The sequence below is a fragment of the Apus apus genome, chromosome 12 (genome assembly GCF_020740795.1).
Source record: "Apus apus isolate bApuApu2 chromosome 12, bApuApu2.pri.cur, whole genome shotgun sequence".
Classification (NCBI taxonomy): domain Eukaryota; kingdom Metazoa; phylum Chordata; class Aves; order Apodiformes; family Apodidae; genus Apus; species Apus apus.
Window position 1 is genome coordinate 19,961,194 of NC_067293.1, and position 283,122 is coordinate 20,244,315.

At 50.6% G+C, this 283,122-nt stretch overlaps 5 protein-coding genes across 12 annotated transcripts; 2 read left to right on the forward strand and 3 right to left on the reverse strand.

The window, feature by feature from the left end:
* Positions 1-2,595: 2,595 nt before the first annotated feature.
* On the forward strand, positions 2,596-19,397 carry LOC127389623 (relaxin receptor 1-like). 2 transcript variants are annotated; one of them, XM_051630294.1, is made up of 17 exons: positions 2,596-2,736; positions 5,370-5,510; positions 6,524-6,613; positions 6,705-6,810; positions 7,246-7,317; positions 8,088-8,159; positions 11,104-11,175; positions 13,396-13,470; positions 13,623-13,694; positions 15,705-15,776; positions 15,909-15,980; positions 16,257-16,328; positions 16,406-16,477; positions 17,363-17,592; positions 17,959-18,369; positions 18,703-18,918; positions 19,131-19,397. In XM_051630294.1, exons 1-17 carry the CDS (start codon positions 2,688-2,690, stop codon positions 19,316-19,318), a joined length of 2,082 nt encoding a protein of 693 aa, XP_051486254.1. In that variant the 5' UTR covers positions 2,596-2,687; the 3' UTR covers positions 19,319-19,397. The 2 variants fall into 2 exon arrangements, with proteins under 2 accessions (XP_051486254.1, XP_051486252.1); XM_051630292.1 differs by lacking the exon at positions 13,623-13,694 and having other exon boundaries at positions 2,657-2,736.
* Positions 19,398-19,442: 45 nt separating this feature from the next.
* STARD8 (StAR related lipid transfer domain containing 8) lies at positions 19,443-79,151 on the reverse strand. Of its 4 annotated transcripts, XM_051630283.1 has the most exons (15): positions 78,787-79,151; positions 75,875-75,908; positions 33,774-33,845; positions 31,608-31,689; positions 29,130-29,193; positions 27,194-28,554; positions 25,948-26,121; positions 25,314-25,473; positions 23,836-24,034; positions 23,494-23,704; positions 23,145-23,259; positions 22,599-22,814; positions 21,884-22,101; positions 21,537-21,716; positions 19,443-20,993 (listed from the first exon to the last, which is right to left on the reverse strand). In XM_051630283.1, the coding sequence occupies exons 1-15, from the start codon at positions 78,829-78,831 to the stop codon at positions 20,876-20,878; spliced, it is 3,249 nt and encodes a 1,082-aa protein (XP_051486243.1). In that variant the 5' UTR covers positions 78,832-79,151; the 3' UTR covers positions 19,443-20,875. The 4 variants fall into 4 exon arrangements, with proteins under 4 accessions (XP_051486243.1, XP_051486246.1, XP_051486245.1 ...); XM_051630286.1 differs by lacking the exon at positions 75,875-75,908 and having other exon boundaries at positions 78,787-78,827; XM_051630285.1 differs by lacking the exons at positions 75,875-75,908; positions 78,787-79,151 and adding an exon at positions 59,086-59,161.
* Positions 79,152-88,776: 9,625 nt separating this feature from the next.
* Positions 88,777-94,954, reverse strand: YIPF6 (Yip1 domain family member 6). The gene is made up of 7 exons (XM_051630295.1): positions 94,901-94,954; positions 94,428-94,556; positions 93,836-93,914; positions 93,055-93,097; positions 91,947-92,072; positions 91,684-91,841; positions 88,777-90,749 (listed from the first exon to the last, which is right to left on the reverse strand). Exons 1-7 carry the CDS (start codon positions 94,934-94,936, stop codon positions 90,631-90,633), a joined length of 690 nt encoding a protein of 229 aa, XP_051486255.1. The 5' UTR covers positions 94,937-94,954; the 3' UTR covers positions 88,777-90,630.
* Positions 94,955-95,275: 321 nt separating this feature from the next.
* OPHN1 (oligophrenin 1) lies at positions 95,276-157,121 on the forward strand. 3 transcript variants are annotated; one of them, XM_051630287.1, is made up of 24 exons: positions 95,277-95,470; positions 112,070-112,165; positions 116,272-116,333; positions 117,740-117,811; positions 124,844-124,945; positions 125,895-126,005; positions 126,645-126,749; positions 127,690-127,819; positions 129,220-129,320; positions 131,332-131,423; positions 131,558-131,636; positions 133,858-133,891; positions 135,561-135,623; positions 136,774-136,848; positions 138,944-139,028; positions 139,748-139,806; positions 141,238-141,343; positions 143,020-143,179; positions 146,503-146,650; positions 148,771-149,031; positions 152,539-152,704; positions 153,629-153,679; positions 154,464-154,514; positions 154,897-157,121. In XM_051630287.1, exons 1-23 carry the CDS (start codon positions 95,317-95,319, stop codon positions 154,504-154,506), a joined length of 2,355 nt encoding a protein of 784 aa, XP_051486247.1. In that variant the 5' UTR covers positions 95,277-95,316; the 3' UTR covers positions 154,507-154,514; positions 154,897-157,121. The 3 variants fall into 3 exon arrangements, with proteins under 3 accessions (XP_051486249.1, XP_051486247.1, XP_051486248.1); XM_051630288.1 differs by having other exon boundaries at positions 95,278-95,470; positions 148,774-149,031; XM_051630289.1 differs by lacking the exon at positions 124,844-124,945 and having other exon boundaries at positions 95,276-95,470.
* Positions 157,122-161,600: 4,479 nt separating this feature from the next.
* On the reverse strand, positions 161,601-209,922 carry AR (androgen receptor). Of its 2 annotated transcripts, none has more exons than XM_051630290.1 (8): positions 208,538-209,922; positions 188,115-188,266; positions 180,496-180,612; positions 176,148-176,435; positions 169,901-170,045; positions 168,941-169,071; positions 168,287-168,444; positions 161,601-167,335 (listed from the first exon to the last, which is right to left on the reverse strand). In XM_051630290.1, exons 1-8 carry the CDS (start codon positions 209,509-209,511, stop codon positions 167,180-167,182), a joined length of 2,121 nt encoding a protein of 706 aa, XP_051486250.1. In that variant the 5' UTR covers positions 209,512-209,922; the 3' UTR covers positions 161,601-167,179. The 2 variants fall into 2 exon arrangements, with proteins under 2 accessions (XP_051486250.1, XP_051486251.1); XM_051630291.1 differs by lacking the exon at positions 208,538-209,922 and adding an exon at positions 200,332-200,429.
* Positions 209,923-283,122: the final 73,200 nt, after the last annotated feature.

Consider the following 283,122-nt stretch of genomic DNA (forward strand, 5'->3'; position numbering starts at 1 on the left):
CTGGCTGGGAGCAGAGCTGGGTGTGCGAGGTGTCACACATCAGCTGCCATCAACCCACCCCATGCCCACAGGAGGACGTGCAGCTGCTGGCCTCAGACACAGGCAGTCTCACCTCAAATGGAGGAGAAAAAAGCACCAGAGAAGTCAGGCTCGAGTGAGAACTGAGGCATCATTCCAGTGGGAAACAAAGTAAAAGGGAAAAGCTGGCTTGGTTTGCTCAGAAGTGACATTTTCCAGGGAGAGGGGGAGGGGAAGGGGCTGCCCGATGGATGACTGCAGAGCTCTGCAGAGAGGTTAGACTTCAAAATCCTGGGTTATGAATCCACACCCCACAACTGCACGAGTCCTCTCCAAGCCCCTCGGGGCTCCATATCATGATGTATTGCTGGGCTTCACAGCCCAGAGATTGACTGCATGTGGGGAGTGTCCAAGACCCCAACGCCATCGGGGTGGGTGGTGGGAGGCCTGTCCCCAAGAGTTGGATGGAGAGCGCTGCCAAAAAGAGTCAGATGAAATGTTTTGGCCCATCGATGACCTCCATGCTAAGAAATGCAAGCTTGGTGTAAAGATGCTGACAGCCTGCAGGAGCACGGGGAGAGAAAGCTGAAAGGCTCTGAGAGTGCAAAGCGCTGGTCAAGGGCTGGAGCAAAGAGTGGGCCCTGGAGATGTACTGGAGAGCTACAAGAACTGCAGCTTGGATGAAGAGCAGTGAAATGTGGGGTCTATCTAAGAGATGACGGGTGCCCCCAGGTTTCCTGAGGGGAGCAGGCTCTGCTGTTGGGTTGGAAGCAACACAGGATACGAAGAGGGATGCCTTTTTGCACCAGGTGCAAAGCCAGAAGGCACTTCACAGAATCACAGAATGTCAGGGGTTGGAAGGGGCCTCCAAAGGTCATCAAGTCCAATCCCCCAGGTAGAGCAGGACCACCACAGAGTCTAGGGCAGGTCACTCAGAAAGGCATCCAGACAAGTCTAGAAAGTTTCCAGAGGAGACTCCACAGCCTCTCTGGGCAGCCTGTCCCAGGGCTCTGTCACCCTCACAGGAAAGAAGTTCTTCCTCATGTTGAGGTGGAACTTCCTGGGCTCCAGTTTGAATCCATTGCCCCTTGTCTTGCCACAGGGCACAAGTGAAAAGAGATTGGCCCCTCCTTCTTGACACCCACCCTTCAGATATTTATATACATTACAAAGATCCCTTCTTAGTCTTCTCTTCTCTAGATTAAACAGCCCCAGGTCTCTCAGCCTTTCCTTGTAGAACAGGTGTTCCAGTCCCTTCATCATCCTTCTGGGACCCTTTTTCCTTCAACGTGCAGGAAAGGGGTGTCAGTACCAATGACAAGCAGGAATAGGGACAGAAACAGCTGTTGGCTCGTTTTAGAAGCATCAACAAGAATTTGGATTAATTATTTGATAATGTGCAAATAAAAGGGGGATACATGTGTCATTTAATCCCACACACTGATGTCTCCAGGCTGAGGGGAGGTGGGACAGCAGGTCCTGTGACCTGAGTCAAGATTTTGTTTTCCAGCAGCAGGAGAGGGGCTAATTTTTTACAGATTTTTCTGGACCAGTATTGAGGCTTTGGAAGTGCTGGGGAAAGGAGACCCCAAGGAGAGATGCAGACAGGCTGGGAGACGGGATGGAGAGCAAAGGCAGGGTTGGGGTTTGTTCCAGGGCCTCCTCTCCTCCCTCCCACTTTGCAGCTGTGAAATGCCAGTTCTTCTCCTTCCTCCTCAGGAATCTGGTGAACTTGGCCCAGGAGCTGGGGCAGGGCTGCCCCCCCATGCCCCACAGCCTGCAAAGGGGGTGGCTGTGCCACCATTGGTCCCTGGACGCTTTGGAGCCACCAATGGCACAGAACAGCTGCCTGGTGACAGTGGAGGGACCTGTGCCCAGGGGGGCTGCTCAGAACCCCCTTATCTTCCTCTCTGCTCACCCCCCTGAAGTACTGAGGAGGGGGCTGGAGGGGCCCCAGGCAGCCTGGGGATGGGGGTAGGGGGACCACAACATCAGCAGGGAGAATGAGGCAGAGGTAGGCACCAGCCCCCCTGGTCTGAGTACTGGATGAAGGCTCAGGGGTGGGGTCTGCCCTGTCCCCTCACCAGGACTGGTGACTGGGGCAAGGATGGGACAGGGACCCCCAAGAATGCCACAACTCGGTCACATCCATCAGGCCACAGGACACGGGTGGATGCAGGTGCTGGCAGCAGAGGGCCCTCTTGAAGGGGAAGTGTCCTTCACCCTCCTCCTCCTCCTCCTTCTCCTCCTCCTCCTTCTTCTCCTCCTTCTCCTCCTCCTGCTCCTGCTCCTCCCCGGGCTGGCCCTGGAGCCCCTGGGGTGTGCACACCAGGGTGTCCTTGGGCAGGAGGGACAGCACAGCCCCCCACTGCCCCCGGGCTGGGGGGCACAGGTGAAGGCCTGGATCCATTCTCATCTCCTCCCCTTGTCCTGCACACCCCCTGGCTGGATGTTGTGCCCGCTGAGGTGCTGCAGATCTCCTGACCGCGGCCGATGGAGACACAGAGTGTGCGGCTTCTCGGGGACCGGTGACTACCTGTAGCATCCCCAGCCTGTGTGCTCCTGGGAGACGTTAGAGAGGACCCAGCAGCTTCTCCCCCTTCCCTTTCCCTCCTGCCTGCAGCCCAGGAGGGCTCGGAGCCCCGTGGGGCCGGGGCTGCCCCGCCAACATGCGGCTGCTCCTCCTCCTTCTGCCACCGCTTTTCTGTGCTGCTACAAGTAAGTGGCTGATTTTGTGTGTCAGGGCATCCCAGGTGGGGAGGAGACCTCCATGGCATATGGAGTGGTTTGTGTTGGGATTTTGATACAGATCCTGGCACCTGGCATGGGGATGCTTGAAAGAGCTGTGCGAGGAGCTTGTGTGCCTGGTGACGCTGCTCTCAGCACCGCTTGCTCTTCACTCTTCTGGGCATCAGCATTGCCTGTCAGCCCAGAATTGGCTGCAAACTGGGATTCTGCCTCCAGTTAAGAGCGGAGTGAGCAAGCAAGGAAGCAGAGAGGGGGGAAAAGCCAGCTGCCACACCGATGGTATGGTCTGAAAGGGAGAGAGCTGTGGACAGAAACGGGATTGAGAATGGACAATACTTGCAGGAAGGTCAGAAGGGGGATGGTGGGAAGACAGGAGCTCAATTCTGTTTTGCTCTGGTTTGCTGTGGTTTACCTTCGTGGCTGGCAATGCAAACTGTCCCCTCCTGGCTGTGGGAGAGAGGGGGGCTGAAGCTTTCTCTCCAACCAAACCACTAATTCTTTGTGTCTGCTTTAGAACTGCTTGTTTCAGGTGCAGCTCAGCCCTCCTTGGTACAGGAACTGTGAAGGGATAGTGTGGGAAGGGGCCTGCAGTGCTGGGTGGGACACAGGGGGGACACACCATGGTGAGGAAGACCTGGGCTCTGGGACTTCCCTGGCAGAACTTAGATGGATTCTTTGCAGGCAGAGGCAGTGCAGACCCAAGGGGTGTGTCATTCAGCCTCTCAGTTTCTAGAGGATTTGGTCAGGGCTGTTTTCTTGGCGGTGTGTGGGCCTTGTGAAAAGTCACGGCAGATGCTGAGCTTAATCCCAGCTCCATTTGGCTGCCTCCTCTGGCTGTGCTTCCTTCTGTGCCCCGCAGAGCCAGGCAGGAGGGTCCCTGTGGTGACACTGCCCGTGCCCACCCCATCCTGCCACTGCCAGAGAAGGTCCCTTTATCTTATAGGCAGCATCAACCCAAATCAGTGCTTTCCCTTGCCTCAAGCACACACTTTTCCTCTTTTCTTTTTTAAATTTTTATTTATATTTTTTATATTCCACCTTCTCCTTCCCTGTCTCTGGCTGTTCTCTGGTCTCTGCCCTGCACAGTCACTGGTCTCTGCTGCCCTAGGGGGGGTTAATGCAGAATGCAGTCCAATGGGAGGGACTGGAAAGCAGCACTTTGGAGGGAAATCTGGGGCTTGAGCATCATTCCTGAACAAAAATAGGAGCTATCTGTGTTTGTATGTATAAGAAAATATATGTATAAACTCTGCTCTCATAGTATTTACATAGTTCTGTGTGCAGATACTTTCTCTGCAATTGGGACCTGGAGACTCTAGGAAGGTTCCTGTTGCCTTCCTGAGACACTCCCTGGACAACTAGAAATGGGACTGAGACAGGAAAAAATCTCTCTGGAGGAACTTGATCTCAGGGCTGGGGTCAGACCTGTTTCCATTTGCAGGACTTGCAGAGGGACAGGAACATGCAGGGCTGAGAGCAGAAGCCAGGGCTCCTGCACCATCCCAGCCCTTCCAGATTCCTGTTTTCTTACTCTATCATCGCCCAGTGATGGAGGTTGGCTGGTCCCCTGCAAGTGCTCATGGAGGTCCTGAGCAAGCTCCAGCTCTGCTGCTGCAGCAGGAGCCCTCCTGGCACTGCACCCATAGCTGTGGCCAGGACCCTGCAGATCCCACTCTGAGCACCCACAGGACCTCTCATGTTGAGGAGCAGCTTCCCACAGGTTCTCCACACTGGTGCACAGCACAGATATCAGCTGTTCTGACACAAACATAACTTTATTTAGTTTTTTGCACGTGATTTTTTTTATTTGGTGTGATCTGCCAGCATGAGGTGTTTTTAATAACTATTTAATAAATATGCCTCAGGGAGGTGGTGGAGTCACCACCCCCGGATGTGTTGCAGGGTTGTTTGGATGTGGTGTTGGTGGATGTGGTTTAGGGGAGAAGTTTGTAGAGTAGGGATGATGGTTGGACTTGGTGATCCCAAGGGGCTTCTCCAACCTGAATAGTTCTATGATTTGTGATTCTGTGATATAACCCTTTCATGGAAACATTAACTCTCAACAGTTAGACATTAACTATTACACTTGGCTCCAATGTTTGTTGTTTCCCCTGCCTAGGAGAAACTGGTGCTAAGGGAAATCCAAAGGAGCAGCCACACAGGATGAGTTTGTCCATCTTGCCACACACAAATTTTGTGCATGCCCTCTATGAGAGGGCAGCATTGGCTGCTCCATCCCAGGCACTGCCCCCTCTTTGCTTGCTCTCCCTGTGGTATTTGCCTACACCCTGTCCCAAAGCTGGTGGCATCCAGAGAGCACCAGCCCTCACCACTCCCCTCCCAGCTTTGAGGGGACCAAAATCTGTTCTTTACAAGTAAGCCCCTGCTGTACCTAGAGACTGACCCACCATCAGGCAGGAGATCTCAAGGCCATGTCTATCCTCTTGGAGAGGTTTTGGTTTCACAAAGCAGAACCAAGTCCCTGGAGCTGGGCACAGAGCAGGATGTAGCCCCAGGAACTCGGTGCCCCGAAGGGATGGGGCAGCATCTGCAAGGGGCCTGGGGGCTTCCCAGGTGCTGAGCATCTCCTCTTCCTTGGACAGAGCCTCCCCTGATCCTCTCCCAGCGGGATGAGTGTCCCTTGGGGCAGTTTCCCTGTGGCAACCTCTCCTCCTGCCTGCCCCAGGCCCTGCACTGCAACGGGGAGGATGACTGCGGCAACGGGGCTGACGAGGAGAACTGTGGTAAGCAGCAACCCCTGGGAGGGGGGGATGTCCTCAGTGGGATACCCCCCAGGCCTGGGAACACCAGGATCTGGGACCATGAGTGCAATTAGAGCAGAGATTGCTCTTCCCCTGGGAAGTGTGAAGAATCCTGGATCTGTTTGGTTATCCAGCCACTTCCTCAGCTCTTGGCGTGCTGCCCTGTCACACTGAGCTATTCCCTCAGGGGTTGTCCCAGCCTGGAGTGCTGGAAAACTCTCATTGCTACAAGGCTGGGCCATGGTGGGCAGGCAGGGGAGTAGAGAGGCTCTGCACTTCCCATCAGGACACTCAGGGTCAGCAAACTCAAAGACACAAACTGAGTTCCTGGTTTTGCACAGTACATAGGGCCTCAGCAGGGCTCTTTGCTCAGGGATGCTGAGCCCGAGAGTGGGAACCAGTTGGAGGCTGGACAGATTCCCCCTCTGGGAGCTGGGTAGCTGAGTGGATCTGGCTCAGTGTATCCTTAAAGTGGGCTAGGTGGGATGCTAGGAATGAAAGTGGTTTTTAGAAGGGCAAATAGTGACAGGACAAGGGTTAATGGCTGTAAACTGGAAGAGAGTGGATTTAGATTAGATATTAGGAAGAAATTCTTCCCTGTGAGGGTGGTGAGAGCCTGGCCCAGGCTGCCCAGGGAAGCTGTGGCTGCCCCATCCCTGGCAGTGTTGAAGGGCAGGTTGGATGGGGCTTGGAGCAGCCTGGGCTGGTGGGAGGTGTCCCTGGCATGCAGGGGGGTTGGAACAAGGTGATCTTCCAACCCAAACTGGTCTGTCACTCTGTGATTCTATGAAAAGCAGGAAATGTGTGTCGTGGCAGTGCCTGGAGGGACACCATGGGGCTGGAGGAACGTTCGTTCTGTCCCAGTGCATCTGTGGGGCTTGGGCCAGACTTCCAGCTCCGTGTGACCCAGCCATCCCCACCGAGGCTGCCAGGGCCTTGCTCAGCACCCCTGTCCGTGCACAGGCTCTAATCCTGTCCCCCCTCTCTGCCTGCAGTGGATGACAGCGGCTGGCTGCAGATCCTGGGGGACATGCTGGCAGTGAGGAGCAGCCAGCTGCCCCTGGAAGATGAGGGTGATGTCTGTGGTAAGTTGCCCTCCCCAGGGATGGCCATCCTGCCCCAGCAGTGGGTCCTGCCTGTCCCCCCTCACCCCCTCTCCCCTCTGCCTGCCCACAGGGCTGGAGCTGTTCCCGGCGCGGTGCCGCTGCCGGGGCAGGGCTGTGGATTGCACACAGCAGGACCTGCCCTCTGTCCCCTCGGTCTCCTCCAACGTCACCAGGATGTGAGTAGTGGTGGGTGCAGGCACCGTCTCCCCCGGGAGAGGCACAAGCAGGGTTCAAGCTGCCACCTGGCAGGAAAACAAGCTTAGAGGGAATGAAACAAAATCCCTGGCTTTTCCTTGTTGCCCCTGGATGTAAAGAAGCAAAAGAGCCTCCCCCAGGCACACAGAGCCAGGGGTTGTCAGTAAGGCTGAGGGCTGGGCTGCCTTTGCACCCAGGAGACAAGGGCTGGGAAGGGAGGAGAGTGGGGGACAACTCCTCTGCAGCAGATAATGCCTGCAGAGCAGAAGGGCAATTAGCAAGGTAGTGCTGATGAACAGCAGCTGCCCTTCATCTTAGGGTATTGCAAAAGGAGGGTCTGGTCTTTGCTGTTCTCCTTTGCTAAAGGTCTCTGCTGTGGCCTAGTTTGATTTTTTTTCCTTGTGTTTTCTTTGTAGGGACCTAAAAAAAAATAAAATCCGTTCTCTGCTGGACAACCAATTTGCCAGGTACAGGAGCCTGAGGAAGCTGTGAGTATCACCTTGCTGTCTGCTGCCTGCTGGCTGGCTTGTAGGGCAGGGAACAGCAGCAGTGGTGGGGCCATGAGCAGAGGAACAAGTGTGTCAGGACAGCTTCACTTGGGACAACACACCCTGATGGGACAGTGTGTTTGTCCAGGCAGCAGGTTTTTCAGTTCCTGCAGCCTGTGGTGCCCACTGAACTCAGCGGGTGCCTGTCACAGGGGCTGTGAGCCCCTGGAAGGGGGGCTCCTGCAGAGGCTGGTGTCCTGCAGACATGGGCGCATCCCAAGCACCCTGACAACCCCTTGGGAAATGTATTTCTTCAGTCTCTTTTCTGTTCTGTTTTGTTTTGGTTTGTTTTTTTAAATAGCTTTTTGCAAAACAACAAGATCCGGTTGATCTCACCAAAAGCCTTTGCTGGACTTTCTCAGCTTAAAATGTTGTGAGTAAAGGGGCCTGTGTTATGGGGAGGGAAGCCCTGAAGGACACAGTCCTTTGGCTCTTCTTAGCCTGGAGGCTCAAGGCAGGTTCTGAGCCCTTCTTGCTCCTGCAAGAGGTGGTACCAAGCATGCTTTAAGCTGGAGTTGTGTGTATTTTGGGTGAACACAGGGCAGAGGCATTTTCCCTCCTACAAACCCCTCTTCCCATCTCCGTGTAACCCAGCCTGAGCTGGGATCTGCCTTTGAGCTGCTCAGGGAGACGGGGCAGTGGGCAGAGAGGGAACAGCAATTTCAGCAGTGGTGCCTGAGGATCCATCTTCTCCTCTGTACTGGTTCCAGGTTCCTCAGCCACAACAGGATCACGCAGCTGAAGCCCTGGGTGTTTGAGGACCTGCATCGCCTCGAGTGGCTGTGAGTTCCTCTGCTGGGCCCAACAGCATCAGGAGATGGGACTGATCCTGACTCCTCCTTGCTTTTACCATAATTTAACTTCTTTGGGGGCGGAAAAAAAATGGGCATGATGGCTTAAGGGTGTCTGTGGTAACATGCTGGTGGTGATGGGTGCAATGTCATAGAATTATACAATCATAGAATGGTTTGGGTTGGAAGGAACCTATAAAATCATCTAGTTCCAACCCCCTGCATGAGCAGGGACACCCTCCACTAGACCAGGTTGCTCCAAGCCCCATCCAACCTGCCCTTCAACACTGCCAGGGATGGGGCAGCCACAACCTCTTTGGGCAACCTGGGCCATTGTCTCACCACCCTCACACTGAATAGTTTCTTCCTGATGTCTAACCTAAATCTCATGTCTTCCAGCTTGAAACCATTACCCCTCATCCTATCACTACACACCCTGGTAAAAAGTCCCTCCCCAGCTTTCCTGGAGCCCCTTCAGGCCCTGGAAGGTGCTCTAAGGTCTCCCTGGAGCCTTCTCTTCTCCAGGCTGAACACCACAACTCTCTCAGCCTGTCTCCAGAGCAGAGCTGCTCCAGCCCTTGGATCATCTTCGTGGCCTCCTCTGGATTTGCTCCAAGAGTTCTATGTCCTTCCTGTGTTGAGGGCTCCAGAACTGGACACAGTTCTCCAGGTGTGGTCTCCTGAGTGTGGAGTAGAGGGGCAGGATCACCTCCCCGGCCCTGCTGGCCACACTTCTTTGATACAGCCCAGGACATGGTTGGTTTCTGGGCTCCAGTGCACATTCCTGGCTCATGGTGAACTTTTCCTCAACCAACAACCCCAGGTTCTTCTCTTGAAGGCTGATCTCAATTCTTTCTCCACCCAACCTGTATTTGTGCCTGGGGTTGCCCCAGTCCGGGTGCAGGACCCTGCACTTTGCCTTGTTGAACTTCATGAGGATGGCATGGGCCCACCTATCCAGCCTGTCAAGGTCCCTCTGGATGGATCCCTTCCCTCTTGGGTGCCAACCACACCACACAGCTTGGTGTCATCAGCAAACTTGCTGAGGGGTCATTGATCCCACTGACCAGGTTGCTGACAAAGATGTTAAACAGCATCAGTCCCAGCACTGAACCCTGAGGAACACCACCCATCACTGGTTTCCATCTGGGCATTGAGCCACTGATCACTACTCTCTGAGTGCAACCATCCAGCCAATTCCTTATCCATCAAGTGGTCCAGCCATCAAATCCATATTCTTCCAATTTTGAGACCAGGATGTCAAGCAGGACAGTGTTGAATACCTTGCACAAGTCGAGGTAGATGATGTCAGTTGCTCTTCCCTTGTCCACTGACCCCATCATAAATCTCTTCACCCCTGTGACCAATGACAGGGCTGGGGGAAATGGCAGAAGCTGCATCAGGGCAGGTTTAGGTTGGATATCAGGAAAAGGTTTTCCACCCAGAGGGTGGTTGAGCACTGGAACCAGCTCCCAGGGCAGTGGTCCCAGCACCAAGCCTGCCTGAGTTCCAGAAGCATTGGGATGATGCTCTCAGGCACATGGTGTGATTCTTGGGGTGCCCTGCACAGGGACAGGAGTTGGTCTCGATGATCCTGATGGGTCCCTTCCAACTCAGCAGATTCTATGATTCTATGATAAAAAGCCACCAAGTCTGTCAGGCCTGGTTTGGTCTTGGTGAAGCCCTGTTTGTTGCCATCAACCACCTCCATGTTTTCCATGTGCCTTAGCAGAGCCTTCAGGAAGATTTGCTCCGTGATCTTACCAGGCACAGAGGTGAGACCGATTGGCCTGCAGTTCCCTGGGTCTTCTTTACTTCCATTTTTTGAAAATGGGGGTTATGTTCCCCCTTCTGCAGTCAGTGGGAACTTCACCAGACTGCCATGACTTTTCAAATACGATGGGAAGTGACATTGCAACTTCATTTGACACTCCCTTGGGAGCCATGGGTGTCCAGCTGGGTCTCTACCACCCTCTTTCCCCACAGCCCTGGGGACCAGGGCACACTTGCCCTCTGCTACAGCTCTTTTTATCAAACTCCTGTTTGAGTTTCCCTCCCATTACTGGGGTCAGGTTTAGCACAGACTGGCCACACTCCTGCCCACAATGGCCAGCTGGTCCCTCCCTTGCTGGGCCAGCATTGTTGGGCACAGCAATGGGCTTCGAGTAGAGGCAGCCTCAGCTCCCAGGCTGGAGCACTGGAGCTTTGTGTATAAAAGGCTTAACATGTGCTGTTAAACACAGAGATTTGCAGCTCCATCACCCTGAAAAATGTACGTCTGAATTAAATGTACAGTTAATATCCTTCCCCTCTGTTTATTCTCAAAGGCTCGCTTTGATTCTGTGTGTGGTTTTACAAACAGAGATTCTAAAGGTTTCACTACAAGAAAAGAAACCATAAAAGCCACTTTACAGGATGGTTGGTTCCTGTTCTGCAGCTTGGGCAGGTCTGCCAGCCCCTAGGCTCCCCTCCCCTGACTGCCCCGGGACCAGCTCCACTGTTCCTTAAATCAAAGAAAGAGAGCAGAGGATGGGCAGCTCACAGAGGGTGGTCTGTGGTGCAAACAGGCCAGAGGACTTTTGAGAAGCCAAACACGGCCCTGAATTCCCTGAACGGTTTCTAATTTATCTCTAGTTCACCGCAGAAGAGAGAAAAATTCCAACAGCCCCTGACTGTGAAGGAATCCAGACTCTGCAGCTGGATTTAACACTGCAGCCAGGGCTGCCTGGGAGAATCCAAAGGGGAGGGAATGGGCTTCCAAGGGGGCAGCCCCCTGCCTGGGGATGGGTATCCATGGAAGCTCACAGGGGAGAATAGACAGAGCCAGCTCCCCCCAGAGCAGCAAGTGGTGGGGGCTTCCCCCTGCCAGGAGCATCCTGCTGCCTTCTCACCCTCTCTGTGTCCCCTCTTCTCACTTCTCCCCTTCTCCTTCCAGGATGCTGGACAACAACAAGATTGCCCAGATCGTCCCCACAGCATTTGCAGGGCTGAACTCCCTGTATTTCCTGTAAGTAGAGCTGGGGGCTCTCCTGAGGGTTTTGGGGAACCCCACTCTGAGGGTGTCTGACCCCTTCTCCAGGCACTTTCTAGCCTTTCCTGGGGCAAACCAGGAATGCTTGTGGCTTGCTCACCCTCCCTGGTGTGCAAGGGATGGCGGTGCAAGGGAGATGTCTGTCCTGCTCCCACTTCCAGGAGCTGGCAGGGGGAACCAGCAGGCTTTGCTGCTGCTGCTCTGTGCCATCTCCTGCTCTCAGGACGTTCTGCTCACAACCAGCATTAATTGCTCTTGCCTGGGACAGGACAGGCAGGTCCTGGGCAGCTGTCCTGCAGTTGGAGTGCTGATGCTTTTCCTTGCACCAGTGACTGCAACCAGGATCCAGTGCTTTCCCAAGCTGCTGCTGGGTGTCTTCACACCAGCTCATCTCAAGCCAAGGTGTTTTTTAAGGTTCAGCCAGTCCAAGGTGGACATACAGGATAACAAATTGACTTTAAGAGCCATGAAAACCATTTTGCGAGACGACTTTAACACCCTCTCTGTAGTTCAGAACACAGATTGGAAACCTTGGCAGCAGCCTGGGGTCACCATCAGGGAAGAAGTTTTGGCTGTTACAGTGGAAAAAAACGTGTGTGAGTGCACAGATGCACACAAGTGCTCACACGCATCTGTCTGTATGTTAAGCTGTGTTCCCTGGAAGGTTTCTTCCTTGTACTATCCCTGCTGGAGATGGAACTGCTTCACTTTGGGTGTAAAAGCCAAAAAGTTGGGTTTGGGGGTGTGTGTGAAACTTGGGTAATGGTCATACCTGGGGCTGGAGGGATTGATAACAGCCAGGCCTGGCAGCCACCATGGGGATGATGGGCTGTGACCCCTGGATTTAGCTTTTATGCCAAACCTGGGTAGCAATCAGTGTCCAGAGACCTATCCCCACTCTGTCCCAGCCATGTGGGAACAGCTAGAGGGACAGGACCCCCTCATGTTCCCACGTTGCAGGCAGCTCTGCTTGGTGATCTGCACTGTTTATCCTTCTGCATTTTTGTTAGGAAATCAAGTAAACTAAAACCATGGTCAGAAAACGAGCAGTGAGGAGCCCTGTTCATGCAGGCATGTGCAAAAGTGCTGGGAAAAACACCAGCAGAAGCTGGGGCTGTAAATCTGCCTTTACTGCCTGTCACTCCAGGGTCACTGGCTGCTGCTCTCATGCACCATTCTCTTGGGGCTGTGCCCGTCACAGCTCACTGGAGAGCATCTCCCACAGCCCCTAAACATGCCCAGTGTTGTTACCTTTATTTCTTTCCCAATGAATGAGGCTCCACACTGCCCTCCAAGGCCTCGTACACCTGGCCTTTGCCTGGGGTGGTGGTGGCTGAACTGGCTCTGTGGTTAGCACGGCTGTGGCTGCTCTGCTGGGAGCTGGTGCAGATGCTGCTCTGGGCTGGGGGCTCCATCCAACCCCAGCTCACCCTGGGCAACCCCACACTGCACGTGTCCTCCTGGGTGAGAGCCAGCAGAAAGCACTCACGGAATCACAGAATATTAGGGGTTGGAAAGGACCTCCAAAGATCATTGAGTCCAACCACCGTGCCAGAGCAGGACAAAAAAACAACAACAACAACAACAACAAAAAAACCACAAAACAAAAACAAAGCAAAAAAACCAACATAACAAAACCAAACAAACAAAAAAAGCCCAAACCAAACAACAACAATAAAAAACAACAACAACCAGAAAAACACACACAAAAAAAACCCCCACAATAACAAAAAACCCAACTAAAACCCAAAAAACCCCAACAAAACCCAACAAAAACCAGGGCAGGTCACTCAGAAAGGCATCCAGACAGGTCTGGAAAGTCTCCAGAGAAGGAGGCTCCACAACCTCTCTGGGCAGCCTGTCCCAGGGCTCTGTCACCCTCACAGGAATGTTCTTCCTCATTTTAAGGTCCATTGCCTGTCATCCTATCACAGGGCCCAGGTGACAAGAGCTTGTCCCTGCTGTCTTGATGCCCTCATGTATTTATAGACATTAATTAGATGTTCTCCTCTCTAGACTGAAAAGCTCCAGGTCTCTCAGCTTTTCCTCGTAAGGCAGGTGTCATTCCATCATCCTTGTAGCCTCATGAAACACCACATGGTCCAGGAGCTGCAGGACCACATCCACGCTCGGGGTTGTGTCCTGGGCAGGGAAATGGTGCCATCACTTCACTTGTCCTGATTGCCTCCTGCCCAGGTACCTGCTGAACAACTCGGTGAGCCGGCTGCCCAACGCCTCACTCTGTGCCCAGATGCCGAAGCTCAGCTGGCTGTAAGTGCCCTGTGGGAGTGGGAAGGGCTCAGGACTTCTGGGTGGGAGGGGGACACACATGCAGGAGGTGAGGAATCATGTTGGGGACCCCCAGGCATGGCAGGGATGGGGGCAAGGGTGGGAAGGTGGCAGCCACACTGGCCTTTCTGCAGGGAGCTGGAGGGGAACAGGATCCGAGCGGTGCCCAGGGCTGTTTTCCAGGAGTGCCAGGAATTCACTGTGCTGTGAGTACCAGAGGGGCCAGCTGTGCCTGCCCCTGCAGACCCCGTCCCACTGCGGGCATGGGGGGAGGGGGTGGCACCCAGTGCTGGGCTGGGTGAGGGGCTGATGTCTCAGTGCTCATGGTTTCAGCTCACCCTTGTGCACGGCACCAACAGTGCTTCAGAGCCATGAGTTGTGCAGGGGCCTGAGCAGGGGCCCCAGAGCCCTTTGCAGGGACTTTGTGCTGGAGGATGGTGGGGGCTGGTGGGTGGGCAGCTGGTGGGTTCATCCCAGCATCCTGTCACCAGCCCAAGGGGCTGCCCAAATTGAGCAAGGACCTTCTCCAGGTGGGAGATAGTGGCGGGACATGGCATGGAAAAAGCTTCCTGTGGGTGTGCAAATAGCAGAGCTCACAGCCAGCCCAAGCTCTTCTGCTGGCATCCAAATCCTCTAAAAATATCCCTGAGGAAGGCCATAAAACCTGTGAGCTGGCTCTCCACATGCCAGACAATGTCTGCTTCCATCCCTCCTGCCAGGAGCCTGCTTCTGCCCCGGTCCCTCCTAGCCCTGGCTCTGAGCTCCCACCCAGGACCTGGCAGAGGCAGTGGCCTCCCAGCGATGATGCCCAGACCTCTCCCAGGCTCCAGTTTTCCTGCATGTGATGGTCATGTATTTTCCAACGAGATACATATGGCCTCTGGAGCCCCAGGAAATAAGGACAGGAGGATTGTGCACTGTGCAGATGTTTTCCATGAGCACAAGGCTACCGGTAGCCCCAGGATGGTTCCACATGAATATCAGGAAGAACTTCTTTCCTGTGAGAGTGACAGAGCCCTGAGACAGGCTGCCCAGAGAGGCTGTGGAGTCTCCTTCTCTGGAGACATTCAAACCCCCCTGGACACGTTCCTGTGTGATGTGCTCTGGGTGATCCTGCTCTGGCAGGGGGGTTGGACTGGATGATCTTTCCAGGTCCCTTCCAACCCCTAAGATCTGTGATTCTGTGATTCTGTGATGGTGACAGGAGAGCAGCAGTGGGATAGGGAGTCAAGCCACCCTGCCAAGGGCTCAGGAATCAGGGGTAGCTGGAGCACAGGGAGTGCCTTGCAGGACCCTGTGCCAATGCTGCCAGATCAGGGTAAGCAAGTAAATCCAGGGCCGAGCAGTAGCTGATATGGGGCTGGGACAGGATGGACAGGAGCTGCACAAAGACTCTGTTCCCTCATCCTGCCTTTCTTGGAGAAGCCCAAATAGGTGTTAAAATCCCAAATGTACACAGGCACATTTTTCCCTCCACCAAGAGCTGTTCACAGCCACCCCTGCCAGTCCTGCTGTCCATCCTTCCCTCCCTCCTTTGGCAGCCCAGCCACTGGCTCTGCTCAGCTCTGTGTTTCCCCAGCTGTTGTGGCAGTGCCATGGAAACCTCCACACAGGCAAGACGAAGGTGTAAACATGCTGTGCTGGTGACACCAGCAGAGGAGATGACTTCATGAGCAGGGGCAGCACAGGAGATGAGGGCTCATGTTGGGACTCCGTGGGATGACCTGGACTCGCCCATCTCCCCAGTCCTGTCCAGCCACACCATGGACCATGTCAGAGCAGGCTGCCCTCCCTGGTGTCTAAGCACAGCAGAGCCCTGCTGCCTGATGAGAGCCTCCACTGAGGAGCCCCATCCCAGATCATGAGTTCTCCCAGCCCCTAATGTCCCACAGGGGTGCTCCAAAATCATTGATGATTCTTGGTGCACCATTCTGGATTTCTACTTCTGAGCACTTTGACCAGCTCTGCTCATCTTCCACACATCTGATAGGCTTTTGTGAGATGGAGCCTTGCACTGAAAGCTGGGCTCTGGCTCCAAGCTCCTCTACACCAGCATTAGGCTGCTGGAGGTGATGGTTGTGGCTCAGTGCATTTGGGAGGGAGGGCTGGGTGCATCCACAGCTGCTCACAGCCCATCCAAAAGTGGGACCATGCTCCCAGAGGGGGTGCAGAGCTGTGCCATACCCACATGCTCTCTCCCTTTCCACTTCCTCCAGGATTCTGCGCAGGAACAAGCTCCAGTGGATCCAGGAGGGGACGTTTTCCAGGCTGAACAGGCTGATGGAGCTGTATGTTTACCCCTTTTGCAGGCAGTGGCTGTGCTGAGGGCAGGGGTCTCTCTGGGATTCCCACTCTGCACCCCCAGGGTGCAAGGCTTGGTGCCCTCAACTGCTTCCCAAACACTTCTCTCCTCCGCACAGCGACCTGTCATCCAACAGCCTGGACCAGCTTCCCTCCTCGCTCTTTACTGGCCTGGCAGAGCTCCAGCAGCTGTGAGTACCAGGGGTGCCCCATCCCCCTGCAAGTGCCAGGGAGCCCTGCAGCACCCCTGGCTGCAGGGGCTGTTCTCTCCCAAGGCCCTGGTGGCCCCAGCATGATGGGCTCCCTGCCCTGCTGCCTGTGTGTCCTCTGCCCCAGGGTTGCCAACTCCTCCCAGTGGAATGGGCTGCGTTGGGAAAAGCCATGGAAAAATACCCCTTTGCCCTTGTTTTTGGCTGCTTTCATAGCTTACAGGTGAGGAAACCACCAAAGGCTTGTCTCTTTTTCAGGAATATTTCCTACAATCCCTTGAAAGAGATCTCCCCTGGCCAGTTTGAGAGCCTGCCTCGGCTGCGGTCCCTGTGAGTCCCACAACATCCCCATGCCCAGCCTGGGACCACTCCCAGCTCCCCTCCTCTGCACTGGTTTCCTTTTGCAGGAGCTTGGAAGGGCTGGAGATTCCCAACATCCACAACCTGACCTTCCAGAAGCTGACCAGCCTCTCACACATGTGAGCTGGGGGGAGCAGGGGGTGTAGGTGACGGAGACAAGGTGGACTCTGTCAGCCAAGGCCTGCACCAGTGCCAGGCTCTGTGCTGAGAGCTGGGGGGAAGCAATGGCATTGGAGACCCCTTGCTTGGCCCCAGGAAGCCCAGAGATGTACGGGTACCCAGGCAGGACAGTGATGGCACCCGGGTGGGAGCAGGGCCATGCAGCCAGCTGGGAGTGCTTCAGAAGGAGAAAATAACCATTAGTTCTCTCCAGATGCACACTTTGAAGTACCTGTAATGACAGACAACTGTATGTCCTCCTTTCCGTAATTGGTCTGTTTGCACTAGAAATATGGTACATTTTCTACCTGACTTGCTAATAAGCAATCATTTTCTCTCCTTTTATCTATAATTAAGCAGAAATGAGCCTCGTGTGGCAGTTTTGTAGTCATTTTCTAATGTAGATCTTTGCTAAGCTTATGCGGGTTGGCTTTAATAAGGCTTGAAAAGATTAATCTGAAATAATATGGAGGGGAAAAAAAATGTGGATCCCTGTTAATGGAACTTGAAGGATTTGAATAAGGGATTGATTTTTCAGAGTTAGTTTGGGAGAATCATGGGTTGGAGGAAAACACGGCTCTGTTTATCAGCTGATGGTGCTGGATAGTGGCAGATTTAAGTGTGGCTGTGGTACATGATCCAAAAAGCCCCGGGGTGCTGCCAGCATTTAGTGAAGGCTCTGGGACGCTGCTTATTTAGTGTCCCCAACCACTGCAGCCCTGTGCCAGCAGGAAGCTCCTTGGCGGCTGGGGGAACCTGAGAGGGGCTGTGCACACCGGGCTGTGCTTGCTCCCGGCCCTGCTCACAGCCAGGAAGGCTCCTTCACCCCTTGGCTTCCCCAACAGCTACTTCAAGAAGTTCCAGTACTGCCGCTACGCCCCCCACGTGCGCAGCTGCAAACCCAACACCGACGGCATCTCCTCCTTTGAGAACCTCCTGGCCAGCATCATCCTGCGCGTCTCCGTCTGGGTCATCGCCTGCCTCACCTGCCTCGGCAACCTCTTCGTCATCTGCATGCGCTCCCTGCTGGCAGCTGAGAACAGCCAGCACGCCATGGCCATCAAGTCCCTGTGCTGTGAGCGGGGAGGCAGCAGGGCAGGGGCTGGCAGGGGGCACAGAGGGACCGGGGAGGGGATGAGCTGCCCAATAGCATCTCCCCAGGGAGATGTTTCATGCCCATCTTCGGGTTTCTGGGCAGCCCTCTGGGCCTGAAGCCCCTCGGCCCTGCCTGAGGGTCTGTGCTCACAGGCACCAGCAGGCAGCTCTTACATGTATATTTATGTATATCTATATATCTATCTATATATCTATCTATATATAGATAGATAAAAAATATGTATAGAGCCCAAGGCTACCCAGTCCTATGGTGGCTTTATGGGCATGCCAAGGGCAATGTTTCCCCACTGCTGCTGCTCTCTCAGGGTGCCTTGCCTCCCCTCAGGTGCAGATGGCCTGATGGGCATCTACCTCTTCATCATCGGAGCCTTCGACCTCAAGTACTCGGGCGAATACAACAAGCATGCCCAGGGCTGGATGGGCAGCCTGCAGTGCCAGCTGGTGGGCAGCCTGGCCATGCTGTCCTCTGAGGTGTCTGTCCTGCTCCTGACCTACATGACCCTGGAGAAATACTTCTCCATTGTGTTCCCGTTCAGCCACCACAGAGCTGGCAAGAAGCAGACCATCTCAGTGCTGGTGGCCATCTGGCTTCTGGGCTTCTCCCTCAGCATTGTCCCCCTGTGGTGTAAGGAGACCTTTGGGAACTACTACGGGAGGAACGGGGTGTGCTTCCCGCTGCAGTCTGACCTGGGCGAGCGGCCCAGTGCCCGCGGATACTCTGCCACCATCTACCTGGGTAAGGTCACCTCAGGACTTGGGGACAATGCGGGGCAGGATGGGCTTTCCTGCTGGGCTTTCCCTCCAGGGTGCCAGGAGGGCTGTACAGAGCACTGCCGTTCCGCTGGGACCCGATAAGGACTGCCAGCTCTGCCCTCCGGCCTGGGCTGGGGAGGGTCCCTGCTCCAGCCTCAGGACGGAGCTGGCCAGGGGGGCTGGGCTGAGGCTGGATTCAGGTCTAACCGGTACCGAGAGGTCTCTGCCCCCTCTAGTGACAGAAGCAGGAGTCGTCCGGCCCAGCTCGGCTCTCTGCACTTTGGCTACGCTCAGAGACAGATTTCTTCCTCTCCAGGCTTGAATCTGGCAGCCTTCATCACCATCCTCTTCGCCTACTCTGGCATGTTCTACTCCATCCACATCACCGCCTCCAAAACAGCAGAGAGAGGCGTCTGCTCCCGGGAAGTCGCCATCGCAAAGCGCTTCTTCTTCATCGTCTTCACTGACGCGCTCTGCTGGATACCCATCTTCCTCCTCAAGCTGCTCTCCCTGCTGCAGGTGGAAATACCAGGTGAACCCCCAAGTCCCAGAGCCCAGCACGGATCCCTGGGTCAGAGACCCCCTCGTGTAGGTGCTGCTGAGGTTGGAGCTCTCTTCCCCAACAGCTGGGCTGTGAGCAGAGATGGTTTTACCTTTGCTGCGTGGGCTGGAGAGGGTGGGTGGGTCACCCCTGAGTGAGGGCAGCCCTCTCAGCTGCCTCACGTCATCTCTGTGTTGGCACAGGCACCATCACCTCCTGGGTGGTCATCTTCATCCTGCCCATCAACAGTGCCCTGAATCCCATCCTCTACACCATCACCACCACCTCCTTCCAGGAGAAGGTGAAGGTTTGCCTGCAGAACAAGCAGCTGGAGCTGCACGAGTCCCGCCCGAGCTTCACTCTGGTGACACTGCAGGCCAGCAGCACCTGACCCCCCCACCACATAAGGACATCCACAGCTGCCAGGCACTACCACCAGCTCCATGAGAAAGCTCACAGCTCAGCTCCAGGATCTTGGAGAACTGCTAAGCATGAAGGTTACCTCATCAGCCAGCCACGATCGTTAGTACTTTATTAATTACATGGATGGGAAGAGCAGCCCCAATCCAAGTCGATCAATCTGTTGCAGTTGCACATGATACAAAAGTCCCTTCAATATAAAACACACATCTTTCAAGTGAGCATCACCTGGCACTGAGCTCTATGAGTTATATATTAATATTCCAACTGTACAAGTATTTATAGATAGAAAAAAAAGAAATATTTTTTTAAAAATTAGGAGAAAAATCACTCCCCCTAATATTAGTTGTATTTTTTTATATATATAAATATATATATAAAAATGCAGAACACAGGCTGGGTTGCTCTTTTTTTCCACCAAAAGAGAGACAGAGAGGATGTGTTACAGTGAAACTGACCCTGGGAACGGCTCCCAAGTGTGGGTCATGTTGCCTTCCAGTTGGAACAATGTCTGGTTACTTGGGTCCCTGCCTGAACAGAGAACCCAGGTCGGCTCCCGGGTGCTGACAGCTCCAGCAGGTGGTTTCTCCGGGGAGGAAAGGGAGGGATGGAAGGGGAACAGACGGTTTTTGGAGGGAATAGTTCTGCACACAGGAGGTCAAGGGCTTGGCCACCAAAAAGGTGACCCCAGGACACCGCCCCCTCCCCGCCATCCCACCAGGTGCACATTGCCCCATCCCAGCTTGTAGCTCTGGGGCTTCAGACATGTCCTGCACACTTCAAACAATGGGTGGTTGGTTTCAAGGGATGGGCTTGGCTCGGAATATCATCCATCCAGCCCCCCACTGACATCTGGTGCAGAAGAGAGGCTTTGAGCTGACGGACAGCAAGGCCCGTGACCAGAGGGCTTTGTCTTCTATGAAATCCAGCACCAAAGGTGCAACAGACTCCTTCTGCCACCCGAGGCACACCCTGCTGTTGGGATGCAGCCCCTTCCTCCCACAACAGCAGCCTCTTCCACCACCACACAGGCTCTGGGGTGCCTCCCTGGCTGTCCCCACCAGGTGACATGCTCCGCTCCCCCCGCCTCACTGCCCACCCCTCACTTCCCGACACCGCGCTGTGACCTACGGACCTGCCCGTCCTCCCCCTCTTAATGATCCTTCTCTCCACAAACCTCAGTCCCTACTCACAGCTTGCACAGGGGACCCAGCTCAACTTGCCCTCCCGAGGGGCATCCCCCCCTCTTTCCCTCTGCTTTCTGACCTCCCTCAGCCCACGGGCTCCTCAGCTTCACCTCTGTGGACAACCTGCTGCCCAGCATGAGGGAGGCATGGCTGAAGCAGCAGCAGAGATGGTGGGAATGGGAATGCCCACCCCAGGGCAGAAGGACACTCATCAGTATGTGCCTGTCCACACACCAGCCTCTGCTCCCCCTCCACATCTGGCACTGGGCTCCCCTCCAAGAGCCCCAGCCCACGTCCACCAGCAGTCCACATCAGACAGGACAGAGCATCTCCCTGGTGCCTCAGATCTTTGTCTCAGGGCCGTTGGAACTCAGGGCTGGGAAAGAGTCTCGGATCCTTGCCAGCTCCATGGCGCAGAGGTGGCCAAAGACCTTGTTGTACCACTCGGGAGACCGGCCCCTGGAGAAGGGAACAGAAGGGTGAGCAGGCAAAGTGGACCCAGGCCCATGCCAAGGAGCAACACATCAGTTGCTGAGGGACAGGCACCCAGCACAGGCAGCTCCACGTGATGGAGTTGCTGAATGAGCACCACGTGGCAGAAAAGGGAACGTGCCTCCCCAACTCCAGATGTGTGGCAAAAAGGGGAATATCTGTGACCCAACCAGCCTGTCCCTGCACCAACCCACCCCTACACCACCCCCCAGCCCAGCTCCCACAGAGCAGAGATCCTTCAGCCTTACAGGAGATCCCATCTTCTTGGCAGAAGCCTTAAGGGACTTGCTTGCTGCACTGGGAGCCACTGGAGGAACTGCCAGCACTGCAACACCGGGCTGGTGGCTCCTTCCCAGTCACCATCTGGCAGCTGAAGCCCACTCCCAGACCATCACTCCTATCCCTCCAGGCAGGCAGAGGGACAAGCAGCTCCTGCGCCCACCTGCTGCCCCACTGCCCTCCTTGGTGGCTGATGCAGCTGCTGATGTGGTGACATCAAGGGCACCTCACCTGAGGTCAGCTCTGCAGATATGGGTCACTTTGGAACGCCCCATGGCGCTGGGCTCGATGAGGTACTGGGACATCAGGACGATGGCTTTGACACCTCCTCCCTCCACCAGCAGCTTGTCGTGCTCCACCGAGATGGAGATGAGCAGGCAGGCTCCCCGTGGCAGGTCTGTGCACCAGCGCCTGTGGGACACAGCTCAGCTCCATCCCTGCAAGCCCACCATGGGCAGCCCCTGCCCACCCCCCAGGGTCTGCATGAGAAGCAGGGAGCTGGGGTAGCCCATACAACCCAGACGGGACCCACCAAACTGAGACCAGACCCTCCCACCCGGGTCCTTCCCAGCCCTCACCGGAGCACCACGCAGTCCCGGCGTGGGTGGGGTGCCATGCTGTCGGTCACGTAGTGATAGACCTCCATGTTCTTCTCCAGGGCCTCCACCACTTTGCTCTGCAGCAGGTCCTCGTCCCAGAGGTGACGCTCCCGGAGCACCCGGTGCAGCACCGTGGCCGGGGGGGCTTCCACCTCTGTGGAGACCTTCCACAAGCGCAGAGGGTGCCCATCTCCAACCTGAGGGGACAAGGGAAGGGTCAGGCAGGTGGTCCTGTGGGACCCCCCAGTGCTAGCCCCCCAAGTGGCTTTACCAGTGGCTCCTACTGCCATGGAGCAGCACATCTGCTTCCTAGTGAGGAGATTGGGGTGGGATGGGGTGGAATGGAATGGGACAGGGTGGAATGGGGTGGGCTGGGGTGGGATGGGATGGAAGTGGAGCTGCTCTGGCTGCTGGACAGTGGCTGGATGCAGACAACCAGCTCCTCTGCTAACACCACCAGGGTGGGCTCTCTGTGGGACTGCCGGGTTCAGAGCAGCCTCCATCCCAGAGCTGCCTACCTTGCAGCCCCTGCTCTGGCCAGGGAAGGGGTTGCTGATCCCTCCTCACTGAAGGGAACAAGCACCAAGGTTGTCAGTGGGTTGGCAGGTGCCCACAGGACCCATGGCACTCAGTGGTCACCCTGTACACATTTCCCCACATGATTACAAGCCCTCCTCCACACAGAAGCATTTACCTTTTTGCAGGAGAGCTCTGTGTTCAGGGGCCCTGGGGTGCTCAGCCACCCCTTGAACTTCTCAGACGACTCTTTGAGCAGGTTCTGGACACTCTGCTCAAAGTAGGAGTGTAAGTCCTTGCTTTCCCCCTGGCACATGAAGTCAGCCAGGGGGTGGGGGTAAGCATCTGCTGCCATATAGGAGCTGCTCAGCTGGAGCAAGATGTCATGGGAGACCTACAAGGCAAGAGGATATCGATCTTCAGAAAGCCAGTGGGATTCTACACGGTCTTTGTGAGTGGTCCTGGGCAGGTAGAAAACCCCAGCTCCTCACCCCACCACAGATAGAGGAAGGATGGACAGAGTCTCCCTGGACATACATCCTGCATCACCATGAGGTGCAGCTGGGCTTCACTCCCAGGGATGACTGACCCCACCGGTGGACGTGTGCCCTTATCTGGTCCCACACTGACTCCACAGGACCAGTACTCCACTGGTGAGGTCACATCTCTCACTGTCAGTGCCCAGGGAGGCCAACGCCAGCCTGGACACACCACAGCCACCCACCTGGAAGAGCTTCTTACAGTCAGTGATCATGTGGGAAAGCCCCTGCGTCGCAGCCATGTTCTCATTGAGGTCCTTCTGGTCAGGCTTCCCCATGGTGCCTCTCTTGTGTATCACCCTGGAGGGAAGCAGGCACTGATGGGACTGGGTAGGTGGGGAGCTCACCTGCCTCTACCCCCCCATTGTCCAGGGGACCCACCCCCTTCACAAAGCAGAGTGATGGGGAGCTGTGCTGAGAGCATGTGGTGTTCCCACCATGCCTGACCCTAGTCTGCTGGCTCCTCCCAGGATGGGCAGGGAGGGGATGACGGGAGGCAGAGGCTGCAGGAAGGCTGGGGATGCCCACCCTTACCTTGGAGAGGTGCTTTCCTTCTTGGACACATTGAGGTGGAAGATGGAGGGGGCCAGGCACACGGCCAGGTTCCCGGCGGTCATCTGGTTCTCCTCAGCAGAAGCAATGTCACTCAGGAAGTAGAGCAGGGTCTGCAGAACCTCCCGGTTCTCGTCGGGCATCAGGATGACGGCCGCCTGCACCGCCTGCAGCCGCTGCTCCTTGGGCACGACTGCAAGGACAGGGCAAGGCCCGTGGTCAGCAGGCTCAGCCCCGAGGGCCACCACCTGTCTCCATCCAAACCAACAGAGAGATGCCTCCTCCCTGGGAGACCCCAGGCTCCATGCCCCGCCCAGCACTTACACTGGTAGATCTGCAGGAAGGTGTCCGTCAGCTTGCTGGTGAAGATGGGCTCGGGCAGGTCACGGAAATACTGCTTCAGCAGGTCAGCCACGTCGTAGGCAGACTGCCCCTCGTAGCTGACGTGGTCAGGGCTGGTCTCGTTCATGTGCCGCAGAGCCTGGATCCGGGACTTCACCCCTGACTTGCGGAAAATACCAACCTGCCAGGGGAGAGAATCACAGAGTCGTTTAGGTTGGGAAAGGCCTGTCACATCATCAAGTCCAAACCTGACTCTACCAAGTCCACTGCTAAACCATGTCCCTCAGCACCACGTCTCCATGACTCCACCACTTCCCTGAGCAACCTGTCCCAGTGCTTGACAACCCTTTCTGTGAAGAAATTGTTCCTAATGTCCAGCCTGAACCTCCCCTGGTACAACTTGAGGCCATTTCCTCTCATCCTATCACCTCTTACTGGTGAGAAGAGACCGGCACTTGCCTCTCTACAACCTCCTGTCAGGCAGTTGTAGAGAGCAATAAGGTCTCCCCTCAGCCTCCTTTTCTCCAGATTAAACAGCCCCACCTCCCTCAGCTGCTCTTCATAAGACTTATCCTCAAGACCCTTCACCAGCTTGGTTGCCTTTCTCTGTACCTGCTCCAGCACCTCGATGTCCTTATACTGGGTGCCCAAACTGAGCACAGTACTCAAGGTGCAGCCTCACCAGTGCCAAGCACAGGGGGACAATCACCACTCTAGACCTGCTGGTCACACTATTCCTGAGGTAGGCCATGATGCTGTTGGCCTTCTTGGCCACTTGGGCACACTGCTGGCTCATATCAGCCAGCTGTCAATCAACACCCCCAGGTCTCTTTCTGCTGGGCAGCTCTCCAGCCACACTTCCCCAAGCCTGTAGTGTTGCCTGGGGTTGTTGTGGCCCAAGTGCAGGATCCAGCACTTGGCCATGTTGAAGCCCATACAATTGGCCTCAGCCCATCAATCACCCCTGTCCAGGTCCCTCTGAAGAGCCTTCCTACCCTCGAGCAGATCAACACTCCCACCTAATTTAGTGTTGTCTGCAAACTTACAGAGGGTGCTCTCAATCTCCTCATCGAGGCCAGTGATAAAGATATTAAACAGGAGTGGCCCCAGCACTGAGCCCTGGGGAACACCACCAGGACCAGCTGCCAACCAGATTGAACTCCATTCACCACCACTCTCTGCAGAGCAGTTTTGCTGCTTGAGTCCAGGGCGGGCACTGAGCCAGGAGGTGCCCAGGCAGACTTCCATGGGACAGACAAGGAAGCCCCTTCCCCAAAGGAGAAGCCTGCGTGAGGGGTGGCTGAGGAGACAGCAGCAAGTGTGGAGTTTCCACAGGCAATCTCACCTCCCCCCCCCCCCCAACACTTCACCACAGCCAAGTGCTGCAAGAGGTGAATAAACAGCACCGCTGCATGAGAGGTTTCCCTCCAAAGTCCCCCCAGCCAGGGCTGCAGCATCACCTGGTCCAGACACTGGCTGCGGATGTAGCGCAGGGCTTGCTGGATGCTCTGCGGCAGCGGCTGCCCCGTCCGCTGCACGTTGATGATGGGTGGCACCCCAAAGACTGTCTTGTCCCTGTAGTCGGGGACTTTACTGCGCTTCATGAACTTGGGCACAGTCCTGCAGGGTGGGACAGACAGACATCGGTGCAAGGAACAGCTCCCTCACAGAAGGGACGCGCACACACACACGTGCACGTGCCCTGTTTGGAATATCAGCAAAGGCCACTCGCACGCAGCAACTGCAACTCCTTTTATTAAGCCAAAATGCTTTGATACTTGGCTACAAAAGGAAATTACTGGCCCTCTTTCTTATGCAGCTGCAGCATTTTTAATGCCTCACAAATACCTGCATCCCTCTCGGATGCAGATAACGCTGAGAGCCGAGGCATCAGCTTCCAGCTCACACTTGCCAGGATGGCCACGGCAGTGCAGGCCAAAGACAGCTCGTGTTTCATCTCTTCCCCCTCCCTCTCCATCACCTCCACACACCAAAGGTGCCCCAGGCTGTGGGATGCAGGCTGGGAGGTAGTGTCTGGCACAGCACAGAGCCTGCATCCACCATGGCAGCGCCTTCCCTCTCCCTCCAGCTCACCACGTCCAGGCTTGCTTGTGGGGCACGGAGTACTTCTCCATGATGGCCGTGAGGCGGAGCAGGGAGCACTTCTGGAGCAGGTTGAGCTGGGCTGAAGACTGGCGGTTGATCTCCAGGGAGGCAGAGTTCAGGCTGGGCCGGTGCGAGTTCTGGAAACTGTGCCAGCGCAGCTTTCTGCGGGGAAAGGATGGGGGTGGAAGAGCTGGAGAGCCCAGGGAAGGGCCCTTCCCCTTCCAGTGCTCTTGGGGGAAGGTGAGGACATAGCAGAGCCGGGCTGAGCTCAGAGATCCCAACGCCAGCCCTGGTGCCACAAGTGCTGCTTCCTCACCCCATGTGCTCACAAACCCACAGTGGGAGGGTGCCAGGAAGAGGAGGAGAGATGCATTCCCTTGCCTCCAAGGACTGGTTCCTACCTCTGGATCCCCTGAAACAACCAGCAACCCCTCCACTTGCACCCCAGGCTCACTGGCCCACCCCAGCACCCGAGGGCTGTGCTGGGCTGCAGCAGGGCAGAGCTCAGGTGCTCAGGGTGACACATGCCAGCAGGACTACCACGCAGAGCAATGCCATGGCAAAGCAGACATCTCCAACACCTGTTTTCTCCAGAAGAAAAGACACCCCAAGGAGGCACTGAGCTCTTGGGAACCTGCTAAAGCCCTTCCCAAGTCTGTGTTGCTCCAGGAAGGCTCCTGCCAGCTGCTCTGGTGCATCTCCAAGCACAGAAAGGCAAAAGGGACATTCCCAGCTAATGAAAAAAGACATCCCTCTCTATCCCTCCATGCCTGCAGGCACATCACCCTCCAGCACTTGCCCAGGAGGGGCTAGAAAAGTCTCATAATTCAGCCACGGCTAGAGTTTTCTGAGGCAAACTCAAGGCAGCACTAGCAGATGGGAAGCAAGTGCCTCCTTCATTTAGCTCAGTAAATGAAAAGCCACGTAATTACGGGCACGTGCAGGCAGAGGAGGGGGGGGGTGCCCAGCGCAGGCAGCAGCAGCAGCAGCGGCAGCAGGAGCAGCGGCAGCAGCGGCAGCGGCAGCAGCAGCAGCAGCAGCAGCAGCGCCTCGCAGCCAGCAGAGCGCACCCGCGCCCCGCCTGCAGCCCCGCGGGAACAGCCGCGCATCCCTGCTGCAGAACCCACGGTGGGATGGGGAAGGGGCTTGTAGTGATCCCCTGGTGATCGCTCCGAGGCCAAGTCTTCCCAGGGATGGTGGAAGGGAGCAGGACATAGCCCCAGCCCCGGCTCACCTGCAGGGCCTGGTGAGCGACGCTCCCACCCCGGAGTCCCGGCGCTCCCGCATCTCCATCTCCTCGGCCTCGTTCAGGGAGTTGCCCGTGCTGTCAAAGTCACTGGCAGAGGTGCCGACGTCCGACATGGACCGCTCTTCGAAGTGCAGGTTGGAGGGTTCTCCTCCCGAGTCCGATTCCCCATCATCGTCCTCGTCCTCCTCCTCCTCCTCATCCTCCTCGCCCCGCTCCTCCCCAGCCAGGTCGGGGGAGATGGCTTTATACCAGAGCTCCACCTTCTGCTGCAGGCCCCACATGTGCTGCAGGATGTCGTCGAGGTTCTCGTAGGTCACCTCCCCGTCCGCCTTGCAGAAATCCTCGCTGCTGCCAGTCTCTGGCACGTTGTCGTACACGCTGACCCGGCTGCCCAGGGAGCTGCAGGAGCCGCGGCGCCGGCGGCAGGTGAAGCCCCGTGGGGAGGACGAGCCCCCCGCGCTGCTGCTGCTGCCTCCTCCTCCCTCCAGCCCCGCCCCTGCATTCCCCGATTTCCAGTGGGCCAGGGAGCTGCCGCCCAAGGGACACAAGCTCTCGATGGAGAGGGATTTGGGGAAGGTGCCCGGCTTGTGGTCCCGGGGGATGTAGACGCGGCAGCCCCCCCGGCACGGCTGCTGGTGGTGCTGGCAGGCTCCGGCCGCCGCAGCCGCCCCCGGGTCCTCCAGGTAGACGGCACCACGCTTTGAGTCGGAGCTCCCCTTGCTCCCACCCGAGCCCTGCAAGCGGTGAGTCCTGTACGATACCGAGAAGAAGTGTTTTTTGCCACGGAAAGAGGCAGATATCCCTCTTTTAGGGGAGCTGGCCTTGGTGGCTGCCACGTTCATCTTCAGGGACCCCCATCCTGGTGCGGCTGCGACGCTGCCCTGCGGGGCCACCTTCTCTTCCAGGTCGGCTTTCTCCTTGTCCTTCCTTCGGAGGGACTCGATCCTCTTCAGGAAGCTGCGAGACCGTCGCTTCTTCAGCTTCTCCTTGGAGCCCTGGCCACGGCCTGGGGGCTGCTCTGGCAAGGAGTGCTGGCTCAGGCTGTGGCTGGAGGTGGCGATGGCACAAGGAGGGGACAGGGGACTGGGTGGCACAGTCCCAGTGCCCAGCGTGCCACCGGTGCTGCCGCTGCTGCCGCTGCTGTGCAGGGACACAGCCTCCGGGTTGGTGCTGAGGTCCGTGAGGATGCTCTCACGGCTGGACACCGGCCTCATGCTGGAGTTCAGGACCTCAGAGCCCTGGGAGAGGATGTCGACGGACCCCACCCGGGACCACCTCTTGCTGTCCCTCTGGAAAGTCCACCGGTCACTGATGGCACACAGGTCTTCCTCCTCAGAGTCTTCATTCTGAAGGTGGTTGAGAACAGGGGACAATCAACCAGTATCATGGAGGGTCAGCGTGTTCCCCTGCCCCACTCTCCTGGGATGAACAGCCCAGCAAAGGGCACAGTCCATAGCAAAGTCCCTTAGACCCACTCTGCTCCCCTTTGGCTCCAGGAGCCATCGGGCACCATTTTGCCGTGCCCAAGGGCCATACTGTGCTGGGCAAGGGAAGGTGCTGCTGCCAGGCTACCTCCAGATGGCTACTGGGCAGTCAGGACATCCCTCCAGAGCCTCCTTGCAAACCCCAGCCACACGTGGGTCAAAATAAGGACAGTCAGAATGAGCAGGGACAGCCCCAGTAATGGGGTTCCACTGACAGGGCCTCAGGGAAGTGCAGGGGCAGAGGGCAAACACAGGCACCCCCCAGGCACCTCTGGGCCGTGTCCGTCCTGGGAGACAGTGGGACAGATAAACCAGGAGCACTGGGTGCTGCCCTGTGCCAGTGGCAGCCTGGGAGGATGCCTCTGTTATGACCAAACACAGGGTTGCTGCACACCTGCCCCCCAGCCCCCTCCTGCCCTTCAGCACCAAGGACATACCTGTTTACGCTGAAAGTGAACTTCCAGCTTCATGGAGGCACACGTGTTCAGGGTCATCAGCCTCCTGCAAGAAACCATGAGAGGCTTTACCCTGGTTCTGGCCCCCACGGCCACCACAGCACTTGTTTTTTCCAATTTATTTTTTCCCCTGTTTCTGCTTTAGAGCCCCTGTTGTTTGCCATCACCTGTCACCCAGCAGCTGTGGCTGCAGGGATCAGAGGAGCACGCGGAGCTCGGCACAGCTCCAAGCCTGCTCCCACGGGAGCGTGGCGCCCCGAGCTGCACCTGCAGAGCTCTGAGGGCACCCCACACCCCTGCTGGCAACCCCAAACCTCCACCAGCACCCCACATCCCTGCCACCCACCCAGGCACCCCGTCACACGGACCTTTGGCTTGGCAGCCAAGGGGTGACATAGCTCGAGTGGCACAAGCCCTTGGTTGGGGCCAGCAGGGATTTTGCAGGCGCAGCCCTGGGAGCAGCACTTGGCCCCTGGGCACAGGCACCAGGACATCCCAGCAGGGCATAAATACCCCTGCCCACTCCAGCACGCCGTGCTTGCTCACCCATCCAAGGACACCTGTGTCCCAGGGACCCCTGTCAGGGGCAAGGATGGACCCCAGTCCTTCATGTCTGCCCAACCTACACTGGCTGCTCCTTTTTTCTCTACACAAGGGAATGAATATCTGCTTAATTCACTTTAATTACCACCTTCATTAATGCTACTACAAGCACTTTTGTTCCAGCTTGCAAATGCCACATCTGCACAGCCAGAAAACAAGCCTCAGAGACATTTCACCAAAAATTCAACTAATGCCCCTCCTGCAATGCCAATGAAACCCCTCGAAGCCCCCTGCCCACAGGCAAGGTCCTGCAGCACATCCTGTGACAGGGTTAAATGCATGAGATGTGGCAGAGGGAGCAAGATGGAAGCACTCATGTATTAAGGGGCAAGAGGACACATTCAGGAGGTTCATTCTCTTGGAAGAGCTGCACTTCCCAGGGCTCTTTCAGACCTTTCTGCTAGGCAGATGCTGCAGGAGATCACCTTAGGGACCCCAGAGACAGCCTGGGGACATGTGTGGCCCACCCAGCCACATTGGTCCCACAAACAGGGTGACCTGCTCCACAGTTAGAGTAAAACAATCTCAGAAGCTCCTGTGGCCAGCTGGGTGATGACAAAAGGATGTAAAAGCTCAGACAGGGAGAGATGGTCAGAGACTTCTCATCACTTCCTACCCAGTTGGGACCACCAGGAGGGAAAACCAGGAGCTCCGGGCACCTGGGAAGCAGTTCATGGGATCCCCTATCCCCTTCCACCCAGCACAGTGGCTTCTCCGTTGGGAAAACAAGTACCAGACCTTTTTCCCAGCCCTCTTTGCCCTGCTGGCAGCAGCACGTGGGAGGGACAGCCAGAGGCAGAGCTCTGTTCTCGGCGTGGAGTCAGCACAGGGGTGACAACATGGCCCGAAAGCCAAGGCAGGGCTGAGTGGGACACAGAGCCCACCTGGACAGACAGACGCTGGGGCAGGAGGGGGTCCCTGCTCTGGGGTGTTAGCTCCTGCTCACGCTGGCACAGTCCCCCTTTCACAGGCACTGCCTTCCCACAGCAACACCCCCAGCAGCTCCCAGAGCTATTTTCAGCCTGCTTGCTGCAAGGAGGAGCATGTCCTGGTGGAAAATGTCCAGGCAGGGCCGCGTTGCCAGGCACTGGGGTGACAAACGTCACACGAAGCCAGAGAGCACTTGTGAGAGCTGAAACCCTCGGGGAGAGCAGCCAAAATCCTCGGGGTCAGGAGGGACACACCAGCACAGGCAACAAAACCACAGTGCAAACCCACTGCTCCTGCAGCTCCTAACGACCCACACAAATGATTAGCAGTGTGTGATGCCCACAGAGCCCCACACACCGCCCCAGTGCTCAGCAAATCCCTGGTTGTGGGCTCCCTCCCCTTCACAGGTGGCACACACCTGATGGCCGAGTCCAACCTCATCCACAGGCACCTCCTCATCCACAGACACCCCCTCATCCACAGCTGCTTTGACCTGAATCTGCCTCATGCCAACAACCCAGCCAGACCCCAGCACTCTGGTGCAGAGACAGTTTCCAAACTCCATTTCATTCTCAGAGAACTTATGAAGGACCCTTGGAAAATAAAACCTAAAATGCACAGGGGACAGGGGGACACAGCTCCATGCCCTGGGACCACAGACAGCAAGGGGCCACCAGGGCAGCAGGCAGTGGAAGAGGAGAGTGTGGGCAGAAGAACTGTGTCTCTCTCCACACCTCTGCTCAGTTTGACAGCTCCACTCTGACCAATTTATTTTTAATTAAGCTCTACAGGCTGGAGTTACCCAAGCTTGAAATTAAAAGCCTGAAAGTCAGGCAAAGAGAAGAATTATTCCTGGAAAATGTTTTCATTCTCCAGGAGCATCCTCGTGCTGCCAGCAAGCCAGGAATGGGTCCAAGGGACTGTTACCTGCACAGGGATTTGAGGGAGTCCTGGTCCAGGAAGCTGTGGTCCTTCTTCACAGCACCGATGTCGAGAGGGAACAATGAGTCTGGGGAGGAAAGCAAGAGGAAGATCAGAAGCTGTTTCTGAACCAGCCACTCCACTGGGCACAAGGGATGGCAGGGAGCGTGGGAGGAGGGAGATGCTCCAAGGAGCATGAGGAGAGATGTCAAGGATTAAGAGCTGGGAGAGCAATGGAGGGAAAAGGCATGGGAGTCTCCTGGGCCACAAGTACCAGTCAGTAGAAGCTGGGAAGTCTGGGGTGTCACATTGCCACTGGGAGCTGCCACCCGTGACAGCCACGGCTGCAGGAGGGGAACCTATGGAGAAGGACAGTCCCACTGAGCCAGCTGGGAGGAAGGAGACTTTACTCCTTGCTCTGGAGAGTTAAAGCCATGGGAAAGGCTCCTGCTGGGCTGGGGTGCCAGGCTGGCCACTGCACTTGGAGGGATGAGCTGGTTCCGGAACCCACACCAGCCCTGCAGCACTTTCCTCCACCCACAGCTCTGATCCCAGCTGAGCACAGCTGGAGTCCAAGAAACCCTCAGCACCTTCCCTCTGCACCTCATGGGGGTTTTTGAAGAGTGGCCACCTCCCTAACATTGCCAAGAGCCATCCTGGTGCCCCATAAGGAAATATATTATACATGCATGGCTCGCTCATCAATGATGCTCTCCTCCCACCTATCCCACTGGGCAAGAAAGCCTCTTAGCTCCCCTGGGAGAGCCAGGAGCTGCTAAGGGGTCTCCCAGGGGAATAAAGCCATACTGGTATGGTTGTACAGTAGATCTAGCATCTCCTCAATCCCCCCCCATGCTTCAAGGGCCATGTCTCCACAGGCTCACTGGCCTTGGGGCAGGGGCTGCAGGACCACCCAGAGGTGGTACCTGCCCAGCATCTTCAGGCAGAGCTCATTCTAGGTCAGGTAGGTGAGGGTGGTGCCTGAGGGCCTCCATCCTGTTCCCTGCTCATCTCCATGCACTCAGAGACAGCTCTGCTGGGACCAGCTATGTAGGACTTGCACCATTAACCACAAGCATCTAAGCCCAGCTGTTAATGAAGCTGTCGAGTGCAGTCACCAAGGGGGTGCTGAGCCCTGCCATCTGGGGAGAAAAACAGAATGAAACACTTGGAGGATGTGGAAAATTTTGCTCAGAGAGGCTGGAAAAAGGACCGGTTTATTCATAGACTCCAGCACCCGCTCCTCCTGTGAGCAGCCCTGGGGGCCAGCACCTGGGGCTGGGTGTCACCTGCAGGAACCCGGAGGGTCCCCGCACGTGGCTGTGTGAGGAGCAGACCCTAAAATAGAAACCAGAGGCAACGAGGCAGCCTGTAAAGCCATCACCAGGGGGCAAGAGTGTGGCTCCCGCACGTGTGGTGGGGGTGGGGGGGTGGAAGGCCCTGGCCAAACAATAGCCCCCCCTGAAGCCCGCCGGAGACCCGGCTTCCCGCTATTGTCCCAGCCCTCCGGGGCTGCAGCCACCACTCCTCGGCCCCTCTGCCCTCCCAGCAGGGACCAGCAGCCCAGCTTAAGGGTCTTAAGCAAACCCAGATAAGCCAGAGGCAAGACCCATAAGCAGGGTCACCCTGCAAATCCCCCATGGGTTGCAGGGCATGAGGTGAGAGAGGGTCTGTCAGGGGGTCTGTCCATCCCTTGTACCCTGGGAGCCTTAGGGCATGGTGACCTGCTCTGCTCTGGACACTGGGACCTGCTGTGTCCCGGGCATGGCTTGCTGGGTGAAGGTGCAGACCCTGCTGCCAAAGGGCATTTTGGGGGCAGGACACGCCAGCGGGGAGGCAGGAGGACACGCTCACACTCCAAGTTCCCTACGCTGGCTGCCCCTGCGTTCCCACCCTCTGCAAACACTCCCTGAAGTCCTGAAGAGCTGACACGGCTCTTCCCAGCCCAAGCAGCCGCCCCTGGCCTCCTGGCAGCCCTGCCTGAAGGGGAAAAGTTCAGGAATGCAGGCTCTCCAGGCCACTGCCAAGCCTGAAGACTTATTTAACACATGATCGTATAATTAGTAAATGATCCTCCCTATCTTCTCCTCTCCTTGCAGTCCCCTCGGGGTATTTGGTCAAGACACAGGGTATGGGAGCAGGGAGCAGGACAGAGGAGGAGGCTGCTCTCACCTTCGTAGAGCTGCGCATACTGGGGGAATCCCGCCGCCCGCAGCCACTCACAGGCTTTCTTGGCTTCGGTTTCTGAAAGAGAGCAAAGAACCAGCCTGAGCATCCCCCCCAGCAGCAGCAGTGCTCCCCCATCAGCCCAGCTCCCCAGCTCCTGCAGTGGGAGCAGCTTCCAAACCCGTGTTTCACTTGCACAGGCAGAGGAAGCAAACCTGCCCTGGGGCGTGGGCAGCAGTGGGCACAGGGGGGTCCCTGCCCACGGCAGCAGGAGCTGCTCGGCTTTGCCCTCTGCAGCACAGGCAGAGAGGAGGAGGTAACAGGAACGACGAGGCCACAAGACACAACTTTAACCTCCCAGTGAAACGTTACCTTTCTGAATGCACCAAAGCAAATACAGTGCTCTGCCAGACCAGAGAGGAAGATCCTTATTTTTAATAATTAGTTCAGAGCTTATCAAAGCTTAGGGCAAACAGCCTCCAGAAAAACCTGCCAAAGAAACCTTTCCTTCTCCCTCCTTCTCCCCACCACCCCTGACCACCTCACCTCTTCCTTCAAGCTGGCATTCATCCCGGCAGTCACCAAAACCCCAATGGTTTCCTCCACCCCCCTGCCTGGCCAGTTCCCACCCCTCACACACGGCTCAGCTATCGCCTGGATGAGCCCATCCAACCACCAGCACTATTTTCTGGGAAATTTCTCAGATTTACAGGACTTGAGGCAAAACAGCCCAAAGCTCACGCAGCCAAAGCAAGCTGCTGCCTGGTGTTGGCAGCCCGTGGGCTGCTGAGATTTATACTTCTGAGGGTGACAAACATTTGACCTCAAGTGTAGAAAATGTGACAGCAATTTCAGGGTCTCGCCCATCCCTCCTAGAGGCACCACCCAGCACAGACCAGCCTGAGGCTGGATCCACCCAAAGTGGATTGCAGCAAAACACCCCGATTTCATCACCAACCACCAGCAGCCCCAGCCCACAGCTCTGGCTGGGTTTGCAATTACAAAGATACAGCAGAGATTTAAAAAAAAAAAAAAAAAAAAAAGCCCCAAACAAGCAGTTCAGTTCAGGACAGGATCAAGCCATAACCCTGGACCCAAATACTTCAGTTTTGGGAAGAAAGTTTGGAATGAGCATCTGCATCTGGATCCAAACTGTGCAGCTTCCATGAACTGTGCCTTGAGCCTGAAATCCATGGCTGACCCCTCCTTGCCCTTGGCAGGTTCCAAAACTAGTAAACCCACTGGAGATCTTAATCCCAGAGCCTGCCAGGGTCAGCCCAGTCCTGGTGGAGCCCCACATCCCTCCGGAGCCACCCAGAGCCCCTGCAGGGAAGGCACCCTGTGGCTGCCACCACCCAGCCTGGGGGGCACCATGACTCACGGTCCGTGTGCATGGGCTTTGGTGATGATGGCTCCCGAGAGCAGACCCCTGCCACTTCACCATGGTGGGCAGGGTCCAAGGATGGGCATTTCCCACCTCCCCCCCATGACCAACAGACCTGCCACCACCCCCTCCTACTCTGCCCTGCTCCTCCATGGTTCACAGTGGAGCTGCTGGCCATGGGGCCAGCACAGCTGGAGGCTGCAGCTCAGGTGCCTCTAGCCAAGAACAGAAACACCAACCTCCCACCCTGCTTCTGCCCCATGAAATCCTGACCACCCACTGCCCCCAGGAGGGATGGGCCTGGCATTCCCCAGAGAAGGGCAGGCAGAGAAGAGCCATGAGCCGAGCTTACCCCTGATGGTGGAGGGGCTGAACTGATAGAAGAGCATGGCCAGGACACCGAGGGGCACGGCGCAGTCATCCAGAGGACACACGGGAGCTGTGTGACACCCAGTGTGGCCACACAGAGCAGGCGGGACGGGACAGGGAGCAGCAGGGACAGGCTGGGATGGGACAGGGAGCAGGCAGGATGGAGCCAGGGCTGCAGCAGGATGCTTCTGCTCAGGGCTGAGCCCAGCCACCCACTGCCTGGGTGGAAATGAGGAGTCAGAGCACGACATTTCCTTCCCCTCCGCCGCCTCCTCCCAGGGCTGCCGGAGGGGCGGGGGGGCCATTCCTCTTCTTGCCCTGTTCTGGAGCCAGGTCCCAGACTTTGCCCACTGCAATGAGTCCTGCATTCCCCCCCACCCAGAGCCCAGGCACGAGGATCACGGCCACCAAGGGCCCCTGCCATCCCAGGCAGGTGCCCTCCCCACAGCCAAGCACTGGCACAGCAAATGTTTCCAAGTGTCCCTGTCCCAGGAGCCAGCTTCCTGCACCCGCCTGCCCTTCCCACAGACGTGCTTTCCCAGGGAAGTGCAGGAAAGGACAGGCAGGCAAACACTCCTGCCTGTGTCCCCAGCCCTCCCTGCCAGCTCCCCCAGACCTTCACTGCCAGGGCAAGGTGACAGGGACACAAACCCCACTCTGGACAGCTGGCAGCACAGGGGCCTGTCCCCGAGCTCCTGGGAGACACTGTCTGGAGATCCTCTGCTGCCTCAAGCCAGGCAGAGCAGCCAAGTGCAGCAGCAATGTTTCCAATGTGGCTGCATCTATAGGTGTGTGAATTCTCTGGTGTCTAATAAAGACTCACCACAGACTACAGCCATCCCTCAGTAGGTCCAGGAAGAGGGTCTTGTTCCCTCCTCTGGTCAGCAAATGGTTTTCACGAGCTTGTAGCAACTTAATATCTTTGCAATCTGTAGTTGAAATGTGGCGGAAATGATCGCATTCAAGTGGTACTGCAGGAGGAGCAGGCACACAGACAGGCACATAAACACTTTCAGAGCCCACACTTCCCTAAGCAACAAAAGGATAAATCCCACGGAGCCACTCACCTTCCCATCACACACCAAACTCAACCTCAGAGGAGCCCAAAACCACCCCATTTCATGAAAGCAGCTGGACAGGGAAATGAGCTGCTTCATCACAGCTTCTGCTTCAGAGGCAGCTCCTCCCCATGTGCCACGAGCCCTTGGTAAACACCCTGACATCCCCAGGGGGGGAACCAGCATCAACACAGTCGCTGGAAAAAGCTCCTGATGGTGCACAGCCCTTACGAGCCACCAGAGAATCCCCTCCAGGCAAAGCTTCTGCCCTTCTCTGGCAGCTGCTGAGGCTGGATGGCATTTCCCAAGGAAAAGGCACCCACAGCTGCTCTCCCCACCTCCTGCACCCAACAAGGGGCAAGTGCTGTGGCCCAAGTGCCACCGAGGTGCGACGGAAGCTCTAACAGGAGCGAGACGGAACACGGGAGGGCAACGCCACTGCAGGCAGGAAAACCAGGTCCCAGCACCTGGCTCTGCACTTTTGCTTTAAAAAATCAAAAGTAAAAAAGGAGAAGGCACCCCCCCAGGATCCCAGCTTCTCACAGCAACTTTCCAAATTCCCCATAAAAACTCCCCCACAGCCAATTAGTGTGAGAAAATAAAACCACATCGTGAAGTTGCCCCCAGTTGCCTAGTGGAAAGCTGTGAAAGCAGCCGTGGGCAGCAGCTCAGGGCCTCTGCTGCCACACTCCAGGGGAAAGCTCTTCTTTCTTTTTTTTTTGCTGTGCTTTCTTCCCATTCCTGCCTTACAGTAAAACTGCTGCCTACAGCAGTGAATACACAGAAGGGGAGCCCAGCTTCCCTTCCCAGTCCATAAACAGAAATATTTGCCTCCCTTTTACAGAACTGACTGAAAACCCTGACACATCTCCCAAATCAGGGGGATGCACCTTCACTGCTTGAAAAAGGAAGGAGCTGAAACAAAGGTATCCCATGGGAAACATGTATCCTACAGCTGCTGAAGGTCCCGGGACCAGGGCATTGCCAGGGAAAGAGGAATTAACTCTGGCTCCTACACCCAGCGCTGTGCTGACTGAAATCAGCGTCACCTCTCTGAACTGAGCAGCACTCAAACACACCCCCACGGCCAAATCTGGGCCCCTCCATGGTGAATGACAGCACCTCTCCCCTCCCAGCATGCTCAGATGAGGTTCCCAGAGCTCAGCTGGGGCTGGAGCCATAGCCAGGGCTCACTGCCCACACCACCCGAGGTTCTCGGAGCAGGAGAGCCTTGCCAAGGTCCAACCAGCCACAAGCATCCCTGTCCCCATGCCGTGTGGCACTCAGCACTGATAAACACCCAGTTATCTGCTTGCAGCCTGGCCAGCTCCCAGCATCATCCAAGCCAACTGCAGGGATTTCAAAGCCACCAGCAGGGACACGGCACAAAGACAGGAATGAGAAACGCAGCCGGATGCTCTCCTGGATGCAGCAGGTTTCCATAATTAACCTTCATGCAGTAAATAGGTCTCACAGGTTTTGGGAACTGCTCCTTGCTACATTGCTGATGAGGAATTGCTCAAATGTCTCCACCACCAAAATGTCCTGTCTGTTCCCAAGGGCACGGCTCTCCTGGGGATGGCACCAGGCAGGGGGGTGGCACTGCAGTGGCACTGCCAGCCCTGGCATTACCAGAGCCTCCCACTGCCCAGTCATGTCCCAGACAGCCCCGAGTGGTGCAGATGAACACTGGGGAAACCTGAGGATAAAAACGCTCCTGGAGGCAGCACAGAAATTGCTGGCTGGTGTTGGCACCTGAGCACTGGCCAGTACAATCTGGGCAAGAAGCTGCCCACTTCCCTGCCCAAGCCACTGGGTTTCTGGATCACCCCATGCATCACCCTCAAACATCACCCCAAGTTCTTCCAGCTGCCCTCCAGCCACCAGCCAGGGCCCCCCTTTCCCTCCCCAGCACCCAGCTTCAGCAGATGCTCATGGTCACCCTGCCCAGCCCCCCCAGCACTGCTCCACCCCCTTTATCTCTGCCCCCTCACATCTGGGCTTAGCGCCAGGGCTGCCTGTAACCACTGCTATCGCTGGACGTGACAGCTTTGGTTTCCTCTCCTGCAAACGAGCCTAACAGTAGCCTCGTGGCTGTTTTGTTCCATTCTAAGAAAGCTCAAGCACAGCTGCCAGCACCCGAAGCAGGGACAACCTCGTGCTTTCTGCTGCAGGGCTGTGACTGTGAGGTCATGGCCCTGAAGAAGCGCAGGGCAATGCCAGTGCTGGGCTGGGCACCCTCCCCAGCCAAAAACCAGCTTCTCCCCTGCAGGAGGGCACCTGAGGCAGGAGTTGCACCCAATCTGCCCAGGGAACACCACCACGCCCACAGACGGCACTTTGAACAACTTAAATTCATGTTTGCAGCCTTTGCTGGCTTTAGTAAAGGCTGCAAGACAGCACCAAAGCAGCCACAGCAGCCCCAAAGGAATGAGGCTTCATCACACCTTTCAAAATGCAAACGTGATTGGTACCCTCTGTACTTTAGGAAGCAAAGAAAACTCCTCCTTCACCTTTCAGTATTCACTCCTCTGGGACAACAAAGCCAAATGTTCACCGCCAGAGAAGCCAACTTTCATCCTCAGCAGCAGCAAAGGGTCTCCTTCTCTCCTGGGCTGTTATTTTAGACCCAATGGCTGAGCAACCAACACCCATGCTCAAGGGGCACAGGGTGCACCAGCTGGAGGTGGCCACAGGACATGGTGAAGGTGGCTGCAGGATGCACTGGAGGTGGCTGCTGCACATGCTGGGGGTGGCAGAGATGGACCGAGCTGGGGGAAGGAGGATGTGGCCAGTTCCTGGAGCTGGGGGCTGCTCCCCTCCATGGCATTAGGTCACACAGCACGGCAGGCTGGACACAGCAGATGTGGGTGAACCAGGCGAGGATTCCTTATGAGGGTGTCCCATAGAATGTTATAGAGCCTGCTCCCATAGGCATCCCCACTCCTCAAAGTCCCAAAGGACCTCTGGCCACCTCAGGCCACCTTCTCCTGGCCCCCAGCTTCAGACTGTCCCCAGGAGCACAAGCCCTGCAGCAGCTCAGGGGTTAAACGCCCCGTGCTGGAGCCTGCAGCTGCAGAGCAGATGGCTGGTGGGAAAGAGGGGATGGAAAGGGCACTGAGAAGAACAGAAACAAAGAGCCAGGAAGGTGCAGACCCTGACCCGTCCTCCTTGCCTCCCCACCTGCATTTCTGCAGCTGCTCTGACCACAGGGGAACCGCAGCCAGGGCAGGAACCCGTGGGGCAGCAAACCCCCCACGCAGGAGGAGGGAGCCCTGCAGGAACAACTCTGTCTAGGTCTGAGGAAGGCAAGGGCAAAGCAAGCTCAGGGCAGCAAGAGCCTCCAGCTCCAGCCCATCCCACACACCACCCTGAGAAGGTCCTTCAGCATGAGCATGGCCAATGGCTTGCCTCTGCCCACACCCAGACTTGGGGTGAAGTTACCATCTTCTCTTTGGAACCAGTTTGGTTCTTCCCTTCCTGGGCTCTAGGCTGGTATTCACTCTGCTGAGCTGCCTGCACCTCTATACACACACATCTGCATGCAAGGGAGAAACTTTCCAGTGAAAACAAGAGTTGGAAAGAGGGTGCTGGCATGGCTGAAGTAGCCAGTAGGAGCCAGCAATGCTGGTGAGTGACCACACTGGAGCAACAGGTCCCTGCCCTTCACTGAGAAGCCACAGCACAATCCCAAACAGCTCAAAGAAAACCATGGCACCCAACTGTGGGGTGAAAAGGCAGAGCTTTACAGGTCCACCTGCCTTCCCCCTTCCCAGCCTGCCCTGTCCAAACACAACTGCTGTGTTCATGGAGCCTGGTGCTGCTTCCACAGCCTGCCCAAAGGCCAAACACTGGATCAGATCTTGTGGTTTCCTCTCAAAAGGTACCTAAGCATGTAATAATTCTCTGCAGCAGCCTCTGCACTACACAAAGAAGTGAGTAGAGTTGTGTCTCCTCCTGTTTAAGGCTTCTAATAATGCAGCCATTACTGTATTGAATAGATGCTGGCATATGTGTGTGTGTTCCTACTGCCCCGGGGCTTCTGGGGGCTGATCTCCCACTTCTGTGACTGGGAACCCGGAGGAGAAGCAAGATGAAAACAGCTGCTCAGATGTTGAACAGAACCGACCCATCTTGCCCATCCTGGATCCCACTCTTTCCAAAATGGCCCTGCTGTGTTCCTGTTGGTCATCCCTCGGGTCTCCCAGGATGGATGCCAGCAGTGCCCCAGCTCCTGATGGTGCTGGCAGCACCAGGGCTTGGCATCCCAGGGCCAGCACAGGTCAGCCAAGCCTTCAGCTCCTCACTGAGGAGAGCTGGCACCTGCATTTCCTCACACAGAGAACAACCAGAGCTGCTTGGCAGAGCACTGCCCCCATCCCCACACAAACCACATGCCTGTGGCCCATCCCTGCCTCCAGCAAGCTCTGAGGTTGGAGCCCAGGTTGCTGCACCCTGCTGCTGCTTGCCACAGCACTTACACCATGCTCAGGGAGAGACCCAGCACAAACCACCACCACTGGCCAAGGAAGAAAGAAAATGACAGTAGTTTTGCTACACAGCTGGGATCAGTGGCAGCCCTTGCTTTGCAGAGAGCACTTGACTCTGTAGCACAGCATCTGCATCTGATGCACATCCCCGTCTTCTCTCAATGCAACCTGCTGCAGTGTCCCTTCTGCACTACACACCCAGGAGCTATCCTCAGCTCCTGCTTTGAAACCCAGGCATTAAAAAATAATTACTTGCTTAATCCACGAGGGAATTTCTTCCTGCTTTTATGCATTTATTTAGCATAAACACCAGCACATGTTTCCAGAGGAACCCCACGGAGCCACACTCCCTCGTGGCCTTTCTGCAGCTTTTTCCATGTTGTGCAGAATTACAAACCCACCCAGTTCCCAGCTGAGGAATGCACAGGCTCCTCTGCCTGTCCTGGGCGTCCTGCAGCCCCAAACCAGAACCATCACACTGGCCTGGCAGCTGCCCGAGCCACCAGCAGCCACTGCCACAGCCCCGGGACAGACACGTGTCCTCGCAGGAAGAAGCAGGCACAAAATTCTCAGCAGTGACACAAAGGCTTGCTCTAGGGCTCTGCTCTTCCCTTTTTAAAGGCTGCAGTACAAAAATGAGCCAGAATCGAGGATTTTTCCAGCTCTGTGCAACAATTCTTCTCCTTTTCCAATTGCAAACCCTGGAGTGTGACTCCAAAGCCATCCCCGTCCTGTCTGCAGGGTCTCCTCACCCAGCAGCCTAGGCTTTGCTCAGACTCTGTCCATCATCTGATCCACAGGGAGCTGTGACAGCAAAGGCACCTGGCACTGCTGCACATGCTGTTCAAACTTGTGAAAAATCCCCTTCCATGTCAGAGACACCTCCACAAAACTCAGGTTTTTAAAACCATGAAGTCCTGTGTGTGCAGATGCCACAGTCCCAGCCCACAGCCTGCACACAGTGACAGTCACTGATAAAACAGACCTTCATGTGTATAATCATATTGAGAACCTGGCTAGATTGTTGAACAACTCTGAAGCCACACAAACAGTATCCCACAGTAATTTTAATTCAGCTAAAATGTTGTTGAGTACTTCTGTTGTATCTTTGGGCTTCTGACAGCCATGTCCAGCCTCCAGCCGATCTCATCACAACACATTTTTCTGCCTGTTGGCAGACAAGTTGGCCATTTATCCCACAGTTCCTTAGCAAAAAGCAAAAGCAAGGCACTGCTGGAACTCAGCAAGAGCCCCAAGGGTACCATCCACAGGCTGGACCTCCTGCTCTGCATGGCAGGGACATGGAATCACAGAATCATTTTGGTTGGAAAAGACCTTTAAGATCATCAAGTCCAACTGTTAACCCAGCACTGCCAAGGGCACTGCTAACCCCTGTCCCTCAGCACCACATCTGCACAGCTCTGAAATCCCTCCAGGGATGGTGACTCCACCACTGTCCTGAGCAGCCTGTGCCAGGGCCTGACAATCCTTTCTGGGGAGAAATTGTTCCTAATATCCAACGTAACATCTCACTGCAGCCCCTCCAGAGAATAAGACATCAGAAAAGCCACTGGCGTGGTTGACCTGGTGAGAAATAAGCCCAAACATGAAAAAGACTCCAGATCTCTTATGCCTGCTGCATCTTAAGTGGGGAGAAGAGAAAGAAAAGCCACACACAAAGCAAGTGAAACCAGACAGTTCTGTGCCCCATCCATTGCCCCTCTCCTTCCCCCCACACTGCACCCTGGGCCCTGGGTCTCATCTCATCAGGGCTCCCCACCACCCACCTACAGTCCCACTCCCATCAGGGAAGAGACCACAGAGCATTGCAAGGAAAAAAAAAAAAAAAAAAAAAAGAGAAAGAAAAAAAGTTAAAGGAAAATCTGGTCTGTTTTTCAAGGAAAGGAAAAAAAAAAGCTTAACAACAAAAGAAATGACACTTTCTAACCCTTCCGTCACCCTGCTGCATAAAAGCCAAAGCAAACCGACTCGCTACAAAGGAAATGCTGTTTTCCAGAAATCTCTGACAAGAAAAAAGATCATTTTCCAGACTTTCCCATCTCCCCCTGAGAGCACGTTGCTGCCTGAAACCTCCTCCAGGGTGAAAACACAAAGCTGGGCACGAGCAGACTCACCACAGAAGAAGCTGTTCATCCTGGCTGTGCTCATTGGAAACCATGGATTAAATGCAGAAAAAAAATCTCAGCGTGACCACCGGCCGCCTTGGTCGCCCACCTTGGCCAGCCTGGGACCATCCACGGGAGGTGAGAGCACTCCCAGCCAAAGACCTTCCCACGGGCAGTCAGCTCTTGATTTTTCCATGCAGATGTACTGTACAGAGCTAATTAACCCTGCCCTCATTAACCCTGCCCACCCAGGCAGCCGTCTCACTCCTGGCAGCCAGAGCACACACGCTCGCAGCCCAACTGTTTGCAGCTCTCTCTAAGCCCTGCCCGAGTGCTGGGACCAGCTCACTGCCCCCAGAGCAGGGACACCAAGGTGGCTGCAGCCAGGTGGCCACGGGATGCCCATCCCAACCAGATGAGCTGCAGCTTTCAATTGCAACCAGGAAGATCAAGCACTGAGATCATGCTCAACAGCAAAATCCCTGCAGAGCTGTGTTTTGCTGGCACCAGGCTCAGGGAGCAGGACCTAGTGGGAAGGAGGAGAGTGATGGAGACCACCAAGACCCCTCTTCCCATCCCACCAGACCTTGACCAAACCACTGACCATGGACCTCAGCTGAGGTCAGCTGTTTGGAACGAGCTGCAAAGGATACAACCTTCCCCATGCTCAGGAGATGGGACGGCTTGGAAAACTGGAAGCAAAGATGAATCCATCATACATTTCCCAGTCCCTCAGATACCAATGAGGATTAAAAGCTCTGGAAGAAGATGGTTCAAGACCAAGAGCATCTACTCTCCAATATATCTAAACTTAATTGCCTCATTTTCTTCAGCTTCATGGTCTGTGCTCAATGCACTGGAGCTTGGCCTTGCTCTAGGACTGCTCCTTCCCTCCAGGCAACCAGGACTTGCCTCCTCTCTCCAGGCAGACCAAAGCTGAGGGAAACAGCAGGACAAAGTGAGAAGCTCTGGTTGACATGGGATCAGCCTCTGTAATGAAAAGCACGTTCTCCACGTGAACCTCCCCGAGTCGGTGCTTTTGGAACAAACAGTTCACACAATGAGATGGAGATGCTCTGGGCTGAGTAGGACCTGGCAGGGGACATCTGGGTCCAAAGGGCAGCAAGGCACAGTTGAGAGGAGCAGGCTGGTAAATCTATCCATGAGCAAACCTCAGCAAGGAGTGAGGTGAAAACACCTGCAGACGTGAGAGCAAGGGCAGGCGGCTGCCAGCAGCATCTCCTCACAGGTGAGGAGTTGTCCCAGGGGCCATCCAAGCTACCAGCGACCATCTGTAACATCTCCACCAATGCAGGAGAAGTCAAAAGCCTCTTCCAAATGTCATCTCAGGTCCCAGGCATGCAGGGAAGTGCCAGGCTCCAGCGACAGCCACGTTCCAACCAAGGGGCCGCAGCTGCCTGGTGCAGCTCGCAACACACACCCCACTCACGCTGCTCAGGGAGCACACGAGGCTGATTGACGTAGCATGGGAATGAAATCCCTGAACTGAAAAGGGCTGATCCTCTTGGGACTGAAAGCAAGTGCCCTCCTTGCAAAGAGAGAATTGCTGGAAGCCAGCACTGGATTTAGCTCACCCAGCCCTCAGCTTCCTTCCTCACACCCCAGTAGGTAAGACACAAGAGGCCAGCACCAGAGGTAGGACACCAACCCAAGGACCACTGTGGTGACTTCTGCCTTCTCCAAAGTTCTTCTCCAAACCCAGCACCCTCCAGATAGGTTGCAGTGGTGATGAAAGCACAGCCAAGGAGCCCATAATCATCACAAAAACATGGAGGTCAAAGTGAAACCTTGGGAGAAGGGTGCAACCAGATAGCACAGACCTGAGGTTTATGGAGGTCACCCAAGCCAAGCAGGAGTCTGTGACCCTTCCACTTACTTTTTTTTTTCCTCTCTCCCCGTGGGATGGAGACAGTGTTGGGGCTGCAGACCAAGCTCAAGGCCTCCTTTCCTTTACAGACCTAACAGCAGCGGCTGGAGAGAGCGGGCTGAGGGGCTTTTGGAGAAGTAGTTTTTAAGGCTGTCACAGTTTTGCTAAGAGACAAAGGAACATTTAAAAAAAACATAGAAGTCTCCTTGCCAGGAATGTGGGGAATGTCAGGGAATATTACAAAACAGGATGCAAAAGCTGCCCTCAAGCATTATTATAGACTCTTATGCTGGCCTGACAGTCAAGATGCTGAATCCCAGTGGAAGACAAACCATGCATCCACCCAGGGAACAGCAGGCTCAGCTCACCTGGCTCAGTCCCACCTGCCTGTCTGCCACCAGGGCAGCCAGCCCAGCCACGCTTGTGGGCAGCCCTGCGTCCCTTCCCACATACACACTGACCTATAGCCCAGACACAGTCTAAAGAGTGGCCTTTCTGTGTCATGTGGCATGTTCTGAGGAGCTGAAGCAAGCAAAGCCTTAAGGGAACATGGCCAAAGAGCCATTACAGCAGAGGGAGGACCTGGGAAGCTACAGACGGTGGACGGTTCCATAGCTAAAGGATCATCCTGAATCCCAGACCTTTACTGTAAGCAATAGGAAGCACTTCTGAGAGATGGTTAAAACTACTCTCTCCTTCAGTTTTATGAATCAACCAGGTACTTCCCGGCCTTCCGAGGGATTTACAGGCACATGAGCTCACACCCCCAGCTATTCCGGCCCAAGGGAAGTGATGACGCCAAATGCATCCGAGTGGCTCCGGTGGCTGTGGACAGCCAGGCTGGAGGCAGAGGAAGCCATTCCCAGGGTTAGGCCAAGGAGAAGTTCATGGGGTAGAAGACAGCAGGAAGCCCTAATTCAACACGCCAACCATTTGCAGTAGCAGCATTAGAGAACAGAGGCCAGTTACCGGCAAAGCAGCGCCTTTTGGCAGGAACGGGCATGTTTTTTCCAGCTTTCACGTGAAAGCCCCTCTGACAGTGAAGATTTGTTGCAGCAAGATGTCCTCGGGGTTTTCTTGCCCAGCAGAGTATTGCCCCAGCAGCACAAAGGTCCGGCTTGTGCTCACAGCCAGACACAGCAAGGAGGAGCCTGACGCTCAGGGGAGACAAATTCCCCTCCCAGTAAGGGGGTCACTCAGGGGGACTGGGCTGATGGAGGCTCCAGCCCATGTCCAGTGCCTTCCAGGGGTTATGCTAGGAAAACTCTGCCCTAAAGGCAGTCACACTGGAACATCCACCTGCAATTACAGACGGAGGAGACACTCCAAGAAGACCCCTGCTTCAGTGGCCACACATAGTGGTGAAGCCCCACTCGGCCCATCCTTTTGGGGCAGGAGTACCAAAGCTGTTCCAGTGCTCGCTCAGGTCTTCTGGGCTTGTGGAAACCACGCAGGACGAGCCCTCTGCAGGGCTTGAAGCCCACATGCCCACGTGTGGCAGGGTTGAGGGACCTCAGCAGCATTGTCCCCACACCCCAGAGGGGCTGCCTGCTCTTGGAGCCCCCAGGTCCCCTCAGTCCCACACTGCTTTGCACAGCAGCATTTAGGCATGTAAAGGTCCCCAGCAGTCATCTTTGTGTCTTTCAGAACAACATTTTAAAGTGTCTGTATCTTCCCAAGCAAACATTACTTCTCAGTGTCCCTAGAGTGCGGCAATTCTCCTGTTGGCTTTTCTGAGGAAAACTTTGCCTCAGAAAACTTCTACCTTTGAGCTGAAGGCCAACGTCATTTGTGGTAAATCAATCAGCTCACATCCTCCTAGAACTCATCCGTGTCTATGTTTATGAGTCACTAATTTTTGACTCGCACGTGGATGTTTTCTGAAGGGACTCCAAGCAATTAATTAACACATGGCATCCACAAGTGGTTAGAAAATCAAGTGCTGACCTGCTTTGAAATGGCATGAATGACAGCCCCCATGCCCTGGCACAACTTCTGCTCGAGAAGTGGTTTGTACCCCCAGAGTGCAGGTAACACCCCCAGGGGTAGCAGCTGGAAAGCAGCCAGTACTGCCAACACAGCCCAGGACCTCTGTGTTCACAGAGTCATGGAGTGGTCAGGGCTGGAAGGGACCTCTGAAGATCATCTATTCCAACCCCCCTGCTAGAGGAGGGTCACCTACAGCAGATCCCACAGGAACACATTCAGAAGGGTCTGGAATGTCTCCAGAGAAGGAGACTCCACAACCTCTCTGGGCAGCCTGTCCCAGGCTCTGTTACTCTCAGAGTAAAGACGTTTTTCCCTTATGTTTAACTTGACCCTCCTGTGCTCCATCTTGTGCCCATTGCCCCTTGATCTGTCACAGGACACTGTGGAAAAGAGTCTGGTCCCACTCTCCTGATACCCCCTGTAGATATTAATAGATATTTATGAGACCCCCCCTCAGTCTCCTCTCCTCCAGGCTGAACAGCCCCAGCTCTCTCAGCCTTTCCTCATGGGGCAGATCGGTTAATTTGCAATAACGAGGCTTCAGGTCCCATGAGGCAGGACCCTGGGAAGGGCTGGCCCTGCCAAGATATTCTTAATTCACCATGTTTTCCTCCTCTCTATGGAGACTGAAGATAAGATGTCAGAGAACCTTATCAAACACCAATCGCTGAGACTTCTGACCCCCTCATCTACCTTCTCTGAGGGCTGGAGCCCGAGAAGCAGAGAAGGTGAGGACCGACCCAGCACCTCAAAGGGAGAGACACCAGCCCAAAGCAGAGCCCTGCGGGAAGGGGCAGAGGTGGGGGCTGGTGCTGCAGAGCCAGGGGCTGGGGCAGGGTTTGCACAGCCCAGAAGGGGCAGGAAGGAAAAGCGTCAAGCGGCGCCGCTGCTGCCAAGTGCTCCGCGCTGCTTCCGGCAGCCGCGCTGCACAACCTCATCGACGGGCAAACACCTGCGGCCCCACGTCCCCTGACGAGTGCTCACAAAAACACCCTCCATTCATGCAAAAGTAAAAGGTAAATAACGAATTAATTGTCCAAAATCACCGCTCCTCAGGCAAAGCCACGGAGGAGGAGAGCGGGCGCAGGGAGCAGGGCTGGCGGGGCCCCCGGGACGACGTGACCCCAGCGTGGGTTCCTGCAGCAGAGGAAGAGCTCCAGGCACACCCAGCACCTCTCGGAACAGGCTCTGCCCGCAGAGAAAGGCAATCCACCCAAAATTCCCCTCCAGCCAAGTCCCAGCCTGTCGACCCGCCCCACTGCCCAGAATCCAGAGCCACGTGCTGCCTTCCAAGGTCACAGCTCGGAGCGTCTGTGTCCTGGGGCATGAAAGCTTCGGCTCCCCAGCCAGCTCTGACTGTCTTCTTTCCTGACCACTTCTTTGACCCCATGCTACATGTCCTGCACCACCACAAGGACCTCTCCCAGCATCTGGGGACCAATCAGGGAGGACAGGACAAGGGATAACGTGGGCACCTTGCTCACCTCTTCTAACTTGCATACCAGAGCAGCTGCAGGGCAAGGATGTGGTCATGCCTGGTGGAACACATGCAAGGGGACTCCCAGTTACGACACAGCTTCATCTCTGTGTCCTCATGCTGGTGAGGAACCCTGAGAAGAGCAGCAGTGGAGCAGAGGACCATGCAGACCAGGATTCACCCATGAGCATGGCTGAGAGCCCTCAGCCAGGGAGGAGCACCAGACCAGGACCTGCAGCTCTTCTTACCCAAAAGCTCTCCCAGGGCTCTGTGCCATGGTGCCCCCAAGGCCTCAGCAGCTCACAGAGAAACCTGATGATCCTGGGGTGAGACCTTGGCTGCCAGACACGCAGGGCACCATGCCACCCCACACCAGGGAGTCTACAATGGGAAGGAAGAGAAGGCACGAGTGTCCTGCTTGGGGGACCATGTCTTGCATCTCCTCTGAAAAGCAGAACTAAGAGCATACCTTAGAGAATTAACAAACCCAACAGTGCAGGTTTGTTTTCATGATGGGGGTCTTGAAGGACAGCAATTGTGACCACACCAGCAGAGAGGAGGGGCTGTCCCCTCCCTGCCCCAGCAGCCACATCTGTGCTGCAAAGTGGGACTTACAGCTTTTCACCATCAAAACACTGATGCCACCCACCACCCCCAGTTCAGCAGCACAACGGGAAGTAGGCCCAGCCACATGTTCCACCAACAAACCCATCAGGCATATCTGCAGCAGCTACACAAGAAGCTGCTTGCTATTTTCTTCAGGCCCATTTCCTCTTTAACCATCCAATGGGAAAAAGCAAGGCACAATTTTCTGCTGTCTGGATCAAACATTTAAAGCCAGGGCTAACTGGCAGCTGGCATTTTTCCAGTTACCAAAGGGACAGATTTGGTGTCTCTGCAGCTTGCACGGCTACAAAGCTGGCTGCGAGTCCTCTGCAGGGTTTCAGCCAGAGAAACTTAAGAGATGCAAAACCCAAGGGGAAAAGAGGCCAGGGCACAAATACAGCCAAAGGCAATTCCTTTGGACTCGGAAGCAGGGAAGGGTTTGGCATTCCTTGTGCTGCCTCAGATGAAGCAGTTCTGCTGGATGATGGGTCCCCATGCAGCACATGTTCTGAGGGCTTTTCTTACTCCACCTCCTCTGTGGCAGGGAACTCTGTGGGCTTGATGCCTTTCCAGCAAACACAGCCTCAGCTCTCTGCCTCCCAGTGAGAGCAAAACACCTTTAAACACAATCAACTCCACTCTTCCCAATGCTTTCCTTGTCATGTTTGGCAGGAATACCCTGCACCAGTGCAAGGAACACCCGCAGGTGCCAGCAGGAGCCCTGGCCGGGCTTCCCACCAGCCTGCAGCAACCCCAGGTTGTCACCAGCAGCCCCCACCAGCAGGCACCAAGGGTGCACCTCCAAACCCCCCCTCTCTGCAGTGCCTACAAAAGATTGGAAAATTATGCAGCTTCTTTTTTTTGCTGGGAATGATGCTCATCACACCAGCACCACCAGAAGGTATTTACCCTCTCTGCCCTGCGTCCTTCCTCTCTTACAATCCAGGCGTCACCCATCAGGCCAGTGGCCATCTCTGTACATGGCCCAGCACAAGGTGACTCCCGTTTGCAACAGGAATTTGAAACTGCTGCATTTTGGAACTGCTCTCTGTGCCATGTCCCATCCCTATGTCACCAGTGGGCAGCTGGACACTGGCCCTGCCATTGGAATCCCGCTCAAATATTTGGGATCCCACAGGTAAATAACATCAAGGTGGATATTCAGAGCGTACATCTGGGGCGTGTTCCAGCAGAAGTGGCCCAGAAGTTCCAGCACCAACTGGTCCCTCCAGAGTCTTGTTGGAAGAGTGGACATGTACTGTGAAATGGGTACATCCCTGGCTGCAGCAGTGGCCAACTACAGACGTGCTGTCCTGTTAACCCCACCAAAGAGGCAGCCCTCAGATGGTTTTGGAGGCTGTCTACAGAATAACAGCATTCCTGCTTCAGCCTTTTGACACCACCCTATGGCCAGCAGCATCTTGGGGCTGGGACCCCCACTCCTGGGGTTGCCAGATCTGAGCGATGCAACCAGTGGCCCCAGCAGAGACGGGGCCAGGAGCCAAGGAGGAACAATAGAAACCATTTACAGAGCAGGAAGCTGCATCTGCTGGATGAAACGCTATCTTCAAACAAGATGTGTTTGGATAACTCCAGTTTCATAACTCGCCTCTTCCGATGTTAGGAAATCACAGTAATAAAAAGAAAACAAAATAGGGAGAAGAAACTTGGCATGGGGAACAATGGCAGAATTGCCTGAAAAGGGGCACTGCCTTGGAGGGGAACACAGCCACCACCTCCTGCCCAGGGCAGCGGGTACTTTGCATGAGAATTCAGGTCTGACCCAATATCAAGGGGAAAAGAGTGAAATCTGCACTAAAGCCATCAAGAACACAGTAAATTTTGACAATCTTACATACTACCCTGTCTGCTTGATTGTTTTTATCGGAAATCAAAGCCATCTTGGGGGAGGGAACAGAATTAGACAGAGGTCAGATTTTGGGGTCCAGCAGCACTTGTCTTGCAGGTAATGGAAGGGTGGGCAGAGATGGCAAGTCACCTTTTCTTGGCACTGACCACTCCTTGGGCAAAGACAGACAGCTGCTTTCTGGTGTTAGCAGTGCTGAATGATGCTGAAGATAAACCTGCCTGCTCCTTAAATTCCTAATGTTGACCTTATGGACGTTAGGGAGGAATGTAACAGTGCCCCCGTAGATCACTACTGAGAAGCAATGAGAGGGGAGACACATGATCTCCTCAGCTCCAAACCCATGGCAGCTGCTCTCTGATCCTCTTTGCTCTCACCCATCCATGCAAATGAGTGTCTTGGGTCCCCAACAGCCACACTCACCACCCCAGCCGTGGTCAGGACAGGGGGGACGCTGCTCCAACAGCCACTGGCCCCGCAGCCACCGCTCCCACAGCTGCCACCTCAGACAATTTGGGACAAGGAGCCAAAAGCTGAGGTCACTCGGCTCATGCTGCCGGACCCTCCCCAGCACCCACCTCCTCTCCCCACCCTCCCCAGTCCAAATATAAACTTGCTTACAGGAAATGCCTTAAAGAAAAGGCACCTCCCTGAGTCCTGAAGAATGCCCAGAAAATAAACTGTCTCTGGACATGAAGGAAATGGCTTTTAAAAAAATAAATAAATAAATAAAATCACAGTGCAAAGCAGCTTTAACCCTTTCAGTCCCTGCTGCAAATCCAGCCACCCACGTGCCTCAGGCTCTGGAAAGTTTCCAGGTGCCTGTGGTCCGGATGGGTGATGTGACAGGAGCCTCCTGCCAGGTGTCTGTCCCTGTGTCTCTGCAGCATCACCAGGTCTTGAGCAAAAATGGCCTGAAACCCTCAATCAAAATACAAACTGCCTTTCTGGCACGGAAAGCACTGGACCCTCAAAACAGGTTTCTAGGCTGGGACTCCCACTCCTAACCTTGCACAGCCACAGGCTCTATTCCCACAGCACAGGAGCTCACCCAGCTCTTCCCATTGCTGGCAGTCCTGCAAGGCCCCACGCAGCCAGGCAGGCTGGGGGCTGCACCTGCATCACCCCCTCCCGACCCTGGCCCCTTCCCCAGGAGTCCCCATGGGGTGCATCATCCCTCCCCACCCACGAGGCTCCCTGAGGAGGCTGTTGAGCCATTCTGCAGTTGGAAATGCAGTTCCCAAGCATCCCACCTTGGAAGCTGCCCTTAGAAAGAAGCAATGAGAATGGCAAAGATGCACGTCCTGGTCCAGCCTGCAATCCCCCAGGAATACCAGCCCTGGGAATGCCAACCCCAGCTTCCACCCTGAGCAGATAGCATCTGCTCTGGCCAGGCAAAGCCAGATACAAATAGAAATAGGAAATACAAATGCTGGATTCAATACCAACATCTCTACACAAAATCGAAGAAAGAAGAAAGGGAAACAGGAGGAATCCAAGAAATCCAGGGGACAGAGAGGCAGCTGTCTCAAAAGAGCAGGCACAGGCATCCCAGGGATGCTGGAGAGGAAAGGTAGCTGGGCAGGACCAAGAAATACAACTTGGTGGCATGATCTGCTGGTGTCTCTGAGCATTCCCAGGTCACAATCTACAGAGAAGACAATTCTGTTATCCCTCTTCCACAGTGGGGAAAGCCGAGGCAAAGCCTCTTCTGAAGCTGAGTCCAGAACAAAGCCGAGAGCTCAGCACAGCTCCCTGCATCCACAAAATCCTTTCCTTGTCACCAGACCACAACGCCTCCCTGAATGTGCCCCTTAAAAAATGTATACTCAGGGCTTTACATCCCAGATGCACAAAGTAGTTTGATACAATTCAGCTGCTGCTGCAAAATGCCTAAAATGCTTGTTACTATTTTTGTTTTTTTTTTCTTGTCTTGAACAGCAGCAGCCCTGGAAAAGTCATGGTGCAGAGGTGTGTGCAGGCCCTGGGCGTGGGAAAGGAAAGCAGCAGGATCAGCTTCCACTTGGCTGGAGAGCAAGTGTCCATCCGGAGCACAAGTTGAGGGTTCAGCAGGAGATCACGCCTGTCTCCTGAGAAGATAAATTATTTCTACTCATTCTGTGCTTTTTTGCCTCATCTGTTGAGGTACCTGGTGGGAACAGCCCTGATCCCTGCAGGAGGAGAGCCTGGATGGGCTCGTAGTTATCCTGGAGAGCAGCAGCAAGTGCTTTGGAGAGCTCTGCAAAAAGAGGACACTTCTGCAGCAGTGCAAAGGCTTAGGGTTCTCCCTCTGGCTCTGCTGGGAAAAGCTGTGCAAGGAAATCCAGTGACTGAGTCAGCATTTTGGCATCTCAGGCCTCTGGAGATGCCCACGTGGAAGGCTGTAAGGAAGAGCAACCCCTGCAGCAGACCCAGCAGATGTCCCGTTGGGCTGGCGATGGCTGTTGTGTGGGTGGACACCCCCAGCAGTGGTGGGGGGGCACCGAGGGACGTGCTGGGAGCACAGTCCTGGCCAGGAGAACTGAGGAGCCCTGGGTGCTCCCACCACTGCACTGTGCCTGCTACACGAGGCACTGGGAGAGTAAAAGCACTTCTACAGTTCCGCCCCACGCAGAACTCCCAGCAGATGCACCAGCACCCTCCTCTGCCACTGCCAGACAGCAGGGTCCTGCCCAACAGGGACTAATGAGGCTGTGCAAAGGTTCCCTGTTCCAAATGAGCAACAAAAGATCAAAATCAGAACCAACAAAGATAAAAATATTTGGAGATGGATGCAAGGATGCTGAATGAAAAAGAAAAAGGAGGGGACAAATGGCTGCTGAGGTTTTTTGTGGCAGGTGGCAGGTACTGACCCATCTGCTCCTGGTCACAGTCTCAGGCACACTAAGTCCTTCAGGCCTTGTTATCTTCTTTTTTTCCCAGAAGCCCATTATTTGTAGCTGGGGGAGAACTACTACTCCCTAAGTTCTTGCTACTTCTGATGCACCACCACAGCCCCCAGGGCTCTGTCCCAGGAGAATCCCACAGGCACAGACCATGGCCAACCCCAGCCCTTGAGGCTGCTGCATGTTGATGGCTCATGCTGGTGGCTCTCAGCAGGGACAGACTCCCCAGCAAGTTTGCTGGGAAGGGGAACAGAAGCCATGGGGCAATTCCCTGCCTGGGAAAAAGAAACTGGAAGGTCAGCCCTGACCACCCAGACGTCCTGCTCCCTGCCCAACGACACTGATGAAATGAGGTCAAGTGCACTCTGAGTCAGGGCTGTCACCATCCTGCAGCCTCGTGACACCTCTGCCCACCACTGCCCGTGGCCATTTCCAGTTTCACAGGGAGCAGCAGAGGGAATTGACCCCCAACCACCCTTCACCAGCCCCCCCTAACCAAACCTCTTCCCCTGCAGCAAAGCTTCCTCCTCCTCAGTCCTAGGGAGGGGTTTAATTCCTTTTTTCTTTAAATGTTCTTTCTTGTCCTCTCTGCCTGCACACTCAGCCTCAGCCCAGGCTAAGCTGCAGCTGCCAGCCCACCCTGCAGCCCCTGGTGGGAAGGCAAGAGATGGAAGGGGGGCAAGTCCTTCTGTTCTCATTTGCAGAGAAACAAGGGGAGAGTGGGACTTCTCTGTGCCACCCAAGACAAAAGGACATTCAGAAACCAAACTGGTGCCCTTGACAGCACCAAAAATATTCTTGTCAAACTCATGGGGGGGACAAGGGGAGGAAAAAAACAGACAGGGAGAATAAAAACCCCACCATGTGGGGTTTCAAACCCCACCTTTGAAAATACCATGTACTTGAGCATCACTGCAGGTCAGAAGTTCCATCTCCTGCTGCCCCGCAGCACAGCCCTGCACGGGCAGCACAGGCAGCCCAGAGCCCTTAATTAGTGGTGTTAATCACTTGTGCTCCAGAAAGCTCTGAAGACGAGCATCAGAGCCTGATCCCAAAGGGCACAGGCCCAGCACTGCATGTTGCAGTCAGATGCTTTTCTCCCCAGAGAGAGAGCAGGAAATCCCCAACACACCCAGGCTCCGGCATGGGGACTCTTGGGCCGTCCCGGAGGAGCTGCCAAGCTCCTGCTCCCAGTTAAGCAATGGGAGGCCCAAGCCCTGGCTGCAGGGTCCATGGAAATCCAGATGTTCACCCCTGGACATGCATCCCATGCACACAAATGTGACAACAAACCACAGCCTGGCCCCATCACAGCAGCAATCAGACCAGAACATCTCAGTGGAACCTGTGAGACAGACACAGGAAGCCACAGTAGGTGCCAGAATTACAGACTGGTTGAGGTAGGGAGGGACCTCTGGAAGTCCTCTGGTCCAACCTCCCTGCTCAAGCAGGGCTACCTAGAGTCAGTTGTCAGGACCCTGTCCAGATGTTTTTTTGGTATTTCCAAGGAAGCCAACTCCACAACCTCCCTGGGTAACCTGTTCCCGTGCTTAGTCATCCTTATGGTAAAACATGCATCTCCTGATGTTCAGATGAAAACTCCCATGTTGCCATTTGTGCCCATTGATTCTGGTCCTTTTATCCACTTGCCCTTCTATTTTCCCATGCTTGCTCCCACCCAAACATCCTTGATCCCTCCCTTTCCCCACCTTTGACTCCTTTCCTAAACATCCCATGCTCAGTGCAACTCCAAACTGTTTTCTCTTGCATCCCACAGTGTCCCACTCCCTGCAGACAGCAGCCCCCTCAGTCTCTAAGAAAGCTCTCCTGGTGATTTGGTGGGTTTCACACCTGCACAATGTTGTGACAGTGGAGCTGGGCCAAGGGACAGCACAGGGAACCCAAGTTGGACATGTGCCTCCGTGCAGTGGGATACGAAACAGCCAGACCCCACAGGGAAGGTCCCCCAGGCCTCTGCACTTGTTTGTGCCCGTTCCCAGGGCCGGCTGTTAACGTTTGCTCTGCCTGTCACTGGCACTGGGTGACAGGTGCCCTCTTCTGATAAGGGATCCTTCCACCAGCTCGACAAACCCACAGGGAGCCTGGTGATTATTAACCCCACAGCAGAGGGGACAACAGGAGACAGCCAGACACTGCTGGGGTGGCAAAGCTGAGCAGCTGGGGTGGGGGATGGACAGCCCAGCATCCCATGGGAGCGGTGTCCCATGGGCTCAGGGTGGGCATCCAGAGGGAGCATTGGGCAGGGGAAGGATGAGCACAGAGCAGGGCAGAGCAAGGCGAGCACAGCTCCACATACAGTCCCTTCCGTGGAACCCTGCAAATAATGCACCAAACTAATGAAAAGACAAACCAGGACAATGAAAACCAGTCAGCGCATCACTTCCTACACCTAAAAACTAATTCCTTGCTGGAAATGTAGGGGAAAAAAATCCTGTCTCTTTAAATTTCCATGCCCGGCCCCGGCAGCATGGAAAAGTTAATATAATTATCCGGAGGTGACTTTCAGAAAGGCTCACACAAGGAGGGTTATTGTGGCTCAATCATTAACAGGGCAGCAGACCCCCGGCCTTGCTGGAATGTGGCCGCGCTCGGGCACCACTGCTGCTGGTCCTCTCCAGAGCACGTGGGAGCTCGGCATAAAGGCTCGTGGACGCTCCTTTGCCCTGGCCACCAGCCCCAGTCAGGCTCCAGCCACTTTCCAGCACGGCTGAATCCAACCCAACGCCTCCTGCGTGCTTCCCGTGGGGCTGGAAGAGCAGGCGGGGGAAGGAAAGCTGGGCAGGGAGGAGACCTGGCTCCCTCACAGACATCCCTGATGCCACACGTGCCGCAGCTCCCACCTCAGCTCACGCTGGGCAGCGCCCATGGTTTGGGGGCAGGACAGTGACGGGCACAGGGTGGGATGGGAGGCCTAGCAAGAGCAATGGCATCCCAACGTTTGCAGCCCACAGCCTGTCCTTGGAAGCCTGTCACACAAACCCCACCCAGCTTGCATCCTGGGGGCTCTGGCAACACGTTTTACCAAGCCTGGCAAGCAGAGGGATGGAGCCACGACACCATTACCAGGCTGGCAGGGATGGCAGGAGATACCCGTGCTGTCCGAGGCACCTCTGGGACGGGATGATGAGCCCTGGAGTGGGGCAGGGGTCCCACAGGACCCTCCGCAGCTCCCCAGGCAGCCGGGGCCGCAGCGACTGCGCCGGAGGCATTTCCTGCCTCAGCAGCCTCGGACGTGGAGGATCAAACTCCCACGTCCATCTGAATGCAGAAAAGCCTTTCCCAAAGCATGCCGAGTGCAGAGGCGAGCCTGCAAGCCCCCGAACGGGCACCCTGTCTCAGGCTCTTGAAGGAATGCCCACTCTGAGGAAGTAGACTCAGTTCTCCTCCCTGCTGGGGGATTATTTACCCTGTTCCCCACAGAGCGAAGCCAGGGCCGTGCCTGGCTCCCAGCAGCTCCACCACAGCACAGAAGGGCCAAGGAACCTGCCCTCTGCACCATCCACAGCACCTGCAGGGCTCGGGGCCAGCCAGCTCCTCAGCTTGTTCCTCCCCTGCAAAGTCACACAGCAACCCCTGCTATGCCCTCAGGGAAAGGGCAACCTTTCTTTCCCCTCTTCTATTTCAATTGACTTTGAGAACCTTCAAATCTTTTTGAAATTAGTACAAAAACCAAGGGGAAGTACTGCAGTGCCCTGAGGCACAACCATACTTTGTTCTCTTACGAAAGTGAACTGCTGGCAGCCTGTCCCATGCATATATACTCAGGTCTGGACATTTGAGGCAGAGCAGAGAAGGAATGCTTAACAGAAGCACGATTTGATTTATTCAGTCAGTCTTTTATTAGAACAGTATTTCTCAAAGGAAGTCCAAGTACGTTAAGTGAATGTGAGCACCTCCTCAGAAGCCAGGTTTGACACCTGCTCCCCACAGGGACTTGATGCTTTGTCACACAAGGAAATTATTGACGAGCTTTTGGCATAAGAGGGGGAGCTAAATTTTTCCCTACAGGAAGGGAGAGTAGTGGCTGAGGGGGTCTGAGCTGGGCTGGGCTCGCAGTGAGAGGAGCAGACCTCGAGTGCAGGGAGCAGCCAGGGGCACCAGTGCCACCTCTCACAACTGGGCTTCAGTTAGAATGTAAACAGAAAAAAAGCACATTCGTTGATAAGAATTCAAGTATGCACATGGAAAAGAATGCAGACTTTTGCCAAAATTATCACAATATGTGCTCCAACATCCTGGGACTGTATAAGGGTCTTTACACGAGGCAGCTCCTCTGCCCTCTGCACCAAGGAGCTGTTCCAAAACACAAACCACAAAACCAAACACACAAAGAGCTGGTGTTTAAGTCCACCACGATCAAACAGCCCCTGAACAAACAGCCTCTCACCTTGGCAGCACGTTCTGACAGATTATTGCTTGCTCCCAGCCTGACAAACTACGTACACACAGCAAACCCATCCGTTTCTACCAAAGACAGGTCTCCAAAAGGAACAGTCAACTGGAACACGTGCCCACGGTGCCAAAAGCCAGGACAGAGTCCAGCCTCCCCCCAGCTATAGCACAAGGGCCTGATCCGCAGCCTCCTGACGTCAACACGGTTTTTCCATGAACTCACTGGCTCTCTGGATCAATGGGCAAATCTGTGCTTTTCCAGCCACGAATTTAATCATCAGTAATCCCAGCTAGAGGGAGGGATGACGAGGAGCCCTCAGAAAATCCGGGCAGCCCAAAAACTTGTGGCCAGAAGGAGCTGGGCAGCCCAGCCCAACTCGGATGGCAGCAGAGGCCTCTCACCCCACGCGCTGCTGTGACTCAGCCGGGGAATGACCGGGATCCAGGAACAGCTCCAGCATGCCAGGAAATTAATGTGCGGCAGCTCCCAGCTTCTCCTCCTCCTCAGCTACAGCCACCTCGCCCCACACCACGTCTGTCCACACACACACAGACACCCCAACAGCCGATAACCCCCGGGCAGCACCTGCTGCTGCGAGGAGCAGCTCCAGGAAGCAGCTCCGGGGGCAGCGTGGCCGGAGAAGCATCACTGGGAGCCGCGGGCTGCCGGGCGCTATCTTCCAAAAAACGGCCCCTCTTCTCTCCCCAGGCCCCTCACACCCCTCAACCACGGGCGCTCGGGGGGAACCGCAGGTTCCTGATTTACCTTCAGGCTGTGCTGCCCCTCGTCCTAGGGGGAAATGCCGAGTCCCGGCGAGCAGAGGAAGAGGATGCAGGGAGGGTGGGTGGGTGCAGAACCCCCCGCCGCGGGGGGCTGGGGCTGGTGCCAGCCGCGGCTCCGGCTGTTGTCGGTGTGAGAGCGGCAGGTGCGGGGCCGCGGCCGGGGCCCCCGCCAGCTCCGCCCGCTGCTCCCCGGGACCGCCCCGGGACCGCCCGCCCCGGGACCGCCCGCCCCCGGCCCCGGCCCCGCGGCACGACCCGCCGGCCCCGGGGCTGCACCCGGCCAGGGTGGCCCCGGCTCAGCAGCGCCCAGCGCTGCTCCTGGGCAGAAGAACCGAAATGCTGGTCCCCAGCTCCGGGCTGCCGAGGCTGAAGGTCCCGAGGCTGCACCGTGCACGACAAACCGTGGAGAAAACACACGTGTGACAGCCAGCGCGATCCCAGACCCTGCGTCCCGCGGTGCCCCCAGCCCCCCGGTTACCCCCTCTGCTCAGCCCTGTCGCCCTCTATCTGCTTCCAGACTGGCAGCAGCAACTGCAAGGGCTGTTCCTGGCCCTGGCTGTGCTGCCAGCGCACCAGAGCAGGGGCTGGGAGACCCGGGCCAGGGACACCCAACAGCTGCAGCCTCCCCTCCGGGCTGAGCCGCGGGGAGGGTCTCTCAGGCTGTTCACCCCCAAAGACGAGCCCCGAGACAGCGTCTGGACAGATGCCCAGCCATCCCTCACTCAAAACCAAGCAGGTGGGAAACCCGGGGGTGCAAAACACGGCAAGGTGCCAAGAGGAGCAGAGAGGCTGCTCCTGCAGGACTTGTTCCCAGAAAATCCCCTTCACACTGCAGAGCGTTTTCCTGCTCAATAGTTACTTCTCCGACAGCACAGGATGAGGCAGATCCTCCTCACAGCACATACAGGACTCACAACCTGGCTTCTGGATCCCAGAGCTGTGTCACATCAGGTGGGACAAGCCACACAGGGTGAAGAAGACAATGAGGGGTAGGGTCTGGCACAGAGGAACTTAGAGGAAAAAAACTGTTTAAGGTGGACCTGAGAGAGGAACTTGTTTGTAGGAAATGGGAAGCATAGGGGCTGGAGGTTAGGTTAATGGTTGGACTTGAGGATTTCAAAGGTCTTTCCCAACCAGAATGATTCCATGATTCCTGTGAGGTCTGGAAGCACCAGCCTGAGCATGGAAAGAGGAGAGAACAGGCAGAGTGTGAGAGAGAGGTGATGGGACAGTGGGCGAGAGGCTTGATGGCAAACACAGAGCACAGGCACAACGCAAGGAGAGACAGGCAGTGATGTGTTTTGGCAGGACTAGAAAAGCAGGGGAGACCAGATACATTGTAGGGATGCCACAAACCCGCTTTTCTCTTTAAATTACTGGTGGGAGTTGGAGGGTTGCCCAAGCACCATAACATGGGAGGATCAGGGGAAAAAAAACCCAGTACTTTTTTCCATTGTTTTTACAGTCTGAGAGGCTTTTGATGCACATCTCCTTCCTTCCTCCCCAGCCCCAAGCTCCTGACCCTCCTCCCACCAATCCCCAGCTGCCTCAGCTTCTGCTGCAGCCCCTACACCACAGCCCCAGCCTCCGGAGGGAAGGGGTTGTGGGCAACGAGCCTCTCAATGAGGCTGTTGTTGACTTGAAAGTCTTCATACATCTTTGTGTGAGGGAGCCTCTCGCCAGCCAGGGCACACGGGATGGGCAGGGGGGCCAAGGGCTCCTGCAGCTGGAGAACAAGCAGATGCTGCCCACCCCCATGGTCAGCCACAGCAAACAGATCCACACTGGTGGAAATCAGTGGAAGGTCCCTACAACCAGGATGCAGGCTGTGAGTACCCCCACTACAGAGCTGCAGGGGCCAGAAGGGGAATCAGGGTACCAGGAGCCCAGCCCAGCATTCACCCCCAGAAGTATCAACATCCACAGAGCCCTGCTGCCCAGGAGCTGCGGAGGGTGGCAGGAAGGGACAGAGGGGGAGAAAACCTCTGCAAACAGACAACGGGTGCAAAGCACCCCCGGGGATAGCCTGGATGTACATTTCACTCTGGCCACATAGGTGGGAAGAGGATAGAGGCAAAAAGACTTGGCAACATTCCCAACACAGGGAACACAGCCGGGTAAGGGCAAAGCTCACAGTGCTTCATCCTGCCCGAGGCTCGGCTCTTGTCTGGCCCTTTGATGGGTCAGGACACCAGCGCCCAGCAGCCCCGCAGGCACGGTGACAGCCAGCACAAAAACCACTGGGCTGGGAGGATTTCAAGTATTTTCCACTCGTTTCCTCACACAAAGCGGGAACAGAGAGGGTGTGGGGGCAGGCAGAGAGGCAGGAAATCTCCAGGAGACGCTGAGCTATAAACAGGCTGCCAAGAGGGCAGGACCAGAAGCGGCCGGTCCCACACGGACCCGCGGGCGGGGAAAGCCGAGGCTGCGCTGCTGGGAGGAGCTGAAATGGCCTCTTGAGGCTTCCCACAGGCTTCCCCCGTGCCGCCCCATGAATGAGCCGCATTCACGCCCGGAGATATTAATAGTTGCCAGTGTATTGCCGAGGAATGGCGGAGCGCCCGCGGGCTCGTCCCCGCCCGCCCCAACGCCTGCACAAGACACCCAGTGTGCACACGCGTGGGCTTGCACGGGGTGCCTAGCAGAGGGGGTTCGTGCTCCCCGAGGAGCTGCTAAGCAGGGGGACGAGGGTTGGAACAGCCTGGAGCACTCTGCCCTTCCCGAGGAACGGGGGCTGGCAGCTGGAGCAAGTCCTGGGGGGGGGGGCGTTGAAGGTGCCCTGCCTGGATAACCACCACCAGCAAGTGGAGAGGAGCAGTTTAGGGTGGTCTAAAGGGTATTGCTGGGAAGGGACAGGGAAAAAATCCAACACGGGCCCTTTTTGGGCTGGCTGAATATTAGGAAAAAGTGTCAGGAAGGGCAGACAGGCTGGGGAGCTGCCTCTTCCCACTCCCAGCAAGGAGGGTGGGGGCCACCCCATACTTGGGACACCCAGACCTAAACCCAGGAAAGCTCCAGGAACAGGCTCAGAGGAATAACCCCAGGGCTGCATCCTGACTCTACCCATGAAGGCAGCAGGCACCCACAGCTCAGCCCAAGGCACAGCCCCATGGTCAAGTTGTTCGTGCTGCCTGTGCTGCAGCCTGGCTCCAGCTGCCCATGCTGCCCCCTTGCCAGCCAGCACCCAAAACCCTTCCCTGCTCTGGATGAGGTCCAGTGGGACAATTGGCCGGGCTGCTCTGTAGGTCCCAGTGAAGGCTGGTTTTGTGGCACAGCTCATGCTAGGAGACACACGGGTCAACTCTGTGCTGGGGAGCAGCTCTGAGCATGAAACAGACCCATTATTTGGGCTGGATCCACAGATCTCTGCATCAAACACTGCCCAGCACCCGAATACAGAGCCCATCCAGCTGCAAAGGGCACACGGACATAGTTGGCTTATTCTGCCCAGCTGGGGGGCACCAGGGAGTGCCTCCACTCTCAGAGGGGCTTCCCCAGGCCCCAGCAGGAAGCCCAGGCTCAGTGGACAGGAGCTTGCAAAGGCAAAGACAAGCAGAGACCCTCCCCACTGCGACAGCACCCGGGAATCAGGTTCCAGCAGATCTACAAACCTGCGGGGAACTGACCCGGGGGGACATGGCGGGGGGCACTGGGGCAGGGGAGCACAGGGGGTCCTCACTGGTTACCAGCAACACACACTGAAGCATCCAAAGCCTCTGCATCCCCCGGCACCAGCTGCGGACCCCCAATGCCGCTTCTCTCAGACCCCCCATGTCACCCCTTCCAGACCCCCATGTCACCCCTCCCAGACCCCCCATGTCACCCCTCCCAGAACCCCCCGAACCCCTCGGCAGCGGCGCGGAAACGGCCGCCCCCTGCTGGCCCCGGCACGCAGCACCCCACACCTAGGAAAGCCAAAACCAGCCACGGATTTAAAGAAGGAAAATAATAGTAATAGTAATAGTAATAATAATAATAATAATAATAATAATAATAATAATAATAATAATAATAATAATAATAATAATAATAATAATAATAATAATAATAATAATAATAATGCCATGGGAAAAGCCTCTCAGCTCCAGCTGGCCACCCACGGCGGCAGGAAAACCCACGCACCCACAGCAAACACATCCTGAGCTGCCCCGAGGTGGCCATTGTCTGCTTCTCTTTATCCAACAACCAAAATCAACAGAGGGGAAGAAAAAAAAAAGTTTACTTTTTCTTTCAGGTGTATAAACACAAACTGATCACAGAAAGGACCAAGCCAGCAGTGGGTGTCCTGGGGTTCACTGTTCACAAACACATGCTCAGGGGATTCTTGCTCTGCTCATGGAAGTATTATTCATGTTCCATAACTTTCCACCCCTGCAGATGGACAACAGAAGCCCAAAACATTTTTCACATGAACTGGCTTTATCCGGTCCAACCCCACATCAGAGCTGGGCTCAGACAGCACCTCCTGCCCTCTCCCACCTTGGGGCTCTCCATTTATTCCTCCATCCAAGCACCAGTTGTTCACTGCTCTCAATCCCCAGCAACAAAAGCAGCCCCCCCCCAGCCCCCTGCCACCGCAGCCCTGCAGGTCCCAGTGAAACCCAGAGAGAGCCCAGGCCCAGCAGAGCATCCCCAACACACCTGCAACTGCCTCTGGGTCCTGCTGGGATCTCAGGGTGGCAGTGCCAGGGGGTTTGTGCCTGTGCAGAGCACATGGATCCATGCGGAGGTAGCAGGGCATTATTCATAAAGAAGGATGGCCACAAAGCCAATTGGGCATCAGCCATGCTGCCTGCTCCTCCCCTCCTGCCCATCTCAGGACCTCCCCAGCACCATAAGCAGAAAGCACCTTTGCCCCATCCACACTGACCCCAGCTCAGCCCCTGCATCCCTCCTGAGAGAAGGTCACTCAACCCAGGAGGCCAAGGAGGCCCATCCCAGAGCCAGCCCTGGCTCCTGGGGCTGCAGGGATGCTCCAGGGCCAGCCTTGGCACAGGGTCAGCACCAGCGTGAAGTGAGCAAGTGGCTCTGGCCAAGGGGAGGAGGATGGCTTCAATACCCTTGTTTACAAGAGGAAAATAAGGGGAAAGAAGTTAACTGGTACACATGAAATGGCAGATGGAGCTGGTGTCGCCAGCTGCATGAGTACAGCAGGCAAGATTTCACCAGCACTGAATTCCCCAGCTTCCAAAGGAGGAGGGCAAGAGGGAGGAAAAGAGAAACTCAGAGTCATAAGCACAACGGCATCATTCATGGGAGCTGGTTTTGTGCAACAAGGGTCCTATGTCTGGCCAGAGCACTAGGCAATTAAAGCAGCAGCCACACATCTCAGAGAAGCAGCAGGAATTTATCTGAGGAATCCAGATTATGTGGCTAGTGCTGAACCAGAGCAAAAAGCCTCCAGCTCCTGGAAGCTAAACACATTTGTGAGCAATGAGAAGCAGCAACCAGCTCAATGACCCCAACTGTGTTTGCTTCACCCACCCATGCCAGAGCCTCCTCCTGTGACACTGAGGGGAGGGGGTTACTGCTGCTGACCCTCCCTCCACACAAACAGTACTTCCAAGGGGATGGTGAAGGGCCAGCTCCCTGCACTCCACAAGTGGACTTCACCACTGCAGGCAGAGAGATGAGCAGCCGGGCAGAGGGGACAGCTTTGTGTTTGCCCCCAGGGGGCCACAAACCATGCTGCAGGTCTGCTGCAGGGGGATGCTACAAACCAGCAGATGTTCCAGAGATAATGGTGGTGGTTTTCAGGTCTCAGAAGTGGTTTTTCGTTCTGATCCAGCCTCAGGAGCCATGTACAGGTTTACCAAGATATGTGACAGGAGACAAGATGCTGAATAATCTCATGGAAATCTTACTGGCATGTCTGGCTCCTGGCACCAACTACAGATCCTCTGGGAGACCCTTGGAGGACTTGCTGCTGTGCTCTCAGCTCTGGTGTAGATCATCCCAAAACAACATCCTGCCCCCTATGTCCCTTGCCCTACTGGGCCAACAGCCCCTGGCTACAACCCACCCCAGCCTGCCAGCACCCAGGTGGGCAATGTAACCAGCACGGGGTCCAGCAGTGGGAGTTTCCTGGAAAATTCCATTTTCCCCTTGCTTACAACAAACTAGAGCTGATCTCCCCATGCCTGAGGAACAACCTGTGTCCACCTGGTGCATTTTGAGCCATTCCCAAAGGTGTCATTTAACGACAGAAGGAATAAGTGTCCAAAAGAAATCTCAGGGCAGGTATGAGATTTCATTCTTCACAGAGCATGGCAGCTGACTGAAACGGAGCCACAGTGGCTCCTCTCTCACACAACCCAAAGGAAACATCTTCAGGGTTGTTCTCCCCACACTGTTATCACAGTCACGTTCAAAAGCCTCATCAAACCAGTTTCAGCACTGGAGTTCTAAATGACAAAAAATTCCTTAAGCATTCAACAGTCTTAATAAAGACTTAATAAAAGGACTGATACAAGTACCATTAAGACATAAGCAAATATAAAATAATCCTTTTATTTATGAAAAGTGTGGGATTCTCTCCTCCTGTGGCCTCTGGGGTATGTGATCTGTTTTGCCAGTCACTGCAGGACAGACACCACTGGGCTTTGGAACCCCCAGCTCCTCACCCACCAGGAGATGGGCTCGGAGTGAAGCCCCTCACCTTCCACTGCTCCCAGCACCTTCATTCCCCCTGTGTTTTCAGCAGCAAAGAGAGGGAGTGGGGGCTGCAGCAGTGCTGAGACCTCCCTGCTCTGTCACACCCTGATCACACAGAAACACAGACCCAGGTGAGGAGCTGACAAACAGCAGGGGCAGCCCTTGCAATATTAAAGTGACAAGGCTCATGGCTCTGCCTTGTACAAGCATCCTTACAAGCCATCATAAACCGATTAAACCTCACCAGCACTGCACTTCTCATCAGCTCACACAACCTGTCCCTCCTGCCACACCAGGGACCCCTGGATCAGCCTGCTCAGACCCAGCAGGCAGCAGAGACACCGGGCCAGAGCAGCACCAAGTTCACACTATCTTAGATCGAAAGAGAAGCAAAACCCCCGGCGCTGCTTAGGGGGGCTTTCTGGCCATTTGCACACCCCCGCACTGCCTCCCACCGTGCCCAGCCCTGCCCACCGCTGTGTCCTCACCCCGCAGCCCCGGGCCCGGGCTGATTCCCCGACCCCCTGTCCCGGCAGCCAGCCAGGCTGGTCCGCCTCAGCCCTTCCCACACACGGGCTGCGATGCAGCGAGAGGAAGACGGGGAGCAAGACCGGGAGGAAGACGGGGAGGAAGACTAGACGGGGAGGAAGACCAGCCGGTGGGGCGGCGGCGGCTCTGGGGCCGTTTTTCCTGGGAAAGCCCCGGCTCCCCCCAGCACCGGGGCTCCCCCTGCAGCCCCTCCCAAGCCCCCCGGCCCAGCTGGGGCTGAGCCGAGGGGGGTTCAGCAGCGCAGCCCCGGCCCCACCGCACTCACCTGCCCTCCCGCGCCGAACCGCCCCGCAGGGAGCAGCTTTGCGGTGCAGCCGCAGCCCCAGGAGCCGCCCGGGACCCCGGCCGTGCCCGGCCCCGGCCCCCCGGCTGCCCATGGCTGCGGGAAGGGCCGCGGCGGCGGCTCCTCCCCCGCGGGGCCGGGATGCCCCAGGCTGAGCCGCGCTCCGCAGCTGCGGGGAAACGCCCGCGGCCTTTCCGCCGGTTTCCTCCTCCCCGAGGGACACCCACCAGCAGCCGCTCTAATGGCAGAGGAAGCCGCTCGCCCCAGGGAAAGGGTCCCGCTCTCTCCGTGCCCCCCGGGCTCTTTCCCTCCGCCGCGTCCCGCAGCATCCCGGGCGCTGCCACCGCCAGCTCCGCTCCTGCCGGGATCCGGCACCATCCCTCCCAGGCTGCCTGGCACCAGGGCCAGGGGGCAAGGTCAGTGCCGGTTCGGCTGCTCCACGTTTCACCTGCATCCACCTCCACCTGAGGCCCCGCAGCAGCGGAGCGCTGGGGATGCTCTGGCCCGCCGCTCCCCCGGGCTGGGTGCAAAGCACTGCCGACCCTTCAGGCAGGATTCAGAGCCTCTTCATTAAGAAGAGAAGGAATTAACACGATCAGACTGGTCTGCAAACACCTCGGACCTTTTTTTTTTTTTTTTTTTCCACCCCATCTGACCTCTCAGGCTTGGCAATGAAAACCACACAAGTGTTAAAAGTGCCCACAAAAGCCAGGTTTGCTTGCACAGCCCAGTGCCACCTCCACGCTCAGCAAAGCCCTCTCCAGAAGTACAAACAGGTTATTTCAAGCACAGGAAACATCCCTTTTCTTTTTCCTTTTTCATGCAGCTCACATGCCAAAGCTCTTACCGAGGAAAAAGCTCTGTACAGCCAGACCTTCCTGCCAGCTTTCAATGTATTTTCTCATTATAATTTCAGGGAAGTGTCACGAGCTGATGCCAGGGGGGCTTGTGTGGGGAAGAAGAACCATTTCCCACTGGAAATAACCACACTCAAAACTTTCCTCTTGATCCTTTTGGCCTCATGCAAACTACCCCAAGGATGCAGATGCAAATGTACTTTCTTGCCTGCAATTTCTTTCCAGTTGGTCTCAGTCACTCCTTGCAGCCATGGCAGAAACTTGGCGACGTACTGGGCACAAAGCAGCCAAAGGGGGATTTTCCCAGCTCTTTCCCTGCATTTCCCAAGTGCCCTGCAGCCCAGGCAACACAAGGAAAAAACCTCCCTCCAACCAAGACTCTTCCTTTCTGGCCTTCCAAAAAAATCACCCAATTTGTGATAGGATCCTGCTGTTCTGCGGGGGGAATCTGCTTTTTGTTAGCTACAGGAAACAGAAAACCTTCCAGACCCTGAAATTAAAGCCCCAGAAGGATGGATGAGATGAGCTGGGGGATGGGGATCAGCTACTCCAGCAGTCACTGAGTTTCAGAGCTATAGGAAGTTTTACAGGCAGAAGGGGAACAAGGACAAGAAATGGCCTCATTTTGTGGGCTGGCTGGGCCTCTTGCCTCTGACAAATAGTTTCCCCACAATCATTTATTGGAAAAAAACAAAGTGTGGCCAAGTCGGGTTTGATTTTCTTTTTACAGTATTTTTTCTCTTTTCACATTTTTGGCTTGTTTCTCAGGAGCCCATCAAGGCAGCCTGTTCCTCCCTGGGGAAGAGAGGGGGTGGGGAGGGGGGGCTGCTCCAGCCATCTGCACTGTTGCCCAAAGAGCAAAAAGGTGACACGAGAACAAACCAACAGCATTTAAAATTGTTGTAGGCCAACCCAAACCACTCTATGATTCTACCTTCACAGGAGTTCTCTGCACGCCCGTATCACTGCCATGATGGTTCCTGTTAATTAACCAAGGATGTAATTATGTGCATGGCTCCAGGGATTTACAAGGGAGCTCTCCATGCAGCTCTCCATGAGGCTGCAGGGAAGCAGGAGCTTCTAGAAAGCATCTGGGTGTTTTGGAGGTGCCAAGGGGGCAGTGCCCAGCACAGCATGGAGAAAGGTGTCCTGTTTGGAGCAATGTGGAAGGCTCTGAGCAGCACATTCCCCAAGCACCGACTCATGGGGGACAGGCAGGAAACGACAGAGCTTGCAAGCCTGGCTCTGCCTGCCAGCCTGCCTCCTCAGGGAAATTAAACCAATATGGAGAAACACGTATCAAAGAGCTCAGAGGTTCAAAAATAACCTCAAGGGTTCACTGAGGAGGCTGAAAAGAAAACGCTGGAGATTGTGTCCTGAGCCTGAGGAGATGCTGTCCCCAGCTCCTGAGAAAGAAGACAGTAAGAGTCCTCAAGTTGCCTTGGAAGGGTGATTTTTAGTTTATAAATGCTGGCTTTGGAAGCATCTTTTTACTTTTTCTTAAACTTTTGGCTACTTAGTGCTAATTACAAAGCGTTTTCCACTAGTTAGGCAAGGGACCAATTCCCAGTGCTAGGAGTGTGCCCAGGACTAAGGCCACAGAGGCTGGAGCAGAAGGAATGAGAATACTTGAGAAACAACCTTCTTCATTTCTGAAGAGTAACCAGAAGAGTAGCAGAGCCACCCAAGGTCAGGTGCTGCTGCTCCCAGGCCAGCCCAGGCAGGGCTCTGTGCTGGGGACTGTGTGGTTCCAGGAGGGACCTGATGTTACTTTGGGAGGGGGGTTTCAGTGTGATTCACTAGCCCAGAGTGAGCCCTGGCTGGGAAGAGGAAGGAGCAACGCTGCCTCCCTTTCATCACATGTCACACAAAACCCACTAATAATCACATTCAGTTCAGCTTTTCAACTTCTGACCTCTCTGCTTGGGATCCACCCAGCACCCGTGATCACACTTTCCACCATGTATCAGGCAGCAATTTCTCAGGGAGTCTCAAAAGAGCCCAGAAATGTGTCCCAGCAGTGCACTGGTTTCCTCCCTGGCATGGATGCTGCAGCCAGAGCACAGCCCTGGTGCCAAGGGCAGCAGTACTGGTCCTTGCATGTCCCAGCACAGCCACCTTGTCACCCCCCTGGTCTGTCTCCCTTTCAGCCTATTCAAGTAATGACAGAAAAACATCCCATTCCCCCTCTTCTCCCCACAAAAAGAGGGCACCAAATGAATGGTCCACGCCAGGTGAGGAATGAAGGGCTGGGGCTCAACTACAAACCAACAGAACCAGGGCAGGAGATTTTTGTGTGAAGAGAGAACAACTCAGCTGTGACAACATATCAACAACAGCTAAATATAGCAGGTTATTTCTGGAGATCCAGATGCTGGGTAAATACAACCTTATTATTTAATGCAGGGGCAAAAGTTCAGCCGAGTCCCTCATGCTTCTTTTCCCTGTTATTTCCCCATGTCCAGGCACAGAACCCCACTCCTGGAACCCTGTACTCCCATCACTGCCTGGCTGCACTGAAGGAAGCCAGGAGCTCAGTCCCTGTCCCTCAGCAGTCAGAGGAGGCCACTGCTTAATGACATTTGCAGAGCACACTCCCAACCCTGCTTCTGGAGAGATCTGATCCTGCCCTCGGCAGGAATTTTTTTGGAGAATGCAGCTCTTGCATTCACGGCTGGTGCAGGAGCCTTTCCTCTCTGCTTTGTGCAGAACAATACATGGGAAGTGAATGTCAGAGAGGAAGTGGAGGGTTCAGAAATCCATGGGAACCTGGCCCTGGCTGGGACTGCTCCAGTGGGATGGAGCAGCACAGCCAGCACTGTGTCCCCCACAGCCAGGGCTGCCCACAGGAGGGGACCCACGGGGCGCGGGGAGGTGGGGTGGGACAGGGCCACAGGGCCACCCGCTGGCACTGCAGGATGAGGCTGCTCTCCCTCCCAGCAACACACTGCACAGCTTGGGCTGGTTTGTCTCAAAAATCAGATTTCTGGGGGGGTTTCCTGCGGTGCAAATTGTCTGAGATACCATGACCCTGCCCGTGGAGGGGGGCTTCTGGCAAGGGTCCCTCAGGGCAAGCTGCCAGCACCAGCAATGCTCCATGGGGCTGGCAGCCACTGCCAGGAGGACACTGGTCCCCAGGTACTCCTGCTGAAATGGTCACCTCCAAGCAAGCAGATGAAATCCAAGCTTCTTTTCCACTGTTACTGCTGAGGGAGCCAAGCATGCCATACCCAGCTCTTCTGTTGGCAGTGGGCAGCAGCAGCAGCTCTGCACAGCCAGTGTCTAAGGTCACTTGGATTGTTCAGCTCGGAGAAGAGGAGGCTGAGGGGTGACCTCACTGCAGTCTGTGGTTCCTCAGGAGGGAAGAGATGGGACAGGTCCTGATCTCGTCACTCCTGTGACCAGAGACAGGACTGGGGGAAATGGCAGAAGCTGCATCAGGGCAGGTTTAGGTTGGATATCAGGAAAAGGTTTATTCACCCAGAGGGTGGTTGAGCACTGGAACAAGCTCCCAGGGCAGTGGTCCCAGCACCAAGCCTGCCTGGGTTCCAGAAGCATTTGGATGATGCTCTCAGGCACATGGTGTGATTCTTGGGGTGCCCTGCACAGGGACAGGAGTTGGACTCGATGATCCTGATGGGTCCCTTCCAACACATAGAATCACAGAACCATTCAGTTTGGAGAAGCCCCTTGGGATCACCCAGTCCAACCATCATCCCTGCTCTACAAAGGTCTCCCCTAAGCCACATCCACCAACACCACATCCAAATGACCCTTAAACACACCCAGGGATGGCGACTCCACCACCTCCCTGGGCAGCCTGTTCCAGTGTCTGACCACTCTGGCTGTGAAAAAATTTTTCCTAATGTCCAGTCTGAACCTGCCCTGGTGCAGCTGGAAGCCATTTCCTCTTGTTCTGTCACTAATTACCTGTGAAAAGAGACCAGCACCAACCTCTCTACAATCATCTTTCAGGTAGTTGCAGAGACTGATGAGGTCTCCCCTCAGCCTCCTCTTCCTCAGACTAAACATTCCCAGCTCCTTCAAGTGTTCTTCATCAGATTGATTCTCCAGGCCCTTCCCCAGCTCCGTTGCCTCCTCTGTCCTTGCTCCAGCACCTCGAGATCTCTCTGGAATTGAGGTGCTCAAAACTGGACACAACACTCCAGGTGTGGCCTCACCAGTGCTGAGCACAGGGGGACAATCACCTCTCTGCTTCTGCTGGCCACACTATTTCTAATACAGGCCAGGATGCCATTGGCCTTCTTGGCCACCTGGGCACACTGTGGCTCATGTTCAGCTGCTTGTCAGTTAGAACCTCCAGGTCCTTTTCTGCCAGACACTTTCCAGCCACACTTCCCCAAGCCTGGAGCGTTGCCTGGGGTTGCTGTGGCCCAAGTGCAGGACTCAGGACTTGACCTTGTTGAAGCCCAGACCATGGACATCAGCCCAACGATCCAATCTATCCAAGTCTCTCTGCAGAGCCTCCCTATCCTCATGCAGATCAACACTCCTGCCCAGCTTGGTGTCATCTGCAGACTCACTGATGATAACTCTGTCCTTATCAAGATCATCAATAAAGATGTTAAGCAGAAAGGGTCCCAACACTGAGCCCTGAGGACACCACTTGTGACTGGCCCCAGCTGGATTGGACTCCATTGACTCTTTGGGCCTGACTGTCCAGCCAGTGCTTGGTCCAACAGATCGTTTGCTCATCCAGGCCACAAGCAGCCAGGCTTTTTTAATGACAGTTCTATGGGGAACAGTGTCAAATGCTTTTTGGAGGTCCAGATAGACAATATCCACAGCCTTTCCCTCATCCAATCGTCTGATCATCAGGTTACAAAAGGGGATCAGGTTCATCAGGCAGGACCTGCCTTTCATAAACCCCTGCTGACAGGGCCTGATCCCCTGGTTGTCCTCTGTATGTCTTCTAATGACACTCAAGATGATCTGCTCCATGACCTTCCCTGGTACCGAGGTCAGACTGACAGGTCTATAGTTTCCCGGGTTCTCCTTTCTGCCTTTCTTATAGATGGGTGTTACATTTGCCACCTTCCAATCCACTGGGACCTCCCCAGTTAGCCAGGACTTCAGGGAAGTAACGGAAAGTGGCCTGGTGATCACACCTGCCAACTCTTTCAGCACCCTTGGATGTAACCCATCCAGTCCCATAACTCCATATTCTGTGATGCTATGATTCTGTGTCCAGAGAAGGGGCCACAGCAGCACAGCCCCAGCTCCCAGCCGCTTGCTTCAGGGTCCAGGAGCTGGGAATGGGTCCAGCTCTGCCTCAGGAAGCCACTCAGGGAGTTCACTGGGTGTGCTGGAAGAGGAGCTGTGCTGTGCAGGGAATCAAGAAGTGGTGGAAAAGCCAGGAGAGGCACATTCCCAAAGGTGACTGGGATGAACACAGAGCTAACTCAGTGCTGCCATGTGTCACAGAATCACAGAATCCCCAAGGCTGGGAAAGACCTTTCAGATAATCAAGTCCAGCCTGCGACCAACACCACCACATCAGCCAAACCATGGCACTACGTGCCTTTCCTTGAACACCTCCAGGAACAGTGATTCCTTCCCTGGGCAGTCCATCCCAATGGCTGATCACCCTTTCCATGAGGAAGTGCTTCCTGATATCCAACCTAAACCTTCCCTGGAGCAACTTCAGGCCAGGCCCTCTTGTCCTGTCACTGGTTGCCTGGAAAAAGAGCCCAGAAGCCCCTGAGCACAACCTCCCTTCAGGTGGCTGTAGAGTGAGAAGGTCCCCCCTGAGCCTCCTCCGGGCTAAACACCCCCAGCTCCCTCAGCCTCTCCCTGTAAGACTTTCTCTCCAGTCCCTTCACCAGCCTTGTTGTCTCCCCTGGCCCTGCTCCAGCACCTCAAGATCCTTCTTGCAGTGAGGGGCCCAGAACTGGACACAGAGCTCAAGGTGAGGCCTCCCCAGTGCTGACCACAGGGGGGGAATCACATCCCTGCTCCTGCCAGGGAGGAGTGTCCCAGGAACTGCAGTCCTCGTGATGCCCACCCCAAAGAGACCACAACACCACCAGGGAAGGGAACGGCTCCTGATGCCACTGCCCGAATGCTTCCTTGAGGGACCCCGCTTTTCAGAGCCCTGAGGACGCATCAGCCTCTCCTCAGCACTTGAGAACGCCCAGGGGAAGGTGTGCACGGCCCACAGGCTGGCTCCAAGTCCAGCAGAATCCACAGGGAAGGAAGAGCTCCAGCCACGCTGCCCCGGGCCCCCGCAGGGCGCGGCAGATGGCAGCGGAGCCGGGGTCTCGCTGCGGCTCCGGTGTCGTGTCCCGGGTCACATCCTCTGGTGTAAAACCACACAGCCACTGCCAGGGGTGAGGGTCCTGCTCCTCCTGCCCTCAGAGCCCCCTGCAAGTGTGATGCCAGGGTGGCCAAGCATCCCTCCAGCAGCATGGAGCTCAGCAGGCTGGGACACGGACATGTGGCCAGAAGGTGGCAGCTGGGATCGTGTGAATGGTGCTGACCCTTGACCGAGACAGATTTGGATGTTAAGGCAGGTTTAATCATGGGGAATCCCTTGCACAGGGCTCTTCAACTCTTTTAAACAAGCTCTTGCTATTCACGTTGTTAATCTCTCCCATGAAAGGGCAAGAGAGACCACCCAGGATTACCTCGGGAGCTTCATTAACAAAGCACCTTTTGTAGCCCAGAGCTTTCCTGTGCTCCTGGGCTCTTGTACTGGTTCAGAGCTCACCTAACCCTTTGGCAGATGAAATACAAGAGGCCAGGTCATTGCCCTCCAGTCCTGGGAACAGCTGGGAGATCCCCAGGCACATCCCAAAGGCGATGGCTGCAGCAGGGGCAGCATCGCTCCTCCCGCCTCCGTCTGCAGCACCACCCTGAGCTCTGTGCTGGAAGCAGGGGAAGTGGCACAGGGTCCCTCGCTCCAGACTAGTGACCCCAACCTGCCTGTAGGACCAGGCCGGGTTTCCTGCTAAAGACATGGCTGAGCAAAGAGCCCCCATCAGACCAACGGGTGGGATTATTAAGTGCAGAACCTCTACCCATCTTGCCCACCAGCAGGGCCGTGCTTGCCCACAGGGCTGCTTGTCTGGGGGTGAACACGAGGACAAGGTGAGACCCAAAGCATTTCCTCACATCCCGCAGAGTAGCAGCCAGGACCAGTAACACCATTTCAGACCAGTTTGGCAGTGGGGCCCTGCAGTGTTCTCAAAACCAGCAGCAGCTGTGCCCCGTCTGTGAGCCCACAAGCTCTGTCCCCATCCCTGGTCCCTCTCTCCTCCTGCAGACCACCACAGGCCTCCCTGGCACCCATGAGCCGCACACACAGGGTGGCCCTGATCCCCAGCCCTTCCCCCTGCATTTGCAGAGGGATGGCTGGGGCAGAAGCAGCCCATGGACATGCAGACACAACAACCACGGATCAGCCAGGAGCTGCACCACGATTCCCTCCTGCCTGGCTGTCACTGGGGAGACACCTCAGCCACCCCAACTGGAAGGGGTTCCCAGCCAGGGCAGACCCTCCTGCCCATGGAATGGCCATTTCAGGGCTCTGGAGCTCCTCATGAGCTTATCTGCAGAGCATGGGGTTGTTCACCACAAAAAAAATGAATTGAGGATCTTCCCCCCCTCTACTCTGCCCTACTGAGACCACATCTGGAGTGTTGTGTCCAGTTCTGGGCTCCCCAGTTCAAGAGGGACAGGGATCTACAAGAAAGTCCAACAGAGGACTACAAGGATCATTAAGGGACTGAAACATCTGTCTTATGAGGACAGGCTGAGAGACCTGGGGCTGTTTAGTCTAGAGGAGAGAAGACTAAGAGGGGATCTTATTAATGTTTACAAAGATCTGGAGGGTGAGTGTCAAGAAGAGTGGGCCAGTCTCTTTTCAGTCATGCCCTGTGAGAGGACAAGGGGCAATGGACACAAACTGGAACACAGGAAGTTCCATCTCAACATGAGGAAAAACTTTACTGTAAGGGTGCCAGAGCCCTGGGACACGCTGCCCAGAGAGGTTGTGGAGTCTCCTTCTCTGGAGACTTTCCAGACCCATCTGGATGTGTTTCTGTGTGATCTGCTCTAACAGGAAGGTTGGACTCGACGATCTCCAGAGGTCCCTTCCAACCCCCATCGTTCTATGAATCTATGAAAGGGAAGCAGAGAGGAGCAGAGTGGCCGTGGGGCTGGGCTGGGCTGGTGGAGCTGCTCCCAGTGCTGGCACAGCCATGGCAGCAGGGGCAAGGCAGTGAGGGGCCTCCCTGCACTGCTCCACAGCCTCAGGCATCTGCCTTTGCTGCCCCTTTGACAAGTAACAGTTTGGGGGGAAAACCACACTGCTGGCAGGAGAAACCAGATCCCAGCAAGGGGACAGTCCTCCTCTGCCACTCCGCAACGAGGACATTCCTGCCCCAAAAAACATTTTCACAGCTTACCTGCATCTTTCTTATCTTCTGGCAATGTGAAACACTGTGAAAAGAAAGAAAAAAAAGAACAAAAATAATTTTTTTCACATTCATGGACTCCTACCACTTGCACTTGGGCTCGGTCCCTATTCCAGCCTCTTCCAAGAAAGGAGCTGGGACCTCCAGCTCTGAGGACAAGCAATGTCCTGGCTTTAAACCATGAGTGCAAAACACAGCCCAGCTCCTGCGCTGGAGCTGGCTCTGGACAGCACTGGGAACACCTCGGTGGGGCAGACCCTTACTTGAGCAGAGGAAGCATGGGCTGGGATCCCCCAGAAATGCCCCTGGTACCTGTGTGGCAGTGGAGATGTTCACATTTTAATTGCATTGGTGGGTCTGGGGGCAGGTCACACAGTGGTGTCTGCAGGCCCCGTGGGAAGCCAACAATAAAGAAAGGGAGAACAGAAAAAAAGAGCTGAAAGCAGGTTGGGCACTCGCTCTCTGAGCTTCTCCACGGGCACAGCACCCAGGGGGGAAGGGGCCACCAGCACAGGGACTGCCCTTCACTGGGGACAAAACCAAGGGAAATGGGATTTACAGACAGAAGGGCCTTGCCAGGGCCTGGGAGATGAAGGCCATGTGCATGAAGGCAGATGAACAGGAGAGTCCCAAGGCCATCCCAGAGCCTGGGACCCTCCCCAGGCCCCTCTCAGGTGCTGGGCAGCCCCTCCAAGGCAGCCCCAGCCCGGCTGAGCGGGGCAGAGGTGCTGGCAGGGCAGCAGGAATTGTGCAGGAATGCAGCACGTTGCCCGGCCGGCCTTTCCCACGGCCCCCCGGGACCCCTCTTCCTGCTGGGACTGCAGGACAGGGGATGACCCAGCAGCAGAAGGGTTTAACCTCCTCCCTGCTGCTGGGCTTCCTTCATCTCCCCAGTGCCGGGCTTCAACCCAGGCAGGGACGAGCCAGGTCTCCTCGGCTGGTGGGGGTGGCTGCTGTGGAACTGAAGTGGAAATGTGGGAACAGGAGTCTGCCAGTGAGAGGGGAGAGAAGCAAAGTGTCCACCTGAGTACCTTGTGTTCCTGCAAGGAGAGCAACAGGAAGCTTAAACCAGCAAAGGAGACTACGCAAAGAACATCAGCTCCTCCTGAACTCAGGAACAACGCACCTGCCACACCGAGCAGAGAGCCCCTAGTGCCATCCTGGGACTTTGTGATGCCAAACTCAACACAAGCCTCATGGGTTGAGCTAATGAGGAAGCACAAAACGCAGAAACATCATTTTGGCCCCTTTGCCACTGGGCCACCTCTCCCTCACACCCACTGAAGCAGATTTCCTTTTCCCTGTGGCCCACAGCCTGGGGGTGGTGAGCCAAGGGGCCCTCACCCCTGTTCTCATGCCTGCTGATCAAAAAGGCCACCTGATCCATGGGAAATGGTCACATATTTTCTGGAGCCTCCATTGCTCAGAGTTTCCCTTACCACAGGCCCCAGCACAGGTTCCTGGCCAGGACACCTCAGTACCCAGGGGTGACAATGGGAGGAAGAGCCCCAGATCCAAGGGACAAATTTACTCCCAGACCCATGAGGGACTTTGGCCCCCGCTCAGTCCCCACTGCACTGCTGGTGTCCTGCAAAGGCATTTTCTAAGCACGAAGCAGAAACAAACACTGGCTTCATTAGTAAAACCAGTGGGTTCAGCTGTATCAGTATCCTCAGATGAGGGGGCTGGGAATGTGTTGGGGTGGGGAGCAGCCAGGGCCGTGGCAGAGGGGCAGCTGCAGCCGGGGCTGGGGACAGGGAGGGCAGGAGTTTTCGCACAGCTCCCTGCCACCCAGGGACCCTCCCTCAGGCACGAGGTTCCCAGAGCTCTGCTGGTTCTTTGGGCTTTGCTGCTGTCCCCGGGCACTGGGGAGCCTGGTCCAGGCCAGGCTGGAGCCTCCAGGAGCTGGAGCAACCCAGGGGGATGTGGGACCATGAGCACAGTGACAACACACAGCTCCCAGGGACGAGGAGGGTTAATGAGGACTTGCTAAGCCCTCTGGAGACAGCAGGGACAAGACAGCTACTAATATAATTAATGAATTTCACAAATGTCATTTTTAGACTCAACTATTTAAAGCTTTGCACTGGAAGCCCGGGGGAGCAGTGTGCATTCCACATGCATTTCAGATCCACCCGCTTGACACACACACACAGCCTGCTGTACAGCACTGGTTGGAGAGGGGTTTCAGTGCTTTTTCCAGTCAGAAGCTCCTGGAATCCATACTAACAATACCTCCAAAATGCAGCCAGCACACCTGCCACCAGGCTGCACAGGCTGCAGCACACCAAATCCAGCACAACAGACGGGGCAGCCAGAGAGAGCTGCACGTTATTAAGGTGGCAGATGAGGAATTAAACCCAAATACCAGATGCCATGACAGCCACTGCTGCAGGAAATTAAAAACTCGAGGCCTCTGCTCTCACTGCTCCTTTGTCCTCCTGTTCACAGTCACCCCATCTCTCTGGGTTGGCAAAGTCAGAGTGGTGCCAGGAGCAACCAGAGCCTCCAGGTGAGCCCCAGTTTTCCGGGGTGTCCCCAGCCCAGCCACAGCACTGGAGCTGCACATAGCAGGACCTGGCTTGGTGTGTGTGGCCCCCACCGGGGGCTGGCAGCACACACGGGGCATTATAACCAGCAGGGCTGCATCCCCTGAGGCTGCCGGCCCTGGGAAGCAGGTCCCACAGCTGATGGGCAAGCACGGGGCCCATCTAAAATTAACCTTCACGTGGGGCACGGGCACAACATCCCTCCAGAGCAGACTTCAGGCACCATGAGCAAACCTCAGCCCTACCGGAGACACCCCCCAACACACCCCCCAAACCCCCAACCCTTCCAGCAGCTTCTCCCGACATGCAGAGAGTGCAAGAAGCCAGGCACCGTTTAATCAGACGGCTCCTTACCTTGGCTCTTTTGAAGCAAGCCCAGAAGAAGTCCAGCAATGGCATGATGGGTTGGGGGGGGAAGGCAGGGGACAGGCGCGGAGCCCCCCTAGACCATGGCACAGCCCCCTGCCCTGGGGAGGACCCCCCCGGGCACCCCCACGGCCGCTGCCCGGCGCGCAGCGCAGGCAGGAGCGCGCAGGGAGGGAGGGAGGAGGCAGCGCTGCCGGCGGGGGCGGGACAGCGATTCAAACCCTGCACCGTTACTCCGTTGGTTGCGACCGGGCTTCGGACGGCGACTGAAATTCCCTGAAGATTGCGAGTTCTCAACAGCTCCAGGCTTTCCTTCCTGCCTGGAATGCACCGAGCAGGGCTCCCCTTCCCAGGCACTGAGAAAGGAAACAGCTCCAGGGCAGCAAGAAAGGGAGTTGCGCTGTCAAAGGCACATGTAGGACACTGGAAACCCAAGCCCCAGCTGGTTTAGGTTTCCAGTACAGCCCCTGCTCACCAGCAGCAGGCAAGGCTCTCGAGAGGGCTCCCAAAGCTGTCCCTGCTGCGGGACAAGCTGTACTTGTGAGGCCACATTGTTGTCCCCAGATGCCACTGCAGAACCCGCGGCTTCCACACATACTCTGAAGCATCAAGGTTCCCCGCAGGCTCCTTGCACAGCCAGGCTCTCCACAGGCTCCACAGGCACCAGTGGGCTCAGCCAGGTGTGACCCCAGCGGGGAGACAGACAGAGAGAAAAGGCAACCCCCAGCCCCCAAGCCTGGCCTGGCCATTCTTCCCAGCTTTATTCACAGCTCCTTATCTTCCTTCCGCAGACTTTGGTGCAAGCTCAGCCTTTGTTCACAAGAAGGACCATAATAAAAGGCAGTGCCACACACTTCTGTGCAAGCCACCCAGCCCCTAGGCTGGAAGTCCTCTTGCAGGCACATAAGAAACCCCCCAACTGGTGATTTATGAGATTATTTCAGACTAAGCAACAACAAGTTGATCAGCAGCAATGCCCGGGCTCAGCCACACTCCTGCAGGACACGGCCCTGGAGGCACCGACGTGGCCCCAGAGGCTCCAACGTGGCCCCGTGGCAGCACGTGGGTGGTGTCAGCCCCAGCACTGGCTCCAGCTGCCTCCTTCCATCTCCTGCCTCATTCCTCACAGTGTCCTGGCACCACTCCCAGGCTTGGCTCCTCTGCGTGCCCCCTGCAGGACTGGGCAGCATCACGGGGCTGGGGGCACCCAGGCACAGCCCAAGCTTTGTGCCTTGGCCTCTTTTCTCCTCCTTTAAACACCCAAGAAGCCAGCCCCACCGCTGTGGGACACTCGCCCAGGTCACCTTTCCTACAAGCACCCCAGGGTGCTGATGTGGGAGCCAAGGGACAGCCATGCAGCTTTGACCATGACAAAACCAGCCCACCAGAGCAGCACTGCCAGAGCCACGGCCCAGCCAGCACCTCATGTCACTGCTGGCTCTGGAAGCCTTTTAAGTCCTTCTCCCATTTCCTCCAAAAGCAAGAAAACCCAAGTTACTGCAAATAGACAAAAGCTGTCTCCTTCCCAGGGCCTGGGAGACAAACCACAGAGGCTTCTGCATACTTGTGTAGCTTCTTCTATCCAGTCATCCCAAAAGCATCCAAACAATTTAACATCTAGGAACCTTCCTCAGCAAAGCAGGACACCATCCTCATAAGAATAGTTCCTGGGGTCTGGAGCACCTCCCTGCAAGGTGGCTGGAGCCTGCACACAGCAAGCAGCTGCTGCTGAGTGATGCCAGGACATGGCTCCACTCCCAGCATTCCTGATGTACCTGCTCCACAGACATCTACAGGGAAAAGAGAAGTAATTCCTATTAATTCTCTCTGTATATGAATCACTGTCACCTTCAGACTTAGGTGAGAGCCATCTGAAACTCCAGTTGATTTAAAAAAGCTGATTCTAAGGAAAACTCTGCTCACTTCAGAGTTTCCCACAGGGCAGCTGCCAGCCCTGCCCATCTGCTGCCTGCAGTGCCCAGAGCCAGGAGGGGCACCAGGGTGCTCACCAACCAGACCCAGAAGCATCACCAACATCTTGCTTTCTCCATAAGTCATGGGACAGGGCCATAGTTTGGAGGACAGGTACAGCCCCTTCTCACAGGGATCATCTCCCAGAGGATCCCGTGTTGCCTCCTGCAGCCAGGAGCTCTTCTATCCCATGGATGAGCCATCAGTGCCCTGGCTGTTGCTCAGCAGCACCCAGCACCGAGTTAACAACAGCCACAGCTGCCCCACAACACGCTCCTGGCAGGAGAAGCCACTGCAGCTGTTGGTGCCAAATGGGAAAATGAGGGGGTGTGGAGTGGGGTGAGAGGGGGGTGAAGTCCACCTCACCAGCCCCACAGTCCCCAGCTCAGAGGGATCTTCCACTGGCTGCTGCAGGCAGGGAGCAGGACAGGCAGAGCAGGTGCCCACTTAGCATGGCAGGAGCACAGACCCTTCCCTACACCCACCTTTGCTGAGCTCTGGGCAGGTGCTGAGGGGCTGAGCTGGCAGAGCTGGGCAGGGTGGCCCAAGGGGAAGGGCTGGAGCAGGCATGAGCCCCACGGCAGGCACACCAAGATACACGCATGTCAAAGAGCAGCAGAAGACATTCCCCACCTTCCTGCCATTCCTGCCCACCTTCCAACACTGCCTGTCCCTTGAAAAGCTCATTATAAACAATCCCAATTCCTTTTTTTACCAGATGAGACTCTAAACACTTTGGGTTTGATACTGAAAACAAACCATTCAAACACAAACGATGACATCTTTGACCAGGTACCTAATTTTGTCACTCATAACAGGAATCATCATCCATGATTCCCCAAAGAAGGGTCTTGTTTGTAAATGTTGGTGAATGTACTTGTAAATACCTATTTATTTAGTATACACTGGTGAAGGTATTTACAAATACTGATTTATTTAGCACACACATAGGAGCCAAATAAACTTTGTAGCTGACTCGCCCTCACAAAACTCACCAGTTTCACTAAAGGAGAGATGACATCACTGAAACAAACAGTCATTGATGGTTTTGTGGGATTTCTGCTGCCCGGGATAGGGGGTGTTCCTGCCCTGGGGATTCACTGGCACTTCTATGGATCCCTAAGCCTGCAGCTGCCAGACAGCCAGCCAGCATGAAGACTTCCACAACAGGAGGTTTGCACCAGTAAATGCCATTTATGCATAAACATCAGCCTTGCTAACAAGTGCCCTGGCTCTCCTGAGAATCGGGGTGCCCCCCCTGCTCCCAAGGCCAGCTCCTGCATGCCCAGGGCTTGCTGGGACCCCCCCCCCCTGCACCTTCCAGGGCTGTGGGTGAGGACAGTGACACCACCTGAAGCAGAAACAACCTGCAGGCAGCAGCAGCACTCGGCTGGTGGCAGCCCTGGTGGGGACATGGAGGACACAGCCGTGATGGGCAACCCGAGCCCTGGCAGAGGGAAACACACTATTTAAATGCATGTAAAAGAGCATAACTGTAACAGTGACAGTTCTGAGATACTATAGGCAAGTTACACACAGACCCAAGTGATACAGAAGAAGAATGGCTTTTTTTTGAGACATGTGCACATGCCCAGCATTAACTCTATTGATGTTCAAGCACCCAGAGGTGTCTGTGAAGAGTCTACAAATATTCCCCCCTGAGACAGAACCACAGGAAAAACCTGCTGCTGTGCCACAGTTTCCATGTAGGCATCTTGAAGAGAAAAAGAAATACGAAACAGGCTGCAGTTTTTATGTCTAAAAAAGCAGAATGCTCACCAGGCAGTTTTCCCTTCCCTTGGGAATGTTACTGAGCTGCCAGAGCCCAGCTGGGACATTAATCCTCTGCCCCCCGAGGCAGGCGCCAGACCAGCACCAGGAATTGTGAGCATCTCATATTATTAGCAAGAGCAGGGAGGCTCCTATGGCAAATGTATAGGAACAGCAAAGGGCTCTGCTATTCAGAGCTGGATGGGTACAGCCCCAGGCACCCCTGAGCAGGGCTGAACCCTGGGGAGGGCTGGCATTGCACAAGGGGCACCCCACGTACCCCCTGTGTGCAAGGGACAGGCTCCTGCTGGTGCCTCTGACAGCAAACACGCTCAGCAGCTAAAAAAAATGATCCCAGGCAACAGAGATGCATCTGTCTGCAGGCTTACACAATTAAATGCCATTTAATAAACTAGGTTTGACCTACTTGAGTATTTTTGCACATAGTTTTAGTGACAGCTGCTGTCTCGGGAAGATCCCAGCCCTAATTCTGGCAGAGGTTTGGGATTAATTAGCAAGACAGAGGAATCTCTGTCAGGCCAGACCCAAATGTGGAGGAAACCAGCCAGTTCTCATTCCCCAGGCCAGAGCTGCTTCTCCCAGCAGCCTTTCCTGCAGCCTCTGGGGGACACATTTTGCCCTCAGTCCCTCAATGCTCACTCTGCTCTGCTGGGCCACCACCCCAAGGTGAGCAGAAGGTTGATCCCTAGGAGGGTAGAAACCCCACAGGGCACAGGACTGACTGTTAGAGGGTACCAAGTCAATTTCGTGCACCGGGTTTGAACTGCACTTCAGCAGCCTGAAGCAGGAGTTGAGGGTATAAAGAAGACAAAGACAGCCAACATCTGCCAGAGCATCCCACCCTCTGGACCAGCTGGGAGCATCAAGGGTGCAGGTAATGGGGTGCAGGTTAGGGACACCCATAGTTACCATGCTCCAAAACACCTCAGCTCTGGCTGAGAATATGCCTGAAAGAGACATACACTTACCAGCCAGCCAGGCCATGTTTTGGTTTTCCCAGGAGACAGAGAGAAGACATTATCCTCATCTTCCTTCCAGTCTGAGACGTCACAGTGTCTCCCCGGGCCTGCCCAGAGTGGCCAGAGCAGCCACATGGGATCTGTTCCACCATGCTTGGGCACATGCCCCTGCTTTGTCTGAGGAAGTTCATTCAGCACTTCACCACTGCTGAAAAATTGACTCTGGAGAGTAGCATCCCCTCTGTGCCCCACATGATCCTCCATGAGGCTGATCAACCCTGGAGGGTGCCCCCAGGTTCTCCTGGGGAAAGTCCATCCAGGGAGGGCAAGGAGGAGTTGTCTATCAAGGCATAGTCAGGCTCTTCCAGGGGACTGTGCCCGCTGCTCATCCTACAGAAGAAGCCATAGGCACCTTCCTCATCAGCTGAAGAACACCGAGTCAGAGGCTTGTCCCACTGGGCTGGAGATGCAGGTGGCTTCACTGGGCACTCAGTACTCCTCACCTCCACAGTCCGTGGACAGGAATCGCCACCCAATGAAGGGAAAACTGGCAATGCAAAAACATAAATCCTCAGCAAGAACCACCCAGAAGACATTTCTTTTGCTTTACCTAATTTTCCTTTCCACTCCATTTGATTAGAAAGGGAGGTAATGGTCCTTAATCCAGTCATGTCCGTACTTGGCTCACTGGAGCATCCAGACCCTGCACTGCTTGTTCCTGAGGCTGCAGCAGGTTGCACAGCTCAGAGGGCCAAACTTCCAGTTAGGTCCAGAGGTGCTTTAATTACCTGGTACACACTGGTACACAACGGCAGCAATGAGCACCAGCTGTCTGGTCTGTAGCACTTCCCTGAAGGTCATCCACTAACACACCTCCTGCAGAAGACCTGCCCTACACAGTCTCCCTGGGACCTCTGCTCGACCTGTCCCTGCCCTTGTTGTGTGTTCAGCTTTTGTCCCTTCACACCAAGAGCTCTTTTGCCCTTCCCAAGGGAGCCTGTGTCACCCTATGCTCTTCCCACTGCCAGCAGTGCAGTGCTGAGGGAAGAGATGGGATTTGCAGGGGTCTCGCAGGGACATGCATCACCCAGCTGCTGGCTGTAGTTTGTTCCAAGCAGGTGCAGACCAAGAGAAACTTCCAGGAGGAGCTGGGGCCATGCCTGCCACCCACCCAGGAGTTCAGAAGAAACTCAGAATCATAGAATGAAAACAATGGAATAATCACAGATCGATCATAGAATGGAAACAATGGCCACGGCTCTGAGACACCACAGCTGGGACAGCTCGTGTCTCCCACTGAGGATGGAACACCAGGGTGGCAGGAGCCTGCCCACCCACAGCCCTCGCTGTCCCCAGAGCTCTTATTGACATTCAGCTCCCTGGCTTCGGGCTGAGGCACAAACAGCAGCTTAGGGGACACAGGCAGCCTGGAGAGCTGGCTGTGCTGAGGTGCCAGGCACAGGGAGGCTGGGACACGCGGAACAAACCCGGCCCTGTTTGCTGCCCCATAGAGCCAACAGCCTTGAACTCTGGAACACAGGCAGGGGCTGACAAGGCTCAAGGGAAAGAACCAAGGTGGAAATAACAAAGCTCTCCTTCCCACATTGGCAAGTGCCTTTTTTTTGCAGCTTTTTATTCTCACTAGGGCTGAGAACAGAACCTAGAGATGGAAACTCAGGTTTCCTCACGCCTGTCCCAGGGACTCCCCACCCTCTAGGCACCCCCGAGCTCCCACGCACACCCCAACAAGAAACCTTCCCCCTCGTGCTCCCAGGGGCTGTGAGCACCCCAACGAGCCAACCTCTGCCCACACACCCCCAGCACCCAGCTGGGCCTCCTGGCCAACAACACATGACATGAAGATTCACCTGCCTCCAGCTCCCTCCAGCTCCCGCAGGTGTTTCACCAGGTGCCTGTCTGGAAAGCCAAAGGTCAGGAAACACAGTTCTGCTGTGCCAGCAGTCAGGTTTCTCTGGAAATCCCTCCCTGCTTATACTGGGAAAGCCCTTCCCTTGGCTGCTGCCTGCACTACTCGTGTGCCCTAACCACCACCCAGCAGCCTCTTTCACTGGCACACAAGACAAGCTACTTGGGTTACTCCAGCACAGCTCCATAAGCAAAACCATCTCAGCATTCCCAATGCACTGATACAGGATCAGTGCTAAAATGTTACACATCTAACCAGCCCTGACTCTGACTGTACAAAATTATCTTAAAATCCACTCTGTTTCCCACCCACCAATGCCTTGCCCAAGGGGAAAAGAAACCACATTGAGCAATTGCTCCACGACATGCAGAAGTGCAAGAGGATGGTCAGCTTGAGAGCATAAGCACCTTCACTGACTAATAGAAATAATCCAGAAGGTGTTAATAATTTCCTGTGCACAATTCCAAGTGAAGTCACTTTGCTGCCCATCTTGATGGGAGAAACAAAAGCCATGCTTAAAAATTTCCCCACTGGTGCAGCAAATATAACGCCTTATCAAACGAAAGTAATCTTCCAGCTCTGAATTTCATAAACATTTCAGAAAAGGCAAATCAGGTGGAGACCCTGCAGCACGGGCAGGTCAGGCACAAGGGTTGGGGCTCCCTCGGCCACGGGGGCTGCCTGGGGCTGGAAGCTCAGGGCTCTCCCCCCCCTGCCTGCGGGCAGCTGTGCTCGCTGAGCCGAGGGCAGCAAAAACCAGGCTGAGGCGTCCCAGGTCCCCTCCGGTGGAACAGAAAAAGCCAGGGGGAGGAAAGAACCGGAGAGAAAAGAACCAGGAAGACAGGAAAAGCCAAGCTCTGAGGGACTGCAAGGTCGTGCCGCCCTCTTGTGACCACCAGGACCCTGTGGCAGGGCTGGGCATGTCCCTGCTGCCACCACCGCTGCCACCCCACGGCTGCAGGGAATTGCCTCTGATTCCAGGACCCATCAGCGATGGGTTTAAGTTCTCATTCATTCCTCAGGCCACTCTCCCCCCGCGACCCCCCTCCCCACAGCCACGGGCAGCGAGAGCAGGGGCTGCCGGCACCAGCGGGGGTTTCAGGGTGACCCAGCGCTGCTGGTCACTGCCCCGGGCAGGTCCTGTGGCCCCGCAGGAGCACAGACAAGGTTCAAGCACCAGCAAAGGGATGTCCCGGCTCAGCCCCACCGGGTCCTGGTGCTCTGGGGTTCAGAGCACCGGGTGTCCAGGCAGGGAGGAGAGGTGGGCAGGGAGCTGGGGGGCTGCCACCCTTCTGCCTCACTGCTACCCCCTCCAGCATCTTTGTCCCTCCAGATCCAGAGCGTTGCTGGCACTTGGGCATCTCTCTCCTGGACCTGAAGGAAGAATTTCAGGGCCCCTTCCCAGAACAATCCCCTCCAGCGTTGCCAGCACAGGACAAGGGCTCAAAGGACACAGACCGAGTCCTTGTTCTGCTCCTGAAACAAAAAAATGCTGGCACAGCTGCCTGGAACACGGGAACATAAGATGTTTACACACTGCCACAACAGCAGCAATGCTCTTCCAGCAGAGGGAAGGACTGACACCTCACTTCTACCAGCATCTACAAACTCACTGATGCAGACACACAAACAATAGGCACGGAGCATTCAGCTGGTTTTCTGCCCCACCTTCTTTTAACCCAATCCAAACCTCCAAGCTGTAAAAAATACCTTTCTTTGCCCCAGTACTGTCAGGATCCCTTTGGATCAGTTCCATGCATCAGGAGAGGTTGGGCCAGCCAAAGGAGCTGGCTCCCATTCTGGTGGGACAGGCCACTCTGTCCCACCAACCCCGGCACACACAAAAGATTGCCCATTGCCCTTTCAGTGTGTTTTAATTTATAAACTTTAAAATTAAAGCTAATTATTTTCATTGGCATTAAAGAGATCAAAATTAAATTCAGATTCAAACCTACACAACAACTTCAGCTGATAAACAGTATTTAAAAATCTTAGTAGGAAAGAGAGCCTGGCTTATGCGTCAGAAAATCATCTGCTTTATCTACAGAAAATTTAAAACACTTCCTCGAAGGCAGGACATCTGCTCTCCACCTGGCTGCCCTTCCCTCAGCTGGCTTTAAACAAGAGGGGAGAGACTTTTTCTCCTTGGACAGCACAACTGAGTTACTATATACATTTTGGTAACAAATTAAAAATACACATGGCTGTAAGGATTCCCACCTATACCTGCTGGAGGAACGTGGTGTGGAACTGCTGCTGGAGCACCCCTTACTGACCAGGCACTCCCATGGAATCCCACCACTGTAAGGACCAACACCAACAGGAATTCTGGGCAGCCTGTGACTATCAAATAAGCTCGAGGGGTTTTACTTGCCTAAACCCAAAATTCTCCAGTCATGCTTTAACGTGTCCCTACCCAGAACTGCTCATAACACGGGTTGCAAAGTTATTTCTGCCAGGAACCAGGTGGGCTTTCACACGTGCTGGCATCAAGCAGGTCACAGACAATGGAAAGCTGAGTTCTCTCAGCAAGGTCCATCAGGCAATGAGCTACAGCAACTACAACTGCTGGCCAAGAACCTCAACATCCTCTACTCTCTGCTAGAGGAAGTAACAATTAAAAAACCCCACCATACATAAGCCATGTAACTGTGTTCAACTGGAGGCACAAACACTTGGAAAACCTGGGCTCCTACCTGCCTTCTGCCAGCTAAAACCTTAGGGCAAGTTACTTCTTTAGAGATATAAATCCACTGAAAGATTTTACAGCTTCCATGTGGAAGTAGGATTGCCATAAGTAAAAAAAAAAAAATCCAACCCAAAAAAATCACACCTTCACCATGCAACTAGTGTATTTCTGCCTACTCTTTTGGATTAAAAAGACTCCTAAAAGTGATCAGTTGAAAAGTAAATCTGGTAAATAGAAAAATAACTTTCTTCTCTCCCTTATAAGCCAAGTGCAACGTTACAGAACAAAACACCGTGAGAATTACATCGAAGTCAAAAACAAGCACAGAAAAAGCTGGAATCTTAATTACTTAATAAAATAATTTTCCTTTTTTTCAAAAAGATACTGGGTCAATTAAATGTTACTCTAACATCTTTCAGAGACAACACCTTAAGTCACAAGCCACAACAGAGACAGGATTCCGAGGATTTGTCTAAAAGTTTGGTTCAGTTCTTGTGCTGCAGTAGGAAAGATCTGGCCCAAAGAATCCCACTGTAGCCATCAACAGCTTCACCATCTACTTCCCTTGAATATTTATGTTCAGCTTCTTAAAGCTCATGTTCAAATGAATGCAGAACTGTGCACTTGAAAGAAAAACCACATTCCATATTAGTAATAATTTAATGGAAGTTTAAAAATTCCTCATTTCCATTGTGCACCCATGTATGCAAAACACTCCATCTCCTGCAGCACCTCAGAGCAGCCCAGGAGGGAGGTGGGAGGAGGGTGGCAGAACAGCCACCAGCTTCACACGCAGAAATGAGGCCCTGCAGGGAGCAAGCAACTTCTCCTTCCCTCTTTTCCACATTCCCAGAAATGCAAAAAGGTACTTTTAATCTGCACATGTAGAAATTTCCATCCCAGCTGTCAAATACTTGTAGTGTTTATAACAGGAACTGCACTTTTATCTATAAATTAGGCATATTTACACCTCAGCAGGACCATGTACATCCATTTCACATCTGTTGGCGTGACTTCAAAAGGAAACAGGATGCTCATTTTCAGGGAAAGTGACATTTGAACAGCAGCTTTTTCACCCCCATATGTTCCAAAGCTCTCCCCTTGGGTTGCTTAGTGAAAATCACAGACAACAGAAAGAATGTCTGTACAGTTTTCAAAAAGCAATTGTCCAGGTCCCTCTGTGGAAATATAAATGGCACCTGTCTCCAGGTGAGGTACACGAGTGCACCCACAGGGGACTGCAGAGGAAAGCCTTCTCCCTTTTTCTAAAAATATTAAGCAGAAAAAAACAACCCAAAAGCAAAAAAAAAACAACACAACAAAAACAAAACCACAGAAAAGTTTCTCCCATCTGAGTACAAGGAAATACAGGAATTCATATACATTTCAGTTGAAAGGCTGCCCAGGTAAACAACTCAATGACAAGTCACACACAACAGCTCAGACAGAAATTCAGCTCCTACTTCGGAGCAGCCAACACCTTCAGCATGGTTTAGTTTCCTTCATCCAGCCTGGTTTAAAACTTTTGGGCCTAAGTCCTGGTTTGGTACCTTAGCATCCAAACATCTTAGGTATCAAAACCTCCATTTACTTCAAACTTTGGGGTGTTTTTTTTACATAAACATACACTCTTCCTGGCACTCTCCAGACAATTTTCCATTCCCCATGTGCAGTGACAGCCCAGTCAAACCAGCCATGACTGCTCCTCCAGGACTTTTAACCCTCTAATTGATGGTTTCAGACAAAGATTTGAAACTCTCCAGTGTGAACACACCCTCCCTGACAGGACACATGGCTCAGTCAGTGTAGCTGTGGAGCTGGAGGCATCTGGCTGAAACACTTCCTTGACAGATGAAGGGATGAACCATGAACACACAACACGTGAGCACGAGCACAGGCAGTTCCCTTCTGCCCAGCTCCAAAATGGACCCAACTTCTTGTTTGCTGAAATCTGGTTTCAGAGTGAAAGCTCATGGTCCTCTGGTGCACGTCAGACACTTTTCACCACTCTCTAAGTGAACGAAGAACAGGAGTCAAACACATTTCTTCCCTACCCAAGACATAACAGCAATGAAGTTCTACCATTTCATAAGGCATATTTGTTGTCAGTGAGAATCCAAGCACAAGCAAGAATTCTGCCAAGTCCTGTGATCCTGTAACTTCACCTTCATCTACCCAACATCTTGAAATTCCAGGATCTCTTGCTCTATTCCTCGGGTGGAATCATCTGTCACAGCAGGCATTTTTTATTTAACACAACCAAAGTCCAGGGCTAAATAAAAAAAACCCCAACCCTCAGCAGCTGGATCTCTGCATCATTCAAAAAGAGGGACACACAAATGACCAATTTTTGCAGTTCTCTGGCTTTATCCCATAACCTGCCTTTTTACAATACCTCTCTCTATATATATAAATTAGAAAGAGATAAAGCCAATGATTAACTGCAGGGTTCATGAAAAAACTCCAGTCCGTGTTACAGTCTCTTCAGATGGAGATCACTGAGGTGTGAAGGTGAGAATCATCCAGCTGATGACAAAGTAGAAGAGGAAGATGGGGTACACGACCAGAGCCTTGCGGTTTGGGGGCTGACTGTCTGCCAGGAAAGCTGTGGAGGCTGGTGGGAAAGAAAAAATACTGGGAATGTCAGCAGCAGCAAACTCAAAGTCTAAAATTCCACTGCAGATATTAATGATTGTTAATTGGGATCTACTTTACCGTTATGTTGAAAGGGAAACCAAAGCAATCCACTGCTCAATAGCAATGGGCTATGATCACCAATTAAGACTTCCTTCAGTAATAGGAAGTTAAGTGCAGATGAACAGAAGAATTAGCATTTTCTAATAGTAATTACAACATAAATCACAGAATAAAGGACCCAGTGGAAGGGTCTTGAGGATTAAGTCCTATGGCGGGCAGCTGAGGGAGCTGGGGCTGTTTAATCTGGAGAAAAGGAGGCTGAGGGGAGACCTTATTGCTCTCTACAACTGCCTGACAGGAGGTCGTAGGGAGGCAAGTGCCGGTCTCTTCTCACCAGTAAGAGGTGATAGGATGAGAGGAAATGGCCTCAAGTTGTACCAGGGGAGGTTTAGGCTGGACATCAGGAACAATTTCTTCACAGAAAGGGTTGTCAAGCACTGGGACAAGCCATCCACAGAAGTGGAGGAGTCACCATCCCTGGATGTGTGTATGAGTCTTGTAGATGTGATTCTGAGGGACATGGTTTAGCAGTGGGCTTGGTAGAGTTAGGTTAGTGGTTGGACTTGATGCTTTTAAATATCTTTTCCAACCTAAACAATTCTATGATTCTGTTATTATTGTCCTTCTGCCAAAGGCAACTGGCCCAGGACTATGACAATCAACAGAGGCAGAGACTGAATCTCTGCCAAGACAATGACTGAAAGAACTCTTCCTGCAGTGCCTCAGCAGCCCAGGAAACACCTTCAGGTGCAACAGCCACTGGCTCTACCCCTCAGAGCACAGGCAGCTCCACCTCCTGAAGCCTGGCAGTCCCCAGCACACACAGGAGTGCCAACCCCAAGGGTACTCACCTAACGTTGACCAAGCAAACATGGCCATCACCACAATAAGGCGAATGATGAAGCTGATGGTCCCAGAGCCTGCCAGCAGCACCAGCCTGCACACCAGCATTGCCACTGTCAGTGGCAGGACACAGTAACCCAGAACACACAGGCTCTGGAAAAAAGATCTGTAAGGAGACAGAAACAGGAAAAACAAGCGGTCAGACCAAAGCACCGCAGAACCTCCCTGCAGGGGAGCAGCTTGGCTGCTCCTGCCACCACCCAGCACTCACATGGTGCCCCCGAGAAGCTTGGAGTTGAGTGTGATGACAACTGCACCAAACCAGATGATGACAAAGACCTCAGCAAACTGGGGCCCTCCATCGTCCTTGCTGTCTGCTGATCCCCCCTGCAGCATCCTATGGGAGGAAGAGACAAAAGGGGTCGTTCACCAGCAGTGAGGGGAGGTTTGGGAGACTTGGAGTAGGTCTCCAAGGAGAGAAGAGGAGCCCCAGACATTGACCCCCAGCCAGGCTGCAGACCAACTGAACTGCAGCTGTTCATTTCTAGTAGAATCTTCAGTTTTTGCATAGGAAAGGAGTTTGGGCTCAACTGAGGGCATTGCAGGCAATTTGCTTACTTGTTTTGAGGACTGTGGAAGTACACAGAGATAAAACCACAGGCAACAGATTCAAAGATGAAACTTAAAGTAGCACAAGTTTGGTAACCTCCCCAAGCAGGCAGGTTGTGCCTGAGAAAACACAAAAGCCTCAAAGAAAGCTTCTAATAACCACAGGAGAGGAGCAGCACAAAGCCTGGAGAGGTGAGCATGCATTGACTGGAGTATTTAAACTACACTGTGCACTTCTGCTAAGTTCTGAGCAACATTTTACTGGGTGGTTTGTGTACACTGAGTGCATAGGTTGACAGGTCTGACCCAAGTTTCCATCCTAGCCCAGGCAGATCTGCACACAGGCTCCAGCAGAGCACCAGAACCCCTGGGGAGCCACCATCCCCTCCCATCACCTCCTACAGCAGCCTCTCTTTTCCCAGCTCTTCTCCAGGATACACAGCACATACACTGCAGCTCTGAGACAAAGGTATTGGCCTGCAGGTTGTGGTCAGTCAGCCAAATGCACCACAAATGAGGACAAAGTGAAGTGGGAGACCTCTCCCTACAATCACTAGTAAGACAGGGCACCCACAAGAGTTCACCCTTAAATCCTACATTTAAAGAAGGCAGGTCATGATGGGCTTGAAGTGGCAGAAACACACCTTCTCATAAACCTAAGCAGGCAGCAGGAACTTGATCTCAACACACATAGTCAGGAATTTTTAATTTCTCATTTCTCCAGTGTAAAAGATCTTAAAAACCCAAATCCACCCTCTGGCAATACTTACAATGCAAGTGAGACACAAAGCACCAAAGGGCCCCAGAGATCCCCTGCAGGTAAAAGAAAAAAAAAAAACCATAAACACAATCAAGTGATGCTTCATTCCACTCTACCCAGAGTAATAAAGAACCTTTCCCAACTCCCAAAGTATCATTTTAAGAGGCCTACAGGAAAGCTGGGGGGGACTTTTGACAAGGAAATGTAGTGAAAGGACAAGGGGAAATGGATTAAAACTGGAAAAGGGAGATTTAGGTGAGACATTAGGAAGAAATTCTTCACTTTGAGGGTGGGGAGACCCTGGAACAGGTTGCCCAAGGAAGTTGTGGAAGTGTTCAAGTACAGTGTTCCCATCCCTTGAAGTGTTGCATTAGGCCAGGTAGGATGGAGCTCTGAGCAACCTGGTCTAATGGGAGGTGTCCCTGCCCATGCAGGGGGTTGGATCTAGGTGATCTTTAAGGTCCCTTCCAACGCAGACCATTCTATGATCCTATGATTTTACATATTATTCTTCCTTGTGACTCTCTATTTAGCATCTTTCACATCATATTCTAGAACAGAATCTGTGCAGATCCTGCCCACTGTTCAGGTGACCTGTGCTACACCTTCTGGCCCATGTTCCACTTTTTGGTAACAGGTTTTTCAAGTTTGCTGTTCAGGATTCTACAACAGAAAGAACGTGGAGCAGACACTGCTGAGTCCCTGCTCCCCTGAACTCTTCCTTCTCCCATGCAGGCAAAGGCAGCTGGCAAAACATCCCCTCCACAGTTTGGAAATCCTCCCGTACGTACAGTCTCTGAGGAGTGCACTGCTCTTCTTCGGGTACATGACATGGACAAACTTCTTCCCAACTGCCTTCAGATCTCTCATCTGAAACACAGAACACTTGGATTTAGCCCTTCATATAAATGACACTTCAAAACCAGAAGCAGCAAGACAGAAGCTGAGCAGTGTTTATGCTAAATCAAGATCCAACCCAAAAATGTCTGTAGTGGCCCCTGCAACACACACCACTCACTTTTTCTACCTTTCATAGAACCACAACATTTTATCCTTCAATAACACCCAATAAGCAAGAATTTGTTTGATTCTGTAGGAAAAGAAAATTAATGAAAAATCATATAACTCAGGAATGTTTTATCTCAAGCTCCCTTTGAGGCCTTTAACTTTGTGAAGATGTTTGGGTCGCAGAGAAACTTCGGGCCATAACTCAGATGTTTTTTGACCCACAAAAATACATTTTACATGGCTGGTTCTTAAAAAACACCTCCAAACTTATGAGGAAGTACCAGTCAAGCAGAGGTATGCAAACAGGCAATGTTTGCACACCAGCTGGCCAAGGACAGCAGGAAACCATGAGTTCTACCACAGGCACAGACTCACGATGGTATCCCGAACAGGCTCATCCAGTGTGGAGTAGTCTTCATCAGGAGAGTGAGATCCCACAGGAACTGTGATCTCCCCTTCCACTGGGATGTCTTCAGATATCGACACGTCTGCAAGACCTGCAAACTGAAAGGTTTTGAAAGCCTTTAGGAAGAAAGAAACACAGACCAGCTCATACTTTCCACGGGGTTCAGGATGAAAGCCACTGCTCAGAACCCACAGGCCAACAACACAGCAACGATTCAATCAGCTCACAGATGACAGGGGCGAGCAGGCGTATATAAGTAGAGCATTTCTTTTTTTCTTCAGTCACTCCCAGTAACCCGCTGGGCCCTCCCCTGCCCTGCCCGGCCAAGGCAGCGGCCGCCGAGCCGCAAGCCCCGCCGCCGCTCCGAACAGGAGAGGGGCAAGGAACAGGAGAAGGACAAGGACAAGGAGAAGGACAGGGGGAGGAACAGGGACCCACTCACCAACGGCCCCGCGCCGCTCCCCTCCGCCGCCGCCATCTTGGCTGCTCCGGCGACGTGGAGGCCACACGTCATCACCCGGCGCCGCCGCCGCGTGTCGCGCCGCCGCCGCCGCGTCCATGGCAACGCGGGCGGAGCCGCCCCCGCCCCGCCCCGCCCCGCCGGCAGGGGGAGCCCGCACCGCGCCGCGGGCACCGCGGGACCCCCCGGGACCCCCCGGGACCCCCGTGTCCCCCCCCGTGTCCCCCCCGTGTCCCCCCCCGTGTCCCCCTGTGTCCCCGCCCGGCCCCCCGGTCTCCTCAGCCGGTGCAGCCCCCCGCGCCGGCCCCTCCCGGGGGCGGTCCGAGGCGGCCGGGGCCGCGGCAGGGCCGGGCGGTGCGTCCGCCCCGCATCGCGGCGGGAGGAGCGGCGGGGCAGCCATGGGGCACCCGCCGCTGGAGTTCAGCGACTGCTACCTGGACAGCCCCGACTTCCGAGAGCGGCTGAAGTGCTACGAGCAGGAGCTGGAGCGGACCAACAAGTTCATCAAGGAGGTGATCAAGGACGGCAACGCGCTCATCGCCGCCATCCGGGGTGAGCGGGAGCGGCGGGAGCGGCGGGAGCGGCGGGAGCGGCGGGAGCGGCGGGAGCGGCGGGAGCGGCGGGAGCGGCGGGAGCGGGTGGGCGCGGCGGGAGCGGGTGGGCGCGGCGGGGCCTCGGCGGGGCTGCTCGTCCCGGGGCTGCTCGACCCGGGGCTGCTCGACCCGGGGCCGTGTCTGGAAGCCCACCCTCCGCTCGGCTCCCCCGCAGCCCCCGGCCCCGCCGCCACCGGCATCTCTCCGGTTCGGGCCCCGGCCGTGGCAGGACCCCCCTCCCCGCCCGGCCGGGGGTCCCGGCGCTGCCCGGGCAGCGCTCGGATGCCGCGGCCCGGCCGAGCGCGGCTGGCACGGCAGGGCAGCGGCTGTGCCGAGCCCCTGGAGCCCTCCCAGGCACCGCCTGCCTTTCGGGAGAATAATCCCCGTTTTGGGGAAGCTGCTCCCTGCCTTCGCTCGGCCAGCGGCCGGGCCACCCTGTCACCCTGCGGCCAGGACGGCAGGGCTCCCCAGAATCAGCCCTCAGCCCTTCTTTTGGTGTGGCTGGTTTATTCTTCTCGTAGCAATGATAATCTTTGGCAATGAAACGTCGATTTCAGTGTTGACTTCCAGGGAAGCACTTCTTCAGAAGTACTGACACCCTCGGAGGTACCTGGGCCGGGCTGTGCCATGTGAAACCATTTAACACTTTAATGACCCGGATTGTTTTGTTTTGTTCTGCTCCAAGAGCTCTAGACACCTTTCCCTGTGCTGTCTCTCCTGTCTTCTCTGCTTTCATAAACGTGCATTCAGATATGGTGAAAGGTGCCTGACAGCACAGCAGGTATCTGATCATGCACTGGTGTCCCTGCCACCTGGTTGGTTTTCAGTTGGTATTAATAGGTTTAGCTGCTGCCCTTTTGTTAAGAATAATTCAGAGCTTCCTTGTTTTCGAGCCCATGGCTGGAATAGCCTGTGTTTGCCCATCTGGAAAACAGTCAAGACAAAAGCTGGTGTGACAGAAACAGCAGACGTCACAGGGCTGTGAGCTGAAATGTGCTGCAAAGAAACCCACCACGTTTCTGCTCAGAGCAGGGCAAAAAAAACCAACCCAACCAACCAACAAAATGAAAACCAAAGCGGTTTTAACAAGGCTGTGTGTTACTGTACGTATTTTTATTTTTCTTCATGCCCTTGGTGAAAACTGTTTCCCTTTTTGGTGTTTGTAAACCCTGCGGGGAGCAGGGATGGGGGGATTTGCTGGGTCAGCAGATGCGTCCGAGTGAGACTGGCAAAGGAGGAAGGGGAGAAGGAGAAGGAAGCTGAGTCCACCCAGACAGCACAGATAACCCCCCCAGGACAGAAGAAATCCCAGATTTCTTGCCTGCAGTGTCGTGGGGGTGGGTTTGTGCTGTTTTATGAAGAGTGCAGCTAAGGCAGCAGGCAGGGGTGGCCTGGCTGAGCAGCTGCTGGGCACAGCTGGGAGGGGGCTGGGACCCCCTGGGCTCCCACCGGCTCCCGGGGCTTCACCTCCTCTCCTTTTGCTGACAGATAACTTGAAATAAAATATAGCCCTTCCCCTCTGAATCCTGAGGGTGTGGGGCTGTGGGTGGGAGCCTGGGGCCGTGGGCTGTGCCACCCAAACACCTTGGGCTGGTGGCTAGTGAGTCCTGCTCCCCATGGTGACACTCCAGTGGTGACACCCTGATGGTGGCTGTGGGAGGGATCTGTCCCTCAGGCTGGGAAGTGAAGGTGATGATAGGCTTGCCAGGAGAGAGTGAGATCTCTTCATCAAGCATAGATGGTTAATTACAATGATCATTCCGGTTGGACCTGTCTGTCATGTATCCAGAAGCCCTGTCCTTTGCCTTTCCCTGGATGGGTGAGGCACCCTCTTGGTTAAACCTTTGGCCAAACTGTTCCAAGGTACTGACTCCTTGCACTTGAGTGCAGACCCCTGGTGACTTGACTGCTGCATACAGTCTGCGTGCCTGCTGCTTCATTAATGAGCATACTCCAACATGGGATTTAAAGCAGATCAACCCTCCTTTTTGCTCGGGCTTGTAGGCACGGCAGACACCTGCTGTGTCCAGCTGGTGAGTTCTTCAGCTGACACGGCCATGGTTACTGCTCAACAAAAGGCTGGGCTGTAGCACAGTCTGGATGCAAACACATGCATCCACCTGGGTTGTGCAAGGGCAGCAACGCTCCTGCAGGCTACCAGGAAGAAAAATGCAGTTCCCCATTGCAAGAAAACAGGGCCAGACTGGCTTTATGTGATCTGCCCTAGGCTGCACACAGACTCAAAAATCTGAAACTACCCAGAGTTGTCCTTTATTTTCCATTTGCCAAGTAATAGTGGGGAAAAAGTGAGTGTGACTTTACATGAAGCTCTGCAGGACCTTCAGTTCCTGCACCAGGTCAGCCGGGTGGTTTTGAGTTGTCTGTGATAGGAGGAGCACTCATAACAAAAGTTGTTCTGTTCTTGGTTGCTGGCAGAGTTCTTGCTGAAGTGTCCATCCAGTTAAGGTTGTCTCAGCCTACCTGCTGGTAGTAAAATATTAGGAGTATTCCAGCAAAGTCCCTAGAAGCTAAAAAAGAAAAAATCCACTTGGTGTCACTTTATTAGGTCAGCAGCACAAGCTAGACATCCAACACCTAGTAAGTGCTACTTCAGTGACTTCCATTTGGAGATTTTTTGATCTCTTGACTTTTTTTCATAGCCCTTTTACTGGTAGAATAATTTGCCATAATCGTATTTGTAGCAAATTAACTTGGAAACCTGAGTGCAAATTTCCTAAACAAGTTATTCAAGTACCATGGAATTGTAAAATGCTTCCAGCACTGTGTGTCTGGCTGGTAGATGGGCTGTTTTAATTAAAGGGATTGCTTGTTCTGCAAGTGCACACAGTCCCTTCCATGCTCTGGTTTTAAGCCATCCGTGGTGATGGCGAGTGGTGGGTCCCTGTGAGCGGGACCTGGCTGTCACCTACTGTGGGGAGTGGTTTTAAGGCAGCCCTGTTTTTATTCCAGACTTCTTTCCTGGTGTTTATACCTGCAGTCTTGGGGCTTGTTGTCACCTGGGCCCTTCCTCAGAGGACAATTCCTGCTGATCTGGATGAAGTGTCATTTAATCCCCTTCCCCAAGTGGTTCCCACGTGTGGTGCACAGGTGCTTTCTTAAGGGAACAGGTGAAGGTGCAGCTCCCCTTGGCCTGTTGCATGCCTCAGTTTCCCCTCTGCAGAGCAGGTGATGCTTCAGGGCTTTGGCTGAAGCAGGGCACTGTCACCCCAGTGAGGGGTGCATTTCAGTGCCATAAACTCCTCTTGCCTTTCCAGGGATTAAGAGAAATGGGTTCTACTCCACATACCCATCTCTAAAATAATCTAAATAAAGCCCTCCTGACTGCCATGCAGCTCCCCACGTCCTGAAGTGGGTCCTTGTGCAATGACAGTCACACAGTCACTGCCTTTAAGTGTGTTTTTTTCCTCTGACTGACAAACTTCTGACAGTTGACTATACGTGGGACACTGTAGGATGACTAACTGTAAGGTTGTGCCAAGTAAGAAATTAAACTGACTAAAGCAGAGAAAAACACTGTTACTTGTAATAGCCTTGGGCGTGAAAGTCAATGATAGCAAATAAGTTGCTTTGAGACAGAAATGTGAATTATTTGTGTTGCAAAGTTGGCTGCATCCCATCCTTTTCATGCCAGGATTACTCAGAGTCGCTGGCAGTGCCGAGTGACAGTGTGAAAGTGTGTGGTGCTGGCAGGGCTGGAGCCTGGCAGGGGCACCAGGAGCCCGTTTCTGTCCTGGTGGCCACAGCCCTGTGCCAGAGTGGCCAGTGCTGGCCTTGTGGACTCACTGCCAGCTGCCTGCTCAAGGCCACGAGCAGGGATGTCAGCAGCAGGTGACTGTGCAACCATTGTTGATGCAAGAATGGCCTCTCTGCATCTTTTTCTTTCTGTGGCTCAATGTGGTGTTTTTTTCAGAACCTCCTGCTGGTGGCACTGGGCTGTGTGTGCAGTGATGCTAAACCATGCATTTCTCACTGGGCTTTGACCTTCTCTCAGAATTGTCTAACACATGGAGTTGAAGCAACATCAAGTTGAGTTGTCGTTTTGTTAATGTACGAGTGCTGCAATGGTGTAAATTGTCCTTTGAAGCTGGAAGAGCTTTGAGTTCCCATGCAAATCTTGCATACGTGGCTTGGAAGTGTGTTGCTGTACTGCAGCAAGCTTTGCAGAGGGCTTCTCACTTGGCATGTGGGTTAGCCAGCCTCTCCGGGCAGTGCAAGTGTTTCATCCTGGAAGGGTAACATTGTAGAGGCACCTGTGCCTGTGAAGCATGCAGCAGGCTGTAACAAAAGGCTCTGGGTGGGCTTTTCACCTAAAATGGGGAAGAAGGGGGGACCCTGGGAAGGTCCTGCCACCGTGTTCATATAACATCTGTAGAGACAAGGGTTTGAATCGGTTACTACAGCGTGATAGAGCCAGATACTGGGGTTTGCCTCTGTCTGAACAAACCTAAAGCTCCTCTGGAAAAAGGCTGTCCCACGTGTGGCCTTCTCTGGCTCAGGACAGGCTGCAGCTCTCCAGGCAAATGTTAGCTCTGCAGGGCAGGGCTTGGCATCACGGCACCTGCGTTCAGAATAGCCTGCCCCACAAAGACAGCTCAGCTGTGAGCCAGCAACTGGCACGTTCATGAAAAGGTGCACAGAAATCGTCCATGCAGATGCACAGAGGCCTTCTGTCTCCTGGAAACTGCCAGAGGAATCTGGAGCCCAAATGAGCCTGGGAAAAGCAGTTTCTCTGATGCCTCTGGCTAGGTGAGCGTGAAGGGGTTGGTAATGCAGCTACTGCTGAGCAGATTGGACTTCCTAAGTATTGGTTTGTCCTTTCTCCTCCAGCTTTGTCCTTGTGCTCTCCTGATGCTGTGCCTTAGCCACAGTCAGTACCTGAGCCTTGACTGAACAGATGCAGGAATTGAGCCTGTACAGGCAGGCACAGCTCTCCAGAGCATCAGCCCTGGCTGAGGATAATCAGCTGGTAAGGGCTTGGTGGCCTCATTAGCTTTCCTGCTCTGCCATCCCTGCATCTGGAAAGGGTGTTCATCCTTACACCTTAGGGGCACATGGGCACCAGGAGGAGCTGCCCTGGGCTCACACTCCAGAAGGGGATGGCTCAGTGCTCAGGGACACCTTCCCCTTTCTCCTGGAGCACATGACACCACAGCAGCTGGCATGAAGCTGTTTCTGGACTTTAGCAGGGGAAAAATGACTTGCTGGAAAATACATCACTCTCCTCGAGCAATAATGTATTCTCCTTGTGCTTGTCCTCTCCTTCTTGGTCTTCTCTGTCTTCCCTGGGAGTTTCATCCAGTAAGGGTTCCAGTTACTGTTGGTAACTCTGAAAATTTTCTCCTAACTTCTCAACTCTGGTTTTCTGAGGATGCATCAGACCTATATCCAACTGAAACAGTAGGAACACCTGGAAGCTGGTCCCACAGAGATCTTGGGAGGCCTTGAGTAGATACACTGTGTGTGTGTATCCCTATGTGGGCGAGACCATGGTGTTCTTCAGTACTGGTAGCACACAGTACCCTTTACAGAAGTCATACTGGAAGTACTTTGGCATCATTGACCTAATAGGATGTGCATATTGATACCCACCAAATGTGATTCCTTCCACTGAAAAAACTCCCATCACCATTTTCCCTCTATGTGCCTGTGTCTCTGCCTCAGAGTGCAATGTGAGTTCAGATTCCCCATCTCCTGCAGCAGCTCCAAATCAATGCTCAGCTTGCAAAAAAGGTTGCTGGGTGGACTTGAGCTGACCTACTGCTGCTCTCCTTGGTGAGCATCCGTGCTCCATGGGTGTCCTCAGAACAGGTGGGAAGAGGAGAGTCTCTTTGCAGCCAGCAGGTGATGAAGCAGCTCCTTTTCCTGGGCTGTACACATTGTGCACAGAACCTAAGGCCCCAAGTTGGTGCAAATCTAAACCAGACAATCCCTAGCCAGAAGCTTATAAAACAATAGGAAGAAAGAAAGAAAAAAACCCCACAACAGCAAAACAACAACAACAAAACACAACAACAACAACAACAAGAAATAACAAAAAACCTCGCCAAAAAGCCAACCCTCTCCCCAGCCACCAAAGCTGTATCTAGAGATGCAGTCAGGAAGGATGAGGAGCATGCACAGTATCTGCCTGCTCCAGCTGCAAGGTGTATCTTACTCCTAGTTCTGGGGTTTGTTGATGTGGGTTTGGTAGATTTTGCTCCAGGCTAGAGCAACTTCCTCACCCTGTCCCCTGAGCTGGGTCAGCAGGGACCTCAGCTTGCTGAGTTCTGTAGGATTAATAACCTTTCTGCAGATTACAGCAGCTCTGTTCATGTCCTTGTCACCCTCAAAGGCTGCCCAAGGGCTTGGCTTGCTGATCTGAAGCCCAGGGCAGGAATATCAGCTGGGGTTGCTTCACACCCCTTCCCAGCCCCACACACCAGCCCTCTCCCCTCTCCCTGCCAGCACAAGGGCTGCTGAGCAGGCTCTGGATTAGCCCCAGTCCAGCTTTAAACAAACCAATGTGCTGTATTTTGTGATGGCACAAAGGGCCAGGGCAAGAGGTTAAGTTGTGTTCAAGCTTTTAAGTATATTTTTTCTTCTACTGCACATGGGACATGCAGAGAGCTTTTCATCCATCCTCTCTTGCCTTTCCTGGCTCCTTCCCTGGGATGATGTGGGTGTTATCCATGTTTTGTAATGTGTCTCACAGCCCATGGGCTCACAGCAGTGCTGTTGCTGACCAAAGAGTTTCCTTTTGAGTCACCATGTGAAGACTCAGCTTTTCTGGCTTTTTTCTTGAGAAATATTTATCATATTTTATTGATTCTATTGGTGGCACACTGGGAAAGACAGATGTGGCATCCTCTGTTCGCCCACAAGCTTTTCAGAGGTGGCTTCTGTTCTGCTGGGTGCCAGCCTGGCTTCCTGGAGCCCCAAGGCATCATCCTGGCTGTGCCAGCCCTGGGCCACCTTGTGCCTCCTTGGAGAATGTGGCTTCAGCACTGGCCTCCAGCAGCCCTGGCTGTGGGTCTGGCCTGCAGGGAGGAGCTGGACAGCTAGAATGGGGGGATCCCCAGGGGAAAGGGGCGATGGCTGCAGAGCTTCCCCAGCGATGCCTTGGAGAAGCACAGAGGTTCTGGGCAGTTTGAAGATCTGTGAGGTTCATAGGGGAAAAAGGACAAACTTCTTCCCTCCGATTTCTTTCTTCATCTGCTATTTTACAGATGTTGAACACACTGAAACGGAAGCTCCATTGAAACTGCTGCTGAAATGCAGCAGACAGTGGTTGCTTTTCTTATGAAGCATTAAACAAGCATTGCAAACTGTGTGATCCTTCTAATTCAGATTCTGATGTATATGAAGAAAAAAAGCTTTTGGAAACTTTTTTGTTTAGGTGATGATGGACTCTTCCTCATTGGCTTTTGTTTTGCCTGGCAGGCTCCTCACCACTGGTGGCTGAGCTGCTTCTTCAGGAGCAGCAATCCCCAGGTCGTGGTGGATTCTCCTTTCTGGGGCAAGTTCAAACACTGCCGTGGGGGCTGGTGTCCTTTTTTGTGACCAAAATGCTCCATGCAGGTGAATGTGCAGTCATAAGTTGTTCAAATGATGATAAGAGCAGCGGAATAGCTTGAGATAAGTTCATAAGTAAACCATAATTCAGGTTGCTCTTTGCAGTCAGTTCTCTCTCCTGTTTTTATCCTCTTCTTCCAGCCAAGACTGATTATGAAGTGCTGAGGCTAGATGTTTTTAAAATGAGTAATTTTATTAACCCTACTAAACCTCGTAGCTGTGAAAACGGAGAGCAAGGGACATGACCTGTTCCAGTGCCATCAAGTGATGAGCTGGGGGCCTCCAGGGTATTGGGGGACCCTCTGTGGTGGAGATGCAGAGCAGGACCCCCACGTCTTTGTGGGATGTGGGACTTGCAGAGGTGCCCAGAGGTGGGGTAGCTCTTGGCTCCACCGGGTGGGTAGGTCTGGGCTGTCCTGGTGCTGGTCAGGGGAGGGTGCCCGGGCTGTGTCGGCGCTGGCAGCAGCTCCCGGCTGCAGAGCAGGAGGGATGGAGGCGTGTTCCTCCCGCACTGAATCCCTCGTAAGCTGGTCCCGAGTCTTCCCCTCGCTCCGTGTGTGATTGATCTGGCCTCCTGCCCGGCCCTCGCTGCGCCCTAACCGAGGGAAACTGAACTCGTGGCGTGGCGGGCAGCGCTGCCTGCGGCCAGCCCGGTCCTCCCCCCTGCCCTGCCTGCGGAGAGTGGGAAGCGAGATGAGATGCATCTGATGGCTCTGCACATCATGAGATATCTCTGTGGGGATTGCTAATGCTCTGCCCCGGATAACAGTCTGTTGTTTTCGTGTTTGTTTTCCCTGTGTTCGTCCTGGGTGTGCAGCAGGGAGCCTTGGAGCGGCTCTCGGAGCACACCCCTCCTGCCGCTGGCGCCAGAGCAGCCGCGCCAGGAGCTCGCTGGGCTGCGCTGGGAGCTGCGGGGAACCCCGAGGCTTTTGTGCAGCTCTGCCCTTGCTGGCCAGGCTGGTGCCACGGGGAGGTGCCTGCTCAGCCTCCCCCCAGCAGCTCTCTTCTCCCGAGAGAGGAGAAAATCACCTAAACATAGCTCGGCCTTTTGGCTTCTTTTAATTTTCGAAGAGTCTGTTATTCGGCACCCCCAAGCTCTGTCCCCAGGGCTGGGGAACGCTGGTGGAAAAGGCGACTGGCCTGCAGGGGACGGTAATACAAACAGGTACATGAAGAGGTGCAGCAGCAGCACCTGCCAGCCTCACCCCGCTGGAATCCCAGCCCCACTCCCCGCAGGGACACCGCGCTGCCACAGCTGTGGCACTGCCATCCTGCACCCACCGGCAGCCCTGCTGTGGCCTGCTGCCAGGGCAGGCGGTTGCAGCCTCTGCCCTGGAGGTTTCAAAGCAGAGCAGCTGCATCTGTGACCCCTGGAGCCCTCCTGTGATGGGCTGGGGAGCTGCTGATGGGTCCCCAAGACAGGCAGGCTGGCACCACCTTCCTGTGCGGAGCCAGGCAGCGTCCCCTCACACTGTGGCTCTTGGCAGGCTCTCCTTCCCGTTGCCTGAATCACAGAATCATTCTGGCTGGAAGAGACCTTTAAGATCATCAAGTGCTGAGCAGTTCTCTGGTGTAGTGATGGTTGGGTTTGGGTGCTGGGTGCTCTGACATGGCTGCGGGTGCAGTGGCAGCAACCTCCATGGTTGAGTTTTGGTCTCTGGTGGACAAAAGGGCTGTGGCAGCTTTTCCTCCTTGGTGAATCTTCTCTGCATCTGTGACCCTTTGAGCATGGGCTCCGAAAGTAGTTATTCCTGTGGGAGCTGGTCTGAGTGATTACACTGATTTTTGCATTGGAAATGTGTGGTTTGGTGCCTGTTTGGATGAGCAAGGTGCAGAGCTTGGCTGCAGCTGTGTCACCCCTGTCCTGGAGCTGTGCTGAGCCCAGTGCTCACAGGAGTCACTTCCTGGCACCCTTGGGTGCTGGGCTCAGGTGGTCTTCATTAAGCATGTTTTCCTTTGTAGCACCTTGACTCAACTGGAATCCAAGCATCAGTCATTTCCCAAGTGGTCAGGCTTTGCTGGGAGCTGGATTGCAAAGGAAGGCAGAGCGGGATGTGCCAGCCCCTTGGCTGGGGCAGTGGGAGTTGTTCTGAGCTCAACTTGTCTGGAAACCTGGGGTTAAAATTCACTGTAGAATAGTCTGCTCCTTCCCTGTGCTGTAAAATGTGGCCTTGTTGCCTGCTTGTCTTCCTGATCCACAGCATCAATCACTGTGATGGTCTAAGGGAATAAATTAGTAAGTGTTCCCCTAATCAGAGGTAGGGGCAGAGTGCAGTACACAGACATCCTTCTCCTCAGAATCTGTCACTCCCATTTTTCTCTAAAACAGACCAATATACCCCAAAAAACTTTGTTGTCCTTCCAACCGTGCTTGCTTGTTTTTTGTTTAGTTTTTTTGGAGCTGATGCATTGCCTGAGTTGTGAGCTGCTGGGGAGGAGACCTGCAGTCTGTGCCTTTCCCTTCCTTCAGCTTTGCTTTTGTGCAGTGAGGCTTAGAGTCACAGAGTGGTCAGGGCTGGAAGGTACCTCTGAAGATCATCTAGTCCAACCACCTACAGCAGATCCCACAGGAACACATCCAGATGGTTTGGAATGCCTTAGAGAAGGAGACTCCACAACCTCTCTGGGCAGCCTGTCCTGGGCTCTTTTACTCTTACAGTAAAGAAGTTTGTCCTTATGTTTAACTTGACCCTCCTGTGCTCCAGCTTGTGCCCATTGCCCCTTGTCCTGTCCCTGGACACCCCGAGCAGAGTCTGGCCCACCCTCCTGACACCCCCTGCAGATATTGACCAGCACTGCTCAGATCCCCCCTCAGCCTCCTCCTCTCCAGCTGAGCAGCCCCAGCTCTCCCAGCCTTTCCTCACAGGCAGATGCTCCAGTTCCCTCATCATCTCTGTGGCCTGTGCTGGACTCTCTCCAGTAGCTCCTTGTCCTTCATGAACTGAGGAGCCCAGAACCAGCCTGCCCAGTGTGACAGCTACAGTGGAACAAGTTTCCGGCAGTCAACAAGGGAGATAAGACAAGCATAAAGAATATATGATAAATGTGAAGAATTGCTGTGTTGGTATTTGTTTTTAATTAAACAGTAAATAAAGACAATAAGCCTGTCGAGCAAGTTTGTGCACTTGCCTCAAGGTTGCCTGGGCAAGGAAGAGGATTTGTGAGAATGAAAAATTAGCTTTAGGACAGGAAACAGGAACTAGGAGGGGGGAATAGTGGGAGGGAGATGTGTGAGTTTAGGTAATGGTACCAAGGGCAGATAACCAGCTTGCAGAGCAGAAGGCCAGTAGGTAGGGAGAGTTACTGTAAAATGCCCTGCTCTTCTCCCTGGAGCCGGTGCTGGGCCAACTGCCCTAGTGGAGTAGCAGATTATAAAAAACTCTGTCAATAGAGGACTGATTAGGAAAGAGAAATATGTAACAGAAGTATTAGACATGCAGTAAATTCCTTCTCAAGAGATTTGTGAAGTACAGCTAAATATAGCAAGTTATTTTTAGAAGTTCCTGCTAGCCATTTACTCCTGATAAGTCAAAAAAACGTGTCAATGTGTGAAAAAATGGCCTTTGTAAAATGTGTCAGTATTTCTGAATCCCCCCCAGCATCCAGAAATCTTTCAGGGGTGCTCGGGAACAATTTGCCAGAGGTTAATGCAGAGCACTGTCTATGCTGTACTGGACCATTTTTTAATTACCTAAAGGTAAGCTGCTCTCCCTTCTGGAGCAGCAGGAGTGCCACCTTCCTTGCAAGATGCTTCTGTAGATTTGGAACTACCTAGAACGCTGCCCGGAAGATGATTTCTTTCCCTCATCTGAAAAAATCAACATGTTTTTGTGTTTGAGCAGCTGTAGAGGATTTAGGAGTGATCAGTGAGTCAGGACTCATTACTCACACTCCTAATGGCACATCTGGGCTCACTCGGGGTAGTTTCATTGATTCAGAGTTGAGGTATTTTGGTGGGACGATGCTTGGGGACTTGATGCAGTTAGCACACGCTGTGTGAACACAGCGAGGCAGGAACACTTGGTGTTGTAGCAAAGCTTTACGAGCTGCCAGCACGGAGAGTTCCCTGGAAGTGGTGGGTTGGGCACTGCATCTGGAACCTCATCTCCAGGGTGGCAGCGTGGATGAACTCCATCTCCTTCGTGATGCAACTCCCTGGGAAATTCTTCAGTGGGAGTGGCTAACAATGGGCACATTCTTTTCCCTTCAGGGATTGCAGCCCTCTCTTCTGCATGCTGGAGGAAAAATGGGATTGCTCATGTCCTGCATGTCCCCTTTCTCAGCTCTCCATGAGGAAGTAGAAAATGTTCCATAGTGACCAAGCAGTGGGAAGAAATGTAGGTGCATCCTCAGCTGCTGTGCATCAGGGTCTTGCAACATTTCTCTGAAAAAAACGGATTTCCAGAGGTCAGATCCTAAATCTAAAATTTGTCCTTGACTTCAAATGCTCTTATTTAAGTACAGAATGAACTTTTATTGTCTTTTGTTTGTATATTTGGAAGAGAGGAAAAAAAAAAAAAGTGTGTGGCTGGTTTTGATATTTCTGTTTTCAGGCCGGAGAAGAAGAAAGCAAAACACAAAAGCAGAGCATGGAGCTCCTCCTTAGGTTTGATCTGTTTATTTGCTTTGCCACAGCTCAGAATAATTTGGGGTTTTCCTGATTTTGCCAGTTGGGTCAGCAAGGGGATGTATAGGCACGAAGGCCCTGTGTGAGGGTACCTGCAGATGTGAAGTGCATGTGCTGCAGCTCTCCTTCTGCACAGCAGGAGGTTTGTTGTTGCTTTTTGAAGTGTTGATTTCTAAAAATCACGTTGCTTTCTCTCTGTGTGTCTCTTACACCCCCTGTCACCTGGTGTCCCTGTGGTGTTAACTCAGACAGTCTGAGCACAAGCCCTCCTTCTCTGACACAGAGGGATGTAGATGTGTGTCTGTGACCTCATGTGCCCTTGAGCAGCACCTCTGCCCTGTCCTCCAGCCACACCACACCCCACGTCCCCATGGCAGCGGGAGGTGATACCCGGGCCTGTGTCCCCCCACAGTCCAGCAGTGATATTTTCCTCCTGTTTTGAATTTGAACCACAAATTCATTTGAAGCAGAACCACACCTGTTTTAGGGCTGCTGGTTGTATTCTGTGTGTTTTCAGCAGCCTGGGGATTTTGCTAAGACAGCAAAATGGTTTTGTTTGTAGTCTTTGGTTACCTATGGTTGCTGTGAAAGGTTGACATGAGAATCCCCACTAGGTCTTGGCCGAGCAGGCTGTGGGGCACATCCTTAGTAGCTTCAGTCTCTGGAGATGTGTTTATACATACGTGAGTACAACCAGAAGGTTCTTTGTTCCTCCTCAGAGCAGCACAGCCGTAGCTGGCACCTTCCCTCCCTCCTGCAGGCACAGCTTGGCCGGGGTTGTTCTGTGCTGGGAGGTGGGACTTTATTTTTACTAGAAAAATAAGTTATTGTGACTGCAAATTGTGAAAGTTGGCGTCGCTTTCTGAACGCTGGAAGGAGGGAGAGTCCTAGAGGATCCCTGATCGATTCCATTCCCTTCATTTCCATGGAGACAGGCTGAGTTGCACCCGCAGCAGGCAGGGTCCTTGGGGGTGCAGCTTGCAGGGATGTCCCTGCCCTGGAAGCACAGCATGACTCCCACAGCATGCCATCCTGGTGCTGTGTAAGCAGGACAGATGCTGCAGCTGCCCCCTCAGCTCACACCTCCCCTGCTGCCAGGACCAAGGTGTGCAGAGCGGGGGGCGTTTGGCAGCTGAGTTTGTATCAGGGGGAAAGCTTCCAAGTGTCTGTTAAAATAAGGGAGAATATGAGCTTATCTCTCCCAGGGTGGAGACATAGCCCTGTTTTTCCAGGCAGCTGAACTCTTCCTGCCCAGCTCCACATGGTGACCGGGGTGGCCCCTTCCTGCTGTCAGCTGCTTTCCTGTGCCTGCTGCTCATCCCTTTCTCCCCATCCTCTGGTGTCACCGGGCCACCGCTGAGATGCCACCAAGGGAAGGGATGATTTCTCACTGAGTGTCTCTGTGTGGGGATGCTCTGCATCAGGCCCTAGTGCTGTCCTGGCTGCTGGACCCCACGGGGACACAGCCCTGGGGCATGAGCATCTTCTGTCCTCTCGGGGCTGGTGGCAGCAGGCGCTGCTGTGGCGGGGTCAGCTGCCAGCACCATCCCTGCCTTGACTTCCCAATAAGCAGCCCACCGTGGTGCTAACACCCATAATACCACAGCAGTTCCTGGTGCTCTCCATCCTGTGTGGATATAGAGGGTCTGTGAGAAGCCAGTGTTCAGCCAAGGTTCTGTACGTGTACGAGGACGAGTCACGTTGGTCCGTAGGAGTCTGGTTTCCATTAAACGCTCCTCAGGAGCCGCGCCAGGCGCTCACAGCACTGGCTCTCCTCCGACTTGTCCTCTCCTTTCCTAACCCTGTATCTTCCACAGTTGTTTTTCTGTGGTGGGGTTTGTGTATGGTGCCAGGCAGCTGCCCCAGCCAGCCCAGGGATGTCCTCAGTGGCTGTCACCACGGCGTGGGACAGCAGGGATGGCTGGGCAGCGGGTGGCACTGTGAGGTGATCAATGCATGTGGCCGCTGCTTGCAGCTGGGACCTCCCATACCCAGCTTTGCTGAAGGTGAGGATGAGGATGGCTCTCAAAAAGGAAAAGAATTCCTTGTCCCAAGCAAAGCCAGACATCACTGGACTAGTTAAGGGGCGCAGATTTTCTTTTTCCACTGTTAAGCTAATGTGAGATGTGCACGTCCTTCTGGATTTCCTTCAGCTAGACAACTGGCAAGTAAAATTTCAGGCCAGACAACATTTTGAAAGGAAAATGTAACTTAAATCAGCTATACTGTTTCTTTTTTTCTGGTTAAAATATATTGTATCTGGCTTTTTAAAACCCTTCTCTGCTCTTGCCCTACCCCGTGTTTCTATAAAAATGTAGAGGTGAGCAGCTTGCCAAGGACCATGTCTCCAATGCTGGGGCTAATGATGGAAAAACCAGTGCACGTGAACCCGCCGTCCCTGCGGGCTGTTCCTGGCTCTTGGGGACACACGCAGCCCCAGCTGGCCCGTGCCCTGTTGCCAGTGCATGTGGAGAGGGACAGACAGACAGATGCCTGCTGGCCAGGGATGTGGGAGGGTGGGATGCAGGGAGCCACCTCGGGTGCCGCTGGCTTTTGGAGGGGCTGCTCAGGGACCCGGCGCTGGGTTGGGGTGGTCATTTAGATGGGACAACTGAAGTTCACCCACTGATAAATGTAGTCAAGGAGTGAGGAGGGGCTGGGCAGGAGCATTGGCAACATCTGGGGAAGATTATAGGGTTTGCAGGGGCATAAACAAAGTTTTCCCTGAGCAAGGACTGAATGAGAGCCCCCATTCCCAGCATGGAGCAAATGCTGCCAGGACTGAGCAGGAATTATTTGCTGAGGTTTTCCATCAAATCAAGGACATCATTCTATGCTGGAATTTGCCCATTTACACGCACTCAGCCCCCCGGCAGCTGTGCTTAAATAGTGAGATTCAGGCCTGAATCTGCCCATTCAGGAACAAAGGTTTGACCCCTTGGAGGAAACTGCTGAACGAGGCTTTTGAGGGGAGAGCGGGGACTGTCTGCGCTTCGAGGCTGCGCTCCTCCCCAGGCCAGGGACCTGGCTGTCCCCAGGGGTCCCTGAGTGCTCCTGGGCTCAGGATGGGGAAAACAGAGCAGTCTGGGGACCTGCCAGGTTCCCACATGTCCAACCACTTGATTTCTTTTCCCAACATCCAGTTCAGTATTGCCCAATTTTTCTCTCCCTATCATAGCAGCGTTTCAGAAAACCTCATGTTTGTCACCTTGGTGGTAAGTTCTTTTGTCACTGAGTCTGCAAAGGAAAAGAAGAAACAAAAATACACCCAGATCACCATTTCCCTCAAGCTAGAAATGCAGACTCATTCCTCACCCTGCTATATTGTGCAGTCCCAATTCCTCACTAATTCATGCCTCATTGTTGGCTGTTTTTTTCTCCCCAGCTTTTAACTGCTGATGCCAAAAGTGATGGTGTATGTTGGTTTTTTGAATAGACATATAATTTTTAAAAAACCCACCCCTGAACAGAATTGCTCTGTTTCAGCAGTCTTCCCCCTGGTTTGGAGAAGCAAGGGGGTGTGAGCAGGTTGCACATTAGCTTCTGTGCCATCATGTCTTCCACACTTGCAACTTCCTGGATTTCAGAAAGTGCCATCACCGGTGCACCCCCATGGAGTAATCCAGCCTGGGACCCTGCCTATAGCTGGGCTTCAAAGTTAGGGAAAATAGAAATGTAAATCAAAGTATAAAATTATTCCTTTGCTTTTTTTTTTTTTCTTGTCTACATCCTGTTCCCTGAGGTCAGGCAAGTTCAGCCTCCTTCTGTTTGTATCTCGGGTACTTGCTGTTGGAGGAAGGCTAATGCCCCAAAAGCAAGTGACTTCATACAGGAAGAGGTGTTTGGTGCCAGGCTGGCAAATCCATCACATCTTTCTCCTCTGCTCTGCCAGCAGGAGGAGGACTCAGTTTCTTCTGCAGTGAAGTGAGACCCGTGGCGGTCACAGCAGTCACCAGATGGGTGATTTTGGCCCTGGGGTCTCCTGCCTCATCACTGCCCATCCCAGCAGCAGCTCCTCAGCCAGAGTCAGCAAACGCCTCCACAACAATGGAGCCACTGACCAAGCTGTGAAGCAGCCACACAGGATGCAAAGGCACAAAGGATCCTTTTGGCTAGAAACTTCTCTGGAAAGTCCAAAAATAATTTGGGCTGAGCTACCAACCACCGTCAGGAAGTGTCTTTGCTTCAAGGCTGAAGCCTCTTAAGTGTTCTTAATATTTCAACATTTTCTGAAGTGCTTAAATTCATGATGCCTATGAATTTTCTAACTGCCTCACTGCAGTTTTTTTCCATTCTAAGACTATCTGCTTCTGTGTAACTATTGCAAAAACACCACCTGGTTGCTCTGTCCTTTTCCAGGTTACTCTTCAGCAGTGCAGAAGTTCTCCCAGACTTTGCAGTCCTTTCAGTTCGACTTTATTGGTGACACACTAACGGATGATGAGATTAATATTGGTAAGTCTTCTTCTTTTTTGGTGCATCTTTCAGTAACTGAGAAAGTCTCTCTTTCCCTAATAATTTGCCAGTGCTGATGGTTTCTAAGCAGCATCAAGAGCCGGGTCCCTCAGGTGCCAGTCAGCTGGTCCATAGTTGATTCTATGAAGTTCAGCTTTCATGGATAGAATTTCACATTCCCAATTCAGAGGTAGTTTGTGGGGGTTTTCCACACCTCCAGCCCTGCTCCATGCTGCCAGGCACTGGTTTCCCATCAAGCCCCACTTCCCAGTGCCACAGGTAGACTGTGTATCTCCCAGAGCACTGGTGTATCTCCCAATCCAGGTGGGCACTGCTCCTAAAGCTGCCTTTTCTCCACTGAAAACACCTTACAAAAACAAAGTCGTCCCAAAAAGCCCTGAAAAGGGGGCTGGGCTGCAAACTGTTGGGAAAAAAGAACTGCTGGATTTGTCATTGTGTGGGAAACCATTGCCAATCTCTGCCTCCACAGCCAAGCAGCCAGTGGCACATATGTTGTACTGCTCCCTGCACATCTGTTCCTGGATTAGCAACCCTGAAGCCATTTTATGTCCCTGCCAGCCCAGTGTGACTGCGCAGGTCACACAGCTGCCAGCTGCACCCAGGGACCTAAACAAAAGGTCTAAATGCTCTAAAGCCAGAGTTTCTCAAACCAGTCCTGCTCCTGCCTTAGTGCTGTTGAACTGCCTGTGCTGGGGTAGCAGCAGGTAGGAGGGACAGCAGGAGATCCTCCAGCCCCCAAGGGTCTGTCCCAAACCCTGGGTGCACCTGCCTAGGCTCAGGAGATGAGGCTGCTATGGCAGGGGCACAGGGACCAGCCAGGATGCTCCTGGGGGCTGAACATAGGAAAAAAGAACAAACAAACAAAGAAAAGCTTTTGTCAGGCTGTTGCTGAGGAGCGGCTGCAAGTGTGATAGTGCTGATGCCAGGTCTGTCACTGAAAGGGGAAGGAAGTAAAGCCTGTTCTTTTGCTTGTTTTATTTAAAGCAATTTAGAGCAGATAGCAGCTTGCCCTTCAAAATTTGATTTCCTTTGTGGAAAGTCTCTAGGTGAAACCCAGTGGAAATGAGTCAGCTTCCAAATCTAATGGCAACAGAGGTGCTGAATTTCCAAACACGTTGGAATAAGGAGGGGGAGAACATTGCCTTGTAAAAGCTCTCTGGGAGCAGGGGGATCTGAAGCAAACAACCCCAGGAAAGGAGTGTCCCTTCTCTCAGCTGGAAGGGACAAACCTCTCATGTCCCCTGTGCTACCTCTGCGTGCTCTGGTCACAGGTGGGGAACAGAGCCAGTGAGCTGGTGTGGCTAGGAGAGGAGGACTGCTGGAAATGGCAGAGGTTGAATGGAGGAACTGTGGGCAGGACTGAACAACAAGAGATCACAGCAAATATAAAACACTCCCCGGGGAAATGAGCACGTTTCCCTACTTCTGTTTTTGTTGGGGAATAATTGTTTTGATTTTTCACAAAGAGGTCCCTGGTTTCCCTCACAAAAAGGCCTGTGCTGTGTGTTCTTCCTCCTACACCAAACCCTGTCGTGCCTGCTGGGGCTGAGCTGCTTTGCAAGGCTCTCTTACTCCTGAAACAGCAGCAGGGTGTTGACATCTCTGTAGCTGCTTCCATCTCCTGCGAGGGTGCCAGGGATCTGCATGGGAGCGTAGGAGCTTGTTTGATGTGCAGGGCATGGGAATGAAGCAAAACATTCACCAGCACTTCTTATCATCCTTCAGGGAACGTGCTTGATCTGTAAATATAACTAATGGAGCACTTAACTGCTTTTGATGTAGGCAGAGAGCAGGCTGACACCCCTGCACGGCTGGTGGTGGCTGTGGACACTGTGAGTCAGGAGACAGGCACTTAATTGATGTTGTCTGTCCTGAGCAGCACTTTCCCTGGGGACATTACTAGCTACAGACACCCCCTCATTACACAGCGCTGCGTCCCTCCGCTGTCACCTGCAGGACTGGATCAGCAGCAGAGATTAACAGAGCAATGAAGCCCAATGGTGTGTTCCTCATCCCAGGCACAGGAACCTCAAATCCTCTGGCTTTAAGCAGCTGATGTTCTTGGCATGCTCTGGGCCAGCCAAGTCACTCCCCTGCAGTTCTCAGGAGCAGTTGGCAGCAGTTGCAGGCAGCCTCCCTGCCCTGCTCTGCCAGGGTTTGCAAGTGTGGACCCAGGCCAGAAGGGCAGGTCCATCCTGGTGCTCCTGCAGGGTGCAGCCTGAGCCACACGTTTGTGCTGCAAGGACACATTCAGTGGGCTGCTCTGCAACTGCAGCCAGGAAGTGTGTGCCTGGACTCTTCCTGTAGAGCAAGAAAAAAATATCTGACATTTTCCCTATAAATTCAAGGCTGGATTCTCTTTCTGCCTGTGGTAATTCCTTTCCTGGCTCAGGCTCCCAGAGTCTGTGCACTTCAGGTTTCACATCATCTTGAGTAACCACAGCGAAAGTCAGCATGTGGGCCCTGTGGTCGAGTGTAATAAACTATTAGGAGATTGCATGTGCCGGGGTCTGGAGCCCTCGCCCTGGAAGAGAGCTCAGAAGTTCCTGACTCATCAAGAAGGATATGTTTTGATGATGCCAGCTGAGGGACTCTGTCACGAGGCTGTGGTTTTCCCTTTTGTGTCTGTCTCAGCAACTGCAGTGAGTGCCATGACACTGGAAGGTCAGTGCAGCAGCGTTACAGATAGTTGTTAGCAGAAGGAAAGGTACTTCTCCTAAGATACCACCTGCGGATGAGGGGAGAGGGCCTTCAGCTTGCAGATGGAGTGCAAATGCATCCTCTCCCCTTATCTGTGGGCTGAGCTATTGCTGTGTGTGCCTCACTGTATGCCTGTTTTGTTCCCTTGTGGGCTGCTCTTGCCAAGCCAGGCATGCTGGGGCTCTGGGTGCCACCCTGCTCTGGAGCTCTGCTGTCAGCCAGGTGCTCCTGAGGTTCTGGGGTTCATTCTCAGGCAGTCCTTCAATTGCTCAGCAGTGGTCAAGTGCCTCCACAAATGCTCTGCAGTGAGTGCAGGGTCTGAACAGCAGAACAAGAACTCCCATAGGTTTTGCACAGCCCTTCTGTGCTTCCCACACACAGCGGCCTGGTGCCGTGGGAGCCTTTCCGTGCTGGCTCCGGGCAGTTCCCAGGTAGACCGGGACAATGAGATTATCCCCAGGCATTCAGCACTGCATGCGTGGGCAGATGTTTGCCCAGCCTTGTCTTACAGCCTCCTGGAGAACTGAGACGTTTGCAGTGTTCCTCGTTTCAGTGCTGTGACTGCTCTTCTAGTGAGACAGGATTTCTCCCCTGCTACAAATTCAGCCACTTCCCATGTTCTTCTTTGGTGGGCAGAGAGAAGGGCTGAGTGTTTCCTCTTGGTGGTAGCCCTGGTGGTGTGGGGAGGTTCAGCTGCTGCTGCCTAGTCTCTCTTTTCCCCAGGCTAAATAAACCTGTTGTTTCAGTTTGTTAAAGGAAAGGTTCCATATTTATATTGCAGCTGGACTCCAAGAAAAGTACTGATTTAATTGTTAATATTTCAAGGAGTGGTGTCAATACCTGTGACCATTTCTACGCCTGCTGCTTTTCCTTCATAACTGCACAGACTTTGTGATCCTTGTTGCTGAACATAATCTTTGTCATTCCAGGCTGTTGTCATTGTTGTCTCGACCCTGGAAAGAACCTGCAGCTCTCCTTAGCTCAGACAGAAGTGCCAGGCCTGTTCTGGTGCTGCCACCAGCCTTCCAGGCAGGAAAGGCAGCCCTGTCCTGCCCTCAGTCCCCTGCTGTGGCAGAGCCCATCCCACCACGGTCCCTGGTGCCAGAAGCTGCCCCTTCCCCATTTCCCCATGATGCCCACCTTCCCAGCCATGCAGTACAATTCCTCAAGAAGAGTTGTGTCCTCCCTCTTTGTCTGGGCTGGAGGCTGTCCTCTCCAGTGCACAAGTAACAAGTCCTTCTGCCAAAAGGGGCCACCTCTTCTCTGTTCGTTGGTTGTTAAGCAGCAACTCTGGGGGTGCAGCCAGATTTGGGGACCCTGGCATGTGTCCCATGCTCCAATGCCACATCCCAGCTCCACTGACCAGCCTCTTCTTTTCTTTACAGCCGAGTCCTTTAAGGAGTTCGCGGAGCTGCTCCAGGAGGTAGAGCTGGAGAGGTCCATGATGGTAAGATGATCTGAACTGTGACCTGGTAATTACTGCTTTGTCTCAATGTTTAGATGCTAAGCCAAGGCCAAATGGCACCATGTGCCTTGGTGTCAAGCTTCCCATTGGAGGGAAGCTGGGAGCACTGGGATGTTGTGCTTTGTATCGTGTCTGGTCCACGGTGCCATCACCACGTGCCCTGCACAGCAAAGGGGAGGGGGAGGTTGTCCCACCCAGTGTCCAAAACCTCTCCTGCCTGCCAGGTGGCCGCCGAGCCCCTGGCCCAGTCATGGCAGCAGATGTGTCTGAGTTGGTAACAAGCTGGTTTTGTGGTGAGACCAAGTGTTCAAGAAGCAAGATGTATTTTTAGCTTTGTTTCTGCTGTGCGGGAGCGCGCGGGTCCCTGGTGCTCTTGCCCCTGCCGGCACGTCCCACGTCCATGTGCTGCCTTCACTGTTCTCATGGCGTCTCCAGAGCTCCTGAGTGTTGGCTTCCCCTTTTACTCCTGATTCCAGGAAGAACACGGAGGTTAGGCTTGGTGGAGAGCTTTTGCAGCATGCCAGGAATGTGCTGCTTGGCTCTGCTTTCCTCTGCCTCGTGCAGCAGTGGAGCTGCTGCCAGTGCTGGTGGGGCAGTGCCACAGGGTGGCTGTGCCAGCAGGACACCACAGATCTGCGGGTCTATGCGCAGGCAGGGAACAGGGCAAGAGCAGTAAGGGGCTGGAGGAAAGCAGTACAATATTTCTTGATTAATTACATCCCAGGTACAATGAGAGGAAAGAGGGTGGAATAATTTCAGGGATCATGGATGCTTTTGGGCATGCTCTCCAACTTCTCTAAATATTTTTTTGCCCTCCACTTGCAGGACCAGTCCTTTAGAGTGGCTCACTCAGGAGGTTTCACACTCTGACTATGTCAGTCAGCTTTAACTGCCCTGAAAGGGCTGTGGCAGGGTAGTGTGAAATCCTCTTCTCTGGAGCACAGGACAGAGCCTGCCACAGTAGGAATGGGAATGGGAAGAGCTGGCAGGTCATGTCCCTGTGTCGGAGTGGAGCTGGAGCCAGTGGTACAAACTGGGGTGCCATTACCTGTGGATTCATGGGGAGGAAGCACAGAGCATGTGGCTGTCACTGATGGGATCGTCCTGCCCAAGGGCAGCCTGTGGCACAGGGCTGGTGACAGGTGAATCTGGCTGTCACCTACAGATGTCCCCAAAGCCTCCTTTGCTGTGACTGGGGTTTTCTGTTTATTACAGACAGGGAGAAGTGGGCACGGATGGGTTAAGTGACTTCACCTACAGACAGAGAATGAGTTTGCAGTCAGAGACATTAAAATCTAAGAGTTCTTGGCTTCTAGCCCTGTTCAGCTTCTATTTAGGAGAAAATTATTCTGGGTCCTGTAACTAAACTTTCTTTCTTTGCACTGTAGGTACAGAATGCTAGTGATTTGCTGATCAAACCTTTGGAAAACTTTCGGAAGGAGCAAATAGGGTTCACCAAGGTAAGGCTTGTTTATTTGTTTCAAATTTAAACAGACTCTTTTTCAATTCTGATGTTTGAAATTAATTTTTTCTCCTGTTTCTTTGGTTGTTGCCTTTAAGAAGTAGACAATCATCATACTATGTTACGACTTCGTGCTTTCAGAAACTTCCCTGTTTAATGCTGTTTTCAGCTGCTGGCACAAGAGAGTCTGTGCTGTGACTTTTAGTCTGATTTTTCAATCATAAGGGGCTCCAAAACCTTTTCCTGAATTCTTTGGGTTCTCTTCTGGCCTGATTCCAGCACTGCCTCAGTCCTGAGTGAGGAGTGCTTGTTTCAGCACTGATCAGGAGATAGTCCTTGCTTCTTTCTCCCTGCTCCCCTTTGTTCATTCAGTGCTATAGAGAATAAGATACTTGATTTGGATAAGTGTGTGTTAGAGCAGGAGGAAGAGAGAGCAGCAGAGGCCTCAGTTCAGACTTAATTATCGTTACAGGACTTTTATTATGAAACATTTAAATAAAGCATCTAATGAGTCTTTCAGATGGACCAAACTTTTAATGAAACAAACTATACAAAGCAAATTCTGCACATGTTGAGCAGAGAAGATTATTTTTCCCTGGTCTGCTATCAAGAAGGCCAGGTTCCACGTTACTTGGCGGCAGCTTGAAATGGGGCTGGCTCTGAACCAGCTCAGAAATGGAGCTGTTTTGGAGAACACTTGGAGCTTGGATTCAGCCCAGCCCATCTGGAGTCTTTGACGTTTAATAAATACAGGATTTGAGAAACGACACTTGATCCACCATCCTGCCCTTCAGGATCCCCCTGTAGGACTGTGTGTGTGGAATGACTAACTCTCTGAGAAGATGCAGCAGTGTGAGCGTGGCCAAGGCAGCCAGGCCACCAGTCTGGTGCTGGCAAAGCTGCCTGCACTGCCCTGCCTGGCACAGGGGAAAGATTCCTTGCCTCCTCACCTCCTCACCTCTTCTCCTGTCCTACTCACCTCCTCTCCTCCTCACCATCATGTTTTGCAGTAGACGTTTGTGTTATGAGCATGTGGATGTGCCCAGGGCTGAAAGAAAACTCCCTCCTGGTTGATCCATCTGCATTAACCACAGGGTCAGCACACATATGGAAAAGAGTCATGGGGAAGGAGTCATGGGGACAAGGTCAAGCTTATTTTCCCCTCTGTGTTTATGGAACACTTAAGTCAAGAGGGCAATGGTCTGCAAATGTTGAGATGACAGTATTAAAGTGTCCTTCAGCCTGTTCTCTTCTTGGGTAACCCTGGAGGTGTGTAAGGATGACTCTGCCTAGAGCCTGGAGCACTCCCTTCTCCGAGAGCTGTGACACTGAGGATCACACACCTCCTTCTGCTCCAGAGCTGCCCAGTGCCAGCTGGCAGGGTCGTTGCCGTAGCCCCTGCAGTGAGGGGCTCCAGGCACTGACACGGATGTTCCTGGGAGCTCACAGCCCTTCCTGGGTGAGAAGAGGGCTGAGCTGCAGCCCAGCAGAAGTGCTCACATGCAGGAAAGAGTCTCAGTGCACCCCAGCACGTGTGTGGGTGTGCTCACAGGAGACACACCAGGAGGAAACACTTTCTCCACGGCCACCCTGCAGCCTTGAGTGGGTGTGAGTTTTGAAGCCAGCCCCAGCCTGTTGCAGACCCCTGCCCTCAGTCCCAGTGCCTCTTTGATGGATCCCACACTGGCTCAGGTTCCTTCTGGGCTGTCCCCTCAGGTATCACCTTGGACACAAAGCCTTCCTTCACTCACCAGTCTGTGTAGCTCCTCCAGGTCATGGGGCAGAGGCAGAAGGCATGAAACACAAACAAGGGCTCTCACAGCCATTCCCTGTCAGCACGGGCCCCTGTCCCTTTCTTCTGAGCCTCCACCAACTGGCATCGTCCCACTAGATCCTTCTGGATTTACACCAAGGGCAGAGAGGCCAGGACCAGGCTGTGGAGCAGACCAGAGACATGACACAGAGAATTTATGCCCTCTGCTTCATTTCCCATATTTTGGCAGAGTTGCCTTCTGTGAGATGTTTTCTGTTCTCTTTGCGAGATGCTTAAGCCAGATAGGAAGAGCCTTTGAATCGGGTCTTTGTGCTGCCTCTGGCTGGAGAGCAGCCAGTCGGGCTGGCTGAGACATCTGAGTCTGCATTAACCCCTGTGCCTGTGGGCAAACGAGCCTCCCTGGTCAGATGCTGTGCTCCCAGGCAGGGGAGCCCTGGGGGTGTCACCAGGACCTGCCACAGCCCCCCAGCTCCAGACACCTTCCCCTCTTAGCAGCAGACCTGGGTGGTCATTGCTCTTCCCGTGACTTGCTGAAAAGTGTTTTTGTGTGTAGATGTCAAGAGTAAATGCAGGGGATCCAGGAGCCCCTGCTTTGACCCATTTTCCAGCCCTGGCCCCAGAACCTTACTCTGCTCGAAAGCTGAAGAGCCAGTGAGAGTTCATGGCTGGGGGTGCAGCACTGATTGGTGAGCAATAATAATTTTAAAAGAAAAGGAGGACAGTAGTTTCTACTTGTTTTCATCTCTGTGGGAGCAAGATCTAAGGAGCATTTGAGAGAATGCTGTGGGTGAGGGAAAAAGACAAGGTTAAACTGAGTGGAATTTTACAGAAATGCTCTTTCTACACCCCTCAATGGTGTTCGACTTCTTAGAAATTACCTTTTCTTGTGTCTCCTGTTTGTGGCTGCACCTCCTGCTGGGTGCTGGCCCTCCACCCCAGCCCCTGCAGGTGTGCTCCAAGGTGGAAGCTCCTGGCAGGCAAAGTGTGTAGTGTTTTTCTTTAAGAAGAAGAGAAGTAGCCACATGACCTGGGCTTCTCACTTGCAGCTCACTCAGCCTCTTCTAGGATGGGAGTTTCACAGGATCCTAATTAGCAACGGAGGGTTAAGTGAGAGTTTTGGCAAGTCTGTTTGCCCTCTCTTCCCAGTCCTCAGCTGCTCCATCTCTTGCTCAAGTTGGAACCGAGTGGCTGTCAGGGGGCTCTGCCCCACTCCCAGCAGCAGCAGCTGGGTGCAGGACAGGAGCTGAAGCTGCTGGTGGATCCATCAGCCTCAGCACTGGGCAGCCTGGGCTGTTCTGAGGGCTCCTTGGTTAAAGCACCAGCTGCTGAAGCTTGGAAAGCAAAGCTTTGGAATGGCACCCTCCTTCACTGCTGTGGGACTCAGCCTGCCTTCTGCTGAAACCGCCCTGCACATGAAAGTTGGGTGGCTTCTTGGACTTGGCAAACCTTAAAGGGAAGGTAGTGCTGTTCTTTGTTGAATATTCATGAGGAACTAATTTGTGCTCATGTTTCCAGATTGTGCTTCAGTCTGGGTGGTTTTTTTGTCTTGCTTTTTTGTTTTGGCTTGCTCTGTTCAGCAGCCAACAAGCTGTTAGAAGCCCTGGCTTGACAATCAGAAGGGATTTGCAGTTCATCCTTCTGCTTTTCAGTTATATGCTAATTAGACAGAGTGGGACGTGACTGGCAAGCCCTCTTTTTAGTGGCAAAAAATGCCATTCTCATGCTGCCTTCCTCACAGCAGCAGCTTTCTCCTGCCAGAGCAAGCCCTGCTCTGCACTCCAGTGTCCATCCCAGCTGTTGCTCTCGATCCCCTCGATCCTCAGGCAGAACTTGGTGCTCTGTACTCCTGTGTGCCCCTTCCTGTCCATGGGCACTGGCAGAGGAGGATGCACTCCCTAAAGGACTTGCTGTCTGCCTCTAAGCTCCTGCTGCAGAAGAAGGCCTTTCATTGCTCCCTCCAGCAGATAACCCCCCCTGCTGCAGGGTGGGCTGTGCCATCCCACAGGGCACTGCCCAATGTGAGCTGGTGGCAGAGCTGCTGCATGGGTACCAGCTTGAGGTCTCCCTGTGGCTACAGGCTTGTGGTTCTGCAGCCATCTGCATGGGCACCATGGCCACCCACAGCTCATGGGTTTGTGGTCAACAACCTTGCTGTGCTGAGATACCACCTCTGTGTGCCACCTCCACAGGGGCAGCCATGCTCTTGTAGGCTGGGTTTGGAGCTGGCTTTCCATCCCCGGGGTGTCTCAGGACCTGATGCTGGCATGGTCATCCCCTTGAGCTGCCAGAAGCTGCAGCAGGAGGTGTGAGCTGCAGACCTGCTGTGCAGCATCAGCTGCCAGTGCTCTCAGTGCAGCTGTGGCTCATTGCACTTGGGGTTTGGTGGCCCCTTGTTAGAGGAAGGAAGGCAAGCCTGGGTTCCTGGCTGCATTAGACGTAGCATCTCATGGCACAGGCAGACAACCCAGAAGTGTGACCTTACAGACACGGCACTTGCTGCTTCACCAACGCTTTTGCTTCCCTGGGTCTGGATTTTCTTATCAGGGGTGTTAGTCACAAGGGTGGCATTTTGTTTTGACAGTCCTTCCTGGCATCAGCTCCACAGCTCCTCTGCTGCCTACAGTAGGTTTCCCTCTCAGAGGACTCCCTGCTCCTCTGGATTTGATGTGGATCTCTTTATCCTGAGGCATGAATTTGCTAATGTGGAGTTACAGTGCATTTTCCCATAGTAATTGTGCTTTCCCAAAAGCGACAAACATGCAAGGATTAGAGAAACAGGACTCTTGTGGGGTGAGAAATCCTTTTCACAGGAGGCCAGCCAGCAGTAACACTTGCCCACCTTTTGTCTGAGGTCCCCCTAAGAAACCAGTGTCCACTGACATGAGTGTGGTGCTGACAGCGAGCTGCTCCTCCAGCAGAGGCTGAGATGGCCATTGCCAGGAATGTGAGTGCCTTTGCCCTTCTCTGACAGATGCTGCCCATGATGGGCAACATGGGGAGCTGTGTCAGCAGCCTACCAGTGTCTCCCTGTCTGCCCACCAGAAAATAACCTTTACTCTTCCAGAGGCAGAACAGCAGCAGCCACTGTGAGTGATGGGCTGAGAAGAAAGCAGACAGTTAGGTAGGGGGTAGCTGTGCTGAGGTGGGGGCAAACCATGCTGAGGTGGGGGTTAACTGTCCTGAGCCAAAGTACCAGGTTAGGGAGCCCCAGAGCATCCCACTGTGTAGGACATCCTGTTAGACAGACTGAGCAGTCTACAAGTGGAATGGGGAAGCAAAACTTCATGGCAGGAGAACTGTCTAAAGAAACAGAAAGGACTTTATTTAGGAAATAAAACTTTGCAATCACTGGTGAATTCATGAGGAAAATAACTGGTAGCCATCAGCCTGACAGGGTCTCTCTGCTCTGTTCTGTGGTGGCATTGGGTGTGTTTGTTTAGTCATGAGTTTCTGAACGAGGGCAAGAGAACAGGATTTCAGGGCTTTGAGGAGATGGTTGTTGAAGATACCATTAATTCCAGAGGAGGTCAGGATTTCCTAACTCTGCTTTCCGCTTTCTTGAGCTTTCAAAAATTAGACAGAGGATTTGGACATCCCTGTGGTATATGTATATCATATTTCTCAGCTGCTTGGAGGCTGCTGCCAGGCTGTAATTTCTTTATTTTAGCAATTCAACTGCCTCTCGGTGATCACTGACAGCGCAGTTACCATCCAATGTAGTTATTTGTCAACCTGGCTTCTACTCATGGTTGTCTCTTGATTGACAAGGTCCTCTGTGGTTTCATTGATACTATAAAAGCCATGAGCAACCAGCCAGGTCCTCCTCTCCTCCCTGCCTTCTCTCTGGGTTTCGCCCTCAAGTGTCTCCTTTTGCTCTCACTTTACACTTTCACCCTTTCACGTTTGCCAGTGCAAACAATTCTTTTTGTTATAGGAATTCCTTCATAAAGGCTATTTTTTCTTAACTAATCAACCCACCCTTCACGTTTGCATGCCTGTGGTAGGCACATCTGAGAATCAGATCAGGTCAGGAAGAACCAGGCTGTTTCAGGGGACCTGTGAGAGGTGAAGTCTTCACACTGTGCATTGTTAAACATTTTTGTCTGGGGCTGTGTTCCTCTGGGCTGTAGTCAGGGTTGGCACTGCCCAACAAAGCTTGTGCAAGCTCTGACTGCAAGGTTTGTGATCTCTGCACTGCTGCTAGCAAAGGGATCCATGGCTGCTTCTGCTTTCATTCTGATTCTTTTCAGAAACATCAGATAAAAGCTTCAAAACAGAAAACAAAATCTGACCAAATCTTTTCTTATCCCGGACACGTCTTTGACATTCCAGTATTTGCCCAGTTCTTTCTGAACCACCTGAACTTTTACAAGTGGTGAATAGGTTTTTGATGTGTTAATCATAGAATCACAGACTGGTTTGAGTTGGAAGGGACCTTAAAGATCATCTACTCCCAACCCCCCTGCATGGGCAGGGACACCTCCCAGCAGCCCAGGCTGCTCCAAGCCCCATCCAACCTGCCCTTCAACACTGCCAGGGATGGGGCAGCCACAGCTTCCCTGGGCAGCCTGGGCCAGGGTCTCACTACCCTCACAGGGAAGAATTTCCTCCTCATGTCTCACCTCAATCTCCCTGCTTCCAGTTTTAATCCATTCCCTCTTGTCCCATCCCTCCCTGCCCTTGTCCCAAGCCCCTCCCCAGCTTTCCTGGAGCCCCTTCAGGCACTGGAAGGTGCTCTAAGGTCTCCCTGGAGCCTTCTCCAGGCTGAACACCCCAACTCTCTCAGCCTGTCTTCATAAGAAAGCTGCTCCAACCCTTTCATCATCTTAGAGCTGTGTGTTCTTACATTGGGGGTTCCAGAACTGGACACAGTACTCCAGGTGGGGTCTCACGAGAGCAGATGGGAAGAATCCCCTCCCTTGACCTGCTGGCCACCCCACTTTTGGTGCACCCTGGGACATGAAGGGATTGTCAGGAGGAACAATGGGTGGGCTTTTGCCACAACATTAACACAACAAAATACTTCAGTGCTGCTGCCAGGAAGTATTGCCAGAGCCTGATCTTGAGGTGTAACTAAATCCAGTGCAGGCAATAGATTGGGAAGGCAAAGCAAATGGAAATCAGCCTCCTCTTATGATTGGGTCAACAAGAATTTTTCCATAGGAATGTTGAATTGCACATAAAATTGTGGTGGTGTTGCATGTTCTTATCTGGGAAATACTGTAATGGGTTCTGCTTCAACTCTTGCATCTCCAGGAAAGAAAGAAGAAGTTTGAGAAGGATGGTGAGAAGTTTTATTCCATGCTGGATCGCCATTTGCACTTATCGTCCAAAAAGAAGGAATCCCAATTACAGGAGGTGTGTGTGGAGTCTTCAGAATTGAGTCCACAGGCAACACCACCAGCTGCTCTAGGTTTTAAAAAAGGGGAGAAAAATCATCCCTTTCAGTAACCAGTTAAAACTGCTAAGCAGTTAAGTCTGCCTTAAGCCCATATTCCCTGGATGAGCCCAGGGAAATCAGAACAGAGTACTCCTGAGCGCGTTGCAGAGCAGTAGGGTTTTTATGCATTGTCAGTGCTAGTTCTCACCTTACGGTGTAGGGCAGTGCCCAGCTACAGCTGGGGACTGGCCACCCTTTCCTCTGGCTTGGGGAACTGATCTGGCTGAAGGGTAACTGGTTATTATGCATTTTGCCAGCAGTCTCCTGCCTAGCTGCTGGTGGTTGTGGCAGCAGACCCAGGGTGGGGGTCAGGCCAAACGTGTTGCAACAAGAAAGGAAAGGCCTGGCTGTCTCAGACCAGATCAGAGTAGCTGGATCAAACCAACTCTGTCAAACCAGTTGTCAGATCAACCTACAAGCATCTTTGCAAGGCAAAAATTGTGTGAGCTGTGGTAACACAGCACTGCCAAGTTGTCCTGCTCTGGAATTGCTGGGCTTGGGTTGCAGCTGGAGTGAGAGTGGCCTGGTCCTCACTGCTGCAGGGCTGGGGGAGGAGAAGGAGCTTATGCTAAAATTACATATATGCTTTGAGAGAGCCTTGAGGACAAAGCCTTGCAGAGTGGGGTGAGGTTCTGGATCCATAAATGAAAGGGAGCCAGAGAAGGGCAGACCTGAGAAGAGTGGTCAGTGTTTCAGTCTTCTGGTTCTGTGTGAAGTGTTCAAAGCCTGGACTGGACACCTTTGGTAGGGTTTATCTTAAGTGAGATAAAGCAGAACTACTTGTGGGCTGAGAGACAAATGCTAGTCAAATATTGTCAAGCTACATGTGATGTGTTTTCTTTTTTCATCCCTGCCTCTTTCTTCCAGGCTGACCTTCAGGTTGACAAAGAGAGACACAATTTCTTTGAGTCTTCCCTCGAATATGTGTACCAGATACAGGAAGTGCAAGAGAGCAAGAAATTCAGTATTGTTGAACCGGTAGGAGCTTCCTTTCTTTCAGGCCTTGTTGTTTGATGCTCAGATATGCTGCCTTGCTGACAGCCACAGGAAGGGATGAATTACCAGGTTGGATTTGGTCCTGGGGTGTTTTGTGATGGAGCTAGAGTTAACCTTGTGCACTTGGATTGCTGCAGCTTGACAGCCTTGGTGGTGTTTGCTGGAGCACCATGAAGCCACAGACTCATGTCCATAAGTCGATCCTGAGGAACTGGCTGGGTGCTGCAGGTAGCTGAGGTCTTGTCATGAATAGTTAGCATTGTTCCCTGGTGCAGTGGTGCCAGCTCACGGCTGTGTGCAAGGACCCTCTCCTGGGTTGGGTGGCTCTGCCCTGGTGCTGGATGTAGGTTTCATGGACATCAATCTGCAGATCTGCTCTTGTTCTCCCTGCAGGGTCTTTCATTTTGGGTGTGTTTTGTTAAGAGAGATGTGTGGGTGGTAGACCTGGGCTTCAGGGACATTGTGGTGGATAAGTCGTACTAAAACTTGCAACAGTCCAAAATGGCAAGAAACCCCCCCCCACACACATTTTTATATATGATTTCTGAAACTATTTTCTGTCTGTCTTTCCTCTGATTAGAAACAGAGAAGTCAAATCTGTGTCCTTTCTCTCCTCCACAGGTGCTGGCTTTTCTCCACAGCCTCTTTACTTACAACAACCTGACAGTTGAGCTCACGCAGGATTTCCTCCCTTACAAACAGCAGCTTCAGCTCAGCCTGCAGAATGTGAGTTCCTGCCCAGCTGAAGAATTTTTTTGCATGTGACTTCTATTCTCATTTGTATTTCAACGTGGCAAAATAGACTGTCCATGTTTGCATTATGGGAGGTGCAGATAAAGTTATTTCCTTCTCATTTCACACGTTATTTTCTCCTCCCCTACACAAAAGAGTGTGCAGGGGCAGTGTTTTTTGAGAAGGGGCTATTGCAATTGTGTCATTTAAACTTGAGCATAAACAAGCCTGAGAATTTCTTCAATTTCATGAGGCTGGAATTGTACACATCTTCTAAAAAGTCCTCCAATCTTGGTGTTAGTGGTGTTGGCTTATTGTGTGCTTTGGTAAGCTCCTCCACTGGCTAAGTACACTCATGGGATAAAATACCTGTGTCCTGTTTCTTTTCTCCTCAGTCTTTCATGGCTGGTCCTCATTCCTGTGGCACAACAGCCATAAATCTGTGCCAAGCTGAGTTTTCTGCTGCCTCATTAATTGGTCTAAGCGGCATTCTGTAAAAATGCCTTGGGTTTGTGCCCCATGTTGACATGAGTCTCTAGAAATTATTTCATTAAGCAGTGCAGCATGAGCTTTTGTGGAATCAAGGCCTTACGAGAATACGCCTGGTGTGAGGAGATGTGCAGGTGCTCCTTCTGCTCCACCTGCCCTTAATTTGTGCTCAGTTCTTTTACTGAAAGAACAAATGTCCCCCCAGTCGTGACCCCTCAGCACCGTTTCCATGCACAGTATGTTAAACCTTGTCTCCTCAGGCACGTTTAAGAGCCCAGTGTTCTTTTAGCTGGAGTTTTCTAGTCAATTTGTGGAGTGGCTTCTTCATTTTGTACATTGGGGGCCAATTAATTTCTGCCAGAGCACCTAAAATTTAACCAGGAATACCTGAAGATGCTTTTTTGCTCATGTTCAGATGTGCTGCTTTTTTGTTTTCTCATAACAGACAAGGAATCATTTTTCCAGCACACGGGAGGAGCTGGAAGACCTGAAGAAGAGGATGAAGGAAGCCCCCCTAACCTGCAAGCTACCTGGGCAGCCGACCATCGAGGGGTATCTCTACACTCAGGAGAAATGTAATGACTCCCCTCTGCACCCAAACACGCCACAGAGCCCAGGCTGCCCTGCCCGTAGCCTGCTATGGGGGCTGCACTGGGCTCCCGTGCCCAGGCCAGCTTTAGCCATGGCATCACAGGGTGCCAGGCAATCACTGGCAGCTTTAGCTGCCAGCTTCCTCAGCACTGCCTCACAGCTTTCTCTGGGTTCCATGAGCCATGTGAGCAAGGAGCTAATTGCCCTGCGCTCAAATTAGATGAGATTTATTACTCCATTGTAGCGCTGGAGAGCCCGGAGCTCTGGCAGATTGTACCTTGGCTGCTTTGGCCAGGACCAACCTGGTGTCCTGCCCAGCTTCCCTCTCACAGCGTCTCTGAGCACAGCTCAAGTGTTAACCAGCCCTAAGAGCTGAGCCACTGAGGGAGAAACTTGTTGTGATTCTGTGCACAATCCAATCAAATCAAACCAAATTCAGTCTTTCACTAGTACCCCCTGTAGCTTTCCATGGGCATGAGCCCTCAGGGGACTAAAGCTGGTGTGCAGAGCTGTGGCCTCTGGGTCTGCAGACAGCTTACTTTTGGAGCAGTTAATTTTTGGATTATATATAGAAATGTATTTCTACATATATGTATGTTTATCCTGCTTTTAAAAGCAAACACGTAGACAGTAATTTCAGACAAACAAATGTTGCGTGTTCCTGCATGCCAGTGAGTGTTTGCTGCCTCTGTTTCTGTTTCCCCTATAAACTGAGTATGAAGAGTTGTTCCTCCTGACAACTGCAGCTTTAAAACAAATTACAGAAAACACATCACTTGAAGTATTTAATATAAAAGGGTTCAGGTAAGACAACAAAGACAAGTGACAATAAATCTAGTGTGATATAAATAGGAACTTTAGGGTGTTTTAAAGATGCTGTTGTCTTTACTGCCAAGTTTTCATTAAGAGGAAAAAAGACTGGTGTCTGTGTGAAAGGAGCATTCAAGTCACACAGGATCCTGCCAGTGTAGATCTTGGCTGGACACAGCCAAACCAGCCTGGCTTGTGACCAGAGTCCCACAAATGCCTTTTCACCAGCAGTGTTTTGGGAGGGTGCTGGAGGTGGTTGCTGCCCCACACACCTCTCTCCTCTCATCCTTTCCTCTGCTCCCTTTACTCTGCTTGTCTCCTTCTCTGCTCCTTCTTCTATGCTCCTCTCCTCCCCTGCTCCTTTACTCTGCTTCTCTCCCCTGGTCCCTCTCCCCTGCTCCCTCTCCTCATCTTGCTCCTCCTGGCTGCTAGTGGAGATGCTGGCACGGGGGATGTCCCTGCAGGGCCAGCTGTGTCTGTCCCCAGAGAAGTGTGGGAATTGCTGGCCATGCCCTGCTGGCTGCATCTAAATGAGGTGCCATCTCTGACTCCAGCTTCTCTTGTGTTTCTTCAGGGGCACTGGGCATCTCCTGGGTGAAATATTATTGCCAGTATGAAAAAGAGGCAAAAACCTTACGGATGACACCCATGGACCAGAAGCCTGGAGCTAAGCAAGTGAGTTTGCTGGTCCCTGAGACGTGCTGACAATGGGCTGGGTCCCAACTCTGCAGCTGTGGAAGGGCTCCTGGCCATGGAGCAGAGGAGTGGGCTCCATGCCCCCCCTGCTTGGCCACACAGGGCTCCCCTGGTTTGGTACAGCCTGGAAAAAGCCCAGCTGTGAAGAGAGATTCACCTTCCTCTCTCCCAGATGACCTGAAGCCCTGCAGGGTTGGGCAGCAAAGATGGGTTTGTGTCACACGAGTGTTCTTAGGGCAGTGGGGACTTCAGGTTGGGTCTGGTGTGACATTTCTGCCTTCCTAGACAAGCCAATTTCCACATCTATCCATGCAAATGGGTGGTGAACCTGCAGCCTGGTCTGCACATAGCCCTCTGGCAGGGCTTGCAGGCACTTTGAATTAAGAGAGGAGTGCTTCCAAAAGCATCATTTCTCTGCCTTTGCATGTTTGCACAGTCACTGGTTTGTGATGTTGAGCTGGTTAGCAGTGCGAGGAGAGGAGGAGAGGGCAGTGGCTACAGCTCAAAACTGTGCTGAAAGGCAAGGAGTTGGGAACTGCTTTCACAAAATGCTTTGTTTTTAAGCAGTGAATATGTCTGGGAGTTCCCTGCAGTTCCTTGGCGTGACAGAGGAGGGGCAGGATGCAGGCCTGGATGATGGGAGTACAGCAAGTGCGTCCAGCTGAGTCCACCCGCCCTCCTCTGCCATGGAGTGATGTCCCTCAGGGACTTCCCAGCCAGCCTTGCTGTTCTCCAGCTTGTGATCTCATGGTCTGTTCTTTGGCAGCCCTCTGCCTGCTGCAGCAAGAAAATAAAATGTATTTTTTGGAAGCCCTTGGCAGAGACCTTGGCAAAGGAATATCCAAAACATTGCCTGGAGAGATCTACTGTCATCTCTGCCGTAAACATGTCTAGTAAGGCTAATTAATGCAGGGTAGGGGCTTGTAAAAATGTAAATTAGTCTCCTTCCCAAACTTGCAGTCTGGTAATCTGCACCTTCAGGTCTCTGCTGGACGCACAGCTTCAGCTGCCACAATTACAAGGAGTGCTCATAAAACCCCCACACAACCAGGACACACACAAAACAGCCAGGAGGTGATCATCATGGCCTGTGAACTGGACATAATCCTGGAGGAGGCTGTCCATGCCACCAGGCTGTCCTGGATCTGCTTGATCCACTTCTGCCAGAGGTCCTGCAGGAGCAGGGCAGTGATGGCCAGGGTGATGAAAACAGTCCAGGTTTGCAGACTCAGCCCTGGGGTCTGGTTTGTTATGAGGTCACCTGTGTGTCTCTTCAGGGTTCCTGCAAGGTCGTTGAGATCTCACCATCATGTTACAAAGGGACTCTGCTGTAGAGTCAGTGAATTCCCCTTTATTCAAGGGCACGAAGTCAAAAGGCCTGAGCACAGCCCTGCAGTGCCAGCCTTTCTTCAGGGTGCATCTACTCCAGATTTGGTTGGTTAGGTGATCTTTAAGGTTGCTTCAAACCCAAACCATTCGATGATGATGATGATGAGGTTTCTACAAGGTATTTTATGTAAAGTCGTTTGGCTCGTGAATGCTATGGATTAATGGTAGCTCTGATTAACTCTGCTAAAAGTTAGAACCCAGCTGTGTCAGATGACAAGCATGGTCCTGGCCCCAGAGACCAAGCATGTGCCCCATGAGGTTGTTGATAGCAGTGTTCCTGCTCGGTGAAGGCAAAGTGCCTGTTGCTGAGGTGTTTAACACTGTTTTGTGGGGCAGTGCCCTGAAGTCTAGGACATTTTGTGGCTGAGTGGAAGCCTGGCCCACAGAGCCTTTGAGCTCTGTCCTCATGGATAGTGGGAAGGAGCATGTGTGCTGCCGGCAGCAGTGCCGTGGGATTGGCCAGGGCACCTGCTGGAGCCCCAGAGCTCTGCAGGCAGGGCTGGGCTGGGCTGGGCTGGGCTGCAGCCCAGGGGTGCTGAGGGACCCAAAATCTTCTTCCGTGTTTCTTTCCTCTAACCCTGGCTTTTGTTTTCTCTTCAAGGGCACCTTAGACCTGACGCTAAAATCCTGTGTGAGGAGAAAGACAGACTCTATAGACAAAAGGTTTTGTTTTGACATTGAAACTAACGAAAGGTGAGAAGCTGAGCCCTCAGCTGGCCCCCAGACAGGTACACCCCTGGAAAGCTGCACGAAATCCCGCTCTGCTGTTTGTTGAAATAACCCTTTTCCTTCCTTGTCCTGCCCGTCCCTGGGTGCACCCTGCGCAGGTCTGGGACCATCACGCTGCAGGCGCTGTCGGAAGCCAACCGCAGGCTGTGGATGGAGGCCATGGACGGGAAGGAGCCGGTGCGTGCGGGGGGAGCTGCTGCTCCGCGTGGATACGCTGCCCAGCAGTGTCCTCTGCTGGCGGGTCCCGAGCTGCTGCAGGCTCCTTCCCAGGCTGGCCGGCACTGCCCTCCCTGCCTTCCTGGGAAGGGGGGTGCCCTGCCCTGCCTTCCTTGGAATGGGGGTGCCCTGCCTTCCTGGGAATGGGGTTGTCCTACCCTGTCTTCCTTGGAATGGGGGTGCCCTGCCTTCCTGGGAATGGGGGTGCCCTGCCCTGCCTTCTTTGGAGTTGGGGTACCCTGCCTTCCTGGGAATGGGGTTGTCCTACCCTGTCTTCCTTGGAATGGGGGTGCCCTGCCCTGCCTTCCTTGGAGTTGGGGTGCCCTGCCCTGCCTTCCTGGGAATGGGATTGTCCTGCCCTGTCTTTCTTGGAGTTGGGGTGTCCTGCCCTGCCTTCCTGGGAATGGGATTGTCCTGCCCTGTCTTCCTTGGAGTTGGGGTGTCCTGCCCTGCCTTCCTGGGAATGGGGTTGTCCTGCCCTGTCTTCCTTGGAGTTGGGGTGTCCTGCCCTGCCTTCCTGGGAATGGGGGTACCCTGCCCTGCCTTCCTCGGAATGGGGGTGCCCTGCCCTGCCCTGTCTTCCTTGGAATGGGGGTGCCCTGCCCTGCCTTCCTTGGAGTTGGGGTGTCCTGCCCTGCCTTCCTGGGAATGGGGTTGTCCTGCCCTGTCTTCCTTGGAGTTGGGGTGCCTGGTCACCACTGTACAGGGGGTTTCATACTGTTCTGCTCATGGCACAGCTTGCCACAGAGATCTGGGTTTTCCCCTTTGGAGCTCTGCTGCATTCCCTAGTCATGCCAGACTCCCTGAGGGCTGTGGCCTTGCTGGGTCCCTATTTCTGTCCTCAGCTCACTCTTCCACCTGCAGGATGGAATTTGTGTCCGTCCGTCCTCTGAGCAGCACTGGTCAAGTCTGCACCAGTGTTTGCCCACCTTCCTGGGCCCGCTGGGGTTGCCTTCCCTCTGCCAAAGCACAGACTCCAGCACTTGACAGAATTCCCTGGAAACAGGCAGTGTGATGTGGCTGGGGAAGGGGCTTGGCAGGGACTGGCTGAGCTGCCCAGGGTTGTTTTGCTCCTGCTGCTGCTGCAGGATGGGGGTACATGGGCACAGGGAGGTGGGACTTGGGCACCCTCCACAGCATGCTCCTCCTGCTCCGTTAAAGAGGAGAGGACGTGGGAGAGTGGGGAGGGTCACTGTGCTCGTGCTGGCAGCCAGACCCTCAGGGGATGTTCTGGGGCTCAGTTGGTTTCCAGGACATGTGATGTGTGAAGGAATGGCACCCCTTGTTTGTTAGTAATAGAAAAAACATAACAAGGTATTTTTATATGGGACGAAGGACTGTCGTGACACTTGAATTTTTAAAAGCAAGCAAACAAACTTGGAGTGTTGTGTCCAGTTCTGGGCTCCCCAGTTCCAGAGGGACAGGGATCTACTTGAAAGAGTCCAAGGGAGGCTACAGGGATGATGAAGGGACTGAACAAGGAAAGGCTGAGAGACCTGGGGCTTTTCAGTCTAGAGAGGAGAAGAGTGAGGGGGGGATCTAATTAATGTCTATAAGTACATGAGGGCATCAAGAAGACAGGGACAAGCTCTTGTCACTTGTGCCCTGTGATAAGATGAGGGGTAATGGATTCAAACTGGAGCCCAGGAAGTTCCACCTCAACATGAGGGAGAACTTTACTGGGAGGGTGACAGAGCCCTGGGACAGGCTGCCCAGAGAGGTTGTGGAGTCTTCTCTGGAGACTTTCCAGACCCACCTGGATGCCTTTCTGAGTGATCTGCCCTAGTTTTTAATCCTGCTCTGGCAGGGGGGTTGGACTTAATGATCTTTGGAGGTCCCTTCCAACCCCTAATATTCTGTGATTCTATGAAACCAAAAAATCCCAACCCCTGCATGCCAGACTGTCCAGCTGCCATTCTTACAGAGCACCTAAAGGACAAGCAAAGTTGCCTGTTCATTTTCTGGGAGATGTCTTCCCTAGAAATAGGTGCTCCAGCAAAATGTAGGAAGTCAGCAAAAACTTATTGTGTAGATAACAGCATCTTGCTTAATTAGATCATGACATCTCTTTGGGACATTAGTGACTGGCTTTGGGTGATTTATGGGGTGCTGCATTTTTTTTCAAAAATAAATATCAAATCACACTGCATTATGTTTTTGTTTCTTCTTCCTCCCTTTGCAGATCTACCACAGTCCCATCACAAAGCAGGAAGAAAGTGAGTCATTCCTGTTGCTGTTCCTCTGAGCTGTTGAAGCTGTCTGGAGGTTGGGCAGTGTATTTCCTTGCAGATAGACTTGTCCTGGTTTTCTGATGAGTGGGCAGTGTTTTCCCTCTGTGACAGCAGAGGAACTGCTTTCCTTTTCATCTGAGTGTCTGATACTGAGGCCAGATGAGTTGCTATGGTAAAATTTATCAATTGCAATGTGAAGCTCTTATTCAGCAAGAACTAGCAGGGTGAAGAGTTTAATTTGCACCTCTAAACCCCAAAATAACAGAGGGAAAAAAACATCAGGGAGAGATTTTGAGGACATTTCCCTTAGCAAAAATTACAATAGGGAAAGAGAGGTGGCATTCAGTTCCTGGAGCTCCCATGCCACCTCCTTGTCCTGTGTCTCTCACCCTGCAGCTCCAGGGCAGGGGAGTGGGCAGTGCTGCACCTGAGTGTGCTGCCCTGGAAAACTTCATCAGCTGGAGGGAAGCCTGTATTCTGTACCTCAGAGCTTACTTTTTTCACCACTTTAATTAGCTGACTTTAATGAGAGTAGAGGTAGCATCATCTGAGGCATAAGCATGAAGCCTGTTGTTTGCCTGTGTTTGCATTACATGCATGAGAAAAATGTGTCCCTTTCACAAGGGTAAATACACTCTGTTTTAATAGATTAGAGCTAGAAAGACTTCAGGTCATATCACAGTATCAAATACCAAGTGCATCTGTACTTAAGGGGTTCTTTACTCCTTCCTGTGTTAGAGCTAGGATATCTCTGAGCTCTTCATCACTGTTGCTCAGAGAAGGCAAAATCATGATAAAAAAACTTGCTGAAAACACAGTGATATCACAGGATTCACCAACACAGCCTGTGCTCTGGCTGGAGTTGGTCCAGGTGTGTCCTGAAGCAGTTTTTTACAATAAATGGTTGTTTTATGTTAAACAGATAACCAGAAAAACCCCAAGCACCCTCAAATAACCCAAACTTTAAAAATCCCGGCATGGTCATTTAGGAGGAATTAAATGTAGGTGTTTGCACTGAACAGAAAGATATTTCACATTAGAACTGGAACAATCCTTCCAGATACTCCAGAAAAAATAGCAGGAGTCGTAGTGTGATTACAGAAGTTGAAATATGTGTATAGAAAAACATCCTGACTTTCCACCTGCATCTGTGATTCGTGATGCCTGCAAGACAGGCACAGAGACAGGCTGGTTAATTGGCTGGAACAACAACCTGTGTTCTGCTTTACTCAGCATATCAAGCTGGATTAGTTTTACTTTTTATTCGAGTCAAGGAGACAAGCAGAAATTAGTCAATCCTGTGATATGGAAGAACTTCAGCTGCGGGTTTTGGAGCGTCTTCTGGAAATAATTGATCAATTCCTGATCACGCATGAATTCACATGTGGCAGGACTCTGAGTTACACTTATTATTAAAGACAGAAAGGGGGTAGAAAGCAGTGCTGGAACTCCAAGTAAATTCAAGGAAAAATGGAGAACACATGCAACTAATAATTCCTTGTCAGGATGGAAAGAATGCCTGTGTTTTCCTGGAGGGATGGGCAGGATGCAGATGCTGGTGTGGAGCTGCTGGGGCTCTGCAGCCTGGGGTGCACAGCAGGGGGGGGTGTGACCTCATCCCAGCAGCTCATCCTGCTCCTCTTCTTTGGAACAGTGGAGCTGAACGAGGTGGGATTCAAGTTTGTCCGGAAGTGCATCAACGCCGTGGAAACCAAAGGTGAGTTTGGGGCTCAACATTTGCTGTTTCTTTAGGAACTTTGGGCTCAAAATTCACTATTTTCCAGAAAATTTGGGCTCAGAATTAGCTATTTTTCTGCAATTTTGGGCCCAAAAATCACTATTTTCCAACAATTTTGGGATCAAAATTCACTATTTTCCAGAAATGTTGGGCTCAAAATTGGCTATTTTTCAGCGATTTTGGGCTCGGAATTCACTAATTTGCTGCAATTTTCAGCTCAAAATTTGCTATTTTCCAGCAATTTTGAGTTCAGAATTCTCTGCTTTCCAACAATTTGGGACTTAAAATTTGCTATTTAGGGTTAATTTTGGCCAACTTCCTGCAGGCTTGAATGATGCTGTATTTTCTGCAGTATTGTGATGTTACCAGTGAAATGGGACTTGGACAAGGAGGTTGGAAAGAGATGGGGATCAGTCTGAGCGATGAAGTTACAAGTGACAGGACAAGAAGTGATGGCCTTAAGTTGCACCAGGAGGGGTTTAGGTTGGATGGTGGGAAGAATTTCCTCCCTGGAAGAGTTGTTGGGAACAGGCTGCCCAGGGCAGTGGTGGAGCCACCATCCCTGGAGGGATTTAAGAGTCATATAGACATAGTACTGAGGGATATGGTTTAGTTAAGGACTTGTCAGTGTTAGGTTGATGGTTGGACTTGATGATCTTGAAGGTCTTTTCCAACCACAGGAACTGTGTGTGTGAGAGGAGCAGAAACTGCACTATCTGGGATGTTGTTAACACTCAATTCCAGTGAGATTGAATTTCCACCATTGTGCTGTTTTTGTTTCCTGGTCTCTCATCTTTGGCTCTGAGGAAGCTCATTGTTGGGCAGAAGGAGAACAGCTCTGGAACAGCTCTCCCTGCCTGGTGGGACTGGCAGAGCTTAGCTAGGCTATGGGGTTATTCACCCCCTTTGTGTTAAAAGCAGCAGGACAGAGCAGGCTGGTGGGGCTGCTGCACATGGCTGACCTGGGCTGCAGGAGAGAGACAAGTGTCTCCAGAGCAGCTGCCTGGGGAGAAGTGGGTGTACGGAGCCAGCACCCTGAGAGCCAGGAGAGGAGCCCCACTAGGTGGGGCCTGAGGACTTCCCACCAGCAGGAGGAGCACAGGATGACTCTGGCTTTTCTCCTGTGCAGGGATTGCTACGGAGGGCGTCTACAGGACGGTGGGCAGCAATATTCAGGTGCAGAAGTTGCTGAACGCCTTTTTTGGTAAGAATTAATTATTCCATGCAACTGGGTTGTCCTGGTTTTGTCTTGTTTAAGATCAGGTTTCACAGTGAGAAGAGTCAAGTGTGGGCTCTGGTCCCTGTGGCCCCTCCAAGGCACATCTTCCCCTTCTCTTCTGGCCTTTTTTCTGCAGCCCACTGTCTTGTCTCTCCCTTTAAACTGCATTCATGTGTTTCTGGTGCAGCCTGCACGTTAAGCTAAGTGAGCAGCAGTGAGATAAAACGAAGCAGTGACCCTGGAGCAATGATGTCAGGCCTTGTGCCATCATCTGCTAAAAATACTCAGGCATTTTGTAGTCATGTGTGGGGCACATACTCTTGCTGCAGGCCTGGGGTGAGAGACCTTGGCCAAAGAGAGATGAGCCCTCAGCTTCTCCTCGGCTGCCTGCATGGCCAGCAGCTCCAGATGTGGCAGCCAAGGGCTGTGGGCAGCCAGGATGCTGGCATGCCTGGGCCAGGGATTTCACCCAAAGGGCTGGAGTGTCTCACTGTGTGCCATGTGTATGTGGTTAAATGCCATGTGTGTGTTGGTGCTGTCAGCCTTTCTGGGCACTGAATCCCATGTTTCTCACAAGCCTGGGAATGGGCATGTGGTCTTTATATGGGAAGCTACTGAACTGCCTGCAGGGGCCATGGGGCTCTGCAGCCTTGCAGTGTGTGGGGCTCAGCATCATTGCAGTGTGTGGGGCTCAGCAGCCTTGCAGTGTGTGGGGCTCAGCATCATTGCAGTGTGTGGGGCTCAGCAGCCTTGCAGTGTGTGGGGCTCAGCATCATTGCAGTGTGTGGGGCTCAGCAGCCTTGCAGTGTGTGGGGCTCAGCAGCCTTGCTGAGCCTTGCAGTGTGGCCCCTGGGCGAGGCCCCGAAGTCCCTGGGGGCCAGGGCAGGCAGTGATCCCCAGGGGCAAACCCCGAGGGTCCTGTCCCACCCACCCAAAGGGAGCCCCGAGGGGCTGCAGCTCAGGGCAGAAGGTGTGTGTGCATTGGTACCTGTGTGCCCCGGGCTCACACCAGCTCCTGCACAGACATCAGACACTAATGTAGCATTCAAAGGCATTTGCTGTTGTTTTTCCTCTTGTTTACTATTGGTTTTACTATTGTTTACTAGTGGTTTTACTATTGTTGTTTATCACACCAGCTGGTTTGCTCTGACAGAGCTGTGCCCGATTCCCAGGGGGCAGTGACTTCAGCCAGCTCTCTGGTTACTCCTGCTTGGTGACTTAATTATTAGCCCAAATTTTTATTGCTTCTTGATTCTCACCCTCCCTGTGAGTAGCCCTGTGGTTTTTCTCCTCTGGATCCCACCACTCAGTGGCTTTCCCTTTGATTTATATGCATTGCTCTGGTTGACCACTTGCCACCCCACTGTGTACTAGCTCAGGATGGAAAGTCCCAACATCACAGCAGTAGCTGCTGCAGGAGGGTTTCATCCTGAGCTTCAGTGAGGACATAGATTTTTATAGTTTGTTTGGGGTTTTTTTGTCTCTTTTCCTGCTTCTTTTCTAAAATAAATCATGCAGTTTATTTCTTTAGTCCAGCTGCCCCGTGTCCTCCAACCATGTCCTTTTCTTCATCGTACCACAGAAATGATGTGGTTGTTTGGTGAGGATTGGCAAGAACAAAATGTACTTCCTTGCTGCTGTGCCTCCTCCTCTGAGCTCCCTCCTCTCTGTGCAGTGGGAAGGAATATTTCCAGAGCAGCCTTCAGAGAGTCGCTGTGAAGGACAGATTACTTTGGATATCAGAAAGCTTGTCTTGGATCCATTGGAATGTGTTGGTTCTGCCTGTCTTGGCTGTGGTGGGAAAAAAACATCTCTAGAGACTATGCCCACACTAAACTTTGATCACTGCTTAAATGTTACCTTCTGCTTCCTCCTTTGTCCTAATTAGCACTGCTTCTCAGCCTTTCCAAAATCCTGGTGCTGGTACTGTTCTGCTTTTCCCAACTGTGAGAATCAGCAGCTTTCTTCACATGCTGCTGTAGCTCCATTTGTCTCGAGAACATACCATCCCTGAGCACGTGCTATATATGAACAGCCTCAAAATGGACCTTATTTTAAAGTTATTTTGTTCTTCCTCCAGATCCAAAATGCCCAGGGGATGTGGATCTCCAAAGTGGTGACTGGGACATCAAGACAATTACCAGCTCTCTGAAGTTTTACCTCAGGTAGCACTGCGGGTCCCACCTGCCCCCAGTGGGCAAAAGAGCTTGGGGCTGATCCAGGCAAAAAGCAGAGTGAACTGCCAGCTGTTAACATCTGGCCATTGGAAATGCCAAAGAAGTGACAAAGGCTTTAGGAAGAGGAATGGATCCTTCCTGCCTTCCTGCCTGCCTTCCTTCCTTCCTTCCTTCCTTCCTTCCTGCCTTCCTTCCTTCCTTCCTTCCTTCCTTCCTTCCTTCCTGCCTTCCTGCCTTCCTTCCTTCCTTCCTTCCTTCCTTCCTTCCTTCCTTCCTTCCTTCCTTCCTTCCTTCCTTCCTTCCTTCCTTCCTTCCTTCCTTCCTTCCTTCCTTCCTTCCTTCCTGCCTGCCTGCCTGCCTGCCTGCCTGCCTGCCTGCCTGCCTGCCTGCCTGCCTGCCTGCCTTCCTCCCTGCCTGCCTTCCTTCCTTCCTTCCTTCCTTCCTTCCTGCCTGCCTGCCTGCCTGCCTGCCTGCCTCTCTTTCTCTCTTTCTTCCTTTCTTTCTTTCTTTTTTTTTTTTTTTTTGAGACCTGTGCCTGCTCCAGACACCCCACACCCTATGACAAAGCTGTTGAAATCACACTGGCACGGGGGAGATGCCAGCAGGAGCTGCGGGTGCCAGGGGTCGAGCAGCTTTGCCCATTCCAAATCCATCAGCAGGGGGTTGTGCTCCCTGTCAGAGCTCAGTTTTCTTTCTGGTTACTGCAGGAACCTGTCTGAACCCGTCATGACGTACAAGCTCCACAAAGAGTTGGTCCTGGCTGCCAGTAAGTCCCACAGCTGCCCTGCAACAGTCCTTGCCCTGCCCTCCCCAACCAGCCCACATCAGAACCACCCAACAGCTCTACAGCCCAGCACTGGCCATCCCACCACCTCCCCTGTGGGAAGAGGAGTGACCCTCTTTTCTGAGTGCTTAGATGTGCATGGGAGGTGGTGGGATTTCCTCCCCTCTTTACTGCTGCAGTGCTCTTCCCTCTAACAGGGTTTCATGCTCTCAGAGGGTCTGGAGAGCCTGAAGATGTCAGCTGACCTGAAATCAGCACAATTGTCCCAGAAGAATTCTTTTCCAATAGTATTAAGATATTTATTTTAAACCTGTGAGGGGATGGGGTGTGCTGTTGCCACACAGATGGGCAGGTGCCCCCTTTAGGTTGTGAAATTTGTCCTGGGATGTTGAATCCAAAGGGTCTGCAAGCACATGAAAGACATTTTTCTGCTGCAGTTCTTGGGAGACATTATTAAGGGAGATGAGCCAGTAACATGGACATACTGAGAGGCCATCACCTGTGCTAACCTGGTCAGTCCTCAGCTCCTGTTGTGACCATTTCAAACAAACCTGAATCATTCTGCACTAGCTGCATCCTCAGAGTGTGTTGAGAGCTGGCACACTGAGATGGAGCCTAGAGGGAATTGGTCATCTCCCTCAGCATGAGAGTACTGGCATTTGGAAATCCATGGCACACTCAGGAGCTCTGGACTAAAGCATCCTTCACACCCCAATGGGAGGGTAGGAGAGGACCCACCTCTCCTTGGCTTAGACCTCTGGAGAGTGAATAACACTTGTTCTTTCTTGGAAAGGAAAATATTCCACCACCTACTGGTTGTGCTCAAGTCCAAGATTTATTACTTTCAGAACTGGTTAGACCATTGATGGTTGAGTATGTGCAAAACCATGATCCCTTCCCTACCCTGCCTCAGAAGCTTCTACCTTCTCAGCTCCCAAGCTCCCACACTATTCTTTTCACACCAGGTATTTTATTGTTTCTTGATTATTTATGCTCCTAAGGGTGACCTCTTTGGGTCAGGGACTCAATTTTTTCCCCACAGGACATTTTACTGTGTTCTTGGGTGTTGCAGCTCTCGGGGCTGACACGAGACCCAGCAAAGGGGCTGTGTGCTCCCCAGGGGTGCAGAGCAAGGGTGCAAAGGGGAGAACCCAGCCGTGCTCAAGGGCAGAGTGTGACTGAGCTCCCTTTCAAGCTTCAGTTCTCCCTCTTCCCACTTAATTTTGTTTCTCACAGTGATTACCCTGTTGCTATGTAATCTCACTTCCCTTCTTCCCATCGCTGGGTCTGGCCAGCCAGCCCTGCACTGCAGCAGGAACAGCTCCCACAGATTTTCTTTGGCTTTATCTTACTTTAATGTATTTACTTTGAAAGTGATGGGCACAAACTTTTCTCTATGTTACCTCTTTCCAGAATCTGAAAACCTGGATTACAGGCTGGGAGCCATTCATGCACTGATCTATAAACTACCTGACAAGAACAGAGAGATGTTAGAGCTCCTCATACAGCACCTTGTCAAGTAAGCAGATGTTTTTCTCTAAACCCAAAGAAAGGGGAATAATGGAATCAGCAGAACAAGCCTTTTTTTGTGGCAGGTTTGCAAAATTGTTTCCACCATAGTACCTCTTGAAATTTATGTTTGGGCTGCACAAATGGTATGATTATCTTTGCTATCCAGTACATTAAGTGATGCTTTTCTTTCTAAATGCCACTTTCATCCCCTTTCTGAAAAGCACCAAGCAGGAAATAATTTTAAAATTAAAATATCCTCTGTCAGCAGAGCTATAAACCTGTCACCTCTCACTCCAGTTAACGAGAACATTAGGTCTGGGGTTTTAGAACAGCTGTAGGACCTGTGCCCATGGGCTGCATGCTTTGATTTTATCTCCAGCTCTATGGATTCCATGTCCTGAGCCCTCAGCAGCATGAAGGCTTCAGTGTGTCAATCTCTGCTGCCGTGCAGGCCTGTTGGACACTTGGTGGCACTGAGCAGCACCAGTGAGCCACTGACTTAAATCTGTTACTTGAGTGGTACCAGCACAGCACTGGAAAATGGGTGTTTTCTTGTCTTCTTGTTGCACTGATAGCAAAGTCTCAGGGCAGAAGCTCTGCCCTCTCCACTCCAGGGAGATGCTGGTGATGGGCCATGCTGCAGCTCAAAAGCAAGGGAGAAATATGTGTGTGGTTAGAAGGACCAGGGCTTGCAGGAGCAATGGCTCTTGTATGACAGGGATTGCTTTGGATCTTTGGAGAAGTCGTTTTCAAAGCTGGATGGTTTCAGAAATCTACAGAGCTGATCTGGGATTGTCACATCCTGACACCCGAAGGCGAGTGCGTGGCCCTCAGTCCCATGTCCCTCTTTGGGGTGAGGAGGGCTGGTGAGGATCCTGCCTGCCATCCACTCCCAGCCCTTCATCCACATGTTTACTTGGGTTTTAGAAACCTTTCTATGTAAGTGGCAGATCTTTCAGTGGCTGACGATGAAGCTAACACTGTGCTTGTGGTCACTGTGTTTATTTCTTCAAGTGTTTATGCTTAAATTCTGTTCCCTCTCCCATTCACACTCACAGAAGCCTCTTTAACACCAGAGCTACAGGGCAAACCCAGAGTACATTTCTTGTCAATATTGATCTCTCTCCTCTGGTCCACTCCTGGAAGCAGAGAGTGCCCACCTAGGTGGCTGGTATTGGAGGCAGCAGTTGGAACTGCTCCACAGGCTTGTGCGTTCCTCTGGAGCTGGAAGGTCTGCTGGACAGGGAGAGCTCTGTTTGGTGAGAACAGTGCATCTTTCAGAAAGAAGATGCTGTGTAGAGATTTACTGAAAACCTCCAAAGTTTGCTCCCTTCATTCGGTCCTTCTTCAGAGAGAGGAAAAATTAAAGCCAAAAGCCAGTTCTGGATGACCAGGATAACCCGATTTAAATCATTCCCTGTGTGTATGTGTCGTGCAGATGACTTTTGGTTGCAGAGTTAAAAGAGGAGATGGGAATGGGAAAGGATCAAACAAAAATGCTGTCAGCACGTTGCTCTCCCAAACAGCTGTCCCAGCCAACCGTGCTTGTCACAGCTGGAGATGTGTGGTATCTCTGGTGGGTTTGGGAAACAAATCCTGCTGGAACAACACAAGGAAAATGGAGCGACTGTTTCCTAAAGAAAACAAACCAAACCCTTTTCCGTCTTTCCCTCCTCTCCGCAGCGTGTGCGAGCACAGCCGGGAGAACCTGATGTCACCCTCCAACATGGGGGTGATCTTTGGGCCCACCCTGATGCGTGCGCAGGAGGACACGGTGGCAGCCATGATGAACATCAAGTTCCAAAACATCGTGGTCGAGATCCTCATCGAGCACTTTGGGAAGGTAGGGAGGGCAGCAGCCCCGAGGTGCCTCCACGCAGCTCCTGGCTGCTCCATCCCAGCTGTTGCTGTGGCAACGACACGGAGCTCTGGCTCCTCTTTCTGGAGCCTCCTCAGCGGCTGGGATTATTTTAAATAACACACTGTTTTGAAATGCTTCAGAAGGGAACAAAAAGTGTAGCAGAAGTGTTCCTCACTGTTGCCTTTAACTAGTTCTGGAGGAAACCCTGAGTCTAGGGGTTTTTTCTTTTCTCTTTAAATAAGAGGGATCTTTATTGAAAAAAAAAATAAAATCCTGTTCTGTGCCTGCACATTTATGCCTTCCTTTGCTGAAGGCAGGAGCCAGACCAGAGCATCACTGGTTTCAGTGGACACAGGCCAAGATGAGACACTATTCAGCTGTTAGTACAGGGAAAAAAGTTAGTAGAGTACAGGCTTAGTACAGACTTAGGGTTCTCAGGGGGCTGGGGAGTGATAGAGCTGCATGTTAATATTCTAAAACTTCAGCAGCATTTGCATTCAGATCAGTGTACCAGGAACCAGTTTGCTTTCCTGGTAACAGTGCTAGGTTCAGAGGAGTGGATTTGGTCCTTCAGCTTTTCATAATACTTTACATGACAGAGTGTCCAAACAATCTCTTATGTCTTAGAGGTAGGATGTTTTTTGCTGTGGGGAGGATGGGGTGTTGCTCCCAGCAGACCGGGCAGCACACGTGCAGAAGGTAAGCTGCCTGCTTGGGAAAGGAAGGAGGAGGCCAAGGCTGAAGGAACAAGGTTCTTGTGACAGTGGATGTGGAGTTGGAGCAAGCACATGGGGACCAGAAAGGTGGCTTGGAAGTTGGTTGTGGTGCTGAGGATTGGAACCGGAGAAACAGGATGAAATTACTGAGAGATACCTTGGAGTGTACACACGAGAAGCTCATGAAAATCACATGCCCATTTCTTTGTAGGTCTCTGCAAGCACTTTTAATAAGATCCTGCAGCAAAACAGTGACTCACTTGTGTGTTGGGATCCTGGCATAACTTGCTCCAGAGCCTCTGTCCCCTCCCTTGTACAGCCTGTAGTGCAGGCTGAGTCAATACTCCCTTTACACTGCCACCTCTTAAGAGATGAAATTAAATCTTTAATTAAGCCAGACATTACTTTGCTTGCTTTTAATTTCTTCAATGATAAGGTTATGTTAGTAACATTTATTAGATTGAGCTTGTAAGTTCAGCATCAGAGATTAAAGTGTCTTTAGCTCACAAATGAGCAAACACATGAAATGAGTCTGGAGGAAGAGGGGTTGTGGTTTATAAGGTACAATATGAAGGCTCTAAGGACAGAGTAACTCTTCATTAAGTCTTTGTGGATAATTACTGTTTCCACACCTTACATTTCAATGCCATGGTTAAATTAAATAAGTTGAAAACCTTCACTGTACAAACCTTCCAAATATGAAAGTCTGTCAATACCTTTGTACCTTCAAGTTGTTTAACTTGAATTTTCATTTGGAGGCCAGAAGGAAAGCAGAGTCTGCACCCACCTCTTAAAAATAGTAGTTTGCAGTGGGTTTTAGCATGGGTGTTAGGTGTTGAAGAGCATCTCCTATGAACAGCATTCTGTGGTGCCTGGATAAGCATCCATGGGGAATTTAACACTTCTTTTTCTTTAAAAAAACCAATATTAATATATAGGAATGAGGCTGATGTTTCAAAATGTTGCCGTGCTGCAGGCAATTCTTTGCTATTTTAATCATACCTGAGCTCTGCTGCTTTTAAATCATGGGCTGTTAACATCACAGCAAATTCTTCTGAATCCAGGTGTGGGTGGGGTGCACCAGACTTTGTGCTCTGGAGTGGAGAAAACGTACTGCCCCTGCAAAGGACAGAGCCCCTGCTGGCACCGAGCATCAGCAGCCACGGTGTGTCACCAAACAGAAAGAAAAGCAGCTGAAATTCCCTTATGGGGGTTTGGTACCTCTCTGTGCTGAGCAGGACAGGCTGAGTCAGGAGCAAAGCCCAAGTAGCAGCATGTGTGTTCCTACCAGTCCTGCTGTGTGGGAGCCTGACAGAAGAGGGTGGGTGCAGGTCTGAGCTTTCCCCTGCACTGCCCAGGCAAGGGGGCTGCAGGGAGCCCAGCTGCTGCTGCCCACCCTGCTGTGGTACATGGTACATGCTACATGGTACATGCTACCTGGGCTTTGGGATCAAGAAGGTTAAAGTGGGGACATATTTTTCTCTCTCATCCCCCATCTGGATTTTCAGAACTGCTCTTTGTCTGGGAGAAGAAAGAACATGATTTCATTTGAATGACCGAAGTGGTGAACTTAATCAAATCCAAATGTTATATTTTTTAATTAAAAAAACTTTCTGGGTGACAGGATACAATTATTCTTTTATAACAAAGCATGCACTGAGGGAGCAATGACCTGGCTTTTTGGTGGTACTGGTACACCAGCTGTTGTCCTCTGGGCTGGAGCTGTCATCTGTCAACAATGGGGAAGGGACCAGCTCCAGGATGGGCAGCACAGCCTCAGGTCTCAGTCCCACCCCATCCATAAAGCCTGCCATAAATTCAGTTAACATCCATAAAACTGAGGAGCAGTTGGTTTTAGTCCTTAATATGGTGTTTCAGATCTTCAGGAGCCTGTCCAGAAGCTTAATTCTTTTTCAGCTCTTAAAAAAAGAAGCATTGACATAAATGAGAACTGAACAAATAAGCCCAGCCATATAGGTGCGAAATGACCGATGAGAAGGGAGATAAAACTCCTTAGCAGCATTGGTTTTTTGCCAATATTTCATCCCAGGTAATTCCAGAGTGCCACACACTCATTGTAAGCCAAGAGCTGAAGATTCAGCGTTAAATCTGTTACAATGCTCTGGTTTGTTAGGGTGCTTTTGGATTGTGTCTCCTCACTGGTGTGGAAAGCTTGATGTTTCTCAGAAACTGTCAGCCTCAGAGCTATTTTTTGTCTCTCTTTGTGATTTTGCTGCATTAATGAGCTGTGGTTGCTGCAGGGGGTGTGCAAGCAGACACCTCTGTAGGAAAGCCTGCAGTGGGACACATCCATGGAGCTACTGTCCCTGCTCCAGCCTCTCTCCAGCCCTGGCAGCCAGGGCTCTCCCAGGTGCTGCCAACCCCTGGAAGTGCTGGTGCACATTGTCTGTCCCTCTGTGGAGAGGCTGGAAGAGTTGGGATCTTCTGAAAAGTCTGGAAGATCCAGAAGGGCTGGAACAGTGACTGTGATGTTTCTTTTAATGACAGCAGGTCAATGAGGTGAGCTTCTGAGGATATTGTTGGACCCAGTGAGATGGGTTGGTCATCTAAACCTGTCTGCCTTTACAGATCTACTCTGGCCCCCCAGAAGACACCACAGCCCCCCCGGTGCCTCCTCCCAGGGTGGCTGCCCGGCGGCACAAACCCATCACCATTTCCAAGCGTCCTCTGAGGGAAAGACCTGTCTTCTTTGGTGCTTCTCTGGAAGAAAGTGGAGGTCAGTCCAGCTGTTCACTGACCCCTTACCTGTCTCTCCCCCCTCCTCTTTTAACACCTGTGCAGGAGCAGTGGAGATAACAACAGCAGGACTGTGCTTCCCAGGCCATGGATACAGCAGACAGTGGGTCTGATGATCAGTGAGACAGCAAAGAAGATTCTCATACATGGGCTGCATCACCTCACAACTCAGACTCTGTGGGGATTTTTTTTTTCTATTCCTTGCAGCTTTCCCCTCAGATAAACTAAGAGTTTATATGAGAAACCCAGTGGAGAGGTTTTGCAGCTTCAGATGCCAAAATGCAAAGTGATGGTGATGCAGCTGAGGAGCAGAGTTGGGAGAGGAGTGCCTGGGCTGGGGTGGCTGTGAGCTGCTGCAGTCCTGTCCTGCCAGAGCCCACCAGTCCCCAGGAGGGTCTGCAGGGCTGGCCCAGCTGCTGGTGGTTTTATATCCAGAGCAAGAACACTGAAGCACTTGTCAGGACCCAGTGATAGTATTTCTAGACCAAGTGCAGCTCTTCTGTTAAATTCATTTGATAGTAAGGAAATGGTGATGCCCTTATTACCATGTTGAAGGGCACATCATTATAAAATCATGTTTCTGTGCACCCAATTTGCTCTAATTGTCGTTGCAATCTGTGCCCTGGATCAAATCACCACCAGAGAGATGAAAAGTCTTTTTCTCTGTTCCAGCGTTCGGAGCTTTGATGATGTTCTAGACCTACCACTACAAGTACACTTTTTGGCACTGACAAAACGTGATTGATTCAAATTGCTCTTTAAAATCTCAAGACTGCTCATGGTGTTAGAGATGGCCTTGTGTTTAAATGTTCCCCAAAACTGGGAGCAGAAGCATTGCCCTTTGACAGCCCCACGGCTGCAGGGTGCAGTCAGTTGCATAGCAGAGCTTCTGCACCCTGTGCCTGGGTCTCAGGCAGCAAGAGCTGAGGAGTGAGATGAATGATTTTTGGAGGGATGTGAGAGCATGGTCCCCTTCCCAACCCCTTGTCCATCTGTCTGTCCCCTTCCCAACCCCTTGGCTGTCTGTCTGTCCCCTTCCCAACCCCTTGGCTGTCCGTCTGTCCCCTTCCCAACCCTTGGCTGTCTGTCTGTCCCCAACCCCTTGTCCGTCTGTCTGTCCCCTTCCCAACCCTTGGCTGTCCATCTGTCCCCTTCCCAACCCCTTGGCTGTCCATCTGTCCCCTTCCCAACCCCTTGGCTGTCCGTCTGTCCCCTTCCCAACCCTTGGCTGTCTGTCTGTCCCCTTCCCAACCCTTGGCTGTCTGTCCCCTTCCCAACCCTTGGCTGTCTGTCTGTCCCCAACCCCTTGGCTGTCTGTCTGTCCCCTTCCCAACCCTTGGCTGTCCATCTGTCCCCTTCCCAACCCTTGTCCGTCTGTCTGTCCCCTTCCCAACCCCTTGGCTGTCCGTCTGTCCCCTTCCCAACCCCTTGGCTGTCCGTCTGTCCCCTTCCCAACCCTTGGCTGTCTGTCTGTCCCCTTCCCAACCCTTGGCTGTCTGTCCCCTTCCCAACCCTTGGCTGTCTGTCTGTCCCCAACCCCTTGGCTGTCTGTCTGTCCCCTTCCCAACCCTTGGCTGTCCATCTGTCCCCTTCCCAACCCTTGTCCGTCTGTCTGTCCCCTTCCCAACCCCTTGGCTGTCCGTCTGTCCCCTTCCCAACCCCTTGGCTGTCCATCTGTCCCCTTCCCAACCCTTGGCTGTCCATCTGTCCCCTTCCCAACCCTTGTCCGTCTGTCTGTCCCCTTCCCAACCCCTTGGCTGTCCGTCTGTCCCCTTCCCAACCCCTTGGCTGTCCATCTGTCCCCTTCCCAACCCTTGGCTGTCCGTCTGTCCCCTTCCCAACCCCTTGGCTGTCTGTCTGTCCCCTTCCCAACCCCTTGGCTGTCCATCTGTCCCCTTCCCAACCCTTGGCTGTCTGTCTGTCCCCAACCCCTTGTCCGTCTGTCTGTCCCCTTCCCAACCCTTGGCTGTCCGTCTGTCCCCTTCCCAACCCTTGGCTGTCTGTCTGTCCCCAACCCCTTGTCCGTCCGTCTGTCCCCTTCCCAACCCTTGGCTGTCTGTCCATCCCCTTCCTCAGCCCACACTGTCCCTCCCTCCCCAGCAGACTGGCCCGTCCCGACTCCCAACGGCGCGGAGGCCCCGAGGCCGCAGCTCCGCCGCCCCGCGCCACGGCCGGGAGGGGACGAGCCGGGACGCGTCCCCGCCGAGGCCGAGCTGGGGAAGCTGGTGGCCAGGCTGCAGGATGGAGGAGCGAAACCCACCAGCAAGGCTGCTAACGGAGTGGTGGCCAGCCCTGCCCTCAGGACCTCCACGCTGCAGGCCAGGAGACCCGCGCCCCGGCCGGGGATCTGTGGCAGAGAGGGTGAGTGTGTGTGGGCTGGAGCAGAACTGCTCCCCAGGGGAGCACAGGGCACCCAGCCAGCCCCTCCTCACCCCACCCCCGCTGGGGTGGTGACACAGCCCAGATTTAATGTCCCAGCAAGGTTAGAACTGGACCCCCCTGCTTTCTAAGCTCCTGCTGCAATAGAGGAGCCCGGTGCGGCTGGATCCCGTCCTGGACGTGTCACAGCTCAGCCTGGGCAGCCCAGGGAGATGAGGACTGAACCCCCTTGCTTTCTAGACTTCCCTCAGAGAGGAGCCTGGTGCAGCTGGGCCCAAAATCCTTCTCTCAGGCCTGGTCTTTTCCCAGAGAGAGTAAATGTGTTAGGATCCGAGTAACAGCTCGACCGTCCAGTTCCCCTTGATCAGGTTCAGGTGCAGCGACACACGAGGTCTGGTTATAACAAACAACACATTTATTGCACTAGTAGGAGTTAATATGGAACAACCTAAACAAAACCACCTGCATATATATATTAAGCAAGGAAAAGGGGATGAGAAGAAAAAGGTGGGGGGGGGGAGAAAGAGAGAGATAAAGAGGAGAGGAAAATCACCGGTCCTGGATCCAGCGTCGTTGGTCCAGCCAGCGGGAGGGTCGGTGTTGATGAAACTCCCCCAGCCCACCATTGCAGCCCCCTATTTTATAGGCCTAGAAACTAGATTTCACAAGGAGTATGTGTGATTGAGCCATACATGTGTGAGCAGCTGGAGTGGACCTGCCCCCCCTGCCCCTCGATCGTTGTCATTATCTCAATCGTTGTCGTTATCTCATCCATGCAGGCCTGAGGTCTCTGCAGGCCATTCCTGCAGTCCCCATCCTCCCAGGCTGGCCTTTTGGGATGCATATGAGCAGGGCCTACAATGGGGTTTCGATACCATTTCCCAGAGTAGGTCCTGAGGGCTGGTCCCTCACAGATGGCCGGAGAGGGCAGTGGGTTCGTGCCTTGAGCCCTCCTGCTGTAGCTCAGCAAGAGGGTTTGGGAGACCAAACCAGCTCCAGCTGTGGGGACAGGCCCTCAGCACCAGGGTTTGGCCCGTTTTATTTCAGTCTCAGGGTCTGTTGCTCACTGGCAGTGTAGCTGCTGCAGGGTTTCATAGAATCATAGAATCATAGAATGGGTTGGGTTGGAAGGAACCTGTAAAGGTCATCTGGTCCAACCCCCCTGCAGTGAGCAGGGAAATCTTCAAGTAGATCAGAGCAGCCTGCAGAGCCCTGTGCTGGTGCTGGTGCCACCACTGTGCCAGGCAGATGCCACCACTGTCCCCTGCTGTACCCACAGGACCCTGCTGTAGCTGAGCCTCTGCCTGTGCTGAGCTTGCCCAAGTTCAGTGGGCTCATAAAATTCAGACTTGAGGAGTGATATAAAGACCTTTAATCCTGATGCAATTTGTATCCAGTCTAACCAGCTGTAAGCACTCTGGATTGTCAGCACTCTCCTCTGCAGAGATGAGGAAAATGGCAAAAGCCACTTTCACGTTTTAATTTCTACCAGTTCTATCTGTCAGGCCCCCTGTGACACAGCACCTGGCTTACCGAGGCTTCCCTGGGGGCAGTCATTGCAACAGTTCCTCCATTAGTGTTAGGTATAGATAGTGATTAATGTTTGTATTCTAATAAGCTTTTACAGAAATTTATCACAGGTAGAAATAATTCGTTTGGGGCCAGATCTGAGCTGGCTTTGGCCATGTCTTGGTCATATCTTGGGATGTATTAAGAACAGTGTGACCAGCAGGTCAAGGGAGGTTCTCCTCCCCCTCTGCTCTGCCCCTAGTGAGACCACATCCAGAGTGTTGTGTCCAGTTCTGGGCTCCCCAGTTCAAGAGGGACAGGGATATGCTGGAAAGAATCCAATGGAAGCTATGAGGATGATTAAGGGACTGGAACATCTGTCATATGAAGAAAGGCTGAGAGACCTGGGGCTGTTTAGTCTGGAGAAGACTAAGAGGGGACCTTATTCATGTCTACAAATATCAGCAGTGTGGGTGTCAGGAATGGGCCAGTCTCTGTTCAGTGGTGCCTGTGGTAGGACAAGGAGAAACAGCACCAAGTGACAACACAGGAAGTTCCACCTCAGCATGAGAAGAAACTTCTCTCCTGTGAGGGTGACAGAGCCCTGGGACAGGCTGCCTAGAGAGGTCTCCTTCTCTGGAGACTTTCAAGACCCATCTGGACACGTTCCTGTGTGACCTGTCCTAGGTGTTCCTGCTGTAGCAGGAACAGTTTGACTTGATGATCTTCAGGGGTCCCTTCCAACCCCTGTGGTTCTATGTCAGTGGAGGAAGGTGGGCAGGAGTCTGTGTGTCTAGACACTCACCCCTGCCAGGCCTGGGAGCTGCTTGCAGGACAGTACACGTGGCTCTGACAGCAGGTATTTGGTGCTGAGTTCTATAAAATATACTCAGGATGGTGGTCACAATAAAAGCTGCATTGCCCTCTGCGTTTTGCCAGCTTTTCCTGTGCACTTCACAGTGCTTTTCAGATCCTGTCATACCCTGATAGCTCCACAGTCCTGTGTTTAGAAAATAAAAACCAGGCTGCATTCTTGACATATGGCTCCTGTGTACAGTGGAGAGAAAGAGGAAAAGCCCAGCTGTGAAGCACAAACATCAGATTCATCTGACTAACATTGCTGGCTTTATGTAAATTTGTCACATAAATGGCAGGAGGAACTCTGCTTTCAGAACAGTAACAGAGCTTTTAAAGTTGGCTGATTCATCAACTGCTTTTAGTTTTATGGTTTTGCATTATCATATGTAGTGTGGTGACAGCATGTCCTGGAGACACAGTGTCGTAAAACTGGCTGTGTTGAAGCCTTGGACAAATACATAGAAGAACACTGAAGTGGTAATAAAGTTGTATTACTTCTGTGTGGATAGTCACAAATCAGTGCTGGAACACTATTTGAAGCTTTAATTTGCACAGCTTGGAAGTAATTTTGAAAAACTGAAGAAACCAAGAAGTACAGATTGAAGCATTAGAGAACAGGCCTTTTGCTGAGAAATTCAAGTTAGGCAGCTTACCAAGGAGAAAATTTAGGATCAGAATTTACAAATACAAGTAAGGAAGTGAGTTGATTGAGGACTGGTGTTTGAGCTAGCACACCAGGGTGTCATGAGGTTCAGTAACAAAGGGGCTGACACAGTCCTGGTTACGTAGTTGCAGCAATTAATTATCTTACCAAATATGAAAATATTTTTTGTTTATTTCTAATCTGAAACAGGACCCTACAGCAGAGGAAATGTCTAAATGGGAAGAGCAGGACCCAGCCCTTAAGATGCATTTGAGCCAAATGAATGGCCAGATGAGAAGATGCCTTTTCCTGTGTCTCTTTCCCTCAATTCTGGCTATTGGCTGCTGCCAAAGACAGGATGGTGGGACAGACAGACAGATCTAAGCCCACTGATTTGTTTAGTGTTCTTCATAAACATCTAGCCCTTCACCAAAGTTTTTTAATCCTTTTTTAAATTTTTGTAATCCTCAACCTTGCAGGCGAGTACGACGGTGTCCCGAAGCCACGATCCCATGGCGATAAGCCTGTGATAACACGTCCCCCCGTGAGACCTCCAGACCCTCCATGTAGGACTCCTGTCCCTCCAAGGCTGGAGCAGAGGCCAGATCTGATAGCAGGAACGGCAGAAGAGATGCCTTCCTCTGTGTAAGTCAGCAGCCCTTGGTGGATGCGTGATGCCCGGGGTGGGCAGCCCGGTGTGAGGGAGCTGCCAGCACCGGGGGCTCGGGGAGGTGCGGGGGGATGAGGTCAGCCAGGCAGCAGGAGGAGGAGCTGGTGTCACCTACCCGGAATTCTGGAAGAGGAGGAGGAGGAATACCACATTGGCCTCCAGCACCAGTGTGTGCAATGGCTGGAGCCCATGGACATCCCCTCTGACACCAGTGCCAGCGTGGGTTTGGGCATCGTGTTGCAAAACTGTGCAGAGGGCATGGCCCAGGAGGGGGACCCTGACCTCAGCAAGGGAACACGCAGGAGAGACAAAGCTCTGAACCTTCTCAGGTACAGCCCTGGGGCTGAGCTTTGTCCCGTCACCTTCTCTGCTATTTCAGGGTCAGTGAAGCTGGAGAGCCCCTCCCTGCCTGCCTCTCAAAGGAGACGCTTCCTAGGGACAGACAAGACCCAGCTTGGATGTCTCTTAGAGAAATTGGATGAGGTTCAGCTTCATAATCAGATTTCTCTCTGAGTTTAGAGAAAAATAAACCCTGCTGGCTTCTAGAGGAATTAAAAAAAAGAAAAAAGAGAAAAGAAAAAAAAGAAAAAAGAGTTACTAAATGCAGGGGATCTCAGCCCAGCAGCCAGCACCTATTAGTGAGGAGGCTGTGACCTGGGTGCTGCCTCTGAGCTTGCTGCTGCTGCTGCTGTGCACCCAGCAAAGACGGGCTAGTGGAAAGGGGAGTGGAGCTGGCAGCACGAGGAGCATGGCTGCTGCCTCAGCAGAAAGGCATAATTAGAAGGTGATGGTCTTCAGTGTCTGCTAACGCCACTGCTCTTTCCCCTGGCACGGATGAGATCTGATTCACAAATTGCCTTCTCAAATAACTGGAGTGACCTCTCTTGTTCTCTTTGCAGGGTGGCCTCTAGGACCAAGTTCTTTGAGACAGCTTCCCGAAGAACAAGCAAGTAAGCCTGGCACTGAGAAGGTGGCATGTAAATAGTAGCAGCCCTGCTGCTCAGGATGCTCCTTCTGAGGCAGAACGAGTCTGCTTGGAAAGCCCCAGTCCTGACCTTTCTTGCCTCATATTCATAGGTGGAAGATGGGTCTCAGCTAAAATGCTGGAACTGAACAAAGAACACAAAGTATAAAATGTGAACCCAGATACAGACTTGATAAGTTGCATGTAAATCTGCTAAGTAATGGACATATCTGTGGATTCCTTTTATCGTGTGTGTGGATCTCAGCATAGTGCATATTGTACTTCTCAGCCTTTGGGAAGAGCTGAGATAACGTCATGGGAGCCTGGAGGGGGGCTGGTTAGATCACAGCAGCTGATCAGAGAGACCCGAGAGTGGGTGGTCCTGCAGACCAGGTCTGTGCAGGACCACCAGAGAGAGGTACAGTGTGATGGAGGGACAGCCTGGGCCCTGCAGCCTTTTGGCCAGGCTGGGGCAGCAGGGCTTGGAGTTGCAAGCATTGTGCTTTGTGGCAGCTGATTCCATTTGTAATATTATCTGCTCAAAGAAGCTTCAGCTTCTCACTTTTACAGACCACCAACCTCTGCCAAAGTGCAAGCAGGTTTGCATGTAAGTGACAAGTGTTCACTGCTAGTGTTGACAGTGAGTTCACTTGTGTTGAAAAATATATCTCAGACCTGTTACCCAGCTCTCTAGTTTTGTTTGTGGATCTTAGTTTGAGCTTGCTTTTCACATTCATTTTTTTCTGTTTCTTCTACTTCCTTATGTACAGTTCATCATCACCACAAGGCAGGATCCCAGGTGATGAAAGCTGAGGCTAAAGGTATGTGTTTGTGACTATAAATCAAGTAAGAAACCAAAAGCACAGATGTAACACAAATTCAGCATTTATGGGGTGGTGGGAGGCCAGTAGAGGCAATAGGAATCTCAAAAGATAGATGAGGAGAAATGTCCTTCCTGTGGGAGACCCTTGCAGAAGGAAGGAGAAGTGGCTGGAGATGGGCCATGCTCTTCAGTGGGGTTGGGGGTAGCATGGGAGGGTGGGGAGCTCAGCCTGCTCTGCCCTCCCTGAGCCACCTCCTGCAGCACTCAGGGAATCCATGAGCACTTTTAAACAGCAGTGACAACATCTGGGCTTGCTGTGGTTGTGCCATCGCTGATGAATTTACCCTGCTTCACAGAACATGCTTGTTTTCTTCTTCCAGACTTCGCAACCACCTCAGCCCGAGCTGGGCCCAGGAGATTTTCTGTGCTTGTGAAATGGATGTGTCACAGCTTAGACTTTCCCAGTTCAGGTGCCCCTGGAGAGCAGCTGTTTTACCGAACGATGATTTCAGAGCTTGCTGTCATAAGTGGCTCTAGAAATTAGAAGAGAGGGAGGTAATGATGGAGAGAAGAGCCTCCCCAGATGTCTGTGTTGAACTGTTCCCAGCCCTTCAGCCACTCCTCTCTGCACAGGCTGTGAAGGATGCTCATGTGTGCCCTTGCAGGTGGCCAGCAGTGTTTTCAGGGCTGGGTGAGCTCCGAGAGGCTGTGGAAGGGACAGCAGAGGATGGGAGTGGCCTTTTACCTGCTCACAGTTTGGGAAAGCACCTTGGCAAGAGTGACCTTGGACAGACACTGGAGTCAGAACACAAAGGGCTGATTCCTCATGCTTGGATGCAAGGGTAGCATGATGGGAATTTGGGTTGGAGCACTTGCCATGAGAAGCTCCTTCCTTTATGTTTCATTTTCCTCGCCCAGCATGCTGCAGTGTGTCAGTGGGTGTTACTGGAAACGCTGCTTGTGCTGAGGTGGGACAGGAACTGGGGGGAGCATCATGCTTAGCTCTGTGGGGCATCTCTTAATCTCCCTGTGAGGTGGCTTTCCAGGCAATGCCAGGCAGGTCAGCAGCCTCCAAGAGTGCAGCTGGGAGATGGAGGTGGCAAGTGCTCCTCCTCCTTCTCCTCCTCCTCCTCTTCCTCCTACTTGAGCCGCTCTCCTACCAGCTCCGCTTCCCACAGGCCCACCAAGAAATCTCTGTCCTGCAGATACTCTGGTGGACCAGCACAGAGGTGGCAAGGAACTGGAACTCGCTGAATATGGGTCAAAGCCCACGAGTCTTCTAAGAGGCACCCGGTTTCTTGTTTTCAGTTTCGTTTAATTTCCATTCCTAGAGATGTCCAGTCTCTTTTCCTCAGCAGTGGCCATGTAGATGATGCCCTTTGGTCTGCAAGGGTTTCTCCTAGCCAGGACCACCCCTGTTAACATTAGAGGCTTATTGGTGGTTCCAGCTGACACCAGGGCTGTTCCTGAGCTGTAGCATTTACCTGTAAATAGGCAGTGAACAGTGTCCCTGCTTCCTGTCACCAGCCCAAAGGCAGCTTCCCTGTTTTGAATGAATTTCCTTGGGTGCTGGGAGCATCCCAAACCAGTGGCTAAACATCCCTGTTAGCTGCTACCCAGGTGCTCTTCTCTGGAGCATACTTTGTGTCCTGCCTGGTGCAGGTTTTCCAGCTGGATGCTGCCGCGGTGCTTCCCGTGTGTCTCCCAGCATGTCCCTTGCGTGTGCATCTCTGGCTGCTTCCTTGCTGAGTGTGATTCCAGCCCTCTCTGGGCACACACGTCATGTCAATGGTGCTCCTGCTCCCCAGGGCTGCGGCCGTGCCCAGCTGCTTGCTCCTGTACTCCTGCTTTGAACAGTGGCACATGTAAGTGGCTTTAAAACCAAACCAACAAGCGAACTGGTAATTGCCGGGCCTGGACTGTGCTGGACCTTCGGGGTTGGGTGGCTTCGTCACCTCCTGGGGTGGCTGTCCCAGAAGTGTCAGGCCAAATCACTGTCCCCCCCCTTGGGCTGTGCATTGAGGCCCCTAGATGCTGTTGTTTTGGGAGGCACCCAGTTCCATGGTCCTGGGTGGCTCTGGGGGTGACACCCCCTTGGCTGCATGGGGCCCTGCACTGTGCTGGCACCCAGGGTGCCCATCCCATTGAAAGCAGTGGCTGGTGCAGCCCCTCACTGCTGCTGCACAGTCACTGCTGAGCCTCGGGCTCCCTGCCTTGCTCAGACCCTGCGGGACAGAGCCAGGGCCCATGGGAAGAAAAGAAATCCGAGGGAGTGTGGTTTGGAGTCTGATGTTGTAAACAATGTGGGGAAGCAGCTCATTGGAAACATTTTATTGTGTCCTTTTAAAGTAATTTGTCACATATACGTCTGTGCTGGATTTTCCTCTTCTGTGTGCTCATCTGAATTCTGGGAACCAGCAGTGGAGAGGCCATGGGGTGCTGGGCTGTGCTGCTGGGGGGCTGGGGGGCACGATCCTCTCAGCCAGTGCCACGGGACGGACACAGCCAGGAGGGGGGTTGGTCCCGCCTGTTGGCCAGCGGAGCCGTTCGGGCATGTCAGAGCTTAGGTTACTTCAAGTGTTTATAAAGGTTTCCATGAAGTAAAAAAAAAAATAATAAAAATAAAAAGTAATAAAATATAAGAGTCCGAGGGTGCTTTTTTCCCTTCTCTAACAGTGTCCCCGAGCTGCCCACGCTGCTGCTCTTCCTCTGCAGTCCCTGCTGCTCAGGGCAGTGGGTTTGCACAGGGGTGGGTTGTTCTGTTTTCCTGGCAGACACATTTGATACTATGTGTTTTTTAAATGTATTCTCATTTTGAACTTCAACTCACTGATTCTGGCTCTACTGCCTCTGTCAACATAAGCACCTTGCTTCTTGCTTATGACTGCTGCAGAGACAGCACTGACTTCTTTCTATCTACCTGGCATCTTTTTCCCATCCCTCCCCTGTTTTTCCAACCCTCTCAACTCCGACACTGTGATGTTGTGCACTAATGTTTGGGTTTCAGGCTGCTTGCTTTTCTTAACAAAAAGTCCTCTCTCAGGAAAACAGCTTTCTCTCTGAATGAATCTTGCAACCTGCTCTTGAGCCTGAATTTATGGAGAAGTGGTCTGGGGGTCTTCAGCTGAACAACAGGAAGTATTCCCACCTACACCCCTTTTAGACTGCTAAGTGCTGTATTCTTCTTGTTATCCTTCCTGCAATTATTTTGTACCAGCTCTAGTTCAAGGGTGCTGAACTTTCCAGCCTGAGTTCTGGGTTTGCCTGCAGGTCTGTGCCCTGCCTGGCTGGGCACCATTGCTGCTGAGCACGGTCCTGCCTTCCCATTCCCTGCTCAGCATGGTGACCTGGGGCCTGGGACCCCAGTACAGTGGCAAGAGCAGTCCCCAGCTCCCCAAGGGGCAACTAGACATGGGGTGCCACCCCTCAGCACTCCCAAACCTCTGCCTCTCCCTTCCAGCCTCGGGAATCGCTGTTGCCCGTTAAGCCCTGCACCATCAGCCACTGGGAGCAGGGATGGAAAAGGAGTGTCTGAAGCACCCTCCCCTCAGCAAAATTTACTGCAGCTCCTGGCATTTTGAGAGTGTTGGCCTTCTGCTATTATCAAAGAATGAAATCACCCTCCTGGCAGGGAGCATGAGCCAAATGCTGGTTCCCGTTCAGCTGCACTTGGTTTCACCAGGGGCAGGGCTGAGGAGGCTCAGGCACTGACATGCAAAGCTTCCTTGGCTTGCTTCTTGCTTTTCCCCATCTCTTCAGTTGAAAAGACTAATCCTAAGAGTGTAAACTGGCAGGAGCCACAGTCCTGCTGAAAAAAGTACAGCACACGACAGGCCAGAGTGCCTGGCAGAGAGAGAACCCTCCCTTCCCCCGCCTCAGCTCCCCCAGCCTGGGGTGCAGCTCCTTTCAGCGCGAGGACTCGCAGGGCTCGGACCAGATCCCTGATGAGGAGAGCTCAGCACCAAGGGCCAAGGGATGGTGCAACTCCTGGCACAGGGGCCACGGAGGCCAGGAGCCAGCAGGCAGCTCCTTCTGGCTCTGACACATGGCCTGGAGATGCTCCATGGCCCTCTGGGTCCATCTGCCACTGGCACAGGCACTAGCATGTCCCTGTGCGTGTCCTAATCCCATTTTAACCACAGCAAGAATACAGACTGCAAAATCTCTTTTCTGTCATGATTAGAAACCTTCTCCCAATTTTCACCCCGGGGACGTTTGGGGATTAGTTACCTCTGGGGTGCTGGAGGACAGAGTGAAGGTTTGTCAGCAGTAATTTGGGGAGGGAAATGTGATAATGGGATGAGAACTGCCACAGATTGAGGTGATGGTCTGTTGGGTTTTTTTCCTTTTTTTTCTTTCCTGTCACCTTGTTTCTCTCATGTTTCCTTCTGAGGCCGTAGTTTTTCCAGGGATGGATGCCCTCAAAACAACAGTGTTTCAGAGAAAGAAACTGTTTTCTTTTTTATTAGCCCATGTAGCAAATGACAGATTGGGAAGAGTACCCAGGCACTATCCCAACAATTCTGGTGTCCCAACCCACCGGTGGGTGCATGGTTTGTTTGCTGGAGGGAAATGTTTTGATTTTGTCTGAGCAAGAAAAATATTTTCCAGCATAAGTAAAACTGTTTAGGTTTTTATGCAGAGAAAAGATATCAAAACAAGAAGTTTCAAAGCTTGAGACTGGGCCTCAGTGAAGACTTCCCAGAGGAAGAATCTGGTGAGGTTAAAGGCACACTTCAGTAGACACATCTATATGATAAATTTAGAATTGAAATGTACTTAGTAGAGCACTGACATCCTAAATTTATGTGCTGCACAGAGACCCACAAAAGCACAGGAATCCACCCACGCAGGACTTCTTGCAAGATCAGAGTCCTAGTTTTAAGCTCCATAATTCTCTCTGGCCCAACTTGCTGCACAATTAACCAGCTGAATGCTCTGATTTAGGACCAGTTTTCCACACCAGATGTTTTCTTGGCAGCCGTCAGGAGCATTACTTGGCCTGTACATCCATAAATCAGGAGTCAGGACACCAATAAAATCCTGCAATTGATTTTAAAAAATCACGCAATGTTTTGAACCAGTAAAAGCTGTGATTTTTTTCTAGTTTCCTTGGATTTTCAGCAGTTAATGGAAGAAGGGCTTTCACAGCCTCTCTTGAAGTCGGTGAGAGAGCTCCTGAAAGGCAGCAGTTTGGAGGATTCTTGAAGTCACAGGTTGCTGTTCCCACGGAGGCTTGCAGAAACACACCCCTCCACCCCTCAGAATCTTGCCCCTGGTACCCCCGCCCCCTCACAGGTCTGGCATCCCTTGCTCTGCATCCTGCACTCCCTGGTCCGTCCTCGGCCCCGCAGGCTCCTCCCAGCACTTGTGGCCGTCAGGTCACTCTGCTCTGGTGGGGCTGGGGTGTGGGGCAGGCTGGGCCCTGCTCACCCTCCCCTTGGCGTCTGCCCGCCGGCCACGGTGGGAGGTGGCAGCAATTTTGGGTGAGGAGCAAACCCCAGAGCTGGCTGATGTTCCTTGTGTCAAGGGCACATGAGTCGCCGTGACCCTGCTGAGGTCTGCGGCTGCCACCCCAGCGCGGCACACGCCAAGGGCAGAGCAGCTCCTGGTGCCTCTCCCAGCTCCAGTTTGCTCCAGTCCAGCAGGACAAAGGAGATGGCAAGTGTGCCAGGGCTTCTCCAGTGGTGAGAAACAGGGTCCAGCATCCCTCCGGTGAAGTCTCACCTCACTGGATGCTCCGCGCCTGGCGTGGCACGTACTTGTGCTCCAGAACAGCTCTCCTGAGGGGCCACATCTGGTGTCCCTGCCCCTTCCTGCAGCAGCCAGACCCCCCAGCCAGGCACAGCCTCCTGTGCCCCTCAGGCTGCCGTGTCCCCAGCAGCCCCGTGCTTACCTGGCAGAGCCTTTCAGAAAAGGTCCCAGCTGCATTTGTCATCACAAAGATTCCTGGAAGAGCATCTGCAGCCTGCTGGGATGGGGCTGGTTGCTACCTGGGACAGGAACCTGCAGAGACCTACAGAAAAATGTACCTGGCTGCACCAAGTGGAGCTCTGCAGCCCTCAGACCTCCCAGGAAGTCCCTCACACTGCTGAGAAGTGTTGGTTTCTAAATGGAATTATTATTGCAGGTATTAAAGTGGGTTTCGTTGCCCAGGACAGAACACTTGGCCTGAGTGTTTCTCCCATCTGGAAATTGTTGGAAACAATTGGAGTATCGGTGATTTTGGTGTCATTTGTAGGTCACAGTGAACATTGTGGTGGATGGATGCACGAGGCACAGCAGAAATGGCTGGACTGTAACAGAATAAAACTAGCTTGGCTGAAGTGACTCTGGCCCTTTGGCCAGACCCCGTCCTCTGCAGACAGACTCATTTTCCTTCCAGTTCTCAGCCAGAGAAATGCTGTGGAAGCTGCAAGAGGCTGGAGCCCAGGCTGAGGACAGAGGCTGGCATAAGACCAGGCCATGTGGAGCCATGGCAGGACTGAGACTGTCACCCCAGGGCTGGATCTGTCACCCCAGGGCATGTTGGACCAGTGGCTCCTGAGCATCCACAGGGGATGTTGGTGGCCAAGTACAACTGGGGGACCCTGGGGCAGATATGCTGACAGGTATCCAAGATGGTCCCGCAGCCCAGGAACAAGGGAGGATTTATGTTGACAGAGGGTGAATTTTGAAAACAACACACTCATTTTGAACTGTGGCTCAAGTAGAGAGGCAGGACCAACGTCTCTGCAGATGCCCAAACATGAGGCTATGCCACATGGGGGAGGCTTTTTGTACTGCTAAGAGCAGCACATGTTCAGCTGCAGGGCACCCACACCACTGCTGTGCAGTTATGCACTAGGCATCACCAGCTGTTTGTGGACTGATGAGGTTTGTTTTTTTTCCAAGCTCTTTGGTTTGTCTCACAGTGAACAGAATCTTGACCCTGTGCAGTATTCACCTCCATGCCTTGAATTAAAAAGTGGTCTGATAAGAAGTGTTTTTTTATTACTTGGAGAGCACAGGTGAATTTTATAAAGAGGTTTCAGCAGAATGGATTTACAGCTGCTCATAAAGATACTGAAAACAACAACAAAAGGAGGATGACACTGGCCTTTATTAGCTCCTTGTTTTGAGAAATACATTAATCAAATGAAATTCAATCTAAAAGACCTAGAGAGGCATATATGAAAGGATTAGTCAATTGATGTGGAAATTAATTAACAGTTCAGACACATGATTAACAGCAAAATCTGACTGTGAAAAACAGCCTGTGAATGACCCACCATACAGCCTCGTCCAGTGAAAAACGACCCCTTATTCCTAGCGTCTTCAATAGCTAGATTTGTCACACCAGATAACACTTTCATGCACATAATGGAAACCAGAGCCAAACACACACATAGAGCAGCGTTCCAGCAAACCAGATTCTGCCTTTATTGTACTCAGAACAACAGATTTTAGGATTACAAAAAGAGCTGAACACCAAACGTGAAGGTCTGCCCTGTGGCACAGCACGGCCCAGGGCTTGCGTGGGACCCAAGCATGGACTCAAACAGTCAAAAAGTGTGTATTCTCATTTCCCCTCACATAGTGTAATGGGGTTTGTCTTTACCCCAGATACCAGACAGGCTCCTCTTTTTGGTTATGGGAACAGACATCCTTCAGTCTCCTATGGAGACTCCCAAGGCACGGTTGTCCCCCAAGCACCCACCACTGCTGGCCAAGGCAGCAGCTGTCACTGCTCTTGCCTCCATGACATCCAACCATCGTAGGTCTCTGTTTTCCTTGGTCAAGGAATTCAGTTCCAATTGTGACAAAAAAAGAGCAGTGGCAACAATCCGACTAATGTCCTTCCCTAGAAACAGAATTTGGCCTCAGACGCTGTTACTTTGGGGAAAACTCTGCCATTTCTGAAAGCTGATTGAAAAAAACTAGTGTTGCAACCATAATAAAATGGTGTGTGTGAGCCCCAACCTCACTGCACGTCCTGCAGAAGGTAAAGGCTGGAGGTGCAGCAATGAAGTCCCACAGAGACAGGGCAAAGGCTTTTCCATGGCAGACACAAGAAGCCAAAAGCTTCACCCTCTCCTTGCAACCAGGCCCTGGGAAATAACCACATTCCTGTACCTGAAAGTCCTTCTCATTCTTTGGGCTCCTTGTTCTTCTGTTGGTTCTCCTGCAGCGTTTGCTTCATGACTTTACTCAGCTGTGGTGAAAGAAGCAATTGCAGACACTGCACTTTGTTACTTCCATTAATATAGCTATGGGCTGGGAGTCCTCCCCAGGCAAAAAGGCACCAGCAATGAGCTTTTTTGGCTTATTACAAAGAAAATAAAATCTATCAATATAAAGAACTCTTTTTATTACAGAGACATGTTAACAAATAAAACCAGCATTGAATTGCCACGGAACACAAAATACCCGGCACAGAGAGCAGCTTATAACAACTTTGCTGGGGTTTGATGTGTGGTGCAGATATTTACCTTCTGAATCAATCACAAGTGCAGGTTCCACTGCTGTGTCAAAGGGGAATGAGCACAAGTCCCTCGGTGCTGCCTGGCAGCAGGGGCCAGGTTTCCACCCCCACTATCCCAGGGTCCCAAGTGCCATCGTGTCCCCACTGCCTGGCCCCTCCCACAGGGGCACGGCGCTGGTTCCCAGATGCACCATCACTGCACTGTGGGCACCAGGATGTGACAGTGCAGAGCGTGGCTTGCCCAGTCCTTCTGGTACAAGAAAGGATTTCTGTGCCTCTGAAAGTCTCCTTCGAAACAGCCAGAGAAGTGCTACCATGCTGTAATTCCAGGATTCTGCCCTAAAGTGCAAGGATGCTCTGTGCAGTCAAAGAGGGCAGAAATAAAGGACACTCTGTTGTCCCCCAAGTGCAAATACTATCCCTGTCTAACCAGAGCCAGCTACAAGAAAGCTGGAGAAGCAGATACCAACACTATGCCAGTGTATGCTCCATTCATACCATGAAAGGATGGACCTTTGACAACTGGGCAGTATCTAACCAGAAAAAAACTGTTCATTAAAAGTTTCCATTAATATTGGCACATACTGACTCCTCTTCTGAAGAATATTTATTTGCAATCAATGGGCAATCAGAAAAGAACCTCTTAGAGCATTAAATAGGTATCTTTAGCAATATAAAATAGGGCATGCCTTTATATATATATATATAATTTTTTTTTTTTAATATGTTTAACATATATTATGGGACTGAACCACCTAGGGAGAGAGATCTGCAAGTGGGGCAACAGCTGCAGGGAGCTGCAGGACAGCCTGTGCTGGCAGGTGATCTGGCAAGGAAGGCCAACTCTGCCCAGTGGGAGGCAGATGACACCAGAGGCACCCCCCTCAGCATCTCTAGGGACCACAGCAAGGACCCAGTGGCACTGTGTGGGCTGGAGCAGAGCAGTGCAGGGTGGGAAGGAGGTGGGCACCGGGCTGGCCCTGGAGGGCTGACCCCTGGCAGTCACCTGCCTGTGCATGGCACCATGCTCTTGGTGCCATCCTCTCAGCTCTGTCTTAGCTCCATTGTCCCTAAGCCAGGCACAAAGGACCTTTTGCCCAGTGTGGGAATGGTGACACCAAGGGGGTCCCTCTCCCAGTGCTCGCCCATCCTGAGGAAATCCTCAGGGGCAGCCTCTATGTGATGGTGAAGATTGGTGAAATTCTCTTTGCTTTATTAAAGCAAAAGTAGACAAGAAAATGCAGTAGAAAACACAAAGTACAAAGATACACGGCAGGACCTGGACTTTGGTATATCTTAAGCATCTTTTTCTTCTGCAGTTCCTGCAGCAGCCCAAGAAAATAAAGAAGGAAACAGCATTAACTCCCCCAGAAAATACAGACACAGGTGCTATTGGTTCCCACATCCTCCACTCATCCCTCTAATAGTATCATTAAAAGTCAACCTTTGAATAAAGAAGTTGCAGAAGTTTAATTAGATGCTGAAGGGACAGAGCCCACAAGCCCAGTGCCTGTGGCTCTGCAGTCTCTGGTGAGGAAGGCAGCTCAGGGCCCCCTGCACATGGACCAGGGGGCTTCACCAGAGCTCCTGCACCCTTCTTGGAGCATTCGTGGGGGGAGCAGCATTGTACAGGTGAAGTGCACACATCTGGCAGGTGAAACATCAGCAGTACCTCCTAAACCATTTTTCATCTGCTCTATGCTTTCACCAGCACATCAGTGTATGCAAATCCCTGTTGTTTTTTCCCTAATCTCCCAGCAGAAAAGTACCCAGCAGACTATCTCCACTCTCATTAACTAATGAAAACTTCACTGACATGAGCTTGTGCAAAATGTAAAGCTCTCCAGAGTAGCTGCTCGGATTGCTCACAAACAACCTCCTGTTGATGAAGGGGATCATTATCAACCCAGTTGCTCATGGTATTCTTCTGCTTAGCAGCCAGAACATGTTCAAGAAGAGAGAAATGCACCAGCAGGACTTTTTCACTGGTTCATTTACAAATACTAGAAGATCATAACAACATTTAAAACACTTGCAGCCCTCTAAAATACGGAAAGCTACTGAGAATCCCATCCTGCTGGCTGGTGTTCAGGCAGGTCACCTACAGATTCTGGTGCCACCTGCATGAAGGGATTTCAGGAGAAAGAGCATGACCAGGGCAGTATCTAGTAGAGGAGCAAACCCCATTGCCAATAACTGTAAAGAGAGCTCCTCCACTGCTACAGTTGTGTGGGTTTTTTTCCCCTACTCCTTCCCTTAATGAAAATCTCATTGCATGACAGAGAAATATCAGAAAAATTGTTCCGTTCTTGCCAAGGGTTTGCAAAGAACCCAGAGGTACCATGAGGGCATTTGCTGGCAGAGCTGTGAGTGATGGCAGCTGCTGAAGGGCCTGGGCAGCACGAGCAGAAGCAGTGGTGCTGTCTTCTACACGACACACGTGGCAACCAACTGGCCTGAACTCCAGTGCCTTGAATGTTGGAGCCACCCAACAAGCATGAGCAGCTGGTACCACACTGGGACACAGCACGACACAAGGCACGTGTCTGACCTGGTTCACCTGCCTCAGCCAGGTCTGTGCAGGAGGTTTTGGTGAGAAGGGGGGGACCAGAATGTTGTGGGCAACATGGGCTGGGCCACTTTGTGGGGAGCAGAGTCACCAAAGAAACAAATCTGACTATGGACATGGAGTGAGCCAATGTCTCCTGACCCTGAGGTATCAAACAGACCAAGCAAGCCTGCCCTCCTCAGAGATTCCCACCTGTAGGAGTCACTGGCACCACAAGACCCATCAGCCTTTGCTGGGGTTGCTGGCTGGGGACCCAGTACCCATGGGAGCCTTTATTCATCCTCACAGCAGAGCTGCAACTGGCTGTGCCACCACTGTGACATATGGAGCTGCTGGGGACAAGCGGGACGTGAGAAACACGTGAGAGATGAGGCACAAGGGACGGGGTGTGAGTGATGTATAAGGGACCATGCCTGAGGGATGGTGTGTGAGGCAGTGCAGGAGGGACAGTGTCCTCCCCAAGTGCAATCAACCACCGCAATTAGCAGGAGCTCTGTGCACTGCTGGAAGGGCAGGGGATCTCCTCAGGGTTTCCTTTGCAGCCCCTGAAGCACCATAGCAGCCCCAGTCCCTTCCCACAGCCACCTCCTGAAGGCCAGCAGGAACTGCAGCCCCCTGGCCTTGCAGGTCCCTCAGGTCCTGGCCCTGATCCTGGGACTCTGGGCTGCTGGCATCAAATAGCTGGGACAAAATGGGAAGTAGCATAGCAGAAAACTGGTCTGTGGATACCCAGCAGGAGCAGTGAGGGGCTGGACGGGAGAGCATGAGGTGTGAGGAGGTGTGAGGAAGCCAGGCACTTGAGGAGGGGGTTTGGCTGTGTGGGGGGAGCAGCAGCTGCCCAGGGTGGGAAGGTGACTGCTGAGCACCAGGCATCTGCAAGGCAGGCCCAGGTCCAGCTTCACCAGCCATAGGAACAGCATGCCAGGTGGAACACAGTAAACATCTGCCATCTCTGGGGGTTTCCCAAAGTCACCTTGTCCTCCAGCCCTTTGCTGACACCCTGGGAGCTCTCTGGGCTGCCAGGAAGGCTGTGGGGCCCTGGCAGCCATGAGCAGCCCCCACAGCTCTCTGACCCAGCAGCAGCTCCAGCAAACCCATCAGGCTGCAAAACCATCTCATCTTCCAACTTTTCTCTCTGTCTCTGCTGCAATATTTTAACTCGTCTGCTTTCCAGCACCATAATGCAAATAAGAAATCCCAGAGGAGGTCAGTAAAGTAACCCACACCCAAACTTCTAGGTTCAATCTGCTTCTTGTCTTGTTCTATTTTTAACACACACCCAAACCCTACAACTCCTGCCATTTCTCCTGACCTCCTGTGGCCCTGGGCCACTCAAATTCACTGAGGAAAACACACAAACAAGAGAACGTGGACACGGTGCCACTGCCACCACCTCCTGTCCCAGCACAGTGAGCCAGATCTGGGCAGAAGCTGTAGCTGGAAGTTCAGCTCAGAGGTACCTCAGGAAAAATAGAAATCTCAGGAATCCCAGCAGGTCTGTTACTGTCTTCTTGGCACCCTGCCTCTGTGGAGGGGATTCCCCAAGGCACTGCAGTACAGTAGTGCAGAAATAACAGGCAGGAGACAGCTGAAATGAGGGTGGGCAGCACTGGGAATTCCCTCCAGAAGATCACTGTGCGTGGAAGTAGATAGGCTTGACTTTTCCAGACAAGATCTTGGGAACCTGCACAGAGATGATCTCGGCCATCATTTCAGGGTAGTCCACACTCACCATATGTGCCTTAATTAAAAGGTCAAATGTAAACTGATGCAGATCCTTGGCAATCTAGGGAAGGAAGAAAGTTTGTTAGGTGAGAAGTCCCTGGCCAGCAATTGCTCTGGGAAGGTGTCAGCAGGCACAGGAGGTCAGGGCTGGACCTTGCTGTGACAGGACCTGCTTTGCTCTCCAGCCACCACTGCCCTGCCTGCAGTTCCCAGATGGCAGGTATGTGTCCCGAGGGGGAGCCAGGGAACCACCCAGGCTGGGAGCACACAGCATATTTTGCCATTGCCCTTCACACCCAGACACTACCGAGTCTCAGGAAAACTGGTATCTATAAAAAAGGTATTTTCTTACTCCTACAAAACTTGTCTTGCTGTGGGCTGATGCTGCTGACTTCACCTATTAAGAATTATTTTTTGCTTGTAGACATATAATTGTACAGGCATGGAGCTGATCCCCAGGCAAGAGGAAAGGTCTAGTGCACCTTTCACCAGCACAACAAAAGATCAAAAGTCATAAATAAAGAAATATGTTTTCACTGCTGTTGTCTGAAAAGATTCACTGGGGGCACTGAGATTTTGAGCTGTTCTGCCAGGCTGACAGTGGAAAAGCACCATCTACAATTGGTAAAGAAGGATGCCCAAAAACCCAAGCACAAGAGTGATTATTGCAAGGAGTGACAGACCCAGGTAACTTTCTCTCCCTCCTAGAGTTAGTGTCTGTCTTTGGTCTCTTAATGTGGGAGCACATGGCACCTGTCCTTGGAAAGGTGTGCCAAGAGGTAAAAAGCAAACTGCAAAGAATGACAGAATCATTGAACAACCCAAGATTGAAGAGACCTAGAAAGGTCACCTGGTCCAGCCTTCCTGGGGCAAGGGAGCCTAACGCCCATCTTGGAAACCTCCAGGGATGGGGACTACCACCACCCTGGGGAGGCTGTGCCAGTGAATTCTCCTTGTAAAAAACTTCTTTCTTATTTTGTTTTTTATGTGTATAGCTAGACATTTCACTTACAGGATGCACAGAGTCCAGGACTTTGGTGAGCTGGTAAAATCGCCGAGAGCAGGAGGTCGGGTTCTTCCTCTTGCAAGCAATGATCCGGTCAAGTTCCTTAATGTAATTCATTCGAAGTTCATCAAAGAGCTTCTGGTTCTTCAGGCCATCCACTGGAACTGGATGGAACACGGGAAGGAAACAGTAAGAGTTGCCCAGAGAGAGAAGAGAATAAAAGAGGAAGAGGAAGGCTGAAGAAGGGTCAGTGCAGACCTGCGAGGAAAGATCTGCCCATCAGCTCTGCTTCTGCTACGGCCTCACTCCGAGGGCCTGTCAGATTCCAACCCGAGAAGCCTTGTTCAGCACTGGTTAGAAAAGGCAGGCAGGGGAACCAGCTGCAGCACTGTTTTCCTCCCCAGCAGTGGATGCTCAGAGGTCCTCACAACGAGGGCAGTGAGACTGAGAAGCAGCCTCCTGCAGCAGCTGCAGGGGAGGAAGCTGCACGGCGCAGAGGCGGGTGGGCTGGCTGCAAGGCTGGTGCCCTCTTGGCTTGGCAGCTCAGGGTGAAGCAGAGAGAACATTCCAAGCCATTGCTTGGGAAACAGGAATACGTGCACAGGGTGATAAAGCCCAGAGCCACTGAAGCCCTGCTGAGGAAAGGCTGGCAGTACTTACTAATACTGAAGAAGAGTAGAGCCTTCATACAGAGGAACTCCTGAGGAGTGATCTGAAGCCACCCGAACTCCTGAGAGAGGTGCCGCATCCTGACACACTGGCTGTACATCCTGGATTTGTGCATCCGGTACCTGGCAGGACCAGACACGGAAGGAGTGGCAGGGACAGGCCAGCAGTGCCCCCGGGGGGACACGCTCTGCCCCAGCCACCCCAGCCCCACCTGCCACATCCCTGCAGCTCTGCCTCAGGGGAGGCTGGTGTGTGGGAGAAGAACGTTTTCCAAAACTCCTGTGTGCAATCCTCTTTGTCTGGACACGGGTGACTGCCTGGGCTCAGCTGCCTTTCCTGCACACCCCTGCAGTGAGTCCCCGCTGCTGGCTCTCCCAGAGGGACACGAAGCTGAGCTGGCAGCTCTCAGAGAGGTGTGGATTTGCTTGCTGCTGTGCTTAGTTATTGGTTTTGAGCTCTTCTGCCTCAGTGTCAACAAACCTTCCCTGTCTCTGAGCTGATGCTACATCAGAGAGAACCCATCAGAAACTCACAATGAATGATTGTTTCTGTTTCTGCTTGCTCTAGCTGACCAACCCAGCTGAGAACAGGAACTCAGACCCCTCAGATAGAAGGCAGGTCTGCATGGACCAGCCCTTCACACCCAGTACCAGCACTTGTTGCTGCCCTGATGGAGGCTGGACCCTGCACAGCTGAGGGAAAGGGTAAAAGGACCAAGAGAGACATCATAGCTCTCCTGCTCCTGGAGATCAGTGCAATTAGATCAGAGCAATTAGAGAAGAAAAGCAGGGCCCTCCCATGCCTTGTTGGTCTGCTCTGAGAACATGATTACTCAAGTTGTACATCTCATAAGCAGACAGGGAAGCAAAGTCCTTGTCTTGTTCTCACCTCTCAGCTAGTCTGACCCAGACACAGCACAACATTAGATTAGAGTTGTCATTTCACACTTACTCATTAAAGACCAAGTCTGGAGCGAAGTAAAGCATCCTGGAATTGACGTTGGTGAAAGATCTCCAGCCCATAGCAAAAACCATGAGACCCATCCAAGAGTACTGGATAATTGACATCTGATCATCCACGTGCAGGTTGCGAAATCCTAGCCAAAAAAATGAGAAAGGGATAGTACAAATCCATGTTGGTATCCTGCAGTTACCAGGAGTGTTTTCCTGCAGGCACCAGCTCTCTCACAGCATTCCTGTTAGGACAAGGCGGTCCACAGCCCAACCTTGGCTGGCCCCAGGACACACAGCTGCAGCTGGGAGACAGAACTGCAGCATCAGTGGCCTGGTGCTCCCACCCTCATGGACGAGCAGAAACAGCCAGAGCTCAAAACCAGAGCTGGAAGGGGAGAAAGGGGATCTCCAGATACATGGAAGGGATGAGGAAAGCCACAAGCAGCAAAGTGTTTCAAAGGAAGAAAGTGACAAGTGGTAAAAAAGTACGTATTTAGAGGGGAGGTTGAGATTAGACATTGGGAGGAAATTCTTCACTATGAGGGTGGTGAGACCCTGGCCCAGGTTGCCCAGAGAAGCTGTGGCTGCCCCATCCCTGCCAGTGTTCCAGGCCAGGTTGGATGAGGCTCTCAGCAACCTGGGCTGGTGGGAGGTGTCCCTGCCCATGCAGGGGGTTGGATCTACATGATCTTTAAGGTCCCTTCCAACTCAAACCATTGTATGACTCTATGATTTTCCCCCAAAGAGTCTTGAAGTCCTTCACAAATTATATTTTAAGACTTTGCAGGACCCAGTGAGGTGAACAAGCATCAATCTGCAACAGACTGGACAAAAAGACAGCAGGATGGGATTCAGTGGCTTCCCTTTGGAAGTCTGTTTGACTACAGGTGCTGGGCAGGTCCAGGTGCCCCAGCCCAGGCTTGCCCTGCCCCAGCCCTGCTTGCTGGCACCAGACACCCCACCCCAGCGGGTGGAACCAGGCCACCTGCTCTGCAGGCACAGCGTGACCCCAAAGCCTCTGCTCCAAAACATTCCCAATTACCATGTCAGACAGCTTGTCAAAAATGAGCCCAATAAAGAGCCGAGGAGGATTTGTTTGCCCTGCTCTGTTGACAGGAATGAATCAATCAGCCGCAGGGCAGCGGGCGCCCAGCGGCAACACAATTAACTGGATCACGTTCTCCAGGCACCCAGGCAGAAACCAGCCCTCATTAACCAATTACCTCCTTTGGTGCAATTCTGGCACTCAAGGAAACAAGCTGGAAAAACTGCCATTATTTTTCACTCCGTTAGGACTTCACAAAATGTAAGTAAATGGATTTTACTGTATGATGCCCAGAGCCAGGAAGTAACCCTGAGGCCTCATCGCATGGTCAAAGACTCCTTTGGTTTCTCTGTCAATACACGATGCATTTGTCTAATGACCACGAAAATGAATATGAAAACTTCTGCTGAACCACAAGCTAAACAGAAATATTAAGTACATTCTAATCAAATCAGTATTCCCAGATGGCAGCTTGCAGTTAAATCCCAGGCTTGTTTTCCAACACATGCACAAACACCACTTCCAACATTGTGCTTTTCCCCCGATACCTGTAAGCAGTCAGATGCAACCTGGTTGCAGTCAAACACTAAAGGAATTCTGACATCTCCAATGTATAATTATAATCCATTGAGGCAAGTGTCTGCCTCTTCCTTGGGAAGCTGTCAAATGAGCACAAGCCCTGTTTTATTGCTGATTAAGCTTGCTTTATGTTCGCACTTTCAGTTTGCATGTCACTGGATGAAAAACTGAAGCTTGCATGCAAATAGTGCCCCACAGCATGGGAGGAGGTGCTGTTCCTCTGGGAGTTCCCAGCCTCCCATGGAACAGGAACCTTCTGGCAGCCAGAGAAAAACGTGTCACCAGCACACGGGGACAGACAAGGCACCTGGGCAGCTCAAGGGCCTGGTAAAATCAGTCACACTCATCTCCAGGACCTGCCTAGGTTAGATTTTCATATTTAATTACAGCTCTGCATGCTATAGAATCCTATTTATCAGTAAATTTGGTCAGAGGTGAATTCACTACCTAGTAAAAATCCCAGTGATTCCTCACCCTGCTCATCCCATGGAGATGCTGCCAGTGCATGAGCAAAACCAGCACCCAAAGTCTCATCCAGGACTGGGGTTCCCTTAACCCCTAAGCATTCCAATACATTTCTGGAAGTACTTGTTGCTCCTAATCTTTGCTGCAAGAGGCATTTTGGTGCACTAGTTCATTACCTTGTAATTATGTTAACTTCAAAAAAAATACTTGTGCAAGCTTTATCAGTGTTTAAGGAAAGGTATTTCAACACAACAGTTTTGTTGTTACAGGACCTAAAGTTTGCTTTCTGCTTGTCCACAAAACCAACTTCTAGAAACAGTGGTTGACTTTTCTAAGAGGAATCACTGCTTCCAGTTTCTGAGCCAAAATGTGTTGAAACCAAACTGATTTTCAGAAACCAGATGCCTATTTTTTCCTGGAAACCTTCCTGCTCCAGGCATCTTAGCTGATGTATGGCCAAAACCACTGTAAAAGAAAACAAACACCCACCTGATTCCACAATGTATTTTTAACTTTTTAGTATTGGAGTAGTTTGAAGAGACCCAAATGAAGACACCTTCTACAGAGAGAAACCATAGCAAAAGGAAAATTAAATGTACTGAGGACTTGAAAAAGATCAGTGCATAACCTTTTTTCTGTGAATAATGGTAAAGCAGCATAGTTTTGAAAAAAAATCTCCATCTTCTCTCTTGATGCACTGCTGTGCCAGAATTCTATCTTCCTAAGAGATCAGCAGCTGAACACCTCCCAGATCACCATAAAGTAACATTTCTAATACAAACACTCATTTTCTTTCTGGAAATTTTATTGTCCAGAGAATGGAAAAAGATGCACAATTATTTGTATCCTTCCAGCTAAAAGGTGAGTTAGACACATTGCCAGACAGTAGATCTAAAGAGAAAAGCAAGCCAGCAATGGCCTGGAACACCCACAAAGCCCCAGCTACTGACGAGCACAGAGATTTTACAGTAGCTCTAGTGAACAGATCCATCTCTATGGTCCAAGGGGGAGTATTTCACCTGAAGGCATCTGCACTGACCTGCTGGCCAAATGAAGGGTGTCCATCAGCCTGCCCACCCCCCTAGCTCCACTCTGCAGCAGCCCTGCCCTGGACACCGATTTCCTAACAGCTTCAGGAATTAACTGAAGGTTTTCCATTTGATGCCAGATAAATGATCTTTAAACTAATGTGTTAGAGTGCTCCTCTAAATTAACTGTAACACCTTTACTGAATTTATGCATATGGAAAAGGAAAAATACACAGTCCTTCCACTTACCTTGAAGTGGACAGGTTTTACAGATTTAATCAGACTTTTTAATTCTGTGTTTCAGCAGCTTTCCTGGCAAGCTGTGGTTCTTTACTCTTTCCTTTCCAGGGAAACCACAGTTTGATTCTACCTTCTCCCATGCAGAATTTAAACTGCATAGAGTCTAAAGGGTCATACATCACTTTCTCTCCACTGGGCAGCAGCCAATATTGTTCCTGTGGGCAAGTATTTCAAAATACTCCTACCTGATCCTGTCTAGTTCCCAGGATATCACTGAAACCGCACTGGAAGAAGTGCAGCAACATCCTGCTGCATATTAATCACTCAGGATTAATGTACAGGTGATGTTCCATGCAGGATGCAAGGTTAATAATCATCTATTAACCAGTATTAACCTATTGCCACTATTAGCAGGCTGAGGCTACCTCTATTACGGGTACAAGTTCATCATCATGATAGAGTGCTTTGGGTTGGAAGGGCCCTTTAAAGGTTCTCACTCTTTCCACTTTAAAATTCCCCCCTCCTCCACAAGCAGCAGTCACTGGAAAAAAAAAAAATTGGTCTCTTTACATGGAGATACACCTTAACTGACACACAGGGCTGCTTATGCCGAGTTAAGCCAATGCCTGTGCCAGATCTGCTGCATTAATGGGGAGCAGGGACAAGGGAAGAACATCTCCACCTCTTCTGGGGAGCTTCTGCAGCCCCCCCAGCACCTCCAGCAGGCAGCTGAGGGCTGGGCTGGGCTGTGCACAGGGGACCAGCAAGGTTTGCCCAGCCCCACCACACCACCCGCTGAGACCTGCCAGCCTTGGGCAAGGAGGTTCCTCCTCATGCCCCAGCCCACCCAGCTGCTCCCACTGCACCAGCAGCCACATCCAACAAACAGCCTCCAGCCTCCCAACAGGCTGCGTGGGGATCTTTCTGTTTTGATAACAACTGCATCCCACTGGTTTTAATGGCTTGTTTTTTGGTACCTTTCCTTCCCCCCTGCATGCGTCTGCCTGCATTGCCCCGAGCCCACCGAGCTGCCCAGCCAACCTGCAGACCTGGCAACTGGAAGCACTTCTGCTTTATTAACCAAAAGATAATTTAAACAGAATACAGATAGCAAGCTACCTCTACCCAAAGAGTGAGAGTGCTGCAGTGTGTGCAGGGGGGGGCAGCCTGGGCACAGCTCCCTGGGGAGCACTGTGGGGAGCAGAGACAGGGCTGGATGAGCCCCCCTGGAAGCCAAGAGGCTGCACAACCACTGCCCAGAGCAGCAGAACAGCCAGAGAGCTGCTGTTGTTTCTTCCTTCCCTGGAAAACAGCAGGAGAATGACTAAGTGGCAAATTTGTGGTTATCATTGTTGAACCCCAGCGTTGGCACATGTCAGGGAATTGCTTGAGGAAGCTGGGGAAAACAAACGGGCTTTGTCTCTGGTGGCGGGGATGGGGATGCTCCAGAGCAGGGAGGACAGCATCCCCAGTGTGCCTGAGCAGGGCACCTGCACCTGCCAGGGATCCCCTGGGGCTCAGCTCTGCTGGAACTGCCCAGAGAGCAGCGACATAAGAAGACATAAGAAGATTATCATTAATTGTGCCCAGAAGCTGCTGCTGGCACATGGGTGCCACTGTGCAGCCATGCACCATGGGATGCAGCACAGTGCAGGAAAAAGGAAAACCTTTGGTGAGGGAGTGGTTGTGATCAGAAATGTTCCTCAGAGCAGTCTCCCTTTCCATCAGCACTGCCAGTTTTACAGCCTCAGCCCCTGGATTGCTGGCCCAGTTTGGTGGTGTCTCTATGTACTTTGCTGAAGAAATCTCGATGTCTGATGCAGATAAGCCAGAATAGGAAGCATGATGTGTCCCTGATTTCACAGGCTAGGTGAACCTTTTCTGACTCAAGAATAGAAGAACTAGAATGGGCTACCCTGCATGTAAGCAAACTCAGGCTGACACTGCTCCTGGACCACCAATCAGGACACTTCAGGGGAACTGCTGAATTTCTGGGAATGGCAAATGTCTGACTACATTTCATCACCTGGTTTCAGCACATAGTAGCAAATTTATTTTTCTTGTTTCCTCCTTTAGTCATATCACCCTGCACATAAAGAGTATGATCCCTCTTTTCCATGGCATTTCCCAAGGAACAGGGCCAGGGGAACAGGACCCTGGTGCACCCTGGGTGAGCTCAGTCTTCTGTAATTTCACTCATTGAGCTGGTAGGATTACAATATGCAATGGGCAGTGAGTTACAGACCAGTAACCTCTGTACTCAGGACCAGGGAGCGTATCCAGTGAAAGACACGCTCAGCAGGATGTTCCCATTCACACCACCTGATAACTGCCACCACTTGGAAACTGCCCAGCTCTCATATACTCCCATATCATGGCTAATATACTCCAGAAGCCTGTCACCCATGAGCAACCTGACTGCCAGGAGAAAGTCCTTTGGAATTCGGTATCTCTCTTTTGCAATAAATTGTCTCATGAAATACAAAAAGAAACCCGGCAGGGTGAGCTGGAGAAGAGCAAGACCCTGAAGCCCTGAGCAGCAACAGCCCTTCCCACAGGAGGAAGCAGCCACGTGCTGACACCACGCTGGGTGCCAGGGGCTATCAGTGGGGACAGACCCAAAAGCACCAGATTCTATATACTCTGTCACCCCTTACTCACCCTTAGTCACCTTAGTCAACCAGTCACTCAAAGGAGACAAACTTCATGCTGCTGCAGCCTGCTTTGAGGAGACAGGACACAACCCCACAAAGATGCCCCCCCAGGAACTGTGTGATGATGGGACACCAGCTGCAGAGTTCCTCCTTTGAACCCACCCCAGGAGATGCAAGCAGGGGGCTTTAGGAACGTGCAGGGAAGGAATGGGATTTGTTAGGCTTCTTTCTCACCTGGCAAGGCCTTTGCCCATTTGACCACATAGACCAGCTGCCTCTCCCCGAGCTCATTCAGGCTGCTCAGCAGGTTGGAGAAGGAGTCTGGCTGGCTGTTGTCATGGCCAGCACACACTATGCCAGGCTCAATGGCCTCCAGGACGTTGAGGAAGATGGGCTGGCACTCATACCCATCAATGCGTGTCATCACCATCTTGGTGGCTTGCTCCTCAGTGGGGCTGGATGAACTGGCTGCATCCACCTCATCTTGTGTCTTCAGGTTACCCAGCTTCTTCAGCTTGCGGGCTGTGGAAATGACACATTTTAGTGTGAGACTTCAATAAAAAAGCTTGAGGCTTCTTGGCCTTCAGCTCCATCACTTATATTTAGGGGGAAAGGGGAACTGATACAAGCAGCAGCTGGTCCTGCAGTGTCTGCCACACAAAGAGTGCCCCAGCATCCCAGACCTCACCTAATGACAAAAGGGAGCACGCACTGCAGATGGAAATCCATTTGCTCACTGATCTTCCATGGAAAAGAGGAAGCATCATTTACATCCTCAGCTGAGACCAGTCTCACATTAACCTCCACTTAGAAACAAAGAGGAAGAAGCTGGGGAAAAGAGGTGACTCTGTTTGTACAACTACTCACATGGAATTAAATGGGGAAGCAACTCAAGGAAATAAACTCAGTAGAAAGTCATGTTCCTGGGAAAAAAGCCATTGCATGCAGATGCTCAACTGGGATTGTCCCGTCCCAGACCAGAGTGGAAGCAGGATGCAACCAAGAGAAAAGCCTTCTCCCTGCCCAGGGCTTCTGCATCACCTGCTGCCCTATAACCAAGCTCTCCCAGGTGGGTCATTACTCTGCAGATACATTATGGAAAATTCATTTGGAAAGCTAGCCCACCAACAAGGAGAAGACAAGCAGGGCTGCCTTTGGTCTGCCAGCTTCAAGAGCAACATCAGCAGAGTGGGGCTGGGACTGCTAGCAGCTGACAACTGTGCCCATGTCACCACAACGAAGTGTCTCTCCTGTGCACCTGGCTCTTGATTACAGATGTTCATCTGGCAGCAAGATACAGCAGGAGCTTCAGATGCATGACTTCAAAACTCTCTGACAGTGTTCACCTAACCTGGCACCTGCATGACAGGCTGGCAGGCTGCTGCTGATAGGAACATCTTTCATCCTGTACAGAGTCAAAACACCCTAATTAATTAGAGGGGAAAAAATAAGAGCCCTTCATTTAATTCAAGCAGAGAATAGAACATCAAACCATTTGTCCTTGGGGTTTTGGCTCCTTCATTACATACTTATCTCAAATTTCCTTTCAGCTGTAATTAGAAAAATAAGAAGCAGAACATAAAAATGTCGTGTTAAAGTGCAGCTTTGTAAATCAATTCAAAATGTTGATCTTTAAGTAATGTACTTCGGATGATCTACTGTACGAGCAATTAAGACAGGCTGCTCTGTAAAAGAGGAGGGGAAAAGAGTCATAAAAATAAGAGCAAGCATCAGGAAAATAGAGCTGCAGGGCGGTGTGAGATCCTTCAGCCATGACCCACGGGGGCCAGAGCACCCAGCCCCACTCCCCAGGAAGTCACACTTGGGTTTTCCTCTTGGCACGGGTGGAGGAGGCAGAGGCTGCTCCCACATTTCCCAACAGCAGTGCAGGAATTCAGGATTCCAGGAGGCATCAGGGCTGACTCCAGCTCGGGCTGAAGCTACTTCTCGTGACTGTGCTTGGCACTGAACCTTCGGAGACAGGAGGGCTGCTGGAAAAGAAAAGCTCCCCAGCTTGGAAGAAGAAACAAAAACTGAACTGTATCTTCCAAAGATGAATAGTTGGTGCCCATCAAGTTCTCTGTGTAAAGGGAGCCAAACACACACTGCACAGAACACAGGGCCTGCTTTAAATGTTGGTTTGTTGTTGTTTTTTCCTTAAAATTAAACTATCTAGTAAGAAAAGATATTGATTAAATCAAGAGGAGAGTGAGCAAAGAGGGACTTTTTACTAGGGCATGTTGTGAGAGGACATGGGGTAAAGGATTAAAACTGGAAGAGGGGAGATTCAGATTAGACATTAGGAGGAAATTCTTCACTATGAGGGTGGTGAGACACTGGAACAGGTTGCCCAGAGAAGCTGTGGAAGTCCCATCCCTGGAAGTGTTTAAGGGCAGGTTGGATGGGACTGGGAGCAACCTGGCCTGAGCTGGCAGGATGGGCCAGTGGACACAGGACTAACAGGACCCCGTGCCATGGGAAGGTGGAAAACACCAGCCCCTGACCACCTCCTTGAAGCACCAAGGCTGCTGACACGGGGAAACCCGCTCCTAGTGTGAGGGAGGTGTTGGAAAACAGCAGAAGCCATAAGAACAGTAAAGACTTGGAGCAAGTAAGTAAAGGATGTGACCAAGGTGACTATGCTTCCTAAGTCACAACCAACAAATACTTCTGTGGGAACAGAAACTCAATAAAAGTGGGGGTTTTAATCCAGCAAGCAAAGCTGTCATAAAGAACCAGTTGCTGGAAATCAAGGACAGACAAGATGAAAAATAAGGTACATCTATCACAAATATTGAATGTATTCATGTATTCACAAATACTCAAGGTATTCCATCTAAACTACCACAAATACTGCAGCTGTGTGGCAAAAGCATGTTAGATTCTCCATGGCTGAAATGCTTGCAGAGATATCAGATGCTCTTATCAGACACGAGCTCTATTTTAAACACAGCAGCTGGCCCTGGACCAGGCCTAGTACAGGTGTATGCTGCATGCCTTGGGCTTCCACAGGCTAGTGGCAGTTACTGCAGGAGTTTTCTAGGCCTGCCATCAATGAAATAAACTGAATTTGGGAGGTTTTGCCCCAAGACAGGACCCACACAGAGTGCAGTCACTAGGCTGGAGGTGCACAGCAGCAGGATCCGTGCAGGCACCTGCACTGGCAGTAGGAACTGGTACTGTGAGAGAGGCAGGATGGTGCACCAGCAGAACCAAACACACAAAACTTGCCCTTGCCTTTTCCTTTTCTCCTCTCCTCTTTCCTTTCCCCTTGCCTTGCCTTTCCCTTTCCCTTTTCTTTTTCATTGCCTTCTCTTTGGCTTCACAGTGTTGATGGGGAGAGAAGATTCTGTTTAATGGATTTCAGCTAGCAGGTCAGAGTGATCTCAATCAATAACCGTGCTTCAACATATTGCCCTTCTGTGCCAAAGCAGAGAGTCCTAAGGAGGGAATTCAGTGTGCCACCTCCTCCTCCCATTACACACCCTGGGAGCTGCAGGTCTGCTGGTCACAGGCAGCCTTATTATACCCTACAAGTGACTGGTAATTAGCAGGCAGCTAAAATCAAGTCTTGGGAGCTTGGAAGCATTTTCCAATGCTCTGCCTCTGTACTGTGGGAGAAATAACCGTGGACAAACTCAAAGCATGCATGTTTTTAACAATTGTCTTTAAACCGACATTCAAAACAAATGTAAAACAGACCAGGCAGAACAGGTCAGAGTGACCCAAAGAGCTTAAGAGAAAAAAAGGGGGGAGGGCTATCAGTATTCACATGAATTTGTCAGTGTGTCCTGTAGGAGGAGGTTAGACTGCTGTATCTCTTCTCTTACTTATGGAAATTTCACCAGAAAACAGCATTGAAAATGAAGAACATGAGTGTTTTGAGTGGCATTCCCAAGCTCTCCTGCTGGTTGTGGAGCAGGGAATGAGTTAGGCTTCTCACCCCCTCAGGGGCAGGACAGCAGCAGCATCGTGGTCTCAACTCTCCCAGAGGGACAAGAAAATGGTCCCAGAGCAGTCTCCTGCTTCCCAGGAAGCTGTGGCTATGAACAGCCCGCTTTCCTGGGGCTCCCACATCATGGGGTGCCTTCATCCGTGCCCACATCCCACCTGGTTTTGGTAGAGCTACAGATTTTGGAACAAACAGTGACAAGGAGCTTTACCAGTGATACAGGAGCAACTTCCATCCAGCAAAGGAGAACACAGGGGCTATAATTTTATAAAGAAAAACACCCTATTCTGCCTAGGAAAAACCACCTAAAAATGAGAGTGCCCATTGTGTTCAAAGTGTTCAAAGGCTTTGCTGTGGGTAAGAATCCAGTTTACCCAGCTGTTTGCATTTTTTCAGATTAGCAAGGTTTTTAATTAAGGAAAAGAATGTTTCCTGCAACTCAAACAAAAGTTTAATGAAATTCACCATTTTGGTATTAGCAACCTGCAAATGTTTCCCACAGCTCATTAAGCTCTGCCAGCCTCATTTTTTCAGACATTTCCTGACATGCCAAGTGCATTCATCATCTGCAAGGTTAGCCTGGCTGCCCTAGCCCATTGCAAGGACCCAGGGGACATTATCAGACACTACCTCCAAGGGTCATCCCAGCCTCGTAGCACTTCCGCAGGCGGCAGGATGGGCAGTTTTTCCTTCTGAACTTGTCGATGGTGCAGTCGTTCCGGCTGGCACACAGGTACTTCTGTTTACCTGCAAGCATGGGAGGAAACGGCAGATGGGTGGTGGGCACTGACCAGACCAGGGTGACAAGGAGAAATGGGCTCAAGGCTTTAGAATCACAGAATCATAGAACTGCTTAAGTTGGAAAAGACTTTTAAGATCATCGAGTCCAACCACTAACCTAACTCTACCATAAACCATGTCCCTCAGCACCACCTTTCAAACACATCCAGGGATGGTGACTCCAACACTTCCCTGGGCAACCTTTTCCAGTGCTTGGAAACCCTTTCTGTGAATAAATGGTTCCTAATATCCAGCCTAAACCTCCCCTGGTGCAACTTGAGGCTGTTTCCTCTCATCTTATCACTTGTTACTTGGGAGAAGAGACCGGCACTTGCGTCTCTACAACCTCCTGTCGGGTTCACCAGCATCGTCGGGAGAGAAGGAAAGACAAGACCTTATCAGTGTAGATTTCCAAGTTCTTCCCTCAGCAGAAAATTTAAGTTGGAAATTGATATATTTTGGGAAAACAGCACAGGTCTTCCCCTGCTGCCACAGGAGTGGTCCACTGCCAGCTGCAGGGGCTTCCCAGGAGAGCCAGCTGCCTGAAGTGCAGCCACAGTCCCTGCCACAGCCCCTGTCCCCACTGCTGGCCATGCTGCTCCTCCTGCTTTCACAGGCACGTGACAGAGGATCTTAGACCAAGATCTCCAAGGAGAAAAAATCACTCTGCTATGTGCAGCACAGCAGAGGTAGTCAACAAACAGCAATTAAAAAGCAATGAAATGTGGATAGTTTGGTTCTTGTTTTTTAAATGTCACATATCAATTACTTGGCTTTTTGCTGTGACGGGCTGTTCCTCTGCCAGAACACCTGATCTTCCTGCCACCACACTTACCTACAGTCTGCCAAATACAGTTGCCAGACAGTGCCCTTCCCTCTACAACCACAACCCTCTTAACAGCACTTTTGGGGGCTGAAGGATTTTTTGTGCCACCCATTGACCCCAGCTGGATTTGTAGTGGGCAGGTTACAGATGCCAAGGTTGGGGAACTGACTTCAGGGGTGGTTCTGCTGCTGTGGATGTCCTGCCAGGCTGGTACCAGCCACCCTGTCCCCTGGGCTGCAGCCACAGCCAGGAGGAAAATGAGACCAGTGGTTCCCTGTACGGGACACCCTGTACAGCAGCGAGGTTAGGGGGCTTGCAGAAAATTCAGAAGTTACTTATTGTCAGACTAACCTGTAACTTAGACTCACCTTTCCACTTGTCTGGAGATCCGCCCTTAGAGCTCCAGGTTTCAGCTCTTTTTTTTTTTTTTCACTGCCTCATTTGCTAGACATGCCAAGACTGACTCTCCATTTGTTTTCTTGTCAAGTCTGAACATGTTTACTGGATCAGAATTTATCTGATGTTCTTCACACTGTTTCAAACTAAAGCAGCCTCCATAAATAAGAGCTGTGTGTCTCACTCTGCATACATGGGAAATCAGTCTATATCCAGCTTAACTTTTATTTATCATCCTGCAAGTGTTTGCTTGCTAAACATCCTTATAGGAGAAGCCCTTAGGGTCTACCAGAGACCCATTAAGAGGATGAGGTTGAATCTAATGCTTCATGTACCAGTTTTGACAAGTAAGGCACAGAGTTTTGTGCACTGATGTAACAACTCCCCCTTCTCACACACAAGCCCACAACTCCAGACATCAGAATAAACAGCTAATTTTTAGCAGCCCAGTATCACAGACTTCACTGGCACCATCTGTTGCTTCCCCAGTGCCTGCCTAGCTCCTTGTCTCCCCAAGCCCAGCAAAGGTCTCTCCACTGGGAAAACCCCACCTGTAGCCTCTCATCACAGGGGTGCAGAAAAGCTGGTGTGAGGCTCAGCATGGATATCATCAATACCTCCTCACCCTGCATGGGCTCAGGGCTGTGCCAGAGGGCTGCAAAAACACCAGACGTTTGAACTTCTTAGAATCATTCCCATGAAAAGCTGATCATTGCCCCACCCCCAGTGCCTTGGCTGCTAAGACTGGAGACATACTGGGGTGGGAGTGTCTCACCTGCACACACCGTACCTCCCTGAACACTTTTAACACTTCAGCAGCTTTTCTCACCCCCCTCCCCTTGCTCATTACCACTGTTAAGGACACTTTGACAAGCCTCAGAAGCAGCAATGACACCAATCCCAGGGAACACAAGCTCCATCCTCCCTTTCAACAGTTCATTGAGGAGGATGAGAAATAAACAACTTCAGCTGAAACTGGGTTACTTGGAGTTATTTTTGTGCTACAGGAAATGGTGTTGAGGCCTTACTCTCTCCACTCGACCTCTTTAGGTGCATCCATCAAACACGAATGGACGCCCTAGTTCCTCCGGCATGGGCACGGAGAGCTGAAGGGGATTTTGCTCTCCTTCCCCTCCACCTGTACTGCAGGATCCCTGTCTCATGACAGCATCTGGCACTGGGATGCTCCAGAGCCCATAAAAACCACCACGAGTATAAATTATCTGGGGTTGGAGCAGCTCCAGCCCAGCCCATGGGACGATCCCAGTCCCTGGCCGAGGCGGTGGGGCTGCCCGGGAGCATCACACCTCCCCGCCACCCTCCCCTTGCCTATCAGCCCCAGCAACTTCACTATCCCACCTTCCTAGCCTAAACTACAGCATTTTTGCAACAATAATTGCTCAACATCTTGCAAAAGCTCAAGCCTCCCCTGTGAACAGCTGAAGGGAAGGCAGCACAATCACTGCCCGAGCCCCCAGGGACGTCCTGGGGTTGGGCACCGCCCCATCACATGCCCTGCCCAGAGCAGGTACATCCATTGTGCCCCAGCCCCTTCCCTCCCCCAAGCTCCAGATGGGTCCCTACAGATGGGCCTGCTCCCCACCCTGTTCCATCCCCTCAAGCAGCCACAGGGGGAGGAGGGGGACAGAGGAGCCTTGGGAGCTGGCTTCAAGCCTGGCCTGAGGAGGAGTGCTGCCTCCCATCAGTGCTGGCACTTCTGGGAAGGGACACGGAGCCATCTCCCACCTGCCACCAGCCAAGACCTGGCAGGTGCCTCCATGGGTCACTGTGCACAACAAGGGCTCATTAGAGGAATCTTTACAACAACATCACCCCCCTGGCCCTGGGCTGGATAAATACAAGCTTTTGAGTTGTAGTCAACACCTCACCCCATGGCCATGGTACAATGATTTTGCTGAAATAGTGAGGGCCTGCTTCCTGGTTCACAAAATAAACTCTTTGGGGCAGGAGCCCATGCTCAATCTGGTTGTTTCTTTCAAGCTGTGAAGCATTAACAAAAAGGGAAATAAATGCAACAGATACTCAGGAGCCTGGTCCTGCTCAGCATGAGAATAAGCTGCTTGCTCATCTTGTCCTCATTAATCCCTACGGACATAGAGATTCCCCTTCTATTTACTGGAGAAACCCAGAGGATATGGTTTGTGAAATGAATCCATGACCCGGGGGAGGGATCACACTGTGTCACTGCCTCAGCAAAGCCACCTGTCCTGACCTGCCTGCACCCATGAACAGTGGGGACCCACCACAGCCAGGACACTCACTGGGGACCCTCACGCCACCAGAGCAAGCACCTCTGGTGGAGGCACCCCCAGTGCTGGGACCCCAGAGCTTGGGCTCCTGGTGCCACCTCAGCCAGGCAGGAAGATGCTTCTGCCACAGCCAGGTACTCCTGCTCCTGACCTGCAATAAGCACCATGGGAAGAGCAGTTCTCCAGTCTTGACTAAATATAAAGATCTATGGAGGAAGATCAGTTGCTCAATCCAGAGAAGTTAGTTAACTAAGAGACTGCTACCACATGAATTGTACCTACAGTAGCTTTCTTTTTCAGAAAGTGATCTACGCCAACACCTGGTGTAAGATTTATGACTGTGAAAGTGAAAACCCATTAAATGCCTTTTGGAAGACAGATACATCCTTGTATTTCAGGGTATAAAGCAAATTCTAACAGCATTATGGTGCTGCAGCACCACCAAAGTCTTCTGCAGAGCTGACTCTTTGGATACTGTCAAATCAGCCACGAGAAGAAGAAATTCAAAACATGGTGATGGTCTTTGAAAACAATCCACTTTAACTTGTTGTTATCTTGAAAACCAGCAATAAACTGTTGAGTTGGCCTGGAGACATTTCTCTGATGCAAGTCTAATCCTAAGCAGGTTGGGACATAGAACAATAATTCATATGAGAGTGACTGGGGGAAGTGGGAACAGGCAGCACAGCAGCCTGGCTCTTAGCTCTCCAGGAAAATTGCCAAATACTGTGGGGTTTTTTTCATTTAGCTCTTGGCTATTTAAAGACAGTCCCACCAGGAGCACAGCCCGAGGTGCCCCAGTGCTGCCAGAACACTGCACAGAGCAGCCCTGAACTGGCCAACATGGTCAGCAGATGTCATCCAATCTTGGAGGGACAGGAAAGGTCTTGGCCAGTAAATCTCACACAATCTTGGAGGGATGAGGAAGGTCTTGGCCAGTAGATGTCATGCAATCTTGGAGGGACCAGGAAGGTCTATTATTTCTTGGGGATGGATGCAGGGAACATAAAAGTGACTCCCACCCTGGATGGGACAACAGGAACTCCTGGACTGACGTGGATGTGTGTTGCATTTGAAGCATTTTTCTGTTTCAGGCACAAGGGTGGTACTTGAGGACCAAACTCAAATGTTTTCAACTCATCTGACCTGCCCTGACCATGTGAGGCAATGCCCTGCCTAATCATGTCATCAAACCCAAAATATCTGCTGACATGGATGAACTTTATTTTTCTTTTCTTTTTTTTTTTTTACCAAATCTTTGTTATTGCAGGAAAAAGAGGAATCAGAAGGAGGAGTTCTCCTCCTCCCCAGGCTGCAGTCATGCCTGGCAGCAGAGGAGCAGCAGGGCAGGCAGCAAACCCCAGCCCACTGCATCCCCCAGAGCAGGGACCCCAGAGCAGGGGACAGAAAGGCAGAGACTAAAGCCAGGTTTAAGTTGAGGGTGGTCATCTGCAAGTGAGGAAGTCCACATCAGAGCTGAAGAATCTGCAGTGTGTGTTTTAGAGCTGGCCTATATATAACCTGGAGAGTCTATAAATCGAGAGACTTGACAGAAAGAGGTCAAGAAAATATTCATGCTTTTTCTGTTAACTCTTCCAGCATCTTTTAGAACTGATTGAGCTGTGCAAAAAAAAACCCCAAGATGTCAAACATTTTATCAAAGCAGGAATTAAACCACAGGAATCCCTCAGTGTGTTTCAAAAGGGAAGAGGAATCAATGTTATAACTTTAATCTTTTCCCTTTCTAAACCCCTAGAAGCCAGTGCAGGCCTGCAAAACCTCCTTAAATATCCCTGAATTACTGCCAAATAAATTCAGCATTGTACTGGGCAAAGAATATGATAAAAGAAAAGTTACATGTCTATCTATTCTCTATTCCCCCCAGGAGATCTGTTGGTGCTTCTCTCAGTTTCCAGCCCATTGCTTCTCCTGCCCATCCCAGGCTGCTGGTTCACACCAGGAACAGGAACGTAACAGAGGAAGAAGCAAAGGTTTATCTTCCCATCAGGGAAGCTTGTTGATCTGCTGTTGTAAAAAGCCTTCCAAAGGTGACCACAGGCTTTCAGAGATGCATTTTATGGACTTTAAAACATGAGACCGCACTGAAAGATCAGCTTTCAACACTGGTCCTCAACTTCAAGAAGGAAAGGTCAGGCTGGAAAATCACCAAGAGTTAGGATAAAAATCATCACCTCCCAGTACCCTGCATGCAATATTTTAAAGGAGTCTGCTTTATTGTCACCTTTCCAAAATAAAGACTGTCCGTGTACCTCAGGGTAAGATGGGATGCAACCTCCCACTCAGGCAGGTCCCCCCACCTCTGCTGCTCCTCACTGCACTTCACTCCACAGTCTTGTCCAGGGGAAAGACAAAGTGCTGCTGTTGCCTGACCCCAACACAACCAAACACTTCTAACTTTCTCTGATACCCCAAGGCTTAAAAACTTAGAGGAGGCATAAATACCATTTAAATTAATGATACAACAAAGTCAGGAGAGAGAACACCAGCAGAGCATATGATGAAGGGCCATGCAAGCAGCCCCAGCTGCTCCTCACCCTCCCCAGCATCCTGCAGCCCCATCCCCACACCAAGCTGGATGGAGCCCACCCCAGTGTAACAGCAAGAGAACCACGCTGGGACCTGCCAGCTGCCACCAGCACTTCATCTGACAGAGCAAGCCAAGACTTCACTTACTATAAATCAACATTAACTTGCTGACTTAAAAAAGCATCTGTTATTTACTCTGGCTGCACACGCCAATCCATTTGGCCTTACACAGATCTGGTGCATCACAGAGACATATCTGTAAATCATTTACTTGGGGAAAATATGCCCAACTTATTATCTATTAATGTTATTTGACAGTCCTATTATGGCAACAAGATGCTGTTGTCCTCTGTGGCACAGCACTGAACCACAGCTGCCAAGTTCACTCTTGGCACGGATGATGAATGAGGGAAAACGTGACTCAAAACCCACGCAGCTTTATGCTGGAATGAGTGTAGAACCTCTGCTCTGAGCAGGGCAGTGAGCACCCACCAGGCTGGGACCTCCACTTGACAGAGGGGTGATGGAAGATGCAGGGGAGGAAGGTGACAGCAAGGGCCCCACTCTGCTGCCAAGGAATCACAGCTCGTAACTGCAGTGAGAAACCAGACATTGCTGACCTGCAGCCCAAGGAAAGACATGGGCTATGTCCTTCTACATGTTAATTGCCAAGGCAAGATGGTGCAAAGACCTCGCTGTTGGGAGAGAACATCTGGGCTCACACTTCTCTCTGGAGAACCTGGTACTACAGAGCTGGATGTGAAGGACAAGTTGCTCCTCAAGGTACTGAGGAGAAGGATCATGAACACCAAGGCCAGAGCATGGCTCTCAACGGACAGGTGGTTCTGCCAATTTGCAGGTATTGAGAAAAATGACCCTCTGAAAGGGATGCTAGACAGGAAAAGTATCCCCTAAACTTGGAGTTGTGAGTCTGGGGTCACAGAAGGGCTGATGGGAACTTAAAGCACCTTGAAGAGTCAAGTGGATAAGCAGGAACTGACTGCTCCTCATCTCCCTAGGTCACTTAGATAATCAGGCATTGAAAAGGATTGTGTTTTGGCAAACTGGTTTGGCTACTTTTTTGACAAAAATCTGTAATGTGGAATGAGAAACATAGGACAAACAAATTATCCTTGACTTTTCTCCTTTACTCATTTAAGAGACCTCATAAACTCACCACACTTTGTCCCCTCCACTCCTGGCTCAGTACCCTTGGCGTGGCAGGCTCCCCAGAGCAAGGCTGTGCAACCCCTTTCAACAGGAAGACAAGATTCCATGGTGAACCACATGTCCCCAGCATTTATATGTAATGACTTGACTGCTGCTGAGAGACCTTGTGTCCGTAGCACTTGACTTTTAAGCTGCTTTGGTAGAGAAAGCAAATACTTGGAGGTGGGAGTGATCCCCCCTCCACTCTCCATATGCCTTACCTTCTGCCGCCCGTTTGAAGAAGACTTTGCAGCTACCACAAGTGAGGGCTCCATAGTGGCACCCAGATGCCTCATCTCCACAGATCAGGCAAGTCTTCTGAGGTGGAAAGTAATAGTCAATGGGCAACACATGTTCACGGCCAGTCTCCAACCTGCAGCATAAACCAGAAAGAGAACAAGGGAAAGGGTCAGCAAATCAGGATAGGACCAGCTGTGAGTACAGCCCACAGCCCTGGGAGAACACCCATGGCCAAACCCAGACTTTTGGTGGTGGGACAAGACAAGCATGATCAGAAAGGAGGCAAGCAACAACTCAGCCAAACCTCACTCTGACCATGCAGAAGGCCATGCGGGGTTGCCTCTCCTCACGTTGCCCCCAGGTACAATGTGTGACAATGTGTGACAAAACACAGGCATGGTGACAGCACAGGAAGAGCAGACAACTGGGACTGGCTGCTGCAGTGCTCCTGTAATTCTGGCTTCAGTAGTGAGGTTGTACATCAAAAAAGGACTCTGCACATTGACTAAGCTCCATGATCCTACTCCATTCAAGTCATTATTGTAACTTCACTAGAAATGAATTTATCCCTTTGATTTTTAATTTATACAAAGTATTTTGTCCTAAGCTATCAAACTTCTTTAAGCTATTTTTTTATTCTTGTTTTTTTGTTTGTTTGTTTTTTGGGGGGTTTGTGTGTGGCTTTTTTGTTGGTTTTTGTTTGTTTGTTTGTCTTGCTTCTTCTCTATCCATTTTCTCTTTCAATACCAGCAGCAGCTGGACTGAACCTTCTTCATCCAGGATGCCTTGCTCATCCCCATGAATATTAAAATCAGCAAGAAGCCTCTGGTGAAAACACAAAGCATTTGCAGTGAATTTGCCCCAGCAGACTCCTGCCTATGTCTATCCCATGGCTAAAGGCACTGCCTCCATGTCACCCAGTCACACAGGGCACATGGGGACACTGACACCAAGGTCCCAGCCCTGGGATGGCCCCACAGGCTGAGCACAGTGCTGTCAACCACCGAAGGGTGAGAACAAACCTCAGAGTGGAAAATAAGAGTTGCACAGTCTGCCACGTAATAATTATTATTAAATGCTGGAAGCAGACCAGTGTGGATCATGGAGTGTTCCACTTGCCAGCTCAGGACTCTGAACAACCCATCTCGGGTTTCACAGACAGGTGCCAAGCACAAGGAGAGGACAGCAGCGGTGCCAAGGGGCAGAGCTCCTCACCTTCACCCCTGCTCCTCACTCATCCCCACCCCTCTGACCACTCCTGGCCAGCTGAGCCCACAGCTCACATGGCGCTGCAAATGTGGGACAAGGTCATAAAACAGGAGAACCACAGAATTATTTTCAGATCATCAAGCCCTATCATAAACCTAACAATACCAAGTCCCACTAAACCATGTCCCTCAGCACCACATCTACGCGTCTGGTAAATCTGTCCAGGGATGGTGATTCCACCACTGCACTGATGCCTGTTCCAGGGCCTGACAACCCTTTCAAGGAAGAAATTTCTCCCAATATCCAACCTAAACCTCCTAGAGGCAGGCACAACTTGAGGCGGGTCCCATGAGCCAGGGATGTGGGAGAAGACTTGGCCAACCACTGCACCAAGTTGCTCCAAGAGCCAGCCCTGCTCTCCAACCACATATCCTTAATGCTTCCCTCCATCCTCCCTCCACCCAAACCCTCTCCTCCTGGATGGTGCCCTTCCTGCCATCTCCCCTGACACACACTGCCCACCCTTGATCAGACCTATGGAGAAGCCACAGTTTGGGAGGCACAGCAGGAGAGGTGCTCCTCAAAATGACAAGTCAACACCTATCCAGGCAGTATGGGGAGCAACAGCATTTAAAGTTATTTGCTAAAACTGGCTTTTTGTCAAATCACCACAGAGGGCAATTAGCTCCTAACAGTCAGTGGCTCAGCACTACTTTTTGGTCAAAATTAGATCTGCCTTGATACCTTGCTCAGAAATTTTAATTCTGGTAATAAGAGCAGCTCCTTCAGTCCAGACTATCCCTTCCTTTTTGTTCCGCTTCCCAAGAGACACAAACTAAACTGACAAGACAGAGGTTTTAAATGGCAAAAAGTGTTTTCTGAAGAACAGATGAGGAACCACTATTTGACTGGTTTAAAGCACACCATAGGCTGGAAGATGCCCCTGGTGCAGACAGGACTGGAGGGACTGTTGCTGTTGCTCTGTGAACAGCCAGCTGGGATGTTTCCCTTCAATCAAAGTGTTGGTGGAGCACTGGTGTGGTCTGTCTTCTGCACAAGCCAGGGCTCTTTTCTCAGCCCCTCACACCTCAAGAGCAAAGCATGAGAGGAGACAGTTCTTGGTGAGATGAAAACCCAGGCTCATCCCTCTCCTCTGACCTTGCTGCCATTGTGCCCTTCAAGAACACTGCTATCTTCTGTTTAGAGAAGATGTGAGAGCTATGCAGATCCTCTCTAAATTGTAGGTTAATAAGTAGAGCAGCAATTTTATCCTCTGCTTTTAAGGTAAGAGCCATTTTGAGTGATTTCTCATCTTCTGAAGCAGCAGCAATAGGAATCAGCGACTGATCCGCAGGAGCTGCTCCACTGCCCTCCCCCAACGGAGGGGATGGACTCTGCTGGTCCCAGCTGATAGCACCAACTCCACAGAGCTATGGGAACACTGAGGAGCAACAAAAACCAGCCCCAGGAGTGCTGCAGAGGGCTCCAGAATAGGTGCCCACAGTTTGCACAATATATGGCAAGTGCCACTCTGGCTGAGGCAGCAGGGAGATAGCCGGTGGGAGCAGACACAACTAGGAGCAGGGACGGCAGGCAGACATTCCAGCAGAGATTCTGGCTTGAAGGCCAAGGTCAGAGCTGCTCCCAGAGGAGCACGGTGGCTCTCAGGGGGGAGAAAAAAACAACCTTTGTATCTCTCTGTGGCTACAGGAAGAATTTTCCTGTTGTGTCAGGAGGGTTCTTTAAGGGAATGGAGAGTCTATTGAGCTCCTGCCACACGCAAATATCTCTGCAGAGGAGGAACGACGGTTTTGCAACGCAAGTGTGTGTTTGTCAGTTCATGTCACCAAACAGCTGAGATTTCGCAACACACCCAGAAAACCAAGGGCAGGGGAAAGTCAATCACTTCTCATACCCTAAAAGAAAGCTTCTATCTCAGTAACAGCCAGCACACACCTCCAAAAAGGAGGCAAGGCACAGCTGCTGCCCCCTTGAACTGCTTCAACTCCTAAGACAGACTAGGAAAAAGTACAGTAGCTGCTTTACCTGCATGGCCTCTGCACTCTGCACCTGCCTACTCAAGTAAGGTTAATTCATTAAGCCACGTCAGTAGAATACGATGCATATTCCTTGCACTCCCTCTGTTTTCCATCAGTCTAACATAACTGAACGCACACAATTTCCACCTCCTTCACTCTTAAATTGGACTATGTTTCCCATGTTAAAACTACTCAAGCAGCTGCAGCAGAGGAACCCACCAGAGGGAAGGGCATGGCTGGAGGCTGCGCTCTGCACACTGTGCCCCAAGGGCCAGCACAGCCGCCTCGTGCCATCAGCTCCCTGCCTGCCCTCCTCGGAGTCCATGCGTGCCTTGGGACCTACGCTGAGATTTAGCTGACTTGTCCAGAAGTGTGTCTGCTAAAGCACAATGTGCTGGGTTTGCAAACACTGGGACTCAGCCAGACCAGCCTTCAGAGAATCCCCAACTGGGATTTGCACCCCAGCTCATCCCAGCCTGACCAGCCACTGGCTGGGAATCCCCAGAGCAGAGCACTTTTGGTCCCACACCTTGCTGCCCTCTGGGGAAAGCAGCTGGTGGTTTGGCACTTTTACAGGCTGTCTGGCCATAACACTCAAGAAGATGCTGAGCCATGAGCTGAACAAGAAACTTGAATGTCACAGAATCCTGTCCAGTCATTTCAAGTGCTGTCATTGTTGACATTATCAGTAGTAACTGTTGCCTTTCAAATGGCATCACCTGCACATGATGATTTCAAACACAGTATTAAAAATAACGGGCTTCCCATCAATGGAGTTGCACGGGTCATGCCTGGCCAAAGGTCTGTAACTCACACTGAGGTACAGGACCCATGTTTGGCTTGGAGTACAACTGCTCATTTCAGACACAAGTCACGTCTCCTCTTGCACAGTCCCATTTCACTGCCAGCAGCTCCACCAGGGCTGAACCCAACCTCAACCCACAGTCATCGAGCTGCACTTGTTCAGATAACAAGGCCTGCACGGCAACTTGAAAGCAACCCATCTGCTAAAAGGCTTTGAGCACTTTAATCTGTAAACATGCAGGCTTGTACACTGCAATTATTTCCTTTTTTCTAAATAGCCTTGAATATGTTTCTAAACTGACCATGCCTTGTTTCTATGTGTGACGGCTGGGGGCGGAGAGGCCAGATAGCATCTCTGAGCGAGGAGGGGATGGTGCCATGGGGAACAGGGAACTTCATTTTGCTGGACTGAAATATAAACAAGCAGCTGACTGTGGGTTTTCCAAACATCCCTGGAGCTGCACCAGCACTGGCTGTCCTGTGGGGCAGCCTTTGCCCCGACATCCAGGGGACAGTCCCCAAGAGCCACTCCACTGCACACCTACTGATGGGAAGGACTGCAGCCACCATGCCATCACCCAAACCCCTGGGGAGTTTCCTGATTCTCATGACCATTTGGCACCATCCTTGGCTCTCACCTTCCAGTCACCCTAAGAAGGAAGCAGAGAACGAGGTTACAGAGGTGAAGCAGGCATGTGTGTGCCATGTGACATGCAAAGCCTCTGTGGGCAGCTAGGTAGGCAGCTCCCTGCATCCAGGACTGAGACCAAAACCTCTGCCTCAAAACCTGATCTCCAGCCAGTGAGCTCAGGGAGCAGCTTAAATCAATCAGCTCAGAGGGGATGAAACACTTGATTTCCTCAGACAGAGAAGGTATCTGCAAAAAGAGATGGCATAAAAGTATTGCAAGGTTACTGAAGATAGGAACTCACCTATTATTCAGCACAGAGGGGACAAAAAGCAAAGCAGGAGTAACACAAGCAGGCTTCAGCCCTGAGGAGCACCCCGAGGCCATCAGTGCTGTGCACCACGTGGTCCTGGTGACTGCAGAGTCACCTGAAGCCTCCAAGGACCAGACCTTGGCCTCCTTGGTGCATACTTAATTCCCAAGGAAACCGTCTGTCCTGATTAGTATTTTTTAAGATAGTGTAACCCACACCATAATCTTCCACCTTCAAATCACCTGCCTCTCCTGACAAAAAGAAAATGTTCCTATGAAGAAAATCACAGATAATGAGATACTCTTGATCCCCATATTTCATGCTCCAAGAGACATGGCTGCCATGCCAGGTAGGGAGCACTGGTCCCTAGAAAGCATCTTGGCTACCCCCACACTTGGCAGGCTCCCACAGGCTGGTAGTACCACAGCCTGCTTTTACAGGAAGACATTCAGCTTCCTTCTTGGAGAACTAAGCACAGTCATACTTAAATACTTCAGAAGAGACAACGTGAACTCCTTGGCAGCTTTGCTCACCACAGCCAGATCTGAAGTGCCAGTCTCCAGAAGTAACAAAATGCCTCCCTGCTGAGACCCCTGCCCTGGCCAGAACACCCCTCAGCAGCCCCTGTCTCCCTTGAGCTGGGCAGGGGGACGGGGCTGCTGGAGCCACCCCAGCGGCTGGAGGGCTCTGCCCACAGGAACCCCCTCCTCTCCCAGGGCTGGAGGGATCAGCGTGGGGCAGGAGACCAAAGCTGCTCTCTCCACAGCTGAAGATTAATGTTCCTTTTGCTTCCACAGCACAAGGATCTTTGTGCCAGCACTGCACTTATAAATGAGACAGGTGTCCCTATTCCTGCTCCCAAAGCCCGTGCAGAACGGTACCTGCTGTGAGACTTCTTCGTTCACTGGCAGGACCCAGGGATGAGGAGAGGCCCGTGGCCAGCACCAACAGACCTGTGTCCAGTGATGGAGCACAGGCAAAGCACCTCAGGTAAACCAGCCTCAGCCCCCGAGGTAACTCCACATACCACTTGGCCAATCAGCCTAGCAGCACCACGCCTCCAACTGACAACAGCAGCTGCTGGAGGGGGGATGATCCAGCACCGCGGGGCTTGGCAGGCCCGAGGCACCGACGGCAGCTCCCCCTGCACACACCCTGGTCAGCCCTGCGGGGGGCCAGCAGAGCCCCCCTCCACCCCACAGACACCTCCTGCACCAGCCTCAGCTTCCCCACACCACGGGGAACCCCCGGGCCAGGTCCCTCAGGCGCTGAAGTCAGAGCAGACACCATCACCTCCAGCATCTCAACCCCTCTGTGTTCATTTTAAACTGGGCCATGCTGAAGCCTCTGCAGAGGATGTGACAGTCATTTTCATTAGCAAGAGACTTCTGCTTAGCAAATACAGTTGTTGTTTTTTTCTTTTCTGTAAGCAATCGTACAGTTTGCCATGACTTTTGATTTTCCATTCAGAAAGGATACTGAGCTTCCAGAGTGTGTCCAAAGAAGGACAACAAAGCTGATGAGGAGGTTGGAGCAGATGTCTTACCAGGAGCTGCTGAGGGAGCTGGGGCTGTTCAGCCTAGAGAAAAGGAGACTGAGGGGAGACCTTATCACTCCCTGAGAGAAGGTTGGAAAGAGGTGGGGATAGGTCTGCTCAATGAAGTTAAGAGTGACAGGACAAGAGGTGATGGCTTCAAGTTGCCCCAGGGGAGGTTTAGACTGGATGTTAGGGAGAATTTCTTCCCCAAAATGGTTGTCAGGCATTGGAACAGGCTACCCAGGGCAGTGGTGGAGCCACCATCCCTGGAGGGATTTAAGAGTCATATAGACATAGTACTGAAGGATATGGTTTAGTTAAGGACTTGTCAGTGTTAGGTTGATGGTTGGACTTGAGGATCTTGAAGGTCTTTTCCAACCAAGGTGATTCTGTAATTTAGAAGATGGTGTATGACATCTTTCTTATTTATTAGGTGCTGGGTTCATATTTTATGTGATACGTGTCGAGTTGCATTCAAATGGATCCATAAATTCTATGGAAATGTGAACATTTTAAATTGCTCTCCTGCTTATCAAAGCAGGCAGTATTTCAAATCAATTGACTACTAAACCCAAGCAAGGCTTATTGCAAACTCTGCTGACTGGCCCTTTTCTAAGGTATCTCCAAGATTCAATAGTCATTGGATACCATTTTCTCATGCCTCATTCTCTGCAAGGGTTGGAAGAAAACCTCCCCCATTTTTTGTTTTTTTTTCAGCTCCAAATCATTTTCCATTTTTAATGACTTGCCCTTGAACTGAACTGGCTGCATAAATGGGATTTTCTCTGCTTTCCAGAGCTGGTTTACCAACACAGTGAACTGGTGCTGAGGCACTGCCTCCTGCTGGGAGCCCGACCTCCTCTAAGACACCAGCAGAACCTGTGAACCACCCACCACGATATTTTACTGACCACTCTGGCAAACACAACCTTCCATGTTCTTCCATGATGAGAAACTGGGAATATGGCTCCACACCTTGCCCCACTTATGACATGTGCTTAGCAGCCTTCCTCTGACTTAGGACAAACTTTCCCATCAGCTCTGCAGCCAGAGACAGCACCTGCCTTTGCTCTGCAGGGCTCCTCTGCAGGAACTCATGGAAACCTGTCTGATAATCCTGGTTATTCCACCAAAGAACAAGTCAGTGCAAACAGGGGCTGCAGACCAGAGCCCCCCCTGCCCCACTCAGACCTCAGACCCCCCAGTACTGCTGCCATAATAGGAAGGCTCCCAGCTGCCTTGCTGAGGGATGTCAGGACTCACTTCCAGACACAGGTATTTTAAACACAGAATATTTTTCCCCACTTCACTTGGCAGTGGAATTATTGCCAAGGAAACGGTGCCACAAATTCTGCATTTTTATTTCCCTACTGGATGAAGCATGAGCTGAAAAGGGACAGATGGCAGACAGTGGAGGATTCCAGCATGGAAAAATGAGAAGACCACAAATACCACTGGTATCAGAGGCAGCCAACCGGAGGGGACACACATGAGCCAGACCTGCTAGGTCTGGTGGGTCTCCAGGATGGCCCTGGTGGGAACTGCAGCCGGTGCCGTAACTTTCTGACAGAACCATTTTATTTTTAGGCATGTTTATGCCAAGACTAAACCATTCCAGAGATACAGCTGCAGGGGCATAAAAATGCCTTTACTTATTATGTCTGGAAGTGGGTATAAGCTATATCTGCAAAAGTTCTCTTCAGCTCTGCTGGCAAACCACTTGTTTTCTAGACACTTCACAACTTATGCAACAATATCATCTCCCCATGCCCTCAAAGCAGAGCATGCTTTGAGTCATCTCATGAAGAGTAAACAAACAAATTTTAAGGAAGGTTTCATGTATCTATGGTCTTCTTGGCACTCTCAGCCCTGATCTCAGCAGCAGAGGCAGTGCAGAGGCAAATTCCTCAGCATTCCACACCAACCAGCTAACATCCAGCCAGGTCCTCCTGCTCCAGGGCCGTGCCCTCCCTGGCAGCTGCTCGACAGCCACGCGTGCCCATGGCTCACAGCTGCACACAGCTGCATCAGGCTGTGGGGGCAAGCAGCAAGATATGCTGGTACAAACCCTGGTGGCATGCTCTGGCCAGCCCAGGGCATCCCAGCTCAGTCCCAGGAAACATTGCCTTGATGCTGGTACATTATTTTAGTGATGCACAGACAGCCAGAGCTGTCATTTTAGGGGCTGGAAGCACTTCTTGGGAAACACAGAGGGCAGAACCCTGAGGCAGCAGCAACTGGCTGATCCCAGGTGACCAGCGTGTGTGGGAGGTCCCCCCGTGACCACAGACAGACACCAAAGTCTGCCAACGTGCCAGCCCCACTGGACAGCACTGAACAGAGAGAGACAAGGTGCTTCTGCAGCCGCCCTTAGGCCCAGCTCCCTGTCTGCCTCTGCAGAGCAGGCAAGGAATGAAAGCATCCAGGAACCGTTTTCTTTTAAGCCCGCCTACAAACCAAAACACAGATGCCACATCTAATTTTAGGCCTCCTAGCCTTGAGAGTGTTCTCTCAATTCTCTTTTAAGCAAGCAGCAAGGTAGTCATCTCAGGACAAAGCTGCCAAAGCTGCTGAACACCTGCCTTGACCCCAACTCCTGGAAAGCCAGAGAGTGTGTGGGGGGATGAGCCCCATCATCTCCTCCAGCCCTGCCCTGTGCCCATGTGGGGGAAGCAAACAGATCCTCACTGATCCCAGGGGATCCCCACAGGACACGTGGAGCCCCCTCTATCAGCTGGAACAGGCACCCAGAGAGACAAGCCTACCACCCTGCTAACCTCAGGCTGCCATCCCATCCCTGCCGGGGCCTGGACTCAGCCATAATCCCAGTGTTCACACATTAACTTGACAAATCCAGGAGTGAGCCGAACAGAGGGAGAAGAGCTGCCCCAAAGACCCTGCTCAGCTGCCACCTCAGCCCAGCAGGCAGGAGGATGCTCCATCCCCACCAGCACTGCCCTGCTCTGCTCCTCCTTCAAACCACCCTCGCAACAGCCCAGAACCAAGGTCCTGGCACTTGGCACAGGCTGAGCTGCAAACAAGGAAGAGAAGAAAAAATCCCCGTGCTGTTGTTTTTTTTTCTAACCATTTAAAGATGTTCCTGGGGACTCAGGAGCACATCAGGAAGTAACAAATTTCTTTGCAAATGGAAGATTGTATCATCAGGAAAGACTTTCCTCTCCAGCTCCAGGGGACACATAAAAACAAAGCAAGTAAATACAAAGCAGAAAGCTAAATCCATGTGAAAGGGCTGAGCAAAATCAGGATGACCTCACATGTCCTGAAGCATAAGAGCACACACGGGGACAAAGCCTGGAGCCAGCTGAGGAGGGGACATGGTCCCCTGGGTCCCACAGCTCCAGGCTTCAGACGAGCTGGACATGTGCCATCTAGATCCACCCCATAGAACAAAGCCGGCACTTCAGGACAGCAGAAGAGATGGAGGTAACCTGGAGGGTTAGTTCTCAACCTCATGTTCAAGCAGTAACAAGTGATGCTGGTTTCATGCCAACCCCTCTGATGTCCCTGCACAGAGGCTGGCAGAGCCCCATCCCACCGGGGGGGACCAGTGACCAGCACTGCTTCCATGGACAGGAGGGCACAAAGTGCCCATCTCTCCATGTCTCCTCAGCATCTGCAGAGGCACAGCTGCAGGCTGAGGGCCAGGGGGTTATTTGGAGAAGAAGAGAATACACATGTGAGCAGAAGGAGACATCTTCACACACACACACACGACCCAAGAAAAAATGCAGATATCTGAATAATATTTGCACACAGTATTTAGTTTTCCACTCAGTGCACCTAATTGCCCCCCAGATGAAAGCAATTCACCTGGTATGCACACAAATCACTTTTCTCTCTTTTAGAAGAGGAATGAGAAGCTGCTGAGATAGCCCATCCAAAGCCTCCCCCAAGCACGTCAGGAGATGTGTGGATGCTGCTGCTGCTGCCCGCTCCAGATAGGCAGGGAGGGGGAGGAGGCAAGAGCCTTCACTAGGAAAGTACTGATAAAAAAATCTTGTGCCTGGACTCTGTTCTCAGCACACAGGCCAAGGTCAAAGCATTTTTTTTCCCTGCATTTCTAACCAGCAAAGAAGCTAATGCAGCTAAAATATGTAACAGCAGACAAACTGCTGAAGGGTGGTGAGAAAACACCAGAAAAAGAAGTAAAGTATCATCTTGGGAAACAGAAGCAGAAGCCCTCTGAGGCCTTCCTTGGCCAGTGAGAACATGGGGGAGAGGTTTTCCCACCTCCTCCCAGGAACTGAACTCCCAGAGACTCCATAGAACACATTCTAGGAAATCTGCAGGCACCCCTCCAGCATTTCTGGGGATTGTTCCTGGTGGCAGCAATTCCAGGACCACCCAGTGGGCAGTGGTCTGCCAGCACGGATGGGGTTGCTGCTGTAACACAGGATTTACCCCAGGGGCTCTTTGCAAAGCTGCTGCCTGCAGCCAGCCCCACAGTTTCTGGTGCCCACAGGAGCACATGGGTACGTAGGGAGAGGGCACCCACCAGCCTGCACCCACCTGTCCTCAGACGAGTCACCAGCATGTCAGACCACCAGACCCTGGCAAGAGCTTAACCCTGAGCTTCACAAGCAGCACTGGCACCCCGGATCAGGTGGCCAGCACCCAGGGACATGCATCCCCCCCAGCACGGCTGTCAGACACCTGCCACAGCCATTAAAGGAGTTAATCACAGTATCACGGATCATTCTGGTTGGAAAAGACCTTCAAGATCATCAAGTTCAACCACTACCCTAACTCTGCCGCATCCACCACTAAACCCTGTTCCCTGGCACCACATCTGTCTTTTTAGATTATCTCCAGGGATGGTGGCTCAACCGCCTCCTTGGACAGCCTGGATCACCAAGTCCCACTTCCAACCCAGAACAGGACAACCCCAAGGGAGTTACAGATCAATCATCACCAGCGTGGCCAGGCATGGGGCACGAGCAGCAGCAGGGGCACTGCACGGTGTGCTGAGGCCACTCTCAGCACTTGGCTCAGCACGGTGGGCTCTGCCAACCCAGGGCACAGCACAGGTGTCCTGAGCAGCCCAGCTTTCCATGGCACAGATCCAGAGCCCACCATGGGCACACACCATGAAACCCTCCCAGGATGATGCCTGCAGCCCACCCTCAGCAGAGGATGCCCTGCACAAACAGTGTCCATGTCCCAGTACTGGTGGTTCTGCACTGACTTCCCAAGCCTTATTTCAGACACATCCTTTGCTCTCAGAGCTGCTGTGGAAGCAGCAGCCACCTTGCCTGCCATCTCCAGAAGCTCCACGTGGCCCATGGCAACACACAGCCCCTCAGCAGTGCAGCAGAGGCACCCAGCAAAAACACAGCTTTATCCACTGCTCTCCACTGGGGATTGTTCCTTATTTATTACAGCATGCTCCATTCTACTTCTTTATTGCACAGAAAAGTCACCAGGAGACCTGCAAAGCTCCTGGGTGTAATTCACCCCGGGTGGATGAATACTCAAGATGCCCAGAGCCGGGTGGCATCCAATTCCCGTTCCAGTGGGACTGCAGCCCACTGCCCAGGGAAAGGGCAGCAGCTATAAATACCTGTAGAGCTGGGCTATATTTTAAAATTATTTCTACTACAGCAAAATCCCTTAATCTGTGATCTTAGTCCCAACAATTTATTCTTACCCCTTCTGAGGACACATCAACACTTGACTTTGTTCTCAGCATTTCAAAAGGCCTCCCCAGAGCGGGACCTGGGCAGTTTCGAATCACAGAGGAGCATGGCTGACCTTACTCCTCTGTCTTCTGCTCAGATGGCATTACATCTATGAAATGCAGAGGCAGGAGAGCCCATCCTACCCCTCCCACCTGACCAGTCCCTGGGGAGTGTCCTACCCAGGTCCCCCAAGGTGAGACAGTGCACTCCTATAACCCCCCCTCCTGCAAACACTGTCTTAGCACCCAGGAGCTGGCTGGGCTCAGGCATCCTTGAGGACAGCACTCAGGTCTGCTAAGGAAAATGGGACTACTGACAGGACACAAAGTCCAGCACACAAAGTACACTTCTGCAGAATTCTCTCCCAAAATTGAGCCCAAACCCCCCTGGGAACCTAGTTCCGAGAGCTGCCAGTGCCCACAGCCACTCCAGTGGGAGCTGCCAAAAGCCACCAGTTTGTGACAAACCTCATCTCCCTCCATCTACAGAAGATGAATAATACTTCCTTTGCTTGGTTGCCTGGAGGCTAAATGCACTGCTGCTCCTAAGTGCTTCAGAAGAAACGTGGCATAAAAGCACCAAGTACTGTTACTTGTAGTATTTTTATTGCTGTTACAGAATACCTTGAACTACGCTTAAAAATACTCATGGGAAGAGTCAGGGCTGTAATTATTCTTTTAAAAGCAGAATAAACTCCAAACACATGTTGCAACAACCACCAGCACCACCGGTTGCCGGCAGCTCAGCCAGTGATCACAGCATGGTGGCACCTGAGGGACCCCGGGCCCTGGGGCTCTCCTGGCAGCTCCTCCTTTGCTTTGCCCCAGGTGCAGAGCTGGCAGAAGGGTGAAGCTGAAGTTGGACCTGGCTGCGTGGCAGAGCCAGCACAGGCAGGTCAGCAGAGAAGACAGTCAGTGTGAAAGGGAATAGAGATGCAGAACCTCCGTCAAGAGTCTTTGCCATGACAACTGGACCAGTTCCTCTTTATTTTAATGAGCTTACTCATACCACTATCGTCATTAAAATATATAGCCAGTCCTGGTCCTCACAGTGTGCAGTGGCTGTCGATACTAGAGACACCAGCCTGTGTGAGTAAAAATCCCTAAGTGACCCAACTGCTTTCTTCCCCTGTGGGAAAGCGAGCGGAGCATTCAGCCTCCAGCGCTAGCCTGGGGCTGTTGGAGGTTACTCAACTCAAAGGCCAGGAACACTCAACCACACAGATGTGGCCACCACACCATCTGTCTGCATGTGGGCACAAACCTCTGCCTCCCCGTGAGGGAGATACTCCTTGCCTTTCACTGCTAAGGAGGAATCGCTCCTGGAGGCCCCAGGAGCAGCGGAGCAGCTGGCTCAGGCCAGGCTGTGCCCTCAGGGGCTTTTCAGGCTCCTCAGTCTCCTGAAGCCTGTGACAGGCTGACTGATCTAAACAAACTCTGCAGAGTAATTGACTCTGAATCTTGACACAACAGATTACCATGTCCATCCACCCCACAGAGAGCTGGGAAAGCCTCCAGGGACACTGTGGCACTGACAGAGCACTTCACTCCAACCAAAGGATGAAGGGATAAAACAGTCACTGATCATCTTCCGTTCCCCTTGGGCCCCCCTGTACAGCATCCCCCAAACCTAAAGCAGCCCAGAGGTCCCCAGGGACCCACGCACCAGCTGAAGGCTGCTGTCCCAAAGCTGCCCAGCTGTCCCACCAGCAGAGCACACACCCCCAGCCCCACCACCACACACCACAGCTGAGCTGATGAGCTCCATCTCACCACCTGTTCCCACCAGCACTGCCAGCCCTGTTGTTGCAACCAGCATCTCAAAATCCTGGGAGCGACTGAACGAGGAAAAATTACCACCATCTCTATGGTCTTTTCCCTTGCCTTGCACCACCCCAAGCCTCAAACCTACAGATGTTCTCACCTGGTCAGGAGCCCAGCTCAGCCAGTATTCCCAGCATCAGCTTTGTGTCAGTTTCTGGTGCAGATGTCCCTTTTGCAGAAAATATTCTTCAAGCAAGCAGAAACACTGCAGGAAACCTTAAGAAAAGCTGAGGAACAAACAGGCACCACTGCCTGGAGTTCCCACCTCTCCCACCTCGCTGTCTCAGAGAGGTGGTGCCCCCCCAAACAGTGCTGATATCAAAGGGGGAAAGATGCTGCATCTGCTACATGTGCTGTGGCAGAGGCTGGAACTCTACAGCTGCCAGTGCAGAATTTAAAAAACCAAGAAATGTCACTTGAGATTGCAAAAAATACTGAAGTAAACTGAAGAGGAGGAAAAGACCATATCTCATAAACCCTCCAAGCAGCCAGGTCCATCTGATGCTTCTTGCTTAGCACTGTCTTCTGGCTTTTGATGCTGTGCTGGATTTCTTCCACTTGCAAATATGTTCAAGGCTGCTAACACCAAAAATGCTACAGAGGAATGGGGGGAATAAAGCAAAACAGCTGATACATCTCAAGGCATGTAGATCATCTCGCAATGTCCCAAACACTGAAATGATCCTTAAAAGCTCAGGTATCTGAGGAGGTGTCAGGATTATTGGGAATTATGTCAGGATTTCTGCAAGCTGGACCACACCAGCTGAGCTGCACCAGGCTGCCCAGGAGCACCAGCTCCCTCAGCCCACCCTGGCTGGGGTGGGCACAATGATCTCAGGGGCACGATGCTGCCAGGCCTCAGGCCTTGAATGGCTGTACAAGGGGGATCTTTATTTTTTCCATATATCTCCAACATTTAACTCTTGGAGTCCTACAACCACTGCACAGGTCTTTGGAATCTGCCACAGCAGCTCAGAGAAACAAACGGGTTTTACTAGAAGTAGTAGAAAGTCTCCCACAGAATAGTTTTATTTCAGTAAATGCTCACTTGATAAAATGTCCCACTGGATGATAAAATACCACTTTTTTTCTTTCATATTTAACTTTGTAATTTTAGCCTACAATCACAAGTGGGAAGTACCCATTTCAAACCAAACAGCCCAGTGCACAGCCATGAGTGAGCGTGCCAAGTCCAGACTGAAAGCCAATGAGAATAACAATTGCTAATACAGAAATGGCAAATTAGAACAGCCTTTTCATAATAAGCAATTTATAAAACATGAATGAAGCTCAGTGCTAAGATAAAAATGTAATTAACATGAATGAAAAATGCAAAGAACTGAACTACTGCTCTCTGCTACAGTTTATTTTTAAATCTCTGAAATGAAGCTGCTTTCATCTTACCAAAACAAAATGATCCCAGATGACTACAAAAATTTCCAATGTTTTAGGAAATTTTGGAATGTCTTCCTGCAGGATATGGCAACATTACCAGTTTTCCTCCCAGTTAGGATCAGGCTTGTGAAAGCCATCCCTTCCCACCACGCACAGACTCCAACTTCTGACCAGATCGCTTTTCCACTGCGTGTTTTCCTTGAACTGCCCAGCCAAATTTGCTCTTGAAGCACTGCATGTTTATCTCCTGCTCGCCTAGGAGCACACAACTCAAAGGTGCCCGCCTGGCATGGACACAGAGTAAGCTGTTATCTCCTGCCCAGATCCAAGTGCGGCCTTGGAGGGTCCTGGGCACAGGGGCGAGGGCGGTTGGTCTGAGGGGGCTGGCGATGGCATCTGGCATCCACAGCCTGGCTACAGTGTTTCTGCTGCAATCCTGGCCGGGACTGTCCTACACGTTCCTCAGCCTGAAGCAAGGGGCTGAAAGCAGAGATTTCCAGGAATCACTTGCTCCATGCTGCAGGAGCAGCCGTGGGCTGACTGAAAAAGGATCATCTCATTTAACAGTTTAAATGAAAACTAACTCATGGGAAAGACTAAATCGATCATGACCCTCAAAATGAAAGCAAGTCAACCAACTAAACGTGGAACAAAACAGATTAACTTTAGCTTGCAGGTCACAATCCTTCAACCAGAAGCTCTTCAGGAGCAAGGAAAAGAACAGCACCCACTGTGACCAGCAGGCCAGCCACGGGGGACACCAGCAGCGCCCACCCTGCCACTCCTGCAGCTGTCAGGGCATCGCTGCACCTGCTCTCGACCTGCACAAACAAGGCCTGAGCAGAACTTGGACATCCCCACAACCCCAGTTACCCTACCCCAGAGTATCACTTGTTTCACAACCTTAAACTCAAGCCAGGACAGATGAGTGTTTGTCACCACCTGGTATCATGCCAATTCACACTAAATGAGACCACAAGTACGTCTGACAAAGCTGGCCAGAGGGACAGGCTTCAGGAGCAGCACTGCTCCTTGCCCAGCTTGTCTTTAAGAGAAATATTTAAATCATATCGCCATTCACCTGAGCAGAAAGGTCATCCTGACAACACAGACAGAGGGGTCATCCCCTTCCCAAGGGCTTTTGAGCCCCACCAGTGAAGAGCTGAGGGTCTGGATCCCCAGACCTCTACTGGGGAAGGGGATGGGCCAACAGCTGGGTACAGGAGCATGGGCAGCCCTGGGAACAGCCTCCTACCTTCTTTCACCTGTTAGTGTAATAACCCACTCTTGATCTTTTTATCAGTATCTTATCTTCTCCTTCAGCAGGCAGAAATTATGACAGGCTTTATCTATAAGTGGTATCACAATTACAGACATGACCACAAAAAGATTATACAGCCTTTCAGCCAGGTGATGAATAAACACAGGGCACTCACCCAAGCTGGTTGCAACCCAACCAGGGAAAGGAATCTGTAGGCATGTGTGACCAGCAAACACAGTGATACCAAACAGGTAAGAGTGGTAACAGTAAATGCCACTTAACAAACATTTGGAACTACAGGGACAACTAGATTTTTCTGAGCCAATTACCCCTTAAATTCATTTATCACCTTAGTTTTACATTGCTTCAGTAACAGCTCTGATTCCATTTTAGCTTAATCCAAGTAGCCTGCATCCCTCACCCACCACTGTGGTTTGATCAGACAAGTCAGTTTGATGGCATGGCTTTGGATTTATTCTATCAGTGCTGCACTCACGCTTAAAACAGGCTATTTAGCCACCTCAGAGACTGCTGGTAATAATCATGTAGTGACTAGAGCACAAAGATAAACAGCTGTAACTCCACAGAGTAACAAAAGCTTGGATTAATTTGTTAGTTAAACATAAGCATTCCTGGCACAATCAGGTACACCGTAACAAAAGCTTTAAATGAAACCAAATAGTGCTAAAGCCTACTGTGCCTCCTCAGCAATGTTTCAGTGCCTCCAAACCTAGAGAAATCTCCCCCTCTGACAAAGTAAAGGAGAAGGCAGCAGTCACGGATCTGCACTGGTCCCACCCTGCATCCCGTGCCCAGACACCATCGGCCATGCCAGGGAACAGAGAAGAGGGCTCCAGTCCAGGAGCATCTCCCTCAGTCCCCTCAGACCTATTAACACCTGAGTAGCTGTACAAGCTGTGCACACTGTATTCCAGGGCAAGGTGGGTGCCTGTCCCTGACTTTCCATGGATGACCCCTCAAGCAATCCAGCCTCCCTCTCTCACAGCTTTAGAGGTAACCCCAACCTTCTATTTGGAACCCCAAACCCAAATCAAGAGTAGTTTGGGAAAGAAGAAAGGGAAAGAAGGGAAAATATAAACAGCTCCACCAAACTATTAATAAACTCTTCATGCTTTAGTGCCATATATGAAGAGGAGTGTGTGCCTCTAACTTCAGAACTACCAATCTATACCTGACCCAGATAGCACCAGGGCAGAGCTGGGGTTTGAAGAGAGGTTCACCTTGGAAGGAAGAGACATGGTCTCTCTAGCACAAAGAAGGACCCTTCAGAAAGGGAAAGAAATAGGAGCAACACACTTAAAAATACTCCTTATTCTTAAAAGAAGACTGGGCTGCATCTGCAGCCACCACTGCTAGAACTGCAGCAGCACAGGGATCCGAAGCATAAATCTCCTTTGGCTGGTAAAGCTGCAGGGGACCTTCCACCACTCACAAAGAAAACGTTGAGTACATTTTCCAAGGCTAAGGGGGTAAAGCTTTCTGTGCAACACCACACAGGGCAGGAACTTAAACCTAAGCAAGGAGGAAGCTAGGAGGGGAGCCCAGGTCCAAAGCAGACCATTCTTCGGTGAGGAAACTTCACTATAAAGAGTTCTTGCTCCATTGACCCTCTTTGCATAGGAATGCTGCTGGAAGCTGGGACAGAATCCTGCTGCCATCAGCTCCAGCTGCAGCAGAGGCTGCTCACAGCCCTGGCACTGCTCCATGCCCAGGAGAAAATGAAATGCCACAGCAGTCAACAGGCAGCACACTGTGGAGTTCACAGATATTTTGCTAAGATGAAATATAAACCTGGCAGCAATTAACCCACACAGCTTCAGCCAGACCACAAAGGAGTGTTCCACTTTGCTCAAAGCATTTAAAAATTGCATCCAAGCACAGGCAGAGGTTTAAATACCATCAGCCCGTCGCTCTCTCGCAGCAGCCAGGTAGTGCTGTTCAAGCAATGAAGTGCAAAAGGCAAGAAAATGGTATTTTAAAACCTCTCTGTGCTAGCTCCACCCAGACCTCTGCCAGCAGCAGCTGCTGGGCCAGAGGAAGCACAGACACGGGTGCAGCAGGCTGAACCAAGCCATAAGGAATAGGAGGATAGAGCAAATCCCACAGGAATAAGGGAGAGACATCATTTATCTTCAAGGAAAGGTTGATGCAAAATTTACCCCATGACTGCCTGCTGCCCACCACGTAAGCCCAGAGCTGTTCTCCTCAGAGACATTCCCTGCCTGTGTGGGGTCTGACTGCACTGGCTTCGCAGGCAGACCCTCCATTCCATGGCCCAGCTTGCTGCTGTCCTCAGCCTGCACCAGCCACCCACAGCACCTGGGCAGGGGAACTTCTCCAGCTTTAGTCATCCCAGCTCACTCTGCACTGACTGAAGCAGAGATTTACCCAGACTCCAGAGGAACACACACAGGGTACACACACCTCCTGCCACCGGTACAACACTCACAGCTGGACTCATTTTTACCTCTTCTTACTTTTATCCCAGGTTTGTTTTTTTTTTCTGCCAGGCTCTCAGCTTCCTCATAAAATCCCCAAGTAAATTGTTCTGTGCATGATGATTACAGAAATAAAGCTGTGAACATTCCAAAGCAGCAAAACAAGCAGAGAAGTGTAACGCATTTGCCCTGTGCTAATTTAAAGAGGAAACTTAACACCACAGAGCACCACAGGGTGAGCATGTGGATGTGAAACCCCACCCGGCAAACACCCCGGCTGTGCCCGTAGCTGCCTCCCAGCCAGCAGAAAATCCTTTTGCAGACACTTTCTCCCTCCTGTTCCCACCAGCTGAAGCGATTCCCTCACACAGTAACACACTTTGCCACGATGAAAGGTGATGATGCAGTATGCCCACTGTTTGCTTGTCTACACCTATTTTACAGAGACCATTAATCCCGTTTTTTCTTTTTATTCTAACCCACCAGGTACAATTACTTCTGACCAAACCCTTCTTCTCAAACACATACACCTTCCCTCCTCTACGTATTCCTAAATACCCTTCTATCTCTACTTTAAAACGTATCTTCCATCTGTACTTAAAACAGCTCCAAAGCACACGCAGTATTTCTCTGCCCATACACTCAGCAGCTCAGCTCCCTCCCGGTCCCTCTGGCTGGCGGCGGAGCGAGGAGCAGGGAGATCTTTAGCTGGGTCTCAGGATCGGTCTGTACAGCGTCCCGGTTCCCGCACGCTGCCAGCAGCCGCGAGCAGGGGGAGAACAGACGCGCAACGACATGAGATCAGCGCATCAGGGGACGGCGGAGACAACCGGGAGTTCACCGCCGTATTTCTGGTACAATCTTGCCTGGCAAGTCACAAGCGACAGCGCGTCGGTACAAGGGAAGGCTCCGGCAGCGGAGCGGTGAGCAAGCCGGGCGCAGGAGCAGCTGCGGAGGGTGGCGGGACCACCGGGATGCGGGATGCAGGCGGGATTCAGGAAGCCGGTGCCGGCGGGGCGCGGGGTGCCGGTGGGATACGCGGTGCGGAATGCAGGATGCCAGTGCCGACGGGGGCGGGATGCGGGGCACCGATGCCGGCAGGGAGCCGGTGGGATGCGTGATGCGGGATGCCGGTACCGGCGGGGTGTGGGATGTAGGGTATCGATCCCGGTGGGGTGCGGGATGCCGGCGTCGGCGGGACGCGTGGTACCGATGCCGGCGGGAGGCAAGTACTCACCGAACATCGCCGTAGGCGCCAGCGTATCCCTCGGGCCAGGGCCCCAGCTCGCTCTTGATGCAGGCGGCGGGGGCGGCGAAGGGCGTCCGCCCCGCCGGGTACCATCCGTCGACGGGGAGCTCGGCGGTCTCGGCGGCCGGTCCGCGCCCGCAGCCGAAGGGCCCGGCGGGCGGCTCGGGGCAGGGCCCGTAGAGCTGCCCCTCCTCGGCGAAGAAGGTGGCCCAGGGGCCCGGCTGGGCGAGCTCCGCGCCGTAGCGGCACGGGGGGCCCCATCCGCCGCCGGCCGCCGGCCCCGCCGCGCTCTCCAGCTTGACGCGGGCGGGCGGCGGGACCGGGTCGAAACCGGGGGGCAGCCGAGCCGTGGGGCCCGGGGAGCCCCGGTAGAGCCCCGGCCCGGCGGGCGGCTCCAGGGCTAGGGCGGCCTCGGCGGCGGGGAAGGCGGCGGAGGTGGGCGGCCCCGGCGGGTCCCCGGCGGGCGGGCGGGGAACGCGGGGCGGCTCGGCGGGCAGGGCGAACATGCAGTCCTCGCGGGGCAGCGGCTCGGCCGGGGCTTCCAGCGCTTCCAGCGCTAGGCCCATGGAGGCCGAGACCGCCCTGCAGAGCTGCTTGGCGCTGTCACCCAGCGGGTCCTCCCGGGGCGCCGGCTCGGCCTCGGGCGGCGGCAGCAGCGGCAGCCCCCCAGCCTCGCACAGCAACTCCCTCAGCTCCCCGGGGAAGGGCGAGCCCATGGCGGGGCCGCCCCCCGGCAGCGCCTTCCCGTTGCTACGGGGCTCCGGGCCGGCGGGGGAGCCCGGCAGCGGCCGGGGGCTCGGCGAGCAGGGCGGGCAGGCGGGCGGCTGCTGGCTGCCTCCCGGCTCCTCCCGCGGCGCCTGGAAAGCCTCGCAGACGCTCTGGAAGAAGGTCTGAAAAGCCCCTCGGAAGGTTCTGCCTCCCGGCCGCGGGTAAACGCGGCCGACCCCCAGCTGCACCTCCATGTCCTCCGAGCGCGGGGCAGCGGCGAGGGCGGAGAGCCCCGGAGAGCGCCCGCCCGGCTACCGGCCCCGCCGGCCCGCGGCTGCCATCCCCGCCGGGGCGGTGCGGGCGGGATGCTCGGTGCGTGCAACAGGCAGGAAAAGTTGGGAGCGGCAGAGCGGGCAGGTGCGGCTGCCGGGGCAGCTGCCGGCGGCCGGTGTGAGCGGCGGCGCGGGCAGGAGGCAGGCGGTGCGGGAAGGAGGCGCGGCGGAGGAGACCGCCCCGCGCCTCCGGCGCCCTTCGAAGCTCTGCAATAATTAATCCAGTGGCGCGGAGGGAAGCGGTGCCCGCCTTGCCCTCGGCTGGGCTTCCCCGAGCTGGGCGGGGGCGGCCCGGAGCTGCTCAGCCCGCCGCCTCCTGCCGCAATTTCTGGGCTCGGCGCCGCGGGCGGAGTGGGACGGGACCGCCCGGCCTGCCGGGACAGCGCCCGCCACCGCGGCCTCTGGGCGAGCGTCCGTCCCGCCCCCCTGCGCGCCCCGGCCGGGCGGAGCGGAGCGGGAGGTGCGGGCCGGGGGCGCGGCTGCCGCCCCTTCCACTCCCGCGGCCGTGCAGCCCCCCCGGCCCCCGCCCCCGGCCCGGGCAGGCTCGGCCCGGTCCCCTTCCTCTCGCCCTGCCGGGGCTCACAGGGCTGGCGGGATTCCTCAGAAAACCCGCTCCGTGCTCAGCAGCTGCCTCCAGCTGGGCCTGGCCAAGGTTGGAATTGATGATCTTCAAGGTCTTTTCCAACCTTAATGATTCTAAGATTCATACCTGCACCCCTTTCACTTGGTCCCCGGGGGAGCTGGACGGCCTCTCCTCACCGAGAGGGAGAGTTTGCTCCCATCCCCCTCTGCTCCGCGTCTTGCAATAATTCCCACTCGCCATCAGCAAGAAGCAGCAGCTCCGTGCACCCTGTCCCTACCTCCCACCACTCTGGTCACGCACGAGGTTGAAAAAGACCTACTTAGCAGACATAATTACTGTAGGACCTACCATAAACAAGGCTTGAGCTCCCCTTACTGGTCCTGTAATAACAGTCCTAGGGTAACTTCTAGTGGGCACCACTCCCCAGCAACCCTGGTGATGGAATCATCCTCTCTTGAGATGGGTCAAAATCAGCCCATTAATTTCAACTCCTCTGGAGATAAAGAGAACAATTTGTTGCAAACGGAGAAGTGGAACCAGTTGGGAAAATGAAGAATCACGTCCAGTCTTTTAAAAGCATTTTTACAAGCCATGGAAGATAAAAATAAAAGACCAAGTGGAGCCAAGCAAAATTTGGCAGTGTCCTCTCCACGGCCTGAGTGGCCAGAGAACCTAAGTTCCTGCCAGCAAAGCAGCTGCTGGGGGAAGAACAGGGCTGGGGCAAGGTGAGGACAGCAGCACTGCCTGTCCCATCAGCCAGCCCTGGCTTCTGCCAGCCGGGCAGTGCTGGGCCCAGGACCCTGCCCAGAAACCTTGCAGGCTTTCAGGGTGGTGGAACACCAAGTTGGTTTTTAATGGGAGGATCAGAGGGATGCAAGGAAACCCGTGGAGATAAGGAGGGTGTTGGTGTGGCTGAGTGGTACCCATGTCACAAACTGTCCTTTGTGTACCCAGGTTGGGAAGTGCCTTTTCGCAGGGTAGGGGTGTGAGAGAAGCAGCTCCTGCAGAGGTAAGTGTGCAACAGCTGGAAACAGTGTTTCAAACAGCTGGTGCAGAACCCCAATTGGGTTTTCTGTAAGATTCATTCCCTTAGGTCAAAGAACCTCTAATTTTTTTTCTTGGACACAGATGAATGTACAAACTCCCTTTTCCTACCAGATACATGGTAATAACAGTGGCCCAGCTTTCTGCAAAGCTGCTCTGCACTTCAGAAATGATGGCAGGAACCTAGGGGCACAAAGCCAGGATTGACAACTGAACCTTATTATAGAATCCCCTGTAAATGATGAAAAATAAACACCCAAAACAAACCCTCCATCTCAGAAAATTAGCTATTGCCTCTAATCCATGCAGATAATAGTGTCTTTGCTCATTCAGCCTCCAACTGTTGTCCAGCCTCTGCAGTAAAATCTAAGAACTCTGGAAAACATCAAGGGGAGGGATCTTGTGATTAGTGTCAAGAAATGTATTGAGAAAAGCTAAGGGTCAGAGATGTAGAGTAGCATCATTTAATAAACAAGTGGCTTTGTGCTGTAAACAGAAGGTGGATTATTCATGTGTGTGATTCTGATGAGCCACGTAAGAGCTTTGTTTGACAGCACCATTCCCACCAAGGAAGAAACACACTGAGCAGACCTGGGACCAGGTTAGACTGTCTCTGTTCAAACAGCCCTTTCTGTCAGGGCTGGGACCTATTTGGGCCTTTGGCTGTGTCTCCGGGCTCCCTGTCCCTGGGGCTGGTGCTTGTGCTGCTGCTCTCACTGTTCTCCTGACCTCTCCTTGTCTTTGCAACATCTGTGGGTGTGTGGATTCTCCCACAACCTGAAGTTTGCTGCCAGGGTTTGAGAGATGCTAATCACAGCAGACATGAATAAAGACAGACTGCAAAATGGTTGATGTTCTTCCCAGAGTACAGAGCCAACACTTCAGTTTTAACTGATTGCCTGTGTCCTTAAGATGTATTATTTTAGAAGCACTTTTCTGATTAGATCTTCACATAAATTTGAAGAAGCTGGTAATTCTTCTTTTTTTTTTTTTTTCTTTCTTTTTTTATCTCTTTATTTCCTGAAAAAGCATCTGGGAAGTGTTTTGGTTTCCTGATGTTTGCATGTTTCTTTTAAAAACTATTAGATGTTAATGGATTTTCTGGATGTGTATGTGTAGGGCTACATGTGCTATTTTTTAAAGGCTTAATGTATTTTAATATTTATACTTCATAGAATCATACAATGGTTTGGATTGGAAGGGACCTTAAAGCTCATCCAGTCCCACCCCTGCATGGGCAGGGACACCTCCCACCATTCCAGGCTGCTCCAAGCCCCATCCAACCTGCCCTTCAACACTGCCAGGGATGGGGCAGCCACAGCTTCCCTGGGCCAGTTTTAATCCCTCCCTGCCCTTGTCCAAAGTCCCTCCCCAGCTTTCCTGGAGCCCCTTCAGGCACTGGAAGGTGCTCTAAGGTCTCCCTGGAGCCTTCTCTTCTCCAGGCTGAACACCCCAACTCTCCCAGCCTGTCTCCAGAGCAGAGCTGCTCCAACCCTTGGATCATCTTCGTGGCCTCCTCTGGACTCATTCCAAGAGCTCTATGTCTTTCCTCTGTTGAAGGCTCCAGAACTGTTCTCCAGGTGGGATCTTGTACTGGGTTGATGAAAAAAACATAAACCTGTACTGCTAACACAGAGTGGTTTACTTGCAGTTACAATCTTACAAATACTACCATGTAACTTTCTTTAGCTTTTCAAATTTCTTTTACCAGTTTCATGAAAACCGAGTGAAAGCCTTCCTAAAAAATCACTTTCTATGGTTCAGAAGTCAACCATAATCTCAGCTTACATCTGAAATTCTGAGAGCTGTATTTTAACACAGTAAAACAGGCCTCGTTTATGGCAAGATCAGGAAAAATTCTGAATGTGATTTTTTTTCTGTGTGCAAGCTAAGCTGTAGTTTTAATTAACAGATTAGTGAGAACTGAGCAGCAGTATGAGCCCATGCAGGTTTCAGAAAAGTGCATTTCTTGTAAATTAACCTTTTCTTTGGGATGAGGAAGAAGAACATGTTGCAGATGTTTGCTTGGCCCTTGCACGTGGCTGTTGGTGGTTGAGGCTCAGATGTTCATCCATTGGATTGTATTTTATTGCTAACCAATAATTCTGCTGAAATAATTCTGGTTTGCTTTGCTGTCTCACAAATACTGACACCATCTGTTTGAACCTTCCAGTGGTATTTGGTTTTATTCTTTACATCTGAGTGTAAAAACTACAAAATGATGTTTTCTGCTGTGTAAAATAACATCAAGGTCAGAAATCTGGGGGACATCCAATCTAAAAGTACTGCAGTTTAACCCCGATAAATATGTTTGGAGTGATGCACAAACAAGTTGATGGTTTTCATAGAATCATAGAATGGTTTGGGTTGGAAGTGACCTTAAAGATCATCAGAATCCAACCCGCCTGCATGGGCAGGGACACCTCCCACCAGCCCAGGTTTTGATGGATCTAAGCCAAGCATGGCCTGGCTGGTGGCACTGGCCAAGCTCTGCCAGTGGCTCCCTGGGGGCTGCCAGCACAGGGCCCCCCTGCTCCATCTCCCCACAGGTGCTTGCTTTTCTAACTGGGTAGTGCACCATTTAGATGGAAAATTAGCCATGACTGAAAATAGGTATTTTTTCAGAAGCCAGTTTCATTCTAACTGAGGTACATGTGGCTTTTATTACAACATATGATAGAACCATAGAATAATAGAATGGTTTGGGGTAGAGGGGTCCTTAAAGATCATAGAATCACGGAATCAAAGAGAGTCTTGGGTTGGAAGGGACCTCTAAAGGTCATCTAGTCCAACCCCCCTACAATAAACAGGGACATCTCACACTGGAACAGATTGCTCAGAGCCCCATCAAGCTTGACCTTGAATGTCTCCAAGGATGGGGTCCCCACCACCTCTCTAGGCAACTTGTTCCAGTGATCCACCACCTTCATATTAAAGAACTTATTCCTAGTGTCCAACCTCAATCTACCCTTCTCTAGCTTGAAACCATCACCCCTTGTCCTATTGTTACATGCCCTTGTGAACAGCTCTTCCCCAGCCTTCTTATAGGCCCCTTTCAGGCACTGGAAGGTAACTATAAGGTCCAGGTTGCTTAGAGCCCCATCCAACCTGCCCTTGAGCACCTGTAGGGACGGGGCAGCCACAGCTTCCCTGGGCAACCTGTTCCAGTGTCTCACCACCCTCACAGGAAAGAATTTCCTCCTGATCTCATGAGGTTCACCTGGGCCCACTTCTCTTCTCCAGGTCCCTCTGGATGGCATCCTGTCCCTCTGGTGTATTGACCACACCACCCAGCTTGGTGTCATCAGCAAACCTGCTGAGGGTGCCCTCAGTGCCACTGCCAACATCATTAATGAAGATATTAAACAGCACTGGGCCCAATGACCCCTGAGGGACACGACTTGTCACTGGTTTCCATCTGGACTTAGAGCCCTTGACCACCACCCTCTGGATGTGACCATCCAGCCAGCTCCTTATACACTGAACAGTCCACATATCAACCCATATCTCTCCAACTTAGAGAGAAGGGTGCTGTGAGGGACCATGTCAACGAGGTCACCCCTCAGCTTCCTCTTCTCCAAGCTGAACAATCCAAGTGACCTCAGCTGCTCCTCATAAGACATCCCATCCAGACCCTTCCCCATCCTCATGGTTCTCCTGATGTCCTTTTTATATGGTGGTGCCCAAACCTGCAGGCAGTGCTCGAGGTGAGGCCACAGCAGGGCAGAGCAGAGCAGGACAATCACCTCCCTTGACCAACGCTCTGCTTAATGCACCCCAGGTCAGGGTTGGCCCTCCTGGCTGCCAGGACACCCTGCTGGCTCAGTGGTACACAAGCGACTTAGATAACCAGCAAGCTGTATGTGCATTGACTAGAAAATAGGCCCTGCACTGCCAGGGGGATGGGCAGGACTTCCAGCAGCACGTTGTCCCTTTGCTTCTCTGAGAGAAGGCAGCGTTTATTCCAGAGCTTGGGACAGGAACCCACGTGCAGCTCCTCCACTGTCAGAGCTGCTTTGTGCATAAAGACACAGATGGAAGGCATCAGATACATATTTTAATTCTGAGCTTTTAAGCATGCTTTATTCAAACCATGTCCCTGTGGTTTGCAGCAGTGTGCTGTACCTGGGTGGAGCTCCTGGAATCATTTTGAAACACAGGTTTGCTGGTGTCTCCCCTCCTGCTGAGAACCCACCCAAGCTCTCCCCAGGGGCTCCACCCACCTGCCCCACCAGCCCCTCGCCAAGCAAGGGCTCCTTCCCTCCTCCTCCCAGCACTCTGCCTCCCATGAAAAAGAAGTAAGCAAACAACTTCCCTCTTTCCATTTCCATGCTTTGTTGTGGCAAGCTCAAGAGGACAGCTACTATTGAAAAAACCATTATTTCATTAACATCAAAAGCCTGACAATGTTTATACCGATCGTGTCCATCACTGCCCTTTAGAACCCCTGCCCTCTTCCCACCTGAATGACTGACCTCACTTGCCCATGGAAGGTGCTTTAGGGAGAAAATGTAGGTTATTGGCCCGCAAAAGGTGTAAGACAAAACCCATCACCATGTTGATAACACCTCTCCAGCTGTTGGATAAACACGTCCTACCTGAAGCACGTGGCTTGTTTCTGCACTGCTGATTCCAGAGGGGCTTTTGGTGCTGTTCTCAATATGGACTCACAAAGTTAAAAGCTTGACTCTTCCAGCCCTCATTAGCATTTACCATTTTGAATCCTTACCAAACAAAAATTCAGTTCCTGAAATGCTGCTTTTTGCCATGCTACCTAAAATGCTGTGGCTGTCCCCTTGAGACAGGACCACACGGCCACTCTCTGGGGAGGGGCCACGGGGACACTGGGGGGGAAATTGCCAGTAGCAGGGTGGGCAGACTGAGATGGATTCTTACCCCATGGAGGAAAAAGCCAGTCAGACCCAATGACCTGCTACTGCTGCTTGGTGTGACAGTGAAAATGTCCCTGTGGAGACTTCATTGTATTCATCTGGAGCACACACCTTCTGACAGCCAGAGGAGGTCATTCTTCAAGGCAGCTTTTCCTGGCAAGCAGCTGAATTAGATTAGGAGTTTTGTAACAGGAAAATGCTCTCTGGAGACATTATACAAGTGCTAGGAAGATCAAGAAGACTTTGGCTGTTCAGAGCATGAGGAAGAGAAGAGCATAGGTGTTTCTTGCAGCAGCTTCATACCTCCTTGTTCCACGATTGTCATAGACACGTGGGTAAGGTGCAGTTTGCTACCAGGACACAATCTTAGCAAACTTCAAATAGATCTCATCCTTGTGCAGTGTTTTTAGCTTGCTGAGAGAACTGCCCCACGGGTAAAATTAAACAGTGTGACAAGGAAATGCCAGCACCACCAGCCTGTAAGAGATGACATGCACTGAGAGCAGGGACTGGCCTCACAGTTCCCAGCATTTATACACCTACTCATACATGGATCTAACTACACACTGCAATTGCTTCAGGAATAAAATCCTTTGGGATGCCTTTTCTAACTGCATTAACTAGGAATTTTTATCTTATTAGCTTTTCTCTTTTGTGTGACTTAAACACATTAGAGTGTGATTTAGCAGCAGAGTCTTAGTACCTGGGTAGGTGAGTTAGTCTGTGTCCTGTGCTGTAGGAACTTACTCCAAGGAGGTGCTTTCAGGGCTGTTCAGTGCAACCCCTGGTATTAGAATCTGGCTCAAAATGTTCCATGCTCTGTAGATACAATAGGATGACAGGTATAAACACTCTTCAGGCTATGCTCAAGGACAACAAACAGAAAATTGAGGATGGTCAGTTACTGTTGAACGCAGCTGTCATCAAAAATTGTCTGACAGTTTCTTCTGCCACTCTGACCACAGACAGAAAATCTTGTATGCAGCTTTCAGTTCCTTTCTACTACGAAGTCACACATTTTCAGTAAGCTGATTGTGCCTGTCTACTGCACACAAAAATGCTTGTAACAGTCATGCTTTTAAATCAAATGCAAGATGTTTGTTTCAGCCTTGTCTGCAAAATTTCTCTTTGGGCTTAAGCACTGAGATCATCATTCTTATTTTAATATTTTATATTTTATCAGCAAGATTTCAGGATTTGAAAATTTCAGTAGCCATCTCCTTTCAAACCATTCAGGCCCTGGTGTAGCAAATAGCACTCATTAAGTTAACATGCTGTTAACTTAGGCAAAAGAATTGTTATGTTCAAGTCTATGAGTCCTCTATGCTTAAAATTCAGCATGTGTCCACCATGTGTCACTGGACAAGGGTCTTGCACAGTGAGGGAAAACTTCTTACTTTCTGCTAAAAGATTTTTCTACATGTCAGTGATTTGCAGCAGAACTTGCCATAGCAGAAAACAGCACAAAGAAAGTGTGCCAGGCACATGCTGTTTGGGATATGAGTAATATGAACAGCAGCCAGCACTGGTTTGGTCTTAAATTGAGTCCTTCTGTCCAGGAGCTCTGTCCTGGCCCTGCTTGTGTACCCCTTTGCTGCCCTCAGGATTCATCTCCTTCACCAACACCCACCTGCTGACGCCAACAGCACCATGGAAATGTGGAGAGCTCTTTGGCTGAGGAGAATTATTGGACCCTGTGACTATTGGAAAACAGAATTCTGCAGTTCTACAGGGGCAACTTTGACATGCCAGTTTGGGAGGGGCCTGAAGAAGAGCCTGAAAATAACTCATCTTCCCCTGCACCTGCACCCTCACTTCTAGCATTTAAAAAAAAACAAACACAAAAACAAGATTCAGCTCTTTGCAACCTTTACTCTGCGTAATTGGCAACACTCCAGACTGAGCAGTGGGCTGGCTGCAGATCTGAAGGGTGGGTAAGTTTCCCCACCAAAGTTTTTTCAGCTGAAAGCAATGGAGAAAATAGGAAGGACAGGCTGGGTCGATGGGCCAATGGCATGAAATTCAACAAGGCCAACTGCAGGGTCCTGCACTTTGTTCACAATAACCCCCTGCAGCTCTACAGACTGGGGGAAGATTGGCTGGAGAGCAGCCTGGCAGAGAGGGAACTGGGAGCACTGGTTGACAACTGGTTGAACATGAGCCAGCAGTGTGCCCAGGTGGCCCAGAAGGCCAGTGGCATCCTGGCTTGTATCAGGAATGGTGTGGCCAGCAGGAGCAGGGAGGTGATTCTCCCCCTGTGCTCAGCACTGGGGGGGTCTCACCTCCAGTCCTGGGGGCAGCTCTGGGCCCCTCACTGCAGGAAGGATCTTGAGGTGCTGGAGCAGGGCCAGGGGAGATAACGAGGCTGGTGAAGGGACTGGAGGGAAAGTCTTACAGGGAGAGGCTGAGGGAGCTGGGGGTGTTTGGCCTGGAGAAGAGGAGACTCAGGGGGGACCTTCTCACTCTCTACAACCACCTGAAGGGAGGTTGTGGTCAGGGGGGTGTGGGCTCTTCTTCCAGGCAACCAGTCACAAGACAAGAGGGCCTGGCCTGAAGCTGCCCCAGGGGAGGTTTAGGTTTAGGTTGGATATCATAAAGCACTTCCTCGTGGAGAGGGTGACCAGACCTTGGGATGGACTGCCCAGGGAAGTGGTGGGGGCACCATCCCTGGAGGTGTTCAAGGAAAGGCTGATGTGGCACTTAGTGCCATGGTCTGGGGATGTGGTGGTGTTGGTCATAGGCTGGACTGGATGATCTTAAAGGTCTTTTCCAGCCTTGGGGATTCTGTGGTTCTGCGAAAACAGGTACCCCAGAATGGTGCAGGCTTCCCCTGTGCTCACCCACACACTCTCCAGGGCTCAGCTGTCCTGGGTAGCAAGAAAGTTCATTCCCAGGGCCACAGTCAGTGCTTTGCCTCTCATTGAAATTGCCAGTGAGAGCTATTGGAAGAACATTATATGTATATATATATATGAAAAAAGGAGCAATTCCAATAAACACAGCAGTTTCCTTAGCATTTACCACTTATTAACACTCTAAAACATTGGGCTGCCAGGAAGAATTTCAAGTCAATGTCAGCCCCTCAGTGGGATTTGCTGAGATATCACCCCTGAGAGGAACTAGATGGGGATTCCCACCTTCTCTCACAGAATCACCTTTGCTGTCCCTGCATGTCCCTGGGGAGCTCAGCACTGCCCTGTGGTGCAGGGTGGGCACTCTCACCCCTGGGTGCACTCTCTGTCTTCAAGGTTCAGGGAGTTTTGAGATTTCAGGTAACCTCTGACTTACCTTGGGCTTTCCTCAGATGTGAAAGAAAAAAATCAGTGGGAATACAGAGGGGTTAATCCTGATTGAAGGAATGTTCAGATCTGCAGCCTCTAGAAATCCAGTCTCTTTGAGCAAATAAGTGGAAGACTCAGACACCTCTGCTTTCCCCATTCCTGTGGTTTCCCCATTTGTGAGCACCCGAATACCTTGTCACCTTTTTCACACAGACCTGGGGGCAAAGCTGGGCAGCAGGAGGTGGTGGCACCTCCCCTTGTCCCCAGGTGTCCCCAGGGAGGTGGCTGTGACCCAGTGGCCATCAGACACGAGACCATGGCAGGGCTGGGAACAGCACTCCTGGCTTTTTTCACTCTCTTGTGCTCTGACTCCAAGTTTTTCCATGTATGGTTTATTGCAAATCAGCCATGCTAGGACAGCTACCACCCGGCTGGGTGGTTCATATTTCTGCTCCCCCAGTCAGTCCCAGGATCATCTTGCTTGGTAAACAGAGCAGGATTCTTCCAACCCACAGGACTGCTGGGCCAAGGAAGGATAAAAACCCCCTCAGCTCTCTTTTCACCCCTGTTCCCAACCCTCAGTGAGAGAGAAGGAAAGTAGGGCTCAGAAACTCTAGCTGTGGTGGCCTCTCTGCTTTCCAGAAGGCAAGAGAAGAAACCTGGGCTGTCCAGAAGAGGAGGCAAACAAAATACCCTGGAACTGCATGATAGAGGTTGTTCCCTGGCCCTCCTTCTGCTTGAGGCATCAGGCAATGCTTTGGAGATCATCTATTCTCAACTTGAATTAGATAAGGTTTGGAAGTTTATTTTCCCATCTATCAACATAATGTATTGAGGTTGTTTGTATCCATAAATATTGGTTTAAAGGATGAATCTTAAAGTCCCCTACAGAGATTTATAAGAAACCTTCACCATAGGCTTAGGCTTGATCTATGGATGTCACTGACAGTTTTGTCTTTCAGTTCAGAGAAAGTAATTTTAAATGCACATGGAGGAAAAAAAAAAAAAAAAAAATAGGTGATGGACTTGATTCTGCATTAGGGAAAAAGGCTTTTCTTTGTCTGACTCCACCATGAGCAGAACAAGATCTGACTAAGGGCAGGGGAGGATGCTGAAGACACCTTATCCAGAAAAACACTTCAACACATTTTTGTCTTTAACTATATAAATAGTCCCACCAGGATCTAGGAAATACTCCTGAGCTTAATGTTAACTATTCACTTAAGTGCTTTGCTGGATCACTACCAAAATTATTATTTATGAAGTGCTGTCAAATACATCAGACACCAAGAAAATACTTTTTCTGATAAAGTCCTTTGGCTCAGAATATTCTCTGTGACTGCTCAAAATTGCAGCAAATAATATTTTTCAGATAGTCAGGGGACATTCCATTAAAACCTTTCTCTCTAGACTCAAAATTAACAGCTGTTCCTTTGTTTTGTTTCTTGAAAAAAATCAACACCAGATGATCTTTAAGAACACAAATCTAGAGCCACTGAGAGCTTAAATGTTATCGTGCTCCCATGGAGCTTGCCAGGAGCAGAATCAATTATTATTTTGCCATTAACCTCTAGTGAAACAAGGCTGATAACACAGTTCAGTGCTTTTGCTTCCACTCCTTTGAGGCAAGGTGCAGGCTTAATCCATTAGCCAGTTGCTTACAGTATTGTCTTGACTGAACCACTACTTTTGTGCTATTCCAGCTATGAAGTGATTAACCTGTTTAGGATATAACTGCAGAAGAGCTGCCTTGTTAGTTTTCCATAAATCATAGAATCATAAAATTTGCTGAGTTGGGAAGGACCCATCAAGATCATTGAGTCCAACTCCTGTCCCTGTGCAGGGCACCCCAAGAATCACACCATGTGCCTGAGAGCATCATCCAAACACTTCTGGAACTCAGGCAGGCTTGGTGCTGGGACCACTGCCCTGGGAGCTTGTTCCAGTGCTCAACCACCCACTGGGTGAAAAACCTTTTCCTGATATCCAACCTAAACCTGCCTTGATGCAGCTTCTGCCATTTCCCCCAGTCCTTTCACTGGTCACAGGAGTGAAGAGATCAGGACCTGTCCCATCTCTTCCCCTCCTGAGGAACCACAGACTGCAGTGAGGTCACCCCTCAGCCTCCTCTTCTCTGAGCTGAACAATCCAAGTGACCTCAGCTGCTCCTCATAAGACATCCCATCCAAACCCTTCTCCATCCTCGTGGTTGAAATAATGAAGTCTTTACAACCACATCAGCCTGCATGGCAGAATTAAGAATTATTCTTGTGGTACAATTACAATTCGTGGCCAATATTCAAAAAGAATACTCAAAAAGAACCTAGAGCACAAGTGGCATCCTGCTCTGCAGCCTGATTAGCCATGGGCACTTCAGCCTGTGGATTTGAACTTGTCCCTCTTCTCACCTCATTGTGACAGGGAGCCAAGGATTCAGCAAGGAAGACCACATAATTTGGTGGAAAGAAACATGCAAGCAAGTGAGAGAGCTCTTATTTGTCCCTCTTGTAGCTGCTGTCACTGAGGGAACCACGGCGTGAGCTGGGCAGTGATGAAGGTCCAGAGCCTGGTACAGCAGACAGCCTCAGAGACCTCCCACCAGCCAGCACCTACAGGCAGCCTGGGTACTTCTGCCACCCACAGCTTTTCCTTGTTATTTGATTCAGTCTGTTAGTCTTAGGTTGCCTAACACTGCACAGAAGTAGCACATTCCTTAACATTTTGAATATCTTGGCCGTTTGTATCAATCCTGGACTGCTAACTTTGCCTCATCTTGTCAGATCAATGTGTGAGCTCACGTGGGTGGCTTATGAGGCTTCAAAAATTGTCTTTGCAGATGGGTGCAGAAAATGTTTTCACTTTCATCTATTTGAATTCTGAATGGTAAGAATGTCTTCCATCTCTTGTTGCTCCATGTGTTGCATCCTTCTGATTTAGGACCATAATTCTGCTCTGTACCTCTCTTTGATGTCCAGAGCTCAAGCTGCTTTTACTCAAGAAAGCCCAAACCTCAAGTGCTCCTGGCAGAGGAATTGCCTGGCTCCTTCAGTGTGTTTTGGTGAAGCTTGTGGCACCGACTGCTGAGAAGATCCTGCCCTGACTGTCAGTCACCCAGCATGCCTTGTCCCAGCCAGGGGACTGAGCATCATTACCTCTCAAGAAGAAAGCACTCAGGAGAAGACGTGTTTGATAATTTCCAAGCTTGCAGCAGGATGCCTTGCCTGGTCCCTGCCCAGGAGCAGCATCAGGCCAGCACCAGGTTGCTCAGCAACCAGCAGGATCCTTGCACAGAAAGCAGCAGGCCTGCATGGTGCCTGTCACACACTTTTCTTTACACACTTTAAAACAAATCTTGCTTTAAATACAGGACTAAGCAGATGCCTTTGGTAATGTTTCTGAACAGTTACAATCACCTGAAATGTTATTCTTTTCTTTGCCCAAATTCATCCCTATCACCTCCAAAGGAACCCGAAATGTATTTTCCTTCTCTTCCAAATTGGAGACAGATTTTCAGAACAGCCTGTTCATGCACCTTACTGAAACAACCAGAGTGCTTCATCTCTTTGATCTCAGGCAATCAGCACGGTGCCGAGAACTTTAATAAGCTTCACTCCTAATGAAACACACATTTGTACCATTTATCGTGTCTTACACACTTGGGCAGAGTTTGAAGTTCCTCAGTTTCTGGGGAGGTAATGCACAGTTGTGAGGTCTAAGTGCTGGGATGCAGTCTGGCCCAAGGCAGCAGTGCTGACAGATCTGTTTTCCCAGTGTACAGCTGTGAGAAGCCTGGGGTAAAGCCACTCCTCTTGCTGGGGAAGGATGACCACCACAAGTGAGATACCAGAGGTTGGTGGAGATTCATTGTCTCCTCTCAAGTTCCTGGGGCCTTTGCTGCTGCCTTCAGCAGGCCAGCACTTCATCCAGGTTTAAATACATGTGAGGTTGCTGCTGCTTGTTTGAACACTCTGAAGATCTCAAGGAAGCATCAGAACATTTCCCTTTACCTGAAGTTTCCAAGGTTAGTGGTCTTCATCCCATCATAGCAGGCACAGCTCTTCCTCAGTACATCAGGGGGGTTGTCCTAAAGTTCCAGTTTCCAACACTGCTATTTAAAGACTCTGTAACATAGCTAAAGAAGATCATAGAGGAAAGATGTGTCATGGCTCAGCTGAGAGTGTGGCTGAGGAGACAAGGTTGTGTTGATCATAGCAGGAGCTGCTGCAGGAAGGAAATTGTTCACTGGAGACTTTGGTAAAACTACACATCTGTACCATGTTGTTACAGACCGGGTCACAAAAACTCTGATGCAATGTCCTAGAGGTGTAAGACTTTGCACAATTTACTTTGTAAGCATATTTGCACTGTTAATTGGACACTGGGGAATCTGTTCTTTCAGCAGGTAAATACATTGTGGGACTGAAGAAGTAGTTCAATGCATCCTAGATCTCTGTTAAATGTGAGGCAGTGTGGTTGTTCACTTACTTACTCCTGCACTAACATCTTTTGCCCTTCCTAAAACTCTGAGTAGCAGCACAGCGACTGGAGCACTGGAAGGAAAGCCCTGCTCAGGATGGAGCTGATCTCTGCTCCAGGCAGCTGGAATGTTTCTGAGGAGGTTGGTGACTGAGGACAGCTCTGCAGATCCGCTCTCACTGAGCTTGCTGGTAACACTACAGCAAGAGGTTGCAAATCTCCCAAACAAAATGACAATGTATTTAACCTGCATGTGAGAAGAACTGATCTTTCTCATTTTTTCCCTTTAGTCACAGAATCACAAATTCCCAGAATTGCTAGAGTTGGAAGGGACCTCTAGAGATCATCTAGTCCAGCTAGTACCCTTATCAATCCTTGCTGCAAAAATCTTTGCCCAGGCAGTCTGGGATCCAGACACCAGTAATGTGCTACCCAATGTGCAAATGCAAACTGCCCACTTGGTTCCTCTGTCCACGCACACTGCACCGAGATCACCTGCATCCCTCCCCTGCCAGTTTCAAGTCATTCCTCTTGAATCTTGAGCTCTCTCCAAAGTCTCCCCACTTCTGCCTTTTCCCAGCTCCTTGCCTCCCTCAGCTGAGCACTGAGTCCTTCCCGCACAGCGTTGTATGGGCTGGCATGGAAAACACCCTCTCTCCCTCCCAGAGCAAGCTAAACCTCTGAAGCAGGTGGTTTCTGCCTCTTCTGTTCTTCACAGAATCACAGAATTGCTGCGGTGGGAAAAGGCCTCTAAGATCACCAAGTCCAGCCCAGAAGACAAAAAAACTCGAACCTAAGAAAACCCTACACCCCACACCAACCAACCAACCAACCAACACACAAATACTCCCCGTGCCTACTTGAGCATGACCTGAGGTGCCACATCTACATGTTTCTTGAAGTCCTCCAAGGATGGTGACTCCACCATGAACTAGATGATCTCTAGAGGTCCCTTCCAGCTCACAGATATGTGATTCCCTGATTCCATGATCTCCCTGGGCAGCCCGTTCCAGTGCCTGACCACTCTTCAATAAAGAAATTCTTCCTAATATCCAGTTCAAACCTCCCCTGGGGCAACTTGAGGCCATTTCCTCTAGTCCTGTTGTTACTCACCTGGGAGAAGAGGCCAACAACCACCTCCCTACAACTTCCTTTCAGGGAGCTGTGGAGGGCAATCAGGTCTCCCCTCAGCCTCCTCCTCTCCAAACTAAACAACCTCAGCTCCCTCAGCCTCTCCTCACAGGACTTGTTCTCCAGCCCCTTCCCCAGCTTGGTTGCCCCTCTCTGGACACGCTCCAACCCCTCAATGTCCTTCTTGTAGTGAGGGGCCCAGAACTGAGCACAGTGCTAGAGGTGCAGCCTCAGCAGTGCCCAGCACAGGGGGACAATCACTTCTCCACATGTGGCTCCTTTGCTGACTAACACACACACTGGGCCACTGGCCTGGAGGCAGCTCTGAGGGGCTGGAGGAGCTGAGCACACTGCCCACCATGTAGCACCCCAAGCAAGCTGGATCAGATGTGTTCTTGGGCTTTGCCCCATCAGGTAAATCCAGGGAGGTGTATGCTGCTTATGGGCACTTCCCAGGGAGCTGCCCTGACCCCTTGGAACAAGGAAGAAGCACGTTGGTATAATAAATTAAAAGGAAAACTAGAATAGTGCATCCCCAAGGGAGGCAGTAGAGATTAAAATTATTTGGCAAGAGAAACGTCACTTAGATGACCTGGAAAAGAAAGCCATAAATAGAAAAATGGTTGTAACCCACAGGTGTGGAGGGTTGTCTCCCTCTCCTTCCTTTTGTTTAATTTTTTTTTACAGCTACAAAGCACAATGATGGGAAAACTGGCAGCAAGTCTTCAGGAGAGCTCTTTACACACAGCACTGACCCATCTGGGCAACAGCTCTGTCAGCTGGTTCTCACCTCACCTGTTCTGCAAGGACATCCCACTGAGGGTGGTGGGACAGCAAAGCCCACCACAAAAGCTGGTCCAAACCCAGCTTCTTTGTGTGGAAAGTTAAAATGATGGTGGTTGTTGGTTAGACCTACTCGTGATGCTGAGTTTGTGTGGGGAACCTCTTCACCAAAAAGAGTACTTTGTCCCTGCTGTCCAGGACTGAATGATCAGTATCCCAGTGGATACCACAGACCCCACCTGCAGACTGGACAGAAAAAAAGCACGTCAAGCTCATGTACACAAGGGATCAGTCTCTGGGTCATCCAGTGCACTGATGCCATAGCAATCATTGCTGTAGGTCACAACCTCTTTAAAGTTCCTATTGGTCACAAGTCTTATTTTTAAAAAATTTTCTGTAGCATAAAAAATGCCAGGATGAAGCAGGGAATCATGGTTTGAGGATCCACATCTTAAAGACTACCATGGATTTCTCCTCATGCTGCACAGCAGATTGTGCAACTTACAACACAGGTGATTGATGCTGCAGAGAGAGAATCCAGAAATGTGAGGATGGCCAAGGTCAGAGGGCTCATGTGCAGTTGTGGAGACACTGTCATAAAATGATGCAATAGGTTTTGTCCTGATAACAGGAACTTACTATTTGATTCAAATCACTACATGAGTAGTACAGTGTCTCCAGTGAATCAAAATAAAGAAATCTCCCCGTGCAGGAATCTGACCAGGACAAATATAACACAGTATCTTACCATTAGCAGAGGTGAGAATAATTTCTCAAGTGTTCTTTTGCAGTACAAAAGTAACCTGGTGATGAAACAGTTTTTCAGTGGCTTGCCTCCCACTGCCCTTCAATTGGTATTGAAAAGTTTTGGTGTTAGTGACATTATTACAGGGCAGTAAATCTTGGCCTAAGGAGGCAACAGAGACTTCCAGCCTTTCTGCCTCCTGAGCAGGATTTCTAGAATATTGCTTCCATGGGGAGAGATACATTCTCTTTTAGTTCTCAGGCTTCATCTTTGCTGCTCCAATTCCAGCCTTAGCAGCACAAGCAGGTGCAAATGACACAGACACACACAAGCTGTGGCTCCCTCAGCCCCTGTGGGCAACAAGAGCCCAGGAGCTGAATCAGAGAATCACAGAATTGTCATGTTTGGAAAAGACCTCTAAGAGCAGCGAGTCCAACCGCCCACCCGGGGGGTTGGGAACCAGCACAATCCACCCAAACAAACAACAACAAAAATGAACCAAACCAAACCAAACCAAACAAAAAATACCACCACCCCCGCAAATGCCAGAAAACAAACAACAGACTTACAGTCCCACAAACCCCCCCACGCCCACTAGAACACACGCTGAAGTGCCACGTCTACATGTTACTTGAATCCCTCCAGGGATGGTGACTCCACCACCTCCCTGGGCAGCCCGTTCCAGTACCTGACCACTCTTTCAATAAAGAAATTCTTCCTAATATCGAGTCTAAACCTCCCCTGGGGCAACCTGAAGCCATTTCCTCTAGTCTTGTTGTTACTCACCTGGGAGAAGAGGCCAACACCCACCTCCCTACAACCTCCTTTCAGGGAGCTGTGGAGGGCAATGAGGTCTCCCCTCAGCCTCCTCCTCTTCAACTAAACAACCTCAGCTCCCTCAGCCTCTCCTCACAGGACTTGTTCTCCAGCCCCTTCCCCAGCTTGGTTGCCCCTCTCTGGACACGCTCCAGCCCCTCAATGTCCTTCTTGTAGTGAGGGGCCCAGAACTGAGCACAGTGCTAGAGGTGCAGCCTCAGCAGTGGTGTGAGGGGGACAATCACTGCCCTACTCCTGCTGCCCACACTGTTGCTGATGCAGGTCAGGATGCTGTTGGCCTTCTTGGCCCCCTGGACATGTTCCTGCTCTGAACAATAAGCAAACTGCAAATCCAGGCACTGCAGGGCACACCTGACTGGTGGGAGAGCAGCCAACAGAGCAGGAACCATTAGTACGACTGTGCAATCTATACTTGCTCTGATTTATGGTTGAAAAATATCTTACTAGGCTTAAAAATGTTGTGAAATCTCAGGAAAGGCTTTAAAAGCCAAAAGCAACCTTCTCAAATTGGGGTCTTCAATGCTAGGTTTGCACTTGAGTGGCTGCAGTCTTTTCCCCATGCTGGGAACGGAGATAAGGAAAGCTGTTAATAGTTACACTCCTCCTCTTACCCTTTGGTGGACTGAGCAGAGAACAGAAATGCTAAGAAGTGGAGCATTGATCTGTGCCTTTCTCAGCCAACAACCCACAATTATTGACTTTGAAATTTACTTAATCATAACTGGAACAATATGGCCCAAAGTTGCCTTTTTTGAGCTGATTATTGTTCATCATGTGATGTTCCCTGTACTTCCATGAACTGTTGTTTCAAGTTCATTTGAAGAGTCTTTTTCTGCTTGTAAATTATCAGCAGATGTCTCAGCTTTCTGAAACATCAAGAAACTGGCAGCTTTACCAATGAAGAAAGAAAGAAATAGCATTGTTGTTACTGTAGCTCCCTATGAAACAAGAAGAGTCTTCGGTAATTGCATCTATTTGTATCCTGTTGTTTTGCAGTTTTTCCCTTGAGGAACCCAGTCTTTTGATATCAAGCCCTATTTTGAAAGCAGAGACTAGAAATATCATCTCTGTCCAGCCAGGTTGTGAAATCCTGACCTACCCTTGCTGGGGAGAGAACTTCCTGCAGACTTTGCCAGCCTGGTGTCCACCCCTCCCCAGCAAGTCTTGTTCCTCGTCAGATTCATGCTCTAATTGCCACCCTGGTGACCAGTCAGCTGCTGGTTTGCAATCCCTCTGCTCTGCAGATGCAGAGACCTGCTTTCTTTTTACTGACTGAAAGATGGCCTGGTGGGATTGTTTCTTGTTCCTTTGCTTCAAGCACCAGATTAATTCCTGGTCTCTGGTCTCCTCTCATTCCCCTGAACCTAGGACCATTTTGGCCATCACTGGCTGGAAGGGGTGGTGGTGGATAAGCCATGTCTGTACTCTGCTAGCTCCTGCAGGGCTTATTTTGATGAATTTTGGTTAATTTTTTCAATTCCATCTAGACACACTTGTAACCTTTGAAAAACAAACCTATGCGGTGTCACCTTGTAACCTCCACAGAGGCAGCCTGGAATACCAACCTTCTGGTTGTGTTTGCACTACACAGGCGAGTGTCCCTGAGCCACAGAGAATATCAAACTGTTCTTACATGATTTTCCTTGCAGCAGCTCAGCCCAGGCATATAACAAAGCTGGTCCAGCATATCAACACACACTTGACATTTCTTTCAGCTGGTACGTTCTGTGATCCCTTGGAGCCCACCCTTCCCTGCGCCCACCCCTTTTGCAGAGGGCAGAGCCTTTTGGAATGGACACCACTGAGAAAGCAGCTACATGGAGCTCCTGCCTTGCTGGAGGATGAGGATTGTATTTGTACATCTGCAGCTGGAGGCTGGGTCAAACATCCATGTTCTAGAAAACAGCTTGAAAGGTAAAGGGAATTCCCTCATGTCAGAATCTCTGTCTGTTGTCTGACAGCCACACTAATCCTGCTTTCCTGGAAGCCAAGAGCTTCAACCAATTATTTAGTGCTTCCTTCCTCTCCACTAGTGCTGCTCACACCAGCTCATGGAGACATCTGTTTTCTGCTCCATTGGACAAAATCCTGTCTGGTGTTAAGAAAATACAGTGAAGCAGAAACAAACAGAATGAGCAGACTGTCTCCAGTTGATCTCCACCATTCAGGTCCTGCCTCACAACTGACCTTTGAGTTCCTCAGATCTGTGCTGGCTGCTGAACATGACCTGAACTGAGCTGGTCTTCATATGGTAGCAAAAAAACCCCATCAAAACAACCAAACCACACAAAACACTTTCAGTATTTTCAGCCCAGGAAAAACAAGTTTAGGAAAAATGCAAAAAGTGGATGTTCTAAAGACCAGTAGAGCCAAGCACCTGATTTTCCCCCTTGCTGTCCATGGAAAAGGGAAGGGCAAATGGCTGTCCAATTTTTGGCATAAGGAAGAGCAGACAGATTAACTAGCAGGCTGCTCTCCCTCTTGTTATTTTAGTGGTGGTTAATCCTCCTTTTCCCTTTTCTGATCTTCCTACATCTCTGCATTAGGTCTGTAATCCCTCGATGGCCTCAATGCCTTCAGGGCACCGGGCTCTTTATAAAACAAGACAGCTCTGCATAGTTATCTGGTGTGAGAAGTTCTGCTGCTGTCCTTGTACCCTGCACTGTGCTCACACATGTCATGTGCTTGGGTCCCACAGGCACAGAAGTGTCATCATCCCACTATGGATCCTGTGCAGCTCCTAAGATTCTCTGGCCCTAAAACTTCAGTGTCATAAAACTGGACTGGAGTGCAATGAGAAAACTGATCTGGCCAAACATGAATGAAGCTGGTTTAGGGTGTCCTGTCAGACCTGGAAACACCAACACTTCCAGTATTAGGTCAATGACCACATGGCAAACAACAAGGAAATTTGAATTGGCTTGTTTACTCTCCAGTGCAACTGATACACAAAAAGACAACAAAGCACAGGAAGGGAAGTCTGAGAAGCAGACTTTTTTTCTTCTCTTTGAGCCTCTGCAATCTTCTGGGCACTGAGTTTTTGTGTAGAGTCCAAACCATCTGTACTTGTTGGTGGAATGTAGCCAGGCCTGAAAAATCAGAGACTTGATTCAAGAAGGAGGAATCAGAGTGTGCAATAGAGCTGAGGGCTCAGAAAAATAATGAGCTGAAAGGAATCAGTTGCTTTCCCCTGTTGGACAGCAAATACTTAAAGTTCCACTGAAAAATCCCAATGGTCTCAAAGATATTAAGAGAGAGGGCCAGGACAATGTTTCTAACTCATCTTATTCTCTGCAAAGAAGTCTCTTCAACAAATGATCTGCTCTTGTTCCAGACCTCAGTAATGACACCGCAAATCCATATGAGCTGCTTATTGGGTAATCAGGGGCACGTTGCCTCTGTACCATCTGATCTACCTGTCTGTCTGCCTGCAGGGTGCCAGGTTCTGCCTTGTGCTTACTGACTGACTGCTGCCTCCCTTGTGTCGACTCAGTTGGCAAAGTGAAATGCAATTCCTTATCCAGCTCCTTCTTCTCAGCCACGCATGAACATGTCACGTGCAGCCAGATTCAGGGAATGCTTCCAGCCATTTTTAAGAGTGGGACCTTCTTGATTGTCCATGCAATAAGGTTTTAGAGGAAAACGGGAGGGATGAGGAACCACAGTAATTATACATTAAGTAAAAAATTTAATATCCTTTAGTCAGGCTGCCAGCCAACAGCTAGGGTAGACAGGTAGCTTGTGGATGTAGACAGCTAAGTAGATAAACAGACAGACAGATAAACAGATAGATACATAAACAGATAAAATTTTAGCATCTATGGTCTTCCCACTCTTTTCCATAAAGCCCTCCAAGACACAGATGGACAAATGCTTAGTGCAGAGATAAGGTCTATTTCAGCAACTAGGTCCTGGATTTCTGGTGTGCATCTGCAGCTGTTCAGAGTCTAGGCATGGACTGTGTTGGAAATAATGGCCTGTTTTCCTTCATATTTTCAGCACCACACTGTTCTAGAGACAGAGCTTCTCAGGAAACAAAGGAGAGTTCTTTAATATTTGCAGAGTGCAAAGGAAAGGTATCCTTAGAAGAAGTCTGAGGTTGCTTTCTGTCTCATCAAATTATTGCAGTATAGCTGATGGAAGAATTATTGCACTCTGACTTTTTACATTTTTAAAGAGAAATAAAGGCAGGTTAGAAACAGTTTCTCAGATAAAACTATTCATTAAACTAAGTTCTTCTGTCTGACAGTATTCAAAGTCTATGAAGATGATTTGGCATGAATGCTGTTTAAAGATATGTTTAAGATGCTGTTTAAAGATTATGAGTACCTGGAATAAAACTCTAGGGCAAAAAATGATCATTTCAGGATGAACCTGTGGGAAGGCTTTTCATTCCCTCAAAAATTGCCAGCCTGTCTAGGCTGGTAACAAGTGGGAAGGAGTGGCCCATGCTGAGCTGTGACTGTGGTGGCTGCTGGAGCCTCACACCCAGGGCCTGGCCCTGTCTCCTCTGCAGCCAGTTGTCTTCTGCCTGGAATTGCTATGTGTCCTGAAGTCTTAGTTTTGGTCACTACTAATTTATAGTTTCGTTTATACTGTCATCTACACATCCAATCACTTTTGTCTCTGTTGCTGATGTGGCTGGAGAACGTGACTCTGATTTTCTTGATCAGTCCATCTCACAGTCATGATGTGTGGGAGCAGTTCAACAGTCATTGTGCAACCAGGGTGAAGAAATAAGAGAGAAATTCATTTTTTACAGATTGTGTTCAATAAAAAACATCTCCAAACTTGTCCACATGATTTCCTTGGAACAGAAGTGTTGAAAAGTCACATTTGAACTGATCTCATAAAACCTTCTGGAGGACAGATCTGCCACTGCCACAACCCATGGGAAAGGCAAAGGTGCTTAATAAATATAATCATAGAGTCATAGAGTCATCAGGGCTGAAATGTACCTCTGAGGATCATCTAGTCCAATCCCCCTGACAGAGCAGTGTCACCTACAGCAGATCCCACAGGAACACATCCAGATTTGGAATGTCTTCAGAGAAGGAGAATCCACAGCCTCTCTGGGCAGCCTGTCCCAGGCTCTGTTACTTTCATAGTAAAGAAGTTTTTCCTTATGTTTAACTTGGACACTGTGGAGACTGGTTCCACCCTCCTGAAACCCTGTCTCGAGCTGATGCTCTACACCCCCTGTAGATACTGATCAATATTAATGAGATCCTCCCTCAGCCTCCTCCTCTCCAGCTGAGCAGCCCCAGCTCTCCCAGCCTTTCCTCAGGGCAGATGCTCCAGTCCCCTCATCATCTCTGTGGCCTGTGCTGGACTCTCTCCAGTAGCTCCTTGTCCTTCATGAACTGAGGAGCCCAGAATTGGACACAATATTCCAGATGTGGCCTCAGCAGGGCTACCACTACATGGTCCAGCAGAAGGACATCTCAGCACCATCTGACTCCTGTCAGCAGGTGTCTGTGCCCAGGCCAACACAACCAACTCTGCTGTTGTAGAGCAGAAATTTGAGCATGATGAAGGGTAGGAAAAGGAGAACAGGACTCTTCTATCTCCTCTACCCTCTGATCTCAATCAAGAATCAAGTACACAGCTTAGGCTAAACAGGATCTGAGCAACTTCTTGTTTCAAAAGAATCCCAGGAAGGGTTTGCATAAACTATCTGAGGAGCTCCTTGCTGCACGTGGTGGCCAATTTCTAGAGGGAGCTCAAGCAACTAAAAAAGACTGCCAGCTTGCTCATGGCAGTTCAAGATAAGCCAGTTTATATAATGCAACAAGTTGAGATTTCTAATGCCTTGAAAAATCAGTTTAGATTATAATTACAAGGAGGAAATTCATCTGAAGTTAGTGAACTTCAAGGGTCTAGGAACACAAGTTAAAGAAACATTAATAGCATCATGTAGTTTTGATACTTAACAAATAATAATTAAAGTCATTTACAGCCAAGCAGATATTTTAAAAACACATTCACAAAAAAAAATCCAAAGGTGTTTCTAGGGTCTGACATAACAAGAGAATTCATACCACCAGCATTTTAGTCAACATCACCAAGAGCTATGGAATTTATTTTCTTGTTCAGAATCTTTAATTCACTAATATTTTCTAGGCCAACATTGTTTTAAAAGAGGGTAAAAAAAGAGGTATTTTTTAAAAGTCCATTTCACCACCTGCACGTTCAGAAGAGTTTTCTGTCTCTTTGCAACTCTCAAGGTGCTGGCAGTGCCTATGAGGTGATAGTTCTGACTCCACAATCTCTCTTTATTTTCTGTTTCTGGCACTTGAAACACTTCTCCTGGAAAACAGACTGAACAGATAGCTCGTTTCTCTTCTCATCTTGTTTTAGCCTCCCAAGTCCTTTGCACTCTTTATGCTGGCCAGTGCAAATGGTTCAGTATTTAGCCTTTACTGCTTTCTAAAATAGCTTGGTAGATGCCCTCTGCCCAGCTCAAGAAAATGGCCTTGAAGCAGCTTTCTGTGTGCTTCTTCCCTAAAACCAATTTTCATTTATTTTTACTTTTATCCTGAAAATTCTCCTCATTTCTGTAAACAAATGTTGGTTTGGGGGAAGAGAGGTTTCCATAACTTCTGCAAACCTTTTCCCTTGTTGATTTTTATGGTGCTGGGCTTGGCTGTCAAAGAGCAAAAAGCAAAACTTTCTCTATGAGTAACACTCCTTTTAGGCTGCAGAGTGTACCTCTTCAAATTTACTTCTGAACTGTGTTGGCTTTCAACACAGGAGAAATATTCCCTATTCCCCTTGCTTTCCTTAAAGGCAGGGAACTCTTCTTCTTCTTACAGGGCAAGAAGGACCAAGGAGAATGCCCAATCCTGAAAAAAGAAGTAGTCACTGCTCAAAAATACAAGGTGGCTTCAGGACACATGCAACCCCCTGAAAGCAGGGTTGCCAAGAAGTCCTTAAAAGTCTCTGAAAGTTCAAGGGAACCAGAAACACTAATTTTTGCTAGATTTCTGAGCAGAAGTGACTATACAGGCAACAGCAGCAGCTAATATACCTGAGTCTTAGTTGGTAAAAGAGGCATTTTAGTGTGCTTGGGTGTAGGGCTTGGAATAGGAAAAGCTGAGAAGATCCAGCAGCAGAGGTGGAGCTGGCAGCTGCAACCAGGCCTGGGCTGCTAGGACACTGCAGAGTGTTTTCCCCTTCTTTTATTATGAGCATGAACGTTTGCACTGGTTTAAGTTTGTTTTCCTGTAAAAGCAACAACTGACCTGCAGGTTTTCACTGGTGAGGCCATGACAATGGCATCGTTTGGGCCAAGTCATAAGGTCTGAGCTGAGCTGTAGGCATTCTTGACATGCCGTGAGGTACCACACACGGGAAGAGGTGTGCAGCTGCTGAAGGGGATCCTGTGCTCTCTTGCTGGGCCTCAGTCCAGAAATGACCCATTAATTTTAGCAGTTTTCACCGTGAGCTTAGGTGAGTGCCAGGGACTGACAACTGATGGTAGAGCTGCTACAAACAAACCCAGGACATAAGCATAGAACAGGGACTCTTCCAAGGCAGGCCCTGAATAAGCTGACACCGCTGGGTTCCACCTCCATGTCAAATCTGAGGCCATCCCAGCCTCATCTGATTCCTCCTCAGCCTTAAGCTCCTTCCTGTGGCTCCTCCAGGTACCCAGAATAACTACAGTGCTCATCCTGTGCCAATACACACACAATTTCACTATCTAGTTTGTTGTCTTTTCACCTGAACTTCTATTCAGTGATTATTTCCAAGAACCATTAAGTTGACATCCATCTTATTTTCATCTTTTATTTTTCCCTAAGGCATAATTAAGCTCATTCATCACTCTTCAGTTCAAATTATGATTCAAGTATTGGGCATTGGTTGCACAGTATCCTTGGGAGTCTGAATCATAGAATCATAGGATGGTTTGGGTTGGAAGGGACCTTAAAGATCTAGTTCCAACCCCCATGCATGGGCAGGCACACCTCCCACCAGCCCAGGTTGCTCCAAGCCCCATCCAACCTGCCCTTCAACACTGCCAGGGATGGGGCAGCCACAGCTTCCCTGGGCAACCTGGGCCAGGGTCTCACCATCCTCACAGCCAAGAATTTCCTCCACATGTCTAATCTAAATCTGTCCTCTTCAAGTTTTAAGCCATAATTAATTGCCATTAATTACCAAATGACAATTATGCAGCAACCTTCAGAATTAATGTTGTTGATGGTGGAAGCAAATGCTTAAAGTCTGACACTCTTTGGCAGCCTCCTGACCCGCAGAAGGATGGTACTCAGAAACTGGAATATTAGTTGTTTTTCTGCACTATTCCCATTCCTTTCTTGTATCTAAAACATTCCAGTTTCTCCCACTGAATTTGCAACAAACATTGTACAGCTTTCTCAGCTGGGGCTTGATCTGTGGCCTTTGGAAGTTTTCTTATCAGGTGTATCTCTTAGCACCTTCTACATGCAGAGCACTACGAAAATAAACCCTAATTAACGTGCCCAAGTTCCCTGTAAGGTTGGCGAGCTTTCTGATCCCCCATCTGTCTGTGGTGAAGTTCTCTGTTTTCTCCAAGCTCATAATAGAGTCAATGTCAGAAACAAGGTTAAAACTCAGAGATCCTTAGCTCCTGTTCCTAGGACCTGACCTTGCTCCTCCGCAGCAAAGCTCCCCGTCCACTGTACAAGCCGCAAACTGCAAGATCCGTTCCTGCCCACATCGGCAACACCAGGAGCCTTTAACCCCTTTCTGTCCCCACCACATCAAGGAGAAGGCTGCAAGGTTGCAATGTGCTACAGGCTACTCCTGCCTGAGAAGATGGGAGTTTCCCCACTGTCAGAGGACACTTTTCAGCTTCGTATGAAATGTTCCTGTTTAATTTTACGTGCTCTGGAGTGAGCATCCCCTGTTTGCACTGAGAGTCAGCATAATTGCCCTCCCTGTAAACAAAGGATTTAGTACTCTGAGGGGAGTTTACTTAACTTAGGCCATGGCTGATTTATAGCTTTTAAATGGAATGCTAGGAGCTTGTTGGCACTTCAGGAGTCCTGGTTTGTTATTTCATAATCACATACTTATGGTTCCCACAGCATATTGTTATTGTCTTGCTGTTCATTTATTGCAGGTCTATTAAGCTGTCACTGCTTAGCTTCGAAGCACTGTACTGTAATTCTATCCATCACTGTGACTGTGCTCTCATTCTTCTGGGACTGTTTTGATGGAGATCAATATCAGTGCCTTGGAGAATACATAAGGAGCATGTTCTGCCCTGTGAAGCAGGCACAGAAAAAGTGAAGATTGTGAATGGGCTATTGTCTGAGGAACACACTCTTTAGGGGAAGAATTAATTATCAGCAAGCCCAGGTGTTAGCTATTTGAGTGTACTGGCTGATGAACAGGATCCCATGTCTCAGGACCCACCTGCTCAGGTTCTTATTATTTCTGTTGGCAATCTTAGCAGAGAAACCAGGGTTAAAAAGGTCATGAATATTTAGCTCCCCCTTGGACACTATTCTGTATTTCTTTCCTGGGTCGGGGTTTTGCAGCTTGTTCTTGTCTTTGATTTTTTCTCCTCCTAATGGGCACTCACATTCCTCACTTAGTTTCCAAAAAGTAGCTGCCTGGTTGCTCCTGCAAAGCTGAAGGTAAGCCAGAGTCCCATGCTGGGCTGCTTGCTGCATGCAAAAACACCTACGTGAGATCAGAGCGAAATGTTTTGCTTAATCAAGGGTTGTGTGTGTGTGATGATGAACCAGAAAGATCTGAACCTGGGAGCACTTCCAGGGCCAGCTCTTGGCGTGGGGAGAGGTGTCGATGGCACCATCTCCTGACAGGGGAGTGCAGGCAAGTTGTGCTGGAGTGACCACACAGCTCCCAGAGTGCTCACCGGGCTCCCTGGGGGTCAGGAGCTGCTCGTTAGGAAGGGTGATGAAGCAGCTGATCCTTCACTTTTGGCACCTGGACCTGGCCTGAGCCGCAGGCTCCAGACTGCTGAGCTGCAGCCTGGGTGTGCTGCAGAGCCCATGCGAGGAGCCGCTGCTCACCCAGCTGAGCTGGTCTCACATGCAGAAACGTCCCAGCCTTCCTCATCCAGCCCTGCCAACACGTGTCCAGAACTGCTCTTTACCCTCTCTCTCCAGCTTTTTTTAGGTCTTTCAGTCCAAAGTCACAAGTCTCAGTTGTCACTGCTTTTTCTGCTGCTAATTTATCTCCCCCTGCCCTGCTCTCCTTCTCACTGTTTTATGCCTCTCAATTTCCATCAAGGTCTGGGGTGTCTGTGAAGCTCTCCTGGAACACCCAAATCCAGAACACACTAATCCCAGGCTGTCCTGCCAGCTCATGTTCTGGGCAAGCTTTTCTGTCTGCTCTTCTCCCACTGTGATCTGCCCTTGCCCAGCACTGCTGCAAGCCCAGACCAACGGCTGCACACCAGTGGGTCTCTGCCAGTTCCCAACTTAATTGTCTCCTCATGAGCTCATTGCTCATCAGATTGTACATATCTATCTGCCATATGGAAGTGAATCTCCCTCTCTTCCCCTTCTCTTAGAGCACTTCTACTGCCTTCTCATCCACACACTGACTCCTCCAGTCCCCCCTCCAAGGCTTCCCTGGCTCCCCTGTTCTCCACGTCATATCTCCTGTTCCTCCCTTCTTGCTCCAGCTGTGCCCTTTGCCAGCCCTTTCACCACTCTCCTGAAGTGTCTCTCTTCCTTGTCCACACCTCAAATCTCTTCCTCAGTCTAGGGAGGCAGCCTCCTTCTGCTTCCAAACCTCCCTCAGAACATATGGATACACTTGTTTCTATATAGGTATACACTTACAGATATGTAAGTTGTTGTTTTTTTGAGAATTAGACCCCACTGATGCTATCTTAAAATTCCCATTTAGAAACCAGGAGTCAGATGAGAGTGTGCCCTGTGAATCAGATGTTCCCCAGTACATACTGAGAGACTGTATCCTTAAAAAAATCATAGACATTTTAAACAACCACGTTCTGTTCCCTCCTTTAAATGTCTAGGATGCATAGTTCTGGCAGCTCCCCTGCATGCAGGAGCATTATTTCCCATGCTGAAGTGAGGAGGAAGTTCAGGTCTTTGACCAGCATGAATATATTTCAGTATTTAATTTGTGTCTTCTCTGAAATGGATATAATCAAATTTTTTTGAGAAATTCGAACAACCAGTCGTGCTCTAACTCAGCCTGAGGACAATTTGATAAGATTGATAGACTAGAGAAAGTCAATGAATTACAGTTTGCCACTGAGCTATCAAGATGAGCCAGGTGCAATCATAGGCACTTTCACTCCATGGGAGAGCATAATTTCATAATTAATTATGATAGCAATCAGTGCAGATAGCACACATGTGAGTGTCGAAGCACCTTGTGCTCCGTCTTGTTTACAGGCTGAAAAGCAAAGACAAAATGCAAAATATGCCCATGTCAGGAAATGGATATGTCTTGTCACTGAAAGGTCTGTTGAGGATAAACCACACATGAAAATGGCAGAAGAGGGACACAGCCATGGCATGTAGCTTGTATCTGCACTGTGGAACAGTTATCAGCTGCCATCTCATGAGGTCTCTTCTTCCTGCTTCCTCTCTGGGCAGCGTCTTGCCTGTTTCCTGCCTCAGGCATCCATTCTGTCAGCAGGGCATCAAGGCAACTAGCCCCAAAACCAACAGAGGAAATGAGCAAACCTTAGAGCAGGTAGTTTGGAAAGCCCTCACACCTGAGCCCCACTGCACTGAGGGTAACTATCCCTGCTCTCCTGTGGGACAGAACTAAACAACCAAGGTTTCTTCTGGCATCTTTCTTTGCCATTCACTTTCCAGTCTGATTTTTTTTAGTGTTCATTTATGTTTCAATCTAAACTCCCCCACAGATTTCATTCTCTTTTCGTGTTGGAGTACAAAACAAATCAATTCCAAGTTTGCTCATTTCATCAGTCACTGAGATGGTTACCTCCTCTTCCTCCTCTTTTTTGGCCTCTTTTCCTAAAGAAATCAGATTCCCTGGCAGGGGGGTTGGACTAGATGATCTTTCGAGGTCCCTCCCAACCCCTAAGATTCTCTGATTCTCTGAGTGTGTCCACACACATGCAGGTGTGGGAATCTTTTCACTGCCTCCATTTTTTTCCATAGAGGACTATTCCCAGGGGAGGGGCATGAAGTTAAATCCTAGGATTGTGGGGGAAAAAAAGGCTGAAGAACCTACTAATGACTTGTTGGGTGAAAAGCTGCAATGTGACTGCAGCCCCTTCTGGGGGTACCAGCTCCTTCAAACTCATTTGAAGTAACAACCACATCAGACACATCCAGAGGAGACCAGACAGCACTGCTCCTGATTCTGGGGGAATTCCTCTGCAGATTTCATGTGATGTGAATGATACTTCAGGACACCAAAAGCAAACATCTTTTCAACAGATGTTCCAGCAGAGTCTCTACTACCAAATTTAAATGCTTGAGTGTTTTCATTGTTTCTACATTCAAATATTTCAAGTTTCCAAAGGAGTTCACAGGCAGTTACACTGAGGGGTACCAGTTCTAGAGTGGAATGAGAGCTAAGGAGACTTGGATCCATAAGATCAGTTAGCCCTCAGGAAATAATTGACTCAGCACAGCCCAAACCTCCATTTTAAGAGTATTTAAAAGCAAAATCATGCACACAATCAGCCCAACCATTTAGTTGCAGCAAAACTAACAGTAAAAATAGCATTTTTATCTTTACTTCTGCAGACAGCTGAGAAAATTATATGTTTAAAGGGAGTCCCAGCTTTATGATGTGACTGTACAACTGTAGCATTGTCACTCTGTGATGACAGTACACGAAAGTTTATGGATTGCCTGGGATGAATTTCTGTCACACAGATCACATAAGCATGGTAGAAAGGCAGTTCCTACAAGGGCATTTCCAAACTCCACTGACAGGCAAGGTGCAAGGCATGCAGACAGCTCTCACCAGGGAGGCTGAAATGGGTAACTGAGCAATTCTGTTCCATTATTCAGATTCTGCTCCAGAGTTATGAATTGGTTGTCTACTTGTTAAAGTAGACACTTGCAAAAACTAGATACTTGCAAAATATCTCCCTTCAGGACATTAAAACCTTAAATAGGCAGCATTATCAGCAGTGTCAGATGGCCTATTTAAATCCTTATCTGGCCAAACATCATGTGTTTTGTCTGAGGCCTCCAATTCCCACCTCCAGGAAAGGAAAAGACCAAGTCAGCAGAGAAATGAGCAAAGATGCTTGAACTTATCTAGCTGAAATGCCTATTTCTCAAGACCTTTCTGGACTGATGAAATACTCATTCCAAATCCTCTGTGTGGGGATAATTAACCAATACCTATGCTCAGATCCTCATCCTGCCACTCTGTATAGATTTGTCATAATTCCCAGCCTATAGTGAGGATCAGGATCACAGCTCTGAATTCTGGTTCCAGTTAAAATTAAATGTTCTATTATATACACTGTGTTTCATATATCAGCTCTTTGGTTTAGGTTTTACACCAAACCAGAAAATGTTAATGATTTGTATAGAATTTGACCATATTAAATCCAGGTCAATCTATTATGCAAAACTGATATAAATTTAGGAAATAATGTTTTTTTAACAGGAGCCATAACTCCATTCCTGGCTTTGCCACAGGGCTGAGGAAATCTGTTTGCTATTGATCTTTTTCTGTCTCCAGTTTGTAACCTTTCTTTTCTCTGACTGCAAACTCTTCAGGAGAAACTCTGTCCACAGGTACAGTGCCTCGAAGGGGCTGATCTCTGTTAGGCACTAGATTTTCCTGGGATACTAACAGGTACAATATGCATCCCCAACACACACACTGTTTGTACTGCAGGCTGCCATGCTCTGGTATCACGTGAAGGGAGCAAAAATCAAGGAGCGTCTGGGAGTGTCTGAGCTCAGGCTACAGACTTGACTATATGTCTGGGTAGAAAGGAGGATTCTCCACAACCCAGGCTTATATTGAAAGCAAAATGCACCAAACCCAAACTCTTACTGTCTGTTACACCACTAAATTATTCAGAAGTTCGTGTTTTCCCTGTAAAAAAAAGTGAGAGAAGAAACTAATCTAGGTAGTAATGTCAGAGGTACTTTCCCCTGAGCCCAACATACAGCCTCAGCATCTGAGGTGCAGCAGCTACTTTATGATCTCTCCATTCCTACAAGAGAATTCAGAAAGCAGAAACCTTGTCTAAATAAAGACAACCTTGGCAAAGCACATCGTTCCAGCCAGTGATTTCTGTCAAGGCAGCCTGCGGTCACAGCAAGGCCATGCAGCAGGAACAGAGAGCAAAGAGGCAAGAAAGACATATTTGTTGAAATAAACAAGAGAGAAAAAGCAACCCAATGGTGAGAAGCATGTATAACTGCCACAGGGAATGCCTTGTTTCTGGGTCTGAAGGGAACACTCCTTCAATGTTTATTTCCAGGTAGGGTCTGCTCCAGAGAAGGGGTTTCAACCCATGGCCTTTACATCTTTTTCAAATCCCTGGTCCAGTTCTAAGCAGCTGATGTGAAGAGAAGGGAAGCAACCTAGGTACCTGCATGGACACCACACACACAACAGTGCTGTGTGACAGGACACAGGTGACAGTGCCACACAGCCCTGGGCTCACTGACTCCTCTAAGTCACAGAGTCACAGAGTGCTCAGGGCTGGAAGGGACCTCTGAAGATCATCTAGTCCAACCCCCCTGCCAGAGCAGGGTCACCTACAGCAGATCCCACAGGAACACATCCAGATGGCTTGGAATGTCTCCAGAAAAAGAGAGTCCAAAGCCTCTCTGGGCAGCCTGTTCCAGGCTCTTTTACTCTCACAGTAAAAAAAGTTGTCCTTATGTTAATTTGAACCTCCTGTGTCCAACCTGGGCTTGTGCCCATTGCCCCTTGACACTGCAACACAGAGTCTGGTCCCACCCTCCTGACACCCCCTGTAGATATTTATCAGCACTGATCAGATCCCCCCTCAGTCTCCTCTCCTCCAGGATGAACAGCCCCAGCTCTCCCAGCCTTTCCTCACAGCAGATGCTCCAGTCCCCTCATCATCTCTGTGGCCTGTGCTGGACTCTCTCCAGTAGCTCCTTGTCCTTCATGAACTGAGGAGCCCAGAATTGGACACAATATTCCAGATGTGGCCTCACCAGGACAGAACAGAAGGGGAGGAGAACCTCCTTTGACCTACTGGCCGCACTTTTCTGCCGTTGTCTCTTTTTCCCCCCATTAGATTAGGCAGGGATGGAGCTTAAGAAACACTTACACGTCACCATCCCTGGACGTGTTGAAGGGTCATTTGGATGTGGTGTTGGTGGATGTGGTTTAGGGGAGAAGTTTGTAGAGTAGGGATGATGGTTGGACTTCTTCTAGAAGCCACTTGTGACAAACTGACAACAGGAAGAACACATTGGACAACAGAGTGTAGCTAAAAAGTCTTTCTCCTCCCTCCCCCAGTGTATCATCATTTCTTTGTGTCACAGAGATGCTTTGCAGACAGAACCCTCAGGGGTTTTGATTCTCAGATGCCTGTCCCAGCACTGGTACTAAAATGCTGACCAAGACAGCGAGGTAGCAAGGTCATCTACTTCATGCTGTCCTATCAAGAATCAGAACGTGGTCCCGTGGGCACTGGGAGGTATATGCAATTACAGAGGAAAACAGCAGCATTGTCTGGTTTGTGTTTGTGGCTGTGCCACCCAACTTTGGTCAGAGGGGTTTTGTGGCTGTTGTTCTTAGACGGGAAATACTACTATGTTCAGGGAAATGAGGTAAATGGGATCCAGTTGCTAATTTTGTACCGGATTCCCACTCAAACTTCTGAAAGGGACAACAAAAAAATGCAGCCCGAGCTGGAATGAATACAAAGTGGCAAATATTGTAATTTATCTGGGTTGAAGTCACTGCAAAATTACTATGAAATTCAACGGAATGAGTACAACTTTACACTTTGGTTGGCATTTTGGAGGACTGGCAACAGCTGTCTTGCAAATAAGAGGGATTCATCCAAGTGCTCAGAGGACAGGAGCTGTGCATAGGTTCTGAATCTGCTGACCAGCATAAACAGGCTGCAAATGTAGGAAGCAATGGTGCTAGCCTGAGAAAACAGGGAGAGAAAAGAAAACATATGGTCATAACCTGAAAAACAGATGAAAGTTTGAACTGGGAAAACAGATCCAGTAATTCAAATTGGGAAATACCTGCTCCTGCTGAAGCATATTCAATAGATCATGTTGAGAAGATCATATATGGCATTATTTACAGGCCAATTGAGAACAACTCAAATGGAAAACGGAGTTCCTGATGCTTCTGAAGATCAGATAATTTGCAGATCTGCATGCATATAAATTACCAATTAGGCACCTGACTGGAGCTCTGAAGAATCATAGAATCAAAGAGTGTCTTGGGTTGGAAGGGACCTCTAAAGGTCATCTAGTCCAACCCCCCTGCAACAAACAGGGACATCTCACACTGGAACAGATTGCTCAGAGCCCCATCAAGCCTGACCTTGAATGTCTCCAAGGATGGGGTCCCCACCACCTCTCTAGGCAGCTTGTTCCAGTGATTCACCACCCTCATATTAAAGAACTTGTTCCTAATGTCCAACCTCAATCTACCCTTCTCTAGCTTGAAACCATCACCCCTTGTCCTATTGTTACATGCCCTTGTGAACAGCTCTTCCCCAGCCTTCTTATAGGCCCCTTTCAGGCACTGGAAGGTCACTATAAGGTCCAGGTTGCTTAGAGCCCCATCCAACCTGCCCTTGAGCACCTCTAGGGACGGGGCAGCCACAGCTTCCCTGGGCAACCTGTTCCAGTGTCTCACCACCCTCACAGGAAAGAATTTCCTCCTGATCTCATGAGGTTCACCTGGGCCCACTTCTCTTCTCCAGGTCCCTCTGGATGGCATCCTGTCCCTCTGGTGTATTGACCACACCACCCAGCTTGGTGTCATCAGCAAACCTGCTGAGGGTGCCCTCAATGCCACTGCCAACATCATTCATGAAGATATTAAACAGCACTGGGCCCAATGACCCCTGAGGGACACGACTTGTCACTGGTTTCCATCTGGACTTAGAGCCCTTGACCACCACCCTCTGGATGTGACCATCCAGCCAGTTCCTTGTCCACTGAACAGTCCACACACCAACCCATATCTCTCCAACTTAGAGAGAAGGGTGCTGTGAGGGACCATGTCAAAGGTCTTGCAGAAGTCTAGATAGATGACATCCATAGGTCTTCCCTTGTCCACTGTTGCAGTCACTCCACTATAGAAAACCACTAGGTTGGTCAGGCAGGATTTGCCCCTGGTAAAGCTGTGCTGGCTGTTGTGGATCCTCCCTGTCTTCCATGTGCCTTAGCATGTCTTCTAGGAGGATCTGCTCCATGTTCTTCCCAGACACAGAGGTGAGGCTCACAAGTCATGGGGTTAATATGAATAGAAGCAAGAGACGCTGCGTTTCTTTAAGTGCTGACCCAGCAGTTCAGTGTTTCTCAGGCAGCACCATGAAAGCACCTGGTTCTGCTGATATGAAGGAACCAGGCTGGATCTGCTAAGGTCAATCTGCAAGGAAATAAGGGTTCAATGCACCACAGAGAATTACAGCCAGTTAAATTTCCAGGTAGTCAGAAGGGGCAGTTGAGGTCAGCATTAGGAAGAGTGGACACTGGCAGAAGTTAAGAAGATATCAGAGTATGGAATTCAGCTTGGAGTAAGCTTTTCTTGGGAAGAACTATCTGTGTTTGCAAGCATTGATTGCCCACAGCTGTGGACAAAGGCTGACGTGTGGATCTACCTCCCGCCTGAGCAGAAATCACAGTCTTGGAAGGTACATGTTCTGGCAAGCAAGTATAGAAACCTTCTGTGGGTGTAGTTGGGTGGCACAGCCACAAACACAAACCAGAATTCAGTTAATTGTTACTGTAGCTTTACCCTTTGTCCTTCTTACTTTGCCTTTAAACCGACATAATAAATGCTGTTCATTACTCAGATTTATTCTGAAGGAATCTAGACTTCTCCAGCTCACTCTTTAATCATTCTCTGGCTTACACTTTGGTCCTCCCTTCCAAAATGCTAGTAATAAATAAAGCTGTTGAAATGATCACAGCACTGTGGCAAGCCTGTTAGCCCCTACATCTTTTCATATTTGTAACTGCTTTTTTAAAAAAAAACAACTTTCTAATATGTAGCCTCTGTTTCTCTTAATTTCAGAGACTTGAGAAATTCATTGTTTCTCAGCTCACATTCTGCCTCAGAAGATGCCTTCTGCAATGTCTGCTAGTAGCTAACCTTAGTAGCAGTGACAGTGAAACAAGGAAAAAAAAAAAAAGAGAGCAGCTGCTTGATGTTTGAGCCAAAGGACAAGGAGCCAGGGAAATGTGCTGCTTCTTTGTCTCTATCTCGTCTCCCAGAACTGGACCTGAAGAGAAGGCATCTGCTCACATCTGATGTAGATGTGAGGCACAAACCACAATGCATCCAAGCCCAAGTAAAAACCTTTTTCCTGTGAGGATGATCAAACAGTGGAAAAAGTTGCCCTGGGAGGCTGTGAAGTCTTCACTCCATCCTTGGAGATATTCAAACCCTGCCTGGACATAGTCCTGGGCAGCTTGTTTTACCTGGTCCCATTTTCAGCCACCGGGCTTGGACTAGATAATCTTCAGGGCTTCCTTTCCAACCTCAATCAGTCTGTGATTCTTTCATGTCTTACTTGTGAAATACTAAGAAGTGCTCCATGCCATTGCTTTGATACATTCTTTTCTACCCTGCAAAACAGCCATTACACATTCCTTTGCTCTGGTAGTGACTGAGAGTCCTTACTTAGAAGCTTTTGTGGGTTTTGGATGGAAGCTGGTAGAAAAGTTCAAATGATGTGGCATCTAGCTATTTAAATCATTAATGAATTTGTTCACCAGATGATGTCACCTGCATTTACACAGACAGATGAAAAACAAACTGAAGAGTTTCCATCTTGGTGAATCAGAATCACAGAACATCAGGGGTTGGAAGGGACCTCCAAAGATCATCGAGTCCAACCCCCCTGCCAGAGCAGGACCAAAAGCTAGGGCAGATCACTCAGCAAGGCATCCAGACAGGTCTTGAAAGTCTCCAGAGAAGGAGACTCCAAAACCTCTCTGGGCAGCCTGTTCCAGAGCTCCGTAACCCTCCCAGTAAATAAGTTCTTCCTCCTGTGGAAGTGGAACTTCCTGTGAAGGTAAGTAGGACAGTGTCACAACAATTTTAGGGACATCCATTACACACTGACTTAGGACTCAAACAGGTGGGAGACTTCTTCACAACTTCATATGTCCAGTATTAGTATCACAAACTATTATTAATAAGGGTATTTCAGAAAATGGAAACTCAAAGATTCTTCAGGCAAAAAGGCAGGATTTCTAGAAATCTGTGATTCAGATGGAGGAACAAACCAAGACAGATGTTCCTTGGCAAAGCTATAGAGAAATGCCACCTGCCTGGTTCCTGCTCTGCTCAGACCACCAGACACACACATTGCAAGGATGCATCTCCCAAAAAGAAAAGTAAAGTAATTGCTTTCTTTCCTATAAATCTGTGTTCATAGTTTCTGATTGCTTTTGGAAATATTTTAATAGCTATATCTTTTTAAAAGTCTGGCATTTCAAGAAGCCAGGTGACTGATTTAAAAAGTCAGGTGACTAGGACAAGGTGCACACTTGCCTCAAGTGTTTGTTACAGTTGTCAAAAACTAGAATGAAGGAGAGATAATTAAATCTTCCTTTTTTTGCAGACATTTAAAGAAGTCCAGCAAGTCCTGCTCTGAATGTATAACCCAGAAGATAAAGAAAATGAGTTCCATTGAGAACTCTTGGCTCTGTTTGGGGAGTTTCACTGGTGGATAATGAACAGTTGTTTTCTTCCTACTTGCCATTTTGTATTCTACACTTGCACTGATGACCTCCACCTTGCCCATGTGTAACTAGAGCAATCTGCTCTCAAGTGAGATGCAAGCATGAGACTACACAGCTTCCATTGCTGGATCCTTCAGAAATTATTCTTACAGTGAACAGGTGTTCCATCCCATACCCACACACACCATCTTGGAAGTAGCACGCTGTGATCATCAGTGGGTGTTGCAGCTCTCTGTCTGCCCACAGACACGTTGATGCCCAGCAGTTCTCAGACACCAGCTGCATGTGTGATGAGGTTGCCTTCTCTTTTCTTCAGGTAAATCCATCATATTTTTATGCCAAAGCATGCAAAGTAAAGGGGATTACACAGAATTCCAAAACAGTAACTGAAGCATCTACATCCAAGAAGCTGACCATATCAGAGAGCAGCTAGTATATAAATAAGAGAGGGGAAAAAATGCTCTAGTAGAAAGAGAAATCATCATTACCTTATATTGTCTCTGTTCCAAAGCAAGAAATCTGTGCTGGTCTAAAAAAATAACTGAATGTCTGAGGGAAACAGGAGCAACAAGGGGTAACAGCACCCATTCATCAACCTGACTCCAAGATTTTTTATTTTTGTTTATTAAGAAAACCAAAGGCTGGAAAGGCTGCCAAAATCACCTACACTTATCTCAGGCAAAACACAGAACAAAGAGACTTAATTAATAACCTCTTCCTTGAATCTCTGGAATGATGGATCCATGAGTAATGTATTGCTGCAGTGAGTTCCCCTGGCCTGATGGTGTCAGCTGTACTGCTTGCTGGCCATGGATGAAGTTCTATCACATGCATGAGGAAATATTGGTAGAGAAATTCTACGATGAAAGGGAATTTGAGCTTTTAAGTTACTTAGTTTACTGTGAAAGAGTTATTCTGTACAGCACTGCTTCACCCAACCTGAGCTTTTAAGTTAAGGAACTCTGTTAAGTAATTTTAATATCTTCTTTTTCTGGATTGTAAGCATTGATCAATCAAAAAATAACACTGCTCTGACTGAAGAAGTACTGATGTCAACCTGCTCCCTTGGAGAGGATCTAGTTATTCACTGAGGCCTGCAGAGAACTCCAACTGCCTAAATAAACTTCAGACCTTACATGCTGCCAAAACACCATCTTGGGACTGTTCTAGGATGTCTGTGAAGAATGCAAAGAACAGGCAAACAGCTGTCAGGTACTGAAGAGAATTCCTTTGTTTGGATTTTTCTACTAAAGATCTCAGAGATCAAGGCATGACTTCTTTTGGTGCTGATCAGTAAATACAGGGAAAGTCTTCACAAGAATTGCAAATAAAAATGAAGAGAAACTGCAACATCCTGGCATACCCTCTCATTATTTTCCAAGCACTCATTAGAATTAAAACTTGTAATCCAGCACTCCCACAATCTGCTTTGCTTACGTTGCTTGATCTAACTATAAATCAGGGTTAATATTTACTCATTGACTCATTAACATGTGAATGCAAGCACCTTAATTACTCCACATGTTGGCAGTTCTCAAAGTACTGGGCCATGAGCTTATTTCCAGTTATCTATTCCTACATGATGGTGTGTTTTCATAAGCACTCAAAGCTGCACTCAGAGATTCCTTTATACAGTCAAGCCAGAAAATTCTGATTTTTGAAAGAAAATAAACCACCACCAGCACCCTGCCAAGGTATTGTAGGAGAGCTTACTGAAATTCCTTAGAGGTCATAAAGAAGACTAGACAACTAATTTTTGCTGATTTCTTCTTGAGACTTGGAAAAGATAACGTTTAAAGGAAGAGAACATTAGTTTGACAGGAAACAAAAGCAAAACCTGTTCTGAAACCAGAACTGAGTTGGCATTTCTTTCCAATATATGCAAAGGACAACAAAATTAAACACCAAGAAAATATCAGTTCTCACAATCTGGCTGTAACTACAAGAAGCTTTCTAAATGAAACGCGATGAGTATGTTCAATAAATACAGAAATAAGCACAGGGGGAAAAAAAATCAAAAGTCAGATGAGTTCAGAAAATTCAAAGCTGAAAAAATGAGGAATGGCATCAACATTTACCCAGAGATTTTCCAGCAAACTTGAACTAGCTAGGCATCCTTTTAATAATTTGAGGAAATAGATCCCTTTGAATGGGAAGTAGTTAAGACTTGGAGAGTCTGGGCACATCTGCAGAGGTGAAGGAGTGATTCAGTGGCAACATCAGGAAAAGCCTCCTGTCTCTCCCATTCATGGTAAAGTTACATTGGCATAAAACTGAAGCAGCTGTGAGTCAACGTGATCTGCTTCCCCTGAAACAGAAAAGGCTGAAAGCCCAAGTTCAGAAAGGAACACCTACGAGTGGCCCAGGTTCCACTCACCTGCACTTCTGCAAATGAAAACATTTCTCAGGCTCAGGGAAGGCCATGGAATTTACATACATATTTAGAGCTCCTGCTAAATGCACTGTCTGAACCTCTGTCATGGATGAGGAAGTGCTTTCTAGGAGAGGTTCCAGAAGACTATGTTGTCATCAACTACATGGCATAGTTTAATTCAGTTTTCCTACAGCAATAACACACAAAATAGTGACTGAAGGTCTTCTCATGGTTGACTTCCTCTCTGTATGATCTGCAGCTTTCCAGCTACAGCAGTCAAAACCAGCAGTGTGCTGCCATGGCCCATTGCTCTTCACTTCAGTACCTGCCTCAGGCTACTTAGCTTTGCTGCTTTTGGCTCTGTCTTCATCTCCCAGTTGCTCTTTGCAGCTGCTATGGAGCATTTTCATTTATTAAAAGATGCAGCAAGTTCCAAGATCAAAAAGCAAATAAAGCATTAATGATGCCTGTAGCAAACTAAAATCTCTCTAATCTTTCTGCTTCTATCTTTATTTATTCTATTAATTTAATGACTGGAACAAGTCTAAGTATAAACAAAACTTCCTCCATTGTCCATCCACACAGACTAGACATGTGGTTTCAAGAAAATCTGCTGATGCCATTAAAGAAAACCTACAGTATGAAAATCCAGCATTTTCCAAACTTTCCTAAATTGGGATGAAATCAGGAATCTTTAGCCCAGTGAATAACATGCTCATCATTTTCTGACACATCTTCACAATTCTGAGGGCTCTCAGGGGGCTTCTCCTGGGGCTCTCTCAGGCTAGGAATGCAGGCAGGTCAGATGGCTTTGCAGCCACTGCCCTGAACTTGCACAGGGGATAGAAGATGCATTTCCTTTCATCTAGAGAAGACTGTCAAGCCTGGACACCTGGAAACCTTTCACAGCAATGTGTTTTTAAGACTGTGGAATTATCTGTTCTTGAAAGTGATTGAAAAATCCACCCAGCAGTCTTTCAGGAGCAAACATCACAACATGATCTGTGGATAGACAGACAGGTGAATGGATGATTTCATGGGTTCTCTGTATTTTTGCAGTCTCTGTAATTCCACTTCTGTTTCTGCCTAGGTGCAACATTAGCCAACCCACACTCCAAACATGACAAAGTAGGAAACTCATCGAGGCACTGAAAAATGGATTCTAAAAATGGGAAATTATTGCAGTGATCTAGACAGTGAAATACTGGGAAGAATTTTGGTCTACTTGTATCAAATAGTTTTTGAGAATGACTAATATGCTACTTCCACTGGCTCAAAAACATGCAGGTACAAATTAACATACAAGATAAGCAGAATTTCTGTTCTTCAAAAGGATATTAACTTAAGACTGTGAGGCTTGTAATTCCCCATTTCTATCTGTACATTAATGACCTGTGTATGTGGTTGATTGACCAACCATGCCTGACTAGAGAAAGGAGAGTTTTGTTGTACACTTTCCCTCTAACACAGCAAGAAAGAAATTTGAGTCACCCAGGTCATCATGGTCCTGTGAGGCTCCTCAGAGAGTAACCATAGTCAGTCTCCATAGTAAACAGTATAACACAAGGGAAATGTCATCAAATTGATGGAAGTTTGAAAAAAAAATATGTGGGAAGGAATATTTAAATATCTAGCCAACATAATTTTCTATGTATAAGTCACCACAGCTTTTTCTAGACTGCATAATAAACACAGTCATTAATGCCCTTTTACAGGAACCAAAATCTATTGTGAATGTTTCATGGGGATATGCCAACCAGCTTTATTTATTCACACAACTAAACTAGCTATGGCAAGTCCATTATCATATCATTATCATATTCCCTAATTATGTCCTATAATGGTGGTGAAAATGAGTTTGTTGTAAGAAAACAGTCCTAGCACAAAAAAACCAGACCTTTGCATTTTGCCTCTCGCACACCCTACCTGTATCCTGTATCCTGTATCCTTCAAGGCTAAAGGAGATCACTGTGAGTGTCTCACTTATCTCTGAAACACAAGCTGTAGCAATTTTGCTCTACAACACCTGCAACAAAGGATATTAGGGTATAGTCTGCCTTGCAGGGCAAATATACCCTCATCAAGCTCAGTAACTGTTCATGGAATGAGACAATACCTTTTATAAAAGCTTCCAGTCCTGATTTACTTACCTGAAGTGCTGAAAAATTAACAACTTTTCTCTGGCTGCCCACCCCACTAATAAAAATCCATGTCATGTTCCTGAATTGCATTTTCCTAACCTGAATGTTCAGCCTTTACATTCTGTTATGCCTCTACTAGGCACACTTAATGGTACAGGCTGTTCTTTCCAGGACTCTCTCCAGCAATGCCTCTGAGATACCCACGGGCCCAGCTCTGTCATACCCAAGTGTCCCACTCCTGGCACTGCTGCACATAGAAAGTTATCCTTTAACAGGTATGTTTGTGTCCCAAGGCTAATCCACCCAATTCCATCCACTTCCAGCCTTGGCTACCCATGCAATATATCCACCAACTTCTGTTCATTTTTCTGAGGGAAGCAATAATTGCCTGAAAAATGAACTGAAAACTTGACAAAAATGTGTGTGTCTGTGGGATGGGATGAGGGGCTGTGGAAGGAAAGGAGTCACCTTCTCTTTGCATTCTTCTCTTAAACGACTTGCATTGCATTTGCAAGCCTTTAGTCTCTGCTTTTCTTTTGTGCCTTTTACTGCCTTGCTTGAGGCTTTGCAGTCTAGAACAGAAGCACAGACGACTGGTAGCACCAGTTTCCAAGAAGAGAGGACACTGGAGATATTACAAGTCATAAGGCAGTTTTTTCCTATTTTTTGCCACCATATCATAAGATCACATTCAGAAATTCATCCAACACAGCCATAAAAGATAAGGGGGTTGTTTTTCTCCTCCTTTCTGCTCTTTCTGGAGGAGGAACAGAACATATTCATGAACAAAGATTTTTCTTTTAGTCCTCAAGTTATTGAGTTTAAAGATAACTCAAATTACTCCAGCCCATATGACAGCCTGCACTTTGAGTATAACTCTCATGTCTCTATATAAGGCTTTTTGTGTCCCTGACATTCTAAAGTCTTTCTCCACACCTGCTCTAGTTTGAGTTTTAATTACTAAATCCACTTCTAAGATAAACATATTGGAACAATGGCACAAGAATTGTAACTCCCTTTCTAATCTGGCTTCTTATACCAGTCATTACTGCTGAACACCCGCTGACAAATTCTGATATGGGACATATGCAAGGCAAACCCCAAAAATGTATCAAAGAACCACTGAGGAAAAAAACCCCAAAAGCAAAACCCTGATATGCATCTACAGCTTCCTCCTCATGTTCTTGGGCTACAGAACTATCAGTTCCCATCAGACCTCACACAAACATCTACCTGGTCTGTAGGCTGTAACATTGCTTTCCGCTGAGGACACGGTGACAAACAATAGCTTTGATCAACTAACCACTGCAAACCTGCATTTATTTATTTATTTACTTCCACATTGCAGACATGGTTTTACAACCAAAGGTCATGTGCATAAAGCCATCTGGCCAGGGCCCAGTGCAGCAATGCTTACTACAGTACACCCTGTTCCACTGCACTGGTGCTGGAAGTATCTGCCCTATGTCTATATCAGGGGTGTTTATTATCATTACTATAATTTAGATTTTTTGGCTGTGTTATGTTTTACTTCAGCTTTTGGAATGGGATGGGATGGAATGGAATCAGCCTCTGCCTGGGAAGTTTGGTAGATGTCTTTTACACGTGTTGGTGCCTGTGTTACTGATCACACAACTTCAGTGTTCATTCTGTTTGATTCATTTTTTAACTTTTGTTTTTTTCAAATCCATGAAAGAACAAGTGATGCAGACAACTAGGGACACTGGGAGGCAATCAGGTGGAGCAGGTTAGCTGTACTTGGAGACAGGTCTACCACAGGCATCTTTACAAACTAGTACAATAGCATTAGAATTATCTGTGTGACATGGTGGAAAACAGAGTGAGTTTCTTCTTCTCTTTTCATTTTTTCTCAGTCTACTTGCCCCTTTCAAGCAGGGCTCCATTCTTATGCTATAGATGTGCTCCCACTGCAGGCTCAGAGTCCCACTTGCTTCCTTGAAGGTAAACAAGAAGTCATGATCTTCTGTCCTGGTCAGCTTCACAGGCAGCTTGGGAAGAGTCTGTTCCCTTGGGCACATTTTCCAGGGAGCTGTTGGTTTCATTTCAGCTAGGTGTCTGTGTGCAAATCCATTGGGATTAGAGAATTAGCTGAGCTGTCACTGAGTGTGTAAATCCCTCAGGAAGAGGGAAGGGTTGGTAAAATTGGAACCCCACATTCTCTTAGACTCTGATCCCATCACTAATGAAAAACCTGATGTGATTTAAAGCCTAGGAAAAGAAATGTCACAGTTAAAGGAAAGCAAACTATTCAGATCCACTATCTTTCACAACAGATAACACAAAAGTGTATAAATTCTATGCTATCCACTGATATTCCTTGGTCTCAATTGAATCTTTCTCTCTGTCTTTTAAGAGCTCTTACAGCATTTCTGTCTAAGCACGAAACAAATTTTAAAGCATTCATCCGTAGATCGTCTCTAAGGGAATTTGCTGAGTAATTCCCAAATTATTTTTCCTTTGGTTAATTACATTATCATAAAGAAGAAACCTGTACAGAAAAGAGTCCAGGTAGTCTTTACTGACCATATTATGCAATAACCCTTGACAAAGTTAATTAGGATGCACCTAAGAAGAAATGCATAATGAACATCCCAGACTTATCAGGTCAATGATTAAGACAACCCATAAATCTCCACTGAAACACTGGACCCTTCTCTCAGCTTGCAAAGTTTCAGCAAGTGAGAAAAGGCAGCTGACAGGAAATACTGTGCCAACTGCTGCAAGGAGGGAGCTGGGATGTATCAGAATTTCAAAGGAGACCTGACAAGACTCTAACCTAGAAAATGAATAATAAGACTGGTCAGCAATTGTAGAGAAAGGCAAAAAGATACACAATTTTGAGGTTTCCTAAAGTCAGCTAAGCCATTCTACTTCTGTTGTATCTGGAACATCTTACACATGAACTCGAGAGATCCTTGATAAATTAGTTGGAAACTCATGAACCTCCATTCTCGACCACAGAGTTTGTAAACAATGGCTGCACACACTTGGTGGCACTCACCTCACCACGATGGTTAGAAGAATGAGTTCACACTCACAAGGAGTCTCCTCAAGGCTGCTGAGACCAGAGGAATGAGTACTCCAGTGGTATCAGATAAACAATAGCATCACAGAAAGCTACATGCGGCCCAAGAGACCAACATGCCCAACCTGTGCTTAAAGACCTCCACTACTGGAGACTTCACCACTGCTCCAGGCAATCTGCTCTAGTGACTTCACTGTCCCCAGCCAATATTGTTTTGACATCCTACCTTGCTTCAATCACTTTTGCTGTAGTTCACACACATTATTACTTGTCTTACCCAGCATGAGCCTCAAGAAAAGATAATTCTTTTCTGTGCAGTTTACATACCTGCAGACAGTTAATCTGTCTTCATAGGTTACAAAGACAGATTATAGGTCTCTGATGGTTTTTTTGTTCTGTTTGCAGGCTCCCGTGTCAGGTCACATCTTTTTTTGGAGAGTAGCTCCAACTAAGTATTTTATTTGAGACTTTACCAGAACCAAGTTGAGCCACAAGATTACTTCTCCTGTTTTGTGAGCTGTATTCCTAATTCAGTCTTTTTTAAAACAGAAAGACTTGATTTTGTGTTCAGTTTGTGATCCACTATAACTCCACATTCTTCCCTGGACAGCCATTCACTCCCCATCTCAGATCTTGGCACCCAGTCACCCCAGCTGCAGTGATCTCTATTTGTCCTCTCTGAACTACACCTGACAGTTTTCCAGTCATTCTTCCTATTTGCCAGGAATATCAAGAACTCTAATATTGTGGTTTAATATCTGCCATGTTTTCCAGCTTCTGCTAAATGGCAGTTTCTGCAACTGGCATGTTAATGAGGTTACTTCTCATTTCTTCACGCTGCACGTTAGAGACATTAACACGGTTGAGCCTAGAACATGACTTTGAATTCCCATCTGAAACATTTCACCAATCATTGTTGATAAAGCCTCCCAGAGTACTGGTTCCAAACAGTTTTTTGCACAAGAAGTGCCTTAGTGATCATGTTTCCTTGGCTTGCTCATGATAATATCACAATACTTGTCAAACTTCAAATGATCATAGTCATCCTCCCTACCCATAATGTCTATTTAGAATGTCATGACCAGAAATCAAACAATTTTGACAGGATTACTTTTTAGCGCCTTCATGTTGGCAGCTATTCCCTTCTGTTATCTTCCAGTGCTTCCACTCTTCCAGTGTTTATATACAGCAAAGATTTAAGAGATTCATGTAGATAATATTAGGAAATTCTCAAAAGCTGGGGAAAAAATAGACTCAAATTATGGCCAAGGAGGAAAGGGTCTGGAGGGATGAGGAATGTTTTTGTCATTGTTGCAGTCCCTGTTTCAAAGAAAAAAAGCACACTTTTTAGGAAGTGTGGTGACAGCTGAGCAAGCAGAACATTCACATTCCAACTTCACAGTGATGTAGTCAGAAGTACACCAAAGAGTGTGGAATGGTTGATTCATGCTTTGTTTATTCATGACATACACAATGTATAGACAACATACTTGGTAAACTCATGCCTCGAGCAAGTCTCCTGTCAAGAGACTACACTTGGAGTCACTGGTTCTGAATCCCAAAGGCCACAGTGTCCAAAGGCACACTACAAATGCTTTAATCACAGTTGTATTTTGGAGTGGTCAGGTTATTGCTTGGTCTTAAAATATTATTTAGGGACACTGGACACAGAGAACTGTTATCTGTCCATGGACTTTATAATTTTCCACAAAGAAATATATACAAGAGTGACTCCAAAATCACTTCTGTTTTTGTCCCCATAATACACATACAGGGTATGTGAGGGCAATTTTGCAATTATGACAAATCCGTTATGGCAAATCTTTGCTAGTTATTGAATTCACCCTATGGACTTTCCTACTGTTGAAAGAAGTCCTGTTAAGCTAAAACCAGTTGTCATTTGTGATCCGAGTTGTAGAAAGTGAGAAAGGAAAACTGCACTTTCCAGAACAGGCTATTTTTTTCTTCCTGGAGGAGTACTCTGACAAGCTAAATAGTGGTATTCTGCAGAAATCTCAGCCTCCCTAAATAAAACAGACAAGATTGCCAAAAAAGTAAAATTATCTTTAAATAATTCTTGTATTTGAGATACAATATTCAAGTATTAGGCACTGGCAGGCCTAAAGGTTAGATTCAAATTGATTTTCAGATCCCTAAAAATACATCTTACAAGTGAGATCTAGAACTCCAGATGACACGTACAGCATGTAGGCAGAGCCAAACACGCCAAAATGAGACCTGAGGCAGCTTGTGCCAGAAGCATTTATCTTGCTCTTCACCAACCTGCACAGATGGAACAACAACAACCAAGTTCAAAACAGTAGTTTATCTAACATCCTATGTTTCCGTGCACCTTATGAAGCAAAGCCATGGCAGAAAAGTTGTTGTTGTGACTCAGATCGAGTTGTGAATGACAATACTTACAGCCACTCTAGCACTGAGAATAGTGTGCTTACATCTTCAACATGCACGGTGTTCTTTTCAACAAGGTTGTGATGATGACACCATCTTTTTGCAGACTGCCTCAGCAAATCCTGCTTGTGTCTGGGAAACTGGCCATCTGGGTTCAACCCCTTTTCCAAGTCCCAAGCGTGCAGCATGAAGGACCATTCCAACAATATTCTTCTTCACCTTGCTGAAGTTGTGCCAGGAGACAGCAGGCAGCTCAAGTCATCAGTTACACTGCAGGAGAATCCTCAAGGGGATGAACCAAATCCAGAACTTTCACACTATAGTGTGATGGCCCCAAGCAACTGGCTGCAGAGTTATGCATGCACACACTCTCCTTCAGGCTCAAGGTAAGCTGAACTCTTTTCTGGCAGGGAGTGGAGCTCACCTCTTTCAGAGGCTGGTGATCAAGGCACATCCAGATTTCAGCTATTTGCATTTTCCAGAAATCCTGTGCTAGGTGGACCCAGTATCCTTACTACTGCTTGTTGCAGAGGAAAGGCACCTCTTTTTCACAAAGGATTACTAAAATGATAGCATTTGTATTGATAGCCCATTTTATCAATAAGAAAGCATTGTAAACCCATAAACAAGGTCTCTAGGTCACAGGTAGTATTCAGACTGGGTACTTGATTTGCCAAGCTACTTAACCAAGGTGCTTAAGACTATTATGAGGTCAAAAAGTCAGGAAGGAACCAAGTGTCTACAAGAGACTGGACAGGGAGCCTGGGTATCTGCTAAGCAACTTGCTCATCTGAGTGCTGGTCAGAAATCCTTGAGCACTGCACAATATGCACCAAGCATGTCTGACCAGGCACCTGATCATGATCTCCTTTGTCTGCTCATAAGATAGAACCTGAAGTAAAAAAGGCAATTTTAATCTGTTTATGCAATATCCTAGTGGTTAGAGAGATTGTTTCCAAAGTACTTTGAAAGCTTGCTAGGCTTTAATCTCTTTTGGAAAGAAAAAATTATCTGAAGCTCTCTATGCAGTCAGCAAATGAACACCTGCCTTTCGTTGCACAATGACCCCATGTCATCTTTTCATATGATGAAATAAATACATCATGATTGCATTGTCCTAAATAACATGAATGTTACTTTCCTCCCACATCATCAAAAGCCTGAATTCACATGCTGCTTAGACTGAACAGACAAAGAATGTCAGACTGTTCAAAGACTTATTTGAAGTTCTCATTGCTGAAGTATCCAAAACGGGTTGGGAAAACTTTTCCATTGTGATGCTTTTGGGATCTCAGTTTCAAATAAAGCTTCCAGACTTTCTCTTTTTCAGTAAAGCCAATAACAGGAGAACAGCAGCCTTCCTTTAGGTTCTTTGGTATTTTTCCTTCTGCTCCTTATAAGGAATTCTAAGATACATGTGAGAATGGGGAAAGCAGAAAGTGACTAAATATACCAAGATGCCTTTCTGAAGATTGTGGATATAGTGAGGGTATGGAACATGTTTCATTGCCTCTTCCTACTGCCTGGTATTCCCCATGATGTGGCACACGTTATCCCAATTGCATGCTTGCATAAATCAAATTATTATTCCATTAAGTTATTGTGAACTCATGTCCTAGATGCACGAGTTACAGGGGATGTCCTTAATTTCCCCTGACAGTTAGTCATCTGTATAGGTTATGTAGAAACCTCACAGAGGTCAGGGTGACCTCCATGCTACCATGCCTGGGCTGCTCCTGGTACTCAAGTACTGCTAGCTCAGGTACCTCTGTGCTACACCACAGTCCCTTCTGAAGCAGCAGGATAGACACTTCCAAAGCCTTCATCAAATTAGTTAATTTAACTGGAGGATCATTTCCTGGTTGGTTGCTCTTGTCTTTGCTCAGAGGATGACTCAAGAAATCTAGAATTTAATTCAAAGATTAAATAAACCTCCTGTATCCAACTGGTCAGGGAGTATCATTACTGGCAAATCTAATGCTGCTGTGACAGCAGCTTTAATTATCCTTCTCACTGAGGTATGCTGACCATTTAATTTACAAATTCTGTACATAAGTAATTGCATCTAAGTAACATTATTTTTTTTCCCTATTCCAATGCTATAAATGAAGACAGATCACATTCTAAGTTAGGAATGAGTTTATGGGCATTACGCTGCATTTAGATTATCCATCAAATAAGGTGCAGATACAAACAGCTTGCTTTTTCAATTTATAGACCAGGCACAGACCTCCTTAAAGGCCAAATATTATTGCTATGTTTTGTGTAGTGTTGCATTTTTTGTGACAATAAGATCTATGTGGTAGAGGACATCTTAATGGCCATTACTAAGAACAGTTCTGCTATATCTGACCAAACTAAAAAGCACTGTTAAGAACATCCTGTATACTCTCCCAAACAATGAGCCCATCAGGCCTAGACAAATAGTGCTACCCCAATGAAGTCTGTATCACAAAGTGCTCTAGATTTTGCTTTGAAAGGGTGTTTTGTTTCTGCAGTATTTGTACACAGTCCAGGAATGAAAGAAATGTTTCCTTGTAAATGAGGACAGCAACCATTTATAGACAATCTCTTGACCTCGCTGTGCTAGCTGAAGCTGGTTCATCACCATCCACAATGTGAAGGTCTCTGCTCTCCCAGTTTCACCACTGGAGCTCTACCCTAGGCTAACCTGTTATGTCTAGAAGAGAATATTCACCTGATTCCATCTGCCAGCAGAGCTTTGAGGGTGAGAACTTGTGAGCGGAGCTGAGCAGCTGGGACAGGGCTGTCTTCAGGCAGCGAGCCTGTCTGCAAAATTCATCTTTTCTTGTAGTCTTCCAGAACAAGTCACAGAAGAACACAAGGCTAGTAATTTAAACTAAAATAGCAGGAATAATTTCAGTTGGTTGCTGCCATGAAATGCCTACAGAGAGAAGGGACTACCAAACATCATTTCACCAGCTGCAGTGGTGAATCTGTCATCAGAAAAGACAAGGGAAGCAGAGTGGAATGAAGTCCAGGTGTGCCACCCTGCAAGGCCCTTGAGGAGCGTTGCACTATTTCAGAGGCTACCTCTGACTTCAAAGAGCTGCTCAGCTTCTTTGGCCCAGGGCAGCATCTCCTGGCTTTCATGGGCCCACCAACAAACCCAAGAGTGGAAGATAGAGGCTGAAAGTCTTCAAGCAACTTATGTACTTATGGTCCTTCCATTTTATGCAAATAAAATAAATAAAATAAGCAAAATTGTAACTAATTCAACAGGTAACTGACATGTTAAATAACAGACATTTTAAAAACCTTAGACTAATCATGCCATAACAGGACTCACACTTGATGGTGCTTTCATGGAACTCATATATGAAGCAGACTAATAAAAGAGAGCGATAAAGACTTGCTTGTCTGCTTCTGTCACACATGGAGAAGAGACAAAGAGCTTTGCATCCGTGCATCCTTAGCTTGAAGTTGGAGGTCAAAAGGCAAGATGTAAAAGTCATTCACTAAATTATCACTCAGCAGAAGCCAGAGAATGTCCCAGGTAGAGCAGTTCAGAGCACTACCTAGAAACCAGCCTGTGCATGGTTAAGTTGCACTCTGTAAATTGCTGAGCTGCTTCTATTCGTGACCTGCAGACTCCTCTGGCTCGACCTTTGATTTTAGTTCCCTCAGTGCCTGATGCTGCTTGAGAGATGCAGACAAGCTTCATTTCCAGAACTTCCTTTTCCACAACTCCCAGCTTCCATATTGTCTGTTCCTATTGCTTTAACAGCATTGGTCTTTAAAGTAAAATTTATTTCTGAGAATAGCTATTGTCCTAACTAAACAGAATCTGTTACACAAAAATTCAAAGCTTTTTCCACAGGTTTTACCCATAAAGTTCGATATCAATCACCGTATTAGTATGAAGAGAAGATATACCAAAACGGATTTGCATACATAAATTACCCACCTGTTGCAAGTTCAAAGATCTTATTAAACCACAAACACATTATTTTTAGAAAGTTCTGAATCTCTCGACAATTTTTCCTTTTTTTACTATAAAAACATTTATCCTTGGAAATTCTGACTGCTCTTTAAGATGTAGCTTACTAATTGTCATCTCTTTCCAGCAAAAAGCTTTCAATAAATTCTACCAAATGTTAAGCTACAGGGTTCAAAACCAAACTGGATCCTTGAAAGACCTGACATATGTACTATTCAGACACACCAGATTACAGTCTTCCCTCTAAAACCTGTATTTTTGGTTTTTGTTTTTTTTTTTACATATGGAAAAGACAAACCCACAGCTAATAGCTCAGAAGATCCAAGGACTCTGTGCTGTGCTATAGATCTTCTATGGGGTCATTCTGTGAAAAAACAATGTTGCTCTCAAGACCTGCCAGCGTCCACACATTCCGTGCCTGAAGGAGCCAGGACGCTCTCTGAAAGCTGCTGCAACCTCAGGCAATGCTGCAACACTCGAGAGCTTCCACGGGTGTCCCCATCGGTGTCTGGAGCCTCACTATTTATCTTATCAGCTTAAAAAGACCCCAAGGGACAAAGGTAACAGTGTAAAGAGTACCAAGGTGGTCTCATTCATAGAGGCATTAACAGGACACTGCCCTGGTTAAAGTATCTAAACAGACACGTACATTTATGTGCGTATGAGGAAGAACATAGGGTTGCCACAAGAGTCTTTAAAACCAGGCTAAGATACCTTTGGGAATGATATAAATATAGCTGCCCTGGGGAACAGGGCATTTTGATGCCCCTCCTATCTTAACAGACTGGTGAATTTTCTTGGGGAAAGCTTAAAAGCAAAATAATAAGGGGGGGAAGAAATCACAGAATACAGCTAGTTCTGCAGTTCCCACTGCAGATCACTTCTCTTTTACCTGTTAAACTACAGCAGACACCATTAAGCAATTGCTGGAGAGAGGAAAGAGATGGTAACAGCCAGGAAAAATAAAGCTGGAAAAAAACTTAATGATTGCCACTCTTAGGAATGCTTTCAGCAGTCCTTTGGTAATTTTAATTCAGGCCATTTTTGTATTAAACTTTGCAAATGCTGCAGCTTAACAGTAAAGTTGTTTCATTCAGCTCATCAGCAAGTTATTTCTTTGTAATTTCCACACTTTGTGAGTACACTGGAGCACCTTTCAGAAGTGCTGCACTTAATTTGCCCATCTCACTGAAGGTGAGATACACAAACTGTTGCAGTGAGAAAATCCACATCCAGCAGAGCAACATAAGCAGTGCATGTGCATCTAATCAGTTTGACTAAAACTAAAGATTAGCAATTTTGTAGATGGACATTATGGCTACATACTGTCTCGTGTTTTTCCTTTTGGGAATGAGGAAAGCACTTAGCTAAAGCATTTGCACAGGTAATTTTGCCTTCTGACTTTCAGTCTGAATTGACAACTGAATACATTTTATGCATGAAATATGGAGCATAAATACTGCTCCATCAAGGGGAAAAAAAAAACATATTATGGAAGTGGAGAGTTTGAAAAGAAATGGGACTAAAATGCCATTAGCTCTCTTGCATTGCTTTTAATAGCAATAACTCACAAACATTCTTGCATGCTGGTGAACTGTCTTTCACCACAAATTCTAAGTGCAGGCTCCAGATGGCTGGAGGGTAACACAGCAGTGTGCCAGCACTGGTAGGGACTAGAGAAAATTATACAGAACTGGAAACAAAAAAAACACATAAAATTTTAGGACTGTTCGTTCACCATCAGCAAATTGCCTCAGAGGAGGGCGTAGGCCTCATCTCACCCTGTAGATTCAACAGCCGGGTCTGACAACAGGGCTCTCGGTCCCCTCCCACCCAGGCAGGGAAGGAGAGAGAGAAAAAGAGAGAGACTTGGCTGGATTGAAAACTAAACTACACAGCTGTAATTAAACACCAATGAGATGAGAAAATATATATACAAGGATACACAAATGTGTTCAGGTATGAGCAAAAGCCTCTCGCCTCCCCCCAACCCCAGCAACTCCCACAGCATCTCCTGAGCTGGAACAGTCCCGAGAAATTCCAGAGCTGCTGGAGAAAGCAGAGAGTGATGAGGGTCAGGAGAGCTGGAGCCTGGGGGTCCACGGGGAGGGAGGGACGGAGTCCTCCCCGGACGCTGGCCATGGGAGGAGGAGAAGGGGAGAAGAAGCAGGAAGGAAGTTGTCTTGTGTGATCTCTGTGCTTCCCCTGAGCTCGCATAGCTCTCTGGAATGGAAGATCTCTGGCCAGTTTTGCTGCCTGTCTCACTCAGCCTCTTACGGGGGGGTCAGAGATCTCCCTGTAGTGTCTGAGCCGGCAGAGTGAAGGTGCAACCTTGAAGCCCCAGCAGTTAGAGAAACATTCCACTGTCTTATCAGCTTTAGTTAGAACACACTCTTGCTTGTTAAAAGAAAGCTTAGTGAAGGAAAAAAAATCATCAAAAGGAAAACTGGCTTCAACCTGGCTCAAACCAGGACAGCAGGGCTGCCATTCCTTGCAGTGCCTTTCGCAGCCAAAGGGCTGTGCTTTCATTGCCATGACTTCGCATTTCCCTGCTTTAAATCCTTTATCTCTGTGAAAGTAACAGACGCGACTTGATCAGATGACAGCAGTTTTTTCCACCCCTTTGCCTTGATGGCATCAGAGGATGCCAGGCTTTGGAAACTCAGTACTGTAGGGCTTCCTTTAGCTCCACACAACCACTTTGTCACCAGTTTCTTCTGCCCATCTTGTTGCTGTGCTGGAACAATTCCTTCTCTCTCTTCAGTTTGCACACCCTCACTCTTCCAAGCTCCTCAGGCAGTCTCACGTTCTCCCATCAGTTCCTCCCTGCATAGATGTCTTCCTTCTTTCTAAAACAAAAATATGATCCAAAGAGGCTAAGATGCCTTTTTCATGATGCAGGCGCCCGGCTCTCACTGCTTGCATGCAATCTGCTGGCTGGCCCACAGTTCTGAGCTTCAACTCAGTGGTGAACGAGAATTCACACTATCTCCTGGTTTTGCTTTTTTTGGTTTCCTTCCCAAAGGTTTAGGATTCCTGCCCAACCCATAAATCTGTCACAACTGCCAGTCAGACAGTAATGCCAGTGTTACAGACACAGGACACAGCCTTCCTGATCAGTCTTATGCCTCTGTCTCTTCTGCCCAGTGTACGTGTCCTGCCGTGCCACTGAAGAAACAACACTGAGTTCCAGGTTGGCCCACCTAAGCACACGGCTGTGGAGCCTCAGCATGCATCTTCCAGGTTGGCAAAAATTCCTCTCTTGCCTTAAGCAGGTTTTCATTGTTGATGTAGAATTCAGCAGAGAACACATGGAGGAACGGCATAAAGCTTCTCACCTTTTTCCTTTCAGAACTTTCCCTGTCTCCTGTGGATCTGAACGGCTTCCAGATCAGTTGGAGAGGTTGCTGCAGAGCAGCAGCCAGTGTTTGCTCCCACTCTGTACCTGTCCAGCTAAGCTTTATGCTTTTCCCAAACCTGATGCTAGTGAAGCAGTCAAACCCTGGGCATAAATCCATGATGTATTTATGTGTGGCAATGTCACTGGAAGGCAAGGCTGGCCTAGCAGCATAGGCTATTTGCTTCATCTCTAGAGGTTCCTGAGTATGAGATCACTGTGAAGGCTTCAGCTGTAAAAAAAAACCAAACTTTTACATTCCATCTCCTTGATGGCCTTGTCATGTGCTGGAATTTGCTTGGAAACTCAAGAAGCAAATCAGTGAGCAAGTCCTCCTGCTTTCACCTGTTCAGACCTGGTTCTTCTCTTTCCCTCATTATTTGTAGCATGACCTTCTGTTACCTTCTGCTCTTTGATCACATACATGAGCTTGTCCCCTTCTGGGTGTAATCTCTACTGGTTTTATGTTTATGCTTTGCAAGGGAGCCTACAGGAAAGCCAGGGAGGGACTTTTCACAAGGGCATGTAGTGATAGGACAAGAGGTAATGGCTTTAAACTAGAAGAGGATGGATTTTGGTTAGACATTAGGAAGAAATTCTTCACTGTGAAGGTGGTGAGACACTGGTTGCCCAGGAAAGTCCTGGCTGCCCCAACCCAGGCCAGGCTCGATGGGGCTTGGAGCAACCTAGTCTGGTAGAAGGTGTCCCTGCCTATGCAGGGGGGGGTAGAAATAGAAGAGCTTTAAGGTCCATTCCAACCCAAACCAGTCTATCATAGAGACATTGCCCAAGATGAAATGCTGCTTTGCAGCTCCTCAACAAGAGAGAACAGTGGCAAAGCAAGATGCTTTCCTGGCAAACTGGCTACCAGTGCTTGTGGGGCATTGCAGCTTTGTCTGGCTTTGTGTTCAAGGCAGAAGGGAAATGGAAAGCCTGAGAAGTCACTGGAAGTTTGATGAAAGGAAAGAACAAAAAGCCTGCAAGGAAAGAATTAAAAGTGCTTCAGGGAATAGAACTGGCTGGACAAGTGCACTTGGAAACCTTTATCATGGAAAGTTCTAGCTATTGCTGACCTTTACCATGTTTACAGAAACAGAACTTTTGACACCTGTAAATAGGAAGGAATTAACTGAAAAAAAAAAAAGAAAAAAAAAAAAAGAGAGAGATCTGACTCATCATCATTTTCACCTCTTAACAGAAACAATTCTTCAAGTAAGGCTTCAAGTACTAGCCTTGTGGACCAAAAGGCAACATCCCTTCAACACAAGCTGTCCTCTGAGCACTGCCACCTGGTTTGGTATCCCGTGTTCATTTCACATCCCTTTTCATCTTTCCCAACAGCATCCTGACATCTTCTGTTGCCTACTCCATCTGTGCCACTCCATCCCCTTGAATCCCTCCCACCCTCCTAGCTGCCACCCTGGCAGCAGGACACAGAGAGCAGAGAAGATCCTGCCTGACCTCACACTGTAGCTTTCCCTTCCAGGAGCGTGAGAGAATCTCTCTCACCTGCCACCAACACCCTTGGGTTTCTGTCAGACCTTGGCTGTTGAGCCACAGCTGAGTGAAGCTGGCAGTGACTTGGAAAGGTAACAAGGAGCCTATTGACCTGTAGCTGTAGGGACAGAAAGGCAATGTAATTAGATAAGCCTTGCTCACTTAGGAAGCCGGGTTGAAAGGAGACATTGTTGACAGACAGTCGCTGCTGGCATGTTCTCTCAGGGAAAGTAAACAGTGATGCTGTCAACCAGTCTATCAGAATCATAGGTGAGGCTCTTAAAATACTAGGCACAGTGCTTCAGAATAATTCATTATTCATATTTCTGAAAAGAGAACTGTGGAGAAAAGGAAAATTATTTGGTTTTGAAATTTCAGACCTTGTTTTTGGCTATCGTGTACAACTGGGAGGGCTTTGCTTGGAAATTCTGCTTTTGAGACACCAAAACAATGAGACTGATGTTTCAATGTAGTCATTTGACACCGAGAACTGAAGCTATACAATCTGAGTGTTGCATGATTAATGATTACATTCTGGGTGTTGTCAATATGGAGTAGGTGACAATCCAAGTGAAATCCAAGTTTCACACAATCATCCCTACGTGCTTCCCCCATTTCTTGAAGAAACTCAGTGTTTTCTTCTATTTCTGCAAAACATTTAACTGAATCCTCTCTTGGTAAGAAACAATTTGTGGTACTGGCTCCTTGAAAATAACCTTTGGAATGTTTATTAACATCTCAATGCTACTAGAATATGGGTTTGGGTTTTTTCCCTTTCTTTAGATTTTATTTTATACTAAGTTTATAACGGTGACTCTCTAGATTTTTCTCTACCTATATAATATCAATAAAATGGAACTAAAATCTGTGGAACAGTGATAATGTGATTTTTTAAATATACATTAATGCTAGACAGGGATGTTTTGGACATTAATGGCTGCACCAGTGTTCAGCCATAGCAGGGAGAAATATGGATACAATATTTTTTGTTTGTGCACTTTTAATGAGAAAATGGAAGTAAGCACATCACTTTTATGCTCTACACACCCCATAATTATTATTAGTAGAAATAGCTGTTAAATATTGAAATAACTCTTTGATGTATAGGATGAACAGTTTTCAAACTGGTAGAACTTTTAATTTAAAGTGTTACTGTCACTAACAAGTCACAAGTCTATCTCTTGATAGAGAGAGATATAATGGATTTATGGTTGAACTTGATGATCTTCAAGGTCCTTTCCAACCAGGATTGTTCTATGATTATTTACGAGACTCAGTAATTTCTGTATGTTTCTAGAGAAAGAAGTCAGAGAAAAGTGACACACAAGAGGGATGCAGAACTAATCTCAGTTACACACCCCATGCCAAAAAGTCATTCCTGTTTTGACATTCACATAAAGAATTAATCTCAGCAAGGTGAAAGTCACTTTTTTTTTTTACTAGATATTAAAGTGATGTAAACAAACTCCAGCTCATTACTTCAGGTGTCCAGGTTGGGTTCCCAGTTCCCCCCAGCACCCCAAACGGTTGGTGTAGAGACAGGGAGACAGATCTGAAGGCTGTAGAGTTGCCAAAGCTAGAGGAGGAATCTCTCTTTCTCTCTCAGCATTATGGCATGCCCAGACAGGCTCTTTTGAGTTAAAAGCATATAAATAAGTAGGTGTGTGAAACCTACCCACAAACACACATACTTTTTTCTTGTTGTTTGGTTTGGTTTTTTTCTACATTGTGCAGTGTTTGGATTAACCCTTATAGTGTGTAGCAATTGTCCCAAAGAAAAAGTTTTCTCAGTAAGACTTTCTAGACAAGGCAAGTCTCTGACCCAGTGATATTTTGTGAGGCAAGACTGAGGGTGGAGGAGAGGGAATGAGGAGAGGAGCCTTCCAGCCTTGCAGATGCACTCACAGTGCTGGTTTCCCCTTTCTCTGGAATGCGATTTTCCTCCTGAAGTCTGCTCAGCCCTGACTCTTGGACCAAGTTGTTTTTTTTTGTTTACGACCACTGGAAGCTTTGAGTACTCCAAAGGGACAGGGCTGAAATCTCAGCTCCTAATCAACTGCGTCAAAGGTAAAAGTACAACTTCAGTCTTTTTGATCAGTGAAACAGTCTGGCTGAGCCCTGGCACAGGGCGTGAAATGGCATCCAGCATTCAGTCTATTGATAGCTTGGAATGTGGCATTCCCTGACCACCTACGACTTACCCTCCAGCTTTGATCCTCTCTGTTTAGTGAAAAACACTATTATCTGATACAGCTCTGCTGAACTTCTTGGAACCACTGATATCTAAGATGTCAGTAAAAGATCAGCAATGTTAATGCACAGGGTTTGCTCAACAGAAAGTACCTTCTATAGGAAAATCTCCCAAGTGTCTAGTCCCTTACTGCACTCATTAAAGACACACACTCCAGTGTGCTTTTCAAAAATACTAGCTCCTTCGAGCTCCTCTGCTCTGGAGGTTACTCACCCATGTGCACTACAGCAAGCATCCTTGCATTATGCTCTGCTGCCGTTCAAGAATATTCTACAAGGATAGACAGACATGCTGAAAAATGCAGAAATTATTTTGTAACTGAGACCTGATTTACTGCCTGTGTATTTAACCAGGTCAACTGCCAGGATGCACATCTAGTGCAACAGGCTTTGGCAGTGTTGGTCATAAATCATGGCAGTCACATGCCCAGTCCTCTCCATTAATGCCCCCAGTGATTTTGGAAGCACACACAGTCATTAACACATTTGAACTGGTGCTATCTGTAAAAGGCTTCGTGCTGTGTGGACCTTTTGTTCGCAGCAGACAGCTCTGTAGCAGTCTCAGCCTCTCAAATGAATCATTCCTTCACTGAGACAGTTACCAGGCTGTTGGCTAATAGTTCTCTTCAGAAACAGCGAAATTTGGAATCCAGCATTTTTAAGTTGGCTCTAAACGACTCTATTCCTCAAGTTTCTCTGTACTTCCAAAATCATTAATTCACTGGGGATAAAAGGACATGATGAAGACACTGATGAATGGCCTTCCTACAGGTTGTTTTTTTCAAGATGGTCATAGGCATCTTCAAGTAATTTTGGTGACACACAATGTGTCTGGGAAGTTGTGAGAAAATGATTTCTTGCTGTGTTTTAGCACTTCCTGCTTCCAGCTGGGTCACAGATACATGCAGACAGGCTTCCTTGCAGTGTTTTAACACTTGTATTTCTTATTTGGGCCAGACATAGTGGGAAAAACAGTGTTTAACTATTGCACTTTGGCAGAGTTCCAGTTCAGCTTTAGGTGAAAAATAAAACCGAAAGTGAGGGAATAGATTTTTTAAAAAAAAAAAAAATTCTTTAACTGGTTGTTCAAGTTAAAAGATTCAGCAAGAGGCACCATCTGAAGTGACAAGCTGACAGGCTGAAGACACATGTCTTTGTTCTTAGGGGATCTAGTATCACATAAAAAATACTTCACAAGAATAAATTATTTGAACATTTAGTGTTCCAAAAAGAGATTCTTAATCTATACATGCAAATTGTAAAACACATTAACCCTCACTCTCAGCAGTCAAATATATTGCACACTACTTGGAAGACATTAGGGGTGTCATTTCAAGCATCTTCATTGTCTTCTGCCTCTTCTTAGCTTTTTATAGTCAAGATCATGGTGTGCAAGGTCCTTTCAGCCTTTGCTTCACACAGGACTGCAGCCTGCACATTCCTGAGCCTGTTACCAGTGCACACACCTCCCGTGATTTGCCAGGGAGATTCACTGTTCTTCAAAATCTAAGGACACAACTGAATCCTGCTGCTCCCACGATCCACTCAACACCTGAATTAATGTGGATGCCAGTTTTCTGTGCATGGAGGGTTGGAGCCCGGGGTGGTTCACACTGGTGTTTGTGCCACGGCTCCACCTGGTAAACAGTTTCATTTCCTGCTGTCGTGTTCATCTACAGCTACTTGTCTCCACAAGCCTGTCAGCTTTCTTCCAAGCTAGGCTGGCATCTGTAGTAGGAGGGATGGTAGTTGGCAGCTGAATGCTGCTCTGAAGAAGCTGATGGTGTTTTCTGAAAGCCAAGGAATCTATCTATCGCTTCAGTTACTGAGTCAGATACACAGTAACCCAGGCTAGTTAAAAGTCAAGTTCCACATCCTCTCCTAATGGCTTTTCAACAAAAGCACAGCAGCATGCTTCAGTGCCTTGGCCAAGAGAGATTACCACTTGCTTTACCTTGGATAATGAGGGCCTTTGTTCTACACGAAGAAGGCACCTGACTAAAGCAGGTGACATTCAATTGCTTCTGAGACTTGAGGAGGTTGAAACTGGCTCGCACTTTGTGATTCAGCGTCCTTGCCTGTGTAGCACTGGTGCACTCCTGGGATATCCTTTTATGTCTGACTGGGCTCATTTCTAATTTTGTGATCACTGTGGTGTTATCAGACTATCTTCATGCTTGGTAACTTTCCCTTTGTTGTCATCCAGGTTGCACAGTGATCCCTCTTGGCTGTGCTCTCCACAGATGAGCTCCACTGAAGCTGGTGTTTGCTTCTGTGTGAAGCCGCAGGTGCAGCCAGACATGGAGTTCAGGCAGTTTCTCCTGTGAACTGATACAAAGAATATTTCTGATGAACATGGAGAGTTGCTGCTGTGAAATGTTTTCTGGTTTTGAACAACTAAGAACAACAAGCAGCCAACTCACAAGATTCTGCACTGTTGACTGTACAAGAAATAGTGATTTTCATAATTCATTTCTGCCACCCCTTTCTCTCATTTCATGACTTGATGTCCTGCAGTGACCTCAGGCTGGCACATGGCTCTTCAGCAGCTGTGTGAATTGCAGGTCCCTGTACTCCTGTGCAGCATGGCCACTTGTGCCATCGTTGTCCCTTCAGGCTTGCAGTGAGAAATGTGACCATCACAAGCTGCAGGCATGTTTGCTGCACCAGGTGAGAGCAGTAAATGTGCCACCAAAGCTGGGATTATGGCTTCCAGCTTTCATGTTGGTGGCCTGCTGGAGGATTCATGGACAGACACGCAGGAATCAATGATTAGGTGAATGCCAATTTATTTTGCCCGCCAGCCTTTCTTATATACCCCCTTGCTGTGTACACGTGTCTGAAACCACTCTTGTCATTGGTCAGTTGCCATAAAGCCCTGCCACCACCTAAGCAGGGATGGGTTCCTCGCACGCGCATGCGCAGTCCTGACTCTCAGCCTCACTTCCTGCTTTGGCACATCCAGAAGTTGTTTACTTGGCTGTTCACTTTTTCAGTTGGTAACCATGGGAATGGCCTTGGTCAGGGGCCCAGGTGTTATCAACAAAGGCTGGATTGCTCACATGTCCATTGTTCCGTAAAAGGGCCCTCTACAGTGGCTGTTCTGAAAGAGTTACGTGGGAAGTTTAGCATCTCAGAACATGTACCAAACCACACGCACTGGATGGACTGTCCAAAAAGCAGAGGAAGGGCAAGGGACAGAAAGGCTGGTGTTGGATGCAGTGAGGAGAGGTGCTGAGCACTGGTCTCCATCATCCCACCTCCTGGGACAGAGCCTGGACTGTGCCCATTAGTACTGACATGACGGGGACAACCACTGCCTTGTCCACTGCTGAGTCAGTTAATATTGATACTATTGGGATTATATCCAGCACTAGAGGATAAAAATGGGAAAGAAGCTGCACAGGAAGCAGATGTGAAATATTCCAACAACATACAAATTAAAAAAAAACAACCAAACAACAACAACAAAAAACCAAAACCAAACCAATTTAGAGCTTGAAGCAGCAGGTTTTGTGTCCTTCTCTAACCTGTTCCTTTTGTAGTGTCTGTTGCCTTAGATAATAGTAGTATCTGTTATTATTTGTCTTTGTACTCAGTTCTGTATTTGACTTATTTATTTTCATGGAATTCTCCTTTTCCTTCTGTGTGACTGGGGCTGAAGTACAGGTCAAAAGTGAAGGAGATTTACTTCTGTTTTAAGTTTTTCTAAATGCTGTATATTGGATTATGCTTGTTGGATATTTCAGTCTATTCTTACCTGGACTGTGGTTTCAAAACTGACATGCTTTTAAAGACATGTGAGATGAACTTGTAGAAAAGGTATTGTGAGCTAAAGGACATCTCTGATGAAGTACTGACACTGGTATTTTCAATTAGAAAATTAAAAAAAATAAAATCCAAGAGCAATCAGGATTGTTAAATGGTACAAGGAGGAGAAGAAGAAAATAAAGAGGGATAGAAACTTGCACACAAGTATGATGTTTCAGTCCCATGTGAGTGTATTCTGTGCCAATCTCTCACATGAATATGCTGAGATCTGATTAGATGTGACTTTTCTGATACTTATCTGTGTAATTGGTTCTATATTTTCACTTTCTCTTCCTTAATAAGGAAACATGCCACTAACTGAATACTTGGGCCAAGTTCTATTTGTCATTTTAATTTATTTTGGCTACAACTTGAAGATTAAATCATGCAAGTGAAAGGGTGGATAAAAGGAAAATAGGCTGAAGACAAAAGAAAGGGATCTGAATACACAGAAACCTGGACTTAAGGCATCTGTTGCAACATCCACTACCTGGATCTTTTAAAACTTGTCTGTAAAAGGCACTTTGACATCAGCAGTCCCAAACTTGCCTGCTTAGTGGGCTAGATGTGACCAATAAATGTCATATTAAATACATAACAAAAGTATCTCGGATCACTTAACATATTTTAATGTCAGAAATGCTTTGTTCTTTGGTAGATTTCCTTACATGACCTTTACCAGTCATTTCTATATATTGGAGGAGATTTGAGGAAGGAAGAACACTGGGGTGATTGCTTTGTAGCTTTCATGGTGATTGTCACACAATAAGGCAAAGAAAAACCTGGCTTGGTCTCCCATGAAAAGAGACATCACTGATGATTAATAGAGAGCCTGTTGATATTAAGAAAGCTAAAATTTGTCCCATTCTTTATATGTAAATGTCTTTGATTAAAAACCTACACCAGGTGACAGAAGTTTTAGATACATCCTGTATCTAAAGGAAGATGGGTAGGAGAAATGTCCTCCCTTGCTGCCTTCTCTGCTGATTTTCAGTTGTTATATCATGATAAGAAAAGTCAGTAATGTACTTCTAATAGGAATCAGCTGCTGCTTTTCCACAGTTTTGAGTGATTTGTATTTTTTTTTAATAAAAGCAAATATTTTAGGTTGTGTTTACCTTAGAACAGCTTGTAGTATTGTGCTCTAATAGATTTGCAGTATATTTTGCCAAATTGGCTTTGAAAATATTTTCTTTTCAGAATCATAATTGCATTTGTTATTTTACTAATTTGCAAAGACAGAATTTATTACTCTGAACATGGGAGTCATTATTTGGGTTTTGTTAAAGACAAAACACCTCATTAAAATTTGAATTCAAGAACATTTCTGGAAACAAAAGTTAAGCAGTTCTGTGGTAAACTAACGAATGGTCCATTTTTGATGACAGTGTAACCTTAGAAGTGAAAGAAATTCCAACACGTAGGATCCTCCAAAAATAATTGCCTCCTTTCTCATCCAGCTCTCTAGCTCCTCCAATGATACTTCCCAGTGTAGCAAATAGCTGCAGTTCTCTGGAATGCTGAGAGTGTCTCACTGGGAGGGAAACTGTGCCCAGAATCACAAAAGGGAGGAGATGTGTCCACAAAAATATCCATGCAATGAAACACGGCGCAAAGCACTTTGGAGGTCCCTGTTCCACAAGCTGAAAGTTAGTGCAAAAAAAAAAAATTCATAATCAGAATTGTTTCCTCACAATCTCTTACTTTCTTGTCCATTTCTTAGGGGCAGTTATTCTGGGCCTGCTTCGGAGCTTGTTCTTCAACAAGTGACAAGGAGAAGGCGCTCAGACGTTTTCCTGTTGCTCAGGCTGCTGTGAACTGCTCTGCAGGAGCAGCCCAGCCCCGGGCTCTCTTTGTTTTTCTTCTTACAAAGCTTGTAGAAAATGTGCAGAGCTAAAAAATAGAATAAATGCAGCACAGGCAGCTGCTCTGCGTGTGTCCTCTGAGCTACCTCGGAACTGTGCTTTCCCTGAATGGAAAGGCAGGCTGTGAAGAGCCAGGAGTGCTGCTCCTCGGCCAAGAGCTGGTCAGGGCTGCCTTCTCCTGCTGGGGATTGTCACACAATCATCTGCTGGGCAACGAGCTGCATCCATCACCTGAGATGTCACATAGAGATTCTCTCTCACTTCTCACTTGCTGCCAAATGTCAAACCAAGACGGAAAACCTTGAGCTGAAGCCGAGTCAGAATCCAGGGATGGTTGGTCACCAACTGCCTGAGGGACACGGCTGGCTCTTGGCAGGGTTGTGGACAGCCTGGTCCCCCTCACCCCGTCTGCTGCCAGCAGGGAAACCATGAGGGATCTCTCCACAGGTCAGAAGGGAGAGTTGCCCATCCTGAGAGCAGCACTGTATTTATTACCTTCTTCCAGGTTGACTGTGAAGCCAAGAGTGTTGCATGTGAGCGAGCAGCTACAAAAGAAAAATTTAATTAAGAACTGATGTAATAAATCTGTGAAACTGTGGCTGTATTTGTTATTTGCCTGGAAAAGATCAACAGAGTCAAGGGCAAAACTGGCCATAATGAACAAAATGATAGATTCATTTATTGTTTTCTCTTGTGCCAACAGGGCCCTGAGTCATGCAAGCAGCTACAAAGGGTCATCTCCATCCACACTGCTGGACAGGAGCTGGGCACCAGGGTCTCAGGTCAATCTCCTTTGCATGTCTGGTTAGAAGTGCCTGACTCTTCTCACACTGCCTGCTGGGCTATGCAGAGCTGGACTGGAACCAGTAATCCTGCTCTGAGGAGTCTTTGGGGTTGTGCTTGTCCATGGACATGTTTCATTGTCGGTGGAAAATAGAGAATTTGGAGAAGCTGAAGTCTCCAGTTAGATGAGCAAAATAAGAACTGTATCAAAAGGGCTCAGATTGAAGTTACCCAGAGAAGAGCCTGGAAGCAGAAGGAAGAGGCTTGCTTCTATCTTCTAATACAAAACGAGCCTAGGAACAAACAAATCCAACTGTGAGATCACCTGGATTCCTGAGCAGCTTTCCTGGAGGCTCCAGCAGCCTGGGACAAGAAATACTTGAAGGTTTGAGTGTGCTAGGTCCTGGTGCAAATGTCTCCACCCAGCCTTCAGAGTAGATTCACACTGACCACTTCCTCCATGAAGTACATTGAGAGAAATTATGGCCCGGGTCCATCTTGAAGCAGCTTTCTATTTTTGCAGACCCACATAAAAAGCGTGCATGGCAGTGCTGGAGCTGCCTGCCCCACAGCAGGCCAGAGGAGAAGCCCTGGCAGATGGCCTGCCCAGTGTTTGTGACCACTGTACTGTGAAAATGACCTGGAATGTGCTCATGGACATGGCTTCTTGTGTATATTACAGCAGAAAAGTCATTGTCACTGCCAAAAAAAAGGACAAAAGGCCACCAAACAATAACACAGCCACGAATGAAGGCTATAAATACAGAGAAGGAGAGAAGATAACTACAGGCTTTCTCTCACACACATGCCATCCAGCTTGGAAAGTGTCCTGTAGGTCAAGCTGTTGCTTGTTTGATAGGACAGAGGAGTTGGCCTTAGTAAATAAGAGGCTGTCCATGCATACAAACCTCTGGTGGCTGTGGGCCTTTTGAAGTTCTGTGTCTCACTTTTGGAAACCTTGCTCCAACCCTGCTCAAAGGCCAAAATGAAGCAAGGTCTGTTCACCTCTGTGGCTCATGGCTTTCTATCTACATTACCCATCTGGCATGGTGTTGCTCACCAGCCCTTCCTCAGGGTGACATACTGGAGCAGCCTGACAATCCCTTATGTTTCATAAAGACTTTCTTCAGCTGTGGCTCCCCAGCACTCCAGCTCTGGCAGAGCCACCAGGTGTCCCAGCAGCTGAGGGTGCAGGACAGCAATGCAGAGCTGCTGTGGAGGCTGGAAGCCCTCCTGGGTTTCTTCATGTCAGCGTGGCCATGTATGGAGCATGACACTGAGTGAAGTGCAACCTCCAGTTCTACTGCACGTTAGTTTTGGTTGCCCTTTGGCAAGGAGATTGCATGTGGAAAGAGAATGGTCTGAAGTTAGTGGTCTGGGCTTCAAGAAGGTGAAGTGCTGGGTCCTGCACTTGGGCCACAACAACCCCAGGCAACGCTCCAGGCTTGGGGAAGTGTGGCTGGAAAGTGTCTGGCAGAAAAGGACCTGGGGGTTCTAATTGACAAGCAGCTGAACATGAGCCACAGTGTGCCCAGGTGGCCAAGAAAGCCAATGGCATCCTGGCCTGTATTAGAAATAGTGTGGCCAGCAGAAGCAGAGAGGTGATTGTCCCCCTGTGCTCAGCACTGGTGAGGCCACACCTGGAGTGTTGTGTCCAGTTTTGGGCACCTCAATTCCAGAGAGATCTCGAGGTGCTGGAGCGAAGACAGAGGAGGGTAACGAAGCTGGAGAAGGGCCTAGAGAATCAATCTGATGAAGAACACTTGAAGGAGCTGGGAATGTTTAGTCTGAGGAAGAGGAGGCTGAGGGGAGACCTCATCAGTCTCTGCAACTACCTGAAAGATGATTGTAGAGAGGTTGGTGCTGGTCTCTTCTCACAGGTCATTAGTGACAGAACAAGAGGGAAGGGCTTCCAGCTGCACCAGGGCAGGTTCAGACTGGACAATTTTTTCACAGCCAGAGTGGTCAGACACTGGAACAGGCTGCCCAGGGAGGTGGTGGAGTCACCATCCCTGGGTGTGTTGAAGGGTTGTTTGGATGTGGTGTTGGTGGATGTGGTTTAGGGGAGACCTTTGTAGAGCAGGGATGATGGTTGGACTGGGTGATCCCAAAGGGCTTCTCCAACCTGAATGGTTCTGTCATTCTATGAGTCAGGAGACTTGGTTACCAGCTTGGATCCCAGGCTTTGGAGGGATGGCATAGGCACCTTCCAGGGATCAAAAAGTCCATTTTGAATCCTAAACTAAAATATCCTCCGAGTTTTTGTGACAGGATGTTGTGCTAAAATACCTCTGTTGCAAAGAAAAACAAAAAGGTAGTGTTTTAACTGGAATCCATCCTTCACTGAAAGACAGCACCCCAAAAAGCTTGTAAAAACTCCTTCTAGATTAGTATGATTCCTAGCAGTATTTTGATGTTAATAAAACAATACTTTTCAACAAAAAGATGACTTGGCAAACCCCCTCAGTGGCCAGTGCATTTGAACTGAGCAGGCAGTGCTCAGTTCTGTCTGCCTGACAGCCTGCTTCTCTGCTCAGCTGCCCTGGGGGATCTGTGTGAGGCAAAACAGAAAACTAAGTCTTCCTTCCAGTGCATGTGAAACCAGCTGAATATTTAAGGAAGAGAGAAGCAGGATCTGCTTTCTAATGAATGTAACAGACCTCTAACCCTGCCATCTGGACACTCTCCTGAAGTATGGGGTGGCACCAGTTTGCTGACGGATAAAAAAGTCTGAATTTATCCTGTGAAGGAAGGTGTATTAGCAAGTGTTAATATTTTTTGTATTTGGCAAAAAATAACCTTGCTTTTTTTGACCAGAAATTTTTTAGTGATTAAAAAAAAAATATGAATCTACTCTTCTGATCTTCCGTGGGTCAACATGAAGATGCAAAATCATGGCTCAAGTTTTAGTGGAAAGCAGTAATAAGTAATGCCTGCAGCCCATGAACACTGCCAAGTGTCTTGAAGAGAGAGAAATTCTCTCCTGGATTTGGAAGTAAGTTTGAAAAATCAATTCAAATAACATAATCAATTGGCACAGAATGAGACTGTGGGTACAAGTGAGAGTAAAAGGTTGCCCAAAGGTTCTGATATGTTACAAAATCACAGTGATTTAAGCTGATTTCATGCTGTGAGTGCCCTTCTGAAAGTGTTATTTGCAATATTCCTTTCTCAAAGGCTGAGATGTTTTAGTTGTACAATAACACTGTAGCTGTGTAACAGCCATAGTTATTGCTGGGTGGTTAAGAACAGCAGATTTGCATTAATGCCTACAAAGGTACTTCAGGCAGCAGGTTGCTAAGGCCACTGCTGAGTTGCTGCTTAACTATTTATTCTGGACTGCCAGCTTTGGCACCTGATGTCTAGACACGTTTAAGGTTGACTTCTGTTCATCTGCAAATGGAGTGCAGGCTGTTGAAGCCCAGAGGAATGACACATCTGCAAAATCAGATGGATTCAGTGGCAAAAGGTTAAATTCTTCTTTGCAGAAAGCTTAAACTCTTTGCTTTGTCATGAGCCGACTGGAAGATGTGTGTACGAAACTGTTGTTTTTGCAGCTGTGATCTAGCAGCACCACTCATGCAAGGAAAAGAATCAATGACAAACAAGCTGGGCTGCAGTGAACCTGCACTGAGACACTGGAACAAGCTGCCCAGGGAAGCTGTGGCTGCCCCATCCCTGGAAGTGTTCAAGGGCAGGTTGGATGGGGCTTGGAGCAGCCTGGAAGGTGTCCCTGCCCATGCAGGGGGTTGGATCTAGAAGATCTTTAAGGTCCTTTCAACCCAAACTGTTCTATGATACAATTTTATTATACCCGAAGGTCAGCTGTGATTTCCTGTTCCTCAACTTGACCAGGATGCCCAGGGATGGATTGCCCACTTCTCCTGTAAAGCAAAAATTGGAGGTTGTCAAACAAGCTCTGGGTTTCCAGCTCAGAACAAATAAAAGGAGATGCTTCCTCAGGCAATAGGTAGTTGAGCCATGAAACTCCTCACCAATAGATTCTGTGGTTTCTACATTTGTTCATGGGTTTGGGAGCAAACTAGGGAGTTCAAGGAACAGAAATCCATCAGGGTTTACTAAATGAATGTTTGTGCTCTGTTTTCATTCTCTTCCCCCTGTCCTCATGTCTGGCTGTTGTCAGAATTAGGGTTCCAGGCTGGAGGGTCCTTCGGCATGGCCATGGAAGCTGCTGCTTCTATTCTTCAGCAATTCTCTTTCTGGAGTCTTTCCTTCCATAAAATTGAGTCCTTATCTTCACCTGCCAAGCTTTACATCACTCTGGTCATCTGCTAATGGTCCTTTTTGCCAGGTGTGTGCCACCTTGTCTTAGTGCCAGTTGTCTGTGCCAGGGCTCTCTGCCTTACCCCACTGTTTGTCAGGTTTGCACATCAGCAGCTCCTCCTGGGTGTAGTGCAAGACACTGACAATCCAGAATAATTATTAATCAGGGCTAAGAGAACAGTGAGAGTGTTTGTGTTGCCAGTGAAAGAGACAAGTACCACGACAGAAGGGCTGAGAAGTGAGGAGGTGCCCAGCAATGACTGACCCTGGGTTCGTGACAGCAGAAACAGTGACCAAAGGAACCCCCGGCTGACAGATCTAAGGTGCTGCACAAGGGAGTGGGAATAGTGGTAGGAAGGTTTGTTTGAAGTCAGGGGGAGGGAGTTCATAGATGTTAGTATCTACCTGATTCTTCCTGTAAGACTGACCCAGGATGAGGAGGAAAGAGCAGTATCTCTGTGGTGTCTTCTGCCAGAAGGGGAAAGCACAGGAGCACTATGCCCAGCCAGGGGACCACTGGAACGTGCCCCCATGCACCCTGCATCCTGCAGGTTCCCAGCCCCTGGCATAGAATCATAGAATCATCCTGGCTGGAAAAGACCTTGAAGATCCTCAAGTCCAGCCATAACCTAAATCCCCCTACCATAACCTGATTTACCCATTCAGTGCTCAAATCATGTCCCTAAGCACCACATCTCTATTCTTCTAAACACTTCCTGGGATAGTGACCCCACCACCTCCCTGGGCATCCTGTTCCACTGTCCAACCACTCTTTGGGTAAATAAATGAATTCTATTATCCAGTCTAAACCTCCCCTGGGGCAGCTTCAGGCCATTTCCTCTTGTCCTGTCATTACTGACTTGAGAGAAGAGACATGGTGCTGGTCAGGCTGTTTGTCATCTTCAGTCTTCCTGGGAGTGACACCAGCTTGCCCTTAGCTAAGCTGGCAAGTCTGTAAAGAACAACCAAGAGAATATCATTTTTTTTTCTTATTTAATTTTATTTTTTTAACTAGGGAGCAACACAGTCCATGATTGTTGAGCACAACCTTGCTACTTTTCTCAAATATGCAATTATTAGGAGCATGTAACAACAACATGCTTGCTTGTTCTCTCACAGCATCTTGGGGCTGCCAAAAATACCATCAGTAACTTTCTACCAGTCCTGGCAAAGGAAAGGTCCCAAAACACATGGTAATGTCCCTAAACACAGCAGGGCAGGATGTATGGCAGCTGTTCTTGTCTGTTCTGGTTTTATTTTCAATGATGCTGAAAGAACAGATTGCCAAAAATTAATGCCATGAAAAGCATTAGGGATTATGGTCCCTGAGACAATGTCAGATGTTAACAGAGGGCTCAAAATCTGAACTCTAGACTGAACTGCAATGCAGGAAGGAAGTGGGATGCCTAACATGCCTGTGGCAAGGTCCATGGCCCAGCTAGCTGGAGCTGGGACTCACTGGTGAGCAGTCTCTACCTTTTAGAGTTCTTCATCGCCCTAGGTAGGAATGTCAAAAAGCTAAAATAATTCTATGTCATTTTTCTCTCAAATTAGAACTTGTTTTTGTTCTCTCCCCTGCTGCCAAAGACCTCCAGGCATCCAGTCAGAGGGTCACTGCAAGTCTGGCAGCTCCACTTGCTGCCCTGTGGCTCCAACAGGAGAGGAATCGATGGCCCCTCGCTGGCATTTCCTTGCTGGCATTTCCATGGGAGGAATGAGGGAAATAAACGGTGGCTGGAAGCCACTCCTGAGTTACTGCAGGTGAGTGAGAGACACAACAGGGAAGGAGCAACATGCTTTGGTGTGGAAAAGCAAAGTGAAGTGGGAAGCTGGAGGGAAGGGGCACGAGCAGGATGGGCGGGGGAGCAGTGCTGGCTGCGGGCAGCCCTGCACCTCAGCCCTGCTCTGGGGGGCAGAGATGGGCTCTCTGTGGGGGGTCTGAGCAGCAGGCAGGAAGGACACCTGCTCTTTTCCTTTTTCTTGGTCCTGTACATGAACCCCCCTGTGTCCCAGGCACAGGGGTCTCTATTTTGGCCACAGCTGGACCCTGGTGCCACAGAGGAGAGCAGCAGCACAGGAGGCAGCTCTGCCACAGGCTGGCAGGGTGGTGGTGGCAGCGTGGTGGCCCAGCCCAGGCCCTCTGACTCCACATGCCTTTGTGACAACCTTCTCCCTGCAGAGCTGGGGCAGCCCTCTCTGCTCAAGCAATGGAAAAGGGCTGGAGATGGTAATTTCTGGTCATTGTTCTCAGGAAGGGTGTCCAGTGTCCCACACTAGTGGGGTGGTCAGTGTAGCAGTACAGAGACCCACTGCAGCTTCCCTGGCAGGATATTGTCCCCCAAAGATGGATCCCAAGATTACTTCTCTTGGATCACTTGGAAAGTAGTGAGTTAATGAGGAGTTGGGGAGACAACCACAATATCCCTGACTTACCCAGAGCCTTCCAAGCCTCCCTGGTCCCTTATCCATAAGATGTAGCAGTCTCCTCACCATACACAGAAGCTTCCAGGGAGACCTTAGAGCACCTTCCAGTGCCTGAAGGGGCTCCAGAAAAGCTGGGGAGAGACTTGTTACAAGTACTTTGAGTGAGAGGACAAGGGGTAATGGATTAAAACTGGAAAAGGGGAGAATTAGGTTAGACATTAGGAAGAAATTCTTCACTCTGTGGGTGGTGAGACACTGAAACAGGTTGCCCAGGGAAGTCGTGGCTGCCCCATCCCTAGAAATGTTCAAGGGCAGGTTGGATGGGGCTTGGAGCAACCTGGTCTGGTGGGAGGTGTCCCTGCCCATGCAAGGGGATTAGTTCTAGGTGATATTTAAGGTCCCTTCCAGTCCAAACTATTCTGTGATTCTGTAATTCTATGATTCTATGATACTTGCTGTTTTGGAAAACTTTGGTTGGTGTGTCTCATCTCTGATGTGATGGGGCCCTCAGGCCATACCATACCACCTGCTTACAAGCAAACCCAAGCACAGACTGAATGGTTTATGTCTCCCTCCTTGTCCTATCTGCTGATTTCAAGTAAGGATGTTTGAGTTGCCTTCAGCTGCCTGAAGGGTGCAAGCCCTAGTGGAAAAAATGGTATGGAGAGAAGAATGGAGTAAGGCACAGCACGACTCATTTGGGGCTTGCTGTGGAGAGAAATGGTGTGAAAGCAAGGACCTGAGTTTGAACATCTCACCTCTGTCACCAGCAGCCCTGCCTACTTCTGTTCTTAGCTAAAACTGCAGGTTGTTGCACATCATTGCATGGAAGAGAGAGGTCTGCAGCAACCTGTCCCATGTGAGCAGGCTGTGGGGACCAAGCATGGCCACGAGATGGTGGGGAAGAGAACTCAGGAAGGGCAGGGAGTCAGGAAGACCTGTGGTTTATGGCTGGGCAGGAGCACAGCAGAGAGCGGCAGGGAAATGGAGAAATGGGTGAAACTGAGTGGGAGAGTAGAAGGATAAAAAAAGAAAATCTAAGGCAAATTAAAATGAAATCTGTGCTGGTGGTTGTGGAACCTTCCCAACGGCAGCTTGGGAATATGAGGACAGTATCCTGGTGGAAGCAGCTCTGTGCAGGGGTGCCCAGCCCTACCAGGGCTCCCAGGGAGCCCCCCGAGCCCTCTGCAGCCCACCCACCCAGCTCCTGAGCCCCTCATTCCTCTGGCAGCAAAACCAGCAGCTCCCCTCTGGGGAAATGCTGCCATCCAGGCTGGCCTGGCCCTCCCCAAAGCTGCTGTGGGAGCTGCCCATGCCTGCCTGGGTATCTCCACGCCTTCCCACACACACGGGAACACCCGTGACTCAGCCTCACAGGACGCTGCAGATAAACAGTCCTGGGCCAGTGGGATGAGGGCAGGGCTTGCTGAGAGGGACCTGCTGGCACAGCTGGGAACACCAAACCAAGGCACAGACATGATAACCTTCCTTTTGGAGGCTTTTCTTTTCAAATGTGGAGATGAGCAGATTGGGAATATTTTTTAACATTAATGGCCTGGAAAGATTTGTGATGGCTACTGTAAGTCCAAGTGAGGACTTCAGGCATTGGCAGATGAGAAGCTGTGCCATTGACTTTTACTGGC

Bases quoted from the DNA above. Each gene is read 5' to 3' on its own strand.
- LOC127389623 (XM_051630294.1), top strand. From the start codon at position 2,688: ATGCGGCTGCTCCTCCTCCTTCTGCCACCGCTTTTCTGTGCTGCTACA. The intron at 11,176-13,395 runs GTAAGTAGAGCT...CCTCCTGCCCAG, and splicing joins CTGAACTCCCTGTATTTCCT to GTACCTGCTGAACAACTCGG. The intron at 16,329-16,405 runs GTGAGTCCCACA...TTCCTTTTGCAG, and splicing joins CTGCCTCGGCTGCGGTCCCT to GAGCTTGGAAGGGCTGGAGA.
- STARD8 (XM_051630283.1), bottom strand. From the start codon at position 78,831: ATGCCATTGCTGGACTTCTTCTGGGCTTGCTTCAAAAGAGCCAAG. The intron at 75,909-78,786 runs GTAAGGAGCCGT...TTCTTTTCACAG, and splicing joins CTTGCTTCAAAAGAGCCAAG to TGTTTCACATTGCCAGAAGA. The intron at 21,717-21,883 runs GTGAGGGCTGGG...TGTGTCCCACAG, and splicing joins CGGGACTGCGTGGTGCTCCG to GCGCTGGTGCACAGACCTGC.
- YIPF6 (XM_051630295.1), bottom strand. From the start codon at position 94,936: ATGGCGGCGGCGGAGGGGAGCGGCGCGGGGCCGTTG. The intron at 91,842-91,946 runs GTGAGTGCTGGG...GTCTCCTTACAG, and splicing joins AAGCTTCTCGGGGGCACCAT to ATCTTTTTTCCAGAGCCTGT. The intron at 90,750-91,683 runs GTGAGTACCCTT...CTTTCCCACCAG, and splicing joins GTTTGCTTGGTCAACGTTAG to CCTCCACAGCTTTCCTGGCA.
- OPHN1 (XM_051630287.1), top strand. From the start codon at position 95,317: ATGGGGCACCCGCCGCTGGAGTTCAGCGACTGCTACCTGGACAGCCCC. The intron at 126,006-126,644 runs GTAGGAGCTTCC...TCTCCTCCACAG, and splicing joins AATTCAGTATTGTTGAACCG to GTGCTGGCTTTTCTCCACAG. The intron at 129,321-131,331 runs GTGAGTTTGCTG...TTTCTCTTCAAG, and splicing joins AGAAGCCTGGAGCTAAGCAA to GGCACCTTAGACCTGACGCT.
- AR (XM_051630290.1), bottom strand. From the start codon at position 209,511: ATGGAGGTGCAGCTGGGGGTCGGCCGCGTTTACCCGCGGCCGGGAGGC. The intron at 169,072-169,900 runs GTAAGTGTGAAA...TGGTCCTGCCAG, and splicing joins CCAGACTTGGTCTTTAATGA to GTACCGGATGCACAAATCCA. The intron at 167,336-168,286 runs GTAAGTGAAATG...TTCCTTCCCTAG, and splicing joins TCCTGGACTCTGTGCATCCT to ATTGCCAAGGATCTGCATCA.